The sequence below is a fragment of the Ziziphus jujuba genome, chromosome 2 (assembly GCF_031755915.1).
Source record: "Ziziphus jujuba cultivar Dongzao chromosome 2, ASM3175591v1".
In the NCBI taxonomy this organism is placed as follows: domain Eukaryota; kingdom Viridiplantae; phylum Streptophyta; class Magnoliopsida; order Rosales; family Rhamnaceae; genus Ziziphus; species Ziziphus jujuba.
In genome coordinates, this window is record NC_083380.1 from 24849319 (window position 1) to 25137676 (window position 288358).

The 288358-nt window shown below is 31.1% G+C and overlaps 16 protein-coding genes and 1 long non-coding RNA gene across 37 annotated transcripts; 11 read left to right on the top strand and 6 right to left on the bottom strand.

The window, feature by feature from the left end:
* Positions 1-3551: 3551 nt before the first annotated feature.
* LOC107419135 (uncharacterized) lies at positions 3552-5767 on the top strand. Its single transcript, XM_060814804.1, has one exon. The coding sequence runs from the start codon at positions 3581-3583 to the stop codon at positions 5633-5635; it is 2055 nt and encodes a 684-aa protein (XP_060670787.1). The 5' UTR covers positions 3552-3580; the 3' UTR covers positions 5636-5767.
* A 6247-nt stretch (positions 5768-12014) lies between these two features.
* On the top strand, positions 12015-27616 carry LOC112491765 (putative disease resistance protein RGA4). 2 transcript variants are annotated; one of them, XM_060814250.1, is made up of 7 exons: positions 12015-12154; positions 21752-24855; positions 25373-25475; positions 25639-25716; positions 26084-26138; positions 26667-26785; positions 27047-27616. In XM_060814250.1, the coding sequence occupies exons 2-4, from the start codon at positions 22080-22082 to the stop codon at positions 25652-25654; spliced, it is 2895 nt and encodes a 964-aa protein (XP_060670233.1). In that variant the 5' UTR covers positions 12015-12154; positions 21752-22079; the 3' UTR covers positions 25655-25716; positions 26084-26138; positions 26667-26785; positions 27047-27616. The 2 variants fall into 2 exon arrangements, with proteins under 2 accessions (XP_060670233.1, XP_024929971.3); XM_025074203.3 differs by lacking the exon at positions 26084-26138.
* An 8331-nt stretch (positions 27617-35947) lies between these two features.
* Positions 35948-37813, top strand: LOC107419137 (uncharacterized). Its single transcript, XM_016027880.3, has one exon. It carries the CDS (start codon positions 35948-35950, stop codon positions 37811-37813), a length of 1866 nt encoding a protein of 621 aa, XP_015883366.3.
* A 12824-nt stretch (positions 37814-50637) lies between these two features.
* LOC112491766 (putative disease resistance protein RGA4) lies at positions 50638-61808 on the top strand. 2 transcript variants are annotated; one of them, XR_009635577.1, is made up of 5 exons: positions 50638-51155; positions 56199-59313; positions 59795-59897; positions 60064-60140; positions 61491-61808. XR_009635577.1 is itself a non-coding variant. In XM_060814151.1 (4 exons), exons 1-4 carry the CDS (start codon positions 50808-50810, stop codon positions 60077-60079), a joined length of 3582 nt encoding a protein of 1193 aa, XP_060670134.1. In that variant the 5' UTR covers positions 50638-50807; the 3' UTR covers positions 60080-61484. The 2 variants fall into 2 exon arrangements, 1 of the variants encoding a protein (XP_060670134.1); XM_060814151.1 differs by lacking the exon at positions 61491-61808 and having other exon boundaries at positions 60064-61484.
* A 2962-nt stretch (positions 61809-64770) lies between these two features.
* LOC125422317 (uncharacterized) lies at positions 64771-65344 on the top strand. The gene has a single exon (XM_048473352.2). The coding sequence runs from the start codon at positions 64868-64870 to the stop codon at positions 65162-65164; it is 297 nt and encodes a 98-aa protein (XP_048329309.2). The 5' UTR covers positions 64771-64867; the 3' UTR covers positions 65165-65344.
* A 2643-nt stretch (positions 65345-67987) lies between these two features.
* Positions 67988-73063, top strand: LOC107419155 (uncharacterized). Its single transcript, XR_007240818.2, has 3 exons — positions 67988-68057; positions 68264-68786; positions 72912-73063. It is a non-coding gene; the product is annotated as an uncharacterized LOC107419155 (long non-coding RNA).
* A 16846-nt stretch (positions 73064-89909) lies between these two features.
* Positions 89910-95802, top strand: LOC132800596 (putative disease resistance protein RGA3). Of its 6 annotated transcripts, none has more exons than XM_060814670.1 (5): positions 89910-93063; positions 93428-94767; positions 94931-95016; positions 95149-95220; positions 95328-95802. In XM_060814670.1, exons 1-2 carry the CDS (start codon positions 90393-90395, stop codon positions 93694-93696), a joined length of 2940 nt encoding a protein of 979 aa, XP_060670653.1. In that variant the 5' UTR covers positions 89910-90392; the 3' UTR covers positions 93697-94767; positions 94931-95016; positions 95149-95220; positions 95328-95802. The 6 variants fall into 6 exon arrangements, with proteins under 6 accessions (XP_060670653.1, XP_060670652.1, XP_060670655.1 ...); XM_060814669.1 differs by having other exon boundaries at positions 95358-95802; XM_060814672.1 differs by having other exon boundaries at positions 95154-95220.
* A 20755-nt stretch (positions 95803-116557) lies between these two features.
* On the bottom strand, positions 116558-119263 carry LOC132800761 (uncharacterized). Its single transcript, XM_060815023.1, has 3 exons — positions 119155-119263; positions 117028-117267; positions 116558-116943 (listed from the first exon to the last, which is right to left on the bottom strand). The coding sequence occupies exons 1-3, from the start codon at positions 119261-119263 to the stop codon at positions 116558-116560; spliced, it is 735 nt and encodes a 244-aa protein (XP_060671006.1).
* Positions 119264-122847: 3584 nt separating this feature from the next.
* On the top strand, positions 122848-124153 carry LOC107419143 (serine/threonine-protein kinase ZRK1-like). Its single transcript, XM_060815024.1, has 4 exons — positions 122848-123154; positions 123207-123487; positions 123858-123957; positions 124068-124153. The coding sequence occupies exons 1-4, from the start codon at positions 122848-122850 to the stop codon at positions 124151-124153; spliced, it is 774 nt and encodes a 257-aa protein (XP_060671007.1).
* A 1603-nt stretch (positions 124154-125756) lies between these two features.
* LOC107419148 (heparanase-like protein 1) lies at positions 125757-131386 on the bottom strand. Of its 4 annotated transcripts, none has more exons than XM_016027893.4 (10): positions 131090-131382; positions 129662-129924; positions 129534-129570; positions 129178-129361; positions 128628-128776; positions 128311-128544; positions 127685-127874; positions 127472-127597; positions 127285-127384; positions 125757-126347 (listed from the first exon to the last, which is right to left on the bottom strand). In XM_016027893.4, exons 2-10 carry the CDS (start codon positions 129872-129874, stop codon positions 125961-125963), a joined length of 1620 nt encoding a protein of 539 aa, XP_015883379.2. In that variant the 5' UTR covers positions 129875-129924; positions 131090-131382; the 3' UTR covers positions 125757-125960. The 4 variants fall into 4 exon arrangements, with proteins under 4 accessions (XP_015883379.2, XP_015883378.2, XP_015883380.2 ...); XM_016027892.4 differs by having other exon boundaries at positions 129662-129930; XM_016027894.4 differs by lacking the exon at positions 131090-131382 and adding an exon at positions 130981-131002.
* A 6365-nt stretch (positions 131387-137751) lies between these two features.
* Positions 137752-147511, top strand: LOC125422416 (uncharacterized). The gene is made up of 8 exons (XM_048473996.2): positions 137752-138324; positions 138788-140146; positions 140830-142635; positions 143300-144412; positions 145022-145126; positions 145237-145326; positions 146315-146425; positions 146504-147511. The coding sequence occupies exons 1-8, from the start codon at positions 138265-138267 to the stop codon at positions 147038-147040; spliced, it is 5181 nt and encodes a 1726-aa protein (XP_048329953.2). The 5' UTR covers positions 137752-138264; the 3' UTR covers positions 147041-147511.
* Positions 147512-147787: 276 nt separating this feature from the next.
* LOC107419144 (uncharacterized) lies at positions 147788-170183 on the bottom strand. Of its 3 annotated transcripts, none has more exons than XM_025074069.3 (24): positions 169613-170182; positions 168963-169322; positions 168073-168205; positions 167148-167323; positions 166141-166214; positions 165911-165946; positions 165716-165806; positions 165375-165434; positions 164576-164756; positions 163055-163227; positions 162384-162485; positions 161654-161764; positions 160567-160632; positions 160388-160486; positions 153707-153946; positions 153406-153558; positions 153234-153338; positions 151785-152099; positions 151408-151595; positions 151237-151339; positions 150935-151080; positions 150228-150307; positions 148941-149134; positions 147788-148307 (listed from the first exon to the last, which is right to left on the bottom strand). In XM_025074069.3, exons 1-24 carry the CDS (start codon positions 169982-169984, stop codon positions 148122-148124), a joined length of 3744 nt encoding a protein of 1247 aa, XP_024929837.3. In that variant the 5' UTR covers positions 169985-170182; the 3' UTR covers positions 147788-148121. The 3 variants fall into 3 exon arrangements, 2 of the variants coding, with proteins under 2 accessions (XP_024929837.3, XP_015883374.3); XM_016027888.4 differs by having other exon boundaries at positions 147788-148313; positions 169613-170181; XR_003056108.3 differs by lacking the exons at positions 147788-148307; positions 150935-151080 and having other exon boundaries at positions 149066-149134; positions 169613-170183.
* Positions 170184-182419: 12236 nt separating this feature from the next.
* On the top strand, positions 182420-184371 carry LOC107419160 (remorin). Of its 3 annotated transcripts, none has more exons than XM_048474065.2 (5): positions 182420-182717; positions 182924-183141; positions 183270-183456; positions 183699-183780; positions 183908-184371. In XM_048474065.2, the coding sequence occupies exons 1-5, from the start codon at positions 182692-182694 to the stop codon at positions 184106-184108; spliced, it is 714 nt and encodes a 237-aa protein (XP_048330022.1). In that variant the 5' UTR covers positions 182420-182691; the 3' UTR covers positions 184109-184371. The 3 variants fall into 3 exon arrangements, with proteins under 3 accessions (XP_048330022.1, XP_048330020.1, XP_048330021.1); XM_048474063.2 differs by having other exon boundaries at positions 182427-182717; positions 182924-183180; positions 183908-184365; XM_048474064.2 differs by having other exon boundaries at positions 182433-182717; positions 182948-183180; positions 183908-184360.
* Positions 184372-192153: 7782 nt separating this feature from the next.
* LOC107419145 (transcription factor PIF7) lies at positions 192154-196806 on the top strand. Of its 2 annotated transcripts, XM_060814135.1 has the most exons (7): positions 192154-192257; positions 192296-192484; positions 193772-194243; positions 195275-195376; positions 195636-195701; positions 195828-196238; positions 196511-196806. In XM_060814135.1, the coding sequence occupies exons 2-7, from the start codon at positions 192324-192326 to the stop codon at positions 196622-196624; spliced, it is 1326 nt and encodes a 441-aa protein (XP_060670118.1). In that variant the 5' UTR covers positions 192154-192257; positions 192296-192323; the 3' UTR covers positions 196625-196806. The 2 variants fall into 2 exon arrangements, with proteins under 2 accessions (XP_060670118.1, XP_048328974.2); XM_048473017.2 differs by lacking the exon at positions 192154-192257 and having other exon boundaries at positions 192264-192484.
* Positions 196807-204319: 7513 nt separating this feature from the next.
* LOC107419154 (receptor-like protein 6) lies at positions 204320-214391 on the bottom strand. 6 transcript variants are annotated; one of them, XM_025073341.3, is made up of 5 exons: positions 211213-214391; positions 209935-209980; positions 209478-209583; positions 207576-209272; positions 204320-207423 (listed from the first exon to the last, which is right to left on the bottom strand). In XM_025073341.3, exon 1 carries the CDS (start codon positions 214327-214329, stop codon positions 212062-212064), a length of 2268 nt encoding a protein of 755 aa, XP_024929109.3. In that variant the 5' UTR covers positions 214330-214391; the 3' UTR covers positions 204320-207423; positions 207576-209272; positions 209478-209583; positions 209935-209980; positions 211213-212061. The 6 variants fall into 6 exon arrangements, with proteins under 6 accessions (XP_024929109.3, XP_060670594.1, XP_060670595.1 ...); XM_060814611.1 differs by having other exon boundaries at positions 207544-209272; XM_060814612.1 differs by lacking the exon at positions 209935-209980 and having other exon boundaries at positions 207544-209272.
* LOC132800762 (putative receptor like protein 25) lies at positions 211279-211944 on the bottom strand. Its single transcript, XM_060815025.1, has one exon. The coding sequence runs from the start codon at positions 211942-211944 to the stop codon at positions 211279-211281; it is 666 nt and encodes a 221-aa protein (XP_060671008.1).
* Positions 214392-273096: 58705 nt separating the features above from the next.
* Positions 273097-274488, bottom strand: LOC107419179 (UPF0481 protein At3g47200-like). The gene has a single exon (XM_016027921.3). The coding sequence runs from the start codon at positions 274486-274488 to the stop codon at positions 273097-273099; it is 1392 nt and encodes a 463-aa protein (XP_015883407.3).
* Positions 274489-288358: the final 13870 nt, after the last annotated feature.

The window sequence follows — 288358 nt, forward strand, 5'->3', positions numbered from 1 at the left end:
CAACATTTATTGTTAAAAGCAATTCTGAGGACAATCATCATCTGCAATGACATTGGAGATGTCAAAGAATAATCACTTGCACTCACAAAAACAAATGTCATAAGAACAATACCTATATCCAAATATCCTACATCCTTAGAATTCACATATTTTATTTGTCCTTGAATAGTTATCAATTCAAAAGATGCAAATATTGTGATCACCTATGCAAAATATCATAATAATCCTTTGGCTAGCTTAATTTTCATTCAAGTATTATATAAAGAAAAATGTTTTTTCACCTGCTATGGCTTGGTATACGTCCATGGTTCTACATATTAAACATGCGTATGCAATTGCGCACCAAGATCAATTCAAACGTGGTCTTTATGATCTATTAATTATTGATTTGGGTTAATTAAGAGCATAAATTTAACATCCCTCCTCCACTAATAGTCCTATCACTCTCTGTCAATATTGTTCCAATTTATTCATCACACTCGGTATGATATTGTCACCAATTTAGTTACCATTCTCGGTATGGAGTTTTTTATTTAAAGGTTTCTAAGGGATCACCCATCCTTGGACTATCCTTACCTAAGCATACTTAACTTTGGAATTCTTTTAACTCTGAAAAAAGTTTTAGGATAATGAGAGTGACTATCTTTGCCTTTGAATCATACTCCATTCCACATCTGGGCAATGTGGGATTGGACATCAAGTAGCAAGCCAATGCCTTTTATATCTGCCTAACCAATGTTTGCGCTAGCATACGTCTGACAGGGTACAAACCACTGAACTCAGTATAAGGTTTTTTTGTTCAGAGCTTTCTAACAGATCATCCATCCTTGGATTATTCTCGTTTGAGCACACGTAACTTTAAAGCTCTTTTGACCTTTGAAGCTAACCACTCTGAAAGGACCTCAGTGTTATGAGAGTTGCTATCATTACATTTGAACTATCCTCCAATCTATACCTGAACATTGTGGGATTAGACACCGAATAGCCTATTAGTTCCCCATAACCACCCATACTGGTCGAACTATCTACCCCTTTAGGGCCCAACATCCTAGCAAGCTCACTTTCGATCGGGTGCAAGCTTTAAGACCATCTGTAACACCCTGCCACCAATGGCGGATATGTCACTCTCTACTAATATTGTCCCCAATTTAGCCACCACACTCATTACAAGATTTTTGTTCAAGCTTTCCATGAGATCACGTGTCTTACAATTGCTCTCACTGCAACACGCTTAACTCCAAGGTTCTTACAAACTTAAAGCCAACCACTTTGAAAAAGCTTTACCTTTATGAGAGTAACTATCATTATATTTGAACCATCCTTTGATCCACACTTAGACGATGTGAGATTGGGCACTAGGTAGCCTGCTAATGCCTCTTGCACCACCCATATTGGTCATCACAATCCATCCCTTTTAGGGCCCAACATCCTCACTGGCACATTTCCAACTGGTGTAGGTTCTAATACCATTTGTAATATCTTGTCTCTGCTGATATTACCCCTAGTTTAACTATATCCATTGGTGGACCTATCGCTCTCTATCGATATTGTCCCCAATTTAGCTATGGCACTTAGCATGTTTTTTTCTTTTTTCTTTTTTTAATTTAGAGCTTCCTAGGAGGTCATTCATCCTTGGATTACTTTCAGGGTTTTTATTTAAAGCTTCTCGATAGGTCACACATTCTTGGATTACTCTCGCTTAAGTACACTTAACTTCAAGGTTCTTTTGAAACCTGAAGCCAACAATTTTGAAAAGGCTTCGACGTTATAAAATGACAATCATTATGTTTGAACCATTCCCCAATCTACACCCAGACAATGTAGCATTGAACACCAAATAGCTTGTTAGTACCCCACATCCACCCACTTGAACTGTTGTTGCAATAAATGTATAAAATTATATTATTTTTCTATGGTGCATGCGTGCACAGAGCCATAATACTGTAACGCTATATATCTTCACGTCCTTTTTATGTGATGAGACCAGAACAAATTACTCATAACTCAAACCAACAATAAATTCATTTTTCTTTTTAATTTTTCTAAGCTTGAGGCAGAGCATAGCTCCCCTCCGCCAAATGAAATGAAAGACCTATAAAGGAAAAATAATTATACAACTCGCAGATTTTTTTTATTATAAACTTAATTAAAAAAAAAAAAAAAAAAGGAAAAGTGTAAACTATGCAACTACTAATTTTAAAGAGCTAGTTTCTTTTGCTAAATGTATAAGAATTCAAACTAGTTAGCTACTCATAGAAAGAGAATACGACCAGATATATAATATTAGAGAAGATTCCTAAAATCGAAAAGGCAATTATTAGTACAATAAAAGTCCAGATCCAAGTTCTTATTCGAATTTAACTTTAATTTGGCATTTTGGCTCATCAAAGACACCTGGGACATCTATTAGATTCGTAAAGATTTACAAGGATCGTTTTGACGTTGATGTTTTAAATTTAAAAGAGATATTTGTGCTATGTCATTTGAATTTTTCTTTTCTTATTTTTGCACTTGAGTGCTTAACTATCATTTAGCATCAAAACCCCTCTCAATTTTATAATCAATGCTGCAATAGCTCCCGATCTTTATTCACCTGATGGAAAATACATTGTTCATAAAAAAATTAATAGATACAGAGAAAACTAATTTAACTAATTCAATTCTAGAATTCTTCCCACAAGCTATTCTGCGTATTCAATTTTCATTCTAAAAGATCACAAACTGCATTCTTGACTAAACTCAAAATTATAGTTTTAGGAAAACAATGCCTTTCATTGATGGGACTCCATTCCGGAATTTGTTCATTTTTACATTGTTTCTTATACCTATGCCTCTTAAAGTAGTAATATTGCAACATAGTTCCATCTATATTGTCCGCATGGACAAATCCCTTATGCCCATTGTTTTTTCTACTCATAAGACTTGGTATACGTCTATTCTTGGAGCAGTCATGTATGAACATCCAACCTTAGTAAGTTCAAATTTCTCATCCAAATCATTGCTTGTTTACACTTACAATAATGTCATTAATTAATGGTTTCGGTGCCTTTTTAACTTCGGATCAATTAGAGGCTTTGAAAAAGTTTCATGGATTCTAATGGCAGATTTGGTAGGAAAAAAAATGCATATATATATATATATATATGGGAAATACATCATATGCTGTTAATTTATATTGTTTTCATTGAAATGAGTTGGTGCTCTTTGATTGATCCGAGTCTTACTATTCGTCATCATTAGTGACGATCACAATTCTAAATGATAAATTTTAATTAGAACATTTAATTTTATTATTTTTTATTTTAAAGTTCTAAAAGTAAATTCTTTAATCATAACATTTAAAATTGTCAATTTCGCATGTAGGTTTAATTGGTTTGTCATTCAACAATAAAGACAAAATATCATTTTTCAATTGATCTTTGTTCTTTTCATCTATGTATTTGAAACTTGGAAGACTATACGTGACTTTTATTCCCCTTCATTCGCACTTTTCAATTAGTCCTCAGATTTTATCTCCTTCAATTATACCTTTCCTCCTTCTCCTTCTTCTTCTGCTTCTTCTTCCTGATAGCGGGCAAATATGTGGGTCGAAAACTTCAAGAATTTCTGGTATTCATGGAACATTCATATTTTCATTTTGTTAAGCCTCTTCTCACAAATAATATTGGTCCTTTTCGCATCATTTAGGCAGAGAAGCAGAAACATCATACTAGGCTTATTTCTCTGGTCTATATACCTTATGGCAGACTGGATTGCTATTTATGCTATAGGACTAATTTCCAACGGCCAATCTGATCCCTCCAAAGGGAACAAAAACATTCTCGCTTTCTGGGTCTCTTTTCTTTTGCTACATCTCGGTGGCCCTGATAGCATTACCTCTTTTTCTCTTGAAGATAACCAACTCTGGATCCGCCATTTATTTCGGCTCATTGCGAAGCTTTTTGCTGCTGCTTATATCTTGTTTCAAACATTTCCCAACAACAACATATGGTTCCCGACAATCCTTGTACTCCTTGTCGGAGCAATCAAGTATGCAGAGAGATTAACGGCTATGTATCTTGCAAACTTGAAGCGTTTCGAATCCACCACATTGCCGAAGCCGAATCCTGGTCATGACTATGAAGAATCGGTGGCGAAATACTCGCAAACAAGGTCTGTCAAGGTTGTGGAACAGACACAGATAACAGTGGTGGAAAACCTTGAACATTCTTACAAGGATCGAAGTCTAGATGATTCAAAAAAACCAGAGGATATGGATATGGAAATACTAATTACAGCTTATTTTCTCTTTCAGGATTTCAAGGGACTTCTTGTCGGCTTCATTTTGAACCCAAGTGATCAAAAATCAAGCAGGAATTTCTTTCTCCACATTAGCTCTGCTGATGTGAGTTTTAGATTGATGGAGTATGAGCTCAGTTTAATGTACCAGCTTCTACACACCAAGGTCTCCGTGGTGTTCACCGGAATTGGCCTACTTGTTCGTTTTATTAGCGTGTGTTGCATGATTGTTGCTTTCATTTCGTACCATTATTTAGTTGATAAAAATAGGCTGGAAAATTCCGAACTCATCCTTGGTTATGTGTTGGTTAGTGGAGCTATATTTGTTGATATTATCTCTGGAATTAAGCTCTGTTTCTCCGACTGGCTTCTCATGTACATCTACCTCAAGAGCTGGAAAAAATATATTCCGGTTCTCGCAGACAGAATGTCGCCAGAGCCTCATAAATCTTGGTCGGCTTACTTGTCTAACAAAATGAACTCGATTCGAGATCGTATCTTACAAGGCAGAAGGTGGTCTAGATCGGTTTCGCAGTATAATATGATAACACTCTGCCTGAAGCTAAACAGATTGGAAAAGTGGCCCTTCTCTGACCGTGTTATTTCCAAGCTAGATAAAGATCATATATTTTGGTATTTTACATCAGTGGAGAAGAAGATTGAAGAACTTCAGTGCTTGATCTTTAGAGAGCTGAAAGAGAAATCTTTGGACCCAAGTGATGCAATGAAGGCATGCTCACATAGAGGTGACTGGGCTCTTTTGCGCTCTAAGAGCTATGTCAAGCTCCAATGGAGCATCAATGAATTTCACCATGCTGAAAGCCTTATCCTGTGGCACTTAGCTACTGAACTTTGCTACCAAGATAATGATCACACTGACACTGGTAAAATAATTTGTAAAAACATTTCGGATTATATGTTTTATCTTCTGGTGAAGAAACCTGAATTGCTGGCACCAGTTTTGGGAAATATGTGGCAGATTGTGTTTCAGGATACTTTAGAAGAGGCTAAGCGTTTCTTTAGCAAACACTTCGTAAAAGATCATCAGAAGGCCTGCAAGAAATTGAGTAATGTGAAACCAAAATACAGACCTGCTGAAGTGAAAGGAAATAGTAGCAAATCTGTGCTGTTTGATGCTTGTAGACTAGCAAACCAACTCCAAAGCTTGGGGGAAAACCGTTGGGATCTAATGAGTAGGGTTTGGGTGGAATTACTGTGTTACAGTGCAAGTAATTGTCAAGCAATCGTTCATGCGCAGCAACTAAGACAGGGTGGAGAGCTTTTGACTTTCACTTGGTTGCTAATGAACCATTTGGGTGTGGGATCCCAGTTTCACGAGCAACAGATCAAAAAGTAGGAAATATATTTCAATTAAAAGAAAGGGAGGGGAAAAAGAAAAAAAAGCAGCTATTTATGTTTGAATGTTTCATTTGTATTATATAGTATATATATGTATATTAATCTCTGTTTTCCATTATGTTTTACCTCATTTTCTTGCAACCATCTATTTATGTATGTGTTCTGTAACATTTTTTGAGAGTGTGGTGTATGCATACATAACCATGAAACAATTTATCCCTTTCTTTTTAGACACTTTCTTTTATTTTTTTATTTTTTTATTTTTTCTTTTTTAACGTATTGGTTTTCGTTTGTCCTCTTGTGTGAAGTGCCTTTGAAATAAAATAGTCACTCAATGACAATATCAACAAATACATGAAGAAAAAAAAAAAAAAAAACCAGAAAGCAGATGTCTAAATGTTTTATGTAACTCCAAAGTGATTGCAAAGTGGAACCATTAGCATTACCAGTTTAATTTATTTTATCTCCTTGTTACTGTTTTTCAAATGAAGTTGTGTTATCATTGATTAAACAAAAAAGAGATTGAAAACAGTAAGTTCGTAATCCCAAAAATTTGCATGCACAAAGGTCTTAAAGCCAAACCTTGGATTTAGCATTTAGTCACAGTCACAAAGTATCTGGTCTAACCTTGGATTTAGTATTTTGTCTTCTTGTGTTAGCTGTGAGACACAGTCACTCATATGACGGGCAAAACTAAAAAGAAAAAGAATTGATCGACCACCAAAACTAAGAATTGATCAGAAAACAAAATGTCTAAAGGTTTTATATATTTCCAATTTCCAACTGATTGCTAAGTGGAACCATTAGCAATTATGTTATAACTTTATTACTTTTTTTATTTTATTTTTTTCCCTAAACAATGCATTAGCAATTTGATTTATGTTATCACTTTGTTAATTTTTTCTAAACAATGTTGCGTTTTACCGTTAATTAGACAAAACGTGATCCCAATAGTTTAATTTCCAAGCGATTGGTAAGTGGACCCATAAGCAGATTAATTTATTTTATCTCTCTGTTACTTTCTTCTAAATAATTTTGCTCTGTATCATTGATTAGACAAAGCCCAATCCCAAAAGTTTGCATGCACAGTGTAAAGGTCTTGGTCTCAATCACCTTACAAGTCTTACGCCTAGCCTTGAATTTTGTATCTTGTATTCCTGTGTAAGTTGTGGAGTACAATCATTCTAAATAAAATTCATGATGCATAATATGAAAAATACAATCATTATATCCTAAATTACACATAATTTGACATTTTATAACATAATTTTTTTTTCTTTGATATTATGCATTATGAATTTTATTTTGTTATACTGTTGCATCTTCCTCCTTTTTTATATTCACTTTTTAACGGAACTGTTATATATTTGGTATATGAAGCCAAAAATGAAGATGTAAAATGCAATTCTATAAGGTTTTAGGACGCAAAGTACAAAAATTTCTAAATAAAAAAAATTATTAAACAACACAGTTATTTTTTAAATAAGTTAGTAAAAAATAAAATAAATAAATAAATAATGTTTCAAAAATAAAAATGAGAATCTTCTCATATAATAGATGTCATAAAAAAATAAATAAATAAAGACCAATGAAAAATTAGACGTGCATTATATATATATATATATATATATATATATATATATAGTTTTTGGAAAAGTAAAAATTGTATAAAACAAAAACATATTAGAAAATCTTATAAGTATCTTTTCCAAAAATATAAAAATAAATAAAGAATACATGTAATAAATAAAATAATATATTTAATAATAACATTTTTCCAATTTATTCCAATTTATAGATTTTATATATCTTATCGCTTTTTTTATTGGCCTTTATTTTTTTTTATTTAGAATCATCATAATGTATACAAATTATTATTTAGATTTTATAAAAATAAAATAGATATAAAAAAAAAAACATAACAACCAATAAAAATTTGAACAAGCATAAAAAAAAAAAATCAATATTTTCAGAATGGTAAAATTTTATTAAAAAAAATACATATTAGAAAATCTTAAACGTATTTTTAAAGCATTGATAAATATAAGTATAAAAAATACATATAATAAATAAAATAACATATTTTATAAAAATAATATTTCAAACTGTTTTTTAGATTTTATAAGAACTTGATTTTTATTAAAAGTATTTATGCTATTTTTGAAATCCTTATAATGTGTATGTATTATTTTTTTTTCCAAAAATTACATTTGAATTCCATTAAAACTTTTCTATCTTATTAAAAGAATACCAATTCTCTTTAATAATAATAATAAACAAACGTTTATTGATTTTTCATTAATCCATTTATTTGAAAATTTTTGCATTTTACATCTTAAATTATACAAAATTTCACTTTATTCCTCAGTTTTCTCTCTATATGCCAGCATATAATAATTCTGTTAAAAAAATAATAGAAAAATAAAAATAAATAAAAATAAAAATGACCTTGCAATGATGCAAAAAAAATAAACGAATAAAATAAAATTTAGCTTGTATATTATCAAAAAGAAAAAATTAGAATGTAAAATATCAAATCATTTAAAATTTAGCATGCATTAATGACAATATTCTTGGCTTAAATTAAGAGCAAAACTAAAAAGTAAGATTTGATCGAAATTTGATCCTTTTCTCTTTTGGCACTTCCTTTTCTTTTTTCCTTTTTTTCATTGTTGTTTTCGTTTGTCTTCATGTGTTACGTAACTCTGAAGTTCAAAGTCGCTAAACGACCATGTCAACAAACAAACAGTGGAATAAAAAATGAAAACAAAATGATGAGAAAGTAGAATGTCTAAATGTTTAATATATTTCCAATTTCCAAGTGATTGCTAAAGTAAAACCATAAGCAATTTAATTTATGTTATCACTTTGTTTTTTTTTTTTAAATAATTCATTATCGATTTTATTTATGTTATCACTTTGTTACTTTTTTCCAAATAATGTTGTGTGACATTGTTGATTAAAAAATAAATAAATAAATAATCTCAAAAATTAATTTCCAAGTGATTGCTAGCCGTTTAATTTATTTTATCTCTTTGTCACTTTTTTTCTAAATAATGTTACGTTGTATAATTGATTAGATAAAACCTAATCCCAAAAGTTTGCATGCACAGTGTAAAGGTCTTGGTCTCAATCACCTTACAATCTTAAGCCTAGCCTTGAATTTTGCATTTTTGTACTTTTGTGTTAGTTTTGAAATACAGTTTATAAAAGAGATATTTGGCATCATTACATTTAAAATTATACATGGTTTAACACTTTGCTTTATAATTTTTATTTTTTTTTTACATTACGCACCAAGAATTTTTTTAATTTTTTTTGCTGTTGGATCCTTCTCGTTTTTTTATGTTTATTTTTTAACAGAATTGTCACATACTTGACATAAGACCGAAAATAAGAATGCAAAATATAGTTAAAGTTATAGGATACAAAATGCTAAGATTTATAAATAAAAAATTACTTAAAATACAAAAAATATTAAACAGTACAATTATTTTTTAAATAAGTCAGTAAAAAAATAAAAAATAATGTTTCAAAAATAAAAATGAAAATCTTAACATATAATAGATGTCCTAAAAAAATAAATAAATAAAAATCAATAAAAAATTAACGTGCATTAATATATATATATATATATATTTATATGTTTTGAAAAGTAAAGATTTTATAAAATAAAAACATGTTATAAAATATTATAAGTTTCTTTTCCCAAAAAAATAAATAAATAAATAAATAATACATGTAATAAACAAAATAATATATTTAATAATAATATTTTTCCGATTTACAGATTTTATATATATCTTATTGGTTCTTTTATGGCTCTTTATTTTTCCACTTAGAATCTTCATAATATGTACAAATAATTATTTCGATTTTACAAAAATAAAATGGATATAAAAAAATAAAAAACTATAAAAAATTGAACAAGCATTAAAAAAAAATCAATATTTTCAGAAGGTAAACTTTTATTTAAAAAAAATAAATACCATATTAGAAAATGTCGAAAGAATTTTTCAAAAATTAATAAATACATGAATAAAAAAAATACGTGTAATAAATCAAATAACATATTTTATAAAAATAATTTTGAAACTGTTCATTTAGATTTTATAAAAACTTGATTTTTATTATAATATTAATGCTATTTTTGGAATCCTTATAATATGTACATATTATTTTTTTTTTCAAAAATTACATTTGAATTCCATTAAAACTTTGATAATAATAATAATAATAAATTTATTAATTTTTCATTAATTATGTTATTTGAAAATTGTTTCATTTTACATCTTAAATTATATAAAATTTCATTTTACGCCTCATTCTCTCCATATGCCAACTATACGATAATTCTGTTAAAAAATTAATAGAAAAAATAAAAATAAAAATAAAGGTACAACGATGCCTTACAAAAAAAAAAAAAAAAAAAAAAAAAAGAAATTTAGGATACATATTGTCAAAAAGAAAAATTTAGAATGTAAAGTATCAAATTGTTTATAACATGTCAATATCCTTTGCTTGAATTAAGGGAAAAACTAAAAAGAAAAAGTAATATTCGATTGATCCAACCAAAAACAAAAAAGAAAAAAGAAAAGACAAAAGCAAAAGGAAATGCCTAAAGAGAAATGTAAGACAAAAGCAAAAGGAAATGCCTAAAGAGAAATGTAGGAAATGCCTAAAGAGAAATGTATGTTACACATACACATACATTTCTCTTTAGGCATTTCCTTTTGCTTTTGTCTTTTCTTTTTTCTTTTTTGTTTTTGTTTGTCTTCTTGCGTTAACATACATTTCTCTTTAGGCATTTCCTTTTGCTTCGCTTAACGACAATATCAATAAACAAACAGCAGAATAAAAAAATAAAATAAAAAATGATCCGAAAGCAGAACATCTAAACGTTTTACATATTTCCAAGTGACTGCTAAGGACAGGGACAGACCTACATATAGCCTCCTCTCTTTTTGTGGTCTTTCTACTTTTACATCCATAAGTTTGATAATTAACTTCCCCCAAAATAAATATAGTTAATTCAATTCCATTTTATAATAGTTTTAATATATAATTTTATATGCTTTTCTTCCAATATCATGTTATAATTAAAAAAGGTAAATAAGTTTTATATTTATACTTATATTTAACACAACCTAATGTTTATCAAAGTTTATAATTTTTTTTTTTTATGTTTTCTTACCCACACTAAAATTTTAATTTTGAAATTTACCAACTTTTTATTCGATATCATATATATTTTTTGATAGATTATGCTATCATCGTTATGCATATAATAATTCGTTGACAAATTAGAATTTCCTTAAAAAACCTTTTAATTTCTACACTAATTATAAGCATATTTTTTTGTCTAATAATATTATTTATATTAAATTTATATATATAAATATATATATTAGTTTAATTTGCTGTCAATTATACACCACATTTGGTACGATCAAAGTTTATTTTGGGATTTGGTCGATAAAAAATTTTATTTTGAGATTGTTATTTTTTGTTACATAGATAACTTTTAAATTATTTTGAGATTTTTATTTTTTGTTATAATTTGATACTTTTTAAATTTTAAAAAATTACATAGTGGTGACAAAGTCGTCAAATACAATGAATCTTGGTGGTTTATCCAATTTTTTTATCCTAATTTTTCTTTTCTGTTTATATGTTTAATAAAAGATGAGTTTTTTTTGTTATTATTATTTTGGGATAGATTAGTGATAAGAAATTAAAAGGAAATGCAAAGAAAATAAATTTATGATTAAAAATGAATGGATGTTAGGTTTCCATTGGCATTTAATGGTTTTTTCCAAATTTATACAACTTGGAGCGTATCAAATGAAAATAAAAGTAAATTAAATTAAAAAATAAAAATTGTAGAGACTTCAAAATTAACTTTGCCCAAACTTAAAGGAGTAAAGTGCATTAACTTGTAAAATAAAAAGAAACATGGAAAATTAAAAAGAAAAAAAAATACTATTTATCATAATTGATGGATTATCATCGATGGAATAGGGTGCTAACAAGCAGTGAGGATAAAAAAAAAGAAAGCTATATAAAAAAATTAGAGGGAGAAAACAAGGAAAGCACCTGAATTATCTCTTTCTCAACATAATCATTCTCTTTCTCGTTGTGATCAACCTGAATTTTCAACACACCACTCATGGAAGAATCTACAGTCTCTGTCATTACCAACTTGATCCTTCTGAAGCTATGGTATGCAGCTGTGCAAAAAAGAAAAGAAGATGTGGAACGACTTAAAGCCTTTATTTCACCTATCATTGAGGCTCTAACTGATGATGCGGAGAAAAAGCAAGTCGAAGAATTACTGGCAAGCGATGAGAATAAGCTGAAAGAATTACTTCAAGGGACCTTTAGTTCAAGAATGAAAGGTATGCTGGTTGATGAAGAGAAGAAGACCGAGAACCACGAACTCAAAACTACATGGGTTACAAAACTTGAAGATGCACTGTATAAAGCAGACGACTTGATGGAAGAGGTCTACAATGAGGTACGGACTTGTACTACTTCCTTCTCGATTACAAATTACCTTTGTTTTATCATAACTATTTTTATTTGTTAAAAAGCCTATGCTTGTTAAGTTAACATTCAATTCTATGTCCAAAACATAATTGATATTTGACTACTATGCGTTGTTGTTGTTAGAGAAAAGTAAAAACAAAATGATAATTCAATATGGTTTTAGAGTGTTTCAAGATCCTTGATGTTTTAGGTTCAAAACTCAATAAATTATTCCAAAAACAAAAGCATACATGACGATCAAAATTGAATGCAAAAGACATTATACATACATATCAACAGGAGTGTTAAAGAAAAATATAAAAAAGAGATGATTCACCTCTAATAGCAAGTTATTGAAGGAAAAAAAAAAAAAGAAAAAAAAAAGAAGGTAATTCAACATACATTAAATCGACTTCAACCCAATATCAAAAGAAAATTGGAACGAAAATTTAAAAAAAAAAAAAAAAAAGCCTTTCCATTTACAAATAAAATTTAAACCCTGTTATCGGTTGGATTCTTAAACTCCTTTACAAAATCAGAACCAAACAGGCTTTAATAAAAGCCTAAAATTTCAGGCCAACCAGTTCATGCACGTGATGCTCATGTGGATATTGAATATAATTGGACGGAAAATTTGTTTGAAAGGGATTTTTGTATTTTCTCCTTAATTTAAACTCCTATGTCAAAATTGTTTTTTTTTTTTTTTTTAATGAACATTCTTTTAGCAATTATTGAATTTTAATACTTCTCACTTTTACAGTTTTGTGATTTAGATTTTTTAACTTTCAAAAATTGTGATTTAGGCACACAGTTTATAATTTGATCCAATTCGGATCATATTTGACTTTTGACTAATGGTAGTGTTAACAATCATCTCATGGAAGTTGCACGTGGGATATCAAATTGCAACCTTTTTTAAATTAATATTCTCTACTTTTAAAAATTTACACCTTAACATATTTTAGTGTGAAATTTGATGTAGCTTAATCCCAATTAAATGACATAAATATGAGATGATTGTTAAATCCTATTGGTATAAAATTCAAACATAACATAAATTGCAACAAATTGTAATTCAATGGCCTAAATTGCAACTTTTGGAAGTCATTGCCTATTGCAAAATTTGTGAAAATTAAGAATATCAAAATGCAATTAGCCCTTCTTTTTATCATTTTATTTATAAGACAAACTACATAACTCTCTCAAACTATACAAATAACAAATAACCCCCTTTACTATAGAAAAATGTTACAAATTAAACCTTAATGTAAAATAAATTTTGGAATTGGAAAAAAAAAAAAAAAAAAAAGAGGGTTTTGTGGGGGGGTGGGTTTACAATAGTTTTCTAACAAAAACATATATACTTTTTTTTTATTATATTTTGAGAAAATTATATAAAACCCCTTCAACTATTTGCCTCTTATAATGAACCTCCTTAAAATGTTGAAGTAACAAATAAACCCTTTAATTATGATTATGTATAAAAAATTTAATTCGACAAAAATACGCTTTTAGCATACTCATTATACTACTTTTCAAATAGTTTATCCATTTTTTAGCCAATATTCCATCTGGATCCTGTGAGATATGGACTTGCTGCAATTTAATTCATCACATTTTAAAAATTACAACTAGAAATGTTATAAGGGTGTCAATGCTAAATATTATTTTAATATGACAAAATACCTTTTTGGCATACCCATTATACAACTTTCCAAAAAAATTAATTTAAATTCCTTTTAAGAAATACTTCATATAAACCTCACGAAATTTGACCTAATTACAATTTAATCCATCATATTTAAAAAAAATTACAATTAGTACCTTTATTCGGATGTGAATGATAGGACCCACCTCGGTAAGTCTTCTTGGAATCCTAGATCTTGCCTAAAAAAATAACACTAAATAATCCTTAAGGAAAATCCAATGGAACTTCACCTAAACCATGGACAAACAAATATATGTAATATAAAATAATACCTCAATATATAAAGATTATACCACAATAATATGCAAGTTTATAACTATAGCCAACATTTATAGTATGTCATATTACAAACAATTACTACACATAAATACTAAAGTCACTATTGTATCTATACTTTAAATTAGAGCATTATAACAGTAATTATAAATATAGATTATACAAATGATCTGAATAAGTCTAGATAAAATAGTAATAATGATAATGATAATAATAGTGAACAATGTAAAGATAAATATGGCTGCTGGTGTAGAAAGTGTAGAACGATAAATAATACATGAGGTAGACCTTCTCCTAACTATCTGAATCTAGGATAATGGATTAAAAACAAATAAAACGTAAGATAAAGATATCCCAATTAGTAGTATAATACAATAAAAAATAACCATTTAGTTCTTGGAAACCATCTTTCAAGACCTCGTGTTACCACTCTTAGATTTCACCATTTCAAAAAGAAAAATTATTTTCACCAAGACCCATTCTTTAAGTCCCAAAGCTTTGTAGAATAAAAATGTGTGAGTGCAGGGCATTAGCACGTTACCTAATGTCCAATTGCACATCATTCAGATATGGATCATAGAATGGTTCAAATGTAATAATAGTCACTCTCATAACCCTGAGACCTTTTCAGAGCGGTTAGATTCAGGTTCAAAAGAACTCTAAAGTTAAATATGCTCAAGCAAGAATAGTCCAAAGATGGGTAATCTTTTGAGAAGCTATAAACAAAAACCCTATATCAAGTATAGTAGCTAAATTAGGAACAATATTAGTAGAGAGTGACAAGTTAACCAACAAAGATGGAAATGTGCCAATATCTTAAGTGTGTTTGTAACACCCCGTCCCAAAGCACATCAGAATTTTTGCACGTTGATCGAGGTTGACTGAGTTGACTGCTGACCAAGTGGGTCAAAATGTTGACTTTTTGGTTCGGAAGGAATTTCACTTTTACCAAGACACCATTATGGAGTACACATCAATTAGAGTCCATAAACTAGTAGCACGTTGAAAACGGAGCTACGATTTGAAAGTTACACACAAAATGAGATGCGGTCCGAATTGTCCGAGGGTGCCAAGTTTGATTTTTTAATTTTGTAAGATTTTGGTTTGACTCTTATATGGTTGTAAAGTACTCGTTGATACGAGTCCATAAAATAGCGGCGCACCTTATTTGGACATTTGGTTGAAAAGTTATAGACCTGTAAAATTTTTCGAATACCGTATTTGGCCTAAAATGCATGTGGGCAATGGGAGAAGGGAGAGAAAGAGGAGAGAGAGAGGAGAGAAACAACCACCACCGGCCACCACCGTTGACCGTCATCGGGTCATTCTAAGCTACACGCACCAGCCATCCATATTTTCCCTTCCATTTCTGACCAACCCCCAAAATTTCACGGTTATCCAACTGCCGATGCGCCGGAATCGGAGCTTTTCCAGTGAGTGGCTAAAAATCTTCCAACCTCAATTTTTCCTAAACCAAGCCTTCTGTTTGCCTCACCGTTGGTATCATTGAGTCACCCATCCCCCGATCTACCCGCCGATCAAAAATCATAGCCAGTGGCCATCGGACGCGCCGCCGACGATGATGGTTTCCGGTGACCACGATGGCTCGTTGAAAAACTTGATTCCGATAAGTTCCCAATCACATCGCCCATCTTTTCCAGATAATCCGAACTCCTTGAACCCAAATCCAAGGTCGGTTTCCTCCAATTCTTGGATGTTTGTGAGATCCGAAGACCTAATTTGTGAAACCTTCCCGGGGAGATTCCGGCCACCTCGGATCCGATCTCTGGAAGGTAAGGGTCAATCCTTAATCCTCGTGTTGTAAGTTTCGTTTCGATATATTATTTGCGAATTTTGGATACCGTTTGTGTTAGCTCCCCCGGGTACCGTGTATTATTTACCTGAATAAAATATTAGTTTATTTGATCTTGTATAATACTGATATTTTAGGAGCACATGTGGGTCGTAAGACTGATCTTATGGAGGGTCTTGATTGATACGCATGCTCGAGGTGAGTGATCCACCTTCAAAATTATTTGGGTTAATAAATTGTATATATTTTGTGTTGATTATATATTTGGAAATTATATTTTATGTGTTGAATCTTTATTGAATTTATAATTAGAATTTTTGATGCCAGAATTGAATAAAAAAAATATTTGTGCACTAAGAAATGTTTTCATTTTTAAGAAATTATAAATTTAATTTATTAAATTATTGTGAAAGCAAATTGTGGATTAATCATATTTGATAAAATGTTTTTATGTGGAATTATGCATTATGAGTTTTATTGCGATTTTAATGTAATTTTATTTAAATTGATTTCTTTGAGAAATTGAGGAAATCTATTATTTGGGATTAGTATGCTTTAAAAATATTTTATTTAAATATTTGATTATTGATGGAGTTTCAATCACTAGTTTAAGTGATGAATTTTTATGGATGATTAAAAGAGAAATGTGAAAATATTATGGGTTTAAAGGTGATGTGAACCAATGGATTTGAAAAGTGGAATTTATGAGATTTCGATATTAAAAAATATATTGATTTTATGATTTTTAGATGCACTCTTATAGTACTGGTATTCTGTACTATATTTATATGGATATGATTAGCGGGCATGATTAGGCCAATGGATCTGAAGGATGGCAGGGTATAATGCACAGTGAGCATCAGCCGCCCCCTCCATAGCCAAGATAACCTTTGATAGGATTGGTCCGGTAGGACATCACGATGATAGGATGCAAGTTCTCTCTTAACCTCCCCGTCAGGCAGTGTTTTGGGATGCTGGGCATCACCAGACATCACCGGTATATAATATGGTGCGTCATGATATTTTCGACATGAATTTTCAGCAAAATATTTTAAAATTTGTATTTAAATAAAAATGTATTTAATGGTATTTTTATCATTTAATTCGATTGATTTTTTAAGATTTATTTTACTATGATTTTATTATTTAAATTAATTTGACAGTTTAAGATGGATTTCTTTATATCTTTACCATTGTTTCAAATAGATATTCTAAATGGATTTAAATATTTCTTTTATTAATTAATTGATTTATTCTAATTATTTAAATATTTTCTGGATTATTGTAATATAAATTTTATTGTGATTTTTGTTTTATCTGTTTATGATATTTTATTAACCATTTAGTAATTGTTATAAGAGTCATTTTTATTTTTATTTTTATTTTTATTTCATTATAAATTTTAGATCTTTAATTTATTGTAATTTATTTGTTTTTTATTTAATTAATTATTTCTTGATTTTTGGGGTATAAAAATATTGGATTTTATGAAATGTTTTAAAAGGGGAACATTTCCAACTGAGTGAACTGTGAGGGTTTTGAGAGTAAATAGTATTTCAATGGTTAAGAAAGATGCTGTCGGATTTTTCTTTAAAGATCTGGTAGGGTTTTCCTGGGATCAAGGCTTGTCTAAGTTTCCAGTAAGGAATTTCAGACGGGTCCTGACATGTTAGTGAGGATGCTAGCCCCCAAGGGATGGATTGTGACCACTAGTGTTGGCGGGTGTAGAACATTGGCAGGCTACCTATTACTTAATCCCTCATCACTTGGGTGAAGATTAAAGGATGGTTCAAAATCTAATGATAGTTGTTCTCATAATGCCGAGATATTTTCAAAACAGTTGGCTTTAGGGTTCTGTGTTTTCTGTGCAGGAAATTTTGTGGTAAGTCCAACCCTTAGGGGAGATGCTGTCGGATTTTCCTTGAAAGATCTGGTAGGGTTTATCTGGGATCAGTGCTTGTCTAGAATTCCGGTGAGGAATTTTGGACAGGTCCTAATATGTTAGTGAGGATGCTAGGCTCCAGGGGATGGATTGTGACCACTAATGTTGGCGGGTGTAGAACATTGGTAGGTTACCTGGTGCTTAATCCCACATCGCTTGGGTGAGGATTAGGGGATGGTTCAAAATCTAATGATAGTTGTTCTCATAACGCCAAGGTCTTTTCAAAGCAATTGGCTTTAGGGTTCGAAAGAACTACAAAGTTAGTGCTCAAGCTAGAATAGTCCAAAGATAGATAATCTCCTAGGAAACTTTAAACAAATACCTCATACCAAGTGCGGTGGTTAAATTGGAGCCCCGCATTAGCTAAGAGTAATAGGTCCGCCAAATGGAGAAAGGGTGTTACTCATGCATCAAAGATTTATATACTATAGCTTTTATGCAACCATATAGTATCATTTAATTATTATATTTCTTAAGGAAGAAGTATGTGTTTACCTAGTTCTACTAAGTAGCACTTAGCATTCCAAGGAACCACAGTACGGAGAGGGAGGGGAAGTGTCATTATGACCCTTTTAGTGTTTTAAAGATGTTGTGGGGAGAATAATCATCATCAACATTATGGTGTTGTCGGGGGAATAATCATCATCATCATCCTCTACAATGGAGGATGGCAATAATAATAAATATATGCGAATATAAATAACTATATATCCATAAAATAAGCATTTACTTTTCTAACCATAAATATATATATATATATATATAATCAATGTAATTATTGTACCAATATATCCAAAATCATTTTAAAAATAAAATTATTCATATATATCATTGATGATCACTCATGCTATTCTAGAAGGTTGCCTTCAAGGGCAGTATAGGGATCAATAATATAACAAAACATTTTTTTTTTTTGGCTCAAAAGACTAAACTAAAGATATAGATGCATACTATTAAAATAATAGGTTAACTTCATTTACTTCCGTTGAAGTTTGATTTAAATATAACTTGGTCCCTATGATTTCAAAAATATCATTTACCTCCCCTCACGTTTCAAACGGTCCCCATATTTCTTCCCGTTATTTCATTCACACATCTCAAAATAATTTCATCTATACCCTTTGTAAAAGTTCTTTAAAATAATTTATATAACTATAAAATTATATAAATTAGATAGTAGATGGTCAAATTATACTGTAAACCTTAGATGCCAGTACCTAAAATTAGGGTTTTTTTTACCTGAAGGCTAATTTTATACAATTGAACCTTTTAATAGGCCCTAATAACCTTTAGAAACACAATCGTAACATCAATTTGATCCTAAATTATCCAAATATAGTCCAATTTTATCAGGTATTTAACTAATTGACCTAAAAAATAAAAATACTGTTAAAACGATATCCAAAACTAACAAATAATATACCAATGGAAAGCCCATGAGATAGTGATCACAATGGTATATTCAACTTGGTCCAAAAATCTTACCCGTGACTAGAAAACCAATCGGAAACTTTAGCCAAATTTGAAGTTAATGGATCTCTCACAATGTGAAGAATCTCAATTAACACAGGTTGAATTCAAACTCATAGAGTGTAAAATATGGGGGAGGGAGAAATAGGCCGGCTTGAAATAGCCAAAACCTGGCCAACCTACCGGAAACCTGCCAAGGCACTACCATGGTTTCGCTGGCTCGACCTGGTGTGGCACTGTGAAAATTGAAGGACTTAGTCCGATTTTAATGGACTACAAGCTAGCTTTGTGCTTGTGGATCATGGAAACCAGGTCAATTAGAAAAGATCCGATGAAAAGGGTTGCTGGAAATGGGTTGATCCACAAGTCTACTGGTTTCATGAGGCTAAGGTTCCAAGGGCAATTTCATTATTTTAAAAATGTTGAGTTCCGAAGGCATGCATTCCTAAGTATATACGGACCTTTGCGTCCACTAACAAACAAAAATTGAGATTGGTTTGGACATTGATATAATCCTACTGTTCAAAACTTCTCAAAATCATAATTTTTCAACCGTAACTCAAACCACCAGTCTATAAACTCATGTCAATGAGCTTTATGCAATGGCATATTAATTAAACGAAAATCTTGATAATAGAAAAAGTCAAATATGGCAACCTCATACGATCTAGTTGATCAAACCTAGTCAAAATTTTAAAATTATTGGCAGTCACAGGATGGATTGTTACAAGGCATGCTAAAAAATATTTCAATTTGACAAAAAAAGACCCTTTGACATACCCATTATACTATTTCCCTAACAATTAAATGCAAATTTCTTGTAGGGAATATTTCATTGGACCCCTTTAAGGATTGGACTAATTACAATTTAATCCTTTAAATTTAAAAAATTACAATTAGCAACCTATAGGGCATTTGAGTTATAATAAGTTGAGGGATATATATGATTGAAACAATGGGTGAGGAAGATGATGAATTTTTGAAACTTGAGGGGGGGTTATTAATATTTATAAAATAAGAGTGATTAAATTATATTTAGATCAAACCTTAGTAATTGTGAATGAAATTAACTCTTCTTCTTATTATCTTAATATTAAAAATAATATTTTATTCAAACAATATTAGAAATAATATTTTCTTCAAAAAATACTAAATAATAATATTTTATTAACAAAATATTAAATATAATCTTCAAAAAATATTAAATCATAATATTTTCTTCAAAAGTATATTAAACATAATATTTTCTTTGAAAAATAAAATATTCAAAATAATATTAATATTAATTAATAGAATTTATTCATTTTGCAAGTTTAAGAAAATTAAATTTTAGACTTTTTTATATGGGTATTTTGTCTTGATGTATGCTTTTTCTTTAACTTGTAAATTTTTTATAATTTGAGGGCGATTTTATATAATATCGAGGGGAGTATTTGTAAAAACCAAATAGTTTAGACTTAAAATTATGAGTTTCAATAATGACTTTATGTTTCAAAAGATAAAAATTTACCCAACATTATTATGAATAGATTAAATATAAAACAAGTAAAAGAATTGTTAATTCAATTTTTATAGTAACTAGGTATAATTTTTTGAAAAATATTTAGATGGTATTTCTTTTATATAAAAAAAAAAATCATACGGTTTTGATTTTGGATGGATTACTGAAGTAGAAACATTATAAGATGTATTTAGTTTAGCCAAATAAATTAGTAGAATCAAGATAAAAACTTAATTAATATGAAAAAGAACACTATTAATTAAGTAACTAGAAATTAAAAAAAATGGGAAAATGAATTAATACCAAAAGTTTTAGTAAATACTAGCTAAAATAAATATTAAGCACTAAAGTTTAAATCCAAGAATACTCACTTAATATATAATTATGTTAATATCTACTAATTAAATAAATTATAAACAATACTTGCAAAAGATGATAATGTATATAGAAAAACACTTTTGGATAGGGGTGGCCAATTATCTATTGAAACATATTATTGTCTTAATTTTTTTGAAAATCAATATATATATATATATATACATATCTAAAAAATTTTAAAAAACTTGGCCTCTCACCCTCCAACGTGGCTCCGCCACTGATTTTAGATTAAATTGATAAATTATATGATATTATGATAAACTAAAAGTAATATAAAATCATACAAGTATAAATAAGAACATAAATAAATTTACAATTTTTTTTTGGTTACAATATTAATATCACCCATATATTTTGTTAAAGTAATATAAAAAATTAAAATGATTAAGGGAAATCAAAATAACTATTATTAAATTAATGAGTTCAAATTTTATTTTATTTTTAAATTAGGACTTTATAAAATTTGTAATTGAGGGTCCACCTTAATTTTGGTCTCAGGCAGCCAAACCGATCCTAAACTCAAAACAACTAGTTTCCTTGGGGGACAAGCTAGGTGAACAAATAAAAAATATCATAAAGGACGCTGCAGCTAGAGGCAAAGCCACTGCTAGGATTGAAGAGCCTCATAAAGTTGTCACTAAGGAGTGGACCCGCTGGTGGATAAGCTCAATTTAGATGGATGGTTGGACGACCACAAAAAGGCTGTTAAAGAACAACATGTGAAGGACAGAGTGGAGATCATGAGCAGCATGTAGCGGCTGTGGCCATAGTAGGTTATGGAGGATTAGGAAAAACCACACTCGCTCTAAACTTGTTCCAAGAGCAGATGACCAACTTTGATTTGCCAATCTGGGTTAATGTCCCTTATGATTTCAACATGAGAATGAGATCACTTGTTGAGGGAATCATTGTGTCCAAAGCTAAGAATAGTCTTCATGAGAGAATCCGTACTGATCCTGAAAATTGCAAGACTACTACTCATCAGAAAACCATTCATTCTGAAACTTCTGATGAGATAATTAGTTTTATAGAGAAAAAGAAGCAACACCTCCACAACCTTAATGAAGATGAATTGTATTATGAGGATCTTAGAAAAGCAATAGATGGAAAACGCCTGCTTCTTGTACTTGATGGAGTTTGGGATATGCATTCTGAAATGTGGCTAGCATTCAAAAACTTATTAGCAAATGTTGTTGGTGATGGGAGTAGAATATTAATAACTACCCGTAGTAGACTTGTTGGAAAGATTACTGCGAGTACAGAGAAGGACGTCCATATGTTAACCCATCTAGATGAATGCAACTCTTGCGATCTATTCCAACGATTTGCTTTCGCTCCTGAGAGGCCAGTCAAATCTGAAATTGTGGAGATTGCTGTGGAGATTGTGAAAAGGTGTGGAGGAAACCCTTTTGCCTTAGAGACAGTAGGGAAGAAACTGAATTCTATAAATCTAGAAACCGAAGATTGGTCCAGTTTCTTCAATACAGAATTTCAGAAGGTAGTAAATGAAGAAATTTTGCCCTCCCTTAAACTTAGTTATGATGTTCTACCTCCGCATTTGAAACATTGCTTTGCCTACTGTGGTGTGTTCCCTCAACAATCTGAAATTGATGTGAAAAACTTGATACATCTTTGGATCGCACAAGGGTTGATTTTTCCATCACGAGGACAACAAATGGAGGATGTGGGTTATGACTATGTTAAGGATTTATGTGAGAGATATTCCTTGTTTGAACAAATGGAAGTAGATCATGAGAATGGCTTTGCAACAAAGTGCAAAATGCCAAACCTTATACATGACCTAGCAGTACATGTTGGGGGACCAAGGTTAGCCACATTAAAGGAAAAGGATAAGCGTATCATTGATGAAAGTACTCAAAATGTGTCATTTCACTTTCATTTTGATCGGTCCTGGAAGATTCCTTCACTCTTTCACGAAAAGAGGCCCAGGATACGAACAATTATTTTGGCTAGCCAGTTGCAAGAGGAAAATGATCGGGAGAGACTACGTAAATCAGCTTGTGAAAAAATCATTTCCAGATGCAAAAAGTTACGCACATTGGATCTGCATAGTACAGGGATCAAAGCTGTGCCAGAGTCCATTGGTAAGTTGAAGTATCTGAGATACCTTGATCTTTCTGAAAACAAAGCTATTAAGGCATTGCCTGAATCAATCACCACGATACCGTCTTTGATGACACTGAAACTCTCCTCATGCTATGGACTCAAAGAACTGCCAAAAGATATCAGGAAACTAGTCCACCTCAAACATCTAGAGATTGAATGGTGCTATAGTTTGACTCATATGCCTCCTGGACTTGGTCAGCTAACTCAACTCGAGACCTTATCAGAATTCGTGTTGAAAAGGAGCACTGGAGATGGTAAACAAACTCCAACATTACCAAAATGTTTGTATACAAAGGACATTGATTTGGAGTCGCTGGAAGAATTAGCTGAGCTGAACAACTTGAGAGGAGAGCTGAAAATAAAACTTTTGAGAAATGTTGATGCTGAGTATTCTAAGGTTGCAAATTTGGAAAGGAAAGAACACCTTAAATCTTTAATATTATCTTGGGACCTCGATCTGGATTCTGATGGCATTGACAAAGAAGCAAACAAGGCTCAAGATACACTACAAGGTCTAAAGCCGAACTCGAAGCTTAAAGAATTGACTTTATTCGGCTACAGGGGTGACAAGCTTTCAGATTGGCTTCTTTCGCTCACAAATTTGGTCAAATTTTCATTACAAAAATGCGAATGCGTAAATCTACAACCACTTACTCAGCTTACAACTCTCAAGGTATTGATATTGGAAAACATGCCTAGCTTGAAGTATATCTCCAACAAGTCTGATGATCACAATTCTGAAATCAATCCCTCATCATCAACTGAATTCATTAAAAAACTGGAAGAGGTAAGGCTTACAGAACTGCCTGATCTAGAGGGATGGTGGGAAGAAAGTGATGCTTCATTGGCATTTCCTCTTCTTTCCAAATTGATGATCGAAGATTGCCCAAAGTTGCATTCCATGCCACTCTACCCAAATTTAAAAGAATGGTTAGTGTTGAAGAACACTAGCTTGGTGACATTCATAAATACAATGAAAGATAAAAGCTTTGTCAAACAGACGATGAATGCTGAATGCTCCTCCAAACAGACAATGAATGATAAAAAGTACTCCTCTCCTCTGTCCAATTTGCAAAATCTGTGCATTGGGAATACGGACGTTCGCTCTAAAGAAGAGATTAGGTGGGAAAGTCTCACAAGCCTCCTGTTTTTGAGATTCGATAACGTTCGAAAACTCAAGGCACTTCCTGAGGGGCTTCAGCATGTTACCACCCTCAAAGAACTCGACATTTGGCATTGTACCATGAAGAATCTTCAAGGATGGATAGGGAAATTCAAACAGCTTCGAAGACTTGCATTTTCTTCATGTCCTAAGTTGAAATCTCTGCCTAAAGAAATCAAAGACCTCTCAGATTTGGAGACATTAGAGATAGCGGATTGTCCAATCTTATTGCAAAGATGCCAAAAAAAGATTGGTGCAGATTGGAAGAAGATTGAACGCATTGAAAATATTCTACTCCAGCAGCAACCTCAAGGTAAAATGCTTTTACTCTTTTATATATATGGTGGTAATAAAAGGAGCTTTTGTTTTCTTATTTTATTGGCTGACACACTGTAGACTGTGGTATAAGATTGTTATCCTCAACATAGTATTTAATTCTGGAGGATATATACACTCTGTGTTTGAGTTTGATGTGGGCCTATTGTTTACATTTTCATAGTTATTCAATCATTACCATGTTGAGGCTAATCTTAGCTCTAATAGGTAGACCCATTTCTATACACATGCATACACATAAAGCGCCCTTGGGTAACTCAACGCATATAAGCTGCTGGATACTTCCTAAAAATCGGTTTTTTGTATTGCTAATTTCCATTATTTTTCCTTCACTAATTCCAAATTCTTCCTTGCTGCTCAAGTAAATGATAAATACTAGATAATTCTAGAAGCTTTAAGTCAGTACTATTAATCCTTCATATAATTTAAGTTTACTATCCTCAAATCGTTTTTCATATGTTACATACCAGTTTCAATTTTCTCTTATGTTGCAGATCATATAAAAAAAATATACGAAGATGATGCTCTAAAGACTAAAGGTTTATATGCATATTATTGGGATCCTAAACATGGAAAGAAGTCAAGCAGGATTAAGAGGTAAATTATACATTCCTGCTTTTCTTCGTATTAAAATTTTCATTAGAAGTGGTCTCCTTCACTTGTTGAAGCATAACTTTTTTATTTAATTAAAATTTTCATTAGCTAGTTACTTAAATCTATTAATCTAATCTCTAAACTGGTTGATGAATCATTGGAACAGAACTGTTATTAATTAGATGAAGTGAGATCAAGAAAGGGATCAAAATCGAAGATTCAATGATGATGACCAAATTACATGGTAATCGTATTCTAATTAGTTGATTTCCTATATTTTTTCTTCATTTTCTATGCAGAACGGTAGCTTATCTATTCCACATTCTGTTTCTTTGGTAGCTGTCCCAGTATGAGCCTAAAAAATGTTCAACTTTCAACTATCTTGAAATAAATAAATAAATATAAAATTCACGTGTGGACTTCTTACTAACTTGTGCACTCGCGTATCCACATGTGGAAAGGCTTAAAGATTTTATTTTATGCCTTTCCGCATGTGGATATGTGAGTCCACACTTGAAGGGGACTATATATATTATATCCAAATTCCTTACTGAAATAGGCTCTTATTAAAATTTGTTTGTAATTAATTAGCTCTGCTTTATACTGAGCAGGATCTGTTGGCTGTCTGTATTTTTCACTGCGAGTATCATAAATCAAATTGATTCTGTAAGCATCTTAATCGTTTTTTTTTTTTCTTTTCTTTTTTGAGACAAACTAGAAGTATCATAATTTTCTACAAAAAAATATTGAACAAGTTTGAATTTAGTAAGCTTATAATTGAATTTTTGTCAAGGCGACCCAACGTAGTTGCAATATAGCATCTATAAAAGTGTAGAGATTGGACAAATATGGAAATATGGTTATAAGGTCTTCATGCCGTCAACGAGGTTAGAAGCACAGATTGGATTTATCAAACATATATATATATATATATATTTATATATATCATATATATCTACTTGTCTATGTCTCGTAATTAAACACTTATGATATATGTAGATATCATATATATCAACTTGCTGACTAGCTAGCTTTCTAAATGGGGTGTGCATTTTGAATCAACTTGAACAAATTATCGTAGTGCATACACCAAATGACAAGGTTATTTTGCAATTTGTGTTGAGAATAATGTAAGATTTATTTTGTTTAATTCAAATACTTAGAAGTATATCTAATTAACCAATTTGTCAGAAGACCTTTCTTTGTTCAAGACTACAAGGGATATGATTCTGCATTAAAGAGAAAGGCCATTTTGCTTGTGCTGTTGAAGAAGTTGATTCTACTTAGCTTCACAGCTAAACCAACTTACTATGGTAAAAAACTCTTTTGATCATTCATTTATTCCTGGTATATAAGTTTTGAGCAAGTTCCTTACTTATAACCTATAAAAGTAACTTTGAAAAACTTTCATTGTTCTGTGATGCCACAAATTGATCTTTTCGTCACTTTATTTTCTATAAGTTGTGCAAAAAGCTTAACTTACATGTAAAATATAGTTTGTTGCTAAATTTGTGGAATTTTGGCATCCGCATCTGCTCTACTCTTCTGCTAATTAAATTATTTGTTTAATGCAGTTCAGGAATGATAACCTTCAGTTTGGCTTTTCTAACTGCAAATTCCAGCAAAGTAATTCACCGCGTTGACTCGTAAATGGGTGATGACTTATGCTTCTTGATTACCATCTGGCAAAACAACAAAGGACAACTCCAATATGAGAATGACTGAATGAATGTTCTATACATCATTTTCTGGGTTTGCTTTCAAAAATGAGAAGATGTTAATACCAATCCAAAGTCTTAAAAATGGTTGCTATGTTTGGAATAAGTCCGACCGAAATATAAAAAGCTATTGAAGTAGGTGAGACAAAGTAGCAGATGATGAACATAATCCACATTAAATCACCAGTACATGGCATATCATTGCATAGAACATGGTGAAGGAATGCAGGTTCATGATTAATAGATGCATGGACAGCACATCGATTACCCTCTCTAGTCTCTATTTCTACTCCTTTATGGAATTTTGAATGTGTCATATTCAAAGTGTTTGAAGCAACTTTATGTTGTTTTTTGACTGCTATTTGCTAGTGCTTTATTACCTTGTAATAATTCTTTTTGAAGAGTAAATTCATCCATTATATCCCTTTTTACAAAGATACAAGTTTAAAATTTGCGATGACTGCTTGCTAAGCAAAGAGAAGAAAATTGCAATTTACAGTAAGGAGGATAATTGCAGTTTCATGTTGTGTTTTCCAGTTGTAGATGAATCAACCTCAACCTCAGAGGAAATTCCCAGCCTAGAATAGGCTTTCAAATTACCCTATAGTTTTTGTCTTTTACTTTTACTTTTTTGGTAATAGTTTTGGTCTTTCATTAAGGAAGTGAAAAGATATATAAGTTGTTTCTCAACTATTTTAAAATGCACAACATAATCTATGTCTATGAAAACTTTGTGATATTACAAAACAAATTGATAATAGAAGAAGAAGGCCTCTTCATATTAAGGGAAAAAAAAAATACATATCTAGCCATTGTATAAAATTTAGTTTGACTAACACTGCAATAGATGTGTTACCAAATTGAGTGATTGAAATATTATTCAATTTCTTGTAATGTTGGTTGTGACAAAAAAAAAAAAAAAAAGAAAAGTTTATCCAATATTCCTTCTTTTGCTTTTGAAGGAAAAGCTCTCTTTTTTTTCTATGACTGTATAGATGTTTAAGATTTGACTACAATATTCACATAACCAAGTGGCAACCTCAGTATGAAATTCATTTGTTCCTATTATGATAATCTCATTAAGGCTGAAACTATAGTGAAAGTCTTTTACCAAAGAAGATGATAATTCATAATAAAGTGAAAAAATAAAAAATAAAAACTTAAGTTCACATCCACCAATAAGAAACTTGATCCTCTCATAAGATTGAACATAAAGACTTTGGCTTTATGAGAGTGACTATTATTACATTTGAACATTTCTCCAAGCTATTCTTGGGTGATATGGGATTAGATACCAGATAGCCTATCAGTGCCCTATACCGTCCACACTAGTCATCACAATCTGACCCCCTTAGGGCCCAGCGTCCTAGCTAGCTTTTTTCTGATCATGTACAAGCTATGATACCATTTGTAACACCCCCCCCCAACCACTACCAAGTATAGACTCTAATACCATTTGTAATACCCTGCCACCGCTAGTGGACCTATCACTCTTTGTTGATATTATCCCTAATTTAGCCATTGCACTCAGTATGAGGTTTTTTGTTCAAGTTTCCCAAGAGACCACCCATCCTTGGATAGCTCCCATAGGAACACGCTTAGCTCAAGGGTTCTAACAAACCTTAAAGCCAATCGCTCTAAAAAGGCCTTAGTATTATGAGGGTGACTATCATTACATTTCAACCATCCTTTGTCCATACCCAAACAATGCAGGGATGCGAAGAGTGACTAAAAGTAGACTTCTAAGCTTTTGAAGTCTCTCCTTTGGCAATGACTTTGTAAGTATATCTGCAAGTTAATCTTGTATGGGGTAATGGACCAAGTTTATCTCTTTGTTTCTTTCAACCTCTTGGATGTTGTGATATTTTACAAGATTGTGCTTTGCTCTCTTGTGTTGTACTCGGTTTTGGCAATGGCTATAGTTAAAGTGTTATCACAATGGATGATGGTTGTATTATTTTACTGGCAACCTAAATCATTAAGCAATTTCCTTAGCTAAATTGCTTGGTTTGATGCTGCTGCTGATGAATATGTAACAGAGGTACTTTTCATGTCTTCCAAGCTGCCTGTCCAATCACAATCACAATAGCCAACTAGCTTATAAATTTTAGGATGCTTGTACAAGACTTCATAGTTGGTCCTACCTTTAACACACCTTAGGATTCTTTTTTAGCTTCATAATGGTTCTGAGATGAAGTACTCATGAACCTTGACAATACACTTATAGCATACATGATATCATGTCTTGATGTACATAAGTAAAGCAAGCTTTCTATCAAACTTCGATAAACTGAGCCATTTATCTTTTCACATCCATCATTAAGTTCAAACTTGGCATTCTAAATCATAGGAGTTTCAATAAGTTTGGCATTTTCTAGCTGAAGTTTATCAAGCAAATCTAAAGTATATTTTTCTTGGGATAGAGATATACCTTTACTTTTTCGCTTGATCTCTAAGCCTAGAAAGTAGTTCATCAAACCAAGATCAGACATCTCAAAAGTTTGCTTCATCTTGTCCTTGAATTGTTGGATGGCTTCGGCATTACAATATGTTATGAGTAAATAATCAACATAAAGAGAGATTACCATTTTTTCTTTATGTGAGTTGACTTTGATGTAAAGGGTAAGATCATTTTCACTTCTTGAAAAACCTTTATGAACCAAGAAGTCATTAATCCTTGCATACCAGGCTCTTGGAGCTCGTTTGAGCCCATATAAAGCTTTATGAAACTTGTACACTTTCATCTCCTCTCTTTCTTTGACAAAGCCTTCAATTTGCTTAACATAAATTTCCCCTTCCAGAATACCATTTAGAAAGGTTGACTTCACACCCAAGTGGTATATTTTCCAAGAATTGTTGGCTACGTAGGCTAGAAGTAGTCTAATGGTTTCATGTTTTTCCATAGGTGCAAAGGTCTCCATGTAGATCCACTCCATGTAATTGGACATATCCCTTTACCACCAATCTCACTTTGTATTTGTTCAAGGTGCCATCAGGGTTTAGTTTAGTTCTAAAAACCTATTTAACACCTATGACATGTCCATCTCTCAGTCTTGGTATCAAACTCCATATCTTGTCCTTTTCAATCATATAAAGCTCTTCCTTCATTGCAGCATTCCATTCTTTATGTTGAGCTACTTCACTATAAGTTATCGGATCATGTGATTCCATGCTTACTCTCTAATAGAGCTTTGCAATTGATTTGGTTCCTCTTTTACCAACATAATCTTCATTGGCCAGATTATCATCTTCCTCTTCTTTAACAACCTCCAAATCAATTTGGTCCATGGAAGGTTTTGATTGGATATAAGTTCTTCTTTGCACTTTGTGTTCTTTCGAATCCCATTGTGAATTTTCATCCACTACAATATCTCATGAGACAAAACTTTCATCTTTGACACATCATATATTCTATAGTCCTTTGAAACCAAGCTATAACCAACAAAATGCCAATATTTGCTTTTTTGTCTAGCTTGGACCTTTTAAAATCATGAATATACATGTAATAAATACTTCCAAAAACTTTTAAATGAGTAATTGAGGGTTTAAAACCATACAATAGTTCATTTGGTATTTTGGAGTCAATTGCCATACTTAGAAGTTTATTAAGAGGTTCACACTTGTGTTGGCAGCTTCAGCCCAAAATTTCTTCCGTAGGCTTTTTTACAAACAACAAGCATCTTGATATTTTCATATGGTTCTATTTTTCTTTCACTAACTCCATTTTGTTGTGGTGTGTATGGAGTTGTGAGTTGATGTATGATGCTACTTTGTTGGTTCTAACTACTTTGATAGTTGTTTGAGCTTGATTCTCCACTAGCATTTTGAATTCCTGAAACATGGCTGCTACCTCTAATTTTTGTTTGAAAAAGTAAATCCAACATTTTCTTGAATAATCATCCATAAAACTAAAAAAATACCTCATTCCTGTATGAGTTGTCTCATTCATAGGTCCCTAGAAATCCGAGTGCACTAGCTGTAGTTTCTCCATTACCCTTCTAAGGGTTGTTAAAGGAAATGGCTGCCTCTTGAGCTTGCTAAATTGTCATGTTTGGCATACAGCTTCAACTTCTTGTATTTGTGGTAAATTCTCAACAATTTGTTGATCTTACAGTCGCTTTATGGTGGCATAGTTGTAGTGATTAAGTCTTCTATGCCATAGCTCCGGTTCTTTTTGGACTTTAATGCTTGAAATTGATTGATTTTGTTAATTAAAATTGATCACAAGACTATTATCCTTATATGAACAAGTAATACAACTTTTCCATTCTTAAATATTTCACAACTTGTATCTAAGAATTTCAAAGTGTAACGTTTCTTCATGAGGTGTGCACATTCAACAGGTTCTTAGATAGATGTGGAATGTACAACACATTTGTAATTTGTGTTGTACTTGTTTTGATCACCAAATCTCCTTTTCTTTGTGCCTTCATCATTTGTCTATTTGTTGCCTTGATTTTTGTTGCAATTCTTAAATCTAACCTCATAAACAGGTCACGATTATTGCACATATGGTTGGTACAACTGCTGTCTAAGATCCACGAGTCTTTGCTTGTGCTTGCAAGGTTGCAAGTGGCTGTAAAGGTGTGTTCATGCTCTTCATTTGACTCCTCAGGTTCTTGAGCTTGTCTTGTCTCTTCTTTTTTATTCTTTCTCCTACAAACTTTCTCCATGTGACCGAATTACCTACAAATTTTGCATTGAGCATTCAGTCTCCACCAACATACTTGACAGTGTGTCCTTGGTTTTTACATATTATGCAAAGACCATAAGTCTTCTCATTCCCCTTTTAGTTGGGGATATCCTTACCTCTATTTGGCCTTTGAAAAGGCTGAGCTTGCTAGATTGACTTGCCCTTGTTATTGGCTGTAAAAGCTAGTTCACTCAGACTAGAATCACCTTGAAGCCAAAGACTCCTCCTTTGTTTCATGGCTTACAAGCCATCGATCAATTCAAAGAGGTCTCTTGTCTCCTTCAAAGATGAAATTTTTACTTCACATTTTTCTGGAAGGCATATGAGGATCTTTTCTACAATTCTTTGATCTAGAAAGTCTTCACCTTGTAATCAGTTTTGATTCACAATTTTGATGATTTTGTTTGAAAACTCTTTCATGGTTTCATGCTCTAGCACTTTCATATTCTCAAACTCTCTTCTAAAGTTTAGAAGCTGCATTTGTTTTGTTCTTGTGTTTCCTTGGAACTCCTTTTGAAGCTTTTCCTAAGCTTCTTTAGGTGTTATGCAAGTCATAATCCTCTTAAAAATCTCATCGATAATAGCAACTTGTATTGTTATGAGAGCTTTATAAAGTCTTGCATTTTCTTCGCTATAAAGCTTAATTTGGTTTATAGAAGCTCCTACCCTTAAAGGTTTTGGTTCATAATCATATTCAACTAGCTCCTAACGGTCATAAGCTTGAAGATAAGCTTTCATTTTAATTAACCAAATTAAGTAGTTTTGGCCATTAAACAAAGGAGGTGAAGGTGCTGAAAGTTGTAAAAAAGCTATTGAAACTTATAGGTATTCTAGTGAAGGTGCTGAAAATTTTGAAAAGTCATTGAAACCGATAGGTATTCTTTGGATTCTCATTTGGTTTTGGTAAAGGATTGAAGAAACCGAGCTCTAATACCAATTTGAAAGTTTGTGGCAAGGTTTAACTAAAGAAAACAAGGGTTTAAAGTTGTTGGAAATTGATTTTAGAAAGGTTTTGATAAGCTCCGCCTTGATGCTTTTCGAATAAGCTGCTGAATTTTTCACCAAGGCTGGTATGGTTACTTCTCTTATTTTCAAAAACAAAAGATAAAGTATTTTTCCAAAACCAAACTTCAATTCATTTATTATAATGTTACACATATATATAGTTTACAAAAGTGGTGTGAAAGCACACCATAGCTGAACCTAAGCATCCATAGTTTCTTAGCACTTCAAGGTGAAGCAAGTACAAGTGTGAATGCAACTTTATCATTTGCTTTCTTAAATTTTGACAAGTGTTGCTACCTTATTGAGTCCTTCAAATTGAATTAGTCCTCATTCATGATGCCACATTCTTGACATGCATTGGAGGAGACATGGCCGAATGACAAGACTTCATTTCACCAAGCAGTTGTCCATGTCATTATCCATGTCACCGAGGTGTTTCCATGTCATTAAAGTGCTTGTTTTTTCTTAAGCCCTAGTTTATCTAATACATTTTAATTACATCATTTTGGTGTCATTGAGCACCAACTTAACTAGCCTAAATTGAATACAAAAATTGGCTAGAATAAAACACAAGTCAAAACACAAAGAAAAGCTTGAATCTCAAACCTCCCGACCTAAGTAACTAGGTCTCAAATTTGCTTACCATCATTGCTTACAATGTCATGATTCTCCAACATTTTTAATCGGATATAGGTTCTAATACCATTTGTAACATTCTGTCTCCACTTATATTGTCCTCAATTAAGCCACTTACATTGGTGAACTTGCCACTCTCTACTGATATTGTTCCCAATTTAGCCACTACACGCAATATGCAATTTTTTATTCAGATTTTTACAGGAGGTCACCCATGCTTCGATAAATCTAATCTAAGCATGCTTAAATTCAGAGTTCTTTCAAACCCTAAAGCCAACAACTCTAAAAAAGCATCAATGTTATAAGAGTGGTCATCATTACACTTGAACCATCCCTCAATCTATACCTGGACGATGTAGAATTAAATACCAAGCACCTTGCCAATGCCCCGTACTCATCTATACCATCGTCATAGTAAATGCATAAAAGTATATAATTTTTCTATAGTGCATACCTGCACAAAGTTATAATATTGTAATGTTATATATCTTGATGTCCTTTTTATGGGATGAGACCAAAACAAATTACTCGCAACAAAGCCAACAATCAATCCATTTTTCTTTTTAATTTTTCTAAGCTTGAAGCTGAGCATAACCCCCTCCCTCTAATGAAATGAAAGACCTGTAAAGAAAAAATAATAATACAACTCATAGATTTTTTTATTATAAAATTAGTAAAAAATAAAAAGAAAAGAAAAAGGTAAATTCTGCAACTACTAATCTTAAGGAGCTAGTTGCTTTTGCTATATGTATAAGAATTCAAACTAGCTAGCTACTCATAGAAGAGAATACCACCATATATATAATATTAGAGAAGATTCCCAAAATCAAAAGAGCAATTATTATTCCAATAAAAGTCCTCATCAATGACCTTCTTCAAATTTAACTTTAATTTTGCATTTTGGCTCATCAAAGACCTTTGGGACACCTATTAGATTGGTAAAGATTTCCAAGGATCTTTATGACAATAATATTTGATATTAAAATTAAAGAGATATTTGTGCAATGTCTTTTGAAGTTCTCTTTTCTTATTTTTGCACATGAGTGCTTAACTATCCTTTAGCATCAAAACCACTCTCAATTTTATAGTCAATGCAGCTATAGTTCCCGATCTTTATTCACCTGATTGAAAATATGTTGTCCATAAGAAAATTAATAAATACATAGAAAACTAAGTTAACTAATTCTATTCTAGAATTCTTCCCCTGCGTATTTGATTTTCATTATAAAAGATCACAAACTGCATTCTTCATGAAACTCAAAATTATAGTTTTAGACAAACAATGCCTTTCATTGATGGGATTCTATTCCAGCATTTGTTCATTTTTTACATTGTTTCTTATAGCTATGCCTCTTAAAGTAGTAACATTGCAAATAGTTCCATCAATATTGTCCACATGGACAAATCCCTTATGCCCATGGCTGTTTTCTACTCATAAGACTTGGTATACCCCTATTCTTGGAGCAGTCATGTATGAACATCTTACCTTAGTAAATTCAATTTTCTCATCCAAATCATTGCTTGTTTACGCTTACAATAATGTCATTAATTGGATTGGGTGCCTTTTTAACTTTGGATCAATTAGAGGCAAATTTCATGGATTCTAATAGAGAAAAAAAAAAATATATATATATATATATATATACAGTCCGTCTATGGTGTCTATGGTGCGGAAGATCCTCATGCGGACCAAAGTATTGGTGACGGTTTTTAATAGTATTGGTGACGATTTTCTAAAAAACCGTCGTTAATACTATGAAAAACCGTCACTAATACTGCAGTTCTTATGCAGACCGTTCTCACCATAGAATTTCCGTGTATATATATATATATATGAGAAATACATCACATGCTGTTATTTTATGTCATTTTCATTGAAATGAGTTGGTGCCTTTTAATTGATCAAAATTTTGCTATTTGTCATAATAGTGACGATCACTATCCTAGCAAAGTTGAATTAGAGCATTTAATTCTATTATTTTTTATTTTAAAACTCTAAAAATAAATTTTTTAATGTTAATATTTAAATTGTCATTATGCATGTAAATCTCACCGTAGTCATTCAACAACGGTGACAAATATCATTTTTCAAATTGATCCTTGTTCTTTTCATCTCTATGCTTGAAACTTGTAAGACTATACATGACTTTTTTCCCCTTCATTCTCACTTCTTCAATTAGTCCTCAGATTTTATCTCTTTCAGTTATACCTTTCCTTCTTCTTCTTCTTCTTCTTCTTCTTCTTCTTCCTGATAGCAGGCAAATATGTGGGTCGAAAACTTAAAGAATTTCTGGTATTCATGGAACATCCGGATTTTAATTCTGTTAAGCCTCTCCTCACAAATCATATTAGTCCTTTTCGCATCATTTAGGCAGAGAAGCAGAAACATCATACTAGGCTTATTTCTCTGGTCTACATACCTTATGGCAGACTGGATTGCTATTTATGCTATAGGACTAATCTCCAACAGCCGATCTGATCCGTCCAAAGGGAACAAAAACATTTTCGCTTTCTGGGTCTCTTTTCTTTTGCTCCATCTCGGTGGCCCTGACAGCATTACGTCTTTTTCTCTTGAAGATAACCAACTCTGGATCCGCCTTTTGTTTCGGCTCATCGCGAAGCTTTTGGCTGCTGCTTATATCTTGTTTCAAACATTTCCCGACAACAACATATGGTTCCCGACAATCCTTGTCCTCCTTGTCGGAACAATCAAGTATGCAGAGAGATTAACGGCTATGTATCTTGCAAACTTGAAGCGTTTCGGATCCACCACATTGCCGAAGCCGAATCCTGGTTATGACTATGAAGAATCGGTGGCGAAATACTCCCAAACAAGGTCTGTCAAAGTTGTGGAACAGACACAGATAACAATGGTGGAAAACCTTGAACATTCTTACAAGGATCGAAGTCTAGATCATTCAAAAAAACCAGAGGACATGGATATGGAAATACTAGTTACAGCTTATTTTCTCTTTCAGGATTTCAAGGGACTTCTTGTCGGCTTCATTTTGGACCCAAGTGATCAAAAATCAAGCAGGAATTTCTTTCTCAACATTAACTCTGCTGATGTGAGTTTTAGATTAATGGAGTATGAGCTCAGTTTAATGTACCAGCTTCTACACACCAAGGTCTCCGTGGTCTTCAACGGAATTGGTCTTCTTGTTCGTTTTCTTAGCGTGTGTGGCATGGTTGTTGCTTTCATTTCGTATCATTATTTAGTTGATAAAGATAAGCTGGAAAATTTCGAACTCATCCTTGGTTATGTGTTGGCTAGTGGAGCTATATTTGTTGATATTATCTCTGGAATTAAGCTCTGTTTCTCCGACTGGCTTCTCATGTACATATACCGAATGTCACCGGAGCCTCGTGAATCTTGGTCAGCTAACTTGTCTAAGAAAATGAACTCGATTCGTGATCGTATCTTACGAGGCAGAAGGTGGTCTAGATCGGTTTCACAGTACAATATGATAACACTCTGCCTGAAGCTAAACAGATTGGAAAACTGGCCCTTCTCTGACTTTGTTATTTCCAAGATAGATAAAGATCATATATTTTGGTATTTTACATCAGAGGAGAAAAACATTAAAGAACTTCAGTGCTTGATCTTTAAAGAGCTGAAAAAGAAATCTTTGGACCCAAGTGATGCAGTGAAGGCATGCTCCCATAGAGGTGATTGGGCTCTTTCACGGTCTAAGAGCTATGTCAAGCTCCAATGGAGCATCAGCGAGTTTCACTATGCTGAAAGCCTTATCCTGTGGCACTTAGCTACTGAACTTTGCTACCAAGATAATGAGCACTTAGCTACAGAACTTTGCAACCAAGATAATGATCATAACGACAGTAGCAAAAGAATTTGTAAAAACATTTCGGATTATATGTTTTATCTTCTGGCGAAGAAACAGGAGTTGCTGGCACCAGTTTTGGGAAATGTTTGGCAGATAGTGCTTCAGGATACTTTAGAAGAGGCAAAGGGTTTCTTTCGCAAACACTTGGTAAAAGATCAAAAGAAAGCCTGCAAAAAATTGAGTAACGTGAAACCAAAATACAGGCCTGCTGAAGTGAAAGGAAAGAGTAGCAAATCTGTGCTGTTTGATGCATGTAGACTAGCAAACCAACTCCAAATATTGGAGGAAAACCATTGGGATCTAATGAGTAGGGTTTGGGTAGAACTACTGTGTTACAGTGCAAGTAATTGTCAAGCAATCGTTCATGCAAAGCAACTAAGACAGGGTGGAGAGCTTTTGACTTTCACTTGGTTGCTAATGAACCATTTGGGTTTGGGATCCTAGGTTCACGAGCAGCTGATCAAGAAATAGTAAATAAATTTCAATTAAAAAAAAAAAAGCAGCTATATATGTTTGAATGTTTCTTTTGTACTATAATATATATATATATATATATATTGATCTCTGTTTTCCATTATGTTGTACCTTATTTCTATGTGTGTATGTGTTTTGTAATATTAATGCAGTTGGAATAATTTCATGAGAGTGTGGTTTATGCATATACAACCATGAAACAATTTGCTCATATAATTGATAATCCATAGCATGAGTATTCTGTACAAGTCTAGCCTTAGATTTAGTATTTTGTCTTCTTGTGTTAGTTGTGAAATACAATAACTTAGATCTTAAACGAGTAATATGAGGGGAAAAGGTAGAAAGAAAAAGTATGGATTGATCGATCACTAAAATTTTATCCCTTTCTTTGTGTTTTTTTTTTTTTTTTTATAAAAAAAAAAGGGTTCAGAATGCAGATATCTAAATGTTTTATATAATTCCAAAGTGATTGCAAAGGGGAAACATTAGCATTGCCAGTTTAATTAATTTTATCTCGTTGTTACTGTTTTTCAAATAAAGTTGTGTTATATCATTGATTAGATAAAAAATGGAGATTCCTAATCGCAAAAGTTTGCATGCTGTAAAGGTCATAGGCCAAGCCTTTGATTTATCATCTAGTCACAATCACCTTAAAGTATTAGTCTAACCTTGGATTTAGAATTTTTTTTTTTTTCTTCTTGTGTTAGCTGTGAAATACAATAACTTGTATGACTGGAAAAACTAAAAAGAAAAAGTAAAATTTGATCGACTACCAAAACTAATAATTGATCAAAAAGCGAAATGTCTAAATGTTTTACATATTTTCAATTTCCAAATGATTGCTACTGGAACCATTAGCAATTTAATTTATGTTATCACTTTGTTACTTTTATCTAAATAATGTTGCATTATATCATTGATTAGACAACATAATCCAAAAGTTTAATTTCTAAGTGATTGCTAAGTGGACCCCGTTAGGAGTTTAATTTATTTTATCTCTTTGTTATCTTTTTTGTAAATAATGTTGCGTTATATCACTGTTTAGACAAAACCTAATCCCAAAGGTTTGCATGCACATTGTAATGTCTTGGTCTCGATCACCTTATAGTCTTTAAGTCTAGCCTTGAATTTTGTATTTTGCATTGTTGCGTTAGTTGGGATATACAATCATTATAAAGGAGATTTTGACATCATTACATTTTAAATTATATATAATTTGCACTTTGCAACATAATTTCTTTTGGGCATTATGCACGATGAAGTTTATTTATTTATTTATTTTTTTGTAACTAGGTAGTATACTTTATGCTGCATGAACTAAGTAGTATAAGTAATATACTTTATGTTACATGACATTGATGTCGTACAATATATATTAGGTCGAGGTAAAAGAAATGCAATATATATATATATATATACATATTATATTTTAAAAAAAATAAAAATAAAAATAAATTCTATAAATTAATATTAAGAATTTCATCCAAATTAGTTTAAATCTTGTACCTGAAAGTGTATTCTTGATGGTTCTACAAATATAACAATTCTACTCCTATATAATGTATTAGATCATAACTATTTCTTAAAACATGTTATTAAGCCTCCAAAAAATTAGTTTTCCATATTTTTATCTATTTTTGATATGGTAGTATGTATTCTTGTTTTTACCTAGTTAATTATCTAATTACATATAACTTCTATTTTTTTCTTTTTTAAAATACTAACCAAATATTGCAAAAAGGTTAAGTGAGGTTGGTTTAATAGTAATACCCCATACTATTGAGATCATGGATCAAAGTTATAAAAGCATTTCCAATGCTAAAGGTAAATTGTTATATATGTAAAATAAAAATTGACATTGTTGATATATAGATGACACGAGCATACAGTCAAATCAAAAATTGTTCTCCAATAATAGAGTATCTCCAATAGTGAACATAAACTGTTTTATTTATAATTTACAAATTGATCCGGTCTAAATTTAGGTGGAATAAATGCATAGTCAATTGTAAAATTATTTTTCCAATGATAAATGTAGATTACGTTATTTATAGTGTAAAAAGTAACATTGTTTATATCTACACACACCATAAATGCATAGCTAAATATAAAATTGTTATCTAATGATAATATACAAAACAGTTATTTATGATTATTAATTAATTAAATATTTTATTTATTTATTTTTTAAAAAAAACTGACTTTTTAAGGAAAAATTATTTTTTATAAAATTTTAAAATATCTAACAAACTTTTCAAAAGTAAAGGGTTATCTAAACAGTATTTTTTTTTTTTTCTTTGCCACATCAGTTTGATAAGGTATTTAGAAAAATACATTGAAAATATTTTTTTTCATTAATGGCTATTTATTTGTTTCTATGTGATGAAAAAAAAAAATCTATTAATAGACAAAGATATTGGAGATGCTCTTAATATATATATATATATATATATATAATTTTAAAAAAAGAGTATTGATGGCTATTCCTTCAACTTTTTTCCTTTTTCGAAAAATATAACTCCTTTAAGGAAGATTTGCCTTTTTATGAAAAATAAAGAATTTTTAACAATGCCCCTATAACAAACATTCACCTTGACAATATTTAGGCCACATCCACTTGATATTTAAAATAAATATTACCATTGAAGAGTAGTTTTTTTTTAAATACTGTCGATTTTGCTCATGTATCATGTCCATTCTTACAATTTACATCTCCAATTAGAATGTTATATTGTGAAAATAAACATGGTAGTAAACAATATGGATATTTAAAAAAAAAAAAAAAAAAAGATTTCCATTGACAATGTCTAGAATTGTCTAGGTAAATATTTATTCTTGAAACTCTATTAGATATTTTAAAGTTTTTCAAAAAGCAAAATTTTTCTTAAAAGATCAATTATTTCAAAAAAAAATAATAAAATAAAATTACAATTAATTAAGTCATAAATAGTTTTTATGCACATTAAAATTATATATTTAACTGTACATTTATGCTACATAAAAAATAATTTACATTTAACATTGGAGATATTCTAACTTTTGAAAAATGAAACTGATTGCGAAGAAATCTAATCTCTAAAATTATCTCAATTCTTCCATTCATAACTAAAGGAAAATGAAACATTAAAAGTTTTAACACATGTTACCTAAAATAATGAAACAAACAAAAACATAAACGTGAATATTTTCCATTTAATAGATAATTGTATCCATTTAGTATCTCCTAAAACAAAATTAATTGGAATTAATAAATGGCGCCCGTCTCAATTTAATTTTGTTATCAAATATTTATTTTATGTAAATAATTTACAATTTTCATGCATGTATTTCTTTGCCACTGGCTATCCGGAAGGTCTCTTTTTCCATGGACTTTGCCCAAGTATCCTCTCCTAATTAGCTAGAATACCAAAATAAGAAAAAGAGTACCGTCAAACTCTTTTCTTTTTTTTTTTTTTTTTTTTTTTTGATAGGTTGGGATTTTGCAGCTTTATTAAGTCCTTTGCAATATTTGTATTTCCCCTTTTTTTTAAGAATCAATTTTTTTTTTTTTTAAATCAAACATCAGCTATGAATTTGTGGAATAAATAAAAAACAATATCAAATAATAATAATAATAACAATACGATATTCAACTATCATTGATTAGAGCATTTAAAATGTCTCTAGCAATTTATGTGACACATAAATTAAAACAACTTTGATATAATAAATTGAAATAACCTATGCACCGAAATAAAAATAATAATAATAATAATGATCCAAACTTATCAGTTTATAGCAATTTCTCGAACTCAATAGTTGGCTCGTCTTTGGTGTTGTTTTGTTCATTTATATTGAGAGATTTAAGTGCTTGTTTTGTTGGTTTTGGTTTTTTCTTTATAACTCTCACTTTAACTGTGTAGGAAAATGATAATTAGGTAAAACTTCTATTTAATTGCGGTTAAAGAAGAATAAAGATATGAACAAATACAAAATTGAAAAATAATTTCAAACTATTTTAAATTTTTATTTATATCTTTTAACCATAATTAAAAAGTAATATAAATCCTCCACAAATAACATAAAAAAAAATTCCTGCACAACGAAAATGAAAACAATTATAATAATAAATAACAATCAAAAGTAATTTTTTTTTTTTTAATCCAAACAACATCTAAAAAGATCAAGAGTCAAGACACATGAATCACGCCCCAGATGATCATCATATATTTTCTCTCGAAGTTTTCATATTATATTGCAGGTGGTGATATCGCCAGGGTAGGTTTCTCCATTTCCACACTAATTTCAACTTTTGGCCTGCACACTCCCATTTCAAAGACCATCTTCACGTGTATTACGAAAAGTTATGTCTTTTTTTTTTTCTTTTTTTTTTAAGTAGAAAGCGAGGAGTCCATTTATTTCTTTTCCTATTTGGCAAATAAAGCTAAATGTCCTTCTAAGTCACCAAAAAAAGATTGAATAAATAAATGTCTCATACTGCAATGTATATCATTATCTGCCACCACCTCTTTTCCCCACATGTCTGGATGTATGTTGTTCACCTCCTATCATTGGTGTTTGTCATAATTAGATAGACTTTAGCAAAATTGTTTTTTTATCACTTATTATGCATACCGTCTATTTGTATTAATTAAAAGTAGTAATCAAAGATTTATTAAAAAATAAATAAATCATTTTAAAAAAAGTAACAATCAAAGATTAAAATAAACATAAATTGCTTTTTATCTCTTATTTTCCATGCCGTCTATTTCTATTAGTTAAAAGTAACTATAATGATTTATCAAAAAATAATATTAAAAAAAATAACAATCAAAGGTTAAAATAAAATATAACTTGCTTTTTTATCACTTATTTTTCATGCAGTCTATTTGTATTAGTTAAAAAGTAACAATCAACAATTTTTCAAAAAAATAATAGTAACAACACCAATCAAAGGTTAAAATAAAGAAAATTTTCATTTGAACCTCTTCAGCTTTATCTTAACTATAGTTAGATTCATATTTATGAAAAATCATACTCATAACTCATTTATAGATTTTTTTTTCAATTAATTTTTATCATTAAAAATTAATAAATATAATTATGATAAAACCCAAAAAGTATAAATGAAATTAATCTATTAAAATAAACATTTCCTTCAGATAATATATTTAATCCTATTATAATTACCTATAAATCTAATTAAAATTATTTTGTATCATTTTCCAATAGAATATCCACATGTTTTTCATCACTTACACAAATTTCATTATTTTGACATGTATGCCCTTCCCTTGTGAAAGCTATATATTCGAACTATGGTTTTTTGAAGGGATACCAGCATTGATCCCATGTAATATATTGCATATGTAACCATAATTAATTTTAAAAATAATCTATAATAATTAATTATATTCAAATGTAATAATGACATGTGAAAAAAACCTGTAATTAACCATTTTACTTTTATATAATAAAAATATTTAACCTTTAATGTTATTATATATTACATGCACGTTTGTATTATTTGTTATAAAAAGTAATTTAAAATTATCTTAAACAACAAATTAAGAATAAATAAAAATTAAATATACTAAAACAACAACAATAATAAAATTAATGAAAATTAAAAAATATATATATACAAGTTCATCCATTAAAATCATTTCAACATTATTAATTTGTGATTTATTATCAAAGTTTGGAACCTTCTAAAGTTTTAAAAATAGAATTTTGAACATCTACTGTATCTTATTAGTATTGATCTGATTGATAAAACCAACATTTTCAGCCATTTATGAAAATTTATTTAAAAATTTTATTATTACTAAGTATATTTGGATCATAATTTTTTCAATCTATATCGTAAAAGTTTGTTAAGAACTAAAAATTTAACCTTTTATATATAATACTATTCAATTATAGAATTCAAATTCAAAAGTGTTTACCTGTCTAATTTTTCCCATCTATGAAATTCAAATACAAATTCAAATTTATTTATATAATATTTTCTATCTATAAAATTCAAATTCAAATATATTTTTTGATTAATTGTAATAAATAATTTTTCTATATTAAATCCTCATAATACAATTTAATTATATTTATTACTATTATTATTATTATTATTATTATTATTATTATTATATGCCCTATGAACACATTTTTTACTTTACAAAATAACTTACTTGTGGTTACATATATTTTAAAAAGATCGAAGAACAAGATCAATTTTATTATTGATATCTATATATTTGGATATTGAAATTTAATTTATTACGTATCCATATATATGTATGTATTAGTATATAATATCTCATTATAAATTACCATATATAACATCTTTTTATTTTACGATAAAATAAATATAATAAACCAACAAAATTACTAATATATAGATTATAAATTTTTTTAATGTTGTTTATTCTAGCTATATTTTTTTTATTTTTTGTAAGTAATTAATTTTTCTGTATTCATGAAAAGCCAAATATATTTGATTTATTCGGTAAATAAAATAAAATCAAAAAATTTGTTTTAAATATAAATCCTACTTTACCATGTTTAACAATTATATTCTGAAGAGAATATTTTAATTTTTTTCACTGATAAACTAAAACTATTTTTTTTTTATGTAAATTTTTATATGTTCAACTAAGAAAAATATCTTTATTATTTTTCATATAATCACATTTTTATATATAAAAGTATTTAAAATATGTTATAAATGGAGATACACTTTAATTTATTATTTTACAAATAGAATATTATATTTTTGGCCTAATTATAGACTTTAACATTTTTATCCTAATCAAGGTTCCCTTAATCAAATGTCATATATAATATTATAATAATAAAAATATATATTTTTGGATATAATGGATCAAAGGATATATCAAATAAAAAAAATTAAAATTTTGTTTTGAATATAAGTCTTATTTTACTATGTTTAAAAAAGAATATCTCAAATTTTTTGTACATATTAAATAAAATTATATTATTTATGTAATTTTACGATTTAGGTTTTAGGACTCTAAACCCTAAATTATGTCATATATTTCAATTCGGAACTATATATTGGAGATGCACATTATGTCACATATAATATTGTAATAATAGAAACATATGTTTTTTAATACAACTAATAAAATATAAAAAAATTCATATTTTTAAATAACTGTTTCATTTGATACTGATTAATATTTTGATAGAATCATAAATAATAGAAAAAAGAGGGAGATGAATTTTTTTATTGACAATTTTTTAGGAAAACTTTTATATATTATATAGATATTTCATCCTCCTTCTTTTTAATGTTAAACTTTTTAACAAAATTTTCACATACTTGGCATGTAGGACCAAAAATGAAGATGCAAAATATAATCTATAAAAATTCTGGGTGCAAAGTTCAAAAATTTCTAAATAAAAAATTATTACACGACACAATTATTTTTTCAATTAATCAATAAAAAATAAAAAATAAAAAATAATGTTTCAAAAATGAAAATGAAAATCGTCACATATAATAGATATCCTAAAAAAATAAATAAATAAAGACCAATAAAAAAATTAAACATGCATTAGAAAAAATGCGTGCATATATATATATATATATATATATTTGAAAAAGTAAAAAGTTTATACATCAAAAACAAAGTTAAAAATCTTTTAAGTTTCTTTTTCTAAAAAAATAAATAAAATAAAAAATACATGTAATAAATAAAATAACATATTTAATAATAACATTTTTCCAATTTATAGATCTTATATATATCTTATCGCTTTTTTTATTTAGAATCTTCACAATATGTACAAATTATTATTTAGATTTTATAAAAATAGAATAGATATAAAAGAAATAAAAACCAATAAAATTTCAAACATACACAAAAAAATCAATAATTTGAAAAAGATAAACTTTTAAAAATAAAATAAAATAAAATAAAAAAAGAAGAACAAACATATTAGAAAATTTCAAAAATATTTTTTCAAAAATTAATAAATATAAGTATAAAAAATACATGTAATAAATAAAATAATATATTTTATAAAAATAATATTCCAAACACTTGTATTAGATTTTATTAAAACTTGATTGTTATTAAAGTATTTATTCTACTTTTCGCATACTATAATATATATATATATATATATTTATATAATTTTTTTCAAAAATTATATTTGAATTCCATAAAAATTTACTATTTTATTAAAAGAATACCAATTTTCTTTAATAATAATAATAGTAATAAAAAGTTTATTGATTTTTAATTAATTCCATTCTTTTATTTGAAAATTTTGCACTTTGCACTTTAAATTATACAAAATTTCAGTTTGCTCCTCATTTTTCTCTTCATGTAACAGCCATATGATAATTCTATTAAAAAGTTAAAAGAAAAATAAAAATAAAAATGAAGATGCAACAATGAAAAAAAAAAATTGAAATTTAAACTGCTTACTGTCAAAAAGAAAATTAGGATTGTAAAATATCAAATCGATTATAATTTAAGATATGTTAATGTCAATGTCCTTCATTTAATTTAAGAGAAAATCTAAAAAGAAAAAGTAAGATTTGATCAATCACTAAAATTTGATCCCTTTCTCTTTAGGCACTTCCCCCCTTTTTTTTTTCTTTTTTTTTTTTTTTAACTCTTTTTTTTCCTTTGTCTTCTTATGTTACATACCTATTGAATACAAAGTTGCTTAACGACAATATCAATAAACAGATTGCGAAAGAGACTGTGTGGTAATCTTGATGGAAAGAGATAATAACATTTTAGTCTATGAGCTGGATTCGAATCTCATCAACAAACAACAACAACAAAAAAAATAAAAAAACAAAAAACAAACAGTGTAATAAAAAATTTTAGAAAAAAAATTAGAAAGCATAATATCTAAATGTTTTTTATGTTTCCAATTTCCATGTGATTGCTAGGTGGAACCGTGGCAATTTATTTATGTTATCACTTTGTTACTTTTTTTTCTAAATAATGCATTAGCAATTTTGTTTACGTTATCACTTTGTTATTTTTTTCTAAATAATGTTGCGCTATATCCTGGATTAGGCAAAACGTAATCTCAAAAGTTTAATTTTCAAGTGATTGCTAAATGCCATTAGCCGTTTAATTTATTTTATCTCTATGTTACTTTTTTCTAAATAATATTGCATTATATCATTGATTAGATAAGACCTAATCCCAAAAGTTTGCATGCACAGTGTAAAAGTCTTGGTCTCAATTACCTTACACTCTTAAGCCTAGCCTTGAATTTTGTATTTTGTGTACTTTTGTTAGTTGTGAAATACAATCATTATAAAAGAGATGTTGATATCATTATATCTTAAATTATATATGATTTGAGACGTTGGCTCATAATTATTTTTGGCATTATTGCTCGTAATTTATTGTTGGCATTATGCACCATAAACTTTTTTTTTGGGTGTACTGTTGCTTTCTCCTCTTATTTTACGTTTAACTTTTTAATGGAATTACTTGGTACATGGGATCAAAAGTAAGGATGCCAAATGCTATTTTATAAAATTTTAGGATGCATAGTGCAAATATTTCTAAATAAAAAAAATTATATAAAATAAAAAAAAAATTATTAAACTATACGATTATTTTTTAAATAGGTAAGTAAAAAAAAATAATGTTTTAAAAATAAAAACTGAAAATGTTCACATATAATAGATGTCCTAAAGAACAAATAAATGTATAAAGACCAATAAAAAATTAAACATGCATTAAATATATATATATATATATATATATATATATATATATATATATATATTTGGAAAAGCAAAAATTTTATGAAACAAAAACATATTAGAAAATCTTATAAGTTTCTTTACCAAAAAAATAAAAATAAATAAAGAATAAATGTAATAAATAAAATAATATATTTAATAATACTAATTTCCGATTTATAGATTTCATATATCTCTTCATAATATTATGGGTCTCTATTTTTTATTTAGAATCTTCATAATATGTACAAATTATTACTTAGATTTTATAAAAATAAAACAGATATAAAAAATAAATAAATACCAATAAAAATTTGAACAAGCATTAAAAAAATCAATATTTTCAAAACGTCAACTTTTATTCAAAAAAGAAAAAAAAGAAAAACACATATTAGAAAATCTCAAAAAGTATTTTTTAAAAATTAATAAATATATGTATAAAAAGACATGTAATAAATAAAATAACATATTTTATAAAAACTGTTCTTTTTGATTTTATAAAAACTCGATTTTTATTATAAGTATTTATTCAATTTTTGGAATTCTTATAATATTTACATATTATTTTTTTTAAAAAAAATACATTTGAATTCCATTAACACTTTACTATTTTATTAAAAGAATACCAATTCTCTTTAATAATAATAATAATAATAATAATTTATTGATTTTTCGTTAATTCTTTTATTTGAAATTTTTTGCATTTTACATATTAAATTATACAAAATTTTACTTTTTATCCTCATTTTTCTCTTCATGTACCAAACATGTAATAGTTCTATTAAAAAAGTTAACATAAAAATAAAAATAAAAATGAATGTACAATGGTGCCCAAAAAAAAAAAAAAAAAAAAAGGAAAAGAAAAAAGTTAAAGCTATTATGCATATTGCTAAAAAGAAATATTTAAAATGTAAAGTATTTAATCATTCATATTTTAAAATGCATTTATGTCAAGATCTTTCAACTAAAAAGAAAAAGTAGGATTTGATCTGTCAGTAAAATTTGATCCCTTTCTCTTTAGGCACTGCCTTTTCTTTTTTCTTTTTTCTTTTTTTAACTTTTTTGTTTTCGTTTGTCTTCTTGTATTAAGTACCCGTGAAATACAAAGTCGCTTAACGACAATATCAACAAACAAAGAGCGAAATAAAAATTTTTAAAAAATGGTCAGAAAACAGAACGTCTAAATTTTCTACATATTTTCAATTTCCAAGTGATTGCTAAGTGCAGGGACATACCTTTATATGGCCCCCTCTCTCTTTGTGCTCTTTTTACTTTTAGATCCATAAATTTGGTAATCAACTTCCCTCAAAATAAATATAGTTAATTCAATTCCATCTTATAATAGTTTCAATAAATAATTTCATATGCTCTTACAATATCATATTATAATTAAAAAATGGTAAATAAGTTTTGTATTTATACTTTCATTTAACATTACCTAATGTTTATCAAAGTTTATAATTTTTTTTTTTAATGTTTTCTTACCCACAATAAAATTTTTATTTTGAAATTGATCAGTTTTTTAGTCGATGTCATATCTATATATGTATTTTTGACAGATGATGCTATCATACTTATGCATATAATAATTGGTTGACAAATTAAAATTTCCTTAAAAAACCTTTTAATTTCTACACTAATCAAATGCACATTTTTTGTCTCATAATATTACTTATAATAAACTTTTATTATGGAAAAAGAAATATATATATATATATATATATTTATATATGTATACATATAGAACATAGAATATAATTTTAATTTTTTCACTTTATATTTTGGCTCCCCAAACATCCAATTCTAGTTCCATCCTGGCTAAGAGGAACCATTACATATGCAGTTGGTAGCATATAGTTTTTATACAATAATATCATAATTACCAATAAGTTAACCAAATTTATTTTCAAACGATAGGATAGATGATGTGTTAATATTTAATTGATTTATCTTTTTAATTTATCAATCTATTTAAAAATTTAATTTTTTAAATTTAAATTATATAATTATATTAATTAATAATATTTTAAAATATATTATTTTATAAATAAATTTGATAAGTATCTTGATATATATTATTTGTTTTTACAACCATAGTCTATACGGCTCCAACGCAGTATTCACCAGCCATTAAAATGCATGTGGGTCTAGAACGAGAGGGTCTGGCTAATGTGGCCGATTGTTGAGACACACATAGCTTACACGTTACTCCATAGTATTGCATGTATGTGCGCTTACACTTTAGAAAAAGTTCAATGAAGCTTGAAATATATAATCTAATTTGTTGTCAATTATGCACTATAAAATGCACACATATTACAATAAAGGCTTAAATGCACTTTCGTACCTTTGGTACAAGCAAAGTTTATTTTGGCATTTAATTGATAAAAAAGGTTTACTTTCATATTTTTATTTTTTGTTACATCTGATACCTCTTAAATTATTTTGAGATTTTTATTTTTTGATGCATTTGATAGCTTTTAAATTCCAAAAAATTATATAATGGTGACAAAGCTCCTAAATATAATGAATCTTAACAGTTTATCCAGTTTTTTACCCTAATTTTTTTTTTCTGTTTTATGTTTCTAATAAGAGATGATTTTTTTTTTTAATTATTACTTTGGAATAGATTAATGATCAGAAATTAAAAGGAAAATGCAAAGAAAATAAATTTATGATTAAAAATGAATGGATCTTAGGATTCCATTAGCATTTAATGGTTTTGTCCAACTTTAGACAACTTGGAGGTTATCAAATGAAAATAAAATTATATTAAACTAAAAAATAAAAATTGTAGAGACTTCAGAGTTAGTTTTGCCCAACTCATAAAATAAATAAAAAAAATGACAAATTAAAATGAAACAAAAATACTAGTGAATAATCACCAATAAAATTTATAATGATAATTTAAATAATTAATATTAAAGAATTTATTTTTAAAATTTTAAAATAAAAATAATAAAATTAAATATGCTAATTAAAATTTGCCACGTACAACAAGAATAAAAAAGAAAGACATATATAAAATTACAGGGAAAAAGAAGGAAAGCACCATAGTTATCTCTTTCTCAACACAATCATTCTCTTTCTCGTTGTGATTAACAAGAACAAAAAAAAAAAAAAAAAAGCTATATAAAAAATTACAGGGGGAAAAAGAAGGAAAGCACCTTAATTATCTCTTTCTCAACACAATCGTTCTCTTTCTCGTTGTGATCAACCTTAATTTTCAGAACACCACTCATGGAAGAATCTACAGTCTCTGTCATTACCGATTCGATCCTTCTGAAGCTATGGTATGCAGCTGTGCAAATAAGAAAAAAAGATGTGGAAGGACTTAAAGCCTTTATTTCACCCATCATTGAGGCTTTAACTGATGATCCAGCGAAAAAGCAAGTCGAAGATCTACTGGCAAGCGATGAGGATAAGCTGAAAGAACTACTTCAAGGGACCTTTAGTTCAAGAATGAAAGGCATACCGGTTGGTGCAGAGAAGAAGAAGATCAAGAACCATGAAGTCAAAAGTACATTGGTTACACTTGAAGATGCATTGTATAAAGCAGACGACTTGATGGAAGAGGTCTACAATGAGGTACGCACTAGTACTACTTCCTTCTCAATTACAAATTACCTTTGTTTATTATAACTATTTGTATTTGTTAAAAAGCCTTTGCTAATTAAGTTAACATTCAATTCCACGTCAAAAAACAAAATTGATATTTTACTACTATGCGTTGTTAGAGAAAGTATAAACAAAATGATAATCCAATATGATTTTAGAGTGCTTAAATATCCTTTGTCTTTTGCACGAAACTCAACTTCTCCCAAAAGTAAAATCATATATAAAAATCCAAACTGAGTACAAAAAGAACGAACATAAAAGAGGAGTGTTAGAAATATATAAAAAAATGATGATGATTCACCTCTAATAGTAAGTTTAGGAAATCCAAAAAATAAAAATAAAAAGTAATTCAACATACATCAAACCCATTTCAACCTAATATCAAAAGAAAATTGGAAGGGGAAAAAAAAAGCCTTTCGATTTACAAATAAAATTTAAACCCTGTTGTCGGTTGGATTCTTAACCTCCTCTGTGCACAAACATGGAGGACTCTTAAACTCCTTGACAAAATCAGAACCAAACAGGCTTGAATAAAAGCCTAAAATTTCAGGTCAACCAGCATGCTCGTGAAACTCACGTGGATATTGAATATAATAGGAGGGAAAATTTGTTTGAAAAGGGGGAAAAAAAGTTTATGAGGAAATTAGAAATACAAATGAAAGTTGAATAGGGATTTTTGTATTTATCTCTTAATTTACACTCCTATATCAAAATTGTTCTGTTTTTCGGATATTTGTTTTTCAGCATTTGCATTTTAGTATTCTCCACTTTTATAGTTTGGTGATTTAAACTTTTAATTTTTAAAAATCACGATTTAAGCACTCAATTTATAATTTGATGAAGTTTAGATCATATTTGATTTTTGACTAATGACAGTGTTAACAATCATCTCATGTAAGTTGCATGTGGGATATCGAATTGCAACTTTTCTAAAATTAATATCCTATACTTTTAAAATTTTATACTTTAATATATTCTACTTTAAAATTTAAGGCAGTTAAATACCTATTATATGACCTGCACATACGACAATTGTTAAATCCTATTGGTGAAAGGTTCAAGCATCATCGATTGCAGCAAATTGTAAATCAGTGGCCGGCTTAAATTGCAACTTTTGAAATTCATGGCCAAAATTGTAAAATTATAAAAGTTAAGAATATCAAAATGCAATTAACTTTTTTTTTTTATTCTCTTACAATCCGTTTAAACCCCACTATTTTATTTATAAGACAAACTACATTACTCCCTCTAACTATATGAATAACAAATAACCCCTTTACTAGAGAAAAATTTTACAAATTAAACCTTAATGTAAAATAAATTTTGGAATTAATAAAAAGGGGATTATAATAGTTTTCTAAGAAAAAAATATACTTTTTTATTATATTTGGAGAAAATTATATAAAACCCCTTGAACTATTTGACTCTTACGATGAACCTCCTTGAGCTATTAAAGTAACAAATAAAACACCATAACTATGATCATGTATAACAAATTGCCTCTTTAAAACAATAAAATGTTGAAAATAATTTTAATTTGACAAAAGTACCCTTTTGTCATTCTCATTATATATTTTTCGAATAATTTATTCATTTTTTCAGACAATATCCCGTCTGCATCCTTTGAGGTTTGGGCTACTAAATATCTTAAAATGATGGTCAGCTTCATTTACCTCTTTTAAGATTTAATTTAAATATAATTTGATTCCTATGGTTTTAAAGATATGATTTACCTCCATTAAATTTCATACAGTCCTCATTTTTCTTTTCTGCTATTTCATTTACACACTTCAAAATAATTTCATCTACACCCCCAATAAAAATATCAGTTGTAATTTTCAAAATCTGAGAAATAAAATTCAAAATAATTTCATCTACACCCCCAATAATTTTCAGTTGTAATTTTCAAAATCTGAGAAATAAAATTCAAATTAATACAAACCTTAGGAAGCCTAGATGAAATGTTTTCTAAAATAATTTATATAACTATAAAATTATATATATTGGATACTAGATGATCCAATTATACTGCGAATCCTTAAATCCTAATACCAAAAATTAGGTTTTTTTTTTTTTATTTTTTACCAGAAGCCAATTTTATACAATTAAACCTTCTAATGAGTCCTACTAACGTCTAGGAATACAATCCTAACACCAATCCTAGATTGTCCAAATATAGTTCATTTTATATGTTATTTAATTAATTGATTCAAAAATGGAAATATACTCAAACAATTTCAAAATTAACAAATAATATATCAATGGAAAGCCCATGAGATGGGGAAAACAATGGTATACTCAACTAGGTCCAAAAATCTCGATAGTGATCAAAACCTGGTTAGAAACTTTGACTAAATCTGAGATTAATGGATCTTTTAAACTATGAAGAATCTTGATAAAAAAAAACCTGAATTTAAGCTCGGAGGGTCTAAAATAGGGAGAACAAAGGTATGGATCACCTTGAAACAGCCAAAAATTTGGCCAATCTATTGGAGACCTGCAATGGCATCACCATGATTTCATTGGCCCGACTTAGATATGACCTTTTGAAAATTGGAGGACTTGGTCCAATTTCGTTAGGCTACAAGCTAGGGTAGTGCATGATGGATAATGGAAAACAAGTCAATTGGCAAAAATCCAATTGAAATGATTGCTAGAAATGGGTCGAACCAGTTCAATCCACAGGTCTACTTGGTACACAAGGCTGAGGGTTTCTAAGGGCAATTTCGATATTTTAAAAATGTTAAGTTCCTAAGGCACACACTCTTAGATATATATAAACCTTGTGTCCACTAACAAACAAAAATCGAGATTGATTTGAACACTCATATAATATTGATATTCAAAACTTCTGAAAACTATAAATTTTCAACCATAACTCAAAACCACCATTCCATGAACTCTTGTCTATAAACTCTATGCAATGATATACTAATTAGACCAAAATCTTGACCATAGAAAAAGTCAAACATAGGACCCGTTCATGGTTTAATTAGTCAAATCAATCAAAAATTTAAAATTATAGATATTTACCAAGACAAATTGTTACATTGAATGTTAAAAAAAAAAAAAAATTAATTTGACAAAAAAACACCATTTTGGCACACCCATTGTACTATTTCTCAAATAATTTAATCCAAATTTCTTTTAAGGAATATTTCATTGACTTTAAGGATTGCGCTGATTAAAATTTAGATTCAAAAAAGTATATTTAAAAACCACTAGTCCATAAACTCATGTCTATAAGCTCTATGCAATGTTATACTAATTACACCAAAATCTTGACTTTAGAAAAGTCAAACATGGGAGCTTCATATGGTTTAGTTAGTCAAACCAATCAAAATTTAAAAATTGTAGGCATTTACAAGACAGGTTATTACAATGAATGTTAAAAAAATTTAATTTGAGCCAAAAAAAAAAAAAAAGCCTTTTGGCAAACCCATTATATTATTTTTCAAATAATTTAATCCAAATTTCTTCTATAAAACATTTCATTGGACCTTTTGAGGATTGGACTGATTACAATTTAAAAAAATACATGTAGCAACCCTATAGGGAGTCTAAATGATGTTAAATCGAGGGATACATATGATTGGAACAATGGGTGAGGAAGATGATGATTTTTTGAAACTTGAGGGGAGGCTATTAATATTTTTGAAACTAAAATGATTAAATTGTATTTACATTAAACCTTAGCAATGGTGAAAGAAATTTACTCTTTTTCTTAGTATCTTAATATTAAAAATAATATTTTATTCAAAAACAATATTAAAAATAATATTTTCTTCCGAAAGAAACTAAATAATAATATTTTCTTAACAAAATATTAAATATAATATAATCTTCAAAAAATTTTAAATCATAATATTTTCTTTGAAAAATAAAATATTCAAAACAATATTAATTTAATTAAATGAATTTCTTCATTTTGAAAATTTAACAAAATTATATTTTATACTTTTTTTATATGGGTATTTTTGTCTTGATGTATATTTTTTTTTTACCTGTAAATTTTTAATAGTTTGAGGGCGATTTTCTATAATATCGAGGGTTATTTGTCAAAGCCAAATAGTTCAGAGCGTTTTATGTTGTGAATAAAGTCAAAATTATGAGCTTCAACAATGACTTTATGTGTAAAAAAATAAAAATTTACCCAACATTATTATTAATAGATTAAATACATAGCAACCCAAAAGACTTGTTAATTCAATTTTTATTGCAACGAGGTATAATTTTTTAGAAAAACATTTAGTTGGTATGTTTTGGAAAAAAAAAAAAATTCGTAGGATTTTGATTTTGGATGGATTATTGAAGTAGAGACATTATAAGATGTATTTATTTTAGCCAAATAAAATAGTAGAATCAAGATAAAAACTTAATTAATATGAAAGAAGAACACTATTAATCAAGTAACTAGAAATTAAAAAAAATGAAAATGAATTAATACCAAAAGTTTTAGTAAATACAAGTAAAATAAATATCAAGCACTAAAGTATAAATCCAAGAATACTCAATATATAATTATATTAACATCTACCAACTAAATAAATTATAAACAGTACTTGCAAAAGATGATAATGTATATACAAAAGATAAACACTTTGGGATAGGGGTGGCCAATTATCTATTGAAACATATTATTGTCTTAATTTTTTGAAAATCACTATATATATCTAAAAATTTTAGAAAGCTTGGGGGGCGCACCCTCCAACGTGGCTCTGCCACTGATTTTAGATCGAAGTGATAAATTATATGATATTATGATCAACTAAAAGTAATATAAAATCATACAAGACAAACAAGAACATAAATAAATTTACAACTTTTTTTTTTAAATATTAATATCGCCAATATATTTTGTAAAAGGAATACAAAAAAAATTAAAATGATTATGGGAATCACAATAATTAATATAAAATTAATGAGTTCAATAGTCATTTTCATTTTTTTTGGTGTTAAATTAGGACTATTATAAAATTTTTAATTGAGGGTCCGTTTCAATTTTGGTCTCAGGCAACCAAACCGGTTCCAAACTCAAAACAACTAGTTTCCTTGGGGGACAAGCTAGGTGGACAAATGAAAAACATCATAAAAGACGTTGCCGCTAGAGGCAAAGCCACTGCTACGACCGAAGAGCCTCATAAAATTATCACTAAGGAGTGGGACCCGCTGGTGGATATGCTCAATTTAGATAGTTGGTTGGACGAGCATAAAAAGGTTGTGAAAGAAAAACTTGTGGAGGACAGATCAACAAATGGAGATCAAGAGCAGCATGTAGCGGTTGTGGCCATAGTAGGTTATGGAGGATTAGGAAAAACCACACTCGCTCTAAACTTGTTCCAAGAGCAGATGACCAACTTTGATTTGCCAATCTGGGTTAATGTCCCTTATGATTTCAACATGAGAATGAGATCACTTGTTGAGGGAATCATTGTGTCCAAAGCTAAGAATAGTCTTCATGAGAGAATCCGTACTGATCCTGAAAATTGCAAGACTACTACTCATCAGAAAACCATTCATTCTGAAACTTCTGATGAGATAATTAGTTTTATAGAGAAAAAGAAGCAACACCTCCACAACCTTAATGAAGATGAATTGTATTATGAGCTTAGAAAAGCAATAGATGGAAAACGCCTGCTTCTTGTACTTGATGGGGTTTGGGATATGCATTCTGAAATGTGGCTAGCATTCAAAAACTTATTAGCAAATGTTGTTGGTGATGGGAGTAGAATATTAATAACTACCCGTAGTAGACTTGTTGGAAAGATTACTGCGAGTACAGAGAAGGACGTCCATATGTTAACCCATCTAGATGAACGCAATTCTTGTGATCTATTCCAACGATTTGCTTTTCCTCCTGGAAAGCCAGTCAAATCCGAAATTGTGGAGATTGCTGTGGGGATTGTGAAAAGGTGTGGAGGAAACCCTTTTGCCTTAGAGACAGTAGGGAAGAGACTGAATTCTATAAATCTAGAAACCGAAGATTGGTCCAGTTTCTTCAATACCGAATTTCAGAAGGTAGTAAATGAAAAAATTTTGCCCTCCCTTAAACTTAGTTATGATGTTCTACCTCCACATTTGAAACATTGCTTTGCCTACTGTGGTGTGTTCCCTCAACAATCTGAAATTGATGTGAAAAACTTGATACATCTTTGGATCGCACAAGGGTTGATTTTTCCATCACGAGGACAACAAATGGAGGATGTGGGTTATGACTATGTTAAGGATTTATGTGAGAGATATTCCTTGTTTGAACAAGTGGAAGTAGATCATGAGAATGGCTTTGTAACAAAGTGCAAAATGCCAAACCTTATACATGAACTAGCAGTACTTGTTGGAAGATCAAGGTTAGCCACATTAAAGGAAAAGGATAAGCGTATCATTGATGAAAGAACTCAAAATGTCTCATTTCACTTTCATTTTGATCGGTCCTGGAAAATTCCTTCGCTCATTCACCAAAAAAGGCCCAGGATTCGATCAATTATTTTGGCTAGCCAGTTGCAAGTGGAAAATAAGAAGGAGAGACTACGCAAATCAGCTTGTGAAAAAATCATTTCCAAATGCAAAAAGTTACGCACATTGGATCTGCATAGTACAGGGATAAAAACTGTGCCAGAGTCCATTGGAAAGTTGAAGTATCTGAGATACCTTGATCTTTCTCAAAACAAAGCTATTAAGGTATTGCCTGAATCAATCACCACGATACCATCTTTGATGACACTGAAACTCTCCTCATGCTATGGACTCAAAGAACTGCCTGAAGATATCGGGAAACTAGTCCAACTCAAACATCTAGAGATTGATTGGTGCTACAGTTTGACTCATATGCCTCCTGGACTTGGTCAGCTAACTCAACTCGAGACCTTATCAGAATTCGTGTTGAAAAGGAGCACTGGAGATGGTAAACAAACTCCAACGTTACCAAAATGTTTGTATACAAAGGACGTTGATTTGGAGTCGCTGGAAGAATTAGCTGAGCTGAACAACTTGAGAGGAGAGCTGAAAATAAAACATTTAAGAAACGTTGATGCTGAGTATTCTAAGGTTGCAAATTTGGAACGGAAAGAGCACCTTAAATCTTTAATATTATCTTGGGAGCTCGATCTGGATTCTGATGGCATTGACAAAGCAGCAAACAAGTCTCAAGATACACTAGAAGGTCTAAAGCCGAACTCAAAACTTAAAGAATTGGCTTTATTCGGCTACAGGGGTGACAAGCTTTCAGATTGGCTTCTCTCGCTCACAAATTTGGTCAAATTTTCATTACAAAAATGCAAATGCAAAAATCTACAACCGCTTACTCAGCTTACAACTCTCAAGGTATTGATACTGGACAACATGCCTAGCTTGAAGTATATCTCCAACAAGTCTGATTATCACAATTCTGAAATCACCCCCTCAGCATCAACTGAATTCATTAAAAAACTGGAAGAGGTAAGGCTTACAGAATTGCCTGATCTAGAGGGATGGTGGGAAGAAAGTGATGCTTCATTGGCATTTCCTCGTCTTTCCAAATTGATTATCGAAGATTGCCCCAAGTTGCATTCCATGCCACTCTACCCAAATTTAAAAGAATGGTTAGTGTTGAAGAACACTAGCTTGGTGACATTCATAAATACAATGAAAGACAAAAGCTTTGTCAAACAGACAATGTATGATGAAAGCTCCTCCAAACAGACAGTGAATGATAAAAACTACCATCCCTTTCCTCTGTCCAATTTGCAAAGTCTGTGCATTATTGGGAATATGGATGGTCGCTCTAAAGAAGAGATTAGGTGGGGAAGTCTCAAAAGCCTCCGGTTTCTAAGACTCGATAATGTTCATAAACTAAAGGCGCTGCCTGAGGGGCTTCAGCATGTTACCACCCTTAAAGAGCTCGAGATCTGGCATTGTACCATAATGAATCTTCAACGATGGATCGGGAAATTCAAACAACTTCAAAGACTTGGAGTTTTTTCATGTCCTAAATTGAAATCTCTGCCCGCAGAAATAAAAGACCTCCCAGATTTGGAGACACTGGAGATAGTGGATTGTCCAGTCTTATTGCAAAGATGCCAAAAAGATATTGGTGCAGATTGGAAGAAGATTAAACGCATTGAAAATATTCTACTCCAGCAGCAATCTCAAGGTAACAAGCTTTTACTCTTTTATATATATGGTGGTATTAAAAGGAGCTTTTCGTTTCTTCTTTTCTTGGCAGACACTCTGTAGACTGTAGTGTAAGATTGTTATCCTCAACATAGTATTTAATTCTAGAGGATATATACGCTCCGAGTTTGTGTTTGATGTGTGCCTAATTTTTATATTCTAATAGTTATTCAACCATGATGGGGCTAATCTAGCTCTGATACCAAGGCACATTTCTATACACATGCACACACATATAAGCTGCTGGATGCTTCCTCAAAATCGGTTTTTCATATTGCTGATTTCAGATATTTTTCCTTCACCAATTCCAATGTCTTCCTTGCCGCCCAAGTAAATGATAAATACTAGATAATTATTGAAGCTTTAAGTCAGTACTATTAATCCTTCATACCATTTACGCTTCCTATCCTCAAATTGTTTTTCATATGTTTAACCACTTTTAATTTTCTCTTCTGTTGCAGATCATATAAAAAAGATATGCGAAGATGATGCCCTAAAGACTAGAGATTTATATGAATATTATTGGGATCCTAAACATGGAAAGAAGTCAAATAGCATAAAGAGGTAATTATACATTTCCTGCTTTTCTACGCATTAAAATTTTCCTTATAAGTGGTCTCATTCACTTATTGATGCATAACTTTATTTATCTAATTAATTTTTTCATTATACAATTACTTAAATCTATTAATCTAATACATCTAAACTGGTTGACGAATCATTGGAACAGAACTGTTCTTATTTAGATGAAGTGAAAATCAAGAAAGGATAAAAGTCAAAGCCTTGATGACGAGGACAAATTACATGGTAATCATATACTAATTAGTTGATTTGCTATATTTTTTCTTCATTTTCTATGCAAAACTGTAGCTTATCTATTTCACATTCTCTTTCTTTGCTAGCTGTCCCTGTATGAGTCTCAATAATGTTCAACTTTCAACCATTCTGAAATAAAGCAATCAGTAAACAAACAAACAAATAACCAAATATAAAATTCATCTGCAGACATCCACAAGTTATTAACTTGTGGAGTCACACACATCCACATGTGGAGAGGCATATATTTTTGAATTTAATGCCTCTCCGTATATAGATACGTGGGTCCACACTTGAAGGGGACAGTATATAGATATATATATATATATATATATATATGTATGTATGTATATCCAATTCCTTAATGAAATTAGGCTTTCATTAAAATTTATTTCTAATTAATTAGCTCTGCTCTATAGTGAGCATGATCTATTGGTTGTCTGTACTTTCACTGTGAATATTAAAATAAATCAAGTTGATTCTGTAAGTATCATAAATTTTTTTTTTTTTTTGGGGGACAAACTATAAGTATCATAATCTGCTAGTTAAAAATATTGAACAAGTTTGAATTTAGTAAGCTTATAATTGTATTTTTGTCAAGGCGACCAAATAAAGTTGCAATAATGCATCTATAAAAGTGTAGAGATTGGAGAAGTATGGGAACATGGTTTATGGTTATAAGGTCTTGATGCCATCAATAAGGTTAGAAGCACAGACTGGCTTTATTAAACATAAATATGTCATATATAGCTACATGTCTATGCCTCATAAATAAAAACTAAAGATTTTGTGACCATTTGAATTTGCAGCACTAGCTACCTCTACAAATGGGGTGTACGTTTTCAACCAACTTGAACAACTATTGTAGTGCATACACCAAATGACTAGGTTATTTTGCAATCTGTGTTGAGAATAATGCAAGATTTATTTTGTTTAATTCTAATACTTAGAAGTAAAACCGATTAACTAAGTTGTCAGAATACCAAGGATATGATTCTTCATTAGAAAGAAAGGCCATTTTGCTTGTGCTATTGGAGAAGTTGATTCTAGCTAGATTTACAGCTAAACCAACTTACTTTGGTAAAAATCTCTTCTGATCATTCATTTATTCCTGGTATATAAGCTTTGAGTAAGTTCCTTATATATAACCTATACAAGTAACTTTGAAAAACTTTCACTGTTCTGTGATGCCACAAATTGATTTTCTGTCACTTTATTTTCTATAAGTTGTGCAAAATGCTTACACTTCCACATAAAAAATAGTTTTTAGCCAAATTTGTGGAATTTTGGCATCTGCATCCGCTCTAATCTTCTGCTAATTAAATTGTTTGTTTAATGCAGATCATGAACGACCAGTGAAGGCCATATTGTTGCAGAGAACATGGTGAAGAATGCAGGTTCATGAGTTATAGATGCATGAACAGCATATTGATTACTCTTTCTAGTATCTACCTGTGCTCATTTTGTGGAATTCTGAATGTGTCATATTCAAAGTGTTTGAAACAACTATATGTTGTTTTTTAACAGCTATTATCCAGTGCTTTATTACCTTCTATACTTGTTTCTGAAGAGTACATTCATCCATTATATCCCTTTGTTTCTAAGCACTTTTACTAAGATTCAAGTATAAAATTTGCGATTACCTCATGCTGAGCCAATAGAAGAAAATCGCCATTGACACTTAGGAGGAAAATTGCAGTTTCTTTTTTTTTTTTTTTTTTTTGGGTTGTAGAAGAATCAACCTCAACATAATCTGTCTATGAAACTTTATGTAACATTACAAAACAGATTGACGGACGAAGAAGCCCTTTTTAGATTAAAGGAAAAAAAAAAAAAAAAAACTTATATAACCATTGTGTAAAACTTAATTTGACTAAGACTGCAGTAGATGTGCTACCAAATTGAGTGGTTGAAATATTGTCCAATTTCCTAATGCTGTTCATGTTTAAATTTTTTATCCAATATTCCATCTTTTGCTTCTGAAGGAAAAGCTTTGTTCTGTGACTGTATAGATGTTTAAGATTTGACTACAATAATCACATAACCAAGAGAAGTTAATGACTGATAATCTCAGTATGAACTTCATTTGTTCCTATTTTAATAATCTCATTGAGACTGAAAATATAGTGAAAGTATATTACCAAAGAAGATGATAATTCACAATAAAGTGAAAAAAATAAAAATAAAAAGAAAAATTTAAGTTCATATCCACCAATAAGAAACTTGATCCTCTCGTGAGATTGAATTACAATTAGCATATGAAACAGAGAGGTACTTTCAAGGAAACAAGAAAAAAAATTTAAAGTTCATATATTCTTTCTATTTCATTCAATTTCTAATCAATCTATTCTTGCTTAAAAGAGAACAAGAAAAAAAATATCAACAAATTCGTCAGCCTGTTTAAAGTAAATATTTAGTATATAAGAATTATCAATAAATAAACAAAACCTATGCTTCAATTCATGAGGAGATATCACTTTACAATGAAAATTTTTAATGGGAAGAAAAGCAGGAAATGTATAACTGCATGTTACCAGACTTTGTTTACTTCTTGCGCTATTGCATAGCTCAACAATTTTGAAACATGGTTGAATTCTTTAAATCCTCAACTCGATTTCTGCTAGACATAATCAATTTTGAATTTGTTCAAATATGCAAAACCCCTGGAAACTTATGTAATTATTGACTTAATATAATTAACATAATTACGCATTCGGGTCATAAAAGTTCATTGTAACAGAAAGTATTTTAGTCACAAACAAATATTGAAATTTGATAATTTACTTAATTAATATATGAACGTCTTACCGATGAAGGTGTTTCAACTCAAACCCCTTTTAGCACTTCAATCTAATATACACATTAAGATTATAGCAATCTAATAGCTAGAAATATTATTATTATTATTATTATTATTATTATTATTATTATTATTATTATAAAGAAAAAAAATTGTGGAAGTAATATAACAAAAGTTATCATATGCATGACAAAACACGAAAATAAATAAATAAATAAATGAAAGAAAACCTCTCTAAGTTAGGTTCTTAAACGTCAAAACAAAATACGTATAAGAATAACTTAAACTAGGATTAAATCAATTGATGAAAGTGCTTGTACTTGACCCTATATTATCCTGTCTATTAATTCCTGAAAACTCTTGTTTTGTCACTCCAGTTGACTGACAGTTGCTTGCTGCTAATCAGCCATAACCTCTATGTCCTTGATCTACTCTTCAAGGTCCAACTGCCTTCAGTCTACATGTGGTTGAGAAAAAGATGGCTCTGGTTTAATATCAAAATCGAGCACTTAATGTTTATTTTTCATTTATTAATCAATTGTGGTATTTTTGCACCTCCTAAATCATACAAAATTACACTTAGGAATCTCAGTTTTTGCTTCATGTGTTGCTCATATGATAACAATATGAAAAAAGTTAACGGTAAAAAGAAAAAAAAAGGGTGTAACAGTAAAACCAGAAATGAAATTCAATAGGCACTATGTCAAATTGTGTATAGTTTATAATTTATTGAAGCCTATTCTTCATAAGGACAATTCTAACCCTTTTTAATTCAAATATACAAAAAAAAAAAAAAAAATTACAAAGACCAACCACAAATATTTTTTTTTTTTGGTTATTTATTACTACCCATTACTGTATTTGTCTTAAAAAATTATAACTGAAATGATAATTATGTCGCTCGAAAAAAATATAAAAATAGAACGATAAATAGATCATTTGTATATATAAACAAGTAAAATAAAAGTTAAAATTGTTATTTAAATCAAACAAAAAACTAAACTATAATTTGACTACTAAAAACAAGCTAAAATAATCGACAAGGTACTGATTAAGTTGATAACAAACTATAACGCTAAAAAAATTTCAAGTTAAAAGAGTTATTATTGGGAAAGGATATATCTATTAATACTTTAAGAGAACATAAATAACCGTGAGAGATTATAGTGAAACATGATGTTAAAATTTTAAAAATTTGTGAAAAAAATAAATTTCAAACTTCAGTGGCAAAGTAATATTTTTTTTTTCCCAATACTTTTGGTTTAAGAGATCAAAAATAATCCACACACCCAAAAAAAACAAAAACAAAAAAAAAAAAAGAAAAAGAAAAAGCCTACCAGAGCAATAAGGGAAAATTGTTATGTTCCTTAAAATAGATGGGGAAAAAAAAATGATATAAGTCGAATACCAGTTGAAATTTATTTAAACAATATTAAATAAAAAAAATGATAAGACTAAAATTTTTTGAATTTTCATATAAGTTTTTTGTTTTTTTATCACTTAACAATAATATCTCCTTATAATTAGAATAATTTTCTCTTTTCCATTTTAATATCTCAAATTATGAATTTCCAAACAATGGACATCTGGATTATTAGCTTGTCTCAACCTTTTTTACAAAACAATTTTATCTTCTAAATATATATGACATTATTAATATATATATATATATATATATATATAAATCCTTTTTTAAAAATTGTTTTTCGAGTTAATTTACCAAAATATCGAAATTACAACTTATTTTCCTAATAAAATTGATAAATGGAAAAAAAAAAATTTTAAAAAAATAAAATCCATATTCTCCTCCCTGTTATATGGAAAAGGCTTCTACGAGGCAATTGAAGCTCAATAGCTTGAAAACCCCCAAAACCTCCCCAAGAACCGAGTTTCGTCTTTTTATCTTTTTCCTTCTTCCATGGCGTCAGCAGCTGGAGCAACAGCACCAACGAGAGCGGAGGTCCTGGCGCTCTTCCGTTCTCTACTGCGAACGGCACGTCGTTTCAGCGACTACAACATCAGAGAGTACACGAAGCGCCGTACCATCGATGCGTTCCGGCATAACCAGAATCTCTCCGACGCTGCTTCCGTTTCCACAGCATATTCCGACGGCAAGACCCAGTTGGAGATTGCCCAGAGGCAGGCCGTCGTTTACCAGCTTTATGCTCCCAAAATCAGGAGCGTCATGGACATCAAACCCATCCTTCGTTCCTGAAAACCATCCAATCAAATTTCCCACCGCGAGATTGACATTTCGGGTACCGCTTCTTGTTATTCTTGATTGGGTTTCGGATTTTTCCGTTTTGTTTTCTATGTAATTTTAAAGAGAAATTGAGGATTGCTTACAGTTTGTACTCATAAATAATTTATAATTTAATGCTAATTTATTTACCCATTTGGTGTTTTTTTGTTTTTTGCTTTTAATTTTTTAAGTAATGATAATTTATCAGGACAAAGTGCTGAGAGCTTGTCTAGTGGTTTAGATTTGATTGCTAAACTTGTTAAATAGTTGGGGTCTTGAATATGGACTAGAAATAAAGCAACTCATTTTCTATTTCTAATCTGAAACCATCATTTGGCGGATGGCCCTTGAAGAGTTTCGTCTCAAACAGAGGTGTTTTCTGCAATCTAATTTTGATGGTTGTATACAATTTTGGTTCAAAGAGGCTAATGGTTTTCCCTACCCTCATTGACACCGAGGCCCAAGAGGTTAAATTCCATGGATTACATATGATGTAATTATAAGGGCCAAAACTTATTATTTTATTGATTGAAAGTTAGACGAGGAAAATGAGATGACAGACATGGAATCTCATATTGATGTGAACTTTTTTATTGGTAGTCTGTTTTAGGAATGATTCAGCATGTGCGTATAAGTTCCTAAAGCACATTTCATAAACTTTAGAATGAGTGATTCCAGTTTTAGGGATCTATAGCATAGTTGGTATAAATAATTTATTTAAGTAATGATGGTTTGTTCTGTTGCTTATAGTTTATGCATAAAATCTTAGAGATTGACACACTGTGATTTGCTTTCCTACATGTAACCAGATGTTTGATATTGGCTTAACACATTGTCATCTGTTGTGTTGTGGATTCTATGTGTGTGGATCCATTATATTGTCTGCATTTGTTTTTCTTCATGGATGCCTTTGACTTTTTATGGCTTTGTGTTTTGACACTTTTGTGGTTTGCATTTTGTTGCATTCCTGTTTCCCTAGCCGCTGGTTGTCTGTTGTAGTCTACTTTTAACTGATGGAGCTTTGTTTCTGGTTTTATGGTTATGTTATTCATTTCCTTAGACTTGGTGTATGTTGAGTTCTCTGTTTCTTTTTTGTTTAAGAGAAAGATTTTCTATTCAATGTTTTAAAAGCCTGCTTTCGCTTAAATCTTATTCTAATGATGTCTTCTCTGTTTTATGTTTTTTATATTGTGACTAGATTGCTAGTATTTTTACTATTTTTGTGCACAGTAATTTTTATTGTGACTAGATTGCTAGTATTTTTACTATTTTTGTGCACAGTAATTTTACTTTTCTGGTGTTTGTATTTTCTTGTTCTTCATGGTTATGTCTTTGATTCCCTATTCTTTGTGTTTATGTGCATTTTTTTGTATTCATCATCTTACTGTGATTCTTGCTTTGGATTTTGTTTGTTTTCCTAGTAACTTTTTTATCTGCATTTTGATTCTTGGATCTATGCCCGCCTTCAACACCCATTTCTCCATCCTATAAATAAATATATGGGATCAAAAACTATAATGAATGAATTAAGTATACTTCAGGAGTGATAGTTCTTCTCTCAGCCGCTGGCTGGTGAAGGAAGAATAGCGTATTTTGAGTCCCCCAGCCTCTGTTTTATGTTTTTTTTATATTTTGACTGGATCGCTAATGTTTTCTGGATTGTAAGTTTTTCCTTTTCTAGTGTTTGTGTTTTGTTGTTCTTCATGGGGATGCCTTTTGATTCCCCATTCTTTATGTCGTGTGGTTTTTTGTATTAATCATCTTGTTATCACTCTTGCTTTCTGCTGTAGTTTGCTTTCATTTTTTTGTTTCTTTGAGCTTGGTTTGTGAAGTGTCTTTAGCTATTACTTCAGTCTTTTTTTATTTTATTTTTTTCTTTTTTACCTCTTGTACTTTGTGATTTCATGGAAGTCTTTTCTGTGTTATGATTTGCATCTTGTGACTGATTCCTATTATTTTAATATTTTTGTGCATTGTAATGATTGCTTTTCTAGTATTTCTGTTATTTTGTTCTGCATGGGGATGTCTTTTGATTATGACTTCCTATACTTTGTGTTTGTGTGCACTTTTTGCTCTTTTCTTGTAGTTTGTTAATTTGTACTTTGTTTATCTACATTTTGATTCTCTGATCTTGGTTTATGAAGCGTGTAGCTATTTCTTTAAATTTTTAATTTGTAATTATTATTATTGTTATTACTACTTTTTTGTATTTTTAGTTGGTTACCTTTTGACTCTTTGAGCTTTGTATTTTGAGTTTTATAGTTTGCATTATGTTGTATTCCCAGTCCCCTTCTTACTGGTATTGATCTTTGTTTTTATGGTTTCGTGTTTACCTTTATTTATACAGTTATACTTATTGTATTTTGAGGTTCCCATTTTGGTTTTCTTATGCATTATTTTTGTTCTTTATAATTTCCATGTTAAAAGAAAGCTGATTAAATAACATATGCATGCTCATTTGGAAAAAATAAAGAAATAATATATATATATATATATACACATATATATCCTTAGTAGAATGAAGAATTATTGGATTGTGCTCTGATTGAATGAAAAATCACACTCTGATATTATTGGATCAATAAGTAGATTAAAATCATGAGTCCTGACTACCTCTGATTCTTGTAACTATTTGACTAAAAGTTGTTTAGATTTTGTCTAAATCTCAAAAAGATCGAGTCTCAATTCCCAGTATTATTCTTTAAGGTCTTTTAGTTATAGTGTCAGCTAGATAGCTCCTGTTATTCTATTACTATTTTAGATGGAAACTTCATGATGCATTATTCACATCTCAGCATCAAGAGATGGAGGTGGATTATGCCACTAAAGTTGGGGCTGCATTTGGAAGACAGGAGCATTGGGTATGGTAGGTTAATTTTCTTTTTAGGCTTTTCTGCATTTTCTTACTTTTTCTCACAAATTTTTTTTCATCTGTTTTATTCTTTTTATTTAAAATTAATATTGTAGATTTCCTTATATTATCATTGGTTCTTTGTGATCTGTCCCTCCTGCCTCCCCAATCATTTTTTTTGAAATCGAAAAAACTAAAGGAACTTCTGATGTTCTTAACAGGCTGTGCAACTGATTCCTGCAAGTTATGGAGAAGCAAATGAGGTTTCTTCTTCGTTTGATGAAAGAAAGTCAAAATAGTTGCTCTGTTCCTTTGCTAATGGGTTCATTTTCTTGTTATTAACCAGTTTGGGAATCCCAGTATGTCCAGTTACCTTTTTATGCAATAAAATTACCATCTTGTTGGTAGTTGGTGAAATAAGTTTAAAGAAAAATGGTTGACATATATGCTTGCTTAGCGGAGTGAAAACAAAGTAATATTATTGCCTGTTATTTATAGTTAGAATATTTGCTTGTTGTACAATCATCTTCACTCTTGTCAAGTCACAAAATGGTTTTGAAATGGCTGTGCCCATTGCCATAGCAGCAAGACAACTTTCTAATCTTTTGAGCATATTCCATTCTTGGAAAGATGAAGGAGATATCTTAAGGCTTGTCAAATATCAATAGTTGGGAAATGCGCACAAAGGTAGCCGATGGTGTTCGCACACTTGTTGAAGAAGGATTTGCTGCAGTAAAGCAGAAGGTAAGTTGTTTCTGATAACATGCTATTTCTAATTGTCAGTGTGGTACTTATTTCACATTTTGGTTCTTTGCTCTTCCAATAAGTATTGAGCAAGTATTGAAGTCTGGATTTGTTAGAATTATTAATTTGTATCACGCGGTACTGTTCCTAAAAATTTACTAGTTAAGGGAAAAAAAAAATGTTGATATTAACAAAAACTTAAAATGGTATAAATTTGACTAATTTGTCGACAAAAATTTTGATATGAAAAGAGATAATTTTCTAGATAAGGAATAAAAAATGTTGATATTAATAAAAACTTAAATTGGTATAAATTTTACCAATTTGTCAACAAAAATTTTGATATGAGTTGAGATTTAACACATCGTGAGTTGCTTCCCTACTTGTGACTGGTTGTATGAGATTGAATTAACACATTAATATCTGTTGTAATTTGAGTTCCATATGCGTACATTGATTGCAATTATTTTTTTAGTTTTTTATTTTTTATTTTTAGTATTTGTTGTTTTTCACAACCTTTTGACTCTTTTGGCTTTGAGTTCTTAGATATTTGTGGTGTGAATATTTTTGTATTCAAGTGCCCTTGCTGCTGCTTGTGTGTTGTATTTTTCTTTTGACTCTTTGAGTTTATGGGTTTGTGCTTACCTTATTCGTACTATATATTAAGTGCTTTTTCTTTTCTTTTTTCCCCTTTTAATCTATTATATATATATATATATATATATGAGGAACTTCTTTTATTGGATGTTTTAAGACCCTTGGTTTTGTTTAAATCCTATTTCAATGATGTCTTCTTTTGTTTTTTTTTTTTTTTTTTTTTTTTTTTTTGAGCTTCTGACTTGATTGCTTGTATTTATAATATTTTGTGCACGGTAATTTTTACTTTTTCTAGTGTTTGTATTTTGTTCTTCTTGGGTATGCCTTTGGATTCTCCATTCTTTATGTTTATGTGTGTATACATATATATTTTGTATTGATCATCTATTGTGACCATTTCTTTCCTTTGTATTTATTTATTTATTTATTTATTTATTTTCGGTTGTAATATGTTGTTCTGTGTTTTGATTCTTTGAGCTTTGTTTGTGAAGTATGTGAAGCATTTTTTTGATTATATATATTTAATTTGTTACTGTTATTACTTTTTATTATCTTTTATTTTGAGTCTTCATTGATGTCTTCTGTTTGTTATGAATTTTATCTATCGCTGGTATTTTTACTAATTAATTTTGTGCATGGTAATTTGTACTTTTGTAGTGTTTGTGTTTTGTAGTTCTTCGTGGGAATGCCTTTCTATTCACCATTCTTTATGTTTGTGTATTTCTTACTGTAACCGTTGCTTTTTCCTGCTGGGGTTTGTTTTCTTTGTACTTGGCTGATCAGCTTTTTGATTCTTTTAGCTTGGTCTATGACTTGTGTAGCTAATCCTTTAGATTCTTTATGGATGTTTGTTCTGCGTTATGATTTTTATCTTGGGATTGGATTGCTAGTACTTTTACTAATTTTGTCTCAAAATTTTTGGTTTTATAGTGTTTGTGTTTTGTTGTTCTTCATGGAGGATGCATTTTGATCTTCCATTCTTTGTGCTTTGTGTTTTTTTTTTTTTTTTTTTTTTGGTATTCATTATCTTACTATGACCCCTACTGCTTCTACAGTTCTCTTTTTTGTTTGTCGATATGCATTTCAATTCTTTGAGCTTGGTTTTTGAATTGTGTATAGCTATTTCTTTAAATTTTTTAATGTTTTATATCTTGTATCGATTCAAGCTTGGTTCTTGTATGACTTTCGAATCTTTGAGTTTTCGTTTATTAAGGGTGTGCAGCATTGCTTTATATGTATTTTTCGTTTTTTTGTTTTGTTTTGTTTTGTTTTGTTTTGTGTTAGTTCTCTTGTCTGTATTAATTGTTAGTGTTATGTTTGTTTGTCTTCATAAATATCTGCCTTTCTAATTCTTTTGTTGGACTTTGAGTTTCTTGAAGTGTGTTTTTTTGTTGTTTCGATCCAATGGTCTAGATTATATTTAGCAAAACACACACATGATTTTATATATATATATATATATATATTTCACGCCATCACGTTGAACTGTCTTCTCCTTCCGTCTTTCCCTTCCCATCTCAAATCTCAGATTGTTTCCTGCAATTCCATTCATCTTCTCCTTCCTCCCTTGAAATAATAAAAAACTCCATTGCTACTATAATCAGATCTCAAAATCGGATTCCCACAATATGGATAAGGAGGTGTAAATCTCATAAAATTATAGGTGTCAATGCCTTGCCCTATTGAAACATTGGTCCATTTGTTCTTGTGTTTTATTCATCTTGGTAAAATCTATGTATCGAGTTGTGCTTGTGGTAGCCCATTTATTTACTGTCACGTGTTCGTGATCATGTGTTGATAAATTTTTTATTTATTTTAATTATTTGTTGATTAAAACTCATACATTAAAGTATATATAACAAATAATTTAAATTCATTACAATAAATTTATTTGATGATTTACTAGGCCATTTTTATTTACATTAAGGTGAAAAAAATATATATATTAAACGTCTCAAGAGACAAAAGCAGACAATTCATTAGCAAAGAATTAAATGGAAAAAAAAAATAATTCTAAATGTATATTGATAGCAAGTACTAACGGATAGCTGAGATATATTATACATATATTTAGGATGAAATAAGATTTTTAATATAATATATTTTTTCAACCCTTGGATTACTAAAATTATTAAGATTAAAATTACATTTATTAATTATAAAATCTTATCAAAGTAGGGTTTATTTTTCTTAAATAGGGATTTAATATATTATTGAGTTTATATTTGATCACTTTTCAAATTTTAAATTTTAGTTTGATGCAATTTAATGGTTATCAATGATGGATCTTACATTATTAATGATGTAATGTGAACCTAATTTGATTGTATATATATACACACACACACACACATATATATATATATATATAGTTTTGCTGAGAAAAGCGGCTCCTACTTACAAAATTATTCGTGCCTCAATGAGAATTAATGGGCTGTTTTAGTGTGAAAATTTCATGTTACTGAAACAGTGCTTTTGGCTCTCCTCCAAAATCCCTTCTCAAACAACCCCGATCAAAACATAGTTTGCCCTAAAATCCCCAATCTTCCTTTGACTCTGAATACTCGTGTTGCCCTGCTTCAGTACCAATTTGGTTTCAACCTCCTGTGCGAGGGATTATTTTCCAATTGGAAAAGCGCGATTGTGAGTTTCTATTCAGTTTGTCCTTCTTCAGCTCCAGCTCAGTTTCGACCTCCTTTGCGAAAGTGCATAGATTCATCAATAGGAAAAAGCGTGTTAACTAGTTTGGTTGAAGTTCATCGTATGTCCCAATTTGGTGCTCTTTTGATCATTTTATGAAATCAGTTCCTTATATTTCCCAAATTCCATTCGTTGAGCGTACTTGGTTGAAGTTTACTGTTTACCTTGATCACATGAAATACAATTATATTAAATGGCATTGAAAGAAAATGAAAAATGATGTTTGTCATTAATAATGACTGTTACCATTCTATGTGATATCAGATCTCACGTACGTGTGTGTATATATATATATATATATAAGTAAAAACAGTTTACATGATAGTGTGTCTCATATATATATAAAAACCATATAGATATTGGATCGACTGCCATATAGGAAAGTGACAATGAGAGAGATAACATATAATAGTACTCAAAGAAAATTGTCCAGCATTGTTGAGTTAATTGGTTATGTTGCCTGATTGTTTCGATTTAGGTGGGACTAGTATCCTATGTTAGGCTTTTTCCATGCTTGTCACTGCTTGGCTTTTAATCAAAGTCCTTCATTTCACTTTTAATGATCCATACGTATGCCATCTCTTATTCTACTCTTTCATAATTTTTTGATTTAATTAAATTGTTTTTTGCCATGTCATCAGTTTACCTAAGCAATAAAATATAAAAATGGAATAGAGATAGAAAGTACAATTTTTGTTGGAAAAAGTAAATTTTAATAACCATTTTTATTGCAAATTCGTTTCTTCCATGGCCATGGCCATGGCTTCACTTCATTTATGAAGCTTTAGTTTCAACTTTAAAAATTGATTAACCCACATCCAAATCTAGAATTGAAGCTTGGCTCGGGAACCAAGAATACGACAGCAACAAAATCTGTCAAGGATTTGATGGTTGAAGGACCTTTGTCCGATGATCACTTTGTGGAAGTAGAACCAAAGAGAAGAATAAAATGGTTGAGAAATTGATGGAAGAACTGGGGGAGGTTCCCCCCAAAAGGAAAAAAGAAAAAAGAAAAAAAGAAAAAAAGAAAAAAGAGAGAGAGGGAGAAGCCGGATCAAGATTTGAATCTTTGATCGGTTTGCATTTTCCTTTTTTAAAGATGATGGGTTTGCGTCTCTTTTGACTTCTAGACCTACTTTTGTACATGGGTTTCTATGTTTTTTTTTTCTCTTGGATCTGCTATTAGTCTAGGGAAAAAAAATAATAATAATAATAACTAAGTAATAGAAGAACAAGATCAAAATCTATTGATGACCTTGGAAAGGTTTTTTTTTTTAATTTTTTTATTTTTTCTAACTTGTCGAAGATCTTGTCGAAGATATCGGTTCATAGGTTCTCCCTGTTTCTTTTTTTTTTTTTCTTTTTTATTTATTTATTGGAAATTCTGTTGTTTAGAGATTGCCGAACTTTAGACGAGAAAAGGAAAAAATTCACTTGCGTAGCACATGAGTTGGGTTTTTATGATCATGTGCAAATCCTATGCTATTAAATGAGTTGTCGTTTGTTTTCGCCATTAGATGTGAAATGAAGGACCAAACAGAGAATCCTTGTCTATTTAGGTGGGCGAAATTGAAATGAAGTTGTTTCAAGGAAAAATTGTTCCTGATGTGAAACGCCAACCAAAAAAGGAAAAAAAAATAAAAAAACCCGATTTAGATTAGGAGGTTCTTGGTTTTGGATTTGATTTGCACTTTTTTATGGCGTAGTATGGAAGCTGTAGAAAGTGAGATTCAGAGATTTGTATGTAAAAACAGAGGAAGAGAGCCAAGCGATCATCATCATTAGGAACTATTCATAAGTGACAAAAATTGTTGTTTTACAATTTTGTAAGCGGGTGCCGCTTTTCTTAGCGAAATTGGTGCTTTACAATTTGTCTTCGTATCATTTCTTCTATATATATATATATATATATATATATATTAATTTTACAATGTAAACACCAAAAGCAGATGTTTTTTGAAGCGCGGCTTTACTGATGTGCATATATGTACACACACAGCAAAATCAACTTTTTTTTCAAAAAGTATTGACTTTTGAAGCTGTCCGTATATGGACAGGCCTGCACCATAAAATATTATATATATATATATATATATATATATATATATTTAATATGTGTGTATATAAAAGAAAATAATTGGTTAAATTTATTTGGGACTTAGCACCGGTGGTTATAGATTATACTTGAGATAAGTCCCTATAAAATTTTTCAAAATTAATCGTTAATGGAAAGATAATTAACGCAAAAAAGGGGAAATAAGATTTTTGGAGATATGGGATATATTTTATATAATATATATGGAGGGACATTTTATGATGCGCGTTCTCCGTCAATGTTTTTTGGAAAAAAAATTTCAATTTTGCTATGTATGTATACATAATGTACACAGCTTTCAAAAAGAATTGGTTTTTGGTACGGTCCGCATTGTAAAATTATTTTATATATGGATGTACCAGAATTTAATTATGGATCATTTTTCATAATTCACATTAATTATTGTCAACCATGAATTATTTTGTAAATGAAATTAATTGGCTCGGTTATAAACTATTTGTATTTATGCTTAGGAGATTATGAGTTGAGATACCGGGTAAAGGAAGGCCAATGGATTCAAGACATCAGGCGGGAAAAATATTATAAATGATACGTATATATGCATATATATACAACCTGAATTATTTTATGAGTTAAAAATTGTATTGAAAATTTATTATGACAAATTTAATTCAATACACCATTTCTTTGACAAAGGAAAGCCTCGATCGCAAATTCCAAAAAGTTCATACTTCATACCCCTTGAAATTTAACACAACCAGAAATTATTTTCACTTCGTACCCTCAAATTTATATATATATATATATATATATTATATTAAACCCAACACTAGACCTGAGTCAACAAATTCTCAAGGTCTCAAGTCCTAAAACCCCAGCCAATATTTTGTGACTAGGCGTGTGAGCCGTGGGAGAACCTCCGCCGCTGAAGGAAAGGGTAATATGCAGTTTTAATTAAATATTAAATATTTTCTTTTTTTCTTTTTTTTTTTTTCTTTGTTTCTTTCCTAGCTACGCATCAGTTCATGCATGCCAATATCCTTCCATCTTCTTCTTCGATATGTTTTTTTCCCCCCTAATATTCATCGATGATATACATAATTGACAGAAATTCATGAGATGGAGACCAGAATCAGTGATTCTTTCAATATTTTGTTCAGTTGGATTAATACTCGAACCTGGCTATACCACTAAACTGTCTCTTCAAAAACTATAGAATCTGCAATTTGGCAATGCCACTAGATTGTCTCCGCAACGACAATACAAATTAGTGATTTTCTCGACAAAGACTATGCAGTCAGAGATTTGGCTATGCCCAAAAATGATATAATCAGTGATTTTCCTGATGAAATTCTTTTGACTGTATTGCTTCTATTGCCATTGAAAGAAGCTGCATCAACTTGTGTTCTACTTGTGCCTATGAAAGCATGAGTTCGAGTTATGGAAAGGGAGGATTTTGGGTAGCTTGTTAATTAGGTGAATTATTCCCAAAAAAAAAAAAAATTCTCAAACGTATACACACACATACATATATATATATATATAGACCGGTTACAATAACGACCAGCTGTATGCAATATGCCAGGACCAAAAATATGCTGAAATTGAAAGCACTTGGATTTGCGCATCTGTCACGAACGGGCCAAATTAAAGCTTCCTTAGGTGTGGATTTTTGCCCAAAGCTTCCCTTCTTATTCGCGAGTTTCTCTTCCCTTCTCCTCTTCTCTTGCCCACACTTACCTTCCCATTCAAAAGGGCCATATTTACATATTAATTTTTATAATAAGAAGGTAGGTTTCATTAAGGTTATACTTAGTTTTTTTTTTTTTTTAATAGAAAAAAACATGTTGAAGTCTCTTTGCAGTGGGTAGAATTTACGGAGCTTCCCGCCGTTAAATGGTAAAAGAAAAAAAAAATGGAAACTCCTTAATTTTCTTCTTCTGCAACTAATTAATCCATAAGAATCTTTCCATCTCCTTTCCTCTTCACCTTCAACCTGAAACCTTAAAACCAAATTTATATCCAAACACAAGCCATAAAATAAAATTTGTATCCAAATAGAAGTTCTAGTCCAAAAAATCTTGATTTCTTCTTCTTCTTTTTATTTTTATTTTATTTTTTATTTTTTATAAACTAATCTGAGTATCTATATATATTTTGCTTTCTTTGGATGGGTAAGAGAATAGAGTGCGAGAGGTAAAGAGAGAGAGATCTAGGCAAATTTGAACTTATGGGTATGTGGAAAGAAGAAGAAAAGTCATGGTTATGTGAGAAGAAAGAAGAAGAAAGAAAAAGAGGAAGAGACAAATCCACACGTAAGGAAGCTTTAATCTGGCCCATTCGTGATAGATGAGCAAATCTAAAGGCTCCCAATTTCAACATGTTTTTTGTTCTGATATATTGCATATGATCAATCCTTATTGTAGCTGGTCTCTCTCTCTATACATATATATATATATATATATATATATATCAAACCCAAATTCTCAACTTCCATTCCATAAAAAAAAACATATTCTTAAATTCGTGACAAGTTTAAATAAAAGTCTCCCTGTTTGAAAATTTCCTTTGACTGAAAGTTTTCTCTGCATGGGGGTTTATCTCATGCCTTTGTGTGCATGAGTTTTCATCTCCTTCTGATTTGGTGAGGAGGTTTTTTCTTTCTTTAACAATTTTCCTTTCACCATGGATGAGGTTACCACTAGTTTCCAGAAACGGCTTCATTTAACTTCTGATGAAAGTGATACGTTGGCCATTCGTCGAGATCAACATATAGATACGGCTAACTTATAGCAGTATCTGATGGTGCAAGTTTATATAAAATCTTGTTTTAACAAACGTGCTTTTGTTGACATGGTGCATTCTTTGTGGGGGAATTCTTGTTCGGTCCTTTTCAAAGAGCTTAATGACACAACTTTTCTTTGTACTTTTGTACACATGAGAGACAAAGATCTTGTAATTTCTAGGGGGTCCTTGGCATTTTGAACCTATGCTAGTTCTAACTGAAGACGTCTCTGAGACAATTATCCCACGTTTAGTCTCCTTTCATAGAGCACTATTTTGGGTTCAAATACATAATGTCTGTCAGGATCCATCCAAGATCTTTCATCAGAACCCTAGATAAATCCTGATTCCAAGGAAACCCTATCGGACCTTCCAATGGAAAATCCGGCAGAACCTCCCTTAAGGGTTGGACTTACCACAATTTTTCTGCACTGAAACACACTTCTAAATGCACCACCTTATTCCTCCCACTTCACTACAAAATATTATTACAAATTTCAGCATTTCAAAAATTAACAGGGAACCAATGCACAATTAAATAAATAAACGTCCAAATAGTATACAGAGCGGTATCAGTACAATTGAATATGAAATTTAATACAATACAAGATAAAAAGAAATAACACAAGATAGAAAGGAAAGGAAAAGCCTCTTGGACTTTCGGCAACGAATCAAGACGTTGAGCCCGGCCCCGGACGATCAACATCGACTAATCTGGGCCTAAGGAAACGGAATTTAAACACGTGAAATGCTAATCATCTCAGTGAGTAACCCAATCTACTATACAATAATAATAATAATAAAATGGTAAATAACTTAGTTAATTGATTAATAAGAAATAAGTAAATAAATAATAGGTAGTTAAAAATAACATTTTCTCTCAAAACCCTCACGATTTACTCAATTAGAAAAGTTTCCTTTTTAAAACATTTTCGCAAAATCCAACATTTTATGCCCCAAAGATCTAGAAAATATTTAATTAATAATTTGCAAATAAAAGATAATAAATTAATAATCCAAAAATTTTACTGAGAAATAATTATAAAAAATAAGACTAATAATAAATATTAAATTGGAAATAAAATACTGTACACAAGTAATACGAAAACATAATAAAATTTACATTAACAAAAATGATCCAAGAGATATTTAAATAAATAAAATAAAACTAAATAATTAATAATAGAACTCAATTTAGATTACCAAAACAATTTAATTTATAAAAAAACTATTAAAAACATTTTAATTTAAATAAAATTCTAAAATATTGTATGATTAAAATCACGTCGTGAAAACCATCCTATGCACCCACTATATACTAGTGGCGCCAACAATATCCAGCATCCCAAACACCGCCAGACAGGAGGTTAAAGAGAGAAACCGACATACGGTCGCATGGTGTCCCACCGCACCGCGGCAAACAGGCGTCCCGGCCATGGAGAGGCGACTTACCCTCATCCGATGGCAACCACAGGACAACCTCATAATTACCTGTGCGCTACTCACACCCACCTGCGCACTCACCACATCCATCTGCGCGCTAATCATATCCATGCATAAAGAACACTAGTACGTATATGGTGCATCTAAAAATCATAAAATCAATATATTTATTTTCAAATCTCAAAATTTCATAAATACTACCAGGTTTATTCCATCCAATTAAACCCATAAATTTTCCACAATTCTTTTATAAATTGTCATCATAAATCCATCGCACAAATTTCATAAATTTCAAATCCATCAATTCAAATATACAAATTTTCTAATGGCATAAAGTCAGATCTTTAATATTCGAATGTGTAAATATTTTTAAAACATAATAATTCAAACCCATATCTTCCAGCGAATCCAGCAGAGTTTTCAGGGGGAGAAAGGTTTCTCTATGGGGAGAATCTATTCCAATGAATAGCGAATCCTTCTTCTACCATTTATCCAAATTGAAATCTCTGCGCATCAATGGCATTAAGGATCTCCAGCATCTACCGGATGGGTTCAAAAGACTCACTTCTCTTGAGAATCTGAGGATTGATAAGTGTTCAAAGTTGCAATCCTTATCTCCAAGTCTTCACCATCTCACCTAACTTAAAAAATTGAGAATTCAATGAAAAAATAAACCAAATAAACCAAATTATTTCTTATATGCTTTTTCACAGTTTCATGGAAAATATGTATATATGTATGATGAAACAAATGAGAAAGTTTAAAAGGGACCATTTTGTTAAAAAAAAATAATAATAAAAAGAAGAAAGAAAGAAAGAAAGAAAGGAGGACTTTTGAATGAATCCAAATGTGCGCAGTTTTTTTTTTTTTTTTTTTTTTTTTTTAAACTCTAATCATGTCTCCAATATTTTCTCATATTGATACATATGAGGAAAAGCAGGGAAAAGAAATTAATTTGGTAGCTGAGGACTTTGGAATGGATCCAAATGTGCTGTTATTTTTTTGTTTTTTTGTTTTTTTGTTTTTTTTTTTTTTACCTTGACTCTATTCTTGTCCCCATTATATTCTCATATTAATAGATATAAGTAAAAAAAGGGCGAAATTCATTTGGTCGATCCTTGATGATTGATGGACATATAGTATTTAAAATAATTTATATGAAAATTAATCTGCTCAATGGTTCAAATTTGGAAAGGCAAGTTATCTTTTATATTCACGAGATGTTTATATATTTATTTTTATATATATTTTTCCCTTAAGAAAAAAAAAAAAAACCAACAACAATCAAAAGAAAAAGGAATAGGAATGCATTTATTTCTATTTTGTTGCATTTTACTATTACTTATTTACACTTATCTGTGTATCAGTTTTAAGGAATAAAAACTAATGTCTTTCATTTATTTTCAATTTTCTGGTGATTTTTTTTAGATAAGCTAAATAGCTTACTATTTGTGCATTCTTAATTTTTGAATGTGATTATATGAAAACATTTAAGGCATAATTTTTTCAAGATTTATAAATCGATAAAAAGATAAGAGTAAAATAGTTTAAATTTTTAAGATAAAAAGTAATTTAATGTGATATCAAAATTTAAAATTCTAGATATTTAAATTGAATTGTATTTCACCTGTTTCAAACCATTGGTAAGGACCAACACGGTTTATAAATGAGAGAAAGGTTAAACAACAGTTAGATATGATATTAAGGGTTATATATATTTTGTATTTTTTGAACTATTATATCTTTTGCACTTTACCACTTAAAATTTAAAAGTGCTGTATTACCTTTTGAATTATTGTTTTCTAATCACTTTAATCTAATTATTCAATTTTAATAGATAAAGTTTATAAAATTAATTATACATAATTAATGTAACTCAATGAGAAATAATTTTATTTTATTTTATTTCATTTTTAACAAATGTCTGTGGTCTAATATATTTGAAAAATTGAAGTATTTTGCACTAAAGTGATAAAAAAATATACATATATAGTTGAGGTGGCAATATAATACTTCTTAAAATTTGGATGGTAAAGTGTAAAAAGTACAATAGTTTGGTAGGGAAAGTGTATGTAACTTTATTATTAAACCCATTTTCTCATGGTTTAAATTTTTAGAATTAACGATAACAATTAGTTAGTTTAACTTTTTATTTTTTATTTTTTGAAGTACTTACAACTTTTTTTTTTCCTAAAGTATTTTCTTTGTTTGGACAACAGAATGATTAGTAAGCTGGATACATTTTATCCTGAATCAAAATCTTAAAAAAAAAAAATGTAATAAAGGAAGTATCCAAAAATATTATTTCCTAACAAGATAATAATTAAATAAAATATAATGCTACTTTGCATGTTAAAATCCCAAATTAGTGTGCTCCTATATTTGGTTTATGGTAGAACTATTGATAAAATACCTTTAAATCTTAGATTCAATCGTGAAGAATATATATATACATATATATATATATATATTAAATTGTATTTTGCATGCATAAAATATAAATTTTTTTTTTTAATATACCTCTATGCAATATATATATATATATCTATATAGCCTAAGTTAATTTTATTTTGCATAAGCAGGCATTATACAAAATACATATGTATACTAGTTTTTATTATGTAAACTAAATTCTCTAATATATGGTTATCCTTTTTTCTAATATATGGTTATCTTTTTTTTTTTTTAACATTTTTTTGACGTCTTTATGCTTTTAATGTAATTGCTTTCAAAAAATACTTAAAAAAAAAATAAATTAAAAGGAACTTGAATATGTTAAATATGCTAGAATTAAGCAAATTGATTTGTCATTAAAAAATTAATTTTAAATTGACTATATGGATGTATATAGATAATATGTTAAATCGGAATACGTTGATAACTTTTAATTCGACGAGTCCGTAACTAAGATAATAAATCTGCTCTACTATATAGTTTGTCATCATATATAACCAATCATATATAACCAAAACAAAACATGTTGGATTCAATTTAAAATATACTATAATCTCTCATTAAAAGTAGAAAAGACAAAAGAAAGATCACAAATTATTTCTTATATGCTTTAGTAATTTTCATTATTGTTCTCTTTTTCAAGTTTTCGTTAAACCCAAGAAAGTTGAATTCACATGCTTCACCTTTAATACATTTTCTCTCTCCATATTTTCCACAAAACTTTATCCATCCTTATCCTACTTTCGCAAAGAGGTTCACTACCCCTGCATTGATAGGTACGTAAAGTCATATTTTTATTTATTTATTTATTTTTATTTTTATAATTAATTAGTTTACATAAGTGGCCGACAAATAAATTTTGGGAGGATCACTATCGTACTTTTTTACCCACGCTGAATTCTTTTATTTACTTTAATCTAATTAATTCTACTTTATTCATGATTATTTTAAAATATATATCGATTATTTCAAACAACTTTTATCCTTAAAATCAAATGCCGTTTAGTTAAGTTTCTTTTTATATACTTCATTAATTTATTGTAAAAAATTTTACTCTTGAATTATTAAAATCTTTATATCGTATGTGCTAATAATTAAAAAATGTAAGAGAACAAATGAATGGCACAAAATGAAACTTTACCAAGGGGTGCCCAGGGCATACCCAAAAAAAATTTTAAAAAAAAAAACTTTACTAAATGATATTTAATTTTAAATATAAAATATAAATAAATAATTTGTATATATTTTAAAATTGTTATCTTTTTTAAAAAATATCTCGAGGGATAAAATACTTTTCCAATTTTATTTTCATGATTTTCTATAAAAAATAAATTTTTTAAGATTTTAAATAATTATCAATAAAAAATATTCTGTTTACTTTATTGATATTCATTTACTTAAAAATAATATTTAGATATTTTTAATGTATTGCACATATTATCTTTAAACTATATAAAAATTTAACTTGATTCGTCATACTAATTGAATTTTGGATGAAAAGTTAAGTAGGGATTGATGGTGAAACAAATGAGCAAGCTTGAGAGGCATTAATTTGTTAAAAAATAAAAAAATAATAATAAAGGAGGACTTTCGAATGAATCCAAAACGTGCGGCTCTTTTTTCATGTCCCTGATATTTTCGCATATTGATAGATATGAGGAAAAACTGGGAAAATAAATTAATTTGTTAGTTTTGGACTTTGGAATGGATCCAAGTGTGCTCTTCTTCTTCTACTTCTTTCTTTCTTTTTTTTTTTTTCTTTTTTTTTCTTTTTGTGTTTTTAATGACTCTATTTCTGTCCCCAATATTATCTCATATTGATATACATAAATAATAATGGAAAAAGAAATTAATTTGATAGATCCTTGATGATTGATGAAAATATAATATTTCAAATAATTTATGAAAATTCATCCGTTCAACTGTTTAAATTTGGAAAGGCAAGTCATTATTCATGAGACATTTATATATTTATTTCTTTATATATTTGTTTTCTAAAAAAAAAAATAATAAAAGAAAAATGAATAGGAATGCATTTATTTCTATTTTGTTGCATTTTACAAGTACTTATTTTTACTTGCTCGTTTTAAGGTATAAAAACTAATGTCTTTCATTTATTTTTAATTTTCTGATGATTCTTTTTTGGATGGACTAAATAGCTTACTATTTGTGTATCTTTAATTTTTAGATGTGATTATGTGAGAACATTTAAGGCATAATTTTTTCAGTATTTATAAATAAATATAAAGAGAAGAGTAAAATTAGTGGAGGAGAATGAAGAATGGAATTCATAGGGAGATCAAATTGTCTCAATCCAAGGTTTGCATTAATGTAATTAGTGTTAAAGAATAGCTAATTAAGAATTTAAGATATAATAACCGCTTTTTAATAGTTTAAATTTTTGAATAAATGATAATTTAACATGCTATTAAAATACAAAATTATAAATATTTATATTGAAATCATATCTCAGAATTGCCCACAAATTAGGGGAAGGTTAAACAATAGCTAGACATAATATTAAGGGTTACATATACTTTGGTCCTCTTGAACTATTGCATCTTTTGTACTTTACCACATAAACTTTAAGAGTGTCATATTATCTTTAGAATTATCGTTTTTTTATCACTTTAGATTTAAATGAATTTTATAAAATTAATCATTCACAATTGTAACTCCATTAGAAAATATATAATTTTATTCTGTTTTATTTCATTTTTAACAAATGTTTATACCTTAAATTTGCCAAATTCATTTGAAAAATTGAAGAACTGCATTAAAGTAACAAAAAACAATATACAGTTTGATGACAATATAATACTTTTTAAAATTTAGATGATAAAATACAAAAAGTTTAATAGTTTAGGAGGCACAGTGTGTATAACTCTATCAGTAAACTCACTTTTTAATAGATTAAACTTCTAGAATTTATGATAGCAATAAATTAATTTAATTTATTTTTTTTTTTAATTTAAAACTTTTTTTTTTCCTCAAGTATTTTCTCATTAAACTGGAGACACATTATCATGGATCAAAACCTTCAGAAAAGAAATATGCAATGAACGAAGTATCCTAAAATATTATTTCATAACAAGATAATAATTAAATAAAATATAATGTTATTCTACATGTCAAAATCCCAAATTAGTGTGCTCCTAGATTTGGTTTTATATGAAGAAGCAAGTCCTTACAAGCCTCCACTCCTTAAGAGATGTGTCAAAAACGGAGATTAGAGAGTGCATCCTAACGGAAGAAGGCAGACTAGCTTTTGGGTTGGTATTTCAGTACAACGGTTCGCATTGATTCTATTAATTAAGTCTTTTGCTTGAAATTCTATTAATTAAGTCTGTTCATTGTGTTGAATCCTCTTGCATTTATATAACAAAGTAGTTATTAGTCTTCTTTATGTGCCTGGCTACTTATTAGTTTTCAAACAAAATCTCATTTTTACAGTATTATTGTAAACGATTAAAACAAAAAAATTAAAAAATCTTTATTGAGATCCAGAATAATCTCTCATAAAAAAGAAAAAAAAGAAAAGAAGAAACACGCCAAAATATGCCTCACATGTTTTAGTCATTTCCATTGTTGTCCTCTTCTTCAGATTTTGCGTTAGACCCAATAAACTTGAAGCCACATGCTTCACCTATAACAACTTTTCTCTCTCCATATTTTCTACAAACCTTGAACCATCACTATCCTACTTTCACCACCCCTGCATAGATACGTACACAAAGTCATATTTTTATTTATTTATTCATTTTTATTCTTGTTCATAATTGATTAGTCAACATGAGTGGCCGACAAATAAATTTGGCAAGGTCACCATCATATTTTATTATCCATGCTTAACGTGTTTGGATTCTTTTATTTACTTTAATCCAATTGATTCTACTTTACAATTCATTATATTGGTGAAGCAGAGTAAGCACCAAACGCCCTATAAATCATTGGAAAGGGAAGCTTCATATCTCTCACAGTATTACTATCTCCCTTAAGTTTCCAAGCTTTAAACAGTTATTCTATTTTGCTTCCAATATAATGGCAGAACCAATTCTCTCCGGCATTACAGAAGGAATCATAGGCCAATTGAACAAAGCTGCAGTGAAAGAGATTGCCTTGTTGTGGGGTGTTGAAGATGAGCTTGACCTAACAAAGTTCTTAGACTTTTTTGTATACCTGGCAACTTATTAGTTTTCAAACAAAATTTCATTTTTACAATGATAGGCCTTAAACCACACATATTAAGCTAATTTATGAAATATGGGACACCTTGATTTGCTGTAGCTTTTTTTTGACTTTGGAATGGATTCACATGTTAGTTAAAAATATTACGCACTTTCACCAATATATTGAAATTTTGTATTCAAATTAAATAGTCAAGATAGAGGAAATATACCTCTTTTTTCCGATCAATTTCCAATAATTAATCAATGGGGATATTTTCCATTAATACTTTGATCAATTATATGTTTTAATGTTTGCGAATTAGACATTGTTTAAAAAATTTTAGTATTTCTAATGGAAAATAGCAATATAATATTGTTAACGATAGTGATAATATTATTGCACTTTATCATTCTGTATATATTGTAAAATTTAATTTCACATACTTTTTTAAAAAGTTTCTAAAGCAGAAATAGAAACGAAATAACTTTGCCAAAATTGGAACAGTGCCCAAATCGGAGCAATTGGCTCAGCCTATGTACATTTTCTTCATCAAAATCAATTTGAATTCTCATAGTAGTTGAGATAAGTAAAAACAATGAAAAAAATTTGGTTTGGTAGGTCTCTGATAATTGATGAAAATTATAGTATTTTAAATAATTGATGGAAATTAATCTGCTCAATATTTCAAATTTGGAAAGGTAAGTTATCTTTCATATTCATGATGAGATGTTTATATACCTTATTTCTTTATGTGACACTTAGCAAACAAACAAACAAAAGAAAAATGAATGCATTTCTTTCTATTTTGTTGCATTTTACAACTACTCATTTTATCTTGCCCGTGCATTATTTTGAAAATGCATATATCACTTGCATTGTTGACCTCTGATTCCATACAATAATGCATCAAATTATACTAAATTCAACATTCTTTCCACAGTAAATAGTTCATTATAGCGACTTTTTTTTTTTTTAAATCATATTTTGTGTTAATTGAGATTTTTTTGTGGTTTATATGAAGAGATGCATGGATTAGAGTCTAATCCTAGATTTCAATGACGTTTAATTAAATCCTAGCCCAAGAAACTAAGGTGGTTCAATTTTTTTTTTTTTTTCTGGTGATTTGTTTCAAAGAAAAATAAAATAAAATCTGGTGATTATGTTTTAAAGATTTTTTGGATGAACTAGATAGCTTACTACTTGTGCATTCTTTATTTATGGATGTGATTATTGTGAGAACAATTGAGTTATAATTTTTTTAGGATTTATAAATAAATCAATAAGGGAAGAGTAAGAATTATTGGAGCAGATTGAAGAATGGAAAATATAGAGGGTTAAGGAGATGTCAGATTGTTTAGAAACTCAATATAATGTTTGCATATATATAATTAATGTTAGACTATAAACATAATATTAAATATAATTACTTTGCTAAATATAATATTAAGACGTTGTTTATGAGAAAATCAAATCTAGGTGTAATGTATAAAAAATTTGTTACGAAAAGAATGATTAAGTATTTCATAAACTATTATTTTATAATTGTTATATGCTTCAAAATCAATATTTAAATGTTTAGTAGATAACAGTATTTAATTACTTATACAGTATATAATTACTAAAAAATTATTATTTATTATATCTTTTTGCTTGTAATATTATTTTTTTATTATTATATGTAACATTTATTACTAAATTTAACATAGGTTTTCTTTTTCATAACAACTATAATAAATGTTAATCTAGAAAAAAGAAATATAGTCAAATAACAAAAACAAAGAATAAAAAATGCTGACCGTACGAATCGCTTATGATACGTTAAGAGCCACAAAAAAAGAAAAAAAAATGTGGAATATTATTTTTTAAAATGAGTTCATCTACAAATTTGATCAAAGAGATTTATAATATTATTTAGTAGAATTTCAATAAATCTAGGACAAAATGATATTAATTTTTTAATAGGTTCTTGTAAAATTAAAATTTTAAAATTTTTCTAACACTTAAAATAACTTTGACATAACTTTGAAACTTAAACATAATTTTCAATAGCTTAAACTTTTAAAATTTGTAATAATTTACTTTGATGTAAGAGCTATTGTACTTCAAAATCTAAAATTCTTTAAATACATAATTAGGTCTCAGTGAAATTCCTATTTTTTTTTAATTTATAATATAATATAGTCATAATAAATTTTTTTTGTTCCTAAAATAATATATTTATGATAAAATTCCAAATTAGTGTACTTCTAGATTTTGTCTATGATAAAAGCATTGATAATATAGCTCCATCAAAATATTAAATTCTTCTATCAAAAAAAAAAAAAAATCAAAATATTGAATTCAATCTAAAATATATTATAATCCCACATAAAAAATAATAAACCAAATTATTTCTTATATGTAATGATTTTCATTGTTGTTCTTTTTCACAGATTTTCCGTTAAACCCACCAAATTCTTCACCGTGCTACTTTTTGTTGCACCATATTTTCCATGAAACTTTATCTATCATTTTTTTCAAAGCCTTCGCAAAGAGGGTCACCGCCCCTGCATAGATAAGAACATAAAGTCCTACTTTGTTTTTTTTTTTTCTCCTAATTGATTAGTTATATATATATATATATATATAAAAAAGTATATATAATCCATTTATAATACGGATAGTTTTCATATACACTATAATATTAATTATAATTTTTTATATTAATATTATAAAATTTTTTTATTAATACTATAATTTTCATACAAATTATCTTCACTATAAAATATAAAATACATGTTCGATGAAACAAATGAGAAAATTTAAAAGAAACCATTTTGTTAAAAATAAAATAAAATAAAAAAAAGAAAGAAAGAAATAAAGGAGGACTTTCGAGGAAAAGCAGGGAAAAGAAATTAATTTGGTAGCTGAGGACTTTGGAATGGATCCAAATTGTGCTGTTCTTTTTCTTTTTCTTTTTCTCTTTTTCAAGTTTTCGTTAAACCCAAGAAAGTTGAATCCGCATGCTTCACCTTTAATATATTTTCTCTCTCCATATTTTCCACAAAACTTTATCCATCCTTATCCTACTTTCGCAAAGAGGTTCACTGCCCCTGCATCGATAGGTACGTAAAGTCATATTTTTATTTATTTATTTATTTATTTTTATTTTTATAATTAATTAGTTAACATAAGTGGCCGACAAGTAAATTTTGGGAGGATCAATATCGTACTTTTTTTACCCACGCTGAATTCTTTTATTTACTTTAATCTAATTGATTCTACTTTATTCATGATTATTTTAAAATATATATAGATTATTTCCAACAACTTTTATCCTTAAAGTCAAATGCCGTTTAGTTAAGTTTCTTTTTATATACTTCATTAATTTATTCTAAAAAAATTTTACTCTTAGAATTATTAAAATCTTTATATCGTATGAACTAATAATTAAAAAATATAAGAGAACAAATGAATGGCATAAAATGAAACTTTACCAAGGGTGCATGGGGCATAGCCAAAAAAAAAAAAAAAAAAGAAAAACTTTACTAAATGATATTTAATTTTAAATATAAAATATAAATAAATAATCTGTATATATTTTAAAATTGTTATCTTTTTTAAAAAATATCTCCAGCGAATAAAATACTTTTTCAATTTTATTTTCATGATTTTCTATTAAAAATAAACTTTTTAAGATTTTTAAATGATTATCAATAAAAAATATTCAGTTTACTTTATTGATATTCAGTTTACTTAAAAATAATATTCAGATATTTTTAATGTATTGCATATATTATCTTTAAACTATATAAAAATTTAACTTGATTCGTCATACTAATTGAATTTTGGATGAAAAGTTAAGTAGGGATTGATGGTGAAACAAATGAGCAAGCTTGAGAGGCATTAAGGAGGACTTTCGAATAATTAACAAAAATAAAGAATAAAAAAATGTTGAGCATGCCAATTGCTTGTGATACGTTAGTAGCAAAAAAATAATATATGCGGAATATTACATTTTAACATGAATCCATTGGCTTTAATAAATTTATTAGAGGAGACTTATAACAATTTTTTAGTAGAATATCAGTATTTAAAACAAAATGATATTAATTTTTTTAATAAGGGTTAAAATTGATATTTTAGTTACGGTTAATTAGAAAAAAAAATCCTCACTTGCTGCTTTTCAAAAACAGCTTTTAAAAAAATATAGATTATTGTAAAATTAAAATTTTTAAATTTTATTAACATTTAAAATAGTTTAAAATTATTTGATAATTAATTTTTGAGCTCTAAAATTAATCTCATACGGAACTTAAATATATTTTCTTATAGCATAAATTTTTAAAATTTATAATGATTTGACTTGATATTGTAATTCAAAATTCAAAATTCTTTAAATATACAATTAGATCTTAGTGAAATTCTTTTTTTTTTAATTTGTAATATAATATAGTCATGACCCAAAAAATAAAAATTCTAAAATAATATATTTATGTCAAAATCTCAAATTGGATTTGGTCCCTGGTAAAACCATTACTAATCCACCTCCATCCAAAAATTGAATCCAATTAGAATATATTATAATCTTTGGAAAAAACAAAAAAAACCCAAATTATTTCTTACACGCTTTAATGATTTTTTTGTCCTTGTTTTTTAAGATTTTGCATGAAACCCACCAAAATTTTCACTTTAATACATTTTCTTGCACCATATTTTGCACAAAACTTTATCCATTATTTTTTTCGAATCTTCGCAAAAGGTTCACCGCATCTACGTGGATCGGAACATAAAGTCATATTTTTTATTTTAATTAATTAGTTAACATAAATGGCTGACAAATAAAATTGAGAGCATTACCATCGTACTTACACACATATATATATATATATATATATAAACAAATGAGCAACTTTAAAAAAAGGAAAGGAGGACTTTCGAACGAATCCAAATTTGCCTTTTTTTAAAATTTTTTTTTCTGCTTTAATCGTATTCCCAATATTTTTTCATATTGATAGATATAAGGAAAAGAAATTAATTCGGTAGCTTAGGACTTTGGAATGGATCCAAGTGTGCTGTTCTTTTTTTTTTTTAAAAAAGCAACAACAACAAACCAAAGAAAAAGGAATAGGAATGCATTTATTTATTTATATTTTTATTTTCACAATTAATTAGTTAACATGAGTGGCCGACAAATAAATTTGGCAGGATGTCCATCATATTTTATTACCCACGCGTAATTGCTTGAATTCTTTTATTTATTTTAATCGAATTGATTCAACTATACAGTTGACTATATTGATGAAGCAAATTATGCAACAAACGCCCCTGTAGATCATTGGAAAGGGAAGTTCCATCTTCCTCACAATACTATTATCTCCTTCAATTTCTAAGCTTTAAACAGTTATTCTCTATTTTCTAAAATGGCTGCAGATATAATTCTCTCCTCTATTGCCAAAATAATAATCGAGGAATTGCGTAAAGTTGCTGTGAAACAGATTGCCTCGTTATGGGGTGTTGATGACGACCTTCAGCAACTTGAAGGCACCATTTCAATTATCAATAGTGTACTTGCTGATGCAGAAAGGAAGCAAGTGCAAAATCAACAAATCAAAACATGGCTGGAGAGGCTTGAAGATGCTGTTTATGAAGTCGATGACTTGGTGGACAAGATCTCTACTGAAGCTTTACAACAGCAGGTGATGACTGGGAATATAATGGCTAAACAGGTACGGATTTTCTGCTCAACTTCCAACCAGTTTGCTTTTCGTTACAAGATGGGTCAAAAAATAAGATTTCTTCGGAGGAAGCTAGATAAGATTGCTGATGATAGGATGAAGTTCCACTTAGAGACCGGTCTTCCACTAGACACTCATGTAGTGACTGTAGAGCCGGAAGAACACTCATATGAACGGAAAGAAAATGTTATAGGTAGGGATTACGAGCAAACAGAAATCATAAAACGTTTGTTTGATATGAATAACGAGGAAAATTTAGCTGTAATTCCCATAGTTGGTGTTGGAGGCTTAGGAAAAACCACACTTGCACGACTAGTTTACAACGATGCAGAGGTGAGGAAGCACTTTGAGCTAGTAATGTGGGTGAATGTACCTAAGGTTTTTGATGTGAAGTTAGTTGTCAAGGAAATTATGAAGCCTGAAGTAAGAGATGAGAAAACAATGGATGAATTGCAGCAAGATCTTCGGCTAAAAATAGGAGGAAAGCAATTCCTCCTTGTACTTGATGATGTCTGGGATATTGATAGTCGTGAAAAATGGTTGAAATTAGAAGAATTGTTAAAAGATGGTGCAAATAGAAGTAGAATAATAGTAACCACTCGTGATAAAAAGATTGCACACGTTATCAATGGACGAGAGGAAAGAACTTACAACTTAGGCATCTTAAATGATGAGATGGCATGGTGTTTGTTTACAAAATTGGCTTTTGTGCATCGACAAGAGCCAAATGATCCCAACCTTGTGGGAATTGGTAAGGATATTGTGAAAAAATGTGGAGGAATTCCTCTAGTTATAAGAACAATTGCAAGTATGTTATATTGTAAAAATTTTGAAGAGTGGTCATCTTTCAAAGGAATGGAATTATCAGCAATAGATGAATATGATAAGAATATCATACCCATACTTAAGTTGAGCTATGATCATCTCCCATCATATTTGAAACATTGTTTTGGCTATTGTAGCCTGTTTCCTAAAAATTATGTTTTTGATGTGGAAATACTAATAAATCTTTGGATGGCTCAAGGATTTATTAAGTTATCAAATGATCATAACCAAAGTTTGGAGGATAGTGGTTATCAACATTTTAAGAATTTACTTTATAGATCCTTTTTTGAAGTAGTTGAAATTGATTATCATTCTTCGAAGGTAATAAAATGCAAGATGCATGATTGTATGCACGACCTTGCAACATTAGTGATGGGAACAAAAGGTGTTGTATTAAGTTCAGATGATGAAAAAACTGATGAAAGAACTCGTCATGTAGCATTCAATGATTTTTATTTGGGTTCACTACAACAAGTTCAAGCTTTATTGGTGAATACAAAAAGGATTCGAACAATTTTTAAGCGTGATAGATATTATGATTTATCGTACAGGGTATTGGAGGAATCAATTTTAAAATGCAAGTTTTTACGCACTTTGGATCTTCAATATTCAAGTCTTAAGAGATTACCTGCTTCTATTGATAAGCTAAAGCATCTCAGGTATCTTGACCTGTCAAGGAATGACATGAAGGCTTTGCCCAATTCTATTACAAGGTTGCAAAATTTGCAAACACTAAATGTGTCCTATTGTCAGAATCTTCAAGAAATACCAAGTGGCATTACAAAAATGTTCAACCTCCGACATCTTCATATTGAAAGTTATTCTGGTACCACTTTACATGGTATGCCAGGTGGCCTAGATCAACTGACTAATCTACAAAGGTTGTCATTACTTCCACAAGGGGATTTATGGAACCAATGGATTCCATTGAATAACGAATCCTTTATCTTGCATCATATATCCAATTGGAAAACTCTAGATATGAGGGGTATTGATGATCTGCAACATTTACCAGATGGGTTGAAAAGCTTCACTTGTCTCCAGAAGCTGAGAATTGAAAGATGTTTAAAGTTGGAATCTTTATCGCCAGGCCTGAACCATCTCACATCACTTCTAAATCTGAGTATCAAAGGATGTCCAGAGTTAGAATCTATATTTCCAAGTCTTTACCATCTCACCTCGCTTCAACGATTGGAAATTGGGTTTTGCGACAAGTTAGAGATGTCAAATGGTGGTAGTGATGCAACAATTCAGTGGCAACGCTTTGAAAGTCTTTCAGTTTTGATATTGAAGGGCCTTTCAAAACTAGTTGCTCTCTCTCAATGGCTTCAACAACTCACTAGCCTCCAAGAAATTCAAATTATTGATTGCCCCAAATTGAAGTTACTGCCTGAATGGATCGGTTCCCTAGAGACACTGGAAATCAGAGAATGTCCCATCTTGTTGGAAAGATGCCGAGATGATATTGGGGATTATTGGCCTTTGATTTGCAACATCAATCAGCTGATTTTGTCTCCAGTTGGACGAGAAGGTATGTTTGTTTCTAAATAAGCTCTGTTTTCTACTCTGATTTTGTCTTCGATTAAAAAAGAAGGTGTGTTCGTTTTTAAATAAGCTTTTCTTTTATTTATTTATTATTTTTGTTTTTTTGGGGTTTGGTTTACGTTGTTTATTATACATATCTTTTATTTCTTTAGATATAATTAATTAATTCATGATACAGAAGGGAAACAATTTCCCTTCAACAATTACTAGTACTACAAGTTGTTTAAAAATAAAAAATAAAATAAAAAAATAAAAAAACAATTAATAAGTGTAATTAATCTCAACGTTTTATGCCACGTGGGTTATGTCAACTGACTCATCTAAATAAAACGTATTTTCACTATTTCCAGCGGAGTTTTCACGCGAAGGGGTTGATCTACAGGGATATCAATCGATTCCAATGAATAGCGAATCCTTCTTCTACCATTTATCCAATTTGAAATTTCTGAACATCTGCTATAATGGGGATCTGCAGCATCTACCGGATGGGTTGAAAAGACTCACTTCTCTTGAGACGCTGGATATTGGATATTGTTCAAAGTTGCAATCTTTATCTCCAGGTCTTTACCATCTCACGTCACTTAAACGATTGTATATTTTTGGGATTGCGAGGAGGTAGAGATGCCAAATGATGATGGTAGTGATGCAATTATGTGGCAACACCTTCAAAGCCTCTCTGTGTTGTGGTTGTGGCGACTTCCGAAACTAGTTGCTCTGACTCAAGGGCTTCAACAACTTACTACTCTCCAACAAATCAGTATTAATCGATGTAAAAATTTAGAGACTTTTCTGGAAAATATCAGCAACCTCAAATCGCTGAAGCAATTACATATTTGGAATTGCCCAAAGTTGAAGTCGCTGCCTGAAGGAATCGATTGCCTCACCTCTTTAGAAACACTGGAAGTTGGAAGTTGTCCCACTTTATTTGAACGTCAAGATATTTGGGATTGCAAGGAGCTAGAGATGCCAAATCATGACGGCAGTGATGCAATTATGTGGCAACACCTTCAAAGCCTCTCGGCATTGCGGTTGCGTGGACTTCCAAAACTAGTTGCTCTGCCTCAAGGGCTTCAACAACTTACTACTCTCCAAGAAATCCATATTTCTGAATGTGAAAATTTGGAGGCTGTTCTGGAAAATATCAGCAACCTTAAATCGCTGAAGAAATTATATATTTGGAATTGCCCAAAGTTGAAGTCGCTGCCTGAAGGAATCGATTGCCTCACCTCTTTAGAAACACTGGAAGTTGGAAGTTGTCCCACTTTATTTGAACGTCAAGATATTTGGGATTGCAAGGAGCTAGAGATGCCAAATCATGACGGCAGTGATGCAATTATGTGGCAACACCTTCAAAGCCTCTCGGCATTGCGGTTGCGTGGACTTCCAAAACTAGTTGCTCTGCCTCAAGGGCTTCAACAACTTACTACTCTCCAAGAAATCCATATTTCTGAATGTGAAAATTTGGAGGCTGTTCTGGAAAATATCAGCAACCTTAAATCGCTGAAGAAATTATATATTTGGAATTGCCCAAAGTTGAAGTCGCTGCCTGAAGGAATCGATTGCCTCACCTCTTTAGAAACACTGGATATTGAAGGTTGTCCCATTTTATTGGAAAGATGCAGAGAGGATAAGGGCGACTATTGGCCTAAGATTTCCCACATCAAACAGCTGAAGCTGAAGCCAATAAAAGGTATGTATGTTAAAACTCTGTGTTTTGTTCACATTAATTCAGATATGTTTTTCCATGTTCATTTGATATAATACTACTAATTGAATTAGTTCATGACAAGTAGGAAAAACTAATTTTATATATCCAACTTTTTTGTATATGACGGAATATACATTCACTGCAGAAGAACACAAAACTGATCCGCAAGAGGAATCCAGCTCTTCTAAAACTCGTGGGCTCTTCAATTGTGCGAAAATTTTCAAGCATTAAGTAAACTAATTAACCTTGAACAATTAATTATATTCTTATGTATTCAAATTCTTTGTATATGACGGAATACAAAATCATTATTTTGTTTATAATTTTGTTGACCAGAGCTTCTAAATTGCTCTTATATTGCAGAAGAGGAATCCAGCTCTTCAAAAACTTGTTGGCTTTTCAATTGTGCAAAAGTTTTCAAGCATTAAGGAGAAGGTAAATGAATAATCATGGCCTTGTTTGTTTTCCTGTGCCTTGTTTGTTACCTTGTGATGCTCATGGATAGAGTAAATGGTGGTTCTTTATATCTTATGGATTTGTAGGTGATGGTTCTTTATACCTTTGAATTCCAGGAGGCTAGTGTTGATGTTAGCATGAGTGGTGCAGAGAGGAGGGAGCTGAATGAGAGAGGAGAAGTAGGTTGGGACTGGAGTGATGATTCAGAATGAGAAAGCAGAGCTGATGGAACTGCACTTCGCAAAACCTTTTGATATTTAGCATAGTTACTCTAAGGTGGCAGTTTTGGGGGTTCTGAATTCGTGGCAATACAATGTTTCTTAGTTGAAGATATCAAGTTGAAACTGAGGACCTTGGTTTTCCAAATAAAGAGGTGATAAATATGTCTGTACATTTCCTACTTTTCTCTGCCAAGAACATGCATTTGTGCATACCTTTGCAATTTGTTTGTTCAATCCCCGGTTTATAATTTTTGTAGTTTTCTCTCATTTATTTTGGTTATGTTTGGAAAACTAATCACTGGTTCTGAATCATTTATGATGCAGAGTAGCTTTTCCCTCACTATGGCTCTTTATTTTGCCAATTTGTTGCAGTTTATTAGATCTCTTGGGTTTTTTTCAATTATTGCATGATTTGTTTGTGAAAGGTGATCTAGGACGCTTTCAGAGTTAATCGTTTTTAATGAATATTCCATATATTAGCGATCCGGTTTAGTTTTCGTTTTTTATGATTTTCTCCTAAACTATAAATTTCATCTTGAGTTTTGAGTTCTTCATTCATTAGGATCTGATTTGGTTAATTGGTTGATATGCTATCTATGATCGAGTCTCATCAAATTTAGCCTCATTTGTATGGTACTGGTTACTGGTTAGTAAATAGATATGAGTTGTAGATGTATATAATTAGTAGATACTAATTTTCTTTATATTCCTGGCTACTCATCGGTTAGAGTGATATGCCTTCAGCCATACATATAAAGTTGATTTATGAAAAATATGGGAGAACTTGATTTGCTGTAATATTCATTGTTATATTAATAAGATAATCAAAAACTATATAGATTATTGAATACAATCAAAAAATAAAAAAATCATCTTTCCTCTTTTTATTATTTATGATCCTATCAAAATATTAATCAATACCAAATGAAATAGCTATTTAAAAATTTGAAATTTTTTTTTTTTAATCTTATATTGATTGTATTCAATAATCTATATAGTTATTATTATAATTTTTATTATAATTGTTTTTTATATTTTATGGATGTATCTAAAAATACATAAAATCAATTATTATAAAATAATAAAAAATATATGTTATTATTTACTAATAATAAATAACTATATATTTATTATTATAATATTATAAATATAATGACCATAGACGTGAAGTGAGCATCAAGTTGATTAATTGAATATTATCTATTTCGAATGTGAAGTGAAGAAAGCGAAAGAATAAAATATATATTATTATTATTATAATATTATATATGACATAAATTGTATTTGCATGTATATGGTTTCTTAATCAAATGTATTTTTTGTATTTTTACATATATAAATATGATTGTAAGATTATATATTATCTATATTCTACTTTTTTATATTATATGGATGGTTGGTAATAATATATATTATATATAGAAAGTTTTTCTATAACGAATATTGACATACACATTAAATACAAGTCATAATTAAATTATATTTAATATTGAAATATAATATCAGGATCCCTTTTCGGGTCGTAGATAAGTCCTGATTCTAGGAAAAATTCTACTGGACCGTTTTACGGAAAATATAGCATCTCTCCTAAAGGTTGAGCATGTCACAAAACTTTTCTGTATAAAAACACACTTCTATATCATACTATCTTATTCTTCCCACCTTGTTACAAGAGATTCCACAAATTATACTCAAAAATATATTATGCGGTGCTGTTGGGATGCCAAGACAGCCATTTGTAAGTTTTTCTCTTTAACCTCCCCGTCAGAATAGTGCTTGGGACGTTGAGTACCATCTGGTGCCACTGTTATACGGTGTGGCGTGTCAAGTGATTTTCTCGATATGATTTTCAAAACAAATGTTTTAAAATGCATTTAAATTTAAAATATATTTAATCATGTTTTTTATCATCTATTTCAAATTGATGGTTTAAAATGTATTTTGCTATATTTTTATTAGTTATATTATTTATTTTAAATTGATGTTTTAAAATATATTTTATCATATTTTTATCATTTATATGAAATTGATGTTTTACATTGCATTTGATCATATTTTTATTAGTCATTTTAAATTGATGTTTTAAGATGCATTTTATCATGATTTTATTATTTATTTCAATTTGAGGTTTTAACATAGATTTTATTGTATTTTCTTATCTATTTCAAATTGAGGTTTTAAAATTAATTAAAATATTTCTTTTATTATTTCATTAATTTAATTAATCAAAATTTTATAAATTATATATTGAAGTTAATTTTGCTTTTATTGTTTAATTGATTTATTTAATCCAAATTTCATAAATTATATATTCAGGCTACTTTTTCCTTGATGCTAAAATTTTATTTATTATTTTATTTTATCTTATGATGTTTATTCTAAATTTAATAATTTGTTACTAAATTATTTTCAACGTAAATTTTAAGTTTTAAATTATTTGTATTTTATGTGTATTTTACTTATTATTTATTTCCTTGCCAACTAAGCGAAATGGTGAGGATTTTGAGAGAAAATTTTTATTTTTACATATTCATTATTTTTAATTACTTATTATTTATTTATTTAAGTTATTATTATTAAAAATTTTATTTTTACATATTCATTATTTTTAATTACTTATTATTTATTTATTTAAGTTATTATTATTAATTACCTTTATTATATATATATATATATATATTATATTAATATTTATGTAGTAGTTGTGATCACTCACGGGGATGATTAGCATTTCATGTTTTTAAATCCGTTCCCTTAGGCACAGGTTGTAGGTGTTAACTGTCCGAGGACAAGCTCGACATCTTTTGTCCATGCACAATCACAAGAAGTCCTTTTTCTTTTTTCTTGCTTCCTAGTAATATTTCTTCTTTATTCCTTTGTGCTATATTCATCTATGTAATCATTTGTAAATCCTATGATGCTCTGTATATTGTATTGGATATTTACGTAATTAATATTATGCTTATTCCTTGTACTGAAGTGTTGAAAATTTGTGGAATTATTAGTAAGGTGGGAGGAATAAGGTGGTGTTATTAGAAGTATGCTTTCAATGCAGGAAATTTTGTGGCTTATCCAACCTTTAGAGGAGATACTACCGAACTTTTCATTGGAAGATTTGGTAGGTTTATCTGGGATCAGGGTTTATCTTAGATGGGTCCTGACAACATCTACAAACTAACTAGTCACATACATTAAAAATATACGATATACATATAGTTACAAAAAAAAAAATGTCAACTCCTCATAATTATACCTCTAAAACATGATTAAATGTTTTAAATAATAAATAAATAAATAACTAATTCATTAATTAATTAATTACGTAAATAATCATGAAAACAATAACATAATTTTTGGAAAATATACTACGCTGATATCATTTTAATATTGAGTATTTTTACAACTTTTAATTCTCTTAGATCAACATAAATAAATAAATAGATAGATAAACAATTAAATAAATTTAAAATATTTCTCACAAAATATCCACCACTAAAATTTATATATTTAGAGTATATATATCATTATTTGAACCAAATGCATAAGGTTAGCTAAAATCAAATACAACATTTTAAACACATTAGCATAATTTAATAATATAAAGGTAAATAACATGTCAAATCTAGATTTATCAAATAATCACAATTAAACATAACAAATATTCCCATAATAAAATATTTACACATTCAATTTTAAATATACACATATATGTATGCATACACACTTATATATATACATATAAATATACATAATCCCGAAAATAATATATAACTCATAAAATTCAAAGTGTATAATAAATGTTAATAACACACATGCAAAGTGCTAGTCCCAAATTTAGACAATCGTAACTAAATAGATCAATAAATACATAAATAAATAAATGAACTACATAACTAAGTAAACAAATAGATAAACAAAGCTTTATTTTATTCTTAATTCAACATAAGCATCTAATCCCTTTTTGAAATTTTATAAAATAATCATTTAACAATGATTGGTTAACTAACTCCTTTAAATCCAACTTTTAATATATAGGTATATATATATATATATATACAACTTTGATTATACTCACATACTCGCATACATATATATATATATATACAAAATTTTAACAAGTGTACATATATTCCTATATATTCATATATATATATATATATATATATACATATTCATATATTCACAATATATACATACATCTACACACATGCCAAAGGTTTACGCACACATATACCTATATATATATATATATATATATATACACACAAAATATATGTATTTACAAACATGCACACACACACACACACACACATATATCTAAACATGTATATACACAATTTCACACAATTTTCACATTAAATATAAAAATTTACTCAAAATGGCAAAACCTCAAATACCTAACCATAATTTACAAACTATATATCAAATGAAAACTTGAGGGATGAGGAGTAAAGATACTTAGCTCAATCTTGCATATCCCGTCGCCGATGGCTGGAAAATGGGCGGGAAGTTTTGGCCAAACTTCAAACAATTATATCTCTTCAACCACTTGGAATTTGAAAAAATGGAGACCATATTTGGACTCACAGAGTTGAAAACTAAGGGAAGGGACCAAGCTTGTGGTCGAAACCATCGAAAAACCGACGAATGGGAAAACATCAACCGTCAATGTTGGAGCACTGATCCTAGAGCTTCCGCAGGCCAAATGGCTATTGATTTGGTGGCCAGGGTGGCATACCAGTGGGTCACCACACCGGCCAATGCGTGTCACCAGCCGACAGCCGAAATGTGGCCAATTAGCCGGTCAATAGAGAAAAGAGAGAGAGAGAGGTTTAGGTGTGTGCATGTGAGGAGAAGATAGAGGGGTGCTTTTCTACAAGTGGGAGAGAGGAGGGAGAAAGAAAGAAAAAGAAAAATATATTTTTTATAAGGTGACACATGGCACCCATCTAGTAGTGCCACGTGGTACTACCAATTGATGACATGCGGCACTTGTCAGGGACCCCTTTAATAATCCACTACCCGGTAAAATCAATCCTAGAAAAATAGATACAACTTTACAAGTTAGTAACTTTTCAGCTATAGGTTCAAATTAAGCGTGACACTAATCTATGAACTCGTATCGACAAGCACTATCACATGGTATATGAGTCCAAATCAAAATTGACACAATAAAAGGCCAACCTCGGGCTCGCCGATTAGTCCAAATCGCACCTTGTTATGACCTTAACTTTCTAATCTCTACTTTAATTTTGGCATACTACTAGTTTATGAACTTTGACTGACAAGTACTTCGCCATGGTGTCTCGATCATAGTGAAATTCCTCTCACATTAAAAGGTTTAGTCAACCTCGATCAACCTTAAGCAAACTTGATCAAATATTCAAATACAAAACGTTTTTCTCAAGTCATGGTATTACATTGATACCATGTGAGAAAATGATAATGCAGGTGAGAGAAAAATTTTAGTGAGAGAATTAAGAGAGAGAAAGAGATTCTTTTTATTCCAGAAGAATCAATTACAACTAACATATTTAGCTCACGGAGCTTGTATATAGCGTACACAGCTTACAAAATATGCCAATATCTCTGACTAACTAGTTGGTTTAGATCTAATTAAACTGTTGACTTGTACATACTGACTGTACAAATTTAGTTATAAAGCAACTAGCCATGCTGACTATATGAGAGGGCTTATTCTATAGAGTTGTAAACATAGCTCTAACAGTATTAAATTATTCTAGTTTCGCAACCGATGTTGAGCTTGCCAATTATTGCATAAAAAATGCTATTGCACCAAAGACAATTGTCATCAATGCTCACAAAAACAATAAAACTTATAGATCAAAAGACAATGCCAAAACACATGCTTTGGAGCAACTTAAACCAAAAATACCTTTACTTATAAATTTTATATGCTTGTAATATATAATTTGTTTACTAATTATCCTCTTCCTTGCTTTTTTTTTTTTTTTTCCAGTAAGAATATTGATACAATTTTAAACGAATAATAATAGTCAACGAAAACTTTACCAAGAAAATAAGATTAGGAGAGGATTTGATCCGTGTAATTATCATACCATTTAACTAAAAATTTTTTGACTAAAAAAATAAAATAACTAAATTGGAGATCTAAATTTTTGTGTAGTCTTGATAAGTGAGATTTTTACTCATTTATTTTACTCCTATTGATTGATTAATGGCTTAAAAACTCAAGCTTTATTTTATTTTTAATGTTTTTTTGTGAAAATTTTGAAGGGAAGCTGTACGTTGGAGCAGATTTTGGCAAATATGGGAATGGTCCATGCCAAAATGGAGTGAACCCATGCTCGATGCCATTCTCCATGCCAAGCTCCATGCTAGAAGGCCTCATTTCAAGCCAAGCCATGCTCCACGCCACCTTCCACGCCAAGCTCCATGCCATGGTCCATGCTACAAGCTTCACGCCAAGATGTGCATGTTCAAGCCTTCCATGCCTTAGCTCATGCCAACTAATAGCCTTTTTTCATAGAGAGAGTAGCGTTAAGTCACGCCAAAACAGCGTGTACCTCTAAAGCTCCACGCATCAAGATATTTCAGTGTTTTTTATTTTATGGGCATAAAAAAAGTGAGGATGAGGTGTCAAATAGGGAAGGGTTTTTTATTAAAATGAAAGGTGGATCGTCATTCTTGTCTAGGGTTTAAGGAAGAGAAGAGGCTCACTTTTGGGAAAAGAGGAAGAAAAGGAGGCACAAACACCAAGGAAGATTTTATCAAGATAAATACCGATGCCGCAATGAGCAAGCAAGGCAGTGTATTGGCTTTCATAGCCAGGAATGAAAAAGGAGAGACCATGCATATTCACACTTTCAAGTCTGACGTTTTCATCCCTGAAGTTGCGGAAATGGAGGCTATCTTAAGAGCCATGCAAGCTGCTACTCGTTTTGGCTGGAGCAAAGTTTATAGGGAGTCTGATGTTGCAGTAGTAATTTCAAGTATTACTACGAGAGATTTGAAGTTCATTCATTCGGCTGCTGAACAATTTTTTAAAGACATTCTCTTGCTTATTCCCTCTTTTGTTAGTATTTATTTTGGTTGGGTACCTAAGTGGGTCAATGGTATTGCCCATTATGTAGGAAAATGGGCTGGTAAAAATAGTTTTGTTGGTCCTTAAGATGGTTCTTTCCTACCCAAAACTTTTTAGTATAGTTTGATTTAGAAAAGTGAGCCTAAGGCAACCTCTTGAATGGGGGCTTTGTTTGGCCCTTCTTTTTTGGTTTCTAATGAATCCCTCGTTTTTCAGCCCAAAAAAAAAAAAAAAAAAAGAATAAATGTGATCTTGAATTAACGTTTTCGAAAGGTTGGGAAGCTATAAATTTTAAATTGCTATTAAATTATTGTTAGATTTGGCTATTGAAGTTATGGCACATAATAAAATGTATTTTAATATTTTATTATATGTGAAATTGTATAGGATTGTAAATGATATTTAGGTATGAATTGATTTGAAGGTTTGAGGAATTAATTATACTAAATTACTGTGATTAAAAATATGTTTATGTGTTCAATTATTTATTTATTTATGGAATTGAATTATTGTGGAAGAGATTAATTTTATGAAATTATTATTTACATTTTATTAAGTTTATTGTTGATTGAAATGTTGAAATTTTGATGCATAAATAATGCCTTTATGTGATTTTAATTATGTATCACTTTTATATATTTGTTTTTTCCTTATATTGTTTTGGTGTAATGGATTTCATAAATTTGAAGAAGAATACTTATATTTTAGTAATTCCAAAAAATATAATTATATATTAAAATATTTGTGGATTGGTTTTGTCATGACAAAATTAATGGATTTACATTGATGAATTTAAAATGATGGAATTTTGATAATGGTCTAAAGAAAATGTGGATTATATGGATCTGAAAGGAGGTATTTAATCCAGCAATATTTATGAGATTTTAATATTTGAAAATATATGATTTATTGTGTAATATTTAATCTTATGTGTTTAACTATGTATAATATTTCATGTGGTTTCTGTGATAATATTTTGGTATAATTGAATTGAAGGTTTGAAAAAAATTATTATATTAAATAATTGTGATCAAGAATTTATTTGTACATTTAATTGTTTATTATTTATGTATTTGATAAAAGCATATGAATTCGATTATATCTTATCAAATTTTAATATTTTATAATATTACAAATTTTATAGTTTTAAGATGCACTATACACGTACTGGTATTCTGTACTGCAGTAGTAATAAGCACACAAGTTCGTATGGTTGTCTTATGGGATGCTAGGGACCTGAGGGTTGGCAAGTTTTCTACAGTGCGCATAAGCCGCCCCCTTCCATGGCCAGGATGATTGTTTATTATATTTGATTATCCTGTGGTGCCATGAACTCAAGGGTCGACAAGTATATATGTACAGTTAGTATCAGTCGCACCCTCTTTGGCCGTAGGATGATGTTTATTAAGCGTGCAAGTTTCATTCATGGTTGTTCCTGTGAGGGTAGGCAAGTTTAATACAGATCGAGCACCAGCCGTCTCTGCCCTTGGTTGTAGGATGGTTGTCATGACAGATTAGTGTACATATATGTATGGCCATCTTATGGGAGCTACGGGTCCAAGGTATGGCAAGTCTTGTGCACAGTGAGCATAAGCCACCCCTATAGTCGACCGGTTAGCCATGGCAAGTTATAAGCAGCGGTACTGTCAGGACGCCGAAGCGACCGTATGCAAGTTTATCTCTTTAACCTCCTGTTAGGCAGTGCTTGAGACACTGCATACCGTAGGATGCCAATGGTATATAGTATGATGCATCAAGTGTCTTTTCATATACATACATGTGTGTTATATTGTATTATATTATATTGTGTTTGTATATACCACAACGTACGGGGACGACGATCCAATGTGGTCCATTTAGAGCTAGCCTCGTAACTATGTTGCCTACGAGTCTAGGGGATTGGACGGCCAATACGGGCAACTACCCTGGTCTGTATTGGTAGCATAGTACCGACAATAGCTGGAATCATGGATCATGCAGTATGTTAGATGACATCGTATGTACCTCCGTTACGAGTGTACATATTTCATTATATGCTATGGATTTTAAAATACGATTTTTATCTTATGTTACTTTATATATTCATGATTTGATATTTTAATAAAATTCTTAATTGATTTTATTATTATTATTGTTATGAATATTGTTATTATTATTATGACTGTTATTAACATGGTTGTTATATTCTTATATTTGTTGTTGTATTTAATTATTTATTTAATCATGATTATTATTATTATTATTATTATTATCAATATCATTTGTTATTTTTCCTATGTTTATTATTAGTTTTATCTTCATTATTGTTATTTTTAATAATATTATTATTATTGGTATTATGCAGCAGTCTTCGGGCAAGTGTGTAAGCCTACGAGCAAGTATATAAGCCTTTGGGCAAATGGGTAAGCTTGTGAGCAAATGTGGAAGCCTACGGGCAAGTTATGGTGTTATTGTTGTTAATATTACTATTATTAATATTGTCCTATTTTCTCCTGCTTACGTTATGTATTAGGACGCTGTAAAACGATATTAACATGTAGTATGGTACTAAGTGGGTGGTGTGGGCGGACATGAACATCTAAAGGTAGAATTCTATTCTTTACTTATTAGTTCATTTCTATTGTGTATATGCTTTTATATAGTTTGATATCGAAGTGTTGCGAATTGTGAATTTATTTGCAGTAAGGTGGGAGAAATAAGGAGATATTGTTAGAAGTGTGTTTTCTATGCAGAAAATTTTATGGTAAGTTCTACCCTTAAGGAGGTGCTATCGGATTTTCCATTGGAAGGTTCAGTGGTATTTCCCTGGGATCAGGGCTTGTCTGGGGTTCTGATGAGGGATTTTGGACGGGTCCTGACAAACACACCCTCCTCAACTACCATTCCTCTTTTCATGGAGTTTTTTTTATTATTTTACATCAAATTTTATCAAATTCCAAGAGTAGCTCAATGTCAATACTAGTTTTCCCTTCACATTTCTCTTTTTGACTACCATTAAGACCAAGAGAAGCTCCCTCATGCAATTGGTATAAAAATTCAAGTGGGTACCCTCCAAGGTGCCAGAATTATCAATTAAGAAGCTAATTTCTACCAAGTAAGCTCATTTTCTATAATCTTTAGCTATTTAATTTGATTGATATTTTGAGAAGTGTGTGGTGCTGATTTGTTGAGCAATTGAGCTCAAATTGTAGTTTGAGGGGTCATGGTGGATTTGTTGAAATGTTTTATGTTTGATTTTTGAATTTAATTTGAGGGGTGTTAAATTTGGATTGATCTCATTTGTTCAAAGAATGAGTTGTGAAGAAAAGTGAAATTGTGCACAACAAATGTTTGAAGAAATGATTGAGTGAGTTTGGGAAGTAAGTTGACATTGGAAAATAAGAATTTTTTTAAGAGTTTGAGAGGGATTTGGTCTGAAAAGCTTTAACTAAAATATACAAGTGGGAATGAAGAACTTTGGGAAAGTTAACTTAATCAAGAAGTTAGGATCTTGAACTTTCTTCAACAAAAAAGTGATTGGATTAAGTTTGAATCAATGCTTCATCACCATTGACATGAGCTTAATTATTGGAGCTTACAATGATCTAATGTCCCGGAGATCTTGGTTTTTGCCTGAAGAACCCGAAGCAACATCTCATCCCTTCATCAAGAAGCCCTTATCATTAAAAGGTCGGAAGAATCAAAGTTTGGGGGTGAATTTCGCTCACCCCCAAGTATGTTTTCTCTAACCCTTCTCTTTAACTTTAAACATTGGAGACAATGTTTATTTTAAGTTTAGGGGGAAGGAATTCAAAATTTTAAGCCTATTTGAAAAAAAAATTGTGCTTAATTATTGAAATTTGAAATTTTCAATCATCCTGTTAGAATTTTAAATTAGCTTTTTAATAGTCTATTTTTGTTTTGTGAAAAATTTGTAAATCCATAAAAATTTGAAATTTTTTGGGAAAATTCTAAAAATATTGTACCTTTTTTATGTTAGATTTTTATTTTTAAAAAAATCCAAAAATATTTTAGTCATTTGCTTTTAGTAGTTTTGGTAGATAAAATAATTGGTCAATGATAAATAAATTAATAATTAAATGCATATTCTTATGCTAATGGATTTGTAATTTGTTCACTTGATTATTGGAAGATAACTTGGATATTGTTGTTCTTGAGAAATTTGAGCACTTAATGATTATTGGCATGATATATAGCTTGTATTTTGATGAAAATTTGCATGGTTAAGGTACATTATTGGATTAGCTTTAGAACTTACACAATTTCAACTCGAGGTAAAATCCTAGTTTTATGTTGAGCTTATGAAATTTTTGAGGCCTTCCTTGTTGAGTTTGAGCCTTTTTGAAGCTAACCTTATGATTTTATATCCCTAGTACCCTTTATGAGCATGTATGATGCCTATAGAGATGCATTTAGAGCCTTGTTATTGATAAACTTCATTACCCTTATGAACCTAATTAATATTCTTTATCCCGCCTTTTTCATACTTAAGGAATCTTAGTATTGAAATGAAATGAATTTTAGCTTGAGTATGGTTTAGGTGAGGTGAGTGAGGAATCTAAGTTTGGGGGAGGAGAAATGGAAATTAGATTTTGGTGCATTCTCTATGAGGAGCTTGAATGTAGCTAAACAAGTAAGAGTTCAATTTTGGGGTACAAAGCAGAGAGTGATGATAGGGAGAGTGTATTTGAGTTCAACGTTAAAAAATAAAAAGAAAAAAAAAAGAAAAAAGAAAGTCCTAGATTTAGAGTTTGGAAACTCAAGGAAAGCAATGGAATTGTAATGTAACTATTTCCCTCTATATTATTAAAAAAAAAAAAAGAAAAAGAGAAAGTTTAAAACAAAAAAAAAAACAAAAAAAGAAGAAAGAAGAAGAACGTTCAAAAGAAAATTATTAAAAACAAAAAGAAGAAAGAGAACAAAAAGATATATGTAAAAAAAAAAAAAAAAAAAAAGCAATGAAAGTGAGGGATTAGCTTTCTTTAAGATTTTAGAAATAGCTTCCTTAAGTTGTAAGATTTATAATTTCAATACATTTAGGACTTGTATATGATGAAAGTGAACTTAAATATTTAGAGAAAGCTTCATTAGTGAGAAATCTATGTTTTATTCTTCAATAAGGGAGTGTAGGTTGATCATGATTAGTGAAGAATATGTGAGTGAGAGTTTAAGTAAGAAAATGGGAAATTAAGGATAAAAAGAAGGTAAAGCTTTAATTCATGATTTTTGGTACTAAGAATCCTTTTTGAATATATTTATACTTACGTTTTTCTTTCTATAAACCCCCACCTCATAGCATTTTCATTACAAGCTTTTAAAGTCCTTTTGATCCTAAGCATGATAATAATGCTACATTAGTGGAGAGTTTGAGATTGTGTCTTGCATATGAAGCTAAGCTAAACTTTTAAGGCCCTAGTTGTGTAAAGTGATTCAATTTCTTGTTATTGAACACCTAAATCTATTCACACACACCTTGAGAACGATAATATATAGTGAAAAATATGGTAGTTGGATTGCATTTTACTTTGAAGTTCTCATATAGAATTGCATTTAATTATTCCTGAGGCCATTAAATTACAATATCTGCCTTAACTTGGATTTTGATATTTAGAAATTAATCTTTACTCTTGCCTTTCTTTTCATATGAATAAGCATGTTGTTTTTTTTTTTTTTTTTTTTTTTTTTTGCTTGAGAACAAGCAATTGATCAAGTTTGAGGGAGTTTGATAAGTGAGATTTTTGCTCACTTATTTGACTCTTATTGATTGATTAATGGCTTAAAAGCTCAAGCTTTGTTTTATTTTTAATATTTTTTTTGAAAATTTTGAAGGGAAGCTGTAGATTGGAGTTAATGGCATATTATTGAGAAAAAGATCAAGTTCGGAGCAAATTTTGGCAAACATGGGAATTGTCCACGTCAAAATAGAGTGAACCCATGCTTCATGCCATGCTCCATGCCAATCCCCATGGTAGAAGGCCTCATTTCAAGCCAAGCCATGCTCCATGCCACTCTCCATGCCATGGTCCATGCTACAAGTTTAACGCCAAGATGCGCATGTTCAACCATTCCATGTCTCAGCTCATGCCAACCAACTACCCTTTTTCACAGAGAGAGTGGCATTGAGTCACTCCAAACTGGCGTGTATCCCTTAACCTCCATGCATCAAGATATTTCAGTATTTTTTATTTTATGAGCATAAAAAAATTGATGGTGAGGTGTCAAATAGGGAAGGGTTTTTGATTAAAAAAAAAAAAAAAAGGTGGATCTTCATTTTTGTCTATGGTTTTAAGGAAGACAAAAGGCTCACTTTTGGGAAAAGAGGAAGAAAAGGAGACACAAACACCAAGGAAGATTTTAGAGAGAGAAGATGAAGAACTAGAGAGAGAGCTTAGATTGAAGGAGATTGAAGCTTTTCAAAACATTGAAGTATCAAGATCTTTCACCTAAATTAGTTTTTCTCTTCTGTCTCTTATTCTCTAATTTGTGTTAGTTTTATTGAATTATTTATTGGATATTATATCTTCCTTTATGGATTTTTTTTTTTTTTTGTTATGGTATTTACTATGAACGTGCATAGCTAAATTTATATATAGGATTTTGGTGGAACCTCTACTTGAATAATATTTAATTAATGGGTTGATTTTTATTTTGCATTTTATCCAATCTCCTTATGTGAATCTTATATTTATTGTTCAATATACTCTTGCACTTGGGAATTTACTTGGTTATTAGATAGATTTACTATTTTAAACTTGGAAAGCTTTAATTTGGTGGATTGATCACTAGATTAACACAACCTATGTTCTAATTAATATTGGAAAATTTAATTAGGAATTGGATAGCCACAAAAGAGAGGGTTTAAGATATGAGGACTGAGGAATTTTGGGAAGGAATTTCTAATTTTCATTAAGAACTCATATATTCCAATTTCACTTTAGAAAAAAAGATTAGATTAAATTGGAATTTCTCTGGGATAGAAATTGGATAACATTTGGTATTTTATCAACCTAATTAGTCAAATATAAGAGGGGTAGAGGGTACATCGAAATCCTATGTTTTTAAGTTCTTTGTAATTCCATTTTATGTTTTTGAATTGTGTATTTGTGACCTGAGTTTCTTTTCCCTGTTCATTTACTTGGGTTTAGTTTATAATTCTATTGTTTCTTTTCTTTTCTTTTTCTTTTTTTGGGTCTTGTTTTTAATTTCAATTGCCTCATTTCAATTGGATGTCTAAATAAAAAGAATTAATCAATAATTTTTGTACTTAGCAAAGTTTCAAACATCAATCTTCAAATGAACAATACTCACTCATCACTTTATTACTTATGCGACCCATATACTTGCGGAATTAGCGCATCAGGTCCCCAAATAATATTGTAATAAATTAATTTAACATAATAGGTAATAAATATTTAACATTGCATGTGAATATATAAAGGGTAAAATGTAGATTGGTACCCTCTATTTTTACATTTTTCTAATTTGGAGTCTGTAAAAAAAATGTTAACAGATAATACCTTCTAATATCTAAACAGTTAAAACTAAACGATTTCCATTAAAAAAAATTTCATGTGGTACACACATGACAAATAAAATAATTTTTTAATAATTTTGTATTTTTTGGGTAAAATTTTTAAGGAAAAATAGTTTAAAAATTGAAAATTTTTAAATTCCCAAAGCAAAAAAAAGACAAAACAGTCTATAAAAACTCCGAATCTCTGTTCTCTGTCTCTCCGAATCTCTGTTCTCCGATTTCACATAAATTCATCATAAAAAATGAAAGAAAACTAAAAAAAAAAAAAATCAAGTAAATAAACTATTCTTGGAAAACAAAATAATTAAACTCCCACTTTAGTAATTTTGTTTCACATATATAAGAAATATTGTTAGTATTTATTTTTAGATGAAGAATAAAAAACTAATTAAAAAAATAATGACATTGATGGAACAGGCGACTCGTTAAGATGTAAATGTGTCGCCTATTCTTTTAATTTATTAAAAAAAAAAAACTTCAAAGGGGTCACCTTTATGCCATTTTCTGATAATTTTTAGCACGCGTGCCTTTTAATCCATTTTCTTTTTAAAACTACATCAAGTACACTACCTAATAGATATTAGATTTGGAAGCAATCTAAGAGAGAGTTGAAGAGTGGGATATTTCGGGTTTTATATTTCATTTACCTATGTTGCCATCGGAAAGCTAGGTTTCTCTGTGTCGCCCTCGTGATTTTTTGGGTTTTTTCTTTTTTCGTCTCCATCGTTTAGGTGATTTTTTTTTTTCTTTGCGGTTGGCGGAGACATGTAGTGGGTTGGGTTTTTTTTTTTTTTTTTCATTTTAACCGCATGTTAGATTCGTTGGGTTGTATTGATCTTGCTTTTGTAGATATTTTGTTCGTGATATTGCTTGACATTATTTTGCTAAGTTCAACAAGTATTTTATGTTGAAGATCAACTTGATTCGAGATAGTCTATTATTTTAACTTCACCACAACATCGTACCTTTGTTGAAGAAGATGTTTTTAGCAATACTACGATGGCTCACAATCCATTTGTCATATAGTTGTCAAGTATCGATGAAAATGATAATAATAATGAATGTGAGAGTGGCTATGTTTATAATGACTGTGAGGGGATATGGATAAACAATATCTTCTAAATAAATTGGTATTTATATTTATTAACTTATGTTTTAAGTAATATTTATAAAATTTATTATTATTCATTTAATTATTTTTTTGATCTGCTTCATTATGTGTTTTCCAATTTTAATTAGGATAAATGTGCCTCGCCAAATCTTAAGAACAATGGTAATTTTCTTTAAATTTTCATTTACTAAATTACAAATTTAATATTGATTAATATTTATTTATTTTGTATAAGTGTTCATAACTTTTTTAATTTTTTCATATGCAATATAAGGATGTAATGTCGTCAATAAGAGGATGGCAACTTCCATCTCAATGAATACGCGTTCATGAAAGTTTAATTAATATTGAATTTGCTTTTGCACATACAATAGTTCACCAAATTATGTAAAAATATGTCAATGAGATAATATTTAATTTATATTATAATTATTTTGTTATGAAAAAATATTTATTTTAAAATTTTGTATTCTAATTATTTTGGATGAAGCTAGTTTTAGTTTTTTTTTGTATTTTAATTATTTATATTTTTTTACTATTTTAATCAATTTTCACAAAATTAAAAAAAAAAAAGAGTGATGCATTAAAACAAATAATGTCGCCTAACATATTTGGCGACGTTGTTTTTCCAACATTTAGCAATGTTTCACAAAGAGTCTCCTTTCACTGGCTATTTTTAGCAGCACATATATTTAGTGACGCTTTAAAAATCAGTCGTTAATAGATTTTTTAGCAACTGTTTTGTACAGCGTCGCTAAATAATGCGTCACTAAAAGTGGAACATCAAATCTGATGCATAGTTGAAAGCATCGCTAAAAATGAGTCGCTAAAAATCTGATGGAAAATCTGATGCATTTTATAAATATGTCGCTAAAAGTCTAGATGCGTCGCTAAAAATTCTAAAATAGACGACTCTATTAATGTGTCGCGTGTCGTCTTATGGATTTAGCAACAGGACGTTAGGCGACATAGCGTAATATGTCGGTTTTTATTTTTTACGATGCATTAATTGCATCATTTATCAATGCGATTCTAGTAGTGAGTTAATTTTACTAACATGCATGGAACACTCCCCTGCTTATATGTTGTATAGAGATTAAAAATCTCAATAATTATCACCAAAGTTTTAGGGTTGTGACAGTCTCATTGAAAGGTTGCTTTAAACCATTGATAAAGTTGAAAATAACTATATGATTCAAATTGGAAACGTAGAATGCTAGAAGAAGTACGTGACAGACAATGATGCAACAAAAAATATTTCAGACCCTCCAATGAGAAAGAACTTGATGTACACTTGATTTTGTACTTGTAAAATCCAATGTTATGTAGAGCTAAGGTGAAACCAAAAGCATAACTTAACATATAGAAGAAATTTAAAGATAAAAAATAGCAGACAATTATTGCAGGTTTATTGTATGGCTCAGAACTTACGATTGCCATAAACTTACACTTATGTGACTGAGTAAAACACAATTAAATAGTTCTTCAGGGATAAATGAAGATAAATCATGCACAAACAAGAGCATCAAAGCTAAGGAATACCATAAATTTGATGGAATGAGGACTGATTAAGACTAAAGAATTTCTTTGACAAGGATAAAATTCAATTTTGGAATGTTTGCATCCTTGATAATATCTAATGGAACTTCATTCAGAACCATGATTCTTCTTCAAAATTAGCCATTATAATGAGGATATTCTCACCAAAACATCATTGTACATGTATATATATATATATATATATATTAAACATATGCATGATAGTTTAGAATTACATGGGGAACAAACCATATTTATTAATCAATATATTAAAGCTCGAATTTTTTTTATTTTTTCTTTTTGAACTTAAATCTCAATACCGCTCACATTCATATTTGAAAAGTTGTGAATTTGAAATATTGGAATGGTACAAAATTGTTGTAAATACATTTCCAAGCTAGCTCCTAGAAAAAGTTAATTGTTGATCAAAGTACATTTAACTATATTTTACTAACACTATTCTCAAAAGTTGAAATTCATCTTTTTCTCCTTATTAATCTAAATTCCGAAGTATACCAACTCAGCCTAAATCGATACATAGTCAGATTCCACACTTGTCAATTTGATAAGCTAAGAGGCAGAGATAGCTGCAGTTATTGTACTATTTGCCTATTATATAATTGAACATTTGCTAGAATTCTAAAAAACTAAAAGATTATGAATTTAATTAAAGTTATACGGAGCAGTGATTAAGATTAATTAGCCATCAAGTTCTTCTTAGTTTGTGATTATCTGTTTATAACCAGTGATTCCTTTTACATTAAAGGTCAACTAACTTTCAAGTTTCAACTCAACTTTGGTCTTTTCTTAAATGATCACTCATCGCTATATTTTTCAATCAAAAGCATAATTGCCTAGATTGCTAGCAATTTGATTTGGACCAATTTGAATAGGAATAGTACTTATTGCTGGCACAAGTTTAGGCCATCTCGGAATGTCCTCCAAAAATTGGCATAGCCATTCGGCCTCTTCACTATATTTATCTAATGTGATGAACTCAGATTCCATCATGGATCGAGCTATTGCTATTTGTTTTGAGGACTTCCACGCCACAGCTGAATCTGCTAATGTAAATACATATCCACTAGTGAATTTTGAATCCTTGATATCCGATATCCAGTTAGCATCACTATATCCTTCTAATACAGATGGATATCTCATATAGTGTAGGTCATATTCACGAGTATATCGTAAGTATCTTAATACTCTCACGATTCCTTTCCAATGATCATCATTCGGATTATTCGTGTATCTACTTAGTCTATTTATAAAGTAGGCTAAGTCTGGTCTTGTACAATTTATTAAGTACATCAGACTTCCAATCACCCTCGTGTATTCCACTTGAGATACACTCTCTCCTTTATTTTTGGATAAATGTAAACTCACATCTATGGGTGTCCTGGCTATATTAGTATCATCTTTACTAAACTTAGCCAATATTTTATCCACATAATGCGTTTGACTAAGAATGATTCCATTCAAAGTCCTTGTGATTTTTATTCCTAAAATCACATCAGCAAGCCTCATATCTTTCATATCAAATTTGGATTTCAACATTGCTTTCGTAGTTCGAATCATATGGTCGTCACTACCCACAATGAGTATATCATCTATATACAAACAAAAAATGATATATCCATGCTCTGTATCCTTTACATAGATACACTTGTCACACTCATTTATCTTAAATCCATCACTTAGCATGGCATTATCAAATTTTTGATGCCATTGCTTCGGAGCTTGTTTAAGTCTACACAAGGACTTCACCAATCTACATACTTTCTTTTCTTGTCCTGGAGCGGAGAAACCCTCGGGTTGCTCCATGTAGATCTCTTCATCTAGATATCCATTAAGAAAGGCTACTTTCACATCCATTTGATGTACTTCTAGATCCCGCAATGCAGCGATCGCCAGTACCATCCTTATGGAATTTATTCTCATCAAAGGAGAATAAGTGTCAAAATAATCAAGGCTTTCTTTTTGCTTGTATCTTTTAATTACAAGTCTTGCCTTTATCAATGGTTCCATCTGTTTTTATCTTCCTTTTAAAAATCCATTTGTAACCTAAAGGTTTACAACCTGGAGGAAGATCTACTAACTCTAAAGTGTGATTTTGCAAAAGAGAATCTATCTCACTTTTCACTGCTTCTTTCCATAAATTTCCTTCAGGAGAATTTATAGCCTCTTGGAAGTTTTGAGGTTCACTTTCTAGCATATACGCAAGAAAATCTAGACCATAGGATTTTTTTCGTTCTTACTCTCTTGCTATGTCTAAGCTGAACCTCAGTCTCAGCATCAGTTTCTTGTTCTTGATCACTATCATGATTATCTTTATCGATAATATCATAAGTTCATTTCGATGAACTCAGTCCATCCTCCACTTTATACGGAAAAATATGTTCAAAAAATGATGCATTTCTTGATTTCATTATCGTATTCTTGTGTATATTAGGAATTTCTGATCTATACATGAGAAACCAATATGCACTACTATTTTGTGCATATCCTATGAAAATGCAATCAACTGTTTTAAAACCTATCTTCACTCTCTTCGAAATGGGTACGACAACTTTAGCTAGACACCCCCACACTCATAAGTAATTATAGGAAGGTTATCTTCCTTTCCATAATTCATAGGGTGTCTTTACTTGGTCCTTTCGGGGCACCTTATTTAAAAGATCGTTTGCGGACAAAAAGGCTTCCCCCCACAAGTTCTGAGATACTTCAAAACTTATCAGCATTGCATTCATCATTTCTTTTAAAGTTTTATTTTTCCGTTCAGCCACACCATTTGATTATGGTGAATAAGGTGGAGTTACTTCATGTATTATGCCATGTTGTGCACAATACTCTCCAAATGGAGTCACATATTCCCCACCACAATCACTTCTGATCATTTTAATTTTTCGGTAAGTTGATTTCAACTTCCGTTTTATAGAGAATAAATTTCTCTATAGCTTCATCCTTGCTTTTAGGCAAATATACATAACAATATTTCGTGCTATCATCAATAAAGGTGATAAAGTACTTATTACCACCTCTAGTCGGTAAAAACTTTAAATCACATACATCACTATGTATTAAATCCAAAGGTTCATTATTTCTTTCAATTGTTTGATATGATAATCTCGTTAATTTTGCCTCTACACAAGTTTCACACTTATGTTTGGTATCAATATCAAACGTGGGAATATGATTCAAGTTAATTAACCTCCACAAAGAATTATAATTAACATGACCTAGTCTACCATGGCACAAAATGGAAGACTCAAGCAAGTAAACGGAATAAGTACTAACTTTATTATTAATATTCTTTGGCATTACAATCATTACATTTAATTTGAACTTACCATTGACTACATAGCCCTTTCCCACAAACATCCTATACTTAGACAAGATAACCTTGTCTAACTCACACACTAAGTGAAAACAATGTTTGTTTAGCAACGATCCAGACACCAAATTCTTATGAATATCTGGAACATACAGTACATTATTCAGAGTCAGATCCTTCCCAGAGGTCATCTTCAAGACAATCTTGCCCTCCCCTTGGATTTATGAATGCGCAGAGTTTCCCATGAACAACTTCTCCCCATTTACCTTTGGTTCGAAGGAGGTGAACATGCTTCTCTCTGCACACACGTGGCGGGTTGTACCTGTATCTATCCACCACTCTCTTGGGTTAGAACCCATTAGGTTCACCTCAAAGACAACAACGCTTAGGTCAATCTCATCAGCTTTTTTTGTGATGTGCTCCATCATCATTGTCTCTATGTTCCTCTTTCTCTTCGACAATCTACAATCTGCCGTTCTGTGACCCATCTTGTCACAATTGAAACATTTCCTTAGAACTTAGCCTTCTTGGAGATGCCTCCTTTAGGCCCCACCTTGGAATTCTTTCCAAGTTTCTTCTTGTTCTTGGAGCTACTTCCATGCTCTACAACATTTGCCTTCATTCCGGCCTTCATGGATCTTGTATCAGATCTCCTATTGTCATCTTCAATTTGAAGCTTTCCAACAAGAGCCTCCGTGTCCATTTCCTTTCTCTTGTGCTTGAGATAATATCTGAAGTCTCCCCAACTAGGAGGCAGCTTCTCAATCATTGCAGTAACTTGAAAAGCTTCATCAATGACCATCCCTTTAGCAAGAAGTTCTTGGATGAGCACTTGCAGCTCATGTACTTGACTCATCAAGGGCTTGGTATCTACCATCATGTAGTCCAAGAAATGGCCTACAACAAACTTTTTGGACCCAACATTTTCAGTCTTGTACTTCCAGTCCAAAGTTTCCCATAGCTCTTTTGCTTAATTTGTACCACAGTACACTTCGTACAAGGCATCAGATAGGCCATTCAGGACATAGTTTCGACATAAATGATTGGAATTCTTCCACGCATCCACCGCCATCAGAGTTTCTTTATCACTCTCTTCATCACTTGGTGGTGTGTCCTTAGTTAGGAACACCGCAAGTCCCAGAGTAGTCAAGTAGAACAATATTTTTTGCTGCCACCTCTTGAAATTAGCCCCATCAAACTTCTCCAGTCTTTCTGCATGACCTGCAGTTGGAGGCACTTAAAAATCAGGAGTCTGAGAAGACACTTGTGCAGCAGGCACATCTCCACTAGCCATTTCTAAAAAATCACAAAAAACATAAATCAATTAGTTGTTTTTTCTATCTAAACAAACTAATTTAAACCAATTTCCAAAACGAAAATACACAAAAATGTGATTTTTAGGGTTTTTGTATACCCCATAAAAATTACTGTATACACCCACAAAAAACTATTCACATGCACTGTTCATGTGACTATTCATATGTCACTGTTCACAACCACGTGTCACCACGTGAGACTGCCACGTGTCAAACTGAGACTGACACGTGTCATCCTCTCCGACAACCATGTGTCACCTGCTACAGGTCGACACGTGGATCATCTTTAGCACGACATGTGGCTTACTTGGACATGACATGTGTCACCTGTAAAAGGTCGACACGTGGCACTAGCAAAGACCGATATGTGGCTCCCTCAAAGCCCACACGTGGCATATCTAATCAGGCTGATTTCATTGGGCCTGGGTCTGGACTGGGCTTAGGTTGGACTAAATGGTAACCTATTCTAACCACGGGCTGGGCTTTGGAACTGGGCCAGATCCATCAGAATTTTAAAATTCAAGCCCACTGACCCAGAAACCTATCCAAACCCCTTTTTCCGACCCGTTATCTCTTTTTTCGATCCGTCTTCAATCTCCAGCCAGGTTTTCTCGATCCGTTTCACTGGTAAATGGGTTTTTTCGATCCGGTTTCAATTTTTCTCCCGTTTTTACTGTTCCGGCAATGGAAAAATACCAAAAAAATTTAGAAATTCATGGGTAATTCAAATTTTGGAAAGAATTTGGTTTTTTAAACAAAAAATAAAGAATTGCCCAAGAATCCTAAAACCCATAGGAAAAACAAATTTTTTTTTTTTTCAAATCTGGTATAACACTCAATTCCTTTCAAACCCAGTACAAAATTGTAGATCAATCACCATAAAACCATGGGTAACATAAATTGATTTATACAAAAAACTTAATTCCACAAGCATGTACCCGGTTAGAGACCAAAATATAAAAAAAATACATATATATATATATATATTTTTTTTTTTCACAACACATTCACAGGTTAAACACGAATCAACAAACCCACATATATATCAACATATATTTTTTGGAATTATCTTAAGATTGTTAGAAATCTCATGGGAATAATATATATGTGTATATACATGTGGATCTACAAAACTAAATAACAATTTACAAAATTAATGAAATAAAATTGAGAACCTGAGTGTCTTTCTCTTTAATCTGCTGGTTAAAAAAATGGTTTGAAGCCTGTATGGTACCACAATTTCCTTAAGACAATTTTTATCCCATCGATGTAGATGGTTTCCCGACAGTTATCTCCTAAGATACAACGGATTCAAAAACTCTCGGACACAGCACCTCTGAAGCTTTCCCTTCGAACTTTCGGTGCCCCTAAACTTTGCTACAGTCACAAGGCAAAATATGCAGAAAAAACTATATTTTTTCTTTTTCCTTTTTCCAATTAATGCTCACGGTAGGGAATTATGTTTTCAAAACTTTTTTTCTTTCAAAAATCAATCCCATCAAATTCCAAAAAGGGAAAAACCAATTAAAACCCAATAATGCCATTTAAGGCCCATTAAAACCAAAAATCATTCACACTAATTTATTGCAAAAACATTACAAAACACATATAGTTGCAAATGTATAGGGTATCAATAGCCTCTAACAGGGAAGCTACTCACTGAGTTCCTATGCAGTTCAGCTCCTTATGGTTCCTTAAGGAAAAAGAATCAATGCCTAATTCATATTCAAATTATTCAAACAATGCTTATACTACTTGGGGTGATCATTGAACAAGTCTTAGTAGAGCTGACTTGAAGGCCAACCATCATGTTTTGCAGAAAGAAATGAAGCACTGAAAATGGAATGTTGCAAGCTCATCGAAAGATGTCTCAGTAAAAATGTCGAAGACAGACCCGACATGATCGAAGTAGAAAAAGCACTGAAATTCATCAGAAACATCAAACAGAGAGCAATTCTTTAACCTGCTGGAGGATTACCTTTGATGGGTTGTTGTAATAAGCTCCCATACATGACTCTTAAAGATTTGCCACCATACCCCTCACAAGTGTTAATTGTTTTTACTAAACATGTGATTCAAAGTAAAAGGAAAAAGCTTTTATTTGTTTTTAAGAAGCAAGGTTAAAACTACGTGGTTTCAACTACAGGTTATAACAGACTTAGCTATGCCTTTTGTTGCTTAGGTGTCAAGATTTAGTTATAACAGCTTGTAGCTTCATAAAGAGGAATAGAGTGAGGCTGATACTGCAGAAAGCAGAGTCCTTCTACAAAAGCCTTCATTCTTCGATCACACAGCTTGTTCTCTATCGTTTCTCTCTTGTATCTCTTTCGTTCTGGAAGCTTTTTCTCCAATTATTCAAGTAAATCTCTTTCGTTCTGGAAGCTTTTTCTCCAATTATTCAAGGAACATTCTGGCTGAACGTTTTGTGAGGATGAGAAAGGGTGTAAAAGAGATTTTGGTGTGGTTTATGGGTTTAGATATGTATAAACCAGCTAAAGAACTATGAAGTATCTTCAATTTATAAATCAAACCTCGAAAAAATCTTGTGTTGATTCTTTCTATAGATTCTAAAAAGTTAGCTTTGTGTTGTGATTGTTATCCAACACTTTTTAATGGGTGATGTGATTATTTTTGAACTATTGATATCGTGTTTGACTACCAAAAACTTAAGCTATTAGAAAATAAGTTTAATATATATATATATATCTAGATATATCAAGAATAAGAGTGAGCTGGTCTTGCGAATTTTGTACTAAATTAAACATTGTATTATGTTGGTTCAATCAAATTTTAAAGCAATAAACATATTTTCTGGATCAGCCAGTGTAGACAATGGTGTTTTTTGTTATTAAAAAATGTACAATATTTTGACCGTCAAGTTTCATATATTTTGACTAATGGAAGAAAAAGGAAACCACTAAGCAAGTGATAAGGAATCTTTTGCAAAACTACCAATCAATGCCGTGACGCGTTGTCAACTGGGAAAAGGTTTTGTAGTAAACAGCTGGTGCTTCAAGTTATAGTGACGCTGGGGGTAGTAGATTTCTCTAGTATTTTTTTTTTTTTTTTTTCTCTGCAAACAATTAACATGTTTGTTACTAAGTTGATGAAGAATAAAAAGAGAGCATCTTCTTCCAGAAGAATGGAGTGGCCATGTTAGAACAAATAGTAGTTTCTTTAAATGAAAATTGCATTCTTGTTAGGAGGAACGAGCAACTCCATCGAAGAGCTTATTAGAAAGTCACTAGAAGAATCTAAACGATCTAGTTTTAAAAGATTATAATAAATAACGAAAAATAATAGCAATTCTAGCAACAGTCAAATCATAACCCAGAAGATGAAAAGAGAGAGAAGAAATGGTACCAGGAGCAATCTGAGAAGCGAGAGAGGATGATGGCAATCATATATGCAAGATAATCAAACTAACGGATGCAAAACTTTCTTCTTTCAAAGGTGCGTGAGAGCAGAGCGAGCGAGCTAGGAGTGTGCTGAGTATCGGTTTCGCACAGTAGAGGAAAGCGGGAAAATACTTTGTATATTTTCCTGGGCAAAAAATGAGTTTCAAATATGACATAAGATGAAACGCATCGTTTTGGGTTATTAAAAAATTTAGGTGTCAAAATAAAAAGTTGAGTGACAATAAAAAATTTCATCATAATTTGGGGATTAAAACGGAGGGAAACATTGGTGCCTTAACTTTTTTGGTCTCTTTGTGAATGTGACAAACTAGATTTTATCACTTATTGGTAGAGTTAATAAAAAAGATTAGAATGGCTCTTTTTATTATTTCTGGTGTAGGTAAAGTGACAAATTTGAATTTGTCATTTGGGAATTTTGTATATTTTTTGTAGTGGTAGGCATTGATAATTGATGTATTAGAAGGAAAAAATATATATATATATATATTTGCCCCCACCAAAACCTAAATTTGTTTTCTTCAATTATGACATAAATATCTTAAATTAATTTTATTTTTTTTAAAATTGTTTTAATAAATCAAGATAATTTACATATATATATATATATACATATATAATTAAAAAAAAAAAAGACACTGAAACCCCTTATTATTTCATTTTTAGTACTTAAATCCTATGGGATGTTTGATTAAAAAAATATATATATATATATATATATATTGAAGGAAACTGATTCTTTTGGGATTCCGTTTTCTGAAAATGAATTTTCTTAATATTTTTTTTATAGTGTTTGGTTAATTATAGAAAAAAAAAATATGATTTACAAGTAATTAAATAAATTTATACATTAAAAGTAAAGAATAAAATTGTACTTAAAAAAATACGTAAAATCAGTTTTTCAGAAAATTTTAGAATGACACATCTTTAGTAGGATCTATTTTCTCTGTCAATTTTCTATATTAAAAAATTTATTTTCTACTGGACCCTATAAATTTTTTGTTTTAAAAATTATCCAATCAAGAAAAAATTTCACTTTCTTAAAAAATTTTAGATTCCCACTAACTTTATCACTATCCAAACACTCCACTAATTCAAACTTAGACCACACCTTTTGGAAAAAACAAAAAAACAAAAAAAAAAAAAAATCAATCTTAGGACCAACTACGCATATGCCCAATCATAAATTGCCTTAGCCAAACTTATAACTAAAATATGTGTTCATGTGGTCAGTCAATCAGACCACAGTCAACATAAAAAACGAACGGTCGAATGCACTTCGCATGGCCAAAGTGAACAAATGGCCATAATGATTCGGGAAACAAAAGACCGAATATAATTGAACTAATAATACCATAGTGCCGAATTCCATCTTTGGCCAAATTAAATATATGGCCACGGTAAACTAAGCGCCAAAGTGATATACAGACGCCATACTCATTCTTCAATGGCCACATTGAACCTAGTCACCTACGAGTCCAAAATGTACATGATGGGCAAATCACCAAATGCACTTTGTTTAAACAAGGAAACTACTAAGCAATTTACCAAAAAAAAAAAAAAAAAAAAAAAGAACACGTGAATATTTTGCAAAACTACAAACCAATTTAAACGCGTTGTTTAACTTTTAAGCCAGTGAAGCATTAAATGTCGACTAAGAAAAAGATTTTGTAGTAATAAGGCAGTGTAGATCTTTGGGTTTGGTTTTGATGCATGATCTTATTCTTTTTTGTTGCTGCAAATCAATCTAACAACATGTTTTCTAAGCTGAAGACCAAAAAGGAGAGCTTCTTTCTAAAGAATGGAGCTGCCATATAAGAGCAAACTATAACTTCATTCAATGGAAATTGCAATCTGATTAAGAGGTACTCCATAAAAGAGCTCAAAAAGGCAACAAACAACTTCGACCCAAAAGGAGTGGTAGGCACTGAAATCGACCTTACAATCTACAAAGCAGTCATAAAGATGATAGTAAAGTTTTGGTGAAAAAATTCTCCAAACCACCACCAGGCCTACTTTCTTTGACAGATTTACAAGATATTGCAAATCAAGTAGCAATTGCATCACAAATGAGCAAGCACAAGAATGTGTTGAAGCTTTTCGGATGCTGCCTGGATACAGAGTTACCCATGTTGGTTTATGAATTCCCGGAAAATGGAAACCTCGTTGATTACTGCAGCGGAGGGGAGAGGGAGCCACTTCCATGGGAAACCAAGTTGAGGATTGCTACAGAGATAGCAACTGCTGTTGCATATCTCCACCATGGCTTTTCCAAGACGATCATCCATAGAGATATCAGGCCCTCAAGAATTTTCTTAGGCAAAGACAATGTTGCCAAGCTGTCAGAGTTCCGAATGTCAATACCAAATCCGGAAGGTAAAACACATAGATACGGATATCATTATCTCCAATGGTTTTTTGGCTCCAGAGACTCTTAGGAAAGGGCGTTTTACAGAAAGGAGTGACGTTTATGCCTTTGGTGCTCTACTATGTGTACTCTTTACGGAAAAGCCACTCAAAGAATTGATCTTAGGTTCAGATCCTTGTTGCAGAAGCAACACAAATTCGGAGGACGAAGATGAATCGTTGGACAGTTTACATCCAAATTCAGATGAAGAGGAAGATTATACTTGGTATGGAGATCATATAGCATATGCTTGTACAACTCACTTGAAGACCAATGTCCTGCAACAAGGAAATGAAATGCAGGTAAGGGAATGTTGCGATCTCGTAGAGACGTGTCTAAGTGAAAATATTGATGACAGACCAAACACGATCGAAGTAGCAAAACAACTCAGAGCTATCAAAAACATCAAACAGTGATAAGTGATATCTTAGTACAGTCTACAGCCAGCCGAATCATTTTTAATGTGCAATGTTTATATCCAAATATATATATATATATATATATCATAATAATAGTTTGTTGTAATGCATTATTATATCTGAGTCCTACAAAACAATTAACTATATGTATGTAACAGATTGGGATGTAAATTACTTATGGGCAGCATCCTATAGAAAACAGACCAAACATATTTACTTCTATAAATTACTTATTGCTACAACTGCATCACAGATGAGCAAGCACAAGAAAGTGATGAAACTCTTATGTAAATATATAGTAAATGCAGTTGCATTTCTCCACCATGGCTTTTCCAAGACCATAACCCATCGAGGTATTACCGTATCAAGTATCTTCTTAGACCAAGAAAAATGTTGCAAAACTGTCTGAGTTCCAAATCTTAGTGCTAATTCCTGAGGATACAGATGTAGATGGTTTCTGTAGCTTCTAACAGCAAAGCTACTCCTCAGCTGGCAAGCAGCCCAGCTCCTTATGGCTGCATTAGGGAAAAAGAAAGAACTGGTGCCTAATTCAGATTGATATATTCAGAGAACAATTTACTCCTTAAGGTACTACTTAAGATGATCATATAATAAGTCTCTTTACAACTCACTTGAAGGCCAGTCATCATGTCTTGCAAGAAGGAAATGAAGCACAGGCAATAGAATGTTACAACAGCTCATAGGAACATGTCTTGGTAAAAATGTTGAAGACTGATCTATGTTTTCCTCTCACTTTTAGGCCAGCCGGCCTTCAAGTTAGAGTGACATTGGGGGAAGAGTGTTTTTGGTGGTAAATCTCTCTAGTATTATTATTGTTACATTTTTTTTTTTTCCTGCAAACAACTGACATGTTTGCTACCATGTTGAAGAAGGAGAAAAGGGAGAACATCTTCTTTCAAAAGAATGAAGCTGCATGTTAGAACAAATGGTAATTTCTTTCAATGAAAATTGCAATCTTGCTCAACAAGGCAACAAACACCTTCGCCTTGGAGAGAATAATTCACAAGGATATCGATCTCATAGTCTATGAAGCAGTTCGTGAAGACCATCAAGTTTTGATGAAAAAAAATTCTTCAAACGAATGCCATACCAGCCTTCTTGGTCAGATTAGGAGCCACTGCAAATGAAGTAGCAGTTGCATCACAAATGAGCAAGCACAATAATGTTTTGAAGCTCTTGGGATGTTGTCTAGACACAGAGTTGGCTATGCTGGTGTATGAATTCCCGTAAAATGAAAATCTTGTAGATTATTGCAGCCGCAGGGCAAGGAAAGCAGCAATTGCATGGGAGACCAAGTTGAGGATGCATTAACGGGCATTTGACAGAAAGGAGTGATAAGGACAAGTGGGTATTTGGCTCCCGGGGTCGCTATAAAAGGGCGTTTGATAGAAAGGAGTGATGTGCATGCTCTTTGGGGTTCTGTTATGTGTATTCTATGCATTAAAAACGTGAAATGGTAAGATGTTCATGTTAGATGAGCTGGCATTGTTTTTATGGATATTTGCGTGTACCCATTTTGGTTTGTTAATTCTTGTGTACTTATTTTGATGGGCTACTAGTTGAATCAGACTAGCACAGTACTTCATAGTACGTGGATTATTGGTTAATTTGGCTGACCCTGCATGCTCGCTTCTATTTTGTTATCTTGATTAATTTGTACTTCAAAATATATACATATATTTTATTTAGTATTGTCTATTCAATGTACTAATGTATTTGATGGCTTTTGACAAATTATTTTAGCCTTTAAATGAGTCTAATCTAATGGTAAATAAATTTTGACTAAATAAGAGTTAACCTCCTATAATTGTTAGTTTTACTAACATGGAACACTTCCCTGCTTATATGTTGTATAAATTATAAAAATCTCAGTAATTATCACCTTAGCTTTAAGATTATAGCAGTCGCATTGAAAGTTTACTTTAAACCATTGATAAGTTGAAAATAATCATATGATTCAAACTGGAAACAGAGAATGCCAGAAGAAGTCCATGACAGACAATGATGCAAGGAAAAGCATGTCAGATCCCCAGTGAGAAAGAACTAGACTTACACTTTCTGTACTTGTAAAATCCAGTATTATGTAGAGCTCAGGTTAAACCAAAAGCATAATTTAACAGATAGAAGAAAGTTAAAGATAAAAAATAATATTATTAATAATTCCAATAAATAATTGATAGTACATTCTATGTTCTTTCCATACAATTAATTTACGCACGCAGGCAATTATTGCAGGTTTATTTTATAGCTCAGAACTTACAATTGCCATAAACTTACACTTCTATGACTAAGTGAAACACAGTTAAATAGTTCTTCAGGGATGAATGAAGATAAATCATGCACAACCAGGAGCATCAAAGTTAGGGAATACCACAAATTTGATGGAATGAGGACTGACTGAGACTAAAGAATTTTCTTTGACAAGAACAGGATTCAATTTTGGAATGTTTCCATCCTCAGTAATCTCTAATGGAACTCCATTCAGAACCATGATTTTGCTCCGAAGGTAGCCATTATGTGGAGTCAAATGATACTCTTCTCTGTACAATGGTCCATCTGATGCTTTTTGGCCAACCCATGCAATTGTCCTCTTAACACCGTGCATGAATGAACTTTGCTCTCGAATCGTGTTCCCATGGACAGCCAAATTCAAACTGTTCTTGACATTAACAATAAATTCGGTCTGATTCCTTAAATTAATAAGAAGTAGAGTTATACCTGCCTGTAAAAAATGCGGTGATGATTGTCAATACCTCATAAAAAGTAGACTATTGAATTGACTTCTCAAAAACAGAAAATAAAGTTGGACCAATGGAATAGGAAAACCTCTAGTGAAAATTCAATTAAAATAAGTACTTAAGACGCAAATAGGACCCCAAAAAAAAAAAAAAGAAAGAAAGAGAACATGGTGATTCAAAATAGTCACAGGAGAGTAGCCCAGATCTAAAATCTTTCTATGGTTAACCACTGCTACAAGAAACATATATTATATAATCAAGTTTTATTGCATAATAGGTGCATCTTGTTCATATGCACCCTGAAGAAATTGTTACCATTTAACAACAGAGTAACATTAAACTCTACAAACAATTTTCAGTAGTCTGCACCACAATGAAGTGAAGATGATTTATGCTAAACATCATCTTTGCTAAAGGCATTTTTGGACTCAAAAACTTCAATGTCATGTGTCAAACTGAGAGTTGCAAGGGGAGTGTTCAATTATCAAAATCCTACTTTTAATTCTTTTCCTTAAATTGCAAATTTGAAAATTGAATAATATAAGCAAAGTAATTGGCCTGTATAAACCCCAAATCAATAAGATTCGACCAAATGAGTTTCCCCTGAGCCTCCCCTCTAGTCTAAATATTTAAAACATGACAAGCCTGTAGAACCAGAAACAGAAGTTGACATGGAAAACCAAGTCGGTATACTATCACCATATGTTTTGTATCTGCAACATTCAAGTCCTAATGTATAATTTGTTTTGAACATTGACAAATGATCTACTGCTAGAACAGTTTTCCTTATTATCCACTTTAGTAATCCTAAATTTGAAAAACTATATATATATATATATTTATGTATGTATATTTCAGGGACAGTCGTGCCAAAATCATTCCCTTCTATACAGTTGGTAAAAATCAGACATATAAACTTACTCTTCCTTTTGAACAATGGGCATAAGCGCGTAGATAGGGTGAAGCATCACTCCCAACGGCAAGAACACCATCTCCCATAAGTTGATGCCATAAAAGTGCACTATCCATTAACCAAAATATTATGCATTAGAAAAAGAAGAGCAAGTAGATCAGGATTTTCTGATGAGTCCTCGAACCATGTTCTTACCTGTAGTAATCAGGGTTGGGGACAAATGTGGTTCTGTCCAGAAGACCATAGTTCCCACCAATTAGAGTCTGTCTGCAATATACTTTAGTATTATACTTGGATGCCATTCCAAGCTGATCTAAGTACCTAAAATTCAAATAATCATATATAAATAAAAATTTTCTGTACACTCTATCACGTTGAATTAAAACTGAATGAAAGTTTTAAGGTTACCAAAAACTGTCAACAAATGTGTTGGACACATCACGACCACCACTATTATAGGCCCCTCCAGACTCTCCCACCCATGCAGAAGCCCAAGGACCATGCACTTTCATGGTTTGCTCTAGATCAATGAATGTTCCTGCTATCTTGTTCAAGTGATAGGGATTCAGTATTCTACTTACAAGATTGGGATCATTACCTGACCACATGAAAGGATTGTTAAAGCAGACATCAGATAGGACCAATAAGTTGACCTTCTGTGTATTTGCACAGGTGCACTAATGATATTAAAATTCCATCCATGCATGTTGAGATAGTATATGTCTAACAGCCATAAGAACAAAGAAAAATGACTGGACATGTTGCTAAAATTTGTTGTTTCCTTTAAACCAATCATCAAGGTTGATAAGCTAATCTTTTTCAATTTAAAAAGGAAAAATAGAGTAAGAAAAGAAAAGGAATAAGGCAAAAAAAAAAAAATATATATATATATATAGATATGTGTGTACGGAAAAAGAAAAATAAAAAAATAAACCAAGGAAAAATACTAATGAAGAGGCTATTAGGAAAGCATATAAGACATGATAAACATGCATTTGTAAATGTTAGAAGATTTTGCTGGCACAGTAGCCTACCTGCACCCAAATTGTAGATATGATGAGTGATGGTATTGACTACATTAGAACCAGTTACATCTAGAAGCTTTGAAAACCAATTATGCTCATAGAATCCTCCAGGTGCCACAAGTGAAGGTTTTAAGTTGGAGTTCTTGTACAACTCATCAATTATCTTTTTAAGATTGATCAAGTCTTTTCCATATTGGTCAGCACTAACTCTTGCTCCAACACCAGATCCACTCAACTCATTACCTATAGTAGCATAATCATGAATGAAGTGAATGAAAACCATAATGAAAAGGCAAAAAGAATTGAATTTCTCCCCTGTTTCATACCAAATTCCCACGAATCAATCTGGTATCCTTTTGAAATAGTATACTTAATAAAATCATAAGCATTAGTAGATTCCCAGTCTCCCTCCCAAACACCCTTGTTGTTGCGGTGCCTCCCAGAGAGTGCATTCAAGCCAAATGTCACAACAGCCCTGAACAATAATAAGATATGAACAATAAGCAATCCACAGGCAAGCATGCAAACTCTCTTCTACCTACCCCAACCCTCCCAAAAAAGAAAATGAAATTAACACTTCATACATGTGATTTCTAAATAAAGGGACTAATTTTAGTCATTTTTAAGATATTAAAGCCACAGAGAAAGTTTTAAGAATCTCACCATTCAGAAGGTCCAATATGACAATGATGGCACTTTTTTTTAAACAATGCATCAGGATAAACAACCACGTGTGATATTCATTTTCAGACACTATCAGGATTCCAAAATATCTTTGTATGAAGAAACATAGTTTTTTTCTAATGATAAAGGCTGATATGAAAGACTAACAACATAGTCCATGAAAAAGATCAAGAGTCATAATCTTATTCTTACCCTGTCGTACTGAAAAATTGGTTCAGCTGATCCCATCTACTCATTTTCAAACATCCTCTAGAAAATCCAAACAACCCATCTTTCCTCCTTTGAAATGGATGGCAAGGAGCCTTCAAACTTTCTACACCATACAAAACTCGATCTTGCAAAGAACCTCCAATTCTGATTCTCAGGGGCTTGAAAGCTGTCAGACCACCAGTATTGAAAAAGTAATTTGATCGTGTAGATAAAATTATTAGAGCATAACGGTAATCATCAAATCACAGATTAACTCATCATGAAACAAGTTGTTTAAGATCATCAAAATAGATACTTTTTTTCCCCTCAATTTATGTTTATGATGCAAAAAAACAAACCTTGAATTGCCTTGGCAAGTAAAGGATGAGATAAGTTCTGGGAAAAAGAAAACCACATTAACTAACAGTTGAAACTGCTTGTTTAATTCTGTAGCCCAAAATAAAAAATAAACTTATCAAGTAAATACCAGGTTCATCGCAGACGTGTATCCCCAAGGACATTGATTGTAATTACATTTATCATGAGGCCACCAATCAATAGTAGCACATATGAACTTACTATCAACTTCTCCAACAGCTGTAGCTGCAACAACTACAATATTAGCTTGTACAACATCTTCTTGAGCCAATATCACAGGGAAGGAAATCAGAAGGAGGAATAAGGAGAAGCAGAACTCCATTAGTTAATCAATAGAACAGCTTCACCACCAAACCGATCGATTTAAATTAACTGCCACTTGAGAAGACAAAATCTAAAATGAGAACTGAATCTTGTGTAGCAACATTCCTAAAATGGACTAAAGAAAATAACACCATTACAATTGGATAAAGAAAATCAGAACATAATGGCTACATTGCCCCTAAGAACATAAATTTTTCCTCATCTCTGCAGCTTATTACGATAACAAAAGAATTTAAAGCAAACTTTCTTTATGACATCCCACAAAAGATTAACAAAAACAACCAAACAAAATGAGAGAGATAGAGATAGAGAAGAACCATACCATAGATCAATAAATTGAAATGATATGTTTTCAACAAAAAAATAAAAATAAAAACGGAAAGCAGATGAAGTGGGTTTCTGAATCAAACAAGTACAGATAATAGATGTTCTCCTTTTCAAGTAGAAAACAAAATTTTGGTTTCCGAGGAAGATTCGGTAACAGTCACAGGAATTCAAACAAGTTTTTAGTTTGAAAGAAATGCAATGATAATGTTGATTTCAGAACAAGAACAAACGAAACCATAAACAGGAGGGAATGAAAGTAAGATAGAAAGACATAAAACGACGAAGTAAAAAAAACCAAGAAATGGGTTGTGAGATAAGGCAACCAAAAGGACAACATTAAGTAGGGGGAAAAAGGTTTTATGTCCTGAGAACAGTGCCATTACCACAAAAGGGCCGTTCCAATTCCACAAAGTAACTGGAGCCAACAGAAAATAGAAGTTAAAGCAACTTCACCAGCATCGCATGTGCATTTTTTGAAGAGAAACTGATCGCATGTGCATTATTTGAAGAGAAAATGAATAGACAAATTCAAACTTAGATCTCAAATTTTGAAGCATAATATATAAATGAATGAAGCGCATATCACCGAGAAGAAGAAGAAGAAGAAGAAGAAGAAGAAGAAGAAGAAAAGGAACAAGATCAGGAATACAGTTTTCACCCACTACCCAAAAAATACCACAATGGAAGACAAATCTAAGGCTACCAAAAAAAAAAAACAATTCGAAACAATACGGCAACCATATTTCAAAAAACCAAATAAATATAAAAATCAACAACCAAGTTGTCGTTCAATTCTGAAGCTGCTTTACTCTGAAAATATTTACATGACAAATAAATGCACCAATCCAGATACATTTTAAGAAAAAAAAATCAGATGAGAACTTACCCCAAGTACCAAAAGCCTCGCCATTAACATCACCATCCAAGCTCAACTCCAACGCAACCTCCTTTTGACAGAAAGTGCATCAATAATAGTAATACGGTGCTTTGTTTGCTGTAAAGGACAAGCCTTTCTAACTCTATCCTTGAGCATTCAGTGATGATGAACATTCACCGGCAAGAAAACTGTGTAAGGTGAAAAGGGTCGGACTCAGATTTTTCGGATTTGGCCCAATATTTGAGCTGAATTTAGCTGATTAAGCATAATAATATGAACGTACAGCGAACGGGTTGGAATATTAAAGAGCAGTTCAGTGTCTTTTTGCGGTAAGTTTTGGATAAAGTTAGGAAAAATTAAATTATTTTAATAAAAAAAGCCGATTTAAAATGTTGACAGGTGTGGATTTTTTATTGGGTAAAGATTCCAATCTGAATTGAAAGGTTTGGCTTTACGTATAAGTTATGCCCGGACCAAATAATTCTTTGCCAGCATAATGGTTTTGCTTTTGGTCTTGAGGAACAAAGTTTTATCTTTTGGAGCAATTTTTTTTATTTTTCTTGCCCAATTTTGACTTTGGTCCTTGAGATGTAAATTACATAAAAACTTTCCATTAATAAAAGTTTTCATGAATGCAATTAAAAGAATGAATAAAATAATTCTATAAGGTGGATAGTGTTTTCATTAATTTTCAACCAGTTTCCTTTTGAAAAATATATGTAAACAACTCAAATTAAATCAGCAATGAAAGCAGGACAAGACAAGGCTGAGATGACTTTTTTTTTTTCTGATTTTTCGCTTTGTACCTTAATTATTTTAATATTAATATTACAGATATTAAAATATCTATTAAATTTGGATGCTGCTATTGAAGCCAAAACGTACTAGATTGGGTAGTAATTAAAATATTATTAGATGATATATTCATATATAATGTTAATATAAAAAATAAATTTTTATATAAATAAAAAAATTAAAGCAGAAAAATGGATTGGGATGAAGAAATTTGTATCCCTAGTTTTAAAATTATATTTAATAATTTTTTAAAAAGTAATATTATTTTAATACAAATGTATTTTTATTAACATGTATATACATTTTTCTCACTAATAGTGTTTTTTTTTTATGAATTATAATAATATAAGTCAATATAAATATAATTAAAGAAAAATATAAAAAATTTAAAATCAATATATAAAAGGTGGATAGGTGGGTAAAGAGCATATTTTCCATCCTCATCCCCATCCTAAGGCAAGGCATTTTCCCCTCCTAGGGGGTTCCCTTACCGTCGGATTCGGTTCTTCATTTAATCGAAGAATCTTCATCTCATTAGGGGGTGACACCTCCACGGAGGTTGGGGCAACACTAGCATTTTGCCATCCCAAGATTAATTGCCAAAAGAACGACCTTTAATATGGTAAAATATACTAAAATTTTAACATTTAATGTGTAAATTATATCCTTCTATTACATGATTATTATAAGTATTATACATATATATATTTTTGAAATATAACTTATATGTATTATATCAGACTATACATATAAAAAATGATTATGATGAGTTGGGAAAATAAACTATAGTCAGTGCATTGATGTTAGATTTATATATATATTTGTATCAAACAGTTATAAATAAGGTTTATTTTATTTTTTATAAAATTAAATACACAATTAACAATCATTTGATAATATTAATTATTCGGATCTTGTCTTTTAATGATGAATTTTAATGGATTTGAAAAATATTCAATGCAAAATTATAAAAAAAAAATTATCAATATAAAATTTAATCTTAATCTTAAAGATTTCATTAGATTTTTATGAATTATTTATGAAATCAATAGAATTCCATATCAATTTATTAAATCTTTCAAAATCTATAATTCATTTTAAATCTATTAGACTATACATTGAATACACTATCAAGATGAATCTTATTCGAGTTTTATTATATATTCATAAATGAAAATAATATGTTATAAGGTATATTACACAAAATCTACCCCTGAACTATTCGACACCTATAAAGAATCTACTTAAACATTATTTTAATTTAACAAAAATATAATTTAATCTAAACTTGTTTTTATTATCTTAATACTAAAAATAATATTTTGTTCCAAAAAATATTAAAAATAATATTTTTAATCAAAAAACAACATAGAAAATAATATTTTTGAAAAAACAAATATTTAAAATAATTAATATTAATTAATTGAAATTTATTCATTATGGAAAAGATTTAAGTAATTTTAAAATTTAAAATTTTATAGGTTTTTTTATAAAGGTAAGTTTGTCTCCATGTATATATTTTCTTTTAACTTGTAAGTTCTTAATTGTTTTGTGGATCTTTTCTTTAATATCAGGAGGTTATTTGTAAATATCAAATAGTCGAAAGGTGAGGGTGGTTTTTTGTAATTTAACTTGTACAGTATATATTACTTTGCCCTAAAATCTTAAGGTATATATATCAAATGATTACAACATTTAACATTTCTAACATTTGTTCTATATATATATATATATATATGTATATATATATTTAAAGTGATAAAGTTGTTTCTTGTTTAGATATATATAGATATTTCTTTTTTATGAATACTACGAAAGGACAAAATAAAAAATAATTAATAAGGAAGATTAATGGCCCTTGGATATCATTAAGTGGTTCGAATTCTCATGACTGATTTTTTTTTTTTTTTTCCTTTCATATATGGCAAGAAAAATTGATAATCTTTTATGTTCGTAGAATAAAGTTAATGACTGCTAATAAAAAAAAAAATCATGAAAATAGCATATAGAATATATATATATATATATATATATATATAAAAGAATATAAGAAGAAAAATACAAATATAATGGCCCGTCATATGAAAGGGAATGGATTATTATATTCAGATGGTTTAAATATTAAAGCAACAAAAAATATTATTAGAAAGATATATACATAGAGAAAAAAGAAAAAAAGAAAAAAAAATACCATCTTTATCACATATAAAAATTGCATATTAACATATTATTTAATCACCACATAGAAAATAATATTATGCAAATTCACCTTTTATTCACCAAAAAAACCAAAAAAAGAAAAAAAGAGGTCTACCTTATTTTCTTTTATGACATGCATAATTATATTTAATTTATTAAAAAATTATATATCTTTCCACACACACACACACACACACACACACACACACACACACACACACACACACACACACACACACACACACACACACACACACACATATATATATATGTATATATAAATACAGTTGGTCTCCTACCAGATCATTTTGGTATTTTTTTTAATCTTTATTCTTAACTTTTAGATTCCTTCAAAACTAAGATTTAAAGATTTTTTTTATGGATTATATAAGTTTGGTAATATAATAAAATCAAGGACAAAAGTAAACCTTATATGGATACCATTTAAATTCCAATTATATTTTTAAATCCCAACATTCATAATAATTTAAAAGCTGATATATAAAGTTCTGATAGGAGAATTTATATATTCTTATACATACAAAAATACTAATATGAAGACTAAAAATAGTACCCATATACTTTTATTAAAAAATTTATACACTTGGAGCATCTTTAACGGGTTTGTGAATTTCTATCAATATGACATAGAGTTTGAAAGAGTTTGTAGTCTATTTGGCATAAATGTCCACTTGGTAAATATTCAATCCAAAAATTGTTTTCCATTGATTCTATTTACATCTCAATTTAATTAATGATGTGCATATATATTTTTCCTTTAAAAAATAATAATTTATTTATATTTTTTTCTTTTATAAAATATTTTGATAAAAAATGTTTTGATAAATTATACTATTTGACAAATTATCTAAAATAAATAGTCTCTTAGTTTATTTTATTTTTATTACATTAGCATGACAGAATCTACTGATGAAACCATTTTTTTTTAAAAAAAAAATTCTGTCTGTATTTATGATGTGGAAGTGGAACAAAAATATTACAATCAGTAGAACCATTAAAATATAGAACCATTTTTTTTAAAAAAAAATTACTGTGTATATTTATGATATTGAACAAAAATATAACAATCCATTTAGTTTTCTATTTTAAGTTTTTTGTATTAAATATATATATATATATATATATATATCTCAAAAATTAACACGAAAAACAAATAATTAATCAACGTGATTCTATTTTTGTTGTCCAAATTATGTCTCCAATGATAAACGGAGAGATAATTTTGAAAAGATCAATTTTATATATATCTATCATTGTTTAGAATATAAAATCATCTTTATTAATCAATATAATAAATCTAGATTTTTATTTGGGAAACTAAATCTCAATGGTTGAATTCACTAATTCACTAGTTATATATAATATATTTTGAGTTGAAATATTTAAATAATAGTTACAGACTTTTTTACACATCTTTCAATAATATATATTATAATTAAGTAATAAAGTTGCCAAATGAGATGAACTTAATTAACAAATCACCTACATCTATATTTGAAACGTCATGGATTGAAAATATGAGGGAAAAAAAAATTATTATACATATGGGGATCTATAAATGACCAAAAATGAAGTAGTAAAGTCATTCATCAAAAAAATATAATAATAAAGTCACTACTTTTCATAAAAAAAAAAAAAAAGATTTTAATATTTAAATCTCTCCTCCTTCAATATTAAAGAAAAAAAGACTAGTTTAAAGAGATTTCAAAAATTCAAATAAAATACAATCACAACGCATGACATTTACCTTCCTCATACAATAATTTATAAAAAAGATCCTTCACCAAATAATTATATTCTACATATTATATATTAATTTATAAAGTTTTCAAGTCATGCTTTAAGATAAATACTGATTGTGAGAACATTTATTGGAAAACTATTGCTCAACTACTACATACATTCGTGCACCTTGCTCAACTATATCAAGTATATATATATATATATATATGTGTGTGTGTTATGTCATACTTAACTTTACAGTTTATCTATGATGCAAACGGTCCTCATACGGACCACAATATTGGTGACGGTTTTTCATAGTATTGGTGACGATTTTTTAAAAAAATATCATTAATACTATGAAAAACCGTCACTAATACTACGATCTTTATACGGACCGTCCTCACCATAGAATTTCCGCTTAACTCCATACCTTAAATTAATAATAATATTAAAAAAAGAAGTATCTCAAGCACTTTTTTTTTTTTTTTGCTATTTTAAGTGTATCATTGGTCAATTTATTAGATGACTTCTGAAAACCTTTTTCCTAGAAAGTGATAGACTAAGACCCTTTTTTTTTTTTTTTCTTTTTTTCTTTTTTCCAATAAGATCATTTTAGTTACATTTAAAATAAAAAAAAGATTTCACAGTCATTTATGGTTCAACCGAAACATTGACTAGTACTCTAATTGGTACTTATAAAATTGAAGTTTCACCAACCTTGATTAATTATTTGAGCACTTGATTATTTAAAATCCCAAATGATTTTCTATCATTATTTTTCATAAGATGGATTAATAATAATGGTTCATAAATATCTTGTTATAATAGCATCTCATCCGTTGAGCATTGACCATTCATATGTAAGCTACAACACCGACAAATACGTAATTCTTATTTTTTTTTCACCCATTGAGCATGGATCATTCTTATTCTTTTCCCCAAAAAAAAAAAAAAATATTTTAATATTATTACAATTTATATATATATATATATATATATATATAAAGGATATTCCTATAAAAAAGCATATGTGTGGATGCTTAGGAAATTTACACACATACTTTGAACAAAATAGATATGTATTTTTTTTTTTCCTTAAAGATACGTGTAAATGTTCAAACATCCACGTTATAGAATTTTAGCATTATTTAGTTCGTTGGAATAGCATATCTTTTAATTTTTGTTTTTTTTTTTTTTTAATATATGGCTTGCGCTTTAGAAACAGATGAAATAATTATTCCATGCGTTAGATGTAAAGGAAATAAAAGTAACACTATATAATAGTGCAAAATACATGAAATATTATTACAATTTAGAATAAATTATACACAAACATCTTCTCTTGTTTAATATATATATATATATATATATATTTTTTTTCTGTATATATCTTCTGCTTTCAATGATTGAATATACTTCTTCTACATTTGAAAAATTGCCTTTTGATTTTTTTTTTCTTTAATAATGAGACTTTCAGAAGTAGTGGCTTCGCTAATTGGTACTACTAGCTCCTAACAAATTAATACCATTTCAATAATGAAATTTATTGGTCAAATAGATTTTTATTTTATTTTTTCAACGATGAAAAAACCATTATTATAAATAATATCAAATAATTGTTTTCAAAGTTTGAAATATCAAAAACGTTGTTGGAAGGAGGTGATGAAATTCGTTTATTAAAAAAAAAAAAAACAATTAAATATATGTATATTTATACAAACCCATGAAATACCAAATCATTGTCGGTGGGTCCATTGCCGGATCTACCTGAATGAACCCGACCCAGCCGGTCTTTCTCCATTCCATCTCAATCTCAAGTCGGACAAAATCGTAATTAAACCTCCCAGGAAACAGGACACATATGTTATTAGTTTTAAAAAAAGAGGGTAAATATGTAAAAGTAACATCCTTTACCAACTTCTACTCCTCCTTCCATTCCACACCTAAAGCCCCCACTGTTACAAAATTCACACTTTCCCACTCTTCCCTCCTTTCTCTTCTTCAACTTCTTTTTTCCCCCTCCAATCACCAAAAACCCTAGCTAAATTTTCTCTAACCAGAAAAAAATTTGTACAAAAAAAAAAATAACCCATTTCTCAATTCCTTTGGAAATCCATTTTCTCGGAATTTTATTTTTTTCAGCTTCCGAGCTGTCATTTCCCAGGAACTACTTTATCATAGTTCATTCCAACTAAATTTCCGATCTTTTCTCTTTCTCTTTTCTTAATGTTTGGTTTTTTCAATGCCCAATTTTTTGTTAATGATTATGAATTTGTATGAATAGGAAATTCGGCATTTTGTTATACAATTTAAATAAAGTTTATATTTTTCTTCTGTATTTTTTATTCTCTTGTAAACTTGGGGTTTATCATATAAAATTTTGATTGTTCTTTTTGGTTTTGTAAATTGAATCTGTATTATGTTTGGGATTTGAATGGTTGGGGATGGAGAAAAGTGGGGAAGCGATCGATGATCAGGGTTCTGGATGGTTCGAAGTAAAAAAGGTGTCTTTTTTTTTCTTTCTTCATATTATATATATATATATATATATATTTTGGAATAAAAGTCACATTTTTTCTGTTGTAATCAAAGGGGAAAAAAAAAAAAAACGAAAAGAAAATTTTAAGACTTGTAGGAGATAGTGGCTTCTAGACTTATTTGACTGTATTTCTTTGTTGCTCCATTATAAGGTAGAAGTTTTATCTATATGTTTCAAGTAGATTCCCATAAACTAAAATGTGAAGTAACTAACTAGAGCTTGATTAGATATTATCTTTTAATGAACTTGGATTAACTTGTAGTATTTTTCATGCCTTTTTGACTTGTGGACTAGCATGTGATATTTTCATGTTATTATTTGATCTGGGAAAGTACAACAGATTACAGCTTTAACTTTTCTTAGAAGTGATGAATTCATTGAAGGGTTGATTGCAAGCTAAGGACTTCTCTTTCTTTTGTTTTCTCCAGAAGCATAGAAATAATTCGAAGTTCTCCCTGCAGAGTTGGGTTGGGGGATTTACTGGAAAAAATGCTTCCGGTCCTTCGTGTAGCAAGCCCTCATTAAGTGAAAACGTTGGATATTGCCGTGGTAAAGGTAGGGGATCACAGCTTCCAAAAGGAGTGCATCATGATGTACATAGTCGGAGAAGTGTTGCAAATTCCGTTCGTGCATCAAATGGAGATAAACAAGGTGTAACCTTCCTTCATAATGGTCCTGGTAAGCAAGAAACTGAATGTACCAAGTTATCTGAATCAGAAACTTCGAATTTGAAAGATGAAAATAATTTATCTGAGAAGGCTCCTCAGAAAGATAATCCTACCGTGGTTCATAAAATCAACTGGGGTGATCTAGAGGATAATGATTCAGCGCCTAATCCTGAAAATGCTCTTGGAGCTGGAATCAAGTTTGGTGCTATTGGAGATGATATTTTAGTTCCCTTTAAGGGGAATGAGAATGATGATAATATGGTTTCCTGTGCATTTTCTTGTACAAATTCCCAAGAAAATAAATTGGTGGCAGCATCTGCGAGTGTAGATACTGTTTCTCATGAGGTGCCACTGATGACTCCTAAGGATCAACAACTTGAACAAAAAAGTAAAGAGGCAAATGAAATTCCAATGAGAAATGCTGAAGATGTCAATGAAATTGTGAGTGAAAAAATAGTTGATCTGGATACTGCTGTCTCAATGAGTGGGGATATACATACTGAAGATGTCAAACATGTAAATGGTGACTGCTTAAATGTTATAACTCCATCTGATGAAGAGGCTGGGATGCTAGTGAAGCTTCAGGCATCACTAGTTACACCTGAGATAGGTGATCCGGAAATTTCTGAGGTACCCAGACCCGTTGGGGATCCAAGTGAATCAGTTCTGATCGAAAAAGATACTGAGTTAGTTTTAACTGACAAGAGTGCACCTGAAAATTCTGGAGAATCTACCTTCACAGAATCTTTTGAAGACCATGGTGTTCCACAGGATGGTACAACAAATGATAATGCATCAAGCACACAGAACGTGATGACTGTTGGAGAATGTGAGACGGGTGAAAGCAAAGAGAGATTTAGGCAGCGTTTATGGTGCTTTCTTTTTGAGAATCTCAATCGGGCGGTAGATGAACTTTATCTTCTTTGCGAACTAGAATGTGACTTGGAGCAGATGAAAGAGGCCATTCTTGTTCTTGAAGAGGCTGCTTCTGATTTTAAAGATCTAAACACCAGAGTGGAAGAATTTGAGAACACAAAAAGGACATCTTCTCAGTTCAATGATGGGGTGCCTATCACTTTGAAAAGTGATCATCGCAGGCCACATGCTCTTTCATGGGAGGTAGATATGCTGACATCTTTTCCTTACAAATGTAACTAGTCGGCTTTCAATTCTTAAATTGATTTAAAATTATTTGAGAAGAATTTACACAGAAGAATGTCAGAGTGCCTGCTTTGTTCCTACCAAAGGTTCTTTACATTCTATTTTTGAAATATTGCATCATGTAATGGATGCTAGGAAAATGGATCATGATTGGCTTATATGTTTGCAGTCTTCCCCTAGGATTTATTTTTTATTTTTTATTTTTTATTCTTTTAGGAAAACATTATTGAAAATGGTAAAAATGCTAGAAATATATATATATATATATATATATATATATATATCCCAATGCTTGGGACCCTAGTGATTGAATTAAAACACAGTACATTATGTGCTAAACATTATAGAAGAATGTATCCCTTATTCCAGTGCACATTACATTTACACCACCATAAAAGTACCATATAAATTGATAATCTCAAGCATTTATTCAGTTATATATAATCTGTAATCTTCTGCATGTATTTAATTCTCGTGCTGTGGTTCTAGGATTGAGCAGGTATTGATCTTATTGTCTTGAATGATCTATGTATTAGTTTCTGGAGTTTAACTGCGTAATGTGTTTTTCTACTATATTAAAATTGTAGTTATTTATGTAGCTCTAATATAAAAAAATGTTAGTCTATAAATTTTGAGTGCAGGTTCGAAGAATGACGACTTCAGCACATAAAGCAGAAATACTTTCTTCATCCCTTGAAGCTTTTAAGAAAATCCAACAAGAAAGAGCTGCATTGCATCAAGCTAATGATGTGAAAATCCTTGGGTCTGGATATTTAAATCTCCAATCCAGTGATAGTCTAAAGAAGTCTTCTGGAATAAGTGATGGAATACCCAATGCAAAAGATTCAATAATTAAATCAGGAAAACAAAGTAGAGGTTCAGATGTCACTCAAGAAGACCTAAGAGGAGAGAAACTAAAAATTGAATCGGTTGGGTCTTCCAAAGTGAATCTGATGCAAAATGGACAAGTTCCTTTGCAGGTTTCATCCTCAGGTGTTATTACGTCTAGGTTACCTCCTAGGGACAGTTCAAGTTCTGGAAAGTATAGAAGAGAACAGCCTGGATCTGAAGCAGAGAAACTGCTTTCCAAGAAAGATAAAATGTTGACAGAAGGCACTTCAGAGAAAAATCCCAAGATGACAGATCATGGTAAGAGGCAAAATAATATATGTGACCAAGATAAGGAAAAGGAGAAGAGGTATGGAGCACCTTGGAAATCCATGAATGCTTGGAAAGAGAAGAGAAACTGGGAGGACATACTTTCATCTCCTTACCGGGTCTCTTCTCGTATTTCTCATTCACCAAGCATGAGCAGGAAAAGTGCTGAGCGTGCACGTATGTTGCATGATAAGCTAATGTCTCCTGAAAAGAAGAAGAAAACTGCAATTGATCTGAGAAGGGAAGCAGAAGAAAAGCATGCAAGGGCTATGAGAATCAGAAGTGAGCTGGAGAATGAGAGAGTTCAAAAGCTTCAGAGAACCTCAGAAAAGTTGATCAGGGTCAATGAATGGCAGGCTGTTCGCAATTTGAAGTTGCGAGAGGGAATGTATGCTCGACATCAACGGAGCGAATCTCGACATGAAGCATTTCTAGCTCAAGTTGTAAGAAGAGCTGGTGATGAGAGCAGTAAAGTTAATGAGGTTCGTTTCATTACTTCATTAAATGAAGAGAATAAAAAGCTTATGTTGCGCCAGAAACTTCATGATTCGGAGATGAGGAGAGCCGAGAAACTCCAAGTGATAAAAACTAAACAAAAAGAGGATATGGCAAGAGAAGAAGCTGTTCTAGAACGGAGGAAACTCATTGAAGCTGAAAAGCTGCAGCGCCTAGCTGAGACACAAAGGAGAAAGGAAGAGGCTCAGGTTAGAAGGGAAGAGGAACGCAAAGCATCAAGTGCAGCACGTGAGGCAAGGGCGTTGGAACAATTACGTAGAAAGGAGGAAAGAGCCAAAGCCCAACAAGAAGAAGCTGAGCTTCTGGCACAGAAATTAGCTGAGAGACTTAGTGAAAGTGAGCAACGTCGCAAGTTCTACCTGGAGCAAATACGAGAAAGAGCTTCTATGGATTTCAGGGATCAATCTTCCCCATTACTGCTCCGATCTGTAAACAAGGAGTGTCAGGGTAAATCTACACCAACCAACAATTGCGAAGATAATCAAGCTAGCAACTTCTCAGGCTTAGGAAGTTCTACTCTCCCAACAAGCAATGTTACATTGCCACATTCGATGAAGCGGAGGATTAAAAGAATTCGGCAAAGACTTATGGCTTTAAAATATGAATTTTCTGAGCCTCCTGTTGGTGCTGAAAATTCTGGAATTGGATATAGAACAGCATTGGGTACTGCAAGGGTGAAAATCGGGAGATGGCTTCAAGAACTTCAGAGACTTCGCCAGGCAAGAAAAGAAGGGGCTTCTAGTATTGGGATAATAACTGCTGAAATGATCAAGGTATTTGCTTCCAGGATTAAGCATCTTTTAAGTTTTCATTAGCAAATATCTGATGAATATGAATTATGATGTCGTCAATTTGGAAACTAATTTAAGTGTGGGTATAGAGAAATTGTTTATCTCAAATTAGTAACATGAAAATCATCCCACATTTACATCTTTTAATTTTCTCTCAATATAGTTCTCCTACTACTGATGTATAAGTAGTGAATTTACGGCTTTCATAATCGGTGATTGGTTTCTGGGAGGAAATGTTTGCCACTTCTGCAAATATATACCTATTTTGTGAATTTAGTGTAAGCTCAAGGATTCCTTTGTCTTTGTCAGCTTTAAGGTGTCAGATGGGGAAAGTCTAGAGACTTTGTTAAATGGTAAAGTATAGGGAGTGGTAAACTGTTTATTCAAATAGAGCACTGGCATTCAAACAAATTAGTTGTTCCTATAGGAAATGTTTGCAACTTGCACTCTAATCAATAGTGGCTTGCTTCTAATCATTGTAAAGAGGGCACACTTAATAAACATTTGTTGTTATGCTTTTATATATTTATTTATGCATTAGGTTATGTTGCATCTGAATTGCGGATTCTTAACTCTCTCTCTCTCTCTCTCTCTCTCTCCCTCTCTCTCTCTCTCTCTCCCTCTCTCTCCCTCTCTTGCAATATAGTATTTGGAGGGAAAGGATGCTGAACTGCAGGCTTCTCGCCAAGCTGGTCTTCTTGACTTTATAGCTTCTGCCTTACCTGCTTCTCATACATCAAAACCTGAAGCCTGCCAAGTGACAATACATCTTTTAAAGCTTTTGAGGGTGGTTTTGTCAGTGTCTGCAAACAGGAGTTATTTTCTTGCCCAGAATCTCTTACCCCCAATAATCCCGATGCTATCAGCTGCCCTTGAGAACTATATAAAAATTGCAGCATCCCTAAATCAGCCAGCTAGCACGAATTTTCCTACAAGCAAAACATCAGCTGAAAATTTTGAATCAATATCTGAAGTACTTGATGGTTTCATATGGACTGTGACAACAATTCTTGGTCACATAAGCTCTGATGAAAGACAGCTCCAAATGCGGGATGGCTTGCTAGAGCTATTGATTGCGTACCAAGTTATTCACCGGCTGAGAGATCTGTTTGCACTTTATGATCGGCCTCAGGTTGAAGGGTCACCATTTCCCTCTTCAATTCTCTTGAGCATACACTTTTTGGTGGTTTTAACATCCAGACCTGAAACAAATTGTTTGATTGATTGGGAATCTCTACCTACTGATACAGTGGTAGGAAGTGGAATTGATGAGGAAAAAGTGGAAGATTCTGCTGATACTAAATCAGTCCCTATGCTACATTCTGGAGATTTCAGACCTCCATTATCAGTGCTAAATGGTAGTAAAATTGCAACGCTACCAGATGTACCAGAGGATAGACCACTAGATGAATCATATAAGATGAATAAAGATGATTTGTCAGTGTCCATTGCCAGGGAAGGTGAAAAGGAACAGACTAGTACTTCAGTGGAGGTGAATAGTATTAACACGGTCAAGACAGATGTTCCAGATGAACCCCAAAAACATTTAATTGAAGACAACGTGAAGCCTCTTTTACCCCAGAAGGATGAGAAACACTTGGTTGATGCTGGCATAGAACAAAAGGATGAAAACATTTTGACCTTGGAACAGCCAGTAGGATTTCTTCTTTCTGCCATATCGGAAACTGGTGTTGTCAGTCTCCCTTCTCTGTTAACAGCTGTATTACTGCAGGCAAACAATAGACTGTCTTCTGAACAGGTAACTTTCTATTGGCTGTAAGCTTTATAAATTATGGTTGTAATTTTTGGTTAGTGTATTGAGACTTTTAAGGATTTATTGCATCTTGATTGCTTAGTTCGTCGCTGTAGTCTGTTATATTATTCATGTCTTAATCTTGTCCAATTTGTTATGCCTGTTAATATTATTCATTTCTTAATCTTGTCCACTTTGTTATGCCTGTTAAGGTTGGAATTCTTTTTTTGTTGTTTCTTATCATATTTCTTTCTTTAATTGTACAAATTGTTGCTGCAAAATGATCCTTTTTCATTTATGATTTTCCTTTAGATTGCTGAATAGTTTTGATGCCTGTTCAATATTTTATACGTTATGGCTCAAGGACTTATATACTGGGTTCAAAAGTTGCATCTAGCTGTATGGTCTTGTTAAATATTGTCTGGCTGGAGTTTATCTCTTGTCTGGTCATGTGTCATTTGTTTTTAGTTATTTTAGGATTTAAACATTCCAAAGCATATCCCACTCAACAATATTATATATTTTTAATATGGAAACTTCAAAATAGAAAAATAATAATTATAATGTATTGTGTATTACAGTGCCTTATTAACTCCACTTCACCTTCTGTTTCAGGCTTCATATGTCCTTCCATCAAATTTTGAGGAGGTGGCTACCGGAGTGTTGAAGGTGTTGAACAATTTGGCTCTTTTGGATATTAAATTTATGCAGAGAATGCTGGTACGTTAGTTTAATTTCAGTTCTGTTGTATGATCATGGTCTCACAGTTGGCTTCATTGAAACAATTTGGCACTGATCAAATCTCTTCTTTTTTCCTGATTTGGTCACAGGCTAGGCCAGATCTAAAAATGGAATTTTTCCATTTGATGAGTTTCCTTCTATCACATTGCAACAGCAAGTGGAAAGTATCTAGTGATCAGGTGATTTAACTCTTGCCATGTTTCTAATTGACTCTAACCAAGCATACCATCGTTCTTCTTCTTTCTTCTAATATATCTTACAAATTTTGCATCCTGGATTATTATATTGATTATTGAATGATGGTATGACTGGGCTCTGAGCAGACATTACCATTTGTGGAACCTTACATGCATATTGATCAGTTTGATGCCAATCGATATCTTTGAAATGCTCGTTATTTAGAACAGCTTTAAGTTGGTCAAAGAGGGAAGCTTGGCTGTTGAGTGGCCATGTGTTGTAATGCTCCTCTAGACTTATTTGCCAGTAGGGAAAAGCTAATTGCCGCAAGGGAAAGTTGAGAGAGTTAGGCCTGTGACATCTAGCATATAAGTCTAGCAACTTTTAGTGTGAAAAATAGATTTCTATCCCAATAATACCAACTTGTCGTCTACAAAAGCGGTGTATCTTCTAGAAAGCCTTCTTAATCCGGCTCAGGAATTTGTACCTAAATGTTACTTCTGGAGCTTCTAGACAATTGATGACAATACAAAGCAGTAGGCGAGTGTTAAAGTTTCTAATCATATTAACTATGTTTTCTTACAAAAAATGAATAAACTTTGTAAGTTTTCATATGAAGGCTTTATCTCATTAATGCTTTTGAAAGCTGAACAACTAACTTGAGTATATAGGTACTGGCTTCAGCTTATATGATGAATTGTTCTTGAATTTTTTTTCTGCATCTTGGTGTAAGTGGGTTGTTTATTTTGTGCTTGTCTGTCCTTTCTCTTGTTTATAAAAATTTTAACTGCTGCATTGATGTTGAAGTTGGTTACTTGGTACCTTATGATTCTACGTTCTTAATTAGAGAGCAAGCTAGGCATGTCTTCAAAATATAATTTTGAATTTTAGTGGAATGACGTCAAGGCCATTGATGAAATTGTATAACCCTGGAAGCATTTTGCAGCCACTGCCACTAAATATTTGTATAATTGGTTTAATGTGCCTCAGGTTGGTTTGCTTCTGCTCGAGTCTCTGTTGCTTCTTGGTCACTTCGCATTGTTCCACCCCGGGAATCAAGCTGTTCTTCGATGGGGAAAGAGTCCTACCATTCTTCACAAGGTCAGTCCAGTATTTACCTCATGTGTGTTATCTTGATGTTTATTCATGAAATCTGATGGTTAAGCTGGATGTTGACAGGTATGCGATCTTCCTTTTGTATTCTTCAGTGACCCAGAGCTGATGCCGATCTTAGCTGGTACACTGGTTGCTGCATGTTTTGGGTGTGAGCAGAACAAAGGTCTGGTTCAGCAGGAAATCAGTATAGATATGCTGCTTTCCTTGTTAAGATCTTGTAGAAATGTTTTACCAGTAGTTCGATCAAATTCCAACACAGACAATAATAGCCCAATAGATGACTCTTGTGAATGTAATCAACTGTGTCTTGACTTTAAAAAGGCTCAAGTTGACATTCCCCTAAGATCTACCCGACATAACACAAGAAATACTAGGCTTTCATTTGGAAGAAGTGGTGCTTTGGGAAACAGCATGAAAATTGGTAAGTTAAGAAGCCAAAGAGATAGTAAAGCAATAAAGAACTGTGAAGAAGTGGCTCTGAAACATAATCTGCCAGCTCCAGAAACTTCCTCTATGATGTTGCATTGTAGATTTCCCCTCAGCTTCATTGAGAGAGCAGAAAACTTCTTTTCAACTGGTACCCCAAGCATGGGAGATTAGGTAAAGAGATCAACCATGCCAGAACCCTACTTTCATTTTTTGGCTGATGATATTTTCTTTGGGTCATATGCTCACTTAGGAAAGTGCGGTCAAGTACTAGAGACTAATATGCAATTTTCAACGAAGAGTTTCTTCTCTAAAACTGCAGCAGACACTCAACTGACAGAGGCTTAACACTATCGGTATTGAGATGAGATTTACTGGTCGATTTGTCAAGAATATGCTCTGAAGTCACAAGGCGGTATATGTGTGGGGTTTCAAGTAAAGTCATACTAGGACATGAACTGTAGGTGTGAATCCAATGGGCAATGGGCGGTATCTTTTATGATAATGTAGTATTCTTTGATTTCCCCTATTTAACAGCACCAGGTGTCCAAAGGGATACAGGTGAAGCATTATTGTACCAACTGATACCAACTGAATTATCAGCTTATGATAATAAAATGCATCCATAGGTATATATTTACTCTAGTTTGGATTGTAATCTAGGTATCTTATTATTTCTTGAGCATGAATATTAATAAAAGAGCTCAATTTCTTATACCCTTTTAGGTGAATAAGAAAAAATGGATAGTAATTCCTAACTGATGGACTAGGGGAATAGGAAATCCTCCTTCAGTAATAGATGGAAGGTTTGGCATAGGTATAACCATGCATCAAAAACACTTTCAAGGGGGTGATAGTGTCATTGACAATTACCTTTTTCAAAACCATGGAAGCAATAAATTCCCCCTGACATAATATTAGTGTCTCGACAAAAATGCTTGGCCGTTTTCTCTTTCTCCATTGAACTTTTTTTAAGTATATTCAGTTCTACTTGTCAATTCCAATAATTTACATTTACAATGGCATTACAGCAAGGGTATTGTTACGTAATGTATATCACTCCTCTCATGGAGCATGCCTACAGATACTAAAACAATGTAGGATCTGTTCTTTCAAACTAAAATTACAGTATGTTTTGGTCTGTTCTTCAGAGGAGGCACTGCAGAGATGAGAACTAAAATATCCTTGAGATTTAACTGGAACTTTGTTGTTACAAAAACCCAAGGGACAGCTAGGATGTACAAAAGAAGACGAGTCATTGACCGTCTGAAGATACCTCTAAATTAGGAATTTTCTTGGAATCAGAGGACTCTTCCATGGCTTCACTTCTGGCACCTATGTCATTTCCAGAAGAGTAGGCACTTCCTGGAACCTTGACTAAAAGGTCATGCTCGTGATCATCCTCGGCCTCATTTGCTTGCATTTCCAAATACCTGTTGTCCTGTGACTGATGAGTGCAATATCAGATTGTAATATTCCCAGAATGCAGTTTTATACAATATGCATCTTAAAAGTCAAGGATTTTAATGTTGAGATTTAAGAAGTTGAATCAAGGAGAAAGAAAATGTTGCAGAAGTTCTTATCATCCCACTCTCCCACTAACCACAGAAGCCAGTAGCTTTAGAATGGCTATGACACCACATGATTAGTAACCACCTTTTGAAAGTTATTAGGAAGGACCCAATCATATATATCAAGCTAACAATAACACTGTAATCATTTCCCAAGTGTGACAAAAATAATACAGATTTATTCCCTAGGCCTTGGAAAATAAATGGAACTCTACTACCTTAACCCCAAAATCAGAACACTGATCAACCTCAAAAATCATGAATTAAGATAACCTGCAGTACTTGGATAGAAAAGGAGAAGTCAAAACTCCTACAACATTTAAAATTCTATATATCCATGCTACAGGTGTACTGACTAGAAACTCCAGTAGTATTTAATAACAGGAACTCAACCATCCAAAAAATTTCCATAATAGAGAAACTACAGTGGAAAATTGGGTTAAAAGTGACAAGAAGTTTGGCTAAAGTAGAAAAGATAGGAGACCAGAGCTCTCAGAGTCTACCTTCATATTACTGTCTGTCTGCATATTACTGTCTATCTGGTTCACCTTGTTAACATTTTTGACGTCACTCATGACTGCTTTCAGTTGTTTCTTAGCCTCTATCCTTCTTAAGCGTCGTTCATCACATTGTGCCTTGGTAACATCAGAATGGCAGGCCACACAAAGAGTTCTCATGTTCTCTAGCCTGCACTCACCTGCAGAATTCTTGTATACTATAAAATTTGAAAAACACCGCTTAATCTAATTACAAACCTAAAATGGAAACAAAAGGGGTTTCTGATGCAAGTTCAAAGCCACATTCAGTGATGATGTGCTAAATGGATTACCCTACCAAAATCACGGTAAGATATAGCAATAGCATCAGAAATGGCCAAGAAAATCAGCAATAATGTTTCAATATCAGTCTATGAAAATTGTTGGTTATCAAGGTAATCAGTAATCTGGACAATTATGATCCAGCACAATTCATTTGTCTGTATAGAGATCCAGTGGCTGGCAGTGACTTTAGTGGACCAGCCTAGGTCATTTGGATCCTCAATAAATTTCTGAAAACAAGTAAATAGTTGGTTATAGTTGGTTTTGAAGTTATATTATGCCTTCTCCACACCAGCAGCCCAAGAAGCCATTAAACATTGTAACTTAGCATGACTATTACATAGACATTATGTGTTAATACCTGCTCTGGTTAAAATGGACCTCTCAAGAATATAGAAAAGTACTATCACAATGGTACTCACTAAGTTCACTTGATATGTTTGTATGAATTGAAGTCACTAAAGAGACTTCCGGTAACAAAAATGATAATGTGAATTTTTTACAGCCCTTATTAACATTTCAAGGTCTAGTCCACTGCCCTAACAGTTAATTATTCGTCCTATGGTTACACTATTGTGTATTTACAGTTAAGTATGACATTTCCAATCAACTGTATATATCATTCAAAGCAACAAGCCACATTTCAACTTCTTGATAAGACAGTATATTCAACTAATTTCATTGCCTCATTATGTGTACATTTGATTTTTGTCTTTTTCTTGAATAAATACCTTTTTTTTCATGCCAGAGTCAAATCAGATTGTCACTGTTATAACTTATGTCATAATGCTATTACAGCCCAATGCAATGGTGTTGTGACTTGTGACAACTTCATGCTGAATGATTTAAAATACATTAAGTTTGAATGATGATCTAAAATTATCAACATTGAACAAAAAATTTGAGCAACATACATGAAGTCAAATTTCCATGGTTTTGAACTGCCCAAATCTGGAGATAAAAAATTCTTACCTCCACCTTTGTAGACAGGAATTATGTGGTCCGCATGCCATGCATTGCCCTCTGTTGGATCCTTAACAAGCTTATCAAGCCTGCATGTCACATATAAGGATTCAAGGATATTATTCCCCATTTTGAAAAGTAAAGGTGGTAGATTAAGGACACATAAAAAGTGATTTGAGACAGTCCTATTCTCTACCAAACTACTGCAAATTGAATCACTAATTCACTCAATAAATGTTCAGCATTTTGCTCTGATGACTAGGCGTGTCGTTAAGTCCTAGTAAGTAGCAAATATGAGAGAAGCATAAAAAATATTGAAAAATCTAATACACCTTGTACAATCACAAACCTACTTCATTTGAAGTGTGTTCACTTGACATGCATGTATCACTTTCTAAAAGGTTAATCTTTTGGACTAATGATAACTTAACATCGTATCAAAATTCAGGTTCTCTGTTTAGTTTTGCATTAGAATATAGGTAAAATTTGTTTTGTTTTGTTTTGTTTTCCCTTTTTTTATTATTATTATTTTTTTTGGGTAAAAAGGTAAACTTTCTTTCTAGTAATACATCTGGGGAACATATATGTTGTGCTTTCTTCATATATATAGTAAAACTTTTGGGGTTGATAACTTAATGATATTTAATCCAGTCTACAGTAGAGTCTCCATCCAGCAAACAGAAAATGACACTACCATTTTTCTATAAGTGACTTACAACTTCTTCTTTTCTGCTACTCTTGGTGCAAGTTTCTCAATATACTCTCTCCGTTTCGCCAATGACAGAGGCCTTATGTACTCCACAAGCTTATGACAGTCTAATTGGCAATTTGTACAGACACCATTTTCCAGGTGAAAAAGTTCCTGGAAATTAAAAGTATACTCCTTGAAATATGTTTACAACAATGAATGAAAAGATAACATCCTAAAAGCACTAATAATTTTCACTACAAGTACCTACTCAAACCAAAGGATGACACATAACTTGATTGTAATATATAGTACAAATAATATACTAACCTGACGAAGGGATCTACTACTTGTTCTTATCCGGTATTCCTCATAGCAGCCAAGATTACAGAAAAGATCCTCAAAAAATTCAGGTGTTAAGGCATTGTTGCTCCTGAAATTAAAAACATTAATTGAAGTGCAGCAAAAATAACCTTAAGAAAAGAAATTATGGGGACATACGTGCATGGATCTTGACAAAGTTTACAGAGTGGTTCATCAGTCAAGTTCCAACCCTGAGTGTATTCCTTCTCCTTTTTGCCACAGCCAGTACGGAGATGGACTTTTTTCCACACAGCATTGGAGGGTAAAGGTTTGCTGATCTCAATGATTGGTGTAGAGCGTCTCATGCTTCCACCTTTTAGCAGTCCCTGTTGCAAGAGGTATGATTTTGTCATACACATGCACACACTAAATACAGCTTTAATTCATATTTAAACATATTTTAGGGGAAAAGAACCATTGTCAGGAATTAAGAGTATATCAATGGAACAAGGTTAGCCAGGTTACCTCAGCAAAGGGTTGGCCAAAAAGAATTGAGTTTAAAATATAAGACATACCCCTTTATTGTGGTTTATGTCTTCGTTCAAATAGCACAACTCAATGTCCAAAGGAAGTTGCAATGGCTTTCCAATTAATTTTTTCCGCTCAACAGGCCTTAGTTTATTCCAATCTTTGATGAATGCCAGAACAGCATGCCCATAAACTGGATTATCCTTCACAGAGTGTGAAGCTGTACTTTCCCTATTGTCATCAAAAGGAGAATTTGGAGGCTCAACTTCCTCTGGCCGAAAATTCTGAAAAAGTGGCCTTGGCCTTGAATCTGTTCCTGAAATGCAGGAATACAAGTGGATCCTACCAGTATATTGGCTCACCTAAAATACAAGAAAATCAATAAATTAGTTTACAGCTGGTTTAGCAGCTCTTTAAATGTTTACTTGCAAGTATTAGTAACTGGAAGCAAACTATAGATGACCCAGGCAGTGAACCAATTGCAGATATAAAAAATTATCAGTATTAATATAATTTTATCCTAACAAATGATCATTGAAACCAGAATTCTGTCGATATCAAATGACTTAAATATGCATTTTCCCCCGAAGCATATGAATTCAACTGACGCTTGCCAGCTTAACTGATAGAGAATAGAAATGATGCATTTAGAGTTTCACGTTTAATTAGGATTTTTAATATTACTTTGTGTTATTAGGTTTTAATTTAGTTTCCTTATTTAATTAGGGTTTTTATTGTATTTAGTTCCCTAATGTTAGTAGGTTGGCTTATTATATATTGGGACTACTATAACACTATTAGAAAGACTATGTTGTTCATTTCTCTAATATTTGCCTATTTTTCCCTTTTATTCGTCTAAATCTTTGCTCTTCGTCTATTATCTACCCCTTTCTTTGAACACTCACTCTTGTTCATCAACTCCTATCTTAATCTTCTCTTTCTGTCACTGGAGCTGCATCATTAACCCTTAACTTCTATATTATATTATTACTAACATCCAGTTAGTTATACAAGAATGAGACACAGGGGATCATCTCAAGTTTTTGCCTTCACTAACAACCATCACTGAGGAGCTTTTTAATTTACCAATCTATTTGTCAAACTTGAGTTCCGATTATGTTTTTCAGTAATATAATGGAGTTCTAATTTCATTGTTCTAGTTCTTAGGATTTTCATCCTCCTGAATAATCTCTAAAAAACATTTCTCCTTTCTGTTGGAATAGAGGTTCTTCTTAGGGATTTTCTGTTTTTCTCATCCAATAAAATTGGAACTTGGTCCCTAAAAAAGCATCCGTTCAGCCTTTTTCCCTTCAAAACCAAAAAACATGTTCTCCTTTTTCCACTCTCATCTAAGTTTTTGTGGTGACATGGAAACTTTTCTCTCCCTTCCAAAATTAAAACTGATACATAACACTACAAATATAACCACTGAAACATATGATTTTATCCAATCTTTCAACAACTAAGAAAAAAAATCTCATGTAAGTACTTTTTACCTCAAATCGCAAAGAATCTACTTGACTGGAGTAACATTCATCAGCTTCACTTCTCTGAACTCCAGCATCCTGTATTTCCTCTGTTTGAGGGTAGAATAAATTTCCCTGCATTGTGCAGCTAACTAAATAGCCATTCCTCATATTTAATCTGAATATTTATTTGAATTCATACCTTTTCAAGTTCATTATCATCTTCACAGCCCTTATCCGACTTGGGAGAATTAACTCCACCAGCTTCCCTAAATTTAATTTCAGAAGAATCTCCCACAAAGTTTCCTTCTGAAACTAAATCCTTGTCAGCTTCAGCACCAGAAAGCACGAGCTCCTAATTCACAAAAATAAGACAAAATAAAATACTAGCATATTAATCCATCCAACCAAGTTGCCAGATTCATATGGTAGATAAATAAGTTGAAAGAAGAGACTTAATTCATGTTTAAAACGAAAAAACTCTTTAAAAATTAAAGTTTTACCTCATTAAGGCAATTTTCTGTTTGGGTTGAACAATCATCTCTGCTACTATCTTCTCCAGATCTATGCACTGTTTTTTCCAACTCATGACATGCCCCAGAAGACTCGGTATCCTTCAATAAACAAGAGTTTTCAAAACTCTGTGGCTGAGCAGAAAGCTCAACACACTGTGTATTTTCCAACATAGAATCTTCACAGCTATCTACTCTGTCAAATGTTTCTAGAAAAGAAACACCTTCAACCTGCCAAACCAAAAATATAATGCCAACTTTTGAAACATGAGAAACCAAAAATAGTTTTCAAAAATACAAAAAAAGTTCACAAGCCAACCAAAATCCATAACCCCATGGTAGAAACAAAAATAATAATAATAATAATAATAATAATAATAATAATAATAATAATAATAATAATAATAATAATAAAACCTAAAATAAAAAAATAAAAAAAGCTAATAACTAAGAAAAGTACTGTAATAAGCCACTCAGAGCAATCAATGTCCAATACCTTTGATTTAACAAAGAAAATGAGCAAAAATTATCACAACCCCACAGCATTTTGAAAAGCATAAATTTCCACAATCTACAAAAGCAGATTACAAATTGACCTGCTTCAAGTGAATAATTGATTTAGACATAGAGTTCATCCCTCCATTAGGCTTCTTGTCAGAGATCGTTGTTAATTTCAATTTACCAAATCCTCAGTTGCCAGAATTGCAAAATAAGACATGTTTCCAACCTATTACTCCTGTTTGCCCTGATAGGTGATCATGGTACATACAATAACACAATGTGTAATGAGGACCGTGCAGCCTAAAGAAATAACTATTAGAGAAGCTTCTCAAAGTAGCCCTTCTACAAGACTACAACCATAGGTCTAGCTACCGCATCTAATCAGTTGAATCACCAATCCTAATGGATGTGAAGGAAGTCATTCTGATGAAGAGCTACTGGATCTCATTTGGGAGTTCCTCTAGAGTTTCAAATGCTAATTGCAAAGAGTGAGGGGTAGATTGAAGAAGAGAGGCCATCTGATTTAAAGTATTCCCCAACACTAAGGTTGAAACTGTGGAAATAGTTTACCAATAAAGAAGAGAGAAATGCATTTATTCTTTTTCAAAAGTAAAATAAATAGAAAAAGAAATGAATTTTCAATGTGCTAGAAACTGAAAATTATAGACATGCAGATACCAAAATGGCTATCCAAGGCCAAGAAAATGACAATCAACCGCTAAATAGATGTTTGATATTACCATTATCATTTTCCATTTCAATTGTCAGGCACACCCAGAATTTGCTCAAGTCCCAATCCTCTCTCTCCTATTTTACTAAAACTAACATATCTATCATCATTGAGCAAAAAATTCAACAAGCAAATTTAATTGTCAACCTACCTAAGATAAGTGGTCAAATTACATTTTCCTCAAGCTGTAATCAAGCAGAAAAGTAACACAAGGTTGTGTAGAAAGGAGCAGATTTTTATTTAATTAATTAGGAAGATTTACATTATTTTAGGATATTTACTTATTTAGTTTATCTCCTAATAAATAGGATCAGTCCATTAACTAATTCATTGGAATTTAATTTCCCTGATTTGCAGGGATTACTTTCCTAGATTTGTGGACTGGAAATTTCCCTGATTTGCAGGGATTACTTTCCTAGATTTGTGGACTGGAAATTTCCCTGATTTGCAGGGATTACTTTTCTAGTTTTGTGGACTGGAATGCCAGCCACATCTATGTTAAATAGACTTGTAATTCTTTTTCAGATTAGAATGAGAATTTCTTCCCTCTCATCTCAAAAGTCTACATGGTATCAGAGCCTGGTTTCTTTTGTTGCTAGCTTCTCACTACCATGACTAAATCTGAGCAAATTCCTTCAGCCAACATTCAAGAAAATTCATCCTTTATTATCACAAATCACAGACTTAATGGCCATAATTTTCTTCAATGGTCACAATCCGTTCTCATGTATGTTTGTGGCAAAGGGAAGGATGAATATCTCACAGGCGAGATCTCCATTCCAGAAAAATCAGATCCTAAGTATCGGACCTGGAAAACAGAAAACCACATGGTTATGTCGTGGTTAATCAATTCTATGACCACCGAAGTAGGAGAAAATTTTCTGCTTTACAAGACAGCCAACGAGATCTGGGAAGCAGCCCGTGAAACCTACTCTAGTTCAGAAAATACTTCAGAGTTGTTTGAAATTGAAACCAGACTCCATGACCTTCGGCAAGAGGATTTAAATGTCACTCAATATTTTAATATCCTCACACGATACTGGCAGCATCTTGATATGTTTGAGATGTATTCCTGGAAATGTCCTGATGACGCTGCATTGTACAGGAAAATTGTTGAACAAAAGAGAACATTCAAGTTTCTTCTTGGTCTCAACAAAGACCTTGATGAGGTAAGGGGGAGAATTATGGGAATTAAACCCCTGCCTACACTTCGAGAAGCGTTTTCAGAAGTTCGACGGGAGGAGAGCCGAAGGAAACTAATGATGATAAGTAACAGCACTGCTCCAACCTTGGAAGGTTCAGCCCTCTACACACATACTTCTTCTCAAGATAACAAACTGAAAAAGGGAAGGCCGTGGTGCGAACATTGCAGGAGACCAGGGCACACGAAGGAAACATGTTGGAAAATACATGGAAAACCAGCAGATTGGAAGCCTAATCGCGTACGGAATGATAGTGAGAGCCGCGCTCATGCTGCTACAACATCAGATGATATCAACAATGCCGAAACCAGCCCCTTTACCAAGGAGCAACTTGATGCATTGCAGAAGATATTTGGCCAGATTTCTAATTCCTCTCAATCGACTCCAACAACTTCACAGCAGCATGCTAGTATGTTAGCTCACCAAGGTACTCTCTCCTTTGCCTACACTACAAACGTGACAAAATCAAAGCCTTGGATAGTCGATTCGGGAGCCTCCGATCACATGACAGGTGATATTAGTATTTTTCAGCACTATAAGCCAACTTATGGTGTTTCTACAGTAAGAATAGCAGATAGTTCACTCTCTAAAGTGGCTGGAACAGGAACAATACAATTGACAGAAGATTTGCTTCTCTCTTCTGTTCTTTATGTGCCAAACTTGGAGTGTAATTTGATTTCCATAAGCAAGCTTACTCGTGATTCAAATTGTGTTACTAAATTCAATCCAAATTTGTGTGAATTTCAGGCAGTGGATTCGGGGAAGGTGATTGGCAGTGCTGAGTTGTGTGGTGGACTCTATTTGCTCAAAGAAAGTACTTCACTTCATAAAAAAATTCCTTCTACCAGTTGTGTCTCTCAATCTATTTTTGATTCTGTGTCACTTTCAGATGAAAATAAAGTTATGCTATGGCATTTTCGCTTTGGTCATCCAAACTTTGTGTATCTTGAAAAGATGTTCCCTCACTTGTTTCGTAATAAAAGTTCAAATTTTTATCATTGTGAAATCTGCCAACTTGCTAAACACACTAGACATGTCTATCCAACCATCCAATATACACCTTCATATCCATTTTCTATGATCCACAGTGACATTTGGGGACCCTCAAGAGTTAAAAACATAAATGGAACTCGTTGGTTTGTGACTTTCATTGATGATCACACTGGAATCACATGGACCTTTCTCATGAAAGAAAAATCAGAAACAGGGGCAATCTTCAGATCTTTTCACTCAATGATTAACACTCAATTCAAAAGCAAAATTCAAATCCTAAAAACTGATAATGCCAGAGAGTACTTTAATTCTATTCTTGGTTCCTATTTCTTAGAACAAGGCATTATACACTTGAGCTCATGTGTAGATACCCCTCAACAAAACGGAGTAGCAGAGAGGAAAAATAGACACCTACTTGAAGTGGCTCGATCAATCATGTTCTCCAACAATGTTCCTAAATATTTTTGGGGGGAAGCTATCTTAACAGCCACCTATCTCATCAACAGAATGCCAAGCCGAGTTCTAAAATTTCAAAATCCTCGTCAGGTTCTTATACAATCCTTTCCTCACTTTAAATCATTTACTTCAGATCTTCCACTTAAAGTCTTTGGGTGTTCAGCTTTTGTTCATATTCATCAACATAACCGAACCAAACTTGATCCAAAATCACTCAAGTGTATCTTTTTAGGTTACTCATCCCATCAAAAAGGATATAAGTGCTACTCACCTTTTACTAGGAAAATATATATCTCCATGGATGTCACTTTCTTTGAGCACCAGTCCTACTTTTCCAAATCTGAAATTCAGGGGGAGCATTATCAGTTTTGGAACATTCTACAAGACACTCACTCTCAATTTTCTCACTTTCATCATCCTCAAAAATCACCAATAACCCCATTCTCATCCTCATCAAAATAATTCGAATCTTCCATGAATTTACCTGAACCTCAAAACACTCAAATAGCCCTACCTGAATCTATCGAACCTGCCCATCCAGACCAGCCCGAACCTATTCCACAGCTACCAGAGACCAACAATGAGCAGGAACTTCAAGTATATGTTAGAAAGAGGAGGAAACCTATTGAGCATATGGAGCACACTACACAAATTAGGCAAGGTCAAGAACTGGCACCGGTTCCTCTTGCTTCAGAAATTTGCACAGGTATGGATCCATTAAATCATGAGGTCACTAGTCCTATTGTTGATAATTCTGACTTGCCTATTGCTCTAAGGAAAGGTGTTCGATCATGCACAAAACATCCCATTGGAAACTATGTTACTTATGAGAAGCTACTACCTCCCTATAGTGCATTTGTTTCTACTCTTGATCATACACAGGTTCCAAACTCTATTCAAGAAGCTCTAAGAATTCCAGCATGGAAGCAGGCAGTGGAAGAAGAACTAAGGGCATTAGAAAGCAATGGTACTTGGATACTTTCAAAGCTTCCTCATGGGAAGAAACCAGTGGGGTGCAAGTGGATATTCACAGTTAAGTACAAGGCAGATGGCAGCATTGAAAGGTACAAAGCCCGTTTGGTAGCTAAGGGCTTCACGCAGTCTTACGGTATTGATTATCAAGAGACGTTTGCACCTGTTGCCAAGCTTAATACAGTCCGAGTTCTACTCTCCCTTGCAGTGAATCAAGACTGGCCACTACACCAACTTGATGTCAAGAATGCATTCCTAAATGGCAATCTAGAAGAAGAAGTATACATGGAAGTACCACCAGGATTAAAGAATTCCTCCAACAGTCGAATGGTATGTAAACTCAAGAAAGCACTTTACGGTTTAAAGCAGTCACCTCGTGCTTGGTTTGATAGGTTTGCCAAAACAATAGTCTCACAAGGATATAAACAATGTCAAGTTGATCATACATTGTTTGTGAAATTCTCATCTGAGAAGAAGATTGCTATCCTAACTGGAGACTATGAAGAGGAGATTATCAAGTTGAAGAAACTGCTGGCTGTTGAGTTTGAAATTAAGGATCTTGGCCCTCTTAGATATTTCCTAGGGATGGAGATTGCTCGATCTAAAGAAGGGATTGTTATCTCTCAAAGGAAGTACATTCTAGATTTACTCAATGAAACGGGCATGCTTGGATGTAAACCAATTGATACCCCTATGGATCCCAATAAGAAGATGAAGACAAGTGAAGAGAGTACTCCAGTGGACAAAGGAAGATATCAAAGATTAGTGGGAAAATTGATATATCTCTCACATACCAGACCAGACATTGCATTCTCAGTTAGTGTGGCAAGTCAACACATGAACAATCCAACAGAAGATCATCTACAAGCTGTGTATCGGATTTTGAGGTACTTGAAGATGACACCAGGACATGGATTGTTCTTTAAAAAATGCAAAAACCGAGAAATAGAGATCTACACAGATGCAAGCTGGGCTGGAGAATTAATTGACAGAAGATCTACAACTGGCTACTGTTCATATGTGTGGGGAAATCTAGTGACATGGAGAAGCAAGAAACAATCAGTGGTTTCTAGAAGCAGTGCTGAGTCAGAATATCGTGCACTTGCTCTAGGTATATGTGAGGGAATGTGGCTTCAAAGATTACTTAGCGAACTTGGAGCTATCACTAAAAATACCACAAGAATGCTTTCAGACAGTCAAGCTGCTATCAGTATTGCCAAAAATCCAGTTCATCATGACAGAACGAAACACATTGAGATAGATAGACATTTTATCTCCGAGAAGGTCAACAATGGGATAGTTCAATTGACCTACATTCCTACAAGACTGCAGACAGCAGATATCCTCACCAAAGCACTTCCAAGGTCCAGTTTTGAAGAATTCAGTTCCAAGCTGGGATTGTATAACATATACAACCCAGCTTGAGGGGGAGTGTAGAAAGGAGCAGATTTTTATTTAATTAATTAGGAAGATTTACATTATTTTAGGATATTTACTTATTTAGTTTATCTCCTAATAAATAGGATCAGTCCATTAACTAATTCATTGGAATTTAATTTCCCTGATTTGCAGGGATTACTTTCCTAGATTTGTGGACTGGAAATTTCCCTGATTTGCAGGGATTACTTTTCTAGTTTTGTGGACTGGAATGCCAGCCACATCTATGTTAAATAGACTTGTAATTCTTTTTCAGATTAGAATGAGAATTTCTTCCCTCTCATCTCAAAAGTCTACAGGTTGTTTTCCAATACCAAAAACACTAAAAAGAATACCTAAAAGGAAGGGGGGAGGAAAGAAGAAGAAGAATAAACAGCAAACCTCTATCTCTTGTATTGCATCATATTTTCCATTTGTTGCAGATGAAACACGTCGTAAACTTTTGTTCAGATTTTGCCAGTGGGAATCATCCATGGTATCCTGTAATGCATTCTCATCCATTACAAACCCAGCAAAGAAAAACATGCCTGCAAATCTATCTGAACAAATAAAAGAAGCACCTTTGCACAGAAAACATAAATATTGACTGCATTTTTTTGCCCTCGCCTGTGAGCTCTATCCTCAGCCTTCAGAAAAATCCAGAAGAAGTATACGCATGTAAAGTTCATTAGTGTGAAAACAAGGGAAGACCCAGAGATAACACACAAAAAGAACAGATTACACAAGTAAACCCTCTGCAGGAGCAAACATAAGTCTTTTCCTCTAATTTAACACATACTATTGACAAGTGATGTTGAAAAAAGATTAAATGACTACTGCAGTAATATTTCAATTTTCAAGGGCACAACAGAAATTGGAACCGAGGACAATGTAACACTAAAGTTTTCACTTTTTAATGATTCAAATGTAAGAAGAAGAAATTATATCACCCTTTCAATCACCCAATTTTGTTTATTTTTTACACCCAAAAAAGAGAAAGCAAAACTTAACTAACAAGTGATGTTAATTATTTTTTTTGTACCAAAAAAAATAAAAAATTATCAACTTGACAGTTTACCCATTCTTTTATTAAACAAAACAAATTGTCTAAATGAGTATATTGCATATCCAATCCATGTCTACTTACATCTGCAATTATAAGTTACATGTATGATTTTCAACAATCTAGAACACATTGGAAACATGCCAACTATTTGACTCTTAAACATATCAGTTTTCTTGCATCTACAGTTAGTAACTATTAGATGCAATAAGCAATCTCAGACTACTCTGATCTATCCTGTAATTTGTTCAATGACAGCTTAAGAAAATATGTATCCCTCAATTTGAAATCTTGACTCTTTCCCCGCATCTCAACACATACTATTATTATGAAATAATAAACATGAAAATGTAACAGTAAAAATGATTATCCAAGAAATACCTCTTCCCCTTTAAGGTCTAATATCTAGGGTTCAACCCATAGTGGGTTGACGAGTGTGACCATCCCACTTTGCACAGCCAAACATAACTTATAATGCGAACCAAAGAATTTTAAAGAATGCAAAATATCTACCAAGACAAGGGAGCAGATATGTCATTAATTTTCAACATGTTGTTGAACATAAAGATGTTTGACAAAGTTGAACAACATTCTATTTATAAGACCTGAAGCATCAATGATGGGGACTGAGGAAGCTCCAAGAAAACAACATGTTGTGCCGATGAGAAATCAAGTCCAACACCACCAGCAGTAATACCAATTATTGCAACCTTAACCTGAAAAGCAAAAGGTCTATCATGCCTCACGATAATAACCAAATAATAAAACCAAACAAATCTGAGCAAAAGAACTGGAAAGGATGTCAGGTCATTGATACAGGACATGGCAAATAGTAACTGCCAAAACCTTGAAATGTTGATGACATTATGTTTATAGGTTTACAATTTACATTCCGTGTACATATAGTATCTGAGCAACTTTCTAGTGTTTGCTAGATTAAGTCTAAAGGGATGCAGTTGTTTACCTAAATATTAGTAATATAAATTGGTCTAAAAGATATATTAATAAGGATACTACTACCACATAACCAACATATACAATTAACTGGTCACTAGATTAAAGATAAGTATTCCCTGCATATATCAAAATGCTGACAGAGAAAATTCAACTGATAGATGAAATTTATAAAATTCCAAAAATTAAAAAAAAACTAAAAAACAAAAAGTTTCATCAAATACAAAGTGAAAATAGATTAGGTGAGGTTATGTATGATAGATTTGCCCCAGGAATTTATCCAATGAAAGTTTGAACACCTTGGATACCCTCCCCTCAAAGAACACAAAGCAGAGTAGAGATATATCCAAATTAGATTAATGAAGAAGAGAAGAAACGAGCCTTAGTCAAAGATTGAAAAGACAGAACAGCTGACTGTCTATCTCTAGCAAGTGTGTTCCCATCAATGCGGACAAAACCAATCCCTTTCTCGCATATGAACTCCTGAATAATTCAGCATCACAAACTTTACAACAGCATTAATACTAAAAATTCAAGGGAGAAGTATCAGAATAATTCATAAGCACAATACAGTAATTACCATTTCAGTAAGATCAAAATCTCATGCTAACAATCAAGAAATTTTAAAGCTAATAAAGAGCAAATTATAGTCCACTAATAAAATGAATATAATCAGAGAACCCTTGATTCCAACACTAAAAATACAATTCAAATCCACTAGCAGTAGTGATTAAATCAGCAATCATTCAAATGGGTTTAAAGTACTGAACCTTTCTATTTTACATTCCATAGCATGACCAAAAAGAGTAATAATAATCATTATCAAATTAGCTATCGGATTTTTACATTTCTCTGGGCAAGAAATCTCTATGTATGCTTTGGAGCATGCTAAGAGAAAGATGCAGAAACGAAGGACAAGGAATAAGCAGATGGAAGGTCAATATCAGGAATATAACAATATTGAAAAGTCTAGCTATTGTAACCATTAAACCTGTAAAGCACCGCCATACTTGAAAGGTGAACAGGAAACATCAGTTCTGAAGATTTTTTACCTGCACCCCATCAAGTACTTTATGGTGATGTGCAAAAATTATCATTTTATTAGAATTAGAATCTGAGTCTGCAATGAGTGAATGGATGGACAGCCATTCACAAAATCCAGATAGCTTTGCAATACCAAGCTCTTGGTTAGAAAGCTCCCCCACTCTGCAGCAACCCTCACCATCTGTAAGCAAAAAATAAAGTAAAAACTGAGCCACGCCTATATGATACTATTCACAAAACTTAATTCAAATAAGATAAATAATGTAAAGAGCATGATCCATACTATTTGAAAAACATGAAGTTAAAAATGTGATTCTTCACCTATGAATCAGTAGCTATTGGCATTGAACAAGCACTAATACATCCTAGCCAATCAGCAAATGGTACTGAATACATTATAGCTTGAAAATATTTTGAAACTAGATTTATCCTAACCCCGCCCCAACTCATGAATTGAATCAAGGCTATAGGTGTACTAATATGAAGAAGGGAGGGATTGGGAGAGATTACGGGCTTGAGTTTTGTCTGTACATCTGGCTTCTTCACTATAAGAAAACAACTGCATTACTAAATTGTTAAAGCCATTAAGTGACTGAAGGCATGTAACTTTCAGAACTATAAGGAAACTAAGTTATACACATGATCCTAGATTTTAAAAGCCATCAAGTAATAGGAGGTGTGACACCGTCAGAATCAGACCTTAAAATCAACTGCTTGCAGTGAAAAATCAGAAAGTAATAAACAAAATGGGATGGGACATAATTTAAATGTTAGTGAAGATGATTATTTAATTACTTTTTATAGCAAGGCTGACTGTATTAATAAGAAACCACATTGCAGAAAATTAAAGATGAGAAATCCTCAAACAAACTAAATGATTGACCACCTCATATCCTACCTGTTCAACAAAATAATAGAAATTGTAAAGAAACAATAAACTTGACAAAAGCCTGTAAATAACTCACATCTCAACCCTTATTTACATAAATATTAGCATTTCTTTCCAACCATAACGACCAAATTAATGCATCATCACACAATTCCAAAGAATTTTCATGCACAGAATTTACTAGTTTTTAAATCCTGAATAAGAATGGGGGATTACACAAACACTCCACCAAGAAAGACCATAATTTAATAACCACCACATAATGAAGGAATAAATGATCTATGACTTCACTGTCTTTACCACAAATTGTACACCAAGATGGAGATCAACAAGCGAGTCTTCTCTGTAACATTTCAGACGTATTTAACTTGCCATGCACAAGAAGCCAAACAAATGCTTCGACCATAGTGGGTACACATGCTTTCCAAATTATATGAGAAGGTTCAATAACTAATATAGAAGTTTCATCCATCACCAAGGAGAAATCAAAGTAGGATTTGGAAGAAATTCTTTTTGATGAATCTTATTTCCATACTTGGGACTTGCCTATGAAACCTGTTTGGATTTATACTCACCCCTTCAAGAAGACTCAATAAAGAACAGAAATCAACAACTTAGACTAAAAATATTAGTAACTTACCATCAGACACATCTAAATTGTCTGTATCATCTTCAAGGACACTTCTGAAAGAAGCATCACCATTCACCACCCCAATAGCTGCCTTCGCTGAAACTATATCTGATCTCTTCAATAAAAGTTGTACAATCTGCCGGCGTTTGGGTGGCAACTGAACTAAGACATGCTCCTTCAAGCGTCTTATCTAAATCAAGCAATTAAACTTCAATTAATCAGGACATTTTCAAGATATAATATGATAAATGAAAGGGAATACCTAAGAATAAGACCGACCTTTCAAATAATATTTACTGAGAGTGCATAATCAGAGTTTAGAGTGAAGAAAGAAATAAAAGGGATTACCAAAGAATAAGACTGAACTTTTAAATAATATATACTGAGAGTTCATAATCAGAGTTTAGCATGAAGAAAGAAAGAAATGATATCACTGGCTTATTAAAAGATTAAGAGTATCGAATGACCACTTTACTACAGCCCTAACCACACTCCCAGGATAGTTAGAATAAACCATTCCAAGTGCTCCTATTGATTAAAAAAACGTTTTCTTGTTGCAAATAACATGTATTCTCTTAAATATTTGAATATATTATATCACTGATATTAAATAATGAAACTTAATAAAATGAGCATCCTGCAAATATGAAGAAAAAAGGCTATCAATTACCATAGTTTTACATGAGTCATGATCAAATGTAAAGGTTCATGGCCTACACACTGTAAATTTCCACTAGAAACTAAAAGGTAGGTTTGAGAATATGCAATCTAATCCCAATACTAGTGCATGTTGTGAACAAGAACACACCATAACAGTTTGCCTCAGCAACACATTCAACTCCTCCAAACGAGTGCCCCTTGAGAAATCCTGCAGCAATCCACCAAAAAGCCAATGTTGATAAAATCATAAAGGCTAAAAGGTATTAGAATTATTCTTAGATTAAAAATAGACACATACATATGTAAATCAACTAGTTAAAGGGGTAGACAGAAAGACTATTCAATAGGAATTTACAAAGTGGTTAGCTGTGGAAAATCAAAGGAGGCCTTTCATCATCGTTAAACAAGCATGCATTAACTGAAAGCCTTGCAAGATTATTAAGTTAGGGCAGGTTTAAGAATGTTGATGATCTATTTTTGAACAAGGACCTTGAAAATTTTTCCTTGAACACCATGGGCAAATTTAACATCACAGTAAGTTTTTCCGAAGTCATACTTGGTCTCTCCCAATAAACCAGGCCTGTAAAAACAGAATCATTGTCAAGTGAAATAGGTTGAAATGGACTGAAGCAAAAAAAAAGGCAAGTCAATCAGGTCAAAGTTGAGGGTGTGAAGAACACTTGCCATAGCATATTTATCTGATGAAAAATGTCAAATGGCCTATTGTCACCTAGGAGAATATACAAGTAAGCTATTAGAATTGATTAAAAATAATTAATCAGAAACCAAAGTAAACATCGGAGGCACTGACAAAAAGGCACAACTAGAAAGAAAAGACAAACAATGTTTACTGCAGAGTTAACAAATCACTGTAAAGAGTGCTGCTAATTTGCATTAGAGGTACATGCTACAACCTTGACAAAGAAGGTGTCCCTGACAGTAGAACTATGCGCTTAACCTTGGATGCAATATCAAGAACAGCTTTTATCTGTTAATCCCCATGAAAAGTTAATTTATAATAAGGGCCCTCATTAAGTGAAATGTAAGAAACAAAACATTACTTGATATGTTGCAAATAAAAGCAACTAACGAAAAATTGAAATAAACTCGAACAAAGGTGTATTGCCTATATAGTATGGTCTACATGTAATAGCATCTTTAACAAGGCATTAGAAAAGAGAAATCAATAAGTATGATACAGCATATGTATGTGTGTGCATATCTATGTATATGCATATGTAGTATCACAATTTTCTTATAATCATATATATAGAAAAAAATTCAAGCAAATTGAATTTTATAATATACATTAAACAAAACTCTTTCATGTGACCTTCCGAGTTCCCAACAACTATAGTCTTCATGTATTTGGTAACATGATGCATGAAAGAAAACTTCTTAACTGTGTTCAGAATGCTACTACATTAATTTCCATTACAAATAATATTTATATTTTATTCCAAACTTGTCATATGCCTAATGAAATGCATACAACAAGAAGTTAACAGCTCTATAAAGAAACCAAGCCCATCAGAATGGAAAAAGTTAGTTACAAACTCATAAGAAAACAATGTGGTGCTTCTTTCTCACTTCTCCAACTGACAAAATGCATTGCTTTCAAACAAGAGATGTTCATACTTAGCCTAAACAAGAGTATTGCATTTTTTAGCAAAGTGAGAGTTTTCAAGCATAAAAAACATCAAAGATCATTAAATTTACAATACATTCGATAGTAAGTTGCCACAGTGACAATATTCCATTGTTTGACAGCATTAAGTTAACCAAGACAACAGAAGTGAGGTGCTCAGCGTTTCAACTTGTTGATTGAATTGAAGCTATTTTAAGATGATAAAAAGAAATGACAACATTCCATTGACTACACATTTATTATTCATCTACAAAAATGGAAAATATACTGTACCTCTCCAGGCTCTGATGCTTTCTTTGTGCACCGTACATGATGAGATTCATCAACTATTAAAAGAGCCCATTCTTGCTCAAGCATGCTCTTCCGCAAACGGTGAAGCATTGTATAAGAAATAACAACAACTCTAGGGAACCTCCTCAAATTGGCTGGATTATTTTGGTGGCCAAAAACTGGAGCCAGAAAAGAGCAAGAAAATGTACAGTTATTTCTACTCATTCACAATAACTGCTTACATAAAGAGCACTTCATTTTGATATATATATATATATATATATATGCATCCAAATTTGGTCCGTTATAATTATATAGACATCAGTGCCAAATAGAGCCTAGAATAACAAATGCATAGATGTAGGATGGATAACTCTTGTTCTAACTGAAAACACATACTCCAAAGATAGAGAATAGCTCTCAATGATCCAATGAAATAAACATAATCTGAATTTTCAAGCTGAAAAAGACATTTCAACAATATCAAAATATCTCCAAACTCTTTCCCTACACACTCCCACGACATGTAAAGCATAATGGCCCTCTAAAAATTCATACAGCTAACAACGAGCAATAACTAATGCTTTCAATCAAAGCATAATAATTTTACATTTTAACATCATAAATGATTATCCATTAGGCATATAAAAAGGTGATCTAAGTATGTTGGCCAGGCTATATGGAAATAAGTGTCCTCAACAATATAAATAATTAGCATTTATAGAAGGAGAAATATTGCTATTTCTAAATTACTAAATCACGAATAGATTATATAATTACTGTTTGTAACATCACATCATATATTCTTGGTTTCTTCTAAAGAGTTCTTTGTCTACCACACAATACCTACCCTTCCAACATCTAATCCACAGAACACCCATCCCAAGAACAGGAATAAAAATAAACTAGAAAACATAAAAAGCATTACCAAGATGGATATCTGCAGGCAAACAAAAAGGAACCCAACGCTCCAATTCTTCTGCCCAGGAAAAGCGCAAAATAGCTGGACAAACAACAAGTATAGAACCTTCACTCATGAAACAGCAAGCAATTGCGATAGCCTGAGAAGGAAAAATAAGCACATAGTGATGTAATTCCATGATATCTTTTAAAAATAAGTTCAAAATGCAGAATTTGGACCTATCTTTGTAAACATAATACAACAGTATGATATATTCTAATGTAACACAATAGGAAAGGTAAAAGTGGCATAGTTTACAGTTTCTAATCATCTAGGGGACCCATGGCCATTCACGATTTGCTATACCATAATCAACATCGTATTTGAAAAATATGAATAGCTTAAATATCTTTAGGACAAAAATAACCAAAATTTTATCGAACTTTTTTTTTTTTTTTTTTGGGTCAGTTTTTAAGACCACAACCTGTTTCAAACCAGGTTGGGCCGCTATATGGGAATGGCTTATTGCATTGCCAACTGCACACTCAGAGCAATTTTATTGAATTGCTAAAGGACATATAGATATATACAATAAAATTTTATTGAACTAGGTTATTCGTTCTTAGGTTTCTTTTGCAACATTATAATCAGCTCATATTTAATACTGTGGTCATCTTGTATACCACGGAGCTCAACATAAATTCTGAACAAAATAAAAAAAATAAAAATAAAAATAAAAATCCCTTTGGGGTGTCTGATGACTGTAGCACTTGGAATTGGACTTTCTGAGATCAACAATGGATTCTTATTTGCATATCTTTATTGGGAAAACTTCATGATTAAGACATTATATCCAAAATCCAAAACCACACATAAGAATTAAGAATTGATTGCACTAATTAATCTAACAAAACTACCTGGAGTGTCTTCCCAAGGCCCATTTCATCTGCAATAAGACATCGACCACCCCTTCGCAAACAAAATTTAACACCGTCAAGTTGGAAAGGCAAGAGTGCATCCAATAGCGTCTTTGGTAGCTTACCAATCAACTCATCAACCTTATCATCAGACAAGTGTTCTTGCTTGCATGGAATCCATCTCCCCGCAACAAAAGAATGTGAAAATTTTTCAATAACATTAAAAGTTGTCCAAGGTATCTCTTCAACAGCAACATTCTTGTTGCTCTTTAAACACTTCAAAACCATGCCATAATCACTCAGCTTATAAACACAAGCCTTTCCACCACCATGATTCTGTGTGTAGTGTGATGGCATAACCTGAACCATATCAAATACAAAAAACTTAACTTCATAAATATTTCAATTCAACCTCTAATACATGTAAACGTGTGTATATACATTGCTACCAACCTTAAACAGTGAGACAATAACCGCTAACAAATACACTTATCAATGTAAAAGCAGTATTAACACTTAAGCTCACTCGAAAGCTTGGACCTTTAACAAAGATGCACAAAACCCATAAAAAAAAAAATGTCATTTTTCTTTCATTTCCATTTTCCTCCCACACATTTAGAAACCCAGAAACCCAGAAGAAACCCACTTACATTGGACAAGCAATCGCTTAGTCTCCTCAAGCACTCTTCCTCGCCCGGATAGGAAGAACCCCGCAGGGCCAAAGGGGTAACCGAGAAAGAATCTGGGGAGCAGATTTCAAGCCTGACCCGGAAACTTTTAGGCAAATGGGTGTACGAATCCAGGTTTTTCATGTCGGTTTTGGGTAGTTGACTGGAGAAAGAAAGACCGGTTGCAGTGGGGGAGAGTTCGCGAGAGACCTTGGGGCATTTGAAGAGCTTCCAGTGGTCGCTGTGATGGTTGTGTTGTTGTTGACTGGAGGATTCGAGGAGTGCCTTGCGCTTTGCGAGGGCTGCGAGGCGATTTGCTTCGGCTCGTTTCCGCTGCTCCTCCGTGAATTCCATGGGTTTTTTTTTTTTCTTTTTTAGGGCTTTTTCAAGAATTAAAGATGGAAGAAAAAGCCCTTTTGGGAATTTTCACGAACAATGAATCGCACTGATAAAGCTTCAACTAGTTCATTGATTTTTTTTTTTTTCAACGGAAATTAAATCCTCCTTCGCCACTCTTACCAGTGGCTCGGTTTGGTCTCGTTCTCGCTCCTATCGAGAATTTTGAAGTGAGATAAAAATGAGCGGGGAAGAGATCCACACGTGGCCTCACGTGCCAAAATTGAGAACGTAATAATTTTTTGAGATTATTTTCACAATTCCATTTAAATTCTATACAATCTCATGTACTTTAATTATCTAAAATATCCTTTTTTTATTATTATTAATTTTTTTTTTTACTTTTTAAAATTATATATATATATATATATATATATATATAATCTTTCTTCGTTTTTTAGAGTAGCCATTAAGGCAAGTTGATGGCATGGTACAAGCGGTTCTTGCATATTCCAATAGACCACCAATGTCAATGTCCATTTTCCTTGGTTTTTATTTAAGAAAAAAAAAATTAAAGGTTGTTTGTTGTTCTGTTTTCTTTTATAAAAGAAAATGAGAAAGATCAATAACTGATGTTTTCTGACTAGTATACAGTCGGCATATGCCCCCTAAAGATCCAAATCAAATTTTTTGATGCTGGTAGTATCCCTCTTCAGGTGGTGGATGGTCTTTCAAGTTAGAAAAAAATAATAATAATAATAATTAATTAATTAATTAAGAGTAAAAGAATGCAAAATTTATATTTTCAGGGAAAAAAAAAAAAAAACACACACACACACACACACACACACACAAAGTGGCAGTAGTGCAGTGGGTCTATGTAACCCCCTTGGTGGCCATAGGCGATTAGTCACAAGCAGTGGCTGCTGCTTTACAAGGAGAAGTTTAAAAAAAAAACAAGGAAAATGAAAACTTAATAATTGAGATTTCAAAAGAATATAAGGGATATTTTAGTATATTTAATAAATATGGAACTGTATAGAGTTGTTTTAGTATTACAACCAGAACTTCTCTTCTTCTTTTTTTCTTTTATAGTTATATCTCTATTTGTTTAAAAAAAAAAAATTAGATCCATATAATTTTTTATAATATGAGAGAGTAGGGTAGTCATATTTGTTTTAGATTAATATAAAAAATCACCCCTAAAGTTTGAGATAATTACATTCAGAAAACCGCATATTTCAGTTTTCACCACTTATTCCCATCCTATTAATGGATTAATGCTAACTTTAACGGTCTAAGGGCATTTAGGATAATTCACACATATAAAAATAATAAGATCAACCTTTTAATCTTGTGTATAGTGCGAAGTTTTTTATGGAAACTTCATATCTCATTAACTACTGTGGTAGTAGAGCAGTGATGGGATACAACCTACTCTATCCCTTATTTTCCCTATATTTACAATTTTTCCTCCATTCACAAAAACATTTTCCTCTGATATTATCTCCCAAGACTTGTTATCTTTACAAGTATTCATCTGCAATCCCTTCAGTTCTTATCATCATTGTACACCAAAACAAATGAGGATCTGGAGTGAGCAGAAGGCAATGTGTGAATGAAACAAGTGGTAAGCATTTGTCCCTTAAATTTTTGTTTGATTGTAATTTTTTATTTTTTTTGGGATAATTTTGGGATTAGGGTTTCTAATATTCTACTTCTCATTTCTTTCTTTTGATTTGTACAGGATATTGGTTTTTTTTTTTTTTTAATTCAAGCTTTGTGATATTAAGGTAAAAGTTTTAATTTTTTTTTTTTACCTATTTTTATATTTCTTCCATTTTGTTTGATCTTTTTTATTAATCATTGTTTTTAATGTGGATGGTGGTATTCTTTGATCTTTTTTGTTGTGGATTCCCTCATTTTGTAAATATTCTTGATGTATAGAATCCTTTGTCTATACTATAAATTAGAAATGCTGATGAGTTTTGTCTTTTTTACTGTTCAAAATAGTTAAAAAAAACAACTGCACTTTGTGCGTTTTTGCTTGTTCTTTTGTTTTGGATTTTTTCAAATTTTATTTGCTTTTAAAATGCTGTTGTTCATAATGGAAGTACCCAAATCTACTATTTTGTCATTTTCCTCCCAAGATGGTATGCCGAGGATATAATAGTAACTTCTCATAAATAAACAGATCCCCAGTTTCTGACTGTGATTGGTACTTTAAGTTTTTGACTGTGATTGGTACTTTAACTGTACGGCAACTTCTTTTTTTACCCCTTTTTCTCTCTTGTGTTGCTGGATGATTTGACCTTTGAGTAGCACCCATTACACAAGCAACAACTAAAAAGTTTTTTTTTTCTTTTTGTTTTTTTTTCAAATAGAAATTAATAAGTTATAATTTTTTTTTATCTGATATTATAATATATTTTCATTATTTTCTCATAAAATTTATATTTCATTATTAAAATTGTATTGATTAAATTAAATATATTACTTTTTAATTTTAATTTTATTCCTCTATAATATTAACAATGTAATTTTAAAAATTAAGTGCAATGCTAATATGTGTCAAAAAATAAATATTTTGTAATCAAAATTTTGATTATCATCCTTAATCGAATATAAAATATTTAAAGTAATCATTTTCATTAGATGTGTAAGTATTTTAATGGGAGTTTTAAAAAGATTATGATATATTATTTGTTGAAAAATATGTTGATTAATTAACACTAATAAATAAAAAGTATTTTGCTTTTAACTTGTGGATCAAATATTTTAATATCTATATAAGGTAATTATTTTTGAAGATGCGAAGATTTTTAATCATTTTCACTGTTAATCATTTTTTCATTAATGTTCATTTTTTTATACAATAATTTGTCCCATGTAGATCAATGGGGCATGTTCATCATAGCAAATTGGGAGTTTATCACAATAAGCTAAGATTGTGGTAAATTTTATGTTATAACTAAGATTTTTATCAATTTTTCGAATAATATTCTATGTAGATCAATGGACTAGTTCATCATAGTAAGATGGCATTATGGATGATCATGCAACAGGGAGCGATGATGGTTGGGCTTGTTTTAGAAGGTTGGAGAATTTGTGGTATAAATATTTTAGCAGTTGTTATAACCTTTTGGTAGTTGTTTTTAATATGAATATTGTGGTATGTTTATTGAGGTTATGACCTCTTGATATATATATATATATATATATATATATATATATATATATATATATATATATATATATATTTTGTAAGTATGAATATTGAGGTTATAAAATCTTGGTAGCTGTTTTAAGTATGGATAGAGGGTTATTTTGTGTATAAAAATCTATGTTAGAAACAAGGTTATGTGCTCATTTTTATAATAGATTTTCAATATACGTTTGGGGTTTGTATACCCCTTTTCATATATAAATTAATGGGCTGTGTCTACCTTTTTAAGGGACACAATAGTTAGGGTTAAGTATTAGTTTTAATCAGTATTTTAAAAGGCACGAAAAGGCGACGTCTAGATAACACCTCGTATAGTAGCAAAGCTTAGAAAAAGTGGTCAACGATGTGTTGACAGCTTAATGTTTACCTAGGCGCGAGCCTTTTTGTTCAAAATTTTTTTCTAAGATTATTTTTTTTAAATGTTAAAAAATAATTCATAATAAATTAAAAAATAAAAATAAAAATATAAAAAATATTGTTAAAAAATGGAAACATTTTCAAGATTAAATTTTTTTTTCTTAAACAAAAAATAAAAATAAAACATAATGTATAAGGGTTAAGGAATTAGAGAGAAAATTTAACCAAAAAATAAAATAAAATAAAATAATATACTTCTTAAGCAGTAGTGGACACCACACAGTTTTTTCATTTAGAAATCAATGTTCTTAATGTTTAGATGGGCCAAAGAGAAAAAGCTTTGCCAACTGTTCCCATTAATTTGCAACTTGCAAGATATATTTTCTAAAATAAAAAATAGGGAGCTTCTATTTACCCGGCTGCTTTTTACTCTTTATAAAGGTGCTATGTACACAAACCCAAAAAAGACAAAAGTTTCCTTTCTACATGATCTTCCCCTTTCCAAGCATTATAAGCTTAAAAATCGATTGTATTTGTTTTATTCCTTTCTACTACTTCTTCTTCTTCTTATTATTATTTTTCTTCTTTCTCTTTCTTTTTTTCTTCTTCTTGTTATATTTTTCCCTTTCTTGTTCTTTCCTTTTTTTTTTTTTAATCTTCTTTTATTCTTTTTTAGATATGACAATTGTATCTATTTGTTGGCCGTTTGATATAAAGATTAAATAACAATTTGTATTATGTATTATTTGAATGTATAAGTGTTTCAAAGGTTATTAGTACATTTTTTTTTTTTAGTTTGTGTTATTGTCTTCTAGACATTTGATAAAATGTGTAAAAGAGATTATTTATGTACTTTAAATCTTTTAATCATTGTTTAGTTTAAAAAACACTTGTGAGTTGTGATTATTACAATGATAATTAGTTACTTTTTCATATGCATGTTTTACACTTGTATTTTATTTAATAATTTTAGTTTGTTTTATTGAATTAAATTTTTAAATTGTACATATTATTCAATTTTGTAGCAATTAAAGAAACAAAATAATTCTTCCATTGCATCTAATTCTAGTGGCAATGAACTACAAAAAAGACTCTGGAGACGTTGGATGGGAAATTGCGGTTCTCGTAGATCCTATTAATGCTAATAATGTAAAATGCATATTATGTGGTAAAGTTACAAAGGTGGGAATTAATAGGCACAAAGTGCATATAACAAATATCAAGGGGAAGGGTGTGAAACCATACCTTAGAGCAAGTGAGGAGCAAAAAGCCAAATATCATGAGGTGCTTGAGGAGAACAAGTCTAAAAAGGTAGAGAAGCTATTGAATGTCGCTAGATTTACATGTGAGGAAAAATAAGAAGAACAAGAAGAAGAAATTTCTATTATTAAGGGAAGGAAAAGGAAAAGACCTATTAATGTGGTGTCATCGATCAATTTGCAAGGCCAATCAAAGTTGATGATGCTTCTATGAGTGCATATAAGAAAATGAAACAACAAAATATTAATGATGTAGTTTTCAAGAAAAGATTACTCAAAGTTCATCAATATTTGGCAAGATCGGTATATGAATCTGGGATTCATTTTAATGCCATTGACAATGATAACTTCAAAAGATTTGTTGAACCTCTTGGTCAATATGGCCCGGGTTATACTCTTCCATCTCAATATTGACTAAGGGAGTCACTTTTCAAGGGACAGGTGGAGATAACAAAAAAAGTACTCAATGAGCAAAAAGAAGAGTGGAAAAATAATGGATGTTCTATCACGACCGATGCTTGGAGTGATAGAAAAGAAGAAGCATCATGAATTTATGTGTCAATTATAAACTAGGAACAACATTTCTTTCTTCAAAGGAAGTTTCGGATGATGCTCATACCGTTCAATACATATTTGACTATGTCAATGAATGTATTAAAGATATTGGGCATGAAAATGTGGTTCAAATTAGGGGTGGACATGGATTGGGTTGGTTCGGTTTTGAACCGAAATACAATCCAATCCATACATATCAGTTTTTCTAATTTACAATCCAAACCAAACCATTAAAGCATTAAATCCAAACCAAACCAAACCATTTATGATCGGTTTGGTTTAGATTGGTTAATCGGTTAAAAACTTACTAATTTATAAATATATAATACAAATAAAAAATTTTCCAAATTTAAAATATAAATAATAAATTATAATTATCCAAACATAAAGTACAATTAGAATAATACAACATAGTCTACAATGGAAAATAAAGAAGAAAATGTAGCAAATGATACACATCATGCACTTTTAAATAGCAAACATTAATATCATCATCTCACTCCTATAAAATCAAATTAAAATTGTTAAAACAAATAATGTAAAATAATACATTCGTCAAAATTCATTCACTCAAGAATCAATGCATAATTTCTTTTTTTTTAACCTTAAAATTTTGGTAAATAATAAGTCAATCAATGTTGACAGATTCACTAATTTTAGTTAATTCTGTAAACTCTACAAAGATCAAAACAATAAAATTAGTAATAAATTATATTTAAACATTTATATATATATATATATATATATATAGAAGTAACAATTGGATACAATATATGTAGATATATATATATATATATGATAGGAATGTAAAAATATATATATATATATATATATTATGGTGATAGTGATGGACTGGTGGCAGGCGATAACAAAGGTAAATGTTTAGTTTAGGATTATAATTTACAATTTGATTTGGGATTTGGGATATGGGGATGTAAAAAAAAAAAAAAATATATATATATATATATATATATATTAAAAATCAATATATAAAAATGGAAAAAAATTTAAAAATTAATATATAAAAATGAAAAAAAAATACTAAAATTAATATATAAAAATGAAAAAAATAAAAAATATATAATTTTTTAGTTATATAATATAATATTTGGATTGGATTGGATTTATATTTCCAATCCACAACCAATCCAATCCATACAATTTATAATATTTTGAACCCAATCCAATCCAATTGATGTAAAAATCCAATCCAAACCATTAAAAATGGATTGGATTGGGCGGGTTGAACGGGTTGGATTGGATTTTGCACACCCCTATTTCAAATTGTGACCGACACTACTTCCAATAATATGGTTGCTGCAAATTTGCTAGCATTAAAATGGCCTAACATCTTTTGGACATTATGTGCTACTCATACCATAAACCTTATGCTTGAAGGAATCTCTAAACTTCCTAGCTTCAAAAGAGTGATTGATAAGGCCAAATCCTTCACTACTTTCATCTATGCATATCATAAGACTTTGACATTGATGAGAAAGTTTACCAAAAAAGAGATTGTTCATTCGCGAGTCATTAGGTTTGCAACTTGTTTCCTAACATTGCAAAGTTTTCTTGATAAAAAACAAGAATTGAGAAATACAATGACAAGCAATGAATGGGATAACACCGAATGGTCAAGGAGTAAAAAGGAAAAAGAAGTATTTGATATTGTTGTTTCCAATGATTTTTGGAACTCAATAGAATTGTGTTTGAGGGTATTCACTTCATTAGTGAAAGTGCTTAGACCTGTTGATGGAGAGGAGAAGCCTTCAATGGACTTTGTTTATGGAGAGCTACTAAAGGCAAAAGATGACATTAAAAAGATATTGAAGAAGGAATGTAACTATATGTCAATCTTCAACATTATTGATGCAAAAAGCAAGGATTGTCTTGATAGTCCACTTCATACAACGACTTACTTTTTGAATCCATTTTACTTCTTCAAGAACTCACATATCAAAGATGATGATAACAAATAATGTGATAATTTGTGTTGAGAAGTTCTTTCCCGATGCTCAAATGCAACACCATGTAATAAATACCAAGTTATAAAGGTACATTCAAAAAGAAGGTGCATTTGGAAAAAAACTAGCAATAAGTGGATGTGAGAACAATGATGCAAATTATAATCCGGGTATGTTGATATTATTCTATTTTTTTTCTTTTATGTTGATATATTAAACCACGCACACCACCATATATATAATATTACATATAACAATTTTCTCACTCTCTTTCTTTTATATATATATATATTACATACTAGTTAATAGGTGGGATTTCCATGGAAATGAAACACCAAATTTGAAAATAATGGTAAAAAGGATCCTTGGTTTTAACTACTATTTCATCAGGATGTGAAAGAAATTGGAGTGTCTTTGAAGGGGTAAGTACTAATTACTTTGTTATATATTAAATTATTACTTTACTAGTGGTTATGAGGTACTAGTTTAATCATTTATAAAATATACTAAATTTTTCTACACCAAAAAGAGAAATAGAATAGATACTGCAAGGATGATGCTAGTAATGCACAATCATTGATTGCTGAAGGTTGTGATGATGATCAGATGGAGAATGATATACTACAACCTAAAAAAAGTTCTAGAAATGCTCAAGTTGAAATTAGAGAGCCCGAGGAAAATGATTTTGTATTGGATGGAACAGATGATGAGTTGGATGAAGATGTATATATTGAATTGGAGTCTGACAAAGAATTAGACAAGAGTTAGATTATGATAATAGCTAAAGTATGTATTAATTTAAGAATTATTAAGCACTTGTCGGTTTGTAATATATATGTTTTGAAACTATTTTGTTGTTAAAAACTTAAAAAATATGAATTTCCATAAATCTATTATGATCAATTACATGCTAATTCATGTTTATTACACATACAAAGATAATATAAACTTATATATATATATATATATATATTATTTTGACATTTAAAAATGAATTATTTTGTTTATTTAATAGCCTTATAATAATTAAAATAATAATATAATTGTGAAATACCTTTTCACGCCTAGGCTCGTAAGGCTTAAGGCTTGACCTTGCCACCTTACAATGCTTTACTCCTTTTAGAACATTGATTTTAATTTTTATGTATAAGGTTGTGTCCACCCTAATTATAAAGCATTTACATTGCTATATATGGGGTTTATCCCTCTTTTTGTGATGAACAAGTTAATGGGGTTGTGTTCCCTTTCTATTATATAAATGAAATAGCTATATTAATACATTTATATGCTTAGATCTTTATGCACTTACATAATGCATTTATTGGGTTGTGGGAGAGCAATACAAACATTGTGCTGCTAGGAGAAGCGGTGGAGTGCTGCACCCTAGATGAGCCGACATCGAGGTACCAAACCTTCCCGTCGATGTGAGCTCTTGGGGAAGATCAACATGACCAATTAATAGGATAGAATGAAAAAAGCCCATTTACTATCTATATGAATAATTTTTTGGATGGGAGAAAGAATAAGTACATAAATCATAGTCTAGTTGATTTGATGATTTTTTTTACGTTCATTGCCAACATAATTATAGCTTGATACTCCAAAGAATATCATATTTACCATCATCATCTTCTTCATTCCACTTTGCTTAGCTTCTAAGTTTTGAACCCTTATGGTTGAAGCTTTTATTTCATATTGCATGTTACTTTCATTTCCATCATCATAGCTTTTTACTTCATGGGAAGCTTCGGGTGATTTGAATTCCTCACTATAAGGTTCTCAAAATGAATAATATCTGCATTTTCCTTTTTCACAAAAGAAAATACAATTTATGAGGTTTTGCCTCACTTTCAGATATTTTGACAACTACCTTTTTTGCACAATTGCAATTTATGTTTTTGAACTTTATGATGCTTCCATTTATTTAATTGGTTGATGTTGATGATCAGGCCTTAGATAAGAGGAATAGATGAAAATGCAATAACCTGAAAATCTGGTTGTTTTAGAAAGAAAGAAAGAAAAATTAGCTTACACTTACAATGAAAAATTCAAAGTGAAATGGCAAGCAATAGCCTTTTATAATATCCATTTTGACCGTTAGGAATCCTAAATCCCCAAAAATTCTGTCATTTTATGTGCTATTCTAACATGAAAGGTCAAATAGATATTTCATTGGTCAAAGCAGTCAAACTATTACTTCATTGGATAACAGTTACTTTCAAAAGTGTTTTTTTGGATGAAATTTCAATTATGTAAAAATAAGGAGGAAACGGTTTTATAATCGTATTCTAATAGAGTAAGATGGTAAATATATTGAAACAAAAGGTACTAAAAAATTTCAAGAAAAATTTTAAATTCATGTAGAATAGCACATTAATAGAAATGTTTCTGAAATAATAATCCCAATTCAAATTTGAAAATTAGAAAATTGATATAAAAAAAAAATGTGTGAAGAAAAGCATATAAAACGTATAATTTAGTAAAGTGTGGTTCAATATCCACATTTCGGGTTCTAAAATAAAAATGTTTAGTCCTTAAAAACTTTATTTTCAAACTCAATTTATCTTTTTTTATATATACTCTTTTTTTTAAGGATATATTTGAGATAACTTTCCATTTTGTTTTGTTTTTGTTTTTACATTTATATGTGCTTGTTTACAATTTAAATTTTGCAAAAGAGCTTCCAAAAAGGGTTTCCAAAACTCATAGAAATTTTAAGCGTTTCTATAAAATTATACAAACACATTTTAAAACTGCTCTAAAGCCTCAAAAGTAAAAAAAAAAAGTATTCCAAAAGTTATGTCAGTCTTTTAAGTAGATAATATTTTTGTTTTTTGAGCTTTTATAATTTCCTTTGTCTAACACTAAGATAGCCATAAATTAAAAGTATTAATTCTCAAATTCTTTAAAAATTAGTGTTACATATATTTTCAACGAGAATCTTCTCTTTATTGTTTATATGTATAAATTAATTTTGCAGTACATTTAAATTTTATTTGTTTTGAATTAATTTTGTAGTACATTTAAATTTTATTTGTTTTATGATTGGTAATTTTAACTACCTAATCATGTAAACTAACTCTTATGAAACAATATTGTACCACAAACTAACAGAGGCTATTCAAAATAATAATAATAATAATTACAAACATATTTAAAATCAACTTAAACATGTAACATCTTCTTGATGTAATTCAAAATAAATAATGCACAGGCTGATGTGAGGAGTTTGTCCTTAAGATTGTCAAAACAAAGACTAGTCGAGATGACACATAAGCTAGTACAAACAGCTTGACCGTTAAACAAAAAATAAATAAATATGCACACACCATCTTTGGTTGACGGTTGCATTGAGGGGCAAAAATATAATTTTCTTTTAGAGGGACAACATTAAATAATTACAATATATTAAAGTGATTGTGGAGAAAAACATGTTTTAATGTTTTTGACAAATATGGTTGGAAATTCGCAATAAATTTATTACAAATTAAGTAAATATCATAAAAAAACTAATATTTTTTTAATCAATCATGTGAATTGAAAATTTTTTAAAAATTAACAGTAGAAGAGTGATATGTAAAATCAAGCAATTCAACTTCTATGAAAATTAAAAGAAAAGACAAAAAAGATAAATAAGTATATTTTTTTCATTTTTGATTATTTGTATTAAATAATTCAAATTATATATAATTATTATGCTTGAAAGATATCAATCTATATTGTTTGCAATTGAAGATTGTTCGCATTGAATGTTTATTTAATTAGCAGAGGTTCATTGTATTGGATATTAAAGATTCAATTGCAATGAATATTTATTTTAAATTAACAATTTTCTAGAGCTATAATATATCTCTATGATAGGTTCAGAAACTGGATATTAGAACAAATTTTATCATAATTAAAATTAACAATAATAAATTATAAGCAAATCAGAATTTGAAAATAAATGGATGTGACATATAATTATGCAAAAATTTCAAGCTGTAAATTTATTTAAATTTTCCCAATACAACAAGCTCCGACTTAATAAATTTGAGCAAGGATAAAACCAGAGTCTAATGGAAAATTCAGAATATCAATCTGTGCACAGATAATCCAAAGTGTCTAGCAAAGTTTAACCACATCTTAATCGCTAATGAATTCAAGAAGACTCTCCCTAGTCCGACCACATAAACAGGTAATTTAAAAAAAGAAAATATATATATATATATATTTTTTATCCTTTTACTTCAAAAAATTTTACCTTTTGGACTGTACCACATCAAAGTTTTTTGAAACATGATAAATAATTTTTCCAAAGTTTACATATTTAAATGTCATTATGTCAACAAAAAAAATTAGGCATCAAGCAATTAGTGCCTGTTGGAAATTGGGAAGTACCTTTTCTTGATACACAGATACAAAAAGGAGAATTATACCATGTATATACTGCCAAGGCACCAACAATCTTTGCCAAAAAAGACAACCAAAACAAAGTAAGCAAACCCGGATGCCTCAAAATCTTTTTCATCAAGAAGCCCAATCACTTGAATCTTACCCAACACTGTTACTTTCCACTAAAAAAAGAAAAAGAAAACACTTTTATAAAATAAAATCTATTACCTATTGTCCATAATCCAAGACTAGGGCCATATTAGTTGCTTGCTTGGCCAGCAGAATCCAGATCTACTTATGCTCACCAGCCTGTAGTTTGGTTGATTGGTTAACAGTAGCCCTTCCCTTCCCGAAGGAATAAGGAATAAATTTAGAGCGCAACAGCTTGAATGGTAATGGGAATATTATATATATATATATATATATATAAATATGTTCACAATTTTGAAGTAAAAGGTATAGTTTTTCATTTTATAAAAATGTCATACTTCTAATTCATCATATATATTTAAGATGTCATTATCAAAAGAGATAAGCTTTCAGAACAACTGTATATTGTAACTAGTTCTTTTCTCCATTTGCAAACTTCAAGGATAAGGCAAAGGTGTGAAAAGATGACTTTGTGTCAAAGACTCTTTAATGGAGAAAAAGGTGAACATTCTAAAAAGGACATTAAAAAAAAAAAAAAATCCCAAAAAAAAAAAACCTCTTGTTTCAGGGATGGGTAATGTGCATGTGGGTGTCTGAAAAAAAAAAAAAAAAAAAAAAAAAAAAAGAACAGTGGGGAAAAAAGGGAAAAATCCTTTGCTTCCCATTGTCGCTCCCTTCAAAGCAGATTTAACTTTGCTTCCCTTTCCTGTTCACCACCCAATTCTAATATAAAAACAGTGCTAAATTTTTTGTTTCATAACCAAATACTTCCATTGGATAACAAAAAAGAAAAACAGGAAATTGGACAAAGAAATCATCTGCAGCAATAGTTTGTGGTTAATGGATTCTTTGGTTACGCAGAACAGGTATACATCTTTAGACCCCAAACCAATAACCAAACCAGTAATTTAATTCATTCATGGATATCAAAATCCATTTGTTGAAATCATTTGACAAAATTTAGAAATACATGCATATAATATATTACATATATATAAATATACATATTGAGCTTTGTTTCTTTAAGTTTTGTTTTGTCTCTGTTGCTGCTATTATGAGCCAATGTTTACAGGAATATTAACATCTGGTTTGTTAGAACGAAATATTATGGCCATGGTGGAGATAAACAAGAAGATAGTGATGAACACTTTGCCACAGCAATCGCAGCAGCTGCTTTTGCAGTTCATTCATTGGAAGAAGCAGAACTTCAATATCAGAAAACAATAAAGGAAGGTCTGGGAGTCTCGAGGACGAGCACGAAAACCAGAAAAGATGGCATGCCAAGTTCTGGTATGGTAACCAGGAGACTGTCAAACAAGGAAGCAAAAGGTGCTAGTAATTTTTGACAGTAGAGATTTATAGGGTTTTCAGGAAGTGTTTGTAAACAAATATTTATTTTATGTTTTCACATTCTCTAGGTGAAGTTTCAATTACAAGGCCTGCTGGGTCTGATCATAAGGCATCTGAAAGTACCTTTCCTAGCCGGTATCCGAGTGTCCGAGCAGATAGAAACCAAAATCAAATGGGGATACCATCAAGACAGAATGGTGTGAGATCTAGAGCAGATGTTTGGGAGATAGCTCAGATGGAAAAGATTAGGAAAAGGTAAAATTAGTTATTTGTTTGGCTGTTCAGTTTGCTAAAACGCACAGGTTTACCAAATTTTGGATACCAAACGATGTAGTAATTAGCAAAAACTAAGTGGGTCCCGACGCAAGCTAATAAAATTGCATCGTTGGTATGTGAAATTTAGTCAAGTGATTAGAAAAATTTTCATTTTCAAGAAAAAAACAGAAAAATAAGGACATTTATAATTGTTGTAGTGACTTACGAGCATATAATTTCAGGTATGAGAAAATGAAATCTACAATTCTTGCTTGGGAGAATAAGAGAAAGATGAAAGTCAAACAAAAGAATGAAAGGACAAAGGTTCTTTTTACTTCAACCCAATTTGGCTTTTATTATTGAAAAACTTTGAATATGAATGAATAAGCACTTTACTTTTCTTTTTTTTTTTCCTTTTTTTTTTTTTTTTTTCCTTGGGGGGTGATTTTAGAGCATATTAGAGCAGAGAAGGGCTCAAAATCAGAGACATTACCAAAACAAGATGGCAAGGATAGATGATATAGCAAAAGGAGCAAGAGCGCAAATGGAAGAGAAAAGAAGACAGGAAGAATCTGAGGTGAAGGAAAAGGCCAAGAGAATTAGATCTACAGGCAAAGTTCCTGTTACATGTTTCTGCTTCTCTTGTTACTAGTACTGGGATTCACTGATTTGAGACACTTTGCTGAGCAAAGTAAACAGAAAAACTGAACTATTTCCCAACTAGATTTGGGTACCTATAAGTGTAATTACTGACCGAATATATTTATTATTCATAATGTAACACAACATAATTACTGGCCGAATATATGTCAAGTTTGTTGATCATGCAACATAGAAAAGTCCAATATCACACATCAAGTTACAATATTTTTAATTTGTCCCTTTTGGATTCAAGTGGATTTAATTTGAATAAGCTGAAAAGATTAATTTTAGTAATTTATCCTGATGGCAAATGGAATGGATTTGAAATAGAAGTTGATGTAATTTCCTTTCAGGTGTTGAATTTTAAATTTAAAATAGCATATATGTGCCCCTGCTTATATATATTGCTCAATTATAAACCAGTTATCAGTGGTTCATGTTGCATAATATCCATTTTTTAAATATACCTATTCTAGAGAACTAAATTAATCTTTTCTCCTAATAAACAGAGTAGCAACTCATTGATCCAAAAACTGATACATATGCATTGTAGGGGCATATATCCGAACTCTAATTAAAAACCAGTTCAAATAGAAGCAATAAATCACAATTTAAAGAAGACAAAATTTCTTTTACTTATTCTTACTTCCTCTCTCTCTGCCTAAATTTTTAGCTTTTTTCCTCCTTAAGCTTTACAATGGTATTCATCTTGGATTTTATTATTCTTGGTATGAAGTGGATTGAAATGGACAATTCTTATGTGAACTAAGTTAAGTTGAAGAATATAAGCCCAAGATCTTGATTTGGATATCTTTAGATGGGATTTGTTACTTGATAGTTTCCTCAATTTTGAGGGCAAAGTGTATTGCCAAATGCACTGCAATACATATTGCTCCACCACAAGATAATATGGTATCCCTATCTATTGTCACTATTCTAGGCTTTCTAGCTACAAGCCTACAACCTCCTCTTATATCACAGTACGATCAGATAGAGATTATGTCTCCTCCTACTATAGCATTCTAATCTTTGGTCACTGTCTCAGTCTACTGTGTCCAAAATTGTTAATATACACCATTTGTGCATATTACTTTGTGCTTGCATTGATTCGATGTGCATAATTGGGTCTACTTTCTAATAGCTTAAGGTCTTGGTTGGCTATTTGGCTTTACGTTCAAATCTTTCTAACCCTAATTTCTAGTAATTTTCCTGTTATGCACTTGTAAAGGGTCTAAATTCTTTCAGTAACTTTACCTGATCACTTGAAAAAAATGGTATTGCAGTGCATTTGGCAATCATTCCCACAAATAAAACACACAGAAGAAAACTTAACTATCACTACAAAGACATTAAAATTTTGTAAAAAGATATATTTACTAATGTGACAGTTTGCATATTTTCTTTTGGAAACTGATTTTCACTAAAGTAGATGGAAAGCTTAAACAGTCCACTGCATTGCTGATGTCTAAATACACATAATTGGAAAAGACAAGTTAACAAAATTCTGTACATAAAGAACCCAATAAGTGGCAAAGACATTATCAAATTCTTGACCACAAAAAGAGTATTCTTTGTTAATCAAATTTAGAGCCTATTTAGAGCTTCACTATCATAGAAGACAAGTTATAACTGAGAATATGACTGCTGTCTGCTAGTAGATCTTATCAGCAAAAACTTGCGGACATAAATGAGAAACCAAAACCCCATCAACCAATGTCCTGTTGCCACGTAGAAAAATTGATGGCCTATATGTATATGTCAAAATTACTAGCTTGACTAACATTTATAAGTATATAATAGTACGTTCTCTAGGAAGGAACGAAGCAATTATGTTCATTTTGGAGCTTACAGTCAAATCCACATTGAAAATGGTACCATTTAACAATTTAAGGTTGAGACTACTTTTTTCAACATTTAACAAGAGCCACAATTCCATGAGTGATAGACAAAAGCACACTGGCCAATTTTGGCCTGTTATTTACTCATGTTTTGCCTTATGACTAGATAAAGACTGTGGAAAGTTTTGTTGGTAGTATGTGAGAGTAAAATCAAATGGATCTTTGTGAATTTTTTGGTATTACAAGAAGATACTTTTGGTAGATGGAGTTATCCATGCAGCTTTGTGATGATGATCACCATTTTGGAACCAAATTTTTTGTCCATTTTGTCCAATTTATTACTATTGTCATAAATGTTTCCAATTATTGGTCAGAATCGTCCAATAATAATTAAACGAAAAATGAATATTAGGATTTGGAAATAAAATCCACAGACAACAGTAGCTCAAATATCATGTCAGGTTATTGTTATCCTATAATTAAGTTTTAACTCGCAGACAAAGCAAGCCCAATTATATCTGTCACGGTAACAGTAACTAAATAGTTTTAATAAATTCTTTAATTTTTCTTTAGGAAATTCTCTTCAGTTGATAGTCATATTCTATAATTCATGTTTAGTAGAAATGTGGGTGTTTTTAAGAGAATTTATTCGGTAGGAGGGATTTGTGTTGTCGTCATAGGCACATTAAATTATTTATGTTATTTCATCAAGTATGACATATTGTTTATGTCATTTTTAAAATTTAATATAATTACATTCTAAATTAGTATGTTATTTGTTAACAAATCAAATTCCTTAAATATTTCATCCAAAAAAATTCAATTCCTTTAATATGAATTTATTAATATATTTCATTTCCTTTAAAAGAATTATATTCTTCATTTTATTTCTCAAACAATCTAAAAAATTACAAATATTATTTCTTATTAATATTAATTTATTTTAAAGAAAACAAAAACATTTTTATACAATTGCTCTATTTTTATAAATATTTTGGGAAAATTAGTATAGGAATATATATATATATATATATATTTCTTTCATTTTCAAAAATCAAAAATAAAAAATAAAAAAAAACCTCACTCAATATTAAGCTCAAAAGTACGTTTGTATATATATATATATATATATATATTGGATGGAATATGAAATACATAATAACATTAATTATATATATATATATACATGATGGATGGAATATGAAATGCGTAATAATGATTTTTCAATATTTTTGGATGAAATATATATCTTTTAAATTTGTAATTTTTTAAAATAATATTTTAAAAAAAGTGATGTAATTTTTTTGCATATAATAAATAGTAGAATTATTTTTTACAAAGAAACTAAATATAGTAAAAAATGGATTAAATGAGGGAAATAATTTAATAACAAATAATTTATCAAATTGAAGTATAATTATATTAATTTTAAAAAATAACATATAATGTTTGATGAATTGATATAATATAACTGGATAGGTCTACTACCGGCGTAGGAAACCTTTCCTGTTGAATAATTTATTGTGCTTTTAATGGATCTATTCATCTAATTTTTACTCAAAAGTTTTTGAGGATCCTGTGACACGTGGCAAGCTAAATATCAATGGCCATAATTCATCCTCCATTTATTATCCCTTTTTCCATTTAACATTCTTTTCTAATGTCATTTTTTCTAATCTAATGACAGTTGGCAATTAATTAATACAAAGGTCAATATTTATCCTTGCATTTATTTTTTTCTTTTTTCTTTTTAATTTAATCCTAATATCTCTTAATATTAAGAGTTTCAAAAATAGCAGAAAAATAGGTTTATTTAAAATTAATTAATATTCATTAAAAATGCAATACAATTTTAAAATTTTCATTCTTAATAAAAAGAAAATAAAAATACAAATTACACTACAAGATAAAAATATATGATATATTAATAAAAAGTGAATATTTCATTTACATCCTCAAGAAATTTGGAATAAATGCAAAAACATTCCTCAAGTTTTAAATAAATTATCCACATCACCTATAGACAATTTAAATTACTTTTATACTCTTAGTAAAATTAAATTACCTTTAAAATCTTTATTTTCTTTTTCTTTTTGCAATACTTAATTTGAAGGCTTCATAGATTTTTTTTTATATTTTTAATTAAATTATATTTAAAATTTGCGATAATTTTTTAATGTTATTTTTTAAAAAATAAAATCATATGATAATTTTAATTATATAAGCTTTTTAAGTGAGTTATATATTTGATCAACCATTACTTAGTTAAAATTTTTTATCTCAAAATCATCATATAGTTTTTTTTTTCCCCACTGAAAAAGTATCATGCAATTTAAATAAAATTAGATAAAAATATAGATTAATAAAATTTTCCTCAAATCTACAAATTAATTTTTGCAAAATTGCCAAAAAAAATTTCGAAAGAAAAAAAATAATAAAACATATAAAGGTAATTTAATTTTACTAAGAGTATTAAGGATTATTTAGATTGCTATAAGAAAGTTTATTTGAAATATAAGAGATGTTTTTCTATTTATTTCAAGTCTAAAAAATTGTAAATGTTTCATAATAAAAATTTATAAAAGTACTAAAAGTAAAAAATAAATGTTTAGGATAAAAAAATGAAAATAAAGAAAATAATCGTAATAAATTTATAGAACTACTAAGGAAACTGTGGAAAATATCTGAATAGAAAAATAAATATATAAGTATTAATAATATATATAATAATTTTTCATAAAGTCTTATCTACTTATTAAAAAATCAACTATTATTTTATTATTGTGCTACAGTTTATTTTAAAATATATATTTAAAAAAAAATTAAAATGGTAAACCGTATTTTAGATGCACCAAAAACTAGGAAAAAAAAATGTTGTGAAATTACAGAGTTAGCCACCACCAATTGGAAGAAATAAAAGAGTGGGCTAAGCAAAACAAATGACCAAAAAAAAAAAAAAACAAAAAACAAAAAATCAATCACTAATAATAGAAGTACTGTAGTATAATATATAAATACTGCACTTTATATTTATACTTTTTTCTTTTGAGAGAAAAAAAAAAGTATGAAAAACACTTTATATTTATACTTTTTTCTTTTGAGAAAAAAAAAAGTATGAAAAAAATTTCACATCCCATTACATTTTCTTTAATTACATTCATCATTTTTTGGGTCTTCTGTCAATTGCCTGAAGAAAAAAAGAAGTTGTTGCTGTAAAAAACTGTCCATAAAATACAATATATTTTAAGATTTCCATTTTTAAGGTTTAATATATTAAATTTCTAAAAATAGAAAAGTAAATGAAAGATTTAACCTTCACCTTTTTATTTATTACTTTTCAAATGTCACTAGATTAACAAAAAAATGTTAAAAGATAATAATACATGAAAGAAAAATTATGACTATTGATATCCAATTTATCATATATTATTGAATCTTATAAAATTTATAATACAAATAAAAAGAAAAAAAATGAAATTGAGCTTGCTCAATTTTGCCAATCATAAAATAGTCAAGGGTTGGGATTAATTTCACACTTCCCCAACATAGTACATACTCTTCTTTTAAAAGAGTTTAATCTTGATTATTGGGGGATAATTCAAGCATATACTGTCATCAAAATTTAATAGGGAAAATTTCATTTATACCGATTCAATTTTGTCATTATTTTACTTAGATTTTATACTTTTTAAAAAAATATCATTTACCATCTTTTAATTTTTTAAAATTATTAAAAAGAAATTAAAATATCAATTTTTATTATTTTTGCAAGTTAATTTTAATAGTTAAAAATTTAATTTTTATTTTTACAACATTATTCAATTGTAAAATACAGATTTTTAAATTTTTTTATCTTTAACTATTGTAATTAAATAATAAAAACTAATAAATGAATTTGTTATGACATATATAAAAAATTAAAAAAAATTTAATGATGATTATTTTAAGAATATGATATTTAAACGAAATAACAGTAAAATTAAAATGATATAAATGAAATTTATGGTTTGGTATAGTATTAAAAAGACAGGTTTTTTTTTTTTTTCCCTCATTTTTTTTATTTGCTCCAAAGGTGATAAATCATAAGCTAAAGAAGCCCTTTTATGGAATTTTAATAATTCCTAGAAAGAAAACTACGAGAGGGCCAGGTTGGAATTGTAGATGGGTTTGGATTGGAGAAATTGATTAGATGTGACACGTGGCAGCCCAACGTATGGCAATCAATGGGGTTGTAGCCAGGTGTGCATTGTTGAATGTCTGGTTGTGAACAGAGAAAACTCCAGAAATTTGAGTTTCGATGTCGAGCCCTCGGTGGTTGGTTGATGTGACTCCTAAATGATTGGAAAGTGTCTTATCTCCTCAGGGTTGTTTTAGTCATTTTAAGTTATCCGCATACATGACAAATTAGAAGATCATTATAATATTTTGTCGTGAAAATAACTTAAAAATATCCTTTCTCTATGCACTCAATACATGACAAATTAGAAGACCATGAAAATATTATAATAAAGCAACCTGTTTTATTTACCAAAGTTTTTGACAATTATATTAAAAAAAAATTGTTTTTCACAATTATCTTGTAAAATGTAATCTAATAGTTTTTAAAAGATAAAAAATTAAAATCAATGATGGATTAAATTTTATTTTTTTTATGTGAAAAGATTTTGGATTTTTTAACTTTCATTATTTTATTCATTATTGGATAAGACAATTTCTTCTTTCATCTACTATGGAAAATATGAAAGAAATTAATACAATTTTATAATAAAAATTTATATTTTCTTTGATAATAATCTTAATTTCGAATTTAAATCCTTCAAAAATAGAGATTGAAAGTCTTTAAATATACTACGAAATTTTTTTTATAAATTATAATTAAAATATTTTAAGTTGTTGTTCTATTTTAATGTAGTAATATTAATATTATTTCCTTTGTTTTTTTTTTTTTTGGTGTTGATAAAATGGATATTCTTAGCTAAGACTTTCTTCCCTTTTTACCTCCTTATTTATTTATTTTACTTATTTACTTGCAGAACCTCTCAAATCACATTTTCGCTTACTTGTTTATCACTGATCTAGTTAAAAATTGTAAATAGATGCTTTATAAATGATCAAATTCAAAGTCCTCAAAATAGCATTCAATTCATTTAAAAACATAGGGCCAATGAATACTACTACATCGATAAAAATCTTGGCTCAAAGTCCAAAAAGAACATTTTCATTGAAAAGTTATAGATAATTCATTGATAAAGCCACTAGTTTCAACAAAAATTCTGAATTTGAATCCTTCTACTTGCAAGATTCAACCAAAAAGCAAAAAAAAGGAAAAAGAAAAGAAAATTACAACACGACATTAAATTTACAATTATTTCCTTATGGTTCGACCTGAACTCTAAAAGCTCTGATTTCAGGCTAGACCCGATCTGATCTTGGCCCAATGGGCTTTACAAAGTGCAGCTCAAGTCTCACTCAATTAGGTTCTAAAGCCTAAACTACCGTAATTAATCTCTGCTTTGCTCTTATGTAAACTTACTTTAAAACACCTGGAAGCATTAAATTAAAATAAAATACCAATTTTTCAAATTTATCAATAATAATCAAAATTTATTTTATACATTTGTTAGTCTTGTCATAATTTTTTATTTTATATAAACTAAATTTTCATGAAAAAAAAATAATAATAATAACTGACATCTATAAATTGATTTAATTCAGTTTGTTTAATTTTAAATTTAAAATTGAACCAAACTAAACTTATCTCTAAAAGAAATGAAGTAGGAGTTTCGAAGTGGTTGGAAAGGGATGGAAAGTTTCATATCATGAGGTTGTGATTTTTCTTTTTTCTTTTTTTTTTGGGTGTCCTTTTTAATCAATTTATATTGTATTGTTTAATTAAATCTTAAATTGATATTGATGTATAAATAAATCGTTTGTCTTTATGGCATTCTCCTAAAGCCAGTCATCATACATCACGTAAACATAAGGAAGCAATAATAGACCATATTTTCTCCAACCAAAAAACAAAATAATAATAATAATAATAAAAAAATAAAAATCATATGAAGATGATCATGTTCGGTTAAAAGACATATATACCCTTGCTAGGTCCCATAAGGAAGGTTGAGGATAGAGCAAAATAAATAAATAAAGGCATATCCAATTCTCTTGAGAATGGTTGTTTTAAACACCACAAATTTTGTGTAAAATCTCTATCACACCAAAATGTGACATCAAAAAGGGACCAGAAGACAAGGAAATAAGAGGATCCAAAATAACTTAAGAGCTCTCCAACTCGAAATTTGCCCATTCATTTTCACCAAAAGAGAGAGAGAGAGAGAGAGAGAGAGAGAGAGAGAGAGAGAGAGAGAGAGAATGTGGTGAGAGAGAATGAACAGCATGAGTCAGTGTACGGTACCAAATTGGAATCTAAAGCACCAAAGACGAGAACAAGTCGAAGCTGCAGAAGAGAAAAACAGACCCTCTCACGTGCTGCAGCATAACCACTTACACCAGAATCAAACGACTAGCACTAGTCATCTTGTTCCCATGTACGTATATCCTTAATGAATTCTCTCTGAATTATTTTCTCTCTCACTTTTTTCTTTCTGCTCATAGAGTTTTTCAATCTATACATGACGAACCTACTTTGATTTTCTCAGTCATGATAATGGGTTTCTTTTCTTTGTTATAATGGGTTTCTTTTCTTTGTTTCAAAAAATTCTTGTACCATATGAATCTGTGAAACCCACATTTCTGTTATAATTCTCTGCCATAAAATGAAGATGCAGCTCTCCTATGTGTATACATATATGTGTATATATATGCACGCATATATACAAATACAACTAGCTGTTTCTTAACTACTTTTATAGGTAATGTATATGTGAACATATATATATTTTTTGTTAATAGTGCATATGTATATTATATGCACTTTTTCTCTTGTCTGGGAATTTGCCCCAGGATTCATCTGTAATAAGGCAGTGAAAGGCGTTCTATTACTGATAATACATAGGGTGAATTTTGGACAAATTTTATCTAGAATTTGGCAGATGAGAAAAAGGACTATATGTATATCAGCCGTTCCTTTTCAACCTTTTTAGCCATCTTTTCTCTGAAACTGATCTTTTTAGACTTATTTTTTGTGCAAGGATTTCATATATTGTGTCCAGTTTCGTTTTGTTTTTGTTCTTTCATCTCATTACTAGTTGAAAATATGCTTCTCCTCCTTCTGTTCCAACATTTTTATTTTCAAAATTTAATATATTTTTTTCCTCCTAAGCTTCATGTTACTCTCTCTCTCTCTCTCTCTCTCTCTCTCTCTCTCTCTCTCTCTATTTTCTGACTACACCACATCTTTGAACTAGCAAAGGGCAGTGGTTCTTTCTCTTTCTGGTTTATGGTTTCTACATTATTCTTCCCTTCATGAATTTATATTTATATTATAAAGTTTAATTTTTCTCTTCTCTTTTGCATATATAAATAAAAAATCCTTCAATGGTCTAAAGTTTAAACCCCAGCATTTTTGTTTCTATTTCAATTTCTTTCAAATAAAGACAAATAAAAGCCTCATTACTTAAATCATATCAACGAATTAACAAATTAAATAGACCGGTACATTTTTGTCTAGTTTCAATTAGTAATCTCCTTCGTACCACCAAAGTCTTCATTAAATTGTACGAGTACTTTTATAAAAGATATATTTTGATTATTTATTTACTTAACTATAAGACTAGAAGGTTTATTTAATTTCTGAATGTGAAGTTTATATTTGATTCCAATTAGGCTGTTAAATTGTGTGATGTAATTGACTTGGAAATTTGTTCATGTAAAAGGTCAAATAATAATGAAGTAGCTGAGCTGACATGGGAAAATGGCCAGCTAGCCATGCATGGGCTGGGTGGGCTGGTTCCAAATACGGCCTCTGCAAAGCCCACATGGGGTAGGGCCGGGGACACTCTTGAATCACTAGTCCACCGAGCCACAATATCCCAAAAACGTCACAGCAATTTACTCAATCACCACAATCATCACTGTGCCAACCTGGTTGCATCTTCAAGCCAGAGCCAGAGCTATGACCAAGTTCCCCAATTCTCCAAAAGGACGAAATCTGAATCCAAGAACCTTAGTTGTAGCAGTAATGGTATTAGTAGCATGCGACAAGTACCAATGACTACGAGTGCTTGTGTGAGTGGAAGTGACACTACCATGATGACTTCCACTTGGGCTAATTCCTTTGATTCTTCTTATTTGACCTTCAACAACGAAACCACTTTTGAAGATGCTGACACTCATGGCGGATTAATGGTATATGTCTCTTCTTATTTATAGAATTATGCTAGAGTTATTAAAATGTTTGTCAAATATTAAAATTTATTTATTAAATTTATTAAAATATTTATTAAAATATTAAAATATTATTAGTTTATATATTTATATATTTTAAATATAAACAAATAAATTATTAAATAGATAAACAAATTAAAAACATAAACTAGGGTCTATTATAAAATTAAGAGTATGATTGAGTTTTCTTATTTTTAATAAGCTTGGTAGCTTTCTACTGGCTATTAGACGCCGGCCGTAATTGTGCATTAGATGCGGAGCAGAATAAAATTTGTTATAAGCTAGCTAAGGAATCTATATATAGAAAAACATAATCAAGTTAGTTAAAACTGTTTAATACATTTTGTTATTCTCTAGTTTCTGTGATTTCGATGGACATCATTATATTTTTGCATTTTTTTTATTGAATTAAAGTCTTTTAAACAATGATATATATCATTTGATAAATAATTTGTTAGAGTAAATAATACTTTTAGTATTATCATTCAGTTTACAATATTGAATATATGATAAATTATTAAATTTAATAACTAGCTAGAGGGTCTTCGATTGAATTTTTATTTTATTTAATTTTTAAAAGGCCTGAAAAGAGAAGACAGTTAAGCTAAATGAAATGTATTCGTCTCTCTTTTGCCTTTTATTATTCGGCAAAAAGGGAAAGAAGAAATGTTTAATAATTTTGCTTGAAAAAAAGAAAATGTTTAATTATGTACTAATGGGATGTGAACTCTTATAATTCTTTAGGAAAAATATCTCTCTTTATTTGAGCCTCCTATATGAGCTTTTAAAAGCGAGGTAAAATGAAAATAAAACATAATAAATTATATAATTATCCATCCTCAAAATTGTACAAACATATGTATTAATTGCCTGAAAATACGAATAGAAAATCCATTGGATTAAAAAAAATAAAAATTTACATATATATATATATATATATACAAGTTCTTTTGACACACAAAAATTGAAATTAAACTTTGACATGCATGCAGGAAAACCAAGATGAAGATCGAGAAACCAATGTTGAATCCGCAGGCCGCTCAAACTCTACTAGACGAACCCGAGCTGCTGCTGTTCATAATCAATCCGAGAGGGTAATAATTTTAAATTGTTATCATATATATCCTCAAGGTTTGCAGGAAACGGGGCACGACTATGTATGTCAAACTTGTTATCAACACAAATAAATATTAATTATTACAAAAAATTTACTATTATATGCTCTTATCTAAGTTAATAAATATATATAGAATAAGAAAGAATTATTTTTTTAAGAAAAAAATAATTATGTTTATATATAGATATAACATACAAAATTCATAAGGAGTGGAATTATATATTTGTTATACATAGAGGCGAAGAGATAGGATCAATCAGAAGATGAAAGCTCTACAAAAGTTGGTGCCAAATGCAAGTAAGGTAAGTGATACATAAAGAGTAATTAAAGTTTTTTTTTTTTTAATTTTTATTTTCCATTTTCCATTTTTTTTAAAAAAAATTTGTTATAATTCTTAATTCCTTTTGAAAAAAACAAAAAATTTGTAGACTGATAAAGCTTCAATGCTGGATGAGGTAATTGAGTACCTGAAAAACCTTCAAGCACAAGTCCAACTAATGACTACTATGAGAAGTGGTAGTATGCCTCAAATGATGATGCCTTTAGCAATGCAACAACATCTTCAAATGTCACTCTTAGCACGTATGGGCATGGGTACTGTTGGACTAGGAATGGGGATGGGAATGCTTGACATGGCCTCCATGGCTCGAGCCCCCCCTCAATCTATCCCATCCCTCGTTCATCCTTCTCAGGTGGCTTCTACGCCTCCTGCATTTGTTCCTTCTCCTTTCATGGTACCCTCAATGATTCCAACCAACCCTCCAGCTCAAGCAAAACCTGAACATGGCACTAGTTCTTCAGTTCCATTGCCTGACCCATATTGTGCTCTTCTAGCTCAAGTATGTGCATGCTAAGTTTCAATACAATAGTTTGAATTAAATTTGAGTATGATCACTTCATATATTTAGAAGACAAATCTCAAATAGAAGATAAACTCATATCTTTTTGGATGCTGGATTGTACGACTGTAATATTTTAAATTTTTTTTATTTGCTCAAAGTCCAACATCCAGAACGAGCTCTCTCAAACTTGCTTTGCAATTGATGATGACATTACCTAAATTTATCTTTGATTGCTAATTATCTTTAACATGGTGTTGATTTTGCTGCAGTCAATGAACATGGACCTCTATAACAAGATGGCAGTACTCTATAGCCAACAAGCTAATCAGACCACGCAAGCAACAGGCTGTCCATCTAGGTCAAGCCATCCGCAAGAGGATTAAGAATGAAGTACTAATTATTATTATCCAACATTTTAGTAAAGGAAGCACATCAATTAAGTTTAAGTGGGTTTCAAACTACAACATTGTAGAATCTAAGCTATATTGTAATTAAAAAGTGACATTGAACGTTTTGTATTATGTGATTAAAACAATTTGCATAATTGAAACTTATTTTTAGTGCATCCAATTCCAGTTATATATAATTTTCTTTTTTATGTGTAAATATATATTTGAGTTTTGGACCATCAATCACTATGCATGTCAACAGCAAATCATTAAATTGATCTTCAACTTTGTCCATACATATTTATGTGGAAAGAGCTGTGCAACTTTCCTGAAGTTGACCCTCATTTAATCTATTTTTGTCCATTCTGATAATTCTAGATATTGGCATTTTTGCTTTCATTCCTGGCTAGAGGAGTTGTACCACTTCTCTGCTTCCATCTTGCCATTTGCATTCTTTGACGAATCGGTTCATTTGGTATGTCGGCCGAGGAAGAATTGAGATTAATGAGGTTGACATCCGCAGTTCTGAGAAGATTGCTTTTGATTGATGAAGGGGATTTGGGGCATGAGAGTGTTCAAGATTTTCAACTCATTGAAAATAGTTTCTTGCTGTCAATATAGGCAGATAACTGAAAGAGACCCATGAGAAAATGAGCAAAAACCAGTATGAACAGCTGATAGTTAACTGATTTATTGCAGAATTGAATAAGCAGTTTGAGATATTAAAAGAGATAGTTTTCATTGGGTCCAAATATAGAGCGTGTGTGACCACCCTTGAGATTGAGATTGTGTGACAGATCCAAATCCTTCTTCTCCACGATGTGGACCATTACACTAATTTATTGGAATCTTGATTTTTATGAAATTCAGACTTGGTTTTAAGTAGAAATACCAAAATTTCCTGTATCTAAAAATCCATGAAGAACATAATTTTATGAGGAGTATTTTAGCAAAGGTTACTTCATATTATGAATTTATATGTCTTAATAAAAAACGTGATCAATGGGTTTCAAAGAATGGAGATTTTGAGGACAATTTGCCTTCTTTTTTAATTTTTAAATCACAGGCTGTAAACAGAGGATAGAGTGGAGGCAATGTTGTTTTTGTACATCTGGAAGAGATACAACCTCTAATATTGGACTCACTCCAACTCCGATCAAAACTACCCAATTTAAAATTAAAAAAAAAAAAGAAAAAGAAAAAGAAAAAGGATATAATGGAATTGGACATCTTCTACCTTCTTCTGCATATAACTTTCTATTAAATTTTGACACTTGTCAAACTGAAGTTATAATTTCTATGAAGCATAGGATACAGGTTACTAAACAGGGTAAAAAATTGTGAAGAATAATTTACCGAAGCAGAAAAAATTAAAAAAAATTGCTAATTTCCACCCATTAATCAATGTCAACTAAACAGATATCTTTCAAAAAAAAAAGAAAACAAGAAAAACAGATGTCTCCCAATTAGTATCATCTTTCAGAATTTCCATACCTTTTTCCAGTTCCAGTTTTAAATCAATTATTGCAATTTTATCAACCTGGTTAAAAACCATGTATATAAATCACAAATTATATTAGAAAAAAATAAAGCACATTACATTATTGAACTTGATGAACCTTAGCTTAGCATGTCATATGAAAGAATATGTTTAAAAAGCTAATTATTTACTATTTAACTACTTTGATAATAAAAAAATTAAAATTACTGAATGTCCATAGGTCTTTACTCTGCCTCTGCCTAAGCCTTCTTCAACAAGCCCGTTGGGCTCAAATTTGACAGGAGAAATATGAACAACCATTCTTTTGTTTTTTTTTTTTTTTTTATTATTAATATTTTCTGTATAATGAAATTTTCTATTTCCCATAATCTCATTCTAGTGTTTGTTTTCTATTTCCCATAATCTCATGGTAGTATTTGTTTCCTATTATTGAATAGGATCATAGGTGCCTAAGATAACTTGGGCGACATGGAAGTGGTTACATTTGTGTTTTATTTAAATAGGTAGTTTGGTCTTTCCACTTAATAATTTTGGAATATATTACATATTTAATATTAAAAGTGATAATTCGTAAAAAATATAAAACCTAAAGGTAAGTATCTGGAAATAAAAACACACACACACACACACACACACAAATAAATTGTGTAAAAAAAAATTTAAACTTTAAAATTACTGTTTATAATTCTTCTAAAAATAAATAACTTTATACATCATGAATTTACCTATTTTATAATAAAATCTAAAGACAGGTGTAAGGGCTAGCAACAACACACAACCCTATGAAACAGGGCATAGTAAGAGTATTTCCAATGATTTTTTCTATTAGAATTTATGTAGCATTAATTTTGAAAAATGTTCATGCTTATATGATATTTTTTTCTATTTAATAGATAATATTTTAGATAATTTCTTTCCAATGGATTCTGATTAAAATATATGTTAATGTATAATTTTTTATTTTAAAATTATATCTAATTAAAAAAAATCAAAAAATTAATTTTTTTATTTTAAAATCGTTTTTAATTAAAAAAACTAAAAGTCCACATATGAGTTATTTTTTTTTATTAAAAGTTAATTAAAATAAATAAAACATTGATTCAGTTTGTCTAACAGAGCATTTAAAAGTAGATAATGTTTTTTATAATTTTTTTTTTGTCATATCAACTTGACAGAACTAGTACACAAATTCATTAAAAAATTATTTTAAAATTATTTATTTATTTATTTAATATAATAAAAAAATTTTAAATGAATATAAAACATTGAAGATGCTCTAGACAGGAACCCAATTTGCACATTTGGAGTTGTAAGGCAGCGGGGCTGGGTGCACGGGTGTCAAGGCCTAGTGTGTGTGTAGTGGGCTGAGCTCAAATTTGAGCAACCATTCTTTCAGTTTTGGTTTTTGATTGATATTTTAAATTTTATGGATTAGATTGTAATATTTAAGAGTTTGATTCAATAAACTATCATTCTTTTTAATCAAATAAAATATTTTTATAATTTCTCTCTTGATATAGGCAAAAGGTAATGGTTAAAAAATGTAAATCATCATATAAATTTATTGCTTTCAAAAAAAAAAAAAAAAGAAGCATGTTAAACCTTAAAACATTGTCCTTTCAAAAAAAAAAAAAAAAAAATGATTGATAGTCAATACCATGACTGCATACAAAAATTAATAATATACGTCTTGTATGCTATACTTTGTCCAGAATGAATTAAAGAAAATTCATTTTCCTCCATATTTTTGGTAGAAAAATTTATTATAGGCAATTGTATTATTAATCATGTATTTACTTGTAAACCTACATGAACTTCCCTAAGGCTTTTGAAAATTACATAATCCTTGAGTAACAATTACCAGAACAAATGTATTACCCCCAAAAAAAAAAAAAAAAAAAAAAAAGAACGAATGAATGGGTATATCTATGTGTTTTTCAATTAGTGGCTTTGTTCAAGCTCTTAGGAGAAATCAAACAAAACCCGACTCATAATTTATAGTACTATCACTGCCCATCGCAAAATATTGCTCTCTAATATCTATTCCCTTCAATTTCATAGTAGCCAGTAATCTTATTGGTCATCAATGGTTGTATCATTTTTCAAGAAATCTAAGTGATCTATCCATGGGTGAATGGTGATGAAACAGAGACTTTGGTCTGAATGAAACCTACAACCATTCTACTCAAATCACATTGCAAAAAATGAAATTTCTCATTTTCACTTCTACCCAATTTCCCCTGGAATCCAACTAAACACATTTCATTCCTTTCAAATTAAATTCCCATCATTTACAAAGTTATCAATCCCTTTTCCTTCTTATAGAAAGAGCCCCAATTCTCAGTCAATTTTTTTGGTGTGTCGCCTATACTGAACTCCCACATTGCTAGAGATTACATTATAATATGTATTTATTAAGTTTCTTAGGTGTGGCTATGACTGCCGAGCCAAGTAACGAGAGCTTGTAACTCAAGTGAGGGCTGTAAAGTGGTTGGACAGCAGCTTGACCTTCTTGGTAGGGTTGGCGGGTGCACAAATCTGGCTTGCCCATTCCAAGTTGAGAGTTGGGCCTTGTGGATTAGGCGAAGGCTCGGACCACTGAGTTCTTAGAACAGAGGGCACCGCGTGAGGCTGGTTTCACAGAGCAGCGATAACCTCCCGCTCTCAGCAGTGGAAGGATAACGGGCCGGCGCACTGTCAACCCATAATGCCTAGTGGGCTGAGCTTGGCTGAACAACCTTTTTTGACAGGGCTACTTTCGTTTTCTAAACCAAAAATTCTGCTTTATGCATTTTCTTTTTTGACCAAAGTTTTGTTTAGCATCATTCTCATAGGGCTTGCCTTTCTTGTAACAGCTTAACCTATTTGTATTGAAGATCACTTCAACCATTTCATCTTAACTTTGAATTATTATTAGTGGACATTGAGCTTTTCACCTTTCATTGGCCATCTTCATTGTGCTTTGTCTGAGAAAAAATAAGGTTCATACTTTCATAAAAAAATCAGCTTCTAAGGGAAGAAGAGATTTCATCCTCACTTGTTAAAGCAATTCAAGAATTTAAAAAATCGATCATTTATCTTCTCTGAAAACTATGTGTCTTCTGGATAGTTTTTGGATGAACTTGTCAACATTAGCTACGTATGAAGTTGGTCCTACAGATATGTATGAGGAAATGCTGCTCCATTGGAAGATTGCTTTGAACAAAGCCGGTAATTTTTTTGTATGGCATTTAGGCAAAGGGTATGTAAATCTTCCTCGTAATTTATCAATTTGTTTTATACCTTTTATATCCATGTTATAGCATATATATATATATATACACACACTCACAGATCATGGTTTACCTTGTTAATATGTACGAAAGTAGATGCTATTCCAGAAAAGTTTAAGTATTTGTGTTTCAAATATTTATAATTATTAACATACCAGCTTAATTATGTTAAGCTTCAATGCCATTAGCTACCCATAAAGTGGAAACTATCATCCTTATCACTTTTTGCTTTATGCATATAGGCCACTGATACCTTTGCTATTATGGTAAGTATTTCATTTGTCAATTCTTAAGAATTAACTTTTACATGGCAAAAGAATCTCGATTTAATTTAGAGAATTGTGGAAGTCGCGTTTGAGCAAATTGAATTGCACACCTCTTTTGCTGCCAAGTATCCAATTGGAACAGAAAAGTGTCTAGAAGCTTTGGGTTCATTATTTGAAGTGGGAGTACATAACAATGCCTGAGTGACAGGTTATATGGAATTGGTGGTATAAGACGTACTGACTATTGCCAAACCTGCTTTCAATAAATTTGCCGATGAGTATTCTATGTTTGGTATGATGGAAAAATGGAAGGATGGAAATAAAGGGATTGAAAAGTGGAGGCAGAGAAAATGTTGAGGTTGTTTGGTTTAGAGGGAAAAGGGAAAGGATGGAATATCGGATGAAAAACTCTCCATTCAAACCAATCCCTCCTAAATTGGAAGGATTTTTAGAAGAAAAGTTTCCCTTCCTCTTTCCTATACTCATACATTTTCATTTTTGAAAGTTTTTTTTTATTCCTGTTCATTTTTTTTTTGTTTTTTTTGTTTTTTTGTTTTTGTCACCGATATGATTTTGTTTTTTCACCTTACAAATCTTTTTATTTCTTTTCATTTTCCATATTTTTAAATTAAATTTTTTTTCCCTTCATATCAATCATATTTTCTTCATTTTTCTTAGTCATTCATTTTCAGTTTTTAGCAAGTCATAAAAATAAAAAAAAACCTCGAGTTTATTTTATAAATCTTTTATATGTAATTCTTTTTTTTTCCCTTACATTTTTTTTTATACATATTCATTTAACTCTTTTTTATTTTTTATTTTTTTTCATTTTCTTTATCTTTAACTTAAGTTTTTTTTTTTTTTTAAAAAAAAAATTACTCATTCATTTTTAGTTTTTAGCAAGTATTTCCATTTTTACTTTATTTTATTTAATTTCAAACTCAAGTCTTTTTTGTTTTGTTTTTCATTTTTTTTTTTTTACAATATCTTGTATGTCCCTTTTTTTTAAAAAAAAAAAATAAAATTTCCCTAAAATTTTGTATGTTTAGGCAAACCGATCAAACATATTAGTAATTATGTAAAAACTGATTAATGTCAAAAAAAAAAAAAAAGAAGGTTTATTATGTAATACACCAAATTTTAGCCTACGTCCACCGTCCAAAGAGAATCCTGCTTCCATTGATCAAGAAATATGTTTACAAATCACCTAAGAGATATTTCAACACTCAAAAGTGTTTCCCAAGAAAATCTCCAGATTTTCTCTCTCACCCTCTCTTTTTCTCAGATTTTCCCACTGATTGAAGGGATCATACCTCTTGCACCTATCTGCACATATGAAAGCTCCTTAGCGGCTCCTTACCACAGCGTAAGCCTTTGTTATGATAATGTTAGTCATAAAATCAAAATAAAATTGACATGAAGTACGTTGAGAACTGTAATAAAAATTATCACTCACTTTAGTCTTTTAGCCACAAGAATTTGAGTTCTCCTCCATTAACAACAGTACATTCAACTATGTGCTCATCTTAGTCTCCTTGGTGGGATCAGACCAAGATTCTTAAGCGTCAAATATGGCCTCCTTTGAGGTGATTATAAATCCGATTATCAATCTAATTACGAGTCCTCAACCATATCCTATTGAAAGAGCTTTTCAACTTAAACCAGCTAATATTGTATTTCCTGATTCTTTACTGTATTCAGAAGGTGGCAAGAGAGTTCCACACTTTTTTGACAATGGAGGACCACATAAACCCCAATTTCCCTCAAAAGAAGAATTTGAGAATATCCCTAATTGTCCGGCCTGAGGTATATTAGTTAAAAATATATATTAGTAAAAAAAAAGAACTTATGTAAAATAATAATAATAATGATTAAATTGATTTAACAATTAAATTTTCCTTCCAATCATTTTTTCCCTTTTACACCAAACAAATGATGAAAAGTTACTTTCCCTTCCTCATGTCAAATCAGACAAGATGAGGGATAGATATGAACTTTTCCATTCCTCTTTCTTCCATTTTTTGTTTCCTACTTTTCATTTGTTGTGGAATTCAAAGAGAAAAATAAGAATAAAAGAAAGAACACACACAATTTAACGAGGTTCGGCCAAAGATTGCCTACGTCCTCGTGCTTCTGCTTTTATTATCTATTGAGGAAATTACAAGCTTGATAGGTTCTCCAATGGTGATTCACACAAAGAACACCCACAACCAACCCATAAGCCCCCTTTTCACCCTCACACAGCTCACTCACAAAGGTTTCACAAAGAAACACTAATTACCCTTAGTGACTTCTTCCAGGATTTGACATAAATCTGCTGAGAACACTTATAGCATGTGCCAGATCTGGCCTTGTACTAATCATTAAGTACATAATAGATCCTATAGCACTAGAATATGGCACATCACTCATATCCTCTTTTTCCTTATCAGTAACTGGACATTGATCTATGGACAATTTATAATGTCCACCTAAAGGAACACTAGCAGGCCTTGCTTCGCTCATATTAAATTTGGAGATTACCTTCTGAATGTATGTAGTTTACTAAAGCTTCATCTTTCTATTTCTTCTGTCTTTAACAATTGTCATTCCTAAAATTTTTCTAGCCTACCCAAGTTCTTTCATATTAAACTTAGAACTGAGTAGTTGCTTCATAAAATTAATGATCTTTGCATTTGGTACTGCCAGCGACATATCATCTACATAGAGAAGTAAATATACAGCATTTGCACTCATTTTATCCTTGAAATACAAGCAACTATCAAAATTACTCCTTGTAAAGCCAGCCTTTAACATAAAAGTATTAAACCTTCTATACCATTGCCTTGGGGATTGCTTTAAACCATAGAGTGACTTCCTTAGCAAGCATACAAGGTCTCCACCCTTTCTAATAATTTCATATCCCTGTGGCTGCTTCATATAAATGGTTTCTTCCAAGTTCCCATGAAGAAAAGCAGTTTTTACATCTAACTACTATAATTCCCAATCAAAATGTGTAACCAAGGAGAGCATAATTCGAATAGTAGTATACTTCACCACAGGTGAGAAGATTTCATTGTAGTCCACACCCTCAACCTGTATGAACCCCTTTGCTACCAACCTTGCCTTAAACCTCACTAGATCAGACTTAGTTAATCCTTCATTGACTTTGTAGATCCATTTGCAATCCACAGTCCTTTGATTTGAAGGAGCTGAAACTAGATCCCAAGTATGATTGTCATGCAGAGAATTCATTTCTTCATCCATGGCCTGTTTCTATTTCCTTGCTGCTATGGATTCCATAGCTTCCTTATAATTCTTAGGTTCATTGTTTGAAAAGTCTTGAACACCAACCAAAGCATATGCAATGAAGTTAGCATAGCTATATTTTCTATTTGGTATTACTTTTCTCTTGGTCCTATCTCGAGTTAACAAATATCCAGGTGAAGCAATGATTTTTGATGGTGAAGAAGCCTGTTGCATTTCCCTTTCATTATCCAAATCTGATTCTGAATGCTGTGGTGTTCCATCCTGACTAGCTTCAGATCTGTTCTCCTTTAAGGCACCTCTTTCCTGGTGATTTGGTATATTATCTTCAAGTACAGGTAACTTTACCTGTCTAGTCTCAGCTTGTTGCTTATCATCAATACCTGCACTGTTAGTCATCTTGCAAGGCATAATATTTTCATTAAAATTATATCTTTACTAACAATGACTCTAACCTTCTCTATCCCAGAGTCTATAACCTTTGATCCCTTGAGAATACTCTATGAAAACACATTTTAATGCTTTGGGTTCAAGTTTTCCCTGATTGGTGTGCATATGCTGCATAACCAAATACTCTCAAGTGACCATAGTTTGGCATCTTCCCTGACCAAATAGACTCTGGTGACTGAAAATTCAAAACTATAGAGGGTGACAAATTAACAATGTGCATAGCAGTCATAACTACTTCACCCCAAAACAGCTTTGGTAGACCTGAGGATACCAGCATACACTTTACCTTGTCTAACAAAGTCCTGTTCATTCTCTCAACAACACCATTTTGGTGAGGTGTATGTTTTATTGTCCTATGTCTTAAAATGCCTTGAGTTTTACAAACATTGTCAAACTCTTTATTACAAAACTCAAGTCCATTATCAGTCCTTAAGGCCTTCACAGACCTATTAACCTGCTTTTCAACCAGCAACTTCCACTCCTGAAACTTGCTGAAGGCCTCATCTTTAGATTTTAACAAAATTAACCAGACCTTCCTAGAATAATCATCAATTATGGACATAAACTATCTATTTCCACTTTGAGTAGAAACTTGAGCAGGGCCCCATAGATTAGCATGTACATAATCCAGTACAGTTTAGCTCTACTTGTACTTAAGTTGAAACTAAGTCTATGTTGCTTACCTAAAATACAATTTTCACAGAAATCTAGTTTGCTTATCTGATCTTTACCAAACACATTTTGTTTATTCAAATAATACAAGCCCTTTTCACTAATAGGTCTTAATCTATTATGCTATAACACAATATTATCAACAGGAGTCTAAACAGAAGTATTGCAAGAATTAAAAATAGCTTCACTAAGCAAGACATATAGGCCATTTTTCTTAATACCCTTAAAAGCAACAAATGAGCCTTTTGATATTCTCATTTTTCCATTTTTAGTTTTAGAAATATAACTAGCATCATCAAACATACCAAGAGAGATTAAATTTCTCCTCAAACCAGGAACATATCTTACTGAATTAAGAGTTCTGGTGGTGCCATCATACAGTTTAAACTGTACATTACCAATTCCAACTACTTTACAAGAGTGGTCATCTTCTAAAAGAACATGTCCTCCCTTATATTTTTTATAAGACTGAAAAACATCAAGGATTGGACACATATGGAATGAGCATCCTGAGTTTAGAACCCATTCAAACTTGTTTTGTTCAATGTTAGCAACAAAAACCTCACCAGATTATTTATTAGAAGAAATAACAGCAAGATCACCACTCTCATGGTTCTTGCTTTTATCATCTCTCTTTTTCTTATAACCAAACTTCATAATATGGCCTTCTTTCTTACAGTAGTAACATTTTTGACCTTTTGTTCTAGCCTTAGATCTAGAATGGTCTCGACTCTTCCCCCTTAAAGTCAATATTTCCAGAATTCCTAGTGACACTTCTACCTCGAGCACTAAGCCCTTCACTCCTTGATTCAGACTTTAATTTTATGTCCCTGGACTTTAAGGAACTGATCACTATATCCAAAGATAGAGAATCACGACCATACTTGATGGCATTCTTGACATCTCTATATGACTCAGGCAAAGAATTTAACAAAAATTACAGCATTATGTTCATCACTGAATGTAACTTTACAATTAGCAAGATCCACAATTATTCGATTAAACATGTCAAGATTAGTGTCTAATTCTTTTGAAGTATCCATTTTAAACCCAAAAAACTGCTCAAGTAATAAGATTCGATCTGGAAGTTACCTTAACAAATAGAATTGCTCGAGTTTATTCCACATCTCAGAGGTCTTTTTTACCTCATCTACCTTCCTGAGAATACTATCGGAGAGATGTAGGATGATCCTACTCAAAGTAATCTTGTCAATTTCTAGCCTCTTGTCCTCCAGAAGATCTGCTGGGAATGATCTGTCTATGGCTCGAGCAACCTTCATTTGCATAAGAACTGCCCTCATCTTTTTCCTCCATGGTAGAAAATCCCCCTTGCCATTATAGATCTTCACCTTAATTTTTGAAGCCATTGTTAAATCTTCAAGAAACCTAAAAAATTCCGAGAGTAGAATCTTTCTAAACACATAAGAAGATCCAAGAAAACGGGCTCTGATACCACTTGTTGTGGAATTCAGAGAGAAAAACAAGAATAAAAGAAAGAACACACACGATTTAATGAGATTCGGCCAAAAATTGCCTACATCCTCATGCTTAGGTTCTCTGAGCTTCTGCTTTTATTATCTATTGAGGAAATTACAAGCTTGACAGGTTCTCCAATGGTGATTCACACAGAGAACACCCACAACCAACCCGTAAGCCCCCTTTTCACCTTCACACAGTTCACTCACAAAGGTTTCACAAAGAAACACTAATTAACCTTACAGAACTCATTGAAGAATTGAAACAGCAAGGAAAGATCAGAACTTTCTCTCATAAACCCAGAAAATCAACTCAAGAAAAAATGTTCTGCGACTCTGTAATTTTTTTGCTTACTCGAAGAAGAAGATGAATATTAAAATCTAGTGTGGACTAAACAGCTTTTAACCCCTTATCATAACCAACCTAACAGCTGCACCTGTTTTGCATGTGTTTCAGTTAATTAAAAACAAACTCCTAAATGTCGTCGTTCCTTTTGATATACTTAAACTCATTAAAGAAATGCTGTCGTTCCATCCATCTTCTTCTTTCTTTATCTGTGAGCACAGGTTTGAATACTTGAAGCATAGCTGAACTTTATTTCCTTAGCTCTTGAGGATTAATTCCTCACATCATCCTTCTCCTACAGAACTCTCAAGGTTTCCAACTTCTTGGCAAGTTAGAGAAATGCCAAAGCAATATGGTGGCTTGATTTAGTTACAGGAAACACTTTTATTCTCCACCCTCCTATTGCTAGTACCCAATTTTGTGATAGGAGGCCTAATAAGCCCACATGTTTATTTGGGTTAGACTTTTGGTTAAAATTCTAGTAGAGGGGTAGACCCAAGCTATCGTCATGGGGCTTATGAATGGGAATGGCTGGTTGGTACAAAGACTATAACAAAGGCCCAGCCTATTTATTGATTTAGCCTTCTTGGGGGATATTTATAAAGTTGTGATATAAACAAATTATAAGCTTTAGATAGCACTTAGAACAAATAACCAACTCCTTTGAAGAATATAGGATCACCATATGGCCCGCAAAGCTTTGAATTTGAAGCCCAAACATGTATGCTACCACGCCTTAATGGAGTCGTATCCAAGCCCAATCTGTTTTGGTTATATATGATTGACTCCAGATAAATTTTTAATGTCAATATTTTCAAATATATATATATATATATATATATATGAAATGAAAAGATATTAATTGGACTTTGGCAAAATCCACATATGTAATAAGGCATGCTAATAAATTATGCACTTAAGCGAATCTTGCATTTGGAACCACCTCATTTCTCCTAAGAAACTAATTAGGATCAGTAGTAACATGTGCAAAGGCTTACCATGACTCACTTTGAGGTTTTATAGCTTTTAGAGCATTGTGAAAGAACACAGTACTGGCAATTTTCCAATAGCTTCCATCAAATTCATAAATAAAGAATATCATTGCATGCTATATGGAAAAATGTATTCATGTAGATCTGTGCATCAGCAACAAAAATGCATGTATGGAATCTGAATATGGTGCCCCAAATCTTCAAATTGTCAATATATATATATATATGTAATAATTCTCTGTCTGTATTGCTTGGGGTGGATGAAGTCCTCTCTGCTTCTGGCTTTGAAAGACTAATTGCCAAAGTTGCATTTGTTTCTTTCTCTAACACGCGACAAAATCGAACATTTGGTAGACTAAGATTTCTCTATATTGCACTGCCATTAGCACATTTTGTTTCTTCCAATCATGGTAGCTGATACCCTGCAGCAACAAATACATGAAAACTTTCATTTGATATGAGAAGATGATCAAAGTTCAAACTGAGATTTATGATCAGTCATTAGCTTCTTTAGGATAAGTGAAAACTGCAGTCTAAGCTTGAAAGTGTCTATATAGTCACAAAACCAAAACAGAGCGGCACTGTTTTAAGAAGCAAGAAAAAGATTGATAAATGCCTTTTATGTACCTGCACAAGTAGAGTTTTAGGTGCAACATGTCAGCAAACCAGTCTTCATGGTTGCTTAATTTGACTTTGGCATCTTCGCAATGATTCAATTTACTCCTCTCGATATCTAGTGTTTGTCAAGCAAGCAAATTAAGATTTCATTTTATTAATTGAATTAACAGAATAATTGTAGAAAAATAGTGGCATTTTTTTTTTATTGAAATTATAAGAAAATACTTATGTCGGTACATCTAGATTTCGTAAATTTTTAGAATTTATTTTGTTATGTAAATATGCAAGGACCGAATGTTTTTGTTCAAATATAACCAAAGAATCGAATGCTTGACTAGCTTCTACTCAATGGGCTAAAAAAATGAGGTACTGGTGTTAATATGCCTACTGTACTAATTTAAATATTTTTTGAACATGAAAATTTGGAACAAATACTTATATCCCAAGAAAGTCCAAATAATCTGACCTTAGAAGATGTCCAACCAGCATGAAGCACTTGCCTTCATTGTATTCTGTAAATACGTAAAGACTGATTTATGTGAAAAAAAGATTACAGGTGTTGGAGATTTTAGATCATGCCAAGATTGCTTACTAAGATGACAAGGAGACTATTCATAGTTTAGGAAGTCTATATGATTAAAAGTACATCAAACTCAATAGAAGACCAGAGCAATATCTTTGAACCTTCTTATAACACTCAATTTCATTAATCTAATAAAGCTCGTAAGCTTTCATAAAACTAGAAATGGCAACAAGAACACTCAGCTTCTTCCAGAAGAAGAAGATGCTTTTTATAGAAAGCTTAGAGAAAAACACAAAATGCATTGTCTTTTATTTTTATTTTTATTATTTGCTGAAAAGGTGGGCTAAAACACTCCAACAACAAAGCGAGGGGAAGGAACCCGTAAGCTGTTAAAATTTTCAGACCACCAAACAAAAATCTCACAGCAAATAAACCAGAAAAATACTGTAACTAACAGAGTAATAACGGCAAGATAGAAACAAGAAAAACAAATATGATGTTTAAAGTGGTTCAGCCACCAAATTGTAGATAATCCTGCTTCTGTTAATCAAGAAATATGTTTACAAATCACTCATACAGCTCACACTCTCAAAGTGTTTCCCAAGAAAATCCCCAGATTTTCTCTCTCCCTCTCTTTTTCTCATATTTTCCCATTGAAATTGAAGGGAATTATCATATGTCTTGCACCTATCAGCATATATAAAACCTCTTTGCCGACTTCTTACCGACCCCCTCTCAAAGAAACAACACTTAAACGGATGCCATATGAGCTAATTCCAGCAAAAAATATATAAATAAAATAACAGGGGCCTCATTTGGAAGAAAGGGTGAGTTATAAAAACCCATCAATAAAACATAAACAGTCAGCTACAAACAAATCTCCAACCTCTTATGGAGGCAAATCAAAAGATTGAAAGCCTAAAGAACAAAAAATGACTTAAATTTGCCAAAGAAAAAATGCTTTGTCTTTAGAAAGATAAAAGTAAAACTAACTATTTTTTTTTAATAAACCAGACAAATAGAATTTAAATGGGATGACACTGTTTCCGTAAAATACAAATTACTAACTAAATGGTAATTAACTTGTAAACTGTAATTGTAAATTATTTAATAAATCGACAAATTTTCACAGCTTTAGCCGCTGTTATGATGATGTTAATCATAAATCAAAATAAAATTAACATGAAGTACATTGAGAACTGTAATAAAATTATCACTCACTTTAATCTTCTAGCCAGAAGAATTAGAGTTCCTCTCCATTAACTTCAAGTACCTTCAACTATGTGCTCATCTTAGTCTTCTTGGTGGGATCACACCTAACTTCTTGAGCATCAAACATGGCCAACTTGAGGTGGTTATAAATCCGATCATCAATCCAATTATGAGTCCGTATCCATATCCCTTTGCAACAGTTTTCCAAGTCAAACCGGATAATATTGAATCACCTGATTCTTCGCTGTATTCAGAAGGTGGCAAGAGAGTTTCACACTTTTTTGACAATGGAAGACCACATAACCCCCAATTTCCCTCAAAAGAAGAATTTGAAAATGTCTCAATTTGTCCGGCCTGAGGTATTGGACCCACAAGTTGATTTTCAGATGAGTTCAAGTATTCAAGAAATGTGAGCCTAGTTAACTGATGAGGGATTTCACCACAAAGCTTATTATTAGAGAGATCTAATGATTCAAGCTCAATCAAATTCCCTAAAGATGAAGGGATGTGTCCTGAAAAATTATTACTTGACAAGTTGAGCACGATTAAACTTCCAAGATCCCCTATTGCCCTTGGAATTTCTCCATAAAATTTGTTGTTTGAGAAATCAATGCACCCAAAGAAAGTGAAAATTCTAATGTACATCATTTCTAGTCCCTTGTTTATCATAGACACCGAGTAGAGGTAGTAACTGTCACCAATGTAATTCAATTGTGACTCACTATGTGAAGTTTCTATCATTGAAATCCAATTTTGAAAATAATGTGAGGGTAAGCTTCCACTGAAATCATTGGAAGATAGATCAATGATAATTAAGCTCGCAAATCCTGAGAAGTTATGTGAATACCATATTGGACCTTAAAATTTATTGGAAGATAAAATGAGAACCTTGAGCTTCGATGACAAACTCTGTAGCGAATAAGGAAATGTGTCACTTATCTGATTGTGGCCGAGATTTAAAACTTGTAGCTCTTTGCATTTAATAAGTGACTCTGGAATCTTCCCATGCAAATTGTTGTAGCTCAAATCCAATATATTTAATTGGCTTGTTTCCCCACATGTTCCAGGCATAGTGCCATGGAAGTTGTTTCTTCTTAGATTTAGAACTGAGAGAACACTATTGAAGCCACCCAAACATTGAGGAATAGTACCGCTCAACAGGTTACTTGATAAATCAAGATATTGAAGGCCCCCCAATTTGCAAAACAGTGGATCAATTCTTCCAACCAAGTTATTTTCTGAAATGGAAAAGTAAATGATGGACATTGGTGGAACTACAAGTGATCCATGTAACTTATTGGAATGTAGATCTAGAAAATACATTGTCTTCCATGGGAGAGTTAAGGGGGCTTCTTCCCATCCTCTAATGCAGTTGTGAGAAAGATTCAGCACACCAATTGTCCCAATGCTCAGTAACCATTTGGGAATTGGATCGCTTATCCTATTGTTGGAAAGATCTAATATGTACAATTCATCTTGTGTTTTCAGGAATGTAGGAAACTCACTAATGTTGCACGAGGATAAAGATAATTCCACAAACTTGGGAAGAGTGGAATTCCTACTTGAATTTGTTATAAGAAAGCCTCGGTTATTTGAAAGATCAAGATACTGAAGGTGACTCAACTTTGAGAAAATGCCAAAATCAAGACTGCCACTTAAATGATTTGAATCAAGGTACAATCGGTTGAGCATTGTTAGTTTGGATATGGAACTGGGAATCTGTCCAGATAATTCATTTCCACTTAAATACAATGAGTCTAAGTGGGATGAATTAGAGATTCTGTCAATATTGAGATAGCCTGAAAACTGATTGTTGTCCAGATACAGATCCATCAAAGAAGGCATTTTAAATAAAAACGAAGGAATGACTCCACTGAAAAAATTTGTTGAAAGTTCCAACACTTCCAATTGTGTGAGATTTTTAAGTGACAATGGAATTTGACCGCTGAAACTATTTCGACCAACATCTAAAATTTTCGATCTTTTGAGGTTTCCAAGAGAAGAAGGTAATTCACCACTAAATTCATTAGCCCAGAGGAGAATTTCAGTGAGCTTTGCAAGGTTCCCTACTGTGTATGGAAGCTGACCTTTGAAATTATTATGGGTTAGGTCAAGATATGTGAGTTCAGTAAGATTCCCAAGCGAAGAAGGAACAATTCCAGAAAAGCTACACATTTCGAGATTCAAAAAATTCAAGAATTTAAGGTTGCCAATTGAATTTGGTAGTTTTCCTGAGAAAGTGGTGTTAGAAAGAGCCAACGACTTTAGCATACTGCTAGAAGGAAATTCAGGAAGAGAACCGGTAAGATTGTTGTTATCAGAAAGATGGATGAACTGTATGTTAGGCAAATGGAAGATATTATTTGGGAATTCACCATGCAAATTGCAATCCTGTAAAGAGAGATGTGTCAAAGAAGATAAATTTGCCAAGTGAATAGGTAGCCGGGAAGAAAGATCCACCCAATCAAGGTGAAGTTGTCTTAAATTGGTCATGTTTTGGGTAAGCCTTCCCAGCTCTCCTTCTCTCATATGCAAAAAAATATCACTAGAAAAGTATATGTCACCATTGAAAGAAAGATCAAGTGAAATCAAATTTGCGAGCCTTGAAATTTCAGATACTGGAATATGCCCAGAAAACATAGAGTTAGAGAGGTTGAGATGTGTTAACCTTGTAAGTTGGCCAAACTTTAAAGGAATGGGCGATGAAGTGAAGTTGTTGAAGGCAAGGTTGAGATTTCGAAGATGAAGCAATCTGAAAAGGCTGCTGTTAGAGTGCAGAGGTCCATGAAGCCAACTGTTGCAGAGGTTAAGGCTTATTACATGACCAGTTGCCATATCGCATGAGACACCATCCCAAGAACAGCAATCACTGCCAGCTTTCCAGTATTTCATCTTTGGGTAGGTGTTCTTTCCAACCTCCTCGTCATAATATGAAAATTCATGCCTCTTAAATGTAAACTCTGTTTTCAGTTGGAGCAAAATAGAGGTTTGGTGAGGGTGGCAATTGGAAAAAGTAGTGGTGGTGGTAGAGGAATTCAGCTGCAGAGAATGCACTGAGTCAAACAGACAGGGATATGAGAGGATCACCACAAAAAGCAAGAGGAACTGATACATATCCCTCTTCATTTTTACCAGGAGATATTTGGTATTCCGGTTGGCTTGTTGTAAGTACGTTCTTGTTTTTTCAGTGCTATTTATAAATGGGAAACCTTTTTTCTTTTTCTTTTTTTTTTTAATTTTTTAATTTTTATTTTATTTTAATATTGTTGAAAGGTCTTGTGTGGTCCACCACCATGTCTAAGTTCTTCTTATCTTTTCCCTATTTTGTTGGTAAAGTCTTTGTATCTTTCACTGTGTTTGGTCTAGTCTTTGGCTCTTTGCAATGTGGGGATGGTCTACAAAGACTTATCTTCCGGTCAATAGGATAAAGTGTTTTGGCCCCTTAAATGGGATATTGAATTTTAAAGTGGATTGAATATTTTTAACTGAATATAGACAAGGAGTGGCAGCGTATATTTTGAGGCAATCAGATATAATGAAATTGAAGAAACATAGGTATAAAAAAGGAGAAATTGAAGTTTAATTCAAAGGAAATATATGCTTTGCTATGCTCTGTGAAACGTTACAAATTATAAGAGACTATGCTGTCTATAGTCATCTGATGGCGGTAATTAAGGAGTGCAAGAGTTGGTTTAAACCCCACTAAGCTAATGGTAACATTTTTACGGCTAAGTAATTACAGATTCTAACTAATTAATCATAATTAATGAAGGCCAAGTAGATCAACCATTCACAAATACTTTCTTCTAAATGAAGTTCTCACTATGAGCCAAACATTGCAAATTACCTTGTAACAATATGTAGCAAAATTATGCTTGCATATAAAATCAACTTTGTATCTTTGTGATACACTGCATTTATTCACATTACATTCAAAATCCCTTCACAGAGGCTTAGGATTCCAGCTTCCAGAGCATTGTGAAAAACCCAGTACGAGAACTTCAGTTTGGTTCAATAATAAAAATACTTCTATGGATTTTTTGTTTTGTTTTTTTGTTCCCCCCTCCATCATAAGCTGCATTTCATTGCCATGTTGGTCCAAATAGAAAGCAATCAATAACCCCTTGAGAATTGACGAGAAGGTAATAGCTTATACGATCTGCACCCGTCATTGGTGAAGACTACATTTAAAAGACATATAACTTTTCATGCCAACTTGTTCTTTTCGTTGTTTTTTTTTTTTTTTTCTGTAATACATAACATTGGAGTCTGGCTTGAAAATGTGCAACATAGTCACAAAACCAAAACAGAGTTGCTCTGTTTTAATAAGCAATGTAAAAGATTGATAATTGACTCTTAAATACCTGTAAAAATAGAGTTCCAAGGGCATTTAACTTAGCAAATCTTCATGGAAGTTTAATTTGACTTTGGCATCTTTATAATGATTCGATTACAGTCCTGTGGATCTAGTATCTGTGAAGCAACCAAATTAGAATTCCATCGTTTTAGTGTGAAGAAATATTGAATGAACAAGTTATGTTACCCTCAGCCCAAATTTTAAAAACATTCCTATAATGGATATAAGAAAAGCATGCTTGCCAATTTTGATCCTTACTTAAATAACTTTTTAGTCTAAAGATAATTTTTTATTTTTTAGTACTGCTTGAGTTATTTCTTTCTTTCTTTCTTTCCTTTTTTTAGTTGATATTATTGGAAGGTCTTGAATGTGGTCCCCGCTATTTTTAAATAACAATGACTTATTAGGCCTTTGCATTTCTTCTTAGTCTTTGCAACAGGGAGTCTACGAAGACTTTGTGTAAAGACTTATGTCTGGGTCACATAATGTTGAGAATGCTGAAAACAAATATAACTAATTAAAGACTGCTATAGGTCATTAACAATGATACGTGTAAGAGTTATATATATATATATATATATACAGTCCGTGTTGCGGACAGTCCTCATGCGGATCACAGTATTAGTGACGATTTTTCATAGTGTTGGTGATGATTTTCTAAGAAATCATCGTTAATACTATGAAAAACCGTCACTAATACTGCGGTCCTCATACGGACCGTTCTCACCATAGAATTTCCATATATATATATATATACATATATTTTATATATTTACGTACTTAAACCAATTTTATTGTCTATTGACAATGGTATGGTGGGATAAATACAGAGATTTGTTTTGTCATTTAATATTTTGGTTGGGCTTTGTACTCTATGTCATTCATTCATTATTTTTTTTTTCTTTTCTGTTACTAGTCTAGTTTATCAAACAAATTTATCAAATAAATATGTTTCATAGAAATAAAACGCATGAACATTTACATTTCTTACACTTGAAAAGTTATCATGATTATTATCGAGATTAATTTCATATATACATAAATATATTTATTTATTTATTTTTCCATATTCTTTCTCGTCCACAACCTAATCATTTGGCTAGGTGGTCGGACTGTGTCCCAATTAATATTTTGGTTATATATGAATTCGGCACCGGTTAAATTTATAATGTCAGTATTTTTCAAAAATGTAATGAAAGAATTTCAATTTGACCTTTGCAAAATGACATCTGGAACAACTCATGCTAGTTAATCATGAGCTTTAATAATTCTTGCATTTGGAGCCTCCTCATTTCCATCAAGAAACTAATTAGGACTAGTAGTAACATGTGTAAAGGCTTATTACCACTTACTTTGAGTTTTTATAGCTTTGCCAGTAGCTTCCATCAAAGTCATAGAGAATCTCACTGCAAACTACATGGAAAAATGTGTATATATATATATATACACACACATAATCAGTATATCATTCTGGTTTAACAACAAAAATACTGCGACGGATTCAGAAAATAGTACCCCGAATCTTTAACTTGTCAGAATATAACATAATGATTCTATGTATCTGTATTGCATGGTGTGGATATAGTCGTCTCTGCTTCTGGGCTGTGAAGACTAATTGCCTAATTGCCAAAGTTACATTTTTTTTTTTTTTTCCTTTAACAAAATTGAACATTTGGTAGACTAAAGTTTCTCTGTATTGCATTGCCTTTAGCACATTTTGTTTCTTCCAATCGTAACAGCTGATACTCTGCAGCAATAAATATGTAGAAAACTTTCATGTGATAGGAGAAGAGGAATAAAGTGCAAACTGAGATATATATGATCAATCATTAGCTTCTTAAGGATATGAAAATATTAACAATCTAAGCTTCAAAATGTCTAAATATTTAAATTACCAAAAGAGATTGGCTCTGTTTTAACTTAACAAGCAAGCAAAGATTGATAAAGTCTTTTGTGTACGTGTAGGAGTTCCAAGCGCAAAAACTTGGCAAACCAATCTTCATGGATGGTTAATTTGAAGTTGGCATCTCTAGTGCTTGTCAAGCTTGAATTAGCAGAATACTTGTATCAACATGTCGGCATTATTTTTGGGGATTATTAAAATGTACTTATGTGGGTACATTTAGAAATTGTAAATCCTAAGAATTTTTCATGTTATCTAAATATGCAAGGACTGAATTTTTTTGCCCAAAAATAACCAAAGTAGGATCAAATGCTTGACTGGCTTCTACTCAATGTGCTAACAAAACAAGGTTTATCATATTTGTCTGTTAATTGGTATGCGTACTGTATTTATAATTTACGAATTCTTTTTTAACATAAAAATTTGAACAAATACTCATACCCCTAGAAAATCCAAATAATCTGACCTTGAAAGATGTCCAACAAGCATGAATTGCTAATGTCTCAATGTGTTCTCTAAACATGTAGACGATGATATATTTATCTGTCAATATAAATTACAAAATGAGGTTTAATATATGGTATGTTATGATTTGCCGAAGGACATATGCGTATATATATATATATATACATATATATATATATATATATATCCTGTATTTTGCTCAGACATAGAAAATAAAAAAAGGTGCATTACCACTGAATTAATACCTATGGAACGTACAAGTCTGACATTAAAGGATGTCAAAACATCATTTGCTCTATTGTTTTCTTCTAATTTATAGTAATTTCAAAGACATAAAGAGCTTCTCCAATTCAATGCATACTAATTTTTCCAAATTCTCAATAAAAAAGGAAGGAAAAATATGTAAATTTTATCAGATGCGTCATGGCCAAGGAATCCATACATTGTCAGAAATATGGCTTACTGATGAACTGCATACCTGATTCATATTCTAAGTATAAGTTACTCACAGTTCAAATTTGGATGGTGTTGTTGCGGTCCACTACCATAATTAAATAAAAAAACTTACGTATGACATACAGAAAAAAAAACATTTTTTTCTCTTTCTTTTTGTGTAATCTTTGTATTATTACTTATGTTTTTGCCTAGAAAATTGTTTTCTTCGTAGTCTTTGCGAATTGCCATAGGGATGGTCTACGGAGAGGGGGAAAAGAGAAGCCACCACATATTAGGATGGAAAGAAACCGGGTCTTGCATGTGCCATACCACTCTTAACAATTATTTAACACAAATACAAATTCAAATGGGGCACCAAGATGGAATAAAAGACCTCTCAGGTCTCCAGCGCTTTGATAGCATATTAAACCCTCAGTTAATTTCAAAAGTGATAGTTAATAGAAAATGGATCCACCAATGCATATTGAGCCAATTCATATTTCAACAACTACTATAGTTTTGCCCTTTTAATGGGATATTGATTTAGAAGGTGGATTGGCCTTTTTGATCAAAACACAGGCTTTATCATTAGACTCAAGGAAATAGCATAAATATACAAGAAATATAGAAGTTACAAATCACCAAAATATATATACATGAAGGATATCTACTTTCTATTATTTCTCATATTTTAAGTAATAAATTGATCAAGGATAAATTACATCATATTTCCTTCCATTTACATTTGTTTTTCATATATATCTTCTACTTTTAAAAAGTCATCGAGACAACTATTCAAAATAATTACATATATATGTATATATTATTATTACATTGTACAAATTTTGTCCTTGTTTGGAGGGGAATAAAATAATTTATTTTAACATTGAAGAATCACCACTTTTAAGGAATATTGTTTTTAAACTAGAAAAATTCTATTTTAGTTTATAGTAAGTTCCAAATGTTTCCAATTCAATTATTTCATTGATTTTCCAAATTCTTCACTTGTGGTTGAAGAAAACAATGGAAAATTTATAACTTGGATAAAGGGGTAGAAATAATTTGGTAGTTTGGAACTAGGACTTTTCCAGATTTTAGATGTCCCTATCTATACAGCATATGAGAAACTAGCTTGCTTCACATGGAATCTAGTGATGAGATTATAATGCATTATTATATTTATAACTAATATTGATCTTGTACGATGCATGGTATATGTAACTAGAATTAATTATTTAAAAATAATCGATTATAATTAATTATATTCAAATCAAATCAAATCAAATTAATTAATTATATTATTTTTTATGAAGAAAGACTAAACCCTAAATTTATTATCAATTTTATAATTTTCATTAATATTGTTTGGTAGTTTTGCAAAAATCAAATAGTTTGGACATCTTTTTTAGTGGGTGTGGGTGTATCATTTTAAATTCAATTAGAAAAATAAATAAAATATAATAATAAAATAATAAAAATTACCCAAAATAAATTAAATAAAAATTAGGTGATTGTACTAATTTGTGGAAAACGAACAACTTAAACATTCTTAAATGGCTTGTAACGCGGAAGACTTTAAATATAAATTTAGTCAATTAAGTGAGACAACAAAAAATAATAATAACTTTTTAAATAATAAAAAAATTATTATAACAAAAATTGAAATTAAAAAAAAACATTGTTCAATAATTGTACATCTGATTAATTAGGAATTGAAAGATTATTTGCTTCATTGCCTATTGACAGGTGAAAACTTTCAAAACTTGATAAGGACATTAATATTGTTTCTAATGACGAATGAAAATTTTCTCAAATTTCTAAAATTAAGCCATTAGTCCAAATTAAAGTTTTTTTTCCTTTCTTGTTTGAATTAATTTGAAAAATAACCATGTATAAACTATAGTCAACACCTTTCTCAATCTAAATATTATGAACCTAGCCCTTATTTATGCTCTTGTTTGTTCAAGGAAAAAAAATTATTTATTTCCTAAATAAATAATTAGACTTATTCAAGCTTTATTTTACTCCAAAAAATAATTATTATTTCAAAAGAGTATTATTTGACTTATTCAAAATTAGTAATTACCTCTCAAAATACAAAAGGAGCTTTATTCAAGCTTCTTTAATTACACAATTAATTTCCAAATTTATTATTACCATTTAAAAATCATAATTTGGATGTTTAGGAGAAAAAAATGTAATTTGGGTGTTTTGGACAAACATATCAAAAATAATTTGCTACCTTTATCTTTATTTTTCCAATACTTAAAACTCAAATGAAATTAGATACAGCTTAGTTATCAATTGTAATATTAACCGTACATAAATTGCATGTACTTAATATTTATACAGTAATTGAATTTTTTTAATCTATTAATATGAGAGTATTTATCCATAATTTATTATCTTGATTTTTACTTGGTTAAAAAGATCGTTTTTAATGCTCTAGGATTAATAATCTTTTTATGGATAGAAATTTTCAAATTTTAAATTTTAACATCTTACTATCGTAATTGATATTTTTATATGATCTTCTTTAATTGCCTATATTAATTACTCATTATAATAACATGCATAATTTGAAATTTAAATAGCTTTGTATTGAAATTGCTCATTTTAAATTAATGGATTACTTATTATTCGCAAATAATATCCATAAATAACTAACGTGAGCCAAATTTTTAAATTTTAAAGTTTAGAAAGTCTTATACTAAAAATTTTAAAGTTTTAAATTAATGGGCATTTAATATAGGTACAAAAAATTTATATAGGTCAACACTTTCCAATTTTAAATTTTAAAATTTCAAACTAATGATTAACTGATTTGTGCATATGTAATGTTAATATCGTGTACAAAGTAGTTTGATTAATAAATTGTATGAAGTAATTTTTCTTATCGATTAAAGGATGATATTTGTACAATTTTTCCGTAATTTATTAATATTTAATTTTCTCATATGCAAAGTGTTTTTCCATAATTTGTTATTGTATTTTTACTTGATTAAAAAGATATATTTTTAAAAGTAATGAAATATCTACATAAATGACAATTAATTAATATTTAGGAAGTAATTATACATAACGTTAGATAAATAAACCTAAACAAATAAATTAATTTTTGATGCAAATAATTTTTATTTTTTATTTTTTCTTTTTATTTATGTTTAATTGCATTACTTATAATACTTTCCCTAGCCTTTAGTAAAATTATGAAGATAGCTATTTTATTTTTTTAATATATTCATCATTATTATTTTTACGTGAGTTAAAATTTGTTGTTATGTATAGAATTCAAGCAAACTGACATATACATAGATTAAAATCTCTACTATTGGTTTTATTTTAAAAAATAATTTATATTGGATACTACTTTTCAAAATTTCAATTTAAATTCTTTAGTTTACTACTATATACATTAAAATATTTTTTTTCCATATATTATATTACATTTAATATTTATCAAAAATAATTTTACCATTTCTTTGGGAATATTTTCAAATATTTTGCCGAACATGATTTTAAATTCTAAAATATAAAATTCATTTTACCATATTTATTTGCGTAATATTGAAACAAAAATTGAAAAAAGACAATATATATTATTGGAAAACATTGCATTATTGGAAATATTTCATGGCGATGTAAATTGGAAAATATTGGATTATTGTAAACATTCAAGTAACGTAAATTAGAAATATAGAAAAAAAAATAGTAAATAAAATAAAATCATTATTTTTATTTCAATCTAAATAAAAATCAAAACATTGTTTTTCAAACACAATAAATTCTAACAAAAAAATAAAATAAAATAAATAAAATAAATAAATAATGAAACACCATAAGGAAAAAAAAAAAAAAGAAACTAAATTGTTTAGGATAGATACTTAATATATGTATGTTGCTTCTTGTTTAATGTAGTATTGCAAATTTCGGGAATTTCAGTATCATCTGATTGCCAAAACATTAGTCTCGTTTTTTCTTATATGCCCTCCACTTGAAAAATATCTTACATTTTCTCCTTTTCAAATTCTTCTCCTCCATTATCTTGAAAAAAAATTGATACATAAAGGAGCATTAACAATCAATTAGGAATCTTCCTCAAAAATCGTTTTTTGGGGATCAATTTATGCAGTATGTTTGGATTCAGTGTTGTTAACTTTGTTATGAGATTCCTCATCTTTAATGAAAAATTCATCTCACAGTTCACATCCATACTTATGCTTTGGACGATCATGATGATGATCCATCCAATAAAAAAAAGTAAATTAAAATTAAATAATAAAAAACAGAAAAACCTTAATAATCAAAAATGAAATATGAAAGAATATAAAACAGTAAAATAAAATTATATAAATCAGTAATAACCAAAATATTGAACATCGAAATTTTAAAAGCATCCTAAAAGTGGCACCTACTAATTTATAGACAAATGTGTTTGGCTTATTGAGTAAATTAAATAAAATCAAATAATATATTTTGAATAGGAGTTGTACTTTGCCATATTTAATAATTATTTTTTGAAAAATGATATCTCAAATTTTTTTCACTAATAAAATAAAAAATTACTTATATAATTTTTTTGTGGCAAAATTATATATATCTTTATTATTTTCCATATAATGCTTATCCAAATAACTACAAATAATCTTATTGTAGTGATTGTTATATAATATATATATATATATACATGTATATATATTTATATTATTGTAGATATATAGTATAAATTGATTTTCTATATGAAATGTCCATAATCAAATATTCATTTTATAATTTTAACAATCATTTTACCAAAATTAAATAAAATCAAATATATACAATATCAATCGATTTTCTATATGAAATGTCTACAATCAAATATTCATTTCATAATTTTAAGAATCAATTTTACCAAAACTAAATAAAATCAAATATATACAATATCAATTGATTTTCTATATGAAATGCACAATCAAATCTTTATTCTATTATTTTTACAATCAATTTTACCAAAATTAAATAAAATCAAATATATATAATATTGATCAATTTTCTATATGAAATATTTATAATAAGATATTCATTCTATTAATTTCATAGTCAATTTTACCAAAAATAAATAAAATCAAATATATACATTTTTGATATGATAGAATCTCATTATGGTTGTTTGACAGCATAATAATAATTAATGAAAATGTTTTTTATGCTTTTGGAGGAAAACCTAAGTATTTACATGATGACACGTGGCAGAATTTTTATACAAACTATCAAACTTTTATCTATATTATAGATTTACATTGGTGAGTGATCAAGATTGAAGTGTTTCCATTGTCTTTCTCAAAGCATGATATGTCTAGACTTATTTTTATTTTCCATTTTGTAAACAACTATTTTTTTAATTTTTCTGTTAGAAACAACATATTATATATAAAATATCTCAGCATCCTATATGTAAAATAACAAATAAATTAGTAAAACATTAAAATGCTTAATATCTTGGTGTATCTTACAAAATGCAAGTCAAATTCTGTTTTAATTCTTTGACCAAAAAAATAAAAAATAAAAAACACAAAGATTAAAAAGAAAAAGATGTATTATTTTTCTCTCTGGAAATCAATACATAAAAAACTTATATTAAAAAAAACTCTCTCTAGAATATTTAAAATCTATATTGTCTATGATACAAGATTAAAAGATTAGCACCTATTTATAGACTTATAAATTTGCATTTTTAACAAAATAACTTGGCCATTATGTAAACTTAGCCAGCATGTAAAAAACCTGTAATGGGCTAGGCTTTAAGAGAAGGCTAAACCTCATAATTCTCCCCTTCTAATCTTATTTCAAATTTGATGGTCATTTGCCATTTATACCGGCTATATCTCTACACAGTTTCAACTTTTTTAACTCAACAACCTTCGTAAAAATATCTGTTGGATTCTTGTTTGTGTGAATCTTCAGCAATCTGAATAGTTTGTGTGCTATCACATCGCTTATCCAATTATGGTGAATAGTAATGTGTTTCGTTTGGGAATGATACATTGAGTTTTTGTTCAAATCCATGCTACTTTAAATATCACAATATAACTTGTTGTCCTTTTTTTTTTTTTTTTATGCTCAGTTCATCGAGTGACTAGCTTCCACTGTTACAATATATTGTCAGGACCCTTCCAGAGTTACCTATTAGAACCTTAGGATAACTCTGACTAGGGGAAAACCTACATAAGTTCTACAGAAAATTCGACAACATCTTCCATGTAAAGTTGACTTCCCTAAATATTCCTTGCACAAAAAAAAAAAAAAAAAAAAAAATACTCCAAAAGTACATACCCACCTTATTCCTCCCATCCCTGCTACAGTTTTTTCACAAATTTGCCAGACTTTGATAATAACAACATAAAAATATGAATATAAAATATAAATAATAAATAATGAAACACAAGTGCCTTTTTATGTGTCAAGATCCCTTCCCGGAGATGGCCCTAACTCTCCCTAAGTTTTAGCTTAGCGTAGGAATACATACTTCTATAATATCCATTCTATAATATTCATAGCCACCCATGCCTCCCATTTACTATAGTTCCATAATTTTATAGTACTTCATGAATATATTTTCGCTACATGCGCTGGCCCTAAGGAAAGTGCATCTTATAGTAATGCCAATGGCCAAATTTCATGCCCAGCCACTGTTGGATGTGCCAAGATCAGGTTGGCAAAGTCGATGGTAGTGGTTCTCCAATTTCTCACGAGTCAGCCATTTTCCTGTGGGTCTAGTCCAACACATACCCGTACCTCCCCTATTTTGGATCTCCTGATACCAAATATGCCTTCCATTCTTCCAAATTCTAAGTTTTTTTGGAGATACAATGGTTTGAAATTTGGCTGAAACTTCCTAGCCAAATTTGATCATTGATGACAAGTTTAGTTTGTTTGAGCTAAGTATCCTTAATCCTTATCTTACAAGCTTTCATTGGGTATATAGTTTGCTAATTATGCTTGAGTATTTAAAAAATTTATCATTTTTCAGTTAATTTTGAAATTACTATAAAAATTTGTTTGTGTTGGAAGTTTTTCGTAGGAACATTATTGCATATAAGTTCCCAATGACTAATAAGGGTGAATGGGATACTCAATTCCATAAAATTGAGCATAAATTGGAGAAACCCCAAATTTTTTAGCAATAGGCCAACCGAGATTACTATAAAGTTGAATTCCCTCAAAGTTCAATTTCGGAAACCCGAAGTAGTGAAACTAAATTTCAAATATTTAGTACATTTTGGTACCTTTAGAGACTGTATGTATTATTTAAATAATATACTTGGTGTATGTTAGGCGCTCGACTGGATTTGAAGTAGACCCTATAGTAGAGTAAGGATGGAAAATGTCATTACTATGTGTGACATATTTTTCTAAAGGGGGTATATTCAATTAGGAATTTAATAGATTTTAAAAGTCCAAAGGTATTCAATTAAGATTTCTATGGAATTCATTAAAGTATTAGGGCATTCAGTTCAGAATTCTATAGAATCTTTATTAATCTGGTGGTATTCAGTTATGACTTTTTAAAAGTCTATAAAAGTTTGTTGATATTCAAAAAGTCATTGACTTAAAAGGATTTTATAAATTGATGTATTTAATTGGATTTTGAGACGTTAGGTATACATACTCAATAGCTTTCACAAATCCAGCCTCCACCCCACACATTTCATCAGATTTTAGAATACAAAACACTGAGTGAGACCCTGCTTTGATATAGATCAAAGAATAGATGGATCACACCTAACTTCTTGAGCATCAAACATGGCCAACTTGAGGTGGTTATAAATCTGATCATCAATCCAATTATGAGTCCGTATCCATATCCTTTTGCAACAGTTTTCCAATTCAAACCGGATAATATTGAATCACCTGATTCTTCGCTGTATTCAGAAGGTGGCAAGAGAGTTTCGCACTTTTTTGACAAAGGAGGACCACATAACCCCCAATTTTGCTCAAAAGAAGAATTTGAAAATGTCCCAATTTGTTGGCCCCTGAGGTATTGGACCCATAAGTTGATTTTCTGAGAAGTTTAAGTATTCAAGAAATGTGAGACTAGTTAACTGAGGAGGGATTTCACCAGAAAGCTTATTGTTAGAGAGGTCTAATGATTCAAGGTCAATCAAATTCCCTATAGATGAAAGGATGTGTCCTGAAAAATTATTACTTGACAAGTTGAGTTAGATTAAAGTTCTAAGATCCCCTATTTTCCTTGGAATTTCTCCATAAAATTTGTTGTTTAAGAAATCAATGCACACAAAGAAAGTGAAAATTCTTATGTACATCATTTCTAGTCCCTTGTTTATCATAGCCACCGAGTAGAGGTAGTAACTATCACCAATATAATTCAATTGTGACTCATTGTGTGAAGTTTCTATCATTGAAATCCAATTTTGAAAATAATGCAAAGGTAAGCTTCCATTAAAATCATTGGAAGATAGATCAATGATAATTAACCTCGCAAATCCTGAGAAGTTATATGGATACCATATTGGACCATAAAATTTATTAGAAGATAAAATGAGTACCATCAGCTTTGATGATAAACTCTGTAGTGAATAAGGAAATGTGTCACTTATCTGATTTTGGCTGAGATTTAAAACTTGTAGCTCTTTGTATTTAATGTGTGACTCTGGGAATCTTCCCATGCAAATTGTTATAGTTCAAATCGAATATATTTAATTGGCTTGTTTCCCTACATGTTTTAGGCATAGTGCCATGGAAGTTGTTTCTCCTTAGATTTAGAACCGAGAGAACACTGTTGAAGTTACCCAAACATTGAGGAATAGTACCGCTCAACAGGTTACTTGACATATCAAGATGTGAAGACCCCCCAGTTTACAAAACATGGATCAATTCTTCCAACCAAGCTATTTTCTGAAATGGAAAAGTAAATGATGAACATTGGTGGAACTACAAGTGATCCTTCTAACATGTTGGAATGTCGATCTAGAAAATACATTGTCTTCCGTGAGAGAGTTAAGGGGACTTCTTCCCATTCGCTAATGAAGTTATGAGAAAGATTCAGCACACCAATTGTCCCAATGATCAGTATCCATTTAGGAATTGGATCGCTTATCGTATTGTTGGAAAGATCTAATATGTACAATTCATCTTGTGTTTTTAGGAATGTAGGAAACTCGCTAATGTTGCGTGAAGATAAAGATAATTCCACAAATTTGAGAAGAGTGGAATTCCTACTTGAATTTGTTATAAGAAAGCCTCGGTTATTTGAAAGATCAAGATACTGAAGGTGACTCAACTTTGAGAAAATGCCAAAATCAAGACTGCCACTTAAATGATTTGAATCAAGGTACAATCGGTTGAGCATTGTTAGTTTGGATATGGAACTGGGAATCTGTCCAGATAATTCATTTCCACTTAAAAACAATGATTCTAAGTGGGATGAATTAGAGATTTTGTCAATATTGAGATAGCCTGAAAACTGATTTGCAAGCCTTGAAATTTCAGATATTGGAATATGCCCAGAAAACATAGAGTTAGAGGTTAACCTTGTAAGTTGGCCAAACTCTGATGCAATGGATGATGAAGTGAAGTTGTTGAAGGAAGGTTGAGATTTCGGAGATGAAGCAATCTGAAAAGGCTGCTGTTAGAATGCAGAGGCCCATGAAGCCAACTCTTGGTGAGGTCAAGGCTTATTACATGACCAGTTTCCATCTCGCATGAGACACCATCCCAAGAACAGCAATCACTGCCAGCTTTCCAGTATTTCATCTTTGGATAGGTGTTCTTTCCAACCTCCTTGTCGTAATATGAAATTTCTTGCCTCTTAAATGTAAACTCCGTTTTCAGTTGGAGCAAAATAGAGCTTTGGTGAGGGTGGCAATTGGAAAAAGTTAGTAGTGGTGGTAGAGGAATTCAGCTGCAGAGAATGCACTGAATCAAACAGAGATGGATATGAGAGGATCACCACAAAAAGCAAGAGAAACTGATACATATCTCTCTTCAGTTTTACCAAGAGATATTTGTATACCGGTCAGCTTGTTGTAAGTACGTTCTTGTTTTTTCAGTGCTATTTATAAATGGGAAACAAATTCGCGAGTTGATCGCGGTAATTAAAAAAGGTCTTATACACTCCCGACAGCAATATCTCCATCTAATATATAGTTGTGCAAATATATTTGTAATGGGTTGGACAACCCTGTGAAGACCAACAAATATAAGATGCACTCATAAGAAGGTGGGACGTTAGATATGTGATCACTTGCGAAAACTTACAATCAAAGTACCAAACTGCAATATTTTTTTTCTTCCAGAGAAATAATTGCAATATTTTAACTCACAAAATAGAGATACATGTTTTCACAATGGAATTTATTCACAACAATATTACATAAAACAGACACTCAATTTATTCATGCATAAAATTCCATAAGGAAGCCAATGACCAAAGAAAAAAGAAAGGGAAAAAAAAGATGTCACGCGATTTAACACTCATAGATAATTTATAGTGTTGGTTATGTTGCACAAACTCTAGTTCCCGAAATATTTATGTTGAACAGGGCAATCTGGCCTTGGCATGGATATCATCATAATCATCATCGTCGTCATCATCATCATCGTCATCATCATCATCTGCTAATGATCGAATTTGAAACACTCTGTTTGAGAAAAGGGAAGTTATATCAATTGTTGCTTTGCGACAGCAGCAGCCGAAGAACTCAGAAGCAATTAAATCGGTAAGGAACACCATAGACACCAGCAAGATCAGTAAATAAACGTTCTTACTCTTCATGGACTCCTTTTCTATCAAACCTTCTTACTCTTCATGGACTCCTTTTTTATCAATCTGTTCTCACTTTGTCAATGAATTTTTGGTTTTGCTTATATGCCTTTAATTATTCGCTTTTGGTAGTCATTCAACATCAAAGATCAAAAGTCAATGCACCAAAACAACAAACATCAAAAGTCAATGCGTAGTGGTGGTCTTTAATATATTGTTCGGTCTTAAACTTTAATATATTTTTCGGTGACTGGTTTTAAACTTCTGTTTTTTGTTTTTGTTTTTGTCTTTTCTTCTTTTGGCTGAATGAATGGTTTTTAACTTTAATAGATGCTCAATAACTTTGTGAAAGATACTATGTAAATGATTATTATTAAATGATTTATTAATTTTAGTATAACAAATAATAAAATTGAATGATTCAATTAAAATTTACCATATAATCTAATAATTGTGACAAATAACAAAACTAATATATATTATATTAGACTATTTCAATGTTAATTTTAAAATAGGAATAATTTTATTTAGATCTTTCAATTTTGTCCTAATTAAACTTAAATTCCACATTTTTGAAAAATCATCACAAATCTCTGTTTGGTTATCTATAACTATTAAAACCAAGGTTTTAAACATTGGATACCAACAGAAATATTGAATATTCAAAATATGAAAATATCTTCAAAATATTAAAAATTATCTAATATCAATAATTTTTTTTTAAAAATGGTGGAAACTTAATCCCACATAGAGTTCCTTGAAGGTTGAAAACTACCAATGTCTTCTCCATTCTCATTTCTAGTTATGTAATATGAAAAGTAATGATCAAATTACTGTATCTTTTAATAACTAATTTAGGTTGAAATACTGTATTTTATCTCTTAAACTTAACTAAATATCAACAAACATTTCTAAAATCTTTTTAGAAAAAAAAAATTAAAGAAAAAAAATTAAGCTTGATTGATATTTTGAAATTTGAAAATTTCAAAAATAGTAATGGATATTATGAAAATTTTAACTAAAATATGAAGAAATTGATATAGATATATATTAACCAAAGTGTGTGAGAAATATAAGAAATTTGGATGGAAATCATAACAATTTTTGCTCTTTTTTTTTTTTTTAGAACCTAACATTCTTATCAAAAGGTGAAAGGTCTTATGTGGTCCACCACCATGTTTAAGTTCTTTTTATCTTTCGCTGTGTTTGGTCTAGTCTTTGGCACTTTGCAATGTAGGGATGGTCTACAAAGACTTATATGAAGCATTATGCTCCGGTCAATACGATAAAGTGTTTTGGCCCCTTAAATGGGATATTGAATTTTAAGGTGGATTGAATATTTTTAACTGAATATAGACGAGGAATAGCAGCGTATATTTTGAGGCAATCAGATATAATGAAACTGAAGAAACATAGGTATAAAAAAGGAGAAATTGAAGTTTAATGCGAAGGATATATATGCTTTGCCATGCTCTGTGAAACATTACAAACTATAAGAGACTATGCTGTTTATAGTCATCTGATGGCGGTAATTAAGAAGCGTAAGAGTTGGTTTAAACCCCACTAAGCTGATGGTAACATTTTTACGGCCAAGTAATTACAGATTCTAACTAATTAATCATAATTAATGAAGGGCAAGTAGATCAACCATTCACAAATATATTCTTCTAAATGAAGTTTCACACTATGAGCCAAAAATTGCAAATTACCTTGTAACAATATGTAACAAAATTATTCTTGTATATAAACGCCGCTTAGTATCTTTCTGATACACGGCTTTTGTTCATTTTACATTCAAAATTGCTTCACAAAGGCTTAGAATTCCTAGCTTTCAGAGCATTGTGAAAAATCCATTACGAGTACATCAGTTTGGTTGGTTTTGTTTTTGTCCCCCCCCCCCCCCCCCCCCCTCTCTTCTCTCTTTCCATCATAAGCTGCATTTCATTGCCATGTTTGTCCAAATAGAAAGCAATCAATGACCCCTTGAGAACTGAATGGTTATACGATCTGCACCCGTCATTGATTATAACTTTTCATGCCAACTTGTTCTTTTCATTGTTTTTTCTGTAATACATAACATTGCAGTCTAGCTTGAAATTGTGTATATAGTCAAAAAAACCAAAGCAGAGTTGCTCTGTTTTAATAAGCAATGTAAAGACCAGATTGATAATTGACTTTTAAATGCCTGTAAAAATAGAGTACCAAGGGCATTTATCTTAGCAAATCTTCTTGCATGTTTAATTTGACTTTGGCATCTTTATAATGATTCGATTACAATCCTCTTGATCTCTAGTGTCTGTAAAGCAAGCAAATTAGGATTCCATCGTTTTAGTGTGAAGAAATATTGAATGAACAAATTATGTTACCCTCAGCCCAAATTTAAAATATTATGGATTCGACAATAGTACCCCAAATATTAACTTGTCAGAATATAATATAATGATTCTATGTGTCTGTATTGCTTGGTATGGATAGAGTCATCTCTGCTTCTGGGCTTTAAAGACCAATTGCCAAAGTTACATTTTTTTTTTTCTTTAACAAAATTGAACATTTGGTAGACTAAAGTTCTATATATTGCAGTGCCTTTAGCACATTTTGTTTCTTCCAGTCATAACAGCTGATACCCTTCAGCAATAAATATATAGAAAACTTTGATTTGATAGGAGAAGAGGAATAAAGTTCAAACTGAGATATATGATCAGTCATAAGCTTCTTAAGGATATGAAATATTAACAATCTAAGTTTCGAAATGTCTAAATATTTAAAATACCAAAAGAGATTGGCTCTGTTTTAACTTAACAAGCAAGCAAATATTGATAAATGTCATTTGTGTACGTGTAGCAGTTCCAAGTGCAAAATCTTTGCAAACCAATCTTCATGGATGGTTAATTTGAAGTTGGCATCTCTAGTGCTTGTCAAGCAAGCAAATTAAGATTTTATTGTATTAATATAAAGAAATATTGAATGAACAGAATACTTGTATCAAAATGGTGGCATTATTCTTGGGGATTATAAAAATGTATTTATGTGGGTACATCTAGAAATTGTAATTCCCCAGAATTTTTCATGTTATCTAAACATGCAAGGACTGAAGGTTTTTGCCCAAAAAATAAACAAAGTAGGATCAAATGCTTGACTGGTTTCTACTCAATGTGCTAACAAAACAAGGTTTGTCATATTTGTCTGTTATTGGTATGCCTGCTGTATTTGTAATTTACAAATTCTTTTTTAACATAAAAATTTGAAACAAATACTCATACCCCTAGAAAATCCAAACAATCTAACCTTGAAAGATGTCCAACAAGCATGGATTGCTAATGTCTCAATGTGTTCTCTAAATATGTAAAACACGATATATTTATCTGTCAATATAAATTACAAAATGAGGTTTAATATATGGTAAGTTATGATTTGCCGAAGGACATAGAAGAATATATATATATATATATATATGCTGTATTTGCTCATATATAGAACATAAAAAAGAGGTGCATTAACACTGAAATACCTATGGAACGTACAAATCTGACATTAAAAGATGTCAAAACATCATTTACTCTATTGTTTTCTTCTAATTTATAGTAATTTCAAAGACATACAGAGCTTCTCCAATTCAATGCATACTAATTTTGCCATATTCTCAGTAAAAAAGGAAGAAAAATATGTAAGTTTTATCAGATACGTCATGGCCAAGAAATCCATACATTGCCAGAAATATGACCTACTGATGGACTGCATACCTGATTCATATACGAAGTATATGTTGCTCACAGTTCAAATTTGGATGGTGTTGTTGCGGTCCACTACCATAATTAAATAACAAAACTTACGTATGATATACAGACCTTTTTTCTCTTTCTTTTTGTGTAATCTTTGTATTATTACTTATGTTTTTGCCTAGAAAATTGTTTTCTTCGTAGTCTTTGCGAATTGCCATAGGGATGGTCTACGGAGAGGGGGAAAAGAGAAGCCACCACATATTAGGATGGAAAGAAACCGGGTCTTGCATGTGCCATACCACTCTTAACAATTATTTAACACAAATACAAATTCAAATGGGGCACCAAGATGGAATAAAAGACCTCTCAGGTCTCCAGCGCTTTGATAGCATATTAAACCCTCAGTTAATTTCAAAAGTGATAGTTAATAGAAAATGGATCCACCAATGCATATTGAGCCAATTCATATTTCAACAACTACTATAGTTTTGCCCTTTTAATGGGATATTGATTTAGAAGGTGGATTGGCCTTTTTGATCAAAACACAGGCTTTATCATTAGACTCAAGGAAATAGCATAAATATACAAGAAATATAGAAGTTACAAATCACCAAAATATATATACATGAAGGATATCTACTTTCTATTATTTCTCATATTTTAAGTAATAAATTATTTTTTTGGTCAAAATATTTAAGCAATAAATTGATCAATGATAAATTACATCATAATTTCCTTCCATTTACATTTGTTTTGCGTATATATCTTCTACTTTTGAGAAGTCATTGAGACAACTATTCAAAATAATTCCATATGTACGTATATATTATTATTATATTGTACAAACTTCGTCCTTGTTTGAAGATGAATAAAACAATTTATTTATTTATTTTAACATTAAAGAATCAGCACTTTTAAGGAATATTGTTTTTAAACTAGAAAAATTCCATTTTAGTTTATAGTAAGTTTCAAATGTTTCCAATTCAATTATTTCATTGATTTTCCTAATTCTTCACATGGGGTCGAAGAAAACAATGGAAATTTTATAACTTAGATAAAGGGGCAGAAATAATTTGGCAGCTCGGAACTAGGACTTTTCCAGGGTTTAGATCTCTCTATCTATACAGCCTATAAGAAACTAACTTTTGCTTCACACGGACTCTAGTAATAAGATTATAATGCATTATTATATTTATAACTAATATTGATCTCGTATGATGCACGGTATATATAATTACAATTGATTATTTCAAAAGTAATCGATCATAATTAATTATATTCAAATCAAATCAAATTAATTAATTATATTATTGTTGATGAAGAAAGACCAAAACCTAAATTTGTTATCATTTTTATAATTTTTATTAATATTGTTTGGTAGTTTTGTAAAAATCAAATAGTTTTGCCATCTTTTTTAGTGGGTGTGGGCGTACCATTTTAAATTCAATTAGAAAAATAAATAAAATAAAATATAATTAAATAATAAAAACTATGCAAAATAAATTAAACAAAAATTAGGTGATTATACTAATTTGTGGAAAACAAACAACTTAAATATTCTTAAATGCCTTGTAACACAGAAGACTTTAAATATAAATTTAGTCAATTAAGTGATATAATAAAAAATAATAATAACTTTTTAGATAATAAAAAAATATTATAACAAAAATTGAAATTAAGAAGAAAAAAAAATATTGTTTAATAGTTGTATATCTGATTGATTAAGAATTGAAAGATCATTTGCTTCATTACCTATCTATAGGTGAAAACCTTCAAAATTTAATAAGGACATCAATATTTTTTAGAATGAAGAATGAAAATTTTCTCTAATTCCTAAAATTAAGCCACTAGTCCAAATTTAAGCCATTAGTTCAAATCAAAGTTTTTTTCCTCCGTTATTTGAATCAATTTGAAAAATGACCATGTATAGTCACCACTTTTCTTAATCTAAATATTATGAATCTGGTCTTATTTATGCTCTCATTCGTTCAAGGAGAACAAATTATTTATTTAACAAATTATTTATTTCCTAAATAAATAGTTAGCCTTATTTAAGCTTTATTTACTCCAAAAAGTAATTATTATTTCAAAATGGTATCATTTGACTTATTAAAAATCAATTTTTACCTCTCAAAATATAAAATTAACTTTATTCAAGCTTATTTAATTAACAATTAATTTCCAAATTTATTATTACCATTTAAAAATCATAATTTGGATGTTTAGGAGAAAAAAACGTAATTTGGGTGTTTTGGACCAACATATCTTAAATAATTTGCTACCTTTATGTTTATTTTTTCAATACTTAAAACTCAAACGAAATTAGATACAGCTTAGTTACCAATTGTAATATTAACTGTACATAAATTGCATTTAATTAATATTTATAAAGTAATTGGATTTTTTTTAATTTATTAATATGAGAGTATTTATCCATAATTTATTATCCTATTTTTTACTTAGTTAAAAAGATCATTTTTAAAGCTCTAGGATTAATATTCTTTTTATTGATAGAAATTTTCAAATTTTAAATTTTAACATCTCAATATCATAATTGATATTTTTTATGATCTTCTTTAATCGCCTATATTAATTACTCATTATGATAATATGTATAATTTAAAATTTGAATAGCTTTGTATTGAAATTGCGCATTTTAAATTAATGGGCTACTTATTATTGGAAAATAATATCCATAAATAATTAATGTGAGCCAAAATTTTAAATTTTGAAGTTTAAAAAGCCTTATACTAAAACTTTAAAGTTTTAAATTAATGGGCATTTAGTATAGGTATAAAAAATTTATGTAGGTCAATACTTTCAAATTTTAAATTTTAAAATTTCAAATTAATGATTAACTGACTTGTACATATGTAGTGTTAATATTGTGTGGAAAGTAGTTTATTTAGTAAATTGTACGATGTAATTTTTATTATTGATTAAAGGATGGTATTTGTGTAGTTTTTCTGTAATTTATTAATATTTTATTTTGTCATATGCAAAGTGTTTTTCCATAATTTGTTATCGTATTTTTATTTGATTAAAAAAATACATTTGTAAAAATAATGAAATATCTACATAAATGAAAATTAATTAATATTTAGGAAGTAATTATATATAACATTAGATAAATAAAAACCTAAACAAATAAATTAATTTTTGATGCAAATAACTTTTATTTTTTATTTATGTTTAATCGAATACTTTCCCTAGCCTTTAGTAAAATTATGAAGATAACTCTTTTATATTTTTAATATATTCATCATTATTACTACTTGAGTTAAAATTTGTTGTCATGTATAGAATTCAAGTAAACTAACATATACATGTATTAAAATCTTTACTATTGATTTTATGTAAAAAAAAAAAAAATTATATTGGATACCACTTTTCAAAATTTCAATTTAAAGTTTTTAGTTTACCGCTATATACATTTAAATATATATTTTTTTCCATATATTATATTAGATTTAATACTTATCAAAAGCAATTTGACCATTTCTTTAGGAATATTTGCAAATATTATGCCAAACATGATTTTAAATTCTAAAATAAAAAATTCACTTTAACATATTTATTTACATAATATTGAAACAAAAATTGAAAAAAGACAATATATAAGGTGTCAAACATGTCAGGACTAATCCAAGATCCTTCACCAGAACCCTGGACATGTCCTGATCACAGGGAAATATCACCGAACCTTTTAAGGAAAATCTAGCAGCATCTCCCCTGAGATCCAACCATAAAATTCCCTGTACAGAAAACACACTTCTAACAATATCCCCTTATTCCTCCCATCTTACTACAATTATTCTACAAACTTACAGCACTTCAAATAAACAGGGAACCAGTGTAATATAATAAATAAATATCCAATAAGTATACAAAGCATTATAAGATACATCTGAATATAATATTAATACAATAAAAACTAGAAAGAAACAATACAAGATGGAAGGAAAAGAAAGGAGAACTCCTTGGAATTCGGCAACAAACCAAAACGTCGAGCACACCTCAAACGATCAATATCTACTAACCTTGGTCTAGAGGAACGAATTTAAAAACAACATGAGATGTTAATCATCTTAGTGAGTGATCCAGTCTACTATACAATAATAATAATAATAATAATAATAATAATAATAATAATAAGAAATATTTGAAAATAACGTTTACTCTCAAAAGTCTCATAATTCACTTAGTTGAAAATGTTCCCACTTTTAAAACATTTTCACAAAACCCAATATTTTATGCCCAAAAAAAAATCCAGAAAATATTTAAGTAAATAATTAGCAAATGAAGGACAATAGAATACAAATAATTTTAGAATCTAAAATTAACACTTTGAGATTAATATAATAACAATTAATTGAATTTATAATAATTATCATAAGATAAAGTACAATCACAAATAAATTAATCAAGCCAACATTTAATTCAACATATAATCATGAAATTTATTAATCAAGCCAAGGGGATAATCAAGGAATATTAATAAATAAAATGCAAATAATATGCAACAAATCAATTTAGTAATAAAGGGGTTTAACGTAAAACAAAATTGATTTCAATAAATAATTTATAAAAATTATGCTCAATAATTTAATAAAATAAAGAGAGACACCATAGAAAATCTTTTGGATAAATCTTAGATTTATGTAAGCTTTGAGAACATGGTAAAATATAATTTTGGACACAATTTAAATAAATAATAAAATCACAATTAAATACTTTTAATTTCAAATACCATTTTGAAAACATTTAATTTTGATAAGCGGGTTGAAAAAATAACTTAACGCACACACTATATACTAGTGATGCTCGATGGTGCCCAGCATCCTAAAGCATCACCTGACGGGGAGGTTATAGAAAGAAACCTGCATCCAGGCTGCCTTAGCGTCCCAGCAGCGCCGATGCTATAAACCTCAATCCCGACCATGGAAGGGGGCGGCTATGGCCAATATCAAACTTGCCTACGCTTGGTCCGATGGCAACCACAGGAGAGTATAAACTTGTGCGCTCATCACACTCCACCCGCGCACTAATCACATGCACAACTACAGAACACCGATACTACACAATGCATCTTAAAAACCATATAAATATATATATATATATATACCATTTTCAAATACCAAAATCTTATCATTAACACTGGATTTAATATCTCTCTCCACATCAATCAATTCACATTAAAATCCATTATAATTTCATTGATGCAAATATACCAAAATCCCAGTGACACAAAATCAATCCATAATCTTAAATCTAATGGTATATATATTCATCCAATATTTTCCAATACCATAAAATAACTTTCGAACTTCACCTCAATGCATAATAAATTTATTTATTTATGTAAGGACCCGTTCAAGATCCCTCAACGGAACTCTAGACAAGCTTGATTCCAGGGAAACCCTACCGGACCCTCCAATGAAAAATCCAGCAGAACCTCCCATAAGGGTTGGACTTACCACAAATTCCCTGTATTGAAAACATACATCTATATATACCGCCTTATTCCTCCACCTTAGTACAATTTAATTCCACAATAATAAGCACTTACATAAATTAAACAGGAAACTAATGCAGTCTTTAATAAAATATATCCAATACCGTATACAGAGCATCATAGGGTACAATTAAGTATGAAAGTTATACAACAAAGGATGGAAAGAAATATTACAATAGAAATAAATGAGAAGAAAGAGAACTCCTCGAAATACGACAGCAACGAAGGTCAATCTCTCTCTCTCTCTCTCCCTACTACATCTCTTCCGACCGCCACATGGCTACACGCGCTGGATGATGTAGTGGCCCACGGCTGGATGAATCCGGGTGCCGAGTCGCCGGTCGGTTGGCCGGTGGATGCGTCGGGATTGACACCCAAAGCCGGCAGTCAGTGAGGTGGTGGTTGGTCCTTCCTCCTAGATTTCGACCCCCTGATTCCAAAAATAACCTCCATTTGCCCAAATTCCGAGCCGTTTGTGAGATAGAAGAAGGGGAAATTCGACTGCAACCTTCCGTCCACTTTCCGGCCACGTCCGGTCGAGTTGAGTCCAATAGAAATCAGTAACGTATTCCTTGTCCCCTTAGCTTTCCGTTGATACCTTATTTTCGAATTTTGGATACTATTTGTGTTAGCTCCCCTGGATACCGGGTATTATTTATCCGAATAAAATATTAATTTATTTGATCCTGTGTAATATTGTTATTCTAGGAGCACGTGTGAGTCGTAGAATTGATCATATGGAGGATCTTGGTTGGATTGCGTGCTTGAGGTGAGTGATCCGCCTTTAAATTTATTTTGGGTTGATAAATTGTATATATTTTTGTGTTGAATATATATTTGGAAATTATATTTCATGTGTTAAATATTTAGTAAATTTATATTTGGAATTTTGATGCCAAAATTGAATGAATTATAATTATTTGTGCATCAAGAAATATTTTGATTTCAAGAATTTTATGGATATGAGATTTTGTTAATAATTGTTAAATGTTATTGTTGGAATATTGTGTAATTAGAAAGTTTTCATGTGAATTTTAATATATGTTTAATATTTGAAGGAATTTCCATTTTATTTTACAATGCTGATTTAATGCATAACAAATGCGTTTACATTATTTTAAGAATATATGAATTTGATGTGGTTTTAATATTGTTTTTGGCATGATTTGATTTTAAAGATTTCAAGAAAAATATTGGTTTAAGTTATGGTACTTTCAAAATATATATTTATGCACTTGAAATATTATCTGGTGGATTTTATGATATGGGAAAACTTATATATTATCGATAGATTTATACTGGTGATATTAAAGAAAAATGTGAGAATGTGAATTTGAAAAGTGATATAATTCCCACGGTGAGTTTTGGAAAAATTGTTATTTTTATAATAATATGGTTATTTGTTTTAGACGCACTCATACAGTACTAGTGTTCTGTACTGTATATATGAATGAGCGTGCAAGTTGCAATGTCTCCTGTGAGTTGCCATCGGACCGAGGGCAGGTAAGTTTTATATAATGCACATAAGCCATCCCTCTTTATGGCCAGGATGATGGTTTAAGCAGCGGTGCTGTCGGGACGTTGAAGCGACTATATACAAGTTCTCTCTTTAACCTTCTGCTGGACGGTGCTCGAGACGCTCGGTATCGTAGGGTATCACTGGTATATAATGTGGTGTGTCAAGTATTATTTTTCAGATATAAATTTCAAATTCTAAAGTTTTAGAGTCATATTTGAATTAAATGTATTTAACTTGTTTTATCACCTATTTCCAATTAGTATTTTCTAAAATGTATTTATTCATATTTTATGTCATTTATTTTAAATCAATGTTTTTAAAATGCATCTTGCCATATTTTTATTATATAGATTGGTTGAATATTTCAAAATGAAGTTTATAATATTTTTTATCACTTATTTTACATGATTGTTTGTAATTATTTAAATTATATTTTTGACATTGTTTATTTTGATTTGTTAAATCAAATTTTACGAATTATATATTGAATTTCACTTTTATGTTATATTTCTTTAATGCAAGTATTTTAAATTATTTTATTGTATTTTACTCTTATTTAGATTATTTAATTATTTATTAAATTAATTATTCTTTGATTTTGGGGCATAAAAGATTGGATTTTGCGAAAATGTTTTAAAAAGGGGAACCTTTCCAATGGAGTAAATGGTGAGGGTTTTGAGAAAAAATATTATTTTCAATTAATTACTATCTATTTATTTATTTATTCTTGATTAATCAAGTGTACTATGATTGTTATTACTATTATAATTGTATAGTAGATAGGGTCACTCACTGAGATGATTAGCATTTCATATTTTTAAATCCATTCCCCTAGGTACAAGGATTGGCAATCTACTAATCAGGAAAATAAATAATAATAATATAACAATATTATAAACTTGATTAATCAATAATAAATAAGTAAGTAATTATTAAGTATTTGAAAATAATATTTTCTTTCAAAACCCTTACGATTCACTCAGTTTGAAATGTTTATTTTTAAAACGTTTCATAAAACCCGATATTTTAAGCCCCAAAATCTAGAACATATTTAATTAAAAGGCAATAAATTAACAATCCAAAATTTATAGTGAGAGGTAAAAAATATAAAAATATTGCTAATAATAAATATTAAATTATAAATAAGGTATCATAACAAATAAATACAAAATCACAATAAAGTTTATACTAAAATGATCCAAAGAATATTTAAATAAATAAAGTAAATAAATTTTAATAGAATTTAATTTAAAATACCAAAACAGTTTAGTTTATAAAGCTCTATTAAATACATTTTGATTTAAATAAATTTCTAAAATATTTTATGGTCAAAAGCACATCGCGAAAACCATCTGTTGCATCCATTATATACTAGTAGCACCAACGGTACTCAGTGTCCTAAGCACCGCCAGACAGGAGGTTAAAGAGAGAAACCGGCATACGGTCGCGTGGCGTCCCACCGCGCTGCTGCAAACAGGCTTCTCAGCCATGGAGGGGCGGCCTACCCTCGTCCGATGGCAACCACAGGACAACCCCATAAATCATCTATGTGCCACTCACACCCACTTGCGCACTAACCACATCCACCTGCGCGCTAATCATATCTATGTATACAGAACACCAATACGTGTATGGTGCATCTAAAAATCATAAAATTCATACATTTTCAAAATCTCAAAAATTTCATAAATACTACCAGGTTTATTCCATCCAATTAGATCCGTAAATTTTCCACAATTCCTTTATAAATCATGGTCATAAATCCATCACATAAATTCCATCAATTTCAAATCCATCAATGAAATTAACAATAATTTAAAATAAATATTCCTTCAATTCCTCAAAATCCAAAATATAATTAAATCACATAAAAATTCCAAAATTCGTAAATCCATATAAATGCATTTTTATTGCTTGAAATAAACTCACAATAATTTCAACAATAAATCAAACATGTTAAAATCATAATTCCTTTAAATATCAAATTTTCATAAAATCTAGATTTTCCATAATTTGACAAAAATCATATATTTCAAATTATCCAAATATTCCTTTAAATTCCCAAATATATTTTTGGCACCAAAACATATATTAAAAATTATCACAAATTAGCAATATAAATTTAGATAGAAATTCTCTTAAAATCAAGTATATAAAACATATTTCTCAAATATTTAATTATGTAATATTCCAACACTAAAATATCATTTTCAAAATATTCAATTAACATAAAACATTCAAACTCCCAAAAATACTTTAAAGGTAGGTCACTCATTGAGATGATTAGCACATCATATTTTCAAATTTCTTTCCCTTAGGCCCAGGTTAGTCGACGTTGATCATCCGGGGGGGAGCTCGACGTCTTGGTTCATTGCCGAAGGTCCAAGAGGCTTTTCCTTTCCCTTCTATCTTGTATTATTTCTTTTTATCTTGTATTGTATTAAATTTTATATTTAATTGTACTGATAACGCTCTGTATACTATTTGGATGATTATTTATTTAATTATGCACTGGTTCCCTGTCATTTATTTGAAGTCCTGCAAACTTGTGGAAGTAAATTATAGTAAAGTGGGAGGAATAAGGTGGTGTATATAGAAGTGTATTTTTAGTGCAGAGAAATTGTGGTAAGTCTAACCCTTAGGGGAGGTTCTACCGCATTTTTCATTGGAGGGTCCGGTAGGGTTTCCCTAGGATCAAGAGTTGTCTGGGATTCCGGTGAGAGATCTTGGACGGGTCCTGACATTTATTTTTCTTCATATCCGTGAAAACAATCTGCTCAAAAATAATATTTAAACCCTATGAAATTTATGTATGCTTAAATCCATGCAACAAATTTATTATGCATCAAAATCCCAAAATCTTCTCAACAATAATTTAATCAAAATTAAATTCAAATTTCCTCGAAATCAAAATATAATTCATATGCACATATATTTTATTCTACCCAAAATTTTTGGCATAAAAATTTCCAAATAGAATTTACCAAATATTCAGCACATAAATTATACTTTTTTACATATTCAATCAACACCAAATATATTAACCCCAAATATCAATGGAAGCCATACATACATTGAAATTCACCATAAAAGGATAATATATATTCAAATGGAAATTCATTTAAATATGAAACACAATTTATTTTCCATAATTTCAACAATATAAAATATATGTATAATTTTCTTTAGCTCCAGAATAGATTTTGAAGGTGAGTCACTCACCTCAAGCATGCTTATCAACCAAGATCTGCCACGAGTTCATTTCTACAACTCACACGTGCTCCTTCAGAAGATCGGACCCGTGGTGGTTGGAATCTCGCCAGAAAGGTTTCCGATTTGATATGTTCAAATCTCACAAACCATTGGGAGTTAGAGGAAAAGGACCTTGGATTTGGATTCAAAAAGGTCAAATTAGTGGGAAAGGATAGGTGGGGTGATCGGGAACTTGCTGGAGGTGGGTTTTCCGTAGACCCGCTATGGCCACAAGAATTCGCCACGGCCGGCTGCACGTTTGGAGGCCAATGGCCTTGAAAATTAGTGGGAATGTAGATCAGAGGATGGGTAAGCTAATGGGACTGGTGGTGAGGCAAATGGAGGTTTGGTTTGAGAGATATCAATTAGAGAAGAAATCGGCATCGTCCTCAAAAATCGCCTAGATCCGAGTGCGTCGGTGGTCAGTTGGCCATGAAAATTTGCTGGCTGGTCGGAAATGAGGTGGGCCACGAGGTGGGCTGGTGCATGTGGCATATCAGAGGCCGAAAGTGGGTGGATTGAGGGTGGCTGGTCCTCCCCTTTTTTCTCTCTCTTTTTCTCTGTCTTTCTCTCTCCTCTTTCTCTCTCCTCCCTCTCCCCTTCTCCACCTCAGCCCCCCTTCACCAATGAAAGACTCCCGTGGATGCACACTCATGGGTTGGTCCAGCAATTGACACATGGCACACACTGTTCACACCTTAAAAAATAATATTAAAATAATACGGTATTCGAAAAACTTTACAGGTCCATAACTTTTCAACGTAATGTCCAAATTAGGCGTACCGCTAGTCTATGAACTCATATCGATGAGTACTTCACAACCATACATGAGTCAAAGCTCAATTTTACAGGAATAAAAAGTCAAAGTTTGACCATTCTCAATCAACGACAGTCAACTTGAGAAAATTCTGATGTACTTTGGGACGAGGTGTTACAAAACATGTTAATTTCTTCAAAGAATATTTTGTCTTCTTCAACTAAGAGGAGTGTTGATCTTGATATACATCATCAAGGATTAGGTCATGCTTCAATGGTCAGTGTTGTGAAGCATATCAATTTGGAAAGAATCATATTTATCATTTTCCATTGTTTGATTCTAAAGCTTCAGCTCCTCTTGAACTAATATATATTGATATTTGGGGGCCTACTGTAACAGTTTCAAAAGAAGGATATAGATATTATATTCATTTCATGGATGACTATTCTAGGTATACTTGGATATATCCCATGACAGTTAAATCTGAGGCTTTACCTATTATTAAGCAGTTTCATGTAATGGTTAAAAGGATGTTTAATATAAAGATTAAGTGGCTGCAGTTAGATTAAGGAGGAGAGTATCGGTGTTTTCTTCCTTATTTGAAACAGTTTGGTGTTAATTTTAGACATTCTTGTCCTTATATGTATTAACAAAATGGACTAGTTGAGAGAAAACATAGGCATATTGTTGAAGTAGGATATGTTTTCCTACTCAGGCTCATATGCCTTTGATTTACTAGTGGGAAGGTTTTAGTTCAGCTATCTATGTGATCAATACCAACAGTGTTTCTTGACTTTAATAGTCCTTATTAGTTACTGTTTAAAAAGGTTCCCAATTATAAGTTGCTAAAGGTTTTTAGAAGTGCTTGTTATCTTTTTCTAAGGCCCTTTCAGTCTCATAAATTTTAGTTTCGTAATGGAAAATGTGTTCTGGTTGGCTATAATGCAGATCATAAAGGCTACTGATGCATGGACACAACTAGAAAAATTTATATTGCTCGTAGTGTCAATTTCAATGAAAAGGATTTCCCTTTCTTTATTGGTTTCTTGCAAACCAATTCTAAAAGTTTAATTGAAGTGTAGAATCATAATTTTTCTACAGCTCCTTTGGTTTTACTTAAGTCTTAGCCTCTTAATGCTGTTTCAACTTCAATGTCATCAAATGATTGTCAAAAGCATAATATTTCTAATTATGTTGATATTTCAAACCCAGTGGATCAAGTTGCTACTATAAATAACATCTCTACTGACAAAACAGATTTTACTACTGAGACAAGTTTAGTTAATTCATCAAATACACACTGTGAAGCTGTTTTGCCTGAAATATCTTCAGATTCTCTTTCTAATATGTCAAATAGGAATATAATTATCAATTCAAAGTATGCTTCAATTTATCCTATGCAGACTACATCTAAGAGTGGTATTTTCTAGCATAAGGTGTTCACCACTAATCAATTGGTTGACAATCATGATGATACAAAACCAGCTACTATTCAAGAAGCCTTGATTGATCCAAAATGGAAAGGTGCTAGGGATCAAGAGTATGAAGCTCTAGTTGAAAACAAAACTTGGTCTTTGGTTCCTTTTTGTCTTGGGATGAATCTAGTTTGACACAATGGATTTTTTGAGTAAAAAGGAATGTTGATGGAACTGTACAAAGGTACAAAGAAAGACTGGTTGCGAAAGGCTTCCACCAACAAACATGTTTTGACTTCTATGAAACTTTCAGTCCAATTATAAAGCCAATAACAATAAGGTTGGTTCTTAGTCTTGTTGTTTCACAAGGTTGGGAGGCAAAGTAGTTAGATTTTAATAATGCTTTTCTAAATGGGGACTTACAAGAAACGGTTTATATTTCTCAACCTCAAGGATTTGAAGATAAAAATTTACCAACCCATGTTTGTAAGCTTCATAAGGCTTCATATGGACTAAAGCAAGCTCCACGTGCTTGGTATGATAAATTGAAAGGAGCTTTACTAAGTAAAGGTTTTACAAACACTGTATCGAATTCTTCTTTGTTTGTTTTGAAGACTAAATCTGCATATACCTTTGTTTTGATATATGTGGATGATATTATTGTAATTGGCTCTAACAGTGATATGATCAAGAAATTGATCATAGATCTAAATTCTCAGTTTTCATTAAAAGACTTGGGAGACTTAAGTTTCTTTTTTGGCATTGAAGTAAAAAGAAGTAATAGAGGAATGCTGCTCATAGACCAAGTATATATATGATTTGCTTAGGAAGACTAAAATGGAATGAGCTCGAGCATCAACATCACCTATGGTTTTGAGTAAACCTTTGTTATTAAGAGAGGGTGACATTATACATAATTCAAACATGTATTGAAGCACCATTGGTGCTTTTCAATACCTTAAAATAACCAAACCTGATATTTGTTTTGCAATTAATAAATTGAGTCAGTTTGGGCAAGCTCCAACATTGTTACATTGAGAAGCTTGTAAAAGATTGTTGAGGTATTTGAAAGGGACAGCAACTCATGGCTTACACATAAATTCAATAATGAAACTTGCTATTCATGGTTTTTCAGACTCAAACTGGGCCAGTGATAGAAATGATAGAAGGTCAACAAGTGGTTATGGAATTTTTGTTGGTTCGAATCTTATTTCATGGAGTTCTAAAAAGCAACCTATTATAGTTCATTCAAGCACTGAGGCTGAATATAGGACCTTGGCTCACATTACTTCTGAACTGTGTTGGTTACTGAATTTGGTCAAAGAACTACAGCTTGACCTACCTAAACCGATGATTTGGACTGATAGCCTTAGTGTAGCTACTTTAGCAAAAAACCCTGTACTGCATCAAAGGACTAAACATATTGAAATAGATATGCACTTTGTAAGAGACAAAGTGATTGAAAAATCAGTTGAAATCAACTATGTGCCAACTAAGGAACAAATAGCTGATGTGTTTACTAAAGCCTTGGGAACCTCTAGATTTCTTTATTTGAAATCTAAGTTAGGGGTTGTCAATGTTGCTTGAATGTGTACTTCAAGGAGGATGTAACACCCCGTCCCAAACCATGTCGGAATTTTTGCACGTTGACCGAGGTTGACCGTTGACCGAAGGGGTCAAAAGTTGACTTTTTGACCCAGTTGGAATTCTAGGTTGACTGAGGTACCGTTAAAAAGTACACGTTGGCACGAGTTTGTAGACTAGTAGCACGTTCAAAACGGAGCTACGGTTTGAAAGTTTTGAGCAAAACAAGTTGAGGTCCAAACTGTCCAAGGGGTGCCGGAGTTGACTTTTTATTCATGCAAGGTTGAGCGTTCACTCATGCATGGTTGTGAAGTGCTCATCGATACGAGTCCGTAGACTAGCGGCACGTCCAATTTGGACATGTGGTTTGAAAGTTATGGACCTGTAGAGTTTTTCAAATACCGTATTATTTTAATATTAATTTTAAACGTATAACGATGTGCCACGTGTGACTTAATGAAGGTGACCATGTGTCACCATGGTGAAATGCCACATGTCAACCATGTGTAAAATCAAATTATTTTTATTATTATTTTAAATAATAATATTATTATTAATATTATTTAATTATTTTAAAATTTATTCTTTTTTCATTTTCTTTTCTTTTTCTTTTTCTTTTTCTTTTTTTTTCTTTCCCCCACGTGGGAAAAAAAAGGCCACAAGGCCCGATCCTGTTCCTTCTCTTCTTCTTCTTCTTCTTCTTTCTTTCTTTCTTTCTTTCTTTCTTTCTTTCTTTCTTTCTTTCTTTCTTCCTCCCCACCGACCGTCTCTCTCTCTCCTTGCTGCACTTTTTCCGGCCACCGGCACCATGCACGCGCCGGCTGATGAGGAAGCCCACAGTTGGGCGACACCGGCAGCCAAATTTCCGGCCGAATGGCCAGCCGATGCGCCGGGATCGGCCTCCATAGCCGGCGGCCAGTGTGCCGCTGGTTCGGCCATTTTCCGACAGCCACCGGTTGTGCAACCGGTCCTTTCCCACTAATTTGGACCCTCTGAGTCCGATTCTGAGCTCCAATTAACTCAACTCCCGTCAATTTGCAAGATACGAGGAAATTGAAAACCGACCGAACCTTTCTGGCCAAATTCCGGCCACCTCCGGCGGAATTAGGGTCGATGGAGACCGGTAATGCGCTCCTCGTCCCACGAGCTTCGATTCGGTATATCATTCGCCTATTTTGGTTAACGTTTGTGTTTGACCCCCCGGATACCGGGTATTATTTATCCGATTAAAATATTAATTTATTTGACTGTCTGTGAATTTTGTTCTAGGAGCACCGGTGAGTCGTAGAATTGATCCCGTAGTGGATCGTGGGTTAATTGCGTGCTCCAGGTGAGTGACCCACCTTCAAATTAATTTTGGGAATTTAATTGGTGAATATATTATGTGTGATTTAAATATTTGGAATTTAAATTCTATGTGCCAAATATTTATTTAATTTATTGTGGATTTATTGGTGAATTTATTGGATTTAAGAAAATGTGCATTATATAAATTTATGCCATGTGAAATTATTTTATGGTTTTGAGGATTTTGAAATTGGTGTGGTTTTAATATTAAATTGGGCACGATTTGATTTTCAAATATTTCAAGGAAAATATTTGGTTATGTTGGTGATTTCAATTTTTATAAAATATACCCATGGAATATTGTGAGATTTGATTATTATATTTCGAGAATTATTTATACTATTGGGAAAATGTGAACATTTGAAATTGATTGATTTGGGAGTTGGTGGATTTGAAAATCATGGAATTTATGGTATTGATTATAAAGAAATTTTGGAGAATTTTCCGGTTCAAGCGGATGGAATATGCCCGCTGTGTTTATGTAAAATGTGAAATTTGTTATATAAATTAAATTTGTGAGTTTTATGATTTTTTAGATGCACCGTGCACGTACTGGTGTTCTGTTTATATGTGCTATGGTTAGTGTGCACACGGTTGTGATTAGCGCGCAGGTGGGTGTGAGTAGTGCGCGGTTGATATTATGAGGTTGTCCTGTGGTTGCCATCGGATGAGGGTAGGCCACCCCCCATGGCCGGGACACCAGGTTAGCAGCGGCGCAGTGGGATGCCACGCGACCGTATGCCGGTTTCTTTCTATAACCTCCTGTCTGGCGGTACCTCGGGACGCTGGGTACTGTTGGCGCCACTGGTATATAGTGGGTGCATCAACTGATTTTCAGAACTGTGTTTTTAAAAATAAAATGTTTTGAAACTGTGTTGGAATTAAAAATATAATCATTACTGTTCTGGTATTTATTTGGTTGGGGATCTTAAATTGGTTTAATTTTCTCTTTACTTAATTAACCAATAAATTAATTTCCTTTAAACCATAATTTTTGGATGCTTGACTTATTATATTTTATTTGATATTTAGTGAATTAATTGATGTCTTGGTTTTCGGGGAATACGAATAAAGGGTTTTGTGAAAAGGTTTTAAAAGGGGAACTTTTCCAACTGAGAGAATTGTAAGGGTTTTGAGAGAAATTATTATTTTCCAATTAATTATTATCTATCTACTGTATTACCGTGGTATTATATCGCATAGTAGATAGGGTCACTCACTGAGATGATTAGCATCTCACACTCTTAAATTCCGTTCCCCTAGGTCCAGGTTGGAGACGTTGATTGTCCGGGGCGAGCCCAACGTCTCAGTTCGTTGCCGAAGGTTCAAGAAGTTTTCTTTCCTTTTTCCTCTCTTGAACTTGTATTGTTTCTTTATCTGTCATTTTATTAATTCCACATTTATCTGTATAATGCTCTGTATACTGTATTGGACGTGTAGTTGTTTTTATGCACTGGGTTGCTGCTGTTGTTTTATTTTGAAGTGCTGAAATTTGTGGAACCAATTTGTAGTTTGCGGGAGGAATAAGGGGATGAGTATAGAAGTGTGTTTTCAGTGCAGGTAAATTTTTGGTTAGTCCTACCCTTAGGGGAGGTGCTGCCGGATTTTCCGTTGGAAGGTTCGGTGGTATTTCCCTGGGATCAGGGCTTGTCTAGGGTTCCGGGGAAGGAATTCTGGATGGGTCCTGACAGAGGATCTTTCTGGTTCTTAAGTTGAGTGCTCAAGGGGGAATTTCCTGTTGTTTTAGTTGAATACTCCATGGGATTTCCTTTTGCTTTGTTCAAAAAAATTTTCCTGTTGCTTAAGTTCAAGGGGAAATTTCCTGTTGATTTAGTTGAATATTCCATGGGGAATTTCCTGTTGCTTAGCTCAAAAGAAGTTTCATGTTGCTTAAGTTGAAAGTTCCAGGTGGAATGTCAATTTCAAATTCATATCTTGTTCAATTCAATCTTCAACAAAATAGTGTTTGAGGGAGAAAATGATGAGTTTAGTCCACTGCGTATGAAATGTATTAGGAATGTTGTTAGTTTTATGTAATAATGACGTGGCATTTTAGTTAGGATGTAGTTATTCTGTTTTGACAGAAGTAATGTTTGTTAGTCCAGGTCAGCAACTCAAATGAGTTAGTTAAATTCTTATCACCTGTATAAATACTTGTTTCATGTAATAGAAGCTGCACGTGAAAAACATTTTATTTCAGAGTTCAGAAATTTCCAGAAACTTGTTCTTCTGTTTTCTCTTTTCTTTCTCTTTCTGGCATTTTCCTTTTACTTTCCTTCATTTTCTTTCTGTCCAAACACAACTTTATCAGGGTTTAACAAGACTTCCAATGTTGTGATGCAGATGTTGAGCACGGAACACTCCAAGCTTAAAAGTTGGAACAAGATCTGGCACATTTCCATATAAAAAATTGTAAAAAAGAAAAGTATTGATAAATAAAAGTCAACAATATTATAATGGTAATATGATCATGCCTCCTGTAATTTGATAATATATCAAGCTTCTCTAAACACTCTATTAATCCACTGGAGGAACCTGAAGGGATTGTGTCCTGCAAAATTGTTGCTTCACAAGTTAAGCACAAGTTCGAAGATCCCTTATTGTGCTTGGAATTTCTCCATAAAATTTGTTATTTTAAAAATCAATGAGCAAAATTATAATGTAAGGCGTTGCTAATCGGTTATTTATCATATTCACCGAGTAGGAATCACAAAATTCATCACCGATGTACGTATTTAAATTGTGACATGTTGTATGAAGCTTTCATTGAAATTCAGTTTCAAAAATAATGTGAAAGCAAACTTCCAGTAACATCAGTGAATGATAGATCAATGATGTTTAAATTCACAAAGCCAAAAAGCTAAGCGTATACGCCATACATGCGTAAATTGTTATAGCTATTTGCAATCTATGTAATTCGTTTCCATCCCCACATGTCCAAAGGCATATTGTCCTTCAAGAATTGTTTCTTCTTAGATTTAGAACCCAAAGAGAGCTATTGAAGTTACCCAACTGGGATAACATTCCTCTTCATTTTTTTACCAGACATCCCAAGTGAGAAAAATTTATGCGAATTCCAACAGGGTCTAATTGTACGTTCTTTTTTGTCTATTTCTAATGCTATTTATAAGTGGAAAAATTTCTACTTAATTATTTCAAATCATTGTTTTTCCTTTCCTTTTATTTTATTTTTTTAATTTCTTTGCTAAATGATGTAAGATCTTGGCATTATCAGTGTGTTTGTCTTGATGACTAGTTTACTTCGTAGTCGTTGCCATAGGGATGGTCTACGAAGACTTGTAAGGCTATCGCTGGTTCAAACACTAGTTTTCATTATACCCTTTGATGAGGATATTGAAATTGAAGGGGACTTGCAGTTGAGAACGGTGGAAACAAATATAACGAACCAGCTGCAGAGAATGTGAATTAAATAGATATGGATATGAGAGCATCACCAGCAAAATTAAGGGCAACTGGCTGATGATATCATTGCATCACCAGCAAAATTAAGGGCAACTGGTTGATGATATCATTCTTCTTCAGTTTATTTTATTATTATTATTATTTCTTACCAGAGATTACTAGTGAGAAATTTATACGAATCCCAATTGGGTCTTTGTCAGTCTACGTTCTTTTTTGTGTATGATCTAGTGCTTTATTTATAAGTGGAAAACGTACTACTTCGTTATGTCAAATCGTTGTTTTTCTGTTTCTTATAGTTGATATTATTGGAAGGTCTAGCATGTACATGTGGTCCACATATCGCCATTATTTAACAATGAATTTGGCCCCTTTATTATTATTATTATTTGCACTATTATAGTGTGTTTGTCTAATGATTTGTTTTCTTTTTAGTGTTTTTGTTGTGGGGATGGTCGACTGGAAGAAAGGCCCTCTCAACCTTTCTTGAAACCCTAGGCAAAAGATGGTACTTGAAGCCTTTCAATATGCCATATTGCTAATTAAGTTTATTACTAACTAAATTTTTGTATTCAAGTTTTGATAACAAATCTTTTTTAATTAATAAAATTGCCAAATTTTTTAATCTTTTTTTGTGCATTTTTTTGGGATTTAATAAATTCGTCTATTTTTTATTTTTCATTTTTTCATGTTTTTCATATTTAAATTCATATTTTCCAGTAGACTAATGTTAAAGAGAAAAAAAAAAAAAAACGTAAAGAATAAAATAAAACCTTATTTATATATAATTGTAATTTCGTGATACTTCAGAGTTTTACAATATTATATGCATGAAGGTAATAATAAGAAGAAACTAATATTAATATAATTTAAACAATGTCCTTTATTTAGATTTAGTCAGTGATGAGTATCTTAAAGACAAATTGGTCCAAATTAATTAATAAATGACCCATATGAGAATGAAGATCTAATCTATTTAGTTGAATAAATATATAAAGAAAAAAAATAAAAACATACTAGAGAAGAACAAAATGTTATTTTCCTATGAATAATAAGATTCAGCAAATAACTACAATCATGAATTCATGGAAAAAAAATATATATATATATAAATATTATGAAAATGGACCATATAAATCATTAAAATAAATGATAATTAATAAGCTTATCTTTTTATTTTGGAACTTGTGAATCAAAATTATAAATTATATAATTTAAGTACCAAGATTAAAGAAAGATGAAAAAATGACTGAATGAGAAGAGAAGTGAATAAGCAAGATAAAAAAAAAAAAAAAAAAAAAGAAGAACAAAAAAAGATAAAAAGGTATAAACAAGGAGTATTTAAGATGCTTTTGTATTCTTCTTTTTCTTTTTTCCATTAAAATCTAATCAATTACTTTTGCCAAATAATAATCAAATGTAAAAACCAAAAACTAGAATTGGACTTAATTAGTGTTATCATCCAAAACTAAAATAATTAAAGATAATATAACAATAAATGATGAATTAGGGATAAACTAGACATCGCAAACAGTCAAAAATTTTATGTTTCCAAAAGCAAAAAAAAAAAAAATAAATAAATAATTGATTTTTCTATTTTATTTAATAAATACATATTAAAATTATATAGGTCTACATAGGAAAACTTTCTTTTGGCCCTTATCTGAGGGGCCATGGACATAAATTTTAGTGGTCTATGCTTTGAATCGGCTCGATTATAAGCAGAAGTGAGTGCAAGTGCTCTCCATTTTCTTCTATCGTCTTGCTTATCACCATTTTTGGTTTAGAAGAGAGAAACTGAAAAAGCGCGTAAGATTGGGAAAATGTGAGAGATTAGAAAACTTTTATAAAAATGAAGAATGTTGACGAAAATAAAAATAATTTTCTTTTTTTGAAAATAAAACAAGATAAGGGAAAAAACTTTACATACAACGTGTCTAGAGTTTGTAAAAATTGGCTACCGCATTATATTTGTAAAATGTGGAAAAGTTTGATATCTATGCAAAAGCTGCACTATAATTATTAATTTTTTTAATTTTGGAAAATCTGGTTTTAAGTGACAATTTTGTAAGGAATTTTGCTGTTTATCACAACTGATGACGATCATTAGCTTATGGGGTAAATTTTAATTAGAATATTTAATTATATTATTTTTATATTAAAATCTTAAAAGCAAACATTTTAATGATAACCATTTAAAATGTCATTCAGATATGTAAGTCTTTACTAGTGATTATTCATGAGTGGTGACCAATTGCATTTTTTTATTTTTATTTTTGGTAAAACCAACATGTATACAAATAAAAAAATTTACATTTTTATAAAAAAAAAATGGAATTTATTTTCAATAATGAGCCAACTTTATTTATTAGCAATAACCATTGGAGTAACAGCCCTCCCATTCCTATACAATTCGAACTATTTATGGGGTATTAGGCATTAAAATTAGGATATTTATAGAAGAGGGATAATGGGCCTTTACTTGACTTATCTTTAGTTATATTCTATCCATCAAGTAATAGAACAAAAAATGACATATTCATTCATTCTTTTTCTCTTAACTCAGTGACTCGTTTGTTTTTTTAAGATTAGGCATAAAAAAAAAAAAAATGAAGTACGAGCTCACAGTATGAACTAACAACTATTAACTAATATAGAACTAATAACCAACAATAATCCAGTAAAGGAGGGATTACTCAAAGTGGGCTCAATGGACAATGGGGATGGAATTGCTGTTGGGTAGTGAGGACACCTTATTTTTTGATGTGATTCCGCATGAGCCCGCTTAACCAATAACCCGCTGGGGTACTGACCCGACATGGATAAAGACCAGACCAATCACAAGAGCTCAAATTAAGAGATTTAAGGACAACCTGGGAGCATTTATACAGGGGACAATCAATTCTCAACAGAGCTTGTCCATACTAGAAGATACAAAGCCTATTCTAAGCATCCAAGTGGTGGAAGCCGATACGGACCCAGGTAGCGATTTTGGTGCAAATATGGACACCGAGCAGCATGAAATGGTTCCAACTCTTTATGTATTCAATAAATATGTCTAAGAGGATATGGAATCAAGTCAATCCAGCTTCAAAGGCATTCAAAAAGGGGTTGTATGGACAGCTTCAAATTTGGCCTTTTCTTACTGTATTTTGTGCTGACTTTACTGTATTTTGCTAAGTTGGCTTTTTCTCTTTCTTCCAAGCAAGGCCAATGTGTGGGACTTCATGGTCAGATTATTTGGCATCCTACAAAACATATTGAAGCTGATTTGGAGCTCAAATTGGTCAAAAATTGGTCAAAGTCAACTTAGTCAAAAAGCTAATATTTTAGTTTTCTAATTTGATTCTACTTTTTTGTTTTAGGAAATTACCATTACTTTTTGAGTTTTTATTTATTTATTTGCTGGAAAAATAATTTTAGGAAATTTATTATTTTATTATTTTCATTGTAAATTAATTAATTCCTAATTCAAAATAAGGGAATTAATTAATCCAAATTAGATTAGGAAAGGATGTGAAATTAGGCAATTTCCTTATTGGATTCTATGTAGGCCGAAATTTCCTAATCCTTTTAGGATTTTATTTTGTTCATTCAAAGCCTATTTAAAGGTTTATTTTCAATGAGAAATTAAGCTTGAATTTTATACAGAAAATTATTTGTAAGATTGAATTCTTTTTGTTCTTTTGAACACCTAAAACATCATTAGTGAATGAGTGTTTTAGCTTGACTTATCAATAGGCCTTCCATCACCTATTGTGGCGTCTTCATTATATACCAAGGTTTCTAATCACATGTTGATTAGGGGTCAAGGTAACCATTAAAACTTGAACATAATTAGGTCCGGGCTAATATAATATGGTTTTAGGAGCAGATCGTCCTAGGTTCGTATCATTTTTAGCGTCATATGCTTCTTTTTAAACATTTTTTATTGTTTTGGTACACAGAGAAGGGATTGTGAGAGCTGATGTTCATTTTAGAATGGGAGAATCAAAATACAGTGTCAAACAAGTAGGTGTAACTATTAAGTTCTATGGCAGCAAACTCAATAAAGTCAGTTATAATGATCCTGCTACTATGAAAAAATATGCTAGATGTGCTCAATTGGTGAAAATGTTAAATTAGATCGTGCTCTAATTATTGTCCTGTTCTTTTACTCTACTAATATTGTTCCTAGTTTAGTCACCGCACTTTAGATGGTATGCCATTTGCTTTTAGAAAACTTCAATTGTTAAAAGGTTACATTCCAACCATCATCCTTCCATACCCAGATGATGTGGGATTGAACATTAGGTTAAAAATCCTCAATTGTTAAAAGATTGATCATTTTTCCATTTAAATCATCATCTTTCCATATCTAGATGATGTGGGACATCAGATTGCTTTTGTCAGTATGGTAGCCTGTCAGTATCCCACAACTGCTCACACTTTCCCTGGCAACCTCATATAAATCCTTTAGGGCCTAGTGTCGTTGTTGACATGCTTCTGATAAAGTACAATCTTTGACACCATTTTATCACAGCTTGGGTCTACGACCAATTCTACTATTATGACATTGTCTGCTTTTGGCCCTACCCTTGTGATTTTGTTTTGGCCTAAGCCTTATGGGCTTCCCAAAAGGCTTCATACTAGCTTTTGGCCCTAACATCCTTGTTGGCATGCTTTAGGCTTGATATAAACTTTGATATCATTATTTCGCACTCCAGTTCTACGACCCAATACCACTAGTATGATCTTGTTCATTTAGGCCCAAGCCTCACTAGCTTTCCCAAAAGGCCCTATATTAGTAGGCGAAGTGCCCACACATATATACCACTACACCAACTCCTTCCTATGTGATATGGGATTGTTTACTAGTCTTGCCACTTTAAGGCTTATAGGTTTTACAATCCACTCTTTTTAAGGCCTGGTGTCCTCATGGTATACTTCTGATAAGGTTTATACTCATATAAACTATAATAACCTGCCCATTGGCATCCCACTCTCTTAATCCAGTGACATTATTCTTATTTTAACCACCAAACTCTAGATGGTATTGAATTTTTTGTTCTGACTTCCTATGTGGTCATCCATCCTAGTATTACTCCTGTCGAAGCATGTTTAACCCCATAGTTCTTTTAAATCCTAAAGCCAATTGCTTTGAAAATGCCATGCTTGTTAAAAGAGTAACAATTACATTGGAACTATCATAGTTCCACACTCAAGTGATGTGGGATATATCAAGACCCTTTCAGACTTACTTGCCAAAACCCTAAAATAGCGTTGTTTGGAGGAAACCCTTCCAAAATTTCTACAAAAAAATGCGATAGTATCCCCTTGGAAAAGGACCTTACCCAAAACTTTCCTATATAGAAAAGGTACAACCACCTTATTACTCCATTCTTTATTGCAAATTTCCATAAATTTGCATGACTTTGATAATGACAGTGTAAAATTGTAAATGATAAACCATAAATACCTTTTCATGTATCAAGATATCTCTCGGAGTTTCCAACCATAACCTTGGGATGGCTCCAACTCTTCCCCAAGTTGGAACTCAGCACACGAAACTCATTCTTATAAATTTATAGCAACCCACATCTCTCACTTACTATAGTTTTACAAATTTACAGCACTTTATAAATATACTACCACATAAATATAAATAAAAAAGATAATAATATTATGAACCATCCTAAGTAAATAACATATCTAGCAATAAAGGAAACAACCATAACAATATTTGTAATAAATAAAAATAACTAAGTCCCATACCTTAAACCATACAAGCCCAGATCTCAACATCTAGGAGATATAGAAATATGAGTTGATTTCCAATGTCATGAAATTGAATGCTTCATTAATCTCTATTAATCACTGGGAACCTAAATGCAATAAAAATTCCCAGGAAAAGCCAAACTATATACTAAATGAAAACTTGTAAGATAAGGACTGAGAATATATAGCTCCAATTAATCAAACTCGCTGTTGGTGGCCGGAAAGTTTCGACCTAACTTCAAATCATCGTATCTCTCAAGCAGTTTGGAATTTGGAAAAATGGAGATCATATTTGGAATAAAGGGATCCATAATAGGAGGATAGGGGTTTTGTTCGGGTTAGGTTGGCTAAAAAATGGCCAAATAGCTGAAAAATGAAAAATGGCCGCTGTCAGCTTTAGAAGCCCGATTTTGGCGCTTCGCCGGCTGACTAGACTTGAAACTTGGCAGCTGAGGTTATCTGTGTATGGGCTTTAATGCGGGTCAAAAAATGGTCAATTCTAGCCCAACCTAGGAGAGAGGGAGCAAGAGAGAGTTGTCATGGAGGAAGAGAGAGAAAAAAAAAAAGGGAAAGAGAAAGAAAAAGGAAAGATAAAAAGGTTGGTCATGTTGCACTTGTAGATTGGTGACATGTGGAATCTATCAAGGATATTTTCAAATATCTCTACATGCCTTTCAATTAGAACTACCTAGTAAATTCAGTTCTAGAAAAAATATTTGCAACTTTACAAATCCATAACTTTTCAAGTGTAGGTTCAAATTAAGCATACCGCTAGTTTACGCACTCATATTAATGTGCAGAATATGAAGGTACAAAAGTCAAAGCCATAATTTAGACAGATAAAATGCGAACTTTGGCCTTGCTCAATCAATCTGGACATCACCTTAATCTAACTATAACTTTTTGATCTTAAGTCCATTTTTGGCATGTCGCTACTCTATGAACTCATTATGACTCGTACTTTGCAATATTGCCCTGGTTAAAATAAAACTCTAGCCATGCCAAAAACTCAAATGTGGAATCCTCTCGATTAACCCTAATAAACTTCGATCAAATTTGATCAAAAATTTAAATTTGGAGCTTTTTTTTTTTTTTTTATTGAAGTGTTATATGATTGGATACTCGGTAGCATTTACTAATAAGGTAGTCTGCTAATGCCTCACACCCATTACCCTGGCAACCTCACATCAATCTGCCCAAACTGTTGTCACAATTATTATATTACCTACGAGCCTTGAAGAACACAAAGTAAGATGAGGCAAAACTAGTTAACAATTCCACACCACTTGTGAAGGAGTTTGTGAAGTGGTATATATGTGTAGGCACTTTTTTTACTAGTATAAGGCCTTTTGAGGAATCTAGTAAGGCTTGGGTGAAAACAAAACTATGTGGGATGGGCCCCAATGAACAATATTGTACTAGTGGAGTTGGGTCGTAGACTTAGGGTATGACAAAATGGTATCAAAGCTTAAACCCAACCAAAAGTATGCCAGTGAGAACACTAGGCTCTAAAGAGGGTGAAGTACAAGACCTATTATAACACCCCGCTTCGAAGTACATTGAAATTTTCTCAAGTTGACTGGGTTTCACCGTCGTTGATCGAGAAGGGTCAAACTTTGACTTTTTGACTTAACAAGAATTCTAGGTTGACCGAGGCACCATTGCAAAGTACGCATTGACATGAGTTCATAGACTAGTAAGAACACTAGGCTCTAAAGAGGGTGAAGTTTAAGATCTATTGTAGCACCCCGTCTCGAAGTACATTGAAATTTTCTCAAGTTGACTGGGTTTGACTGTCGTTGATTGAGAGTGGTCAAACTTTGACTTTTTGACTAAGCAAGAATTCTATGTTGACCGAGGCACCATTGCAAAGTACGCATTGACTTGAGTTCATAGACTAGTAGCACGTAGAAAATGGAGCTACAGTTTGAAAGTTATGAGCAAAAGAAGTTGAGGTCCGAATTGTCCTAGGGTGCCTGAGTTGACTTTTTATTCTCGTAAAATTGAGCTTTGAATCATGCATAGTTGTGAAGTACCCGTCGATACCAGGTCATAAACTAGTGGCATGCCTAATTTGGACATTTTGTTGAAAAGTTATGGACTTGCAAAGTTTTCCAAATACTATATTATTTTAATATTATTTTTAAATATGTGAATAGTGTGCACCACGTGTCCAAAATCCAGCCAACCCTTGAGTGCATAGTGGCACCCACAGGAGGTTTTTTGATTGGGCAAGAAGAGAAGAGAAAGAAGGGGGGAGGAGGAGAGAGAAAAAGGAGAGAGAGGGAGGAAAGAGACAGGATCAGCCTTACACCGTTGACCACCATTCGGCCACTAGAACAGTACATGCACTAGACCACCGTGACCCACACCTCAAAACCAGCTGGCCAGCCAAAAATCACGGCCAGATCGCCGGTGATGCGCCCAGATTGGGGTGTTTTTCGGTCAGCAACCCGTTTCCTTCTCTGGCTAATTTCTTCTAAACCATACCTCTGTTTGCCTTACCATCAATCCCATTGGCTTACGCATCACCAGATCTACCTCCCCACCAAAAATCATTGTCAGTGGCCATCGGACGCTCTAGCGGCGGTGACGGTTTCCGATGACCATGGCGACTCATAGAAAAACTTGATTCTGGCGAGTTCCTGATCACACCACCTACACTTCCCCACTAATTCAACCTCCCTAAGCCTAAATCTAAGGTTGGTTATCTTCAATTCATGGTGGTTTGTGAGATCCAAGGACATTAAGTCTGAAAGCTTTCCGGCTAGATTCCGGCCACCACAGATCCGATCTCCTGAAGGTGAGACTCAATTCTTAATCCTTGCATTGTAAGCTTCGATTCGGTATATTGTTTGTGGATTTTGGATACCGTTTGTGTTAGCTCCCTCGGATACCTGCGTGTAATATATCTGATTAAGATATTAATTTAATTGGCTTTGTGTAATATTGATATTTTAGAAGCACGTGTGAATTGTGGAATTGATCCAGTGGAGGATCTTCATTTAATTATGTGCTCAAGGTGAGTGACCCCCCTTCAAAATTATTTCGTGTGTTAAATATTTAGTAAATTTACATTTGGAATTTTGATGCCAAAATTGAGTGAAATTAAAATGAGGGAAATTAAAATATTTGTGCATTAAGAAATATTGTGATGATTTCGATGTATGTATTCCTGTTTATATAATTTGGATTAAATGACTTATGATTTCAAATTTTGTTAAATTATTGTTAAATTTAATTGTAGAATATTTATGTTTAATAAAAACATATATTTATATGAATTTATGCATTGTGGGATTTTATGCGATTTTAATACAAATTTTCATATATTGAATTTTGAGGGATTGAAGGAATATTTATTTTAATTATTGTTAATTTCATTGATGGATCTATTATGTATTTGAAAATGTATTTATAGGAATTTTGATGTAAACTATTATGCTCATAAAATAATTGTACATATAAATTATATTTTGATTTTGAGGAAATAAATTTTGCGATTTTGATGCATAATAAATTATTGCATGGTTTTAACAATACATTAATTTCATGGGACTTAAATATTATTTTGAGCGGATTGATTTCACAGATTTGAAGAACAATAAATAAAATAAATTTATTATGCATTGAGGTGAATTTCGGAAATTATTTTATGGTATTCAAAATTTTTGGATATATATATAGATATACACCGTTGGATTTTGAGATGATGGGTGTAAGCCTTTGTTTTATGAAAATTGGAAATGGTATATATATATATATATATATATATAAAATCTTATTTATTTTAGACGCACCCATACAGTACCAGTGTTCTTTAGTTATGGATGTGATTAGCTCGCAGGTGGAGTGTGATGAGTACGCAGGTTTATACTTTCTCGTGGTTGTCACCAGACCTGAGGGTAGGCAATTTTGAGATTGGCCATGGCCGCCCCCTTCCATGGGCGGGATTGAGGATTATAGCATCGGTGTTGCTGGGACACCAGGGCAGCCTGGATGCAGGTTCTCTTTTTAACCTCCCCGTCAGGCAGTGCTTTGGGATGCTGGACACCATTGAACATCACTCGTATATAATATGGTGCGTCAGGATATTCTCGATATGATTTCAAAACCAAATATTTTAAAAATCATATTTTAAATGTGTTTAATGGTATTTTTATAATTTATTTCAATTGATGATTTAAAAATGCATTTTACCTTGATTTTACTATTTAAATTAATTTGGTGTCTTAAAACAAATTTTATTACATTTTATCTAATGATATCTTATTCTAATTTAAATAATGGACCTTTAAAGTGCTCCAATATAAACCTTGATTCTAAATTATCATTTGTATTTTATGTGCATTCTTAATTCATTGTATTTTATTTACTTAATATTTCCTTGCTTATTTCTGATATAAATTTTATTGTGAGTTGTTTCATTTGTATTTTATGGAAATTATTTTTAGTTTTCATTATAAGTTTAGATCTTTAATTTATTGTATGTATTTCAATTTATTTGATTAATTATTTTCTTGATTTTTGGGGTAAATAGATATTGGGTTTTGTGAAATATTTTAAAAGGGGGACATTTTCAACTAAGTGATCTGTGAGGGCTTTAAGAGAAACTTTTATTTAAAATGCTTAGTATTTATTTATTTACTTATTTATTATTAATTGATTAAGTTTATTTTTGTGTTATACTATTATTATTATTATTGTATATTAGGTTGGGTCACTCATGGAGATGATTAGCATCTCATGTTTTTAAATCTGTTCCCTTAGGCCCAGGTTAGTAGACATTGACCGTCTGGAGGCAAGCTCAACATTTTTGTTCGTTGTTGAAAATCCTAGAAGTTTTCCCTTCTTTCCCTCTCTATCTTGTATCGTTTCTTTTATCTTTTGTTGTTGCTGTTGTATTAATTTCATACTTAATCATATCTTTATAAAGCTCTGTATACTGTTTGATATTTATTTATTTAATAGTGCATTGGTTCCCTATTGAATTTTGAAGTGCTGCAACTTGTGGAAATAAATTGAGTAAGGTGGGAGGAATAAGGTGGTGCATATAGAAGTATGTTTTCTATGTAGAAAATTATGTGATAAGTCCAACCCTTAGGGAGATGCTGTCGGATTTTCCATTGGAGACTCCGGTAGAGTTTTCCTAGGATCAGGGCTTATCTAGTGTTCTGGTGAGAAATTTTGGACGTGTGCTGATAGTTGGTATCAGAGCTCCAGGTTTTTAGAATTCCTAAGGGATTGTGCATTGTTGTGCATCCCATCTGCATCTATTCTCTTATTTTAACTATCTTGAAGTGTTATTTCCTCTTTATCTCGAGGCGAATTTGTTGTCCGAATTGAAAGAACTCTAATCTTCGTAAGGTGCTAATTAGAAATCGCCTCACCTCTAGGGGAATCCTTATGGCCTAGTCAAATGGTCAAGGATTGCCTCTTCTTTATTGAAGATCAGGTGAAGGAAAGGGACTTGATTATGTTGGATCTTTTGGGCTTCAGGTAATCCTAGACATGAATTGGGTAGCTACGAATCTTATGTTGTGGATTGCTACCATAAAGAAGTAACATTTAAGCAATTTGGCCTACTTGAAGTGGTATTTCGTGTTGGAGTTAGGAGGCCTTTACCAGGTTAAATTCTACCTTAACTGCCGAGTAGCAATCGAAGAGTGGTTATTAAAGGTATTTAGCCATGTGGTTGATGCCCGAGTATATGGAGAGTGTTGGAAAATGTGCTTGTAGTGAAAGATCGTTTGAAGGTGTTTCCCAGCAAATTACCTTGGCTACAACAGTAAAAGGAGATCAAATCACCATCAAAATGGCTTTGGATATCGACCTATTCCCCTACCGCCATACCGTATGGCTCCACAAGAATTAAGGGAGTTAAAGGCTCAGCTGCAAGATTTGGTGAATAAAGGTTTCACTAGACCAAGCATATCATCGTGAAAGGCACCTATACTAGTTGTGGAGAAAAAGGATGATAATCTAAGGTGTGTATCGATTGCCAACGATTTAACAAGGTACCACCCTTAATCGATACCCGTTGTCAAGTATGGATGTGTGTTGATCAGCCTCAAGGTGTTAAGGTATTCCCAAGATTGACTTAAGGTCTAAGTATCATCAATTGAGAATTCAAGAGCTAGGTATCATTGAGTTCAAAAAGGAGATCCTAAGGAAGCATGCGGTTCGATGTATTCAATAAACCCCAAAAGTATGAAGATGTAATGACCACTTATTGAGTATTATTGGTGGATTGGCACGACAAAGAAAGTTTTAGAATTTGAATCAAGGTAATTAAGTTACTGTTAAGTGAAAGCAGGAAGCAAAAATGTTCAAGGTAGCTCAAACTCTTGCCTATATTCGTGTAGAATTGGGAGCGATTCAACATGGATTCAATGTACAAACTTTCCCCACAGCGAAAGGGTGCAGCGACATTGTGAGGGTGGTTCTCACCATCACAATTGCGACTTTTGAGTGATCATCAACCGACTCACTAAGTTAGCGCACTTTACCTATACGAGAGTAGTTCTCACCATAGAAGTTAGCCAAGTTGTTCGTACAGTGCATTTGTGAGTCTACATGGAATGTTGATCATCATCACATCCAATAAAGACCCACATTTTTACTTCACGATTGTAGCGGAAGTTAGCAGATGCATTAGGACCGTGATTAAATTACAATGTTGCCTTTCGTCCATAGATTGATGGACAATTGGAGCGCAAAAATTTGTACTTTGGAAGATATGCTAAGACCGTGAAGTATGCAATATCAGAAGGAGCTAGGATGAGCAATTGCCGTTGATAGAAGTTGTTATAATATTAGCTACCAAGCGAGCATCGAAATTCTTCGTACAAGGCTCTATATGGAAGGCACTGTCGAACCCTACTATGTTGGAGTGAAGTGGGTAAGGAGAAGCACCATACGACGACCAACGTGGTTGGATCCGAATACCTACGGATGACTATGGACAAGGTGAAGGTCATCCGAGAAAGTTGAAGACTGTTCAAGATCGACAAAAGAGTTATGTCGATGTGCGTAGAAAGGATCTTGCATCCAAAAATAGAAATTAGATTTTCGTAAAGTTGTCTCCATGGATGAGAATAGTATACTTTGGCCGATGAGAGAAGCCAAGTTCTCTTTACCTTGGTCCCTATGAGGTCAGCGAAAGAATTGGTTTTGTGACATACAAGTTAGCATTTTTACAAGAGTTAACACGGGTACGCGACATATTTCATGTATCGCTGCTACGAAAGGACATTGAAGATCTATCGTACATGTTCAAGACTCCTGATATTGAATTAAGAAAAGACTTATCATATGTGTAGCAACCAGTATAGATCTTAGGTCACAAGGAATGTGTATTGGTCAATAAGACTAATTCTCAAGTCAAAGTCTTATGGCGGATTCACCTAGTCAAGAAAGTGACGTGGAAGCTCGAGGCACAAATCTGCAATCAATATTCTTAAATGTTTCAGCAACGTAGGAAATTTTGAGGATGAAATTTTTGTAAGGGGGGAAGGTTGTAATACCCCGTCTCGAAGTACACCGGAATTTTCCCAAGTTGATAGAAGTTGACCGGGTTTGATCGTCGTTGATCGAGAAGGGTCAAACTTTGACTTTTTGACTCGGCAAGAATTCTAGGTTGACCGAGGCACTAATGCGAAGTACGCATTGACCTAAGTTCGTAGACTAGTAGCACATCTAAATTGGAGCGACGGTTTGAAAGTTATGAGCAAAACAAGTTGAGATCTGAATTGTCCTAGGGTGCCAAAGTTGACTTTTTATTCTCGTAAAATTGAGTTTTGACTCATGCATGGTTGTGAACTACTTGTCAATACCAGTTCATAGACTAGTGGTACATTTAATTTGGACATTTCATTGAAAAGTTATTGACCTACAAAGTTTTCCGAATACCGTATTATTTTAATATTATTTTTAAATATTTGAACAATGTGTGCCACGTGCCAAAAATCCAGCCAACATGTGGGTGCACCGTGGCACCCATGGGAGGCTTTTTGATTGGGCAAGAAGAGAAGAGAGAGAAAGGGGGAGGAGGAGAGAGAAAGAGGAGAGAGTGGGAGGATCTTGTGTGTAATATACCCGATTAAAATATTAATTTAATCGATTTTGTGTAATATTGATATTTTAGGAGCACGTGTGAATTGTGGAATCGATCCGGTGGAGGATCTTGATTTAATTGCATGCTCAAGGTGAGTGACCCACCTTCAAAATTATCTTGGGTTGATAAATTGCATATATGTTGTGTTGATTATATGTTTGAAAATTATATTTCATGTGTTAAATATTTGGTAAATTTATATTTGGAATTTTGATGCCAACATTGAGTGAAATTAAAATATTTACACATTGAGAAATATTGTGATGATTCTGATGTATGTGTTCCTATTTATATAATTTGGATTAAGAGATTTAAGATTTCAAATTTTGTTAAATTATTGTTGGATTAATTGATGAATTGGAATTGATGGGTGTTATCCCTTGTTTTATGAAAATTGGAAATGGTATATATATATATATGATTTTATTGGTTTTAGACGCACCCATACAGTACCCGTGCTCTTTAGTTGTGGATGTGATTAGCGCACGGGCGGAGTGTGATGAGCGCGTGGGTTTATAGTCTCCCGTGGTTGCCATTGGACCTGAGGGCAGGCAAGTTTGAGATTGGCCATAGTCGCCCCCTTCCATGGCCGGGATTGAGGGTTATAGCATCGGCACTGCTGGGACGCTAGGGCAACCTAGATGTAGGTTCTCACTTTAACCTCCCCGTCAGGCAGTGCTTTGGGACGCTAGACACCGTCAGACATCACTGGTATATAGTATTGTGCATCAGGATACTCTCGATATGATTTTCAAAACCAAATATTTTAAAATCATATTTTCAATGTGTTTAATGGTAGTTTTATAATTTATTTTAGTTGATGATTTAAAATGCATTTTATCTTTATTTCACTATTTAAATTAATTTGGTGTTTTAAAACAAATTTTATTACATTTTATCTAATGATATCTTATACTAATTTAAATAATGGACTTTCAAAGTGCTCCAATATAAATCTTGATTCTAAATTATCATTTGTATTTTATGTGCATTCTTAATTTATTGTATTTTATTTACTTAATAATTCCTTGCTTATTTCTGATATAAATTTTATTGTGAGTTGTTTTATTCTATTTATGACAATGTGTTACAATTTAATAATTGTTATGGAAATTATTTTTAGTTTTCATTATAAGTTTAGATCTTTAATTTATTGTATATATTTCAATTTATTTGATTAACTATTTTCTTGATTTGGGGGTAAATAGATATCGGGTTTTGTGAAATGTTTTAAAAGGGAGACATTTCCAACTGAGTGATCTGTGAGGGCTTTGAGAGAAACTATTATTTAAAATGCGTAGTATTTATTCATTTACCTATTTATTATTAATTGATTAAGTTTATTTTTATACTATTATTATTACTGTATATTAGATTGGGTCACTCATCGAGATGATTAGCATCTCACGTTTTTAAATCCGTTCCCCTAGGCCCAAGTTATTAGACGTTGACAGTCTGGAGGCAAGCTCAACGTCTTCGTTCGTTGTTGAAAGTCCTAGAAGTTTTCCCTTCTTTCCCTCTCTATCTTGTATCATTTCTTTTATCTTTTGTAGTTGTTGTTATATTAATTTTATAATTGATCGTATCTTTATAAAGCTTTGTATACTATTTGGACATTTATTTATTTAATAGTGCATTGGTTCTCTGTTGAATTTTGAAATGCTGCAATTTGTGGAAATAAATTGTAGTAATGTGGGAGAAATAAGGTGGTGCATATAGAAGTATGTTTTTTGTGTAGAGAATTTTGTGGTAAGTCCAACCGTTAGGGGAGATGTTGTCGGATTTTCCATTGGAGACTACCGTAAGGTTTTCCTAGAATTAGAGCTTGTCTAGGGTTCCATTGGGAAATTTTGGATGGATCTTGACACCTATGGGCCTTAAAAAAATGCAAGGCAAGAAGAAGAAAAACCAATAAATAATCTCACATCACTAGAATGGAGTTGGTGAAGTGGTACATATGTGTAGGCACTTGTCCTACTAATATAAGGCCCTTTAGATAAGCTAATGAGGCTTGAGCCATAACAAAACCATGTAAACTAGGCCTAGAGTGAACAATATAATGCTAATGGAGATGGGAGACTTAGGGAGTGACAATTGATGCTAACTTTTAAATTTTGATTTAAAATGTGATGATGTAATTCCCCTTTCCAATTTATATATATATATATATATAACAATTTTCCTTCGTTTTTTTTTTTTTCTCTTTCTTCTGGATAAATTTGATAATTGTATAGAATTTACTTTGAGCAATAAAGCCCTCCTTCGAGCCAAAATGACATCTTTGATGATACCAACAATAAGGTTCAAAGAAATATATTCAGCACCAAATAAGGATTGTTGTTTGAGCTTGACTTAGGAGTACGATTGCCCCAAATAGGTTTTCTAGAGTCTAAATTAGCATCAAGGATATCAGAAGATCGCAAAGAGGCATGACTAAGGAATTAATATCTTTGACCTTTTGAGAATTTTGTCCAAGCATAAACTAGGGGTTATACTTCTCAAAGAGTAGGCAGTAATTCGTTAACGGCATGCTTGGATAAAGGTAAAGTTAATGAAAATCTAATTCCCTCAGGAAAGTGATAACTTTCTTTTGTTTGGATGTTTATTGTAAAGTGGAAAAGTATGGATCCAGGGGATTAGATTCCCACCAATGTAGAAAAATATGTGGGAAAATTGTTCCCAAGTATATAGGTGTTATTTTAAAAATACCAGAGAAATTAGTTTTGAAATTTTTTTAAAATACATATTTACCTTTAATTTATTATACAATCTTAAATTTTATTACTTATAAATCCCAACTTTCATTTTACTTACCAAATAAACCAAGAGAAAATTTAATTCTCAGGAAACTGAATCTCAGGAAACTAAATCCCGAAAATCATTTTCCCTTTCAACTTTGACACTTTCCAAATGGACCCTAAGGATAAACTTCAATGATGGAATTCTTGAGATTAGCAAAGCAGTAGATCACATACCACTGTATCTTGAAGAATCCAAGTGTGAAGTTATTCAATCAAGTACAATTGGAAGGTATCTCTGCTTTTCTTATTTCTAATTTTCTAATATAAGGTAGTGTGACACATCCCGTAAGGGTTTGGTGTGCTGGTTTCCTTGACGAACAAGGAAACCCAATGTCAAATGCAATCAATAAATAATTCCTCAAAAAGGTACACATAATCTTATTCACAATTAAGAAATCTTCATAGCTCATTTGGCATTCAGAGAACACTATCTAACTTGATCATCGAAGTGTTTGGGTCGACATCGTACCAATGCCCTAGGGATCTTCATGTTTTCTTGGATTTATAGGTACACGCTTAGTTTTCAACCAAGTTTTGAGGCGCCTTATGGTAGTGCAAAAATGTGTTTCAACAAAAATGTGTTTTTATTTTTTTATTTTTTTATTTTATATATATATATATATATATAAATTGTATAATAAAGAGAAATTAACTAAGAACTTGGATATGTACTCCAAAAAATTGGTTACAACATTATCAAGAGCAATTGTTTTTTTACCCCAAAAAAATTTTTTTTGGTCATAACCTAATAGGCAATAACCATTAGTGATACGATAACTTTAGCAATAACCATTTGTGACAAGATAACTTTTCAAATTTTGGTTCAAAATGTGATGGTAAAACCCTCCTTCCTAATGTTTCCAAAATGAAAAAGAAAACGAAAAAAAAAAAAAGGAAAAAAACCTAATGGTTTTCCTTCTTAAAAAATTTGAAGGAACATGTGTGATATAGCACAAAGATAAAGTGACACGGAATTTAGACATGTGCTGCCAAAAATTGATTATAGCATTGTCAACAGCAATTGCCTTTTTTTTTTGTTTTTTTTTTTGTTTTTTTTCTTTTAAATAAAGAAAGAATTTGGATAGTCACCTAGTGGCCATAATCACCAGTGAAACTGTTTATGCATATATATATATATATATATGAAATACCACTGGTGATAACTTGAAAAAAAAAAAAAAAACGATGTGGCATAGAAGTTGGACAACTATTGCAAAAAAGAAATTATAGCATTATCAATAGCATTGTTTAAAAAAAAAAAAACCAAAAAATCTAGTGATAAGCATAGATAATTTTAACATTTTTGGTTCAAAATTTGATGATGAAACCGTCTAGTTTATCAAAGAAATAAACAACTGTTTTCGATAAAAAAAAAAAAAAATGATGGAACGTGTATGATATAACATAAAGAAAAAGTGGCGTAAAATTTTGACACATACTACCAAAAAGTGGTTTCAGCATTATGAAAAGCAATTGCACTTTACTATTATTAAAAATAAATAAATAAAGCTAAAATTATTATTAAAATATTTATTAAATTTATTTATTATTAATGTGAGAAATATTGTGATAATATTTAATTATTTTATTTTTTAAAATTATTTATCTATTTGAAATTTCATTTTTATAATTAGATTATATAAATATGTCAACTAATAATAATTTAATATATATTATTTAATAAATAAATTTAATAAATATTTTAATATCTTTAACATTATTGATAAAATGAATAAAAGAATTCTAATAATAACCTTAGTTGGCCATAACTGCTGATAACAACTTTCAAATTTTTTGTCAAAGGTTAATTATAAAATCTGCTTCCAATTTACAATATATATATAAAAAAAAAGTTTCCCTTTTCTAAAAACTTAATTGAGGTGCGTGATATAAGTATAACATAGAGTTAATTTGGACACCTACTACGAAAAAGTGGTTAGAACATTATCAATAGCAATTGCTCTTTACCAAAAAAAAAAAAAAAGCATTTTTATTTTTTGTTTATTTTTTTAAATGTGTGCCGTTTGGATGTGGGAGGTACAATTTTGTAAAACAAAAGATGTATACAGCTAAGTGCGGTTTGTTAAGCCACACACACTTATAATTTTATATACAAATACAAATTTTACCTTTTCCTAATATAAAAACTGGAGTGCAATTTATTTTCTAAAATGGTTTTCTTTTCTAAAAAAAACTTTCTAAGCAAAACAAATAGCATATATTTAATAATGGATGAGGAAAAAAAAGAAAAAATAAAAAAGAACCATTTTACTTTAATTTACAGCTAAGTTGTAACTGCGATCTACAATATTTATAATTACACTATGAATTGATTAATATTTATTTGAGAACTATTGGAGACATATATATATATAAACAAAAACAAAAACAGAAGAAAAAGCCAAACAAACAAACAAACAAATGGATGGCCCATCTATCACATTAACTTTGTTATTTTATTAGTAGGTCCATCTATTACATTAAAAGCATCTTCAAAGGCTCTTCATCCACTGTATGTTTTAATTCATTTTATACTTTAACTTTTTAAAATACTGAGTGAATTTGACTTCCTAAATTTGGAGAGCCAGAAGTACTATTTAATGCTTATAAATTCTAAAAACATTATATTATATTAATATATTTAAAAAATATTTATTGTTAAAAACAAAAAACAAAAAAGAAAGGAAATAAACATAATAATAAAAGAGTGTAATACAAAAACAATTGTTGGAGAAGTTTTAAAAATCCTATTCTTTATTACAAGTCATGTTTTAATCATGGCTCTGTTCAAGAAATGTCGAATTTTAGAGGGAAACTGATTTAACAATTTAATAGTTTTTTATTAGTTTTTAGGAAATTGAATTTTTTATTGTTATGTTTGGTTAGTATTAGAAATGTTAGAACTAATAAGTAATTATATTAAGTTTTGTGTGATAAATAAAAGATAAATTTGCATATTTTAGAAAATACTAAAACTAATTTCCTTATAAATCTCAAAATAATACTTGAATAGGTGGAAACAACTTTCTAACATAAGTAAGAATTTGAATTTCTAGTACTCCTACATTTTCCCATATTTAACTAACTATCCAAACTCAAAAAAGATATCCCTCCCAAAGTAATTAGATTTCCACCAAGTTTATCATTTATCAAATGGAGTTTAGGAAAAAAAATTCTAGTACTTCTTGAATACTGAGTTAAGTCGGTACTCTTTTTATTTGTTAACTGATGTTTCGATAACTTTGCCACGTCATTTTACTAAACTATTGTTGTAAAATTGTAACAACCCATCTTCGAAAAATGCCTAAAATTTGAATTATTGAGCACTTTGACTAAGTTTGATTTTTCAAGCAGAAAAAAGTTGAATTTTTTAAAACTAGAATAATTTATCTATGACTTTATTACTATTTTGTAAAGTTAATCAATGTGAGCTCGTGAACATGCAGTATGCCAAAATCGGAATACAGTTTGAAAGTTATGGTTAAACAAGTTAATGGCCTTTTTTTGACATTTTAGGAATGAACATTAGCTTAGGTCATCTTTTTTCCTTCCCCTCCTAACAACCAACAACCACCAATTTTCAATCTCACTACTCTCTTTCTTAAGCTTTCTTTCTCCAAACCTACATCTTAAATACTCATAACTTACCCAGCTGATCTCTTTTTTACTTCTTCTTTTATGGCATTCGAAAGCTTGCCTGACAAGAAATATTTATGAGAAAGATCCAACTATATATAATAATCGGAATCTCGTTGGAAAGTTCGTGATTCTAATTTGTGATGATCAGAATCTAAGGACTTTTGACAAGGAAAAAAAGATACATTTCACATGTTTTCGACCTTTTGAATCCATTTCCGGCATCCTTTCCTTCAAGCACTTTAAAGTGTCTCTATTTTGCCCAATAATAAAATAAAGTTTTAACAACATTTTGTTTTCAATTATCCAACAACATACAGCCACAATTATAGTTCCCTTTGAAGGTAGTTTCTCAATCTATGTTAACCAAGTTTCTTTTCAATATATAGATTGCATGGTTTAGTTAATTATTTAGGTCAACAATCCGTGTCCGTTAGATATGCATGCGTGCCACCTTCAAATTATAGCAAATTGAAAAGAAAAATAATATTGCACAATTAAATCTAACTTTTGACAAACAATTTTACTAAAAAATAAAGAAAGAATTTTCAATAGGTTCTTTTATTGCCTTAAAGATGAAAAGGACTTTACAACAAAATTCCATTAAAACTATGAAGAATAATGACAATAAAAATAAAAAGATGAACGAACATTTGAATGCTTGAAAGCTTGAGAACTTGAATGCATATTTGAGAGAACTTCTGTTTATTGACTCTGTACTATGTGTATGAGACGTCCAAGGATTGGAGCTTGATACCTACCTGGATTGAAGTTCAAAATGTTATATAAACGTCTCAGATGTCAGATTTGACTCCAATCCTTGGACGTCTCCATATTAAGATAAGATATATAATTCCAATATATATTTCAGTACTAAGAGTTGATACAGAGTCAAACTGTTTCACTTCCAATAAATTAACATAAGTGCAGTTGACGCTCTTCAGGAAGATTTGTTACAACAAACTACCTAATAAAACTAGCTTCTCCTTGCAATGTATACCATGCAAGAACAAGCTAGCTGGCCACCAATATTTTATTTATTACAATACATAATGCACAAAATAACATATAATAAACTCACGAATAATAACTAGACTAAGAAGAAGCCAAATCCAAATCCACATGCATACATATTAATCATTCAATGTTTTGGGCGGCCTTGCTGCAAGATAAGTCTGAGCCGCAGTAAGCATGATGACAAAAATGGCACCACCTAATGCAAGAAGCGTCCAAGGGCTTCTGAAATGGGTGTGGAGACATTCTGCCATCCATTTCTTGAACTGGTTGTTGCAGTGCTTTTGAATTCCACGCTTAGCTTCAGCATAAGTATGAGGGTTTGGGACCAAATTGCTTGCTATGTCATTGAAGAGATCTGCAACCTGTTGGTCAGTTCCCAAGCAATTGACAATGACGTTCTGGGATCTGAGGATCATAACATCTTCAGCATGGTCAATGAGTGAGTCCATGAAGCACATATAAGAGGTGACACCCTGCATGTCGGCCAAGTTGTTATGGCTTGATTCAAAAGCCAACAAGTTGAGCAGCACGGATTTGGTGGAGGCATCTATGAGTATTGGAGGAAGTGTGAGCACTCCCCTGACCAGCTGAGATTCGAACTTGACGTCGCTAAAACTACCTGTTTTGTTGGGTTTGAACCAAATTCCCATAGACTGGAGTACCCTGGCCGAATGGTAAGAGTACCAGTCATTGGACCATATCAGAATGGACCTGCTTCTATCAAATTGCTTTGCATCTGTCTCTAATAATATTTGACTACTTTTTCTGCCTTGGTTGGTAGCACTCTGGTTCACAAATCTTGTCCTTGTCATGTCTAGGAGATGAAGAGGAGATTTATCCCTCGTTGATGACCACCATGGTACGGCTAATACAGGAGGAGGAAGTCTTCGGCAGATGGTAATGAATATTTCAATCATCATCTTCCAGTACTGTCGTTTATCCATCAACGCCTTGAGGACAATGTAAGGGAGTTGGTTCTCTAACAAGAACAAGTCTCGCTTGACATTAGCTATCACATTATTTTTCATCCCCATAGCATGATACTCTGCTTCCCCCACCAAGCACGTGATGAACACTAGAATGAAGCAACCGTCAAGAAACATAATTTTTGTGAATGCTTTATCGTCAATATCGAGTCCTTCCATATCATAGAATCCTCTTGCTTCACCGGCCACCTCTTTGACTCTCCTGTATAACTCTGCAGCCGCAGAAGGATTACCGCAATATTGCTTTGCCAGTTTGGTCTTGAGTTTCTCAACTTCTTGGAGCTCAGGGTTCCCATGGTGATAAGGACCAATGGAAACCACACGAGGATCAAAGCAACCTTCATTTGTTTTAAGTTTGCGAAGCATGTCTGGAACCTTTGGTATCTTGGGCCCTTCTAGTTCTTGGTTGTTTCTTTGAAGTGGAGATGATGATTTATCCTCGTTGAATATGTGATTAAGCTCCTCATCATCATTGTTGATTAAGATTGATAGTTCCTTTTCTGCTGCAGATTGCTCCTTCATTTCTTGATGCAGAAACGAGTTCCTCTCCTGGTATATATGTCTTGATTTGAGTTAATATATGGGTAATTCAGAAGAAAACCAGAAAGAAAATGACCTATATAAGAAAATTTGAGAGAGCGATTGTATTCTCTGAAAATACCTCAGTACGTACCTCATTCATTCATTCATTCATTAATCTGTATTTATTATACAAGAGAAGATATTCTAACTACCTAGCCTATCTCAATCACGTGCTCTTTTAATGTATAGCTTTTAGCTAACTTTGCACAAGTACTAATACACGGCTGATCAGCAACAGCTGATGTGATAGTCACACTTATCCTAACATTCGCCCTCAAACTTATGTAAGTTTAGCTAAGCAAAACTTGAGTTTGCAAATAGAATTGAAATTCCCCCTTAAAACCAATGCATACATGAATTTAACTTTGGAGATTTACTGATTGTTGAAGAAGACCATATATTTGGACATGTCAACCTCCTAATTGCAGTCTTGAATATACAAATCCAGATGTGAGACAAGATATTGAGTAACAGTAATTTTTTCGCAGTTCTTAATCCTCTGGCTCTTGAGAGAACCCATGATTTATTTTAATCTATATAAGATTATAGTATAACTTGTTGACATTATTCCTCCTCATTTTTTACCAGAGATTTTATTAGGGAGAAAGTACTATTTTTTTCCCCACCCTGAAAGAAAAAAAAAAAAAAAAAAGAAAAAGAAAAAGAAAAAGTACTGCTTAGTAATCTCAAATCGTTGTTTCCTTCTGTTTTTTTTTTGTTTTTTTTTTTTTTTTTTTTTTTTTTTTTTTTGGTTTGGCCTTTAGTTGATATTATTGGAAGTGGCATGTGATCTATCGCCATTGTCAAATTACAATGACAGGCTTTTTTGTTTTGTTTTGTTTTGTTTGTTATTTTATTCTATTTATTTTTGTGGTTGCTAATTAACGAAGTAAAGTCTTTATATTATTAATGTGTATGTCTTGCTATGTCTTTTAGTCTTTGCGACAGGGATGGTCTACGACGAAGACTTATATAAGGCTTTATGTCTTTGGATCATTCAAATTAAAAAAAATTACTAGATATACAAGTATTTATATTAAATTTTATTTTTACTGCCAATACTAATAAAGTTTGTAAATTTTATCTTTAAAAGTTCGATATAAGTGAATTGAACGACGTAGGTGTGTCTAGTACATGTATATTATTTTTTCAATATGCATGGAAAAGTAAATGCAAAGGGTTTTGTCAATTAAATTGTCATTCCAACAATGGGCAATCATTAGCTTCTTTAGGATGCTAGAATATTGTGTCGAAGATTGAAAATGTCAATATATTCAAAATTACTAAAATAGAGCGGCTCGATTTTAAGTAGCAAGAAAAGTTTGTTAAATGTTTTTTATGTACCTATTCAAGTAGAGTTCCAAGTGCAAATTTCAAGTAGTGTTTGATAACAAGTATATGTTTTATTTTTTATTTTTATTTTTATTTTTAAAAAAATTGTGTATAATTTGCGTATTTTAATGGTGTGTTAATTTTAGTTGATGGTATTGGCAATTTATTAAGTATATCAATCAACTGCCAATATGAATAAAGTTAAAAAATTAAAAATTAAAAATTAAAAGCCTACCCAATTATAAATTATGTTTCATTTTCTTTTATGTTTTTTTTTTTTTCTTACACTTATAGTTAATAGAGATATTTAACTACCATCAATTAATATTAATAAACAATTGATATAAACTAATTACGCACAATTTAGAAGAAAAAACAGAACAATAAAAAATAAAAAATGAACTTGTTATCAAACGGAGCCTTAGCAAACTAATCTTTATTGATGGTTAATTTGAAGTTGGCATCTTTAGTGTTTGAGAGCAAGCAAATTATGATTTTCTTGTGTTAATGTAAAGAAATGTTGAATAATGAATAGAAGACTTGAATCAAAATAATGACTTTTCCCCCCCTTTTTTGGGATTATAAGAAAATATTTGTGTAAGTACAACTAGAATTTGGAAATCCTAAAAAATCATTATGTATGTAAATATGCAAGGGCTGAATGTTTTTGCCCAAAAATAACCGAAGTAGAATGAAATGCTTGACTTGCTTCAACCCAATAAGCTAACAAAACAAGGTTCATTATATTATCTATTATTAATATGCCTACTCTATTAATAATTTAACGTTCTTTTTGAACATAAATATTTGAAACAAACACCGATATCCCTAGAAAATCCAAATAACCTAACATTAAAAGATGTCCAACCAGCATGAATTGCTAATGTCTTCAATGTTTTCTGTAAATACGTAACGATTGATATCAGTCAAATAAAAAAAAAAAAAAATCGAAAATGAGGTTTATTATATGGTGTGTTAGTGATTTGCCAAATGACATATATATATATATATGTTTATGCTGTATTTACTCAAATATATGTATATATATATATATATATGTTATATATATATGTCTTACAAAATAAGGTTTATTATATGGTATGTTATTGATTTTCCTCATGCTATCAGAGATCATCTTTACAGTAATTTTACCATCAGGAGTAAAATTACCGAGCTAATTTAATAAATCCTTGAACTTGCTTAAATGCTCTCAATAGGACCACCATCCTGATATTTAAGATTCATAAGTTTTTTTTCATCAAAAAGCTTTATTTTTAGCAGTTTTAATCTTAAACAAAAAATGTGGGTATTGATTTTCTGTGCAACAGAAGCACAGATATTGTTGCCAACCTAGTGTCTAATTTTTCAAACAGCTTTTTGTTCATCATTGCTCATTTGGCATCATAGTATCTTTTGCCTTCGCTTTATCTCCTTCTATGGTTCCTATAGATGATACTCAAATAATATATCCTCTATTCATGACTTCCGACTTGTGTAATCTGAAGTCATCAACTTAATCATTGAATAGGATCCACCACTTTGTTCCTCCATTTAATTTGCATCAGAATACCCACAAATAATAAACCAGATAATAACAAGGCTCTAATAACAATTGTTGGGACAAAAGCCACATAATAACAAAAATATAATAACAATTTCTCAGTGGAATAAATTCTTTTTCCCTCTATGTGTAATTTAACTGGTAAGCCACAAACCAAATAATAATGGAAATAAGATGTAAAAAATAAAGACCAAGATGCTAAAATTTTTCATGGAAGGCTTCCAAAATAAAGGTAGAAATACCAAAGGGCTGAAATCCAACTTCATCCGCTATCAACAATTAATGGGTTACACCAAGTTCTTCTCTAAATATAATTTAGAGGAACACAAAACATTATTCTAAAGAATAAAAATTCACAAATAAATCTCAAACATAAAAGTATGGATCTCACTAAAAATGAGTATCGTAGGAAGAGGAAATAATCATCTTAGCTATTAAATACTAAGCTGAAACTACATGATCAACATACTGAAATTTGAAGAAGATCCAAGTTTTCACTATTGGATTAAGAAGACCCGTAAGTTTCTCTCTCTTCTTGCCTCCTCTCTAATTGCCTTTTCTCTTGGTGCTTCACTGCTAGATCATGCACACAACAAATACAAAGGCCTTTTTATTTTTAAGGTTAATTGCTTATTAATATCCTGAAATTTTAGGATTGCCTGAATTGAATCTAGTTTGGAATTGCTTAAATTAAATCTGAAGTTTTAAATTTATTACAAATCAGTCAAATTAATTAACAGTGTTAATTTATCGTTAGATGACATTAATATGATAACGTCATACTTTGTTTTTCAACAAAAAATAGAAAAAAAAATATTTTTTTGAAAAAAATAATTTTATTTATTTTTTCATTTTATATTTATGGTTTTCTATTTAGAAAATTATATCCATTCCTATTTTATTTAAATTAAAATTCCAAAAAAAATAAATATTTTGGACCAAAAATTAAACCAAAAATATAAATAAAAATAAAATTAGAATTTTTGATCTAATAAAAAAAATTTTATTAGACCCAAAATTGAATAACTTAATTTTATTAGACCAAAAATTGATAACAGTTTTTTACGCCTAAACCATTAAAAAAAAAAAAAACAGAAACAAAAAAAGTAGACCAAAATTACAAAAATAAAAAGTTGAACAAAAATAAAAATAAAATTAGAATTTTTGTTCTAGTAAAAATACTTTTATTAGATCAAAAAATTAAATAAAATAATTTTACTAGAACAAAAATTTAAAATAATTTTTCATGACCAGACCATAAAAAAATAAAAATTAGGCAAAAAAATAAAAAATATTAATTTTGTGCTTTTTTTATTATACTCTAATATAAATAATAAATTTTTTACTATTTGACTTTATTTTTATTTGGTTCAATAATTTATTTTTATTATTTTTGGATCCTTATCTTTTTAAGTAAAAGTGATTTATTCCATTTTAATTTTTATATAGTTATTTATTCCTTGTAAAACCAAGTGATTCGCAAGTGAGTATAGGTAGATATATTGTTTTTTTCTTTTAGAACAAAATTAAAAATATATAAAAACTAAAATTAATTATTATTATTTTTGTTCAATTTTGGTCTTTTTTTGTATTTATTTTGGAGTAATTTTCTTTATGGTTTGGGCGTAAGAAATTATTATTAATTTTTGGACTAATAAAATCACCTTATTTAATTTTTAGTCTAGTAAAAATATTTTTATCAGACTTAAATTCTAATTTTATTTTAAATTTTATTTTTGGTTTAATGTTAGGTCCAAAAATATATACTCTCTTTGGAATTTTAATTTAAATAAAATAGGATTGTCAAATAAGAAAACATAAACATAAAATGGAAAAATAAGAAATTTATTATTTTCCAAACCTTTTTTTATATTTTTTGTTCGAAAACGAATTGCGACATTAACATGCTATTGTTATCTAACTGTAATATTAACTCTCTCAGCCAATTAGACTAATTTGCAATAAATTACAAACTTCAGAGATCAATTTAAATAATTCCAAACTTTATGTTTTAATTCATGCAAATTTGAAACTTCAAAGTATTAATCAGCAATTAACCCTTATTTTGATTTCTTTAAAATTATGTGGAAGCCCCACCGTTCCACTAAAGGATGGAAACCCAAACACTGAATGTCAGGACCCGTCTAAAATTTCTCACCGGAACCCTAGACAAGTCCTGATTCCAGGGAAACCCTACCGGATCCTCCAATGGAAAATCCGGCAAAACCTCCCCTAAGGGTTGGACTTACCACAAATTTCCTGCACTGAAAACACACTTCTATACACATCCCCTTATTCCTCCCACATTACTACAATATAATTCCACAAATTTGTAGCACTCTAAATGAATAACAGTAAATCAGTGCATAAATAACAACTAAATGTCCAATACAGTATACAGAGCATTATACAAAAAAATGTGGAATTAATACAATGACAGATAAGGAAGCAATACAAGATGAAGAGGAAAAAGGGAAGAAATGCTTTTTGAACTTTCGCCAATGAACTGAGACATCGAGTTCGCCCCGGACGATCAACGTCTCCCAACCTGGACCTAGAGAAATGAAATTTAAAATTATGAGATGCTAATAATCTCAGTGAGTGACCCTATCTACTGCACAAATATAATAGTAACGATAATCACAGTACGTTTGATTAATTAAGAATAAATAAATAAATAAATAATAATTAATTGCAAAAAATATTTTCTGTCAAAACCCTCACTATTCACTCCATTTGAAAGGTTCCCCTTTTAAAACATTTTCGCAAAACCCGATATTTGTATTTCCCGAAAACCAAGGAATCAATTAATCAACTAAATAATAATTAAATGATCCAAATATAAATAAAATGTAATAAAATATAATAAATCAATGTAGAACACTCGTAATAAAGAAATATGACATAAAGGAAAACTTTCAATATAACTAATTCATAAAATTTGATTTAATCAATCAAAATAAAGAATGCCAAAAATATAATTTAAATAATTAATTAGATGGCAACGCAAATAAAATACATTTAATTTAAATACAATTTTAAAACCTTTAGGATTTGAAATTTTTATCTGAAAATTTATACTTGACGCACCACACCATATACTAGTGATGCCCTCCGATACCCAACGTCCCGAGCACCGACTGGCGGGGGGGTTAAAGAGAAAAACTTGCATACGGTCGTTTCGGCGTCCCGACAGCGCCGCTGCTGAAACCGTCATCCCGACCACGGAGGGGGGTGGCTATGGCCAATATCAAATTTGCCTGCCCTTAGTCCAATGGAAACTCACGGGAGACATTATAACTTGCGCGCTAATCACATATACAGTACAGAACACCAGTACTGTATGAGTGCGTCTAAAACCAATTATTAAAGTACCAATTTTTCAAAATTCACCGTGGAAATTATACCATTTTCAAATTCAACCTCCCACATTTTTCTTTAACATTTCCGGTACAAAACCACCGATAACAATATACAAATAATTTTTCTCGCATCACAAAGTCCATCAATTCATATTCCACGGGCATAATTATAAAATTTGAATCCACCACTTTAACCCAATATTTTCTTGAAATATTTAAAATCAATTCATGCCCAAAAATAATATTAAAACAATATGAATTTCATATATAAGTTAATTCCACAATTCTTCAATACCATAAAATAATTTCCACAATGCATAAATTTATATAAATGTATATTTTCTTTAATCAAAATAAATTCACAAATAAATTCCACAATAAATCAAATAATATTACTTTTACAATTCCTTTAAATATCAAATTTCCATAAAATCCAAATTTTATAATTTGTTAAAAATAAAAATATGATTTAATGCACATCTACATTTCAATTTATTCAAATTGTGCCATCACAATTTCAAATATAATTTTGCTAAATATTTAACACATAAATATAAATTTCAAATATTCAATTCACATAAAATATTCACAAATTTAATTCCCGAAATTAATTTGAAGGTGGGTCACTCACCTGGAGCACGCAATTAACCTAAGATCCTCCATGGGATCAATTCCACGACGCACACGTGCTCCTAAAACAACAATTCACACACAGTCAAATAAATTAATATTTTATTCGGGTAAATAATATCCAGTACCCGGGGGGTTACACACAAACGTTAACCAAAATTGACAAATAATATACCGAATCGAAGCTTGAGTGAGGAGGATTACGAATCCGGTCTTACTTCCCGGAGATCGGACCCGAGGTGGCCGGAATCTCGCCGGAAAGCTTTCGGCCTTTAGAGCCTCAATTCTCCCAAACCGTCTCGAATTCGAGGAAAAGGACCCCGGATCTGAGTTCAGGGGGTCGGAATTAGTGGGGAGGGACTGGCGGTGCAACTGGGTACTCGCTGAAATAGTGATTTCTTCGACGAGCCGTCGCGGTCACCGGCAACCGTCGTCGCCGCCGGCGCTTCCGGTGGCCGATGGTTGAGATTTTTGGGGATTTTGTAAATTGAAGGGAGAGGGTTCCAACGGGGCCGATGGTGACAAGAATGGAGGCCAGACGGAGAAGAGATCTAGGTTTAAAGGTGGCGGCGCCGCTGCCCGAAAAAGCCCCGATCCGGGCGTGTCACCGGTCGGTTGGCCGTAAAATTTGGTGGGCCGGCCGGAAATGAGGAGGTGGTGAGGGATGGCTGGTGCGTGTGGCCTGAAAATGACTAGAAATGGGTCAAAAGGCGGTGGCCGGTGGTGGAGGGGAAAAATGGCCGTCGCCGGAAAACACTCCAATCCCGAAGCGTTATTGGCCGATTGGCCGTGAGATTTGGGTGGCTGGTTGAAATTGAGGAGGCGGAGGTAGTGGGGTGGCGCGTGTGGCCCTTCGGTGCTCGGATGATGGCCAACCAGTGGTTGCTGGTGGTTCTCTCTCTCTCTTTATCTCTCCTTCTTCTCTCTCCTCTCTCTCTTTCTCCTTCTTCTCTCCCACGTCACCTAAGAAAAACCATGTGGGTGCCACTGTGCACTCACAGGAACGGCTAAGATCGCGACACATGGTGTTTCACTATTCATCGATTCAAAAATATTAAAATATTACGGTATTCGGAAAACTTCGCATGTCCATAACTTTCAAACCACATGTCCAAATTGGATGTGCTGCTAGTCTACGAACTCGTATCGACGAGTACTTCACAACCATGCATGAGTCAAAGCTCAACTTTGCATGAATAAAAAGTCAACTCCAGCACCCCTTGGACAGTTTGGACCTCAACTTTTTTGCTCATAACTTTCAAACCGTAGCTCCATTTTCAACGTGCTACTAGTCTACGAACTCGTGCAACTTATTTTGCTCATAACTTTCAAACCGTAACTCCATTTTCAACATGCTACTAGTCTACGAACTCGTGCCAACGTGTACTTCGTAATGGTACCTCAGTCAACCTAGAATTCCATCCGAGTCAAAAAGTCAACTTTTGACCTATTCGGTCAACCGTCAAAGTCAATGGTCAATGGTCAACCTTGGTGAAAGTTGGAAAATTTCCGGTGTACTTCGGGACGGGATGTTACACTAAAAATGCTAAGTACTGACCAATGCATTATAATTTTAATTTAGTAATGTGACTAAAAAGGTAAAGGATTGTTATATCATCTAAAAACTCCAACTACAATCATGGGAAGGAAGCAAATTTTAGCCAATCCTCACCTTTTAGCCTCAAATGTCTCCATGTTTAGATAAGATTTGTAATACCAAATATATTTTGATACTAAGAGTTACTACAGAATCAAAACATTTCAATTCAAGTAAATTAAGATGAGTAAGTATGGTTGTTATTGGAAGAGTTGTTACAACAAACCACCAAATAAAACTGGCTCCTAACAATGTATACCATGCAAGAACAAGCTACCAATATTTTATTTATTACAATATCCACAAACTAACATACATAATAAACTCAATAATAATAATAATTAAACATACATACATATATACATACATATTAATTATTCAATGTTAACGATTCGGCGGCTTAGCTGCAAGATAAGTTTGAGCCGAAGTGAGCAAGATGACAAAATGGCACCACATGATGCAAAAAAGCATCCAACGACTTCTGAAATGGGTGTGGAGACATTCTGCCATCCATATTTTGAATTAGTTATTGCAGTGCTTTTGAATTCCACACTTAGCTTCAACATAAGTTTAAGGGTTTGGGACCAAATTGCTGTTATGTTGTTAAAGAGATCTGCAATTTGTTAGTCGGATCGTAAGCAATTGACAATCATGTTCTGGATTCTTGAGTTAGTCCAAGCACATATAAAAGGTGACACCTTACATGTCTGACAAGTGATTATGGCTTGATTTGAAGGCCAAAAAGTTGAGCAACATAGAGTTGGCGGAGGAATCTATGAGTACAGAAGGAATGTGTAACACCGTACTTCCACTAGCAAATTTGTCACTCTATGTTGATATTGTTCTTAATTTCGCCATCACACTTGATATGGGATTCTTTTAGGGATATTCACAGCTATGCACCTCGATCTTTATCGAGTTTGATACATTGCATCCTAAACTTTTTTTCCTGGCATTATGCACCCTAAACTTCTTTTTCCCTTGCACTACTGGTTCTTCTGTCAAAAATGCTTAATGAAATGACCACATGTTGTGCACGTGATCATCAAGTGAGGGTGAATCAAGTCATTTTACTGTCCTCATCACGTGCCTCTCGTGTGTGTGATTAGGGATTAGAAACCAATCTCCTCATATATAGATTAGGGATCAGAAACCAATCTCCTCGGATAGAGATTAGGGATCAGAAACCAATCTCCTCAGATAGAGATTTTACTGTCCTAATTCTTTTTGCTATACACCAAAGTGCATGAATTTCCTTCTTCAACAGCAATAAAGTGAACTCAAAGGTAAAAATAAACTCTTTTTACTTAGCATTTAAAGTTTAAAGGTTTGCTTGACTTTATTGATTTTTTATTTTATTATTTTGGTCTTATGTGTAGAGCTATGGCAGCTTTGATGGTGGGTACTGATGATTTGCACAAGTTCGAAAGATCTCACCTTGAAAGGAATGATTTTTCGATGAATGGTAGTGCTGGAATGGTGAATCCAGCTTCTAGGCAAATTTGTTTGACTTTCCCAGCTGACAGCACTTTTAGAGAGGAAGATGTTTCAAAATTTTTCAGGTTCTATTATCTTAAAATGGATTTGTGGGTTCTTTTTTCTTTTTTACTTCATTGGATTATTATTCAATATGCTGATTTTTTTTTTTTCAATTGAAGCATTTATTGACCAGTTCAAGATGTGAGAATCCCATACCAGCAAAAGAGAATATTTGGATTTGTGACTTTTGTCTACCTAGAAATTGTGAAGCTTGTCCTGCCTAAAGGAAACCCTCATTTCGTTTGTGATGCTAGAGTTCTCGTTAATCCTTACAAAGAGAAAGGCAAAGTCCAAGATAAGTACAGGCAGATTCTAAAAGCTTTTGATCTATTTATCTCTTTTATGTTGTCAGCAAAATAGTAAATTTTTTTGTTGCAAAAGCTAATTTCTTTTTTCTTTTCTTTTTTTTTGTTTTGTTTTTTCTCTTGTGATTTTTAGGAAACAGCAATAGCAACAAGTTGAAAGAGGAGATTTTTCACCCTGTGGTACCCTAATTAGTTTGGATTCTAGAGACCCATATGATCTTCAACTTGGTAAGTGAAAACCTAGAGAAAAAATTAAATCCTCTGTCTGTTTACAGCATTCAAAAGTGGATTTTTTTTCTTTTTAACTTGTGGTTTTCTATATTTATGAGAAGAATAGCATTCAAACCATTCTTGACATGATCTACCTTCGCTTGATGATCACGTGTGCAACACGTGGTCATTATGTTAAGTATTTTTGATAGAAGAACCAACGGTGCAAGGGAAAAGGAAGTTTGAGGTGCATAATGCCAAAAAAAAAAGGTTTAGGGTGCAATGAGTCAACCCCGATAAAGTTCAAGGTGCATAGCTAGCAATATCCTGTTTTTTTATTTAGAGATTCACAGGAAGTCACTCATTCTTGGACCACTCTCGCCCAAGCATGCTTAACTTTGGAGTTCTTTTAAACCCTGATGACAACTACTATGAAAAGGCTTTGATATTATGAAAGTGACTATCATTACATTTAAATGATCCCCCATTCCACACTAGAATGATGTAGGATTGGACATCAGGTAGCCTACCAGTGCCTTTTACACCTGCCCATACTGATTCTTGTAAAGTGTGAGCATTCCCCTTACTAGTTGAAATTCAAACTTGAAATCATTAAAACTACCGATTTTTTTTTGCCTAAAACAGATTCCCATATAGCATCCTGGCTAAATGATAAGAGTATCAGTCATTAGACGAAATCAAATTGGACCAGCTTCTTTGATCATATTTTTTTCTTACTTGGATGGTAGCACTTTGGGTCACAAATCTTGTCCTCATCATGTCAAGAAGATTAAGAGGAGATATAACTTTATCCTTGTGATGATGTGAGGACACATTTTATACCACCACACAACCATGGTTCGACTATAGGAGGAGGAAATCTTCGACAAATAGTGAAGAACATTTCAATTATCATCTCTCATTTATATTCAATTTGGCTCTACATTAATGCCCTGAGGATAATGTAAGGGAGTTGGTTCTCCAACAACAACAAGTCTCGCTTGACATTAGCTATGACATTTTTCTTCATCCTTATAGTTCAATAATCTTCTAGCATTAGGAAACACATGAACTCTAAAATGAAGCAACCGTTAAGAGAAATCAATTTTGTGAATGCCTCATCATCAATCTTATTGTCCAATTCTTCCATATTATACAATCCTTTTGCTTCATTGGGCACATTTTCAACTTTCTCGTAGAAATCATGACCAATCTAAGTCCATGAGAATGACAACAATATTGCCTTGCCAATCCAGTCTTAAGTTTCTCAACTTCTTGGAGGTCATGGTTGCCATCGTGATAAGTATTAGGACCAATTCTCCAATATTATAATCTTGTTATTCCTTGTACAGCTCATTCTTTATTTTATATGTTATTCTTTCTTTATCTAACAAGTGTAATTTTTAATTTTCCTCATTTATTTGTATTGCAAGTGTATATATTATAACATTACTTCATATATGAAATATATCAAATTCACTTTTCCAAAACTTCTATGTGGTATTAGAGCCATTGGCTCCAAAGAGTTCATGATCTGAAATATTTTTCTTCTTCTTCTATTATAATAAACCCTAGCTATGGTAGTGAATCCTCCATCGTACCATCATCTAGTGTCCACACCACCGATCCAATTCTTTCATCTCTTATGATCATCCATACTACTCAATTGCTAATCAAACTTGAGACCACCACATATCCATTATGGAATGCACAACTAGATGCTCTTTTATTTAGGTATAACCTCACAAGCTATGTGGATAGTACCTACCCAAGTCCTGCACCCGAAATTTAAAAAGATGGCAAGATTGTCCCAAACACCAATTATATCATATGGCAATGGCAAGATAAGTTATTTCATCATGCTCTTATTGTATCTTTTTGACAAACAAGTGGCATCTTTGGTAACATCAGTCGAAATATCTCAACAAGTATGGGATTAACTTGTAAAATTGTTTGCCAATCCATCTTCATCTCGTGTTCTTGGTCTCAAAGAACAACTGACTGTCATCTCTCACCAAACTAAATCTGTGTCCAAATATATGTGTAATATGCACAATTTGGTTTATGAACTCTCCCATGTTGGATCACCTCCATAGAATGATGACGTAATTATTTGCACTCTCAATGGAATTGGACCTAAATTCTTTGAGATTACATCTGCTATTTCAGCATGACACTAGACCATCTTGTTTGAAGAACTTCACAACAAACTTATTGAGTATGAACCATGTCATAAATGTGAAAAATTTTGAACCAATTTAGCAAACATCATTGCCAATGTCACTCGCTACTCTTAATGTTGGAATCGTCAATAGTTCAACAATGATAGCAAGTCAAATTATGTGGGATGATGCCAAACTTGATCAAAACAAACCCATATCCAAAAACTTAAATTCAAGATCTTATAACCCAACCACTTATATTCTAAATGCCATTTTTTAGTTCTGTGACTGACAAGGCTACACTGCTTGTCAATATTTTTGGGCCAAAAAAACTTACGTAGCAACAGCAAGCCATGGCTCACAATACCATGACCAAACTTGCTTCATCTGTTTGGCTCATGGATCTACTACTTCACATCATGTCACATCTTATGTGAACAATTTGTCCGCTCACCAACCATATAATGAGCCAGATGATATTGTTCTTAGTGATGGTAAAAGGCTTTCTATAACTCACACTAGCTCCACTACTCTACCCTCTTTTTCTCATTCTTTTGCTTTATCTGATGTCCTTTGTGTTCCTTCAATAAAACAAAATCTCATATTTGATTCTCAATTTTATAAGTCTAACAATGTTTCTGTTGAATTTTTTCCCTCCTCTTTTGTTAAGAAGGATCTACTTACGAGGGCAACACTAATCCAAGGATTGAGCAAGAATAATGTCTATCAATGATCTGGTACAATAAAGTTTCTTGTAGTAGTCAAGCAAGCATCTGTCGGCATCAAGATATCCCTTGACCAATGGCACCACCATCTTGGCCACCCTTTTACAAAAATTTTATAGTCTTTAGTGTCCAATAAATGGCTTCTTGTGCAAGGTAATGCAACCAAAGTTGAGTAGTTTTGTGATTGTTATCTTTGTTCTAAAAGTCATAAGTTACCTTTTAATATCTCTTCCCTTCAAAGTAAAAAACCATTTGATTTGATATATTTTGATGTATGGGGGCCTTCCCCAATTCAATCTATTGATGGATTTTCGATCATTTTGCTAAGTATATTTTGCTCTTTCCCATGAAATATAATTCTTAAACTTTTTCTATTTTTCAAAAGGT

Excerpts from the sequence above, each read along its gene's own strand:
- LOC107419154 (XM_060814615.1), bottom strand. The coding sequence starts at position 214,329 with ATGAAGAGGGATATGTATCAGTTCCTCTTGCTTTTTGTGGTGATCCTC.
- LOC107419135 (XM_060814804.1), top strand. The coding sequence starts at position 3,581 with ATGTGGGTCGAAAACTTCAAGAATTTCTGGTATTCATGGAACATTCAT.
- LOC107419145 (XM_060814135.1), top strand. The coding sequence starts at position 192,324 with ATGAACAGCATGAGTCAGTGTACGGTACCAAATTGGAATCTAAAGCAC. Across the intron at positions 192,485-193,771 it reads ACTAGTCATCTTGTTCCCAT|GTCAAATAATAATGAAGTAG; the intron begins GTACGTATATCC and ends TTCATGTAAAAG. Across the intron at positions 194,244-195,274 it reads ACACTCATGGCGGATTAATG|GAAAACCAAGATGAAGATCG; the intron begins GTATATGTCTCT and ends ACATGCATGCAG.
- LOC132800762 (XM_060815025.1), bottom strand. The coding sequence starts at position 211,944 with ATGATAGAAACTTCACATAGTGAGTCACAATTGAATTACATTGGTGAC.
- LOC107419144 (XM_016027888.4), bottom strand. The coding sequence starts at position 169,984 with ATGGAATTCACGGAGGAGCAGCGGAAACGAGCCGAAGCAAATCGCCTC. Across the intron at positions 165,947-166,140 it reads GGGACACCTTCTTTGTCAAG|GCCATTTGACATTTTTCATC; the intron begins GTTGTAGCATGT and ends AGGTGACAATAG. Across the intron at positions 165,807-165,910 it reads CATCAGATAAATATGCTATG|GCCTGGTTTATTGGGAGAGA; the intron begins GCAAGTGTTCTT and ends CTGTTTTTACAG.
- LOC107419137 (XM_016027880.3), top strand. The coding sequence starts at position 35,948 with ATGGCAGACTGGATTGCTATTTATGCTATAGGACTAATCTCCAACAGC.
- LOC107419179 (XM_016027921.3), bottom strand. The coding sequence starts at position 274,488 with ATGAAGGAGCAATCTGCAGCAGAAAAGGAACTATCAATCTTAATCAAC.
- LOC112491766 (XM_060814151.1), top strand. The coding sequence starts at position 50,808 with ATGGAAGAATCTACAGTCTCTGTCATTACCGATTCGATCCTTCTGAAG. Across the intron at positions 51,156-56,198 it reads TGGAAGAGGTCTACAATGAG|GCAACCAAACCGGTTCCAAA; the intron begins GTACGCACTAGT and ends TTTTGGTCTCAG. Across the intron at positions 59,314-59,794 it reads ACTCCAGCAGCAATCTCAAG|ATCATATAAAAAAGATATGC; the intron begins GTAACAAGCTTT and ends CTTCTGTTGCAG.
- LOC112491765 (XM_060814250.1), top strand. The coding sequence starts at position 22,080 with ATGACCAACTTTGATTTGCCAATCTGGGTTAATGTCCCTTATGATTTC. Across the intron at positions 24,856-25,372 it reads ACTCCAGCAGCAACCTCAAG|ATCATATAAAAAAAATATAC; the intron begins GTAAAATGCTTT and ends CTTATGTTGCAG.
- LOC132800761 (XM_060815023.1), bottom strand. The coding sequence starts at position 119,263 with ATGTCGGGTCTGTCTTCGACATTTTTACTGAGACATCTTTCGATGAGC. Across the intron at positions 117,268-119,154 it reads ACATGATGGTTGGCCTTCAA|GTCATGCAGAAAGACTGGAG; the intron begins GTCAGCTCTACT and ends CTCCAACTGCAG. Across the intron at positions 116,944-117,027 it reads CTTGTACGAAGTGTACTGTG|GCCATTTCTTGGACTACATG; the intron begins GTACAAATTAAG and ends AGTTTGTTGTAG.
- LOC125422317 (XM_048473352.2), top strand. The coding sequence starts at position 64,868 with ATGGCGTCAGCAGCTGGAGCAACAGCACCAACGAGAGCGGAGGTCCTG.
- LOC107419143 (XM_060815024.1), top strand. The coding sequence starts at position 122,848 with ATGAGCAAGCACAAGAATGTGTTGAAGCTTTTCGGATGCTGCCTGGAT. Across the intron at positions 123,155-123,206 it reads GTCAATACCAAATCCGGAAG|AGACTCTTAGGAAAGGGCGT; the intron begins GTAAAACACATA and ends TTTTGGCTCCAG. Across the intron at positions 123,488-123,857 it reads AACAAGGAAATGAAATGCAG|ATGAGCAAGCACAAGAAAGT; the intron begins GTAAGGGAATGT and ends ACTGCATCACAG.
- LOC107419160 (XM_048474063.2), top strand. The coding sequence starts at position 182,692 with ATGGATTCTTTGGTTACGCAGAACAG. Across the intron at positions 182,718-182,923 it reads TCTTTGGTTACGCAGAACAG|GAATATTAACATCTGGTTTG; the intron begins GTATACATCTTT and ends CAATGTTTACAG. Across the intron at positions 183,457-183,698 it reads ATGGAAAAGATTAGGAAAAG|GTATGAGAAAATGAAATCTA; the intron begins GTAAAATTAGTT and ends ATATAATTTCAG.
- LOC107419148 (XM_016027893.4), bottom strand. The coding sequence starts at position 129,874 with ATGGAGTTCTGCTTCTCCTTATTCCTCCTTCTGATTTCCTTCCCTGTG. Across the intron at positions 129,571-129,661 it reads ACACGTCTGCGATGAACCTG|AACTTATCTCATCCTTTACT; the intron begins GTATTTACTTGA and ends TCTTTTTCCCAG. Across the intron at positions 127,598-127,684 it reads ACATTTGTTGACAGTTTTTG|GTACTTAGATCAGCTTGGAA; the intron begins GTAACCTTAAAA and ends TTTGAATTTTAG.
- LOC125422416 (XM_048473996.2), top strand. The coding sequence starts at position 138,265 with ATGGAGAAAAGTGGGGAAGCGATCGATGATCAGGGTTCTGGATGGTTC. Across the intron at positions 144,413-145,021 it reads ATAGACTGTCTTCTGAACAG|GCTTCATATGTCCTTCCATC; the intron begins GTAACTTTCTAT and ends CTTCTGTTTCAG. Across the intron at positions 145,327-146,314 it reads GGAAAGTATCTAGTGATCAG|GTTGGTTTGCTTCTGCTCGA; the intron begins GTGATTTAACTC and ends AATGTGCCTCAG.
- LOC132800596 (XM_060814670.1), top strand. The coding sequence starts at position 90,393 with ATGGCTGCAGATATAATTCTCTCCTCTATTGCCAAAATAATAATCGAG. Across the intron at positions 93,064-93,427 it reads GTCTCCAGTTGGACGAGAAG|CGGAGTTTTCACGCGAAGGG; the intron begins GTATGTTTGTTT and ends CACTATTTCCAG.